At 39.0% G+C, this 288,358-nt stretch overlaps 1 protein-coding gene and 1 pseudogene across 3 annotated transcripts; both read left to right on the plus strand.

Annotated features, from left to right (window-relative positions):
• Positions 1-21,846: 21,846 nt before the first annotated feature.
• Positions 21,847-203,496, plus strand: USP25 (ubiquitin specific peptidase 25). Of its 2 annotated transcripts, XM_081087424.1 has the most exons (26): positions 21,847-22,307; positions 54,343-54,420; positions 58,018-58,162; positions 79,284-79,407; positions 89,829-89,991; positions 99,364-99,450; positions 107,250-107,387; positions 120,957-121,033; positions 122,336-122,409; positions 126,190-126,338; positions 131,869-131,996; positions 132,892-132,987; positions 135,547-135,708; positions 136,346-136,572; positions 142,396-142,466; positions 143,183-143,411; positions 145,259-145,459; positions 155,291-155,430; positions 161,104-161,217; positions 163,381-163,476; positions 187,066-187,244; positions 188,768-188,846; positions 196,692-196,771; positions 197,895-198,018; positions 201,636-201,831; positions 202,130-203,496. In XM_081087424.1, the coding sequence occupies exons 1-26, from the start codon at positions 22,263-22,265 to the stop codon at positions 202,300-202,302; spliced, it is 3,375 nt and encodes a 1,124-aa protein (XP_080943550.1). In that variant the 5' UTR covers positions 21,847-22,262; the 3' UTR covers positions 202,303-203,496. The 2 variants fall into 2 exon arrangements, with proteins under 2 accessions (XP_080943550.1, XP_080943549.1); XM_081087423.1 differs by lacking the exons at positions 161,104-161,217; positions 163,381-163,476.
• On the plus strand, positions 164,362-164,588 carry LOC308516466 (UPF0729 protein C18orf32 homolog; annotated as a pseudogene). The gene has a single exon. The product of its transcript is annotated as a UPF0729 protein C18orf32 homolog (transcript).
• Positions 203,497-288,358: the final 84,862 nt, after the last annotated feature.

The following is a 288,358-nucleotide window of genomic DNA, read 5'->3' on the forward strand; positions in this document are numbered from 1 at the left end:
GCACTTTACTTCCGCACCTCCTCTAAGTCTCAGTGTGCTTTTCTCTTTCCTTCTAGTTGTAGAATTTCCACTCAGCCAGCCTTCCTGTGCTTCTGGATGATGTCTGTTTTGTCTTTTAGTTGTATTTTTTAAAAAATATATTTTATTGATATTTTTACAGAGAAGAAGGGAGAGGAATAGAGAGTTAGAAGCATTGATGAGAGAGAAACATTGATCAGCTGCCTCCTGCACATTCCCACTGGGGATGTGCCCACAACCAAGGTACATGCCCTTGACTGGAATCGAACCTGGGACCTTATAGTCCCCAGGCCGATGCTCTATCCACTGAGCCAACCGGTTAGGGCTTTAGTTGTATTTTTGAAGTGGTTGTGTGAGGCAGAAATTTCAGGTGTTTATCTATGCCACCATCTTGGTTTCTCTGAGAAAGTTTATTTAGAAAATTATAGAGGCAGTAGAAGTGAGCAAGCTAGGCTGCGTAGGCTCAGGAAACAAGTTACAGAAGCAAAGGAAGGGCCCTTGAAACTTAGGAGAGAGGAAGGCAAAGACAATAAGCCTGGGGGTAGCAGAAGGGAATGAGAAAGGCCCAGGGCTTGCTCCTCAAAAAGGGAGAGAGTGCTAAGAGAGTTGATTTTTGCTTGGACACAAGATTTTTTGTGTTAACCACTTTACTTTGTCAACATAAGAAACATCCAAACCTGAAGAAAATTTCTATAAGTGTTTATTTGGGCCAAACTAATGACATATGCTGGGGAGCAAGATCTCAAATGTTGCAGAGAATAGCAGTTTTGCAGCTTGTTTTATGCATTTGAAATTAAGAAAGGTTACATGGAGGTGGGAGGAAGCAAGGTGGGGATTGGATTTCAAGATAGTTAAGAGTCTGTGTTCTAAAAAAATAAATCATGTGCTCTCTTGATGGTAGTTACAGCTTATTTCAAAAGTGTGTTAACCTAGATGCATAGAAACAATGAACAGGATTTACTTAAGGCAAAAATATAAGCTTTTTGCTAAAGGAGTTATGTGCCTGGGGCATGACTACCCACCATGAGCTGCCCAGTTAGGAATTTATGATCAGATTACCTTGCCAGGTTACTTTCAATAGAACCTCAGTTTTTCGTCCACAGTTTGAACATCGAAGAATAGTTTAAATTATTCCAGAAAATATCAAAAGCAAAAATTCTAAACAATATAAACAGCTTTAACATAATCTCTTCTCAAAAGAATAATCATGATGCCACTCCCTTCAGTTATCTCAGGATGTAATCCCAAGAGTGTTCAGAAAGGTTCCTGGTCACTTAGAAGAACAAAGGTAGGGAAAAGTGAGTGTGAAGTCTGGAGAGGATAAGAGACATGCAGGAGGGTGGCAGGGGTGAGCTTGGCTCAGGAGGTCAGACAGCAGATCAGAGGATGATAAAGGATGAAGTAGGTGGTAAGAAATAGAGAAAAAAGGAGAACATGAAAGGAAACTATTTTATAGATATCAGAATTTCACTGTTGTCTACAGCTGATCCTGAAAGTATTCTAAAGGCCACACATGTAGCATTGGGCCATTTAGAATAAAAATTCGCCAAGGGAAAGTTTAGCTTCTTAGACTCAGCATACAATCATTAAACACAGGAAATAAAACAGTGGGCTGAAGCCAAATTTTACATGAGTCTCAAGTATAAAGTATTTAATGAATCTGAAAAGACCTATGCTTTTTACTGTAAAAATTCATAAAGATTATCCAATTCAATAAATTCTCTATATGTAGTTAATGATATCAAAATGTTCTTGTAAGTCTATTTCTTGGACCAGGTAGGGGAAGTTTTCTGTCATTATTTCTTCAAATAGGGTTTCAATATCTTGCTCTCTCTCATTATCTGGCACCCCTATAATTCTGATGTTGGTACGCTTGAAGCTGTCCCAGGGGCTCCTTACACTATCTTCATATTTTCGGATTCTTTTTTCATTTTGCTTTTCCGGTTGGGTGTTTTTTGCTTCTTTGCATTTCAAATCTTTGACTTGATTCTTGCACTCCTCTGGTCTGCTGTTGGGAGTCTGTATAATATCCTTTATCTCCGTCAGTGTATGCTTAATTTCTAGTTGGTTCTTTATCACAACATTGAGGGTCTCATTAGACTTCTTGAGGATCTCACTATATTTATCGGCGGTCTCACCAGTCTTTTTGAGAGCCTTACTAAATTTATCGGCAGCTCCTAGACAGTTCTTGAGACCTTAAAAGTGTGGTTTTGAGCTCTATATCCTCCATTTCTGTCATTTGTGTCCTGTTTCTTTGTCTCCGCATTTTTTATGCTTTCTTGGTGCACCCCCTAGTGGTCTCTGTGCGCAGTTTTGTTGTAGTTAAGCCTTGATTGTTGTAGGTAATACTGGGGGGGATTTGACTTCCAGGCCAACTGGCTGTGAGAATCAGCTGTGTCTGCAGTGGGAGAACTTCTGTCCTCTAGGGAGGTGCTAATCTAGCCTTTGCCTGAGGCCACCCTGCAAATGCCTCTGTTCAAGGCTTGGGCAGGGCGGGTCCCAGGGGATCAACAGGGCAGGCGGAGCGAGCAGTTATGGCTGCTCTCAGTCTTGCCCTCAGAGGCTTTGCTTCTCAATGTCCTGGTAATTGCTGCAAGCCCCTTGGAGAGAAAGCTGCCCTCGAGTTCTGACAGCTGCCAGACAGTCCCGCTTCTCCCGTTTGAGTCTGGGTCCCCAGAGACTCGCCTGGAACTGGAGCTCAGAGCCTGAGACTCCCTCCCTATTGAAACAGACAACTGCGCCCTCAGCCGCCAGCCCGCTCCGCACGCACCTCCGCACCTTAGTATTTTACTTCCACACTGCGCCTCCTCTGAGTCTCGGTATGCTTTTCTCTTTCCTTCTAGTTGGGTGATGTCCGTTCCGTCTTTTAGTTGTATTTTTGAAGTGGTTGTGCGAGGCAGCAATCTCCGGTGTTTACCTATGCCGCCATCTTGGTTTCCTCCCCTCTCAGGAACTTTTTCAAAGCATCAAGCAATCTACAGTTTGTGCTTGCCTCCACAGGGCTTGATTGTGGTCTAGGACCAGCCTCTTAGCAGCATAGGGACCAGGGGAAGGTCAGAAAATTTCCCAAGGCAACTCAGGATCAGCCTCTACCTGCCAGTCAGCTATCAGACTTAGTCACTGAAGAATTTGTTTTTGAAATGAGTTTTGGTAGAATCAAGAAGATGAGACCTCTGTGTCTACTGTGAGGGGGAGATGCCATTCAAATTTCAGAGATGATCATAGGTGTGCTCCCCCACCCCAAGTTACACATGTGAGTCTGTCCAAAAATATTTCCCTGACCTTATCAGGGCAGAGCCCCTTGTATGCATTCTGGTGAGGTCTGCTGTTTCTATCAGCTCTTCCATGAGGGCAAAGCACCAGTCAGTTTCCCAGGACAGTGTGGGAAATGGACCTACCCTAAATCCAGTCACTGTTGCCCCCTTAGACTACCCAGACCCATGGGGCAAGGGGGATTTCTGAGGGTGGGGCAAGGTATTTTCCCAAGGGCTGGATATTTGCTTTTCCCCAGGGTGTTGCTACGGGAAGGTGCGGGGGGAAGAGGGCAGTTCACCTCTCAAGAAAAATGGCTGCTGCAGTATGGGGAGGGGTGGGGCATGACCAAGAGCAGGTCTTCTGACTGGCACTGTTCCATGTCTCCCCCCAGTGCCTCACACCCCAGGTGATTCCAACTCACACTGCCCTCCCTCCTCCAAAGCCTCAGGTGAGTGCCTGTTATGAAAACTCTGTGCTCTGGTGTGTGTGTGTGTGTGTGTGTGTGTGTGTGCTGGGTTTTTTGAAAATTGCTTATTTCCAATAGATTCCTTCTCTCCCTAGCAGATAGAAACCCTGCTGTCTTCACAGCTGGACATTATGTGATCAATTGTTCTTGGCTCTGGTGCTCTGACTGGGAAGCCCAGCCTGGGTTCTAGTCTTCACTCCTCTCAGGGAAATCCCTCTTCCAAGTAGCTGAGATATCCCTCCCATCCTCAGCCTGCCACCTGTGGGATCTGGGCCAGCCCCTCTCACACCCCTGCCCTTCCTGCTCAGTTAGTCTTCAGTTGGTTATTCAGGGTGTATGTTCCCCAGTTTAGTTTAATTTCCAGTTTGCTTCTGGGAGGTGGTGCATGAAAGATCCACCTACTCCTCCGCCATCTTGAAACCCCCTCACATGCAATTCTTAATACTTAGATACATAGGTGGTCATGTTCCTAAACAAAACACAAATTTGAGTTAAAAAACATAAAGTATGGAAGGAAATAAATATGGCCCAATGAAAAAAGGTGTTTCAGAAATTGGGCCCAGCTATAATATATAGGAAGTTTCAGTCATCTAGGTGTATTCAGACTTGCATGTGAAATGGAACTTAGAAAGGGATGGATATCAAGGAATGGAAAGGAGATCTTAGTGCCTTAAATATAGAGAATGAGGAGCAGTATGAGTCAAACAAGATAATAGACTTTGTTTGACGTTGACAGATTACAGTCATGATGTGGTGTGGACAGAGTCAATGAATCACAGAGGAAGAACTGGTTTCCAGTAGATGTTTTATTGAATTTGGTCCTTTTGACCTTTTCCTCACTGCAGAAGCACTCTCTCCTCTGGCCTTCTGCCAAATCTCTCTTCTCACTCTCTTTTTTACCTCTACCATTGTTCCTTCTCAGTCTTCCTCATGGTCTTCATTTTGTGCCCACCTCTTACAGCTCATACTTTCCTGAATAGAGTCATTCACTTCCAGGGCCTTAATGCACAAACACTGATTACTTACAAATGTATATGGTCAAAAGTATGTCTCCTCAACTTCAGACCTGGATTTCTAATTGCCTGTGGTTATCTAGCTCCACCGTCACTTTCAACTTGTCCAAAATTAATCTTATTACCATCTATTACCCTTCTACTTTATTCATACTCTTCATTATTACTTATCCCTACTCCATTTACTTTCTATCTTTGCAAATTGTCCTGAAGATCTATCTTCTTACCCAAGCTAGGAAGCTAGGAGCTTCTCCACACTTATCCCTGAACATGCCCACTATTTAATGCTATGTCTTGCCAAGTCCTTAATTATGCTTGTTTCAACCATCCTCCTCAACTTTCTGCACTGTCCTAATTTCAGGTTCTTTTTTTTCCTCTTTGCTGGCCTATTATAATTGTATGGAAGCTTAGCTACCCACCCTTAGTTTCGTCCAACTCCTACTATCTGCTTCCCACATGCTCTTAGAGTGATTTTCGTAAATATAAAACTGATTGCCCTAACTGGTTTGCTCATGGATAGAGCATCAGCCTAAGGACTGAAGGGTCCCCGGTTCGATTCCAGTCAAGGGCATTTACCTTGGTTGCGGGCACATTCCCAGTGGGGGGTGTGCAGGAGGCAGCTGATTGATGTTTCTCTCTCATCGATGTTTCTAATTCTCTATCCTTCTCCCTTCCTCTCTGTAAAAAAATCAAATACATATATATATATATATATATATATATATATATATATATATATAGTCATTTCCATGCTCGAGTTGAGTTAGGGGCAATAAATTAATGCAGACCAGACTACTTATACTGTGAACTGGTATGGACTTCAATCAAAACTTTGAGATTGTTAGAGTTCTTTTTGAGTTGTACTGAAGTTGGAAAACTCTATTTTTAGTCTTGTGATTTATTCATATTCATTCTATGTCTCACATTTATGATTAAATTTGGGACACTGGCTGGATAGTCATCTATATATACATAAAAGCCTAAGTGACCAGCCAACTGGCCAGTAGCTATGATGTGCACTGATGACCAGGGGGCAGACACTCAAGGCAGGAGCTGCTGAGTGACAACAACTTTGCAGAGTGCCCTCTTGCACCCTGGGACCCCTCGGGGGATGTCGGATTGCTGGTTTTGGCCCTATCCCCACAGGCCAGGCCAAGGGACCCCACCTGCTAGAAGGGATCCCGCTTACTTCGCAGACATCCTTCAAGCCCCAGCGCCACCCCAGGTGCAGCTGACCAGAGAGGGACCATGGGAGGTTGGCTCCAGGGCATGTCTGACCCATCTTGCCCAATCCTGCCCTGCCAGCCACCTTCTAATTAATTTACTTTCAATGTGCATGAATCCATGCACCAGGCTTCTAGTTTAAATATAAAGGAAAGAGAATAAAAATCTGTTTATCATCATAAAAATGGAATTGGTAAAAAAAAAATTAAGATGTGGAAAAATGAGTAACTATTAGTATGATATTTTGTCCAAAATATGAAAGCCAACTACTTGCCTTTGTAAATCCAATAAATGCTGTTTGTGTCACAAAATATAGGCAAAATATAATACTCTTTTCAAGTGTCAGTTTTATTTCAGGAAAGACTAAAATATTTTTTAAAAACTCTAAAAATCAGTAACTCCCAACTATATACATTTTGCTTGCATTCCACACCATTTAGTCCAAAAATGAGGACAATTAGTAAGTTTTTACTTGTTTTATTTATCCCTAGATTTTTAGTTATCAATACACAGTGCATATATCTTATTACTGGCTTTGAGGATGTCCCTGCATGCAATTATTTGTCAATAAGTTTGTTTTTTTCTCGGTTGTTTCCAAAGAGAATACCAACTTAAAACTCAGAAACCAATTCCAATTTGTTTTAGTGCATGTGTAGTATCAGAGAGGTTTTCTATTTAATATTTAAACACATTACTAAATATTTAAACAGAAAAGTACTTGCACTGGGTAAGTTCTAACTAAAGTAAGATGGAAACTATTTTACTGTTCCTGTGCTACTAACAGTGAATTGGGGATTCTCAGATATGAGGCTTCTTGCTGTGTGCATATGTGTGCATGTTGTCATTTCAGTCTATTCAGCATAACTTCCAGACTAAATTTGATTCAAGTTGAATAAGCCATAAAACTAGTTGAAGATTAAAGTGGTCTTTCTTAAACTTTTTTCTACTATATACCTTTGAACAAAATAAGAATTTCAAGAGTAAAGTAAAATCCTTTTCAAATCCAAAGTTTTAGCTATTGGTATGTAAGTTTAATTTATTATTTATTTATTTATTGCTTATCTTGGATTATTGACTAATATCTTTCCCTTAAGCATACAGTTTAGAGTCTAAATATTTCCAAACAAAATGTTTTTTTATTCTTGTTAACTATCTTCATGACAAATATCATAAGTGAAAGTAATAAGAAGGCTAGAATTTTATGAAGTATAGTTATTTCCTATACCTGTTAGGACAAAGGTCCCAGTGTACTACCAATCCCATAAGAAATCTGTATTTTTAATGACAATAAAGTTGCAAACTTAGATAGGTGGGTAAATTTGGGGTGGTGGATAAAATAAAGAAAATGTGGATTAGATGTGACCTTTTGAAATCAGTGTTGTTCTAGCACAGAACTGCCTTTGTAGACTACTGAAAGAGTATCATGCACATTAAAGATTTTTACCTGTCTATGAATCTACAAAATGGATTTAGGGCACATGTCTTTGAGGATATGAAATGATCTTCAATATTTTTTAAAATTAAAAAGAGCAAGGTAAAAAATAGAGATTATGTGATACTATCTTTTTTCTCTGGTTTCTATCCGCTCGTATATAATAAGAAATGATAGGAACAATTGTCCCCACAGAGGAAAACAAGAGGATTTGATAAAATAAGTATTTTCATCTGTGAATCTTTTCAAAATTTAAAATTTGACTCTATCTGCTTGTGTTATCTGCTTTGAAAATCTGCGCAGATGCTGGAGACCCAGCTTTACTGAATCCGAATTTCTGGGGTCCGCTGATCTATTTGAGTTTGTATGTGCTGTAACTCCCACTTGGCACTTACTGCCTTCTTTTAAAAGATCTCCACAAAAAAATAGAACTTTTGTTCCCCCCAACTAGAGAGGCACATGGATGGAGGTGAGGGAATCTAATGTTTTCTGTTGTGCAGAAATATCACTGCCATTCTACTATTACCTTATGTTATAATGAGGAAGGTTTTTAAAAATTAAACATAACAGGATTATGAGGTCATTAACATTTTTTATTTTTCTGATCAACAATATGATATCCCCAGTAACTTTTCTTTTTTGAAGGCCATAGTTAGTGAATTAATCAACCCCTAGATACCTTCAAGGGCAAACAGTAAAGTCCAAAGCTAAGACTGTAGGCCTTGGGTATGTGTGGTTACCAGACACAGGAGAAGTCATACTATATCACAGAGAGGGTCCCCATCTCCAGGGTGATAGATATGGGGCGGGGCTATGGTTTGCTGCCTTCTCTTCTATTGTTAGGTCCCAGCAGGATGCACAGGTTTAGGTTATGCATGGCGTTCATGAAGATCTAGTTTACCATCATTTTCTTCTTTTTGACACAGGGCTTCAAGTCAGGTCCTTTACAGCCTTTGGCAACCTCAGTCCCCTTATAAGTATTTGGGGGAAAGGTGTTCTCCAAAATATCCCAGGATCCAATATGGTAATGTACCCTAAACATTGTCTTTGTGTTCCACTGATCAACCCCTTTGGAGGTGGTTCTAATGCAGGAAGATCCAGGATGCCCAGAAAGAAGCTTTAAAGGCTCACTCTCTCCAAAGGAGCATATTGTACCTGAGGGGAAGCAACAGCTGGTCTGTTCAGGAATAGGATGGGAATAGTGACCTCCCTCATCTTCTCATGTGGGAGTAAAATGGAAGCAGTCAACTGGGCCTTTCATAGACTGTTCTGAATATACTGCTTTAAAAGTCACAGCAAGCCCAGCTGGTGTTGCTCACTGATTGAGCTTCGACCTATGAACCAGGAGGTCATGGCACATGCCCGGGTTTCAAGCTCGATCCCCTGTAGGGGGCGTCCAGGAGGCAGCTGATCAGTGATTCTCTCTCATTATTGATGTTTCTATCTCTTTCTCCTTCTTCCTTCTTCTCTGAAATCAATAAAAAATATTTTACAAAAATAAAAATCACAGCAAAAGGACACTATTCAGGCAATGAAAGGTAAGTTTTGTAGGTTTAACTCTCATTAAAGAGACTAGAACACATCTATATGGTATTAGCCAGATGTTATCTGTTCCTATCATTGAAATTAGAATGGTAACTTGGTAAGGAAGCTAACAGGTGACTCCATTCCTCTTCTCACACATATGGCTCATTAATATTAGTTAAATTGAAGTTGGGCTCAGTCTTTTCTCTAAATTATGAGAAGAACCGATCTAGCAAAAGAAACACATACATGGATATTGGGAAGAGAGGGTAAATATATTAGCTTTAAAAGAGATGAAGTGTAGCTGGTTTGGCTCAGTGGATAGAGCATTGGCCTGCGGCTCAAAGGGTCCCAGGTTTGATTCCAGTCAAGGGCACCTACCTTGGTTGCAGGCTCCTCCCCAGTCAATGCAATTTGGGTAAAAGGACGTTCTTATCTATCTCTTTCTTTAACTATAAATTCACTATAGACAGCAACTTCTTATATTCTCCTGGGATTCACTGGACTAGACTGTATAGCACAAAGCTTTGCTGTGTGGAATCTAAAATGCCTCTAACCTTTTCTTGGGCAACTGGTTTAGGAACTCACTCCAGAAGGGGACAGAAGGCCTCTACTCCAGTGCAAGCGCTAGGCCAATAGTTTGAGTGACTTCTCTCTCTGGCTTGTCATTTACTCAACTTTCCTTCTCTTTCATACATTTAAGACTGAAGATGGTGCCAGGCTGTGGTAGACAGAATTTTGAGATGGCCCCCAGAGACCCACACCCTTAAATTATCCCTCCACTTCACCCCCTTGAGTGTAGATGGGACCTGGAGCTTGCTTCTAACCAATAGAATGTGGCTTATGTTTTGGGATATCACTCTTGAGATTATGTTATATGGAAAAGATGAAGGGATTTTTCAGATATAATTGAGGTCTCTAATTGGTTGACTTGAAGTTAATCAAAAGGGAGATTATGTTGGATGGGTCTGATCTGAGCTCTGTTAAAGAGGTTTAGAAACTCTCTTTTTTTGCTATCCTTGAAGAAGAAAGCTGCTATGACTTCTACAACTGCAAGGAAAGTTATTCTTCCAGCAGCCACAGAAGCTTGGAAGAGGATGCTGGGCACGGATGAGATCCAAGTCCTGATGACTCCTTGCATGCAGCTGTGTGAGGCCCTAGTAAGGTGGGCCTGGACTCCTCACTCGTGGAAAACTGATATAATAAGAGCAAGTTATTTTAAGCCACTGCATTTGTGATAATTTATTATGAACCACAAATAACTAATACACAAGCCTATGAAATAAGAAACTCTGGTAGCTTTGTATGATTATATTATATTTTTATATATCTGTATTTTTATACACTTCTTGATAGCTGGACTCCTCTTTGCTTCTTTTTTGTGTCTCCCTTCAGTTAGCAGATAAATATTTCTTAAATACTAGTATTCTTTGAATGAATAAATTAATGGATTAATTCCTTTTTTGTGGTACCCTGGTTCTTTTCATGTTCAATCCTTCTCCTAACAAACTGTTCTTTCCATCTCTTAGCTCAGCGGTTCTCCACCTGTGGGTCGCGACCCCTTTAGCGGTCGAACGACCCTTTCACAGGGGTAGCCTAAGACCATCCTGCATATCAGATATTTACATTACGATTCATAACAGTAGCAACATTACAGTTATGAAGTAGCAACAAAAATAATTTTATGGTTGGGTCACAACATGAGGAACTGTATTTAAGGGCCAGAAGGTTGAGAACCACTGTCTTAGCTTATTCCTTTCTCTGACTGTTCCCAACTGGAGAATAAGTTTAATCAATTAGCCAGCCATGTTTTGGTTATAATTAGCAAGCATTAGCATTGCAAAGTCTAATGTAACTTTATTCCCTTCAGTTTGGGAGTCCATGTGAGCTATTCAAATTAATGTGTCTTTCTTCATATTCAATCATAAAGGCAACCTTCCTTTCAGATATCATCACTTGTCACTTAATTATTAGGACATTCTTACAATGAATTTCCCATTGAACTTGTCCAATTATAGGTACTATAAGATACAACTACATTATACATTCTGTTACTTAGGAAAAACTGGGCCAGCAATAGTTCCTTGTTAAAAGTGACAGAAATCAATTCTGCCTTTACGAAAGAAATGTGTTGGAAACCTATCTGGCAGCCAACAAAATAAAAGGAAGGATAGAAAAATCAGCATGGAAAATAGATAGGAACCAGGCAAGTGTGTGGGGAGAGTTAGAACTACAGCTGAAGGGGTGACCTTCCAGCAGCCAGTGCAGCGTTGCTACATCCTTGACTTGACACGGGACACCACTCAAGAAGTCCTCACCATCATCACCCTTCCACTCTCACCACTCCTATCACCAGAAAGAATTCTAGCATCTCTTTATTTGCCTCACTAGCTAAAGAGTGAGTGGGTCTGATGGAGTATCTTATTGGCAGAGAACATTCTGTAGGTTGGAGGGAGCAAGTATCAGCATTTTGGTTTCTGTGGCAGTAGTTGGGGCTCTACCTCTCACCCAGACACAATGGCCAATACCTCAAACATGAGGTTCAGGTAGTGGGCTGCTTCTGCCCAAAACCACAGCCTCCAGTACATCCAGTACAAAGTGTTAGTGCTTTCTAGAAGTAGGCTTAGTGGTATTGTTGAAAGAAAACACAAAGCGCATATATATATGGTTTCTGGAAAAACTTGCTGTATTTTAGAACATCAGAGTAGGACTGATGAGAATTTTAGAACACCAGAGTAAGACTATTTAATGGCCAAGTGTATGGCCACTTTTGGCAATAGTTACATAAAGAAGAGATAACACAAAATGGTTCTGGAGACTTCTCATATTTCCAGAAGTTGCCATTCATATGCACAGCTATGGATAATTCCATTTAACTGGAATAAGGATTCTGCAATGTTAAAGTGTGATTGCCATTCTCAAGGTATTTCCACACAATCCCCCCACCCCCTGTGTTTCCACTCACTAGCCTAACTAACTGTTGTAGAGACTCTGGCTACAAAACTTCCTGCTGAGCACATGCAGGTAATTGGTTAAAACAAATGCAATAGATTCATGATCATGTACTTCAAGTTTCTGCGAAGCAAAGGCAAAAGAAGGGTCAAGTTCTCAATACCTTCATTCAGTAGGCTGGGACTTGAGGCCCATGCTGTCAAATACTCCCACATCATTCTTTCTTCACCAAGGCCTATATCAAAGTTCACTTTCTCTGTAAAACCTTGCTTTGTTTTCTCATATTGAGTCCATTTTCTTCCTTTGACTTCCAGTAATTTATAAATAAATTTGCTTATTCACATCTCATATTCTGTTATCAGTACTTGTGATTCTCCACCAGATTGTAAACTATGTCAGAGCAAAGACTGTGTTCTTTAGGCAGAGTTAGGTATTCCCTATTCCTCGTTTCCGCATTACATAGTACACTGACACATTTTTTCCTGTAGCTGACTCCTGACCAGGCTGTAGGCTTTGGGAGGGAGGTGGGTAGATTTTTGTTTTCCTTCAGTCTTTGTCCATGGTACTGAAATTTGAAAGAGGCCATCGCTTGGGATCATTGGTTTGTCTTAAGTGGACTTGTCATAAACAAGATGAATACTACTCTCATTTATTTGGCCAAATTATCACATTTTTAGAATGCCAATGAAATTCGTGTGTGTGTGTGTGTGTGTGTTTCTGTTTTTTGGAAGTTAACTAACTGAAAAAGAGAGCATTATATCACTTATTCTCTGAAGATGGAAAAAAATAAATTTGAGGATTGAGTATAAACCCTTAATGTTAGAATCCATATCATCATTAGCTGTTATTGCTCCCCTGACAAAGTTCTGCATAAGTGAGTGCTAACTGAATAGCACAATTTGCCTTTTTGAATTCATTTTTAATAATATTGGCAAGAGGAAGTGTTGCAAAATATATTACCCTCTTAAATCATCATATGCCAAAGCTAAGACACCAAACTAAGAGTCAGAAGTCCCATTTCTTTATTTTTTTAATTCAATAAATATTTGCTGAAGTATTGTTAGGTGCCATATACTTTTTGTGCACTGTTGGCAAGTCACTCGACCACTCTGAGACTAAGTTTTCACATTTGTACAATGGACATAGAGTTCATCCAGCCTTGTCTCATAGCATAGTGAGAGTCAAGTGAAACACACTATATATTCAAGTGATTTTCGTATGGCAAAGCACTCAAATATAAAGTTATATTTATTATGTTAGTTATAACACACATATAATAATGCAATAAAATTATAGTTATCAAAAACACTATGGTTATCTCTCAAAGCCAGTTCCTAACTTCCATAATTTTATTACTACCAAATATTATAACATAATAGTATCATACATTTGAAGTATATTTTACCATTTTCAGAGCACTTTCAAATAATGCATTGCTGATTCTTTTAAACAACGGAAAATGTGGAACTGCCTGCTCTGCTTTATTCTTTCATCCACACATTTCTAGGTCTCCTCTTTTCTACATGATAATTTCTAAAGATAGAACTAAACTAGCTTTTTATGTTGTCATTGTTAATCCTCCCTCAAGGATATTTTTCCATTGATTTTTAAAGAGAGTGGATAGGAGGGAGATGAGAGAAAGAGAAAGAGAGAGAAAGAGAAACATTTATATGATTCTCACATCGATTGGTTGCCTCACATACATGCCCTGACCAGGCCTAGGATCAAACCTGCAACCCAAGTACGTGTCCTTGACCAAGAATCAAACCCATAACTCTTCAGTGCCCAGCTGAAGCTCTAACACTATGAACACTGGCCAGGGGAGAACTAAACTAGCTTTTAAATGGTACTTGGATTAGAAAGAAATTTTTATTCTATTTATTTCTACCTCAATTTCTTGAGGATCTCAATTGTGATACATGATACTTGAGAGACATAAAGAGCTGTCAGATTAATTTTATTTCTAGATTTCACAAAAAGCCTGGTTACAATCGATGTCTACAGCAGTGGCCTCAACGTTTTTCATCCTAGGACTGATCTACACTCAAAAATTATTGAGGACCCCAATTATATCTGTAGATTATATCTATCACTCTTTATTTCATTAGAAGTTCAAACTGAGAAATTTCAAAAATATTTATTAGATTATTTTAAAACAAGAAACCTGTTACATTTTAATGTAAATATTACCTTTATGGAAAATAACCATATTTTCCAAATTAAAAAAATTAGAAAGAAGACTGACTTTGTTTGACATATTGCAGATCTCTGTCTGATTTAACAGAAGACAATAGAATTCTCTAATCTGCTTCTGCATTATATCTGCTACCATATATTATTTGGGATGAAGTATATGAGGACAATCTGGTCTCACACAGATATGTACGTGGTTGGTAAAGGGGGCATCTTACTGACCCTCTGAAAGGGTTTTTGAGGATCTCCAGGGATCTACCCACCACACTTAGAAACGGCTGCTCTACAGTGTGGGGGTTTCAATGCAGAAGCTGCGAAGTTGAGCAAACCTCCTACTGGGATTGAAACTGATTTAGTGTTTAATTGTGTGTCCTCAGGCAATTTACCTAAACAGTAAGCCCTTCTTCCTCTGTGAAAATAGTGTAATAATACCAACTTCATGGAGTTGTTAGAAAAACTAAAAGCTTGAAGTCTAAAATGCTTAGTGCAGGTCTTGGCACATAGTAACTATACAATAAAATAGTAGCTGGCACTAATGTATCATAGACTGTTTTCTATACTCCCCTTAAAATGAAGGCCTAGAATAGCCATCCCAACTCACATGCCTGAAAGACCAGTCATAGAGGGAAGGTTCTGAAATCTAAACCAATAGGATCTCGCTTTAAAATATGCTATCCTACTGTCATTTATACAAGATTCATTCCCAGTCAATATTCTCATACAGTTATGGGTGTTCATAATATGATACCAAATTGAAGGCTATGTGAGATTTGAAAAGAACCATTCAACTAATCTTCACATTGAAAAATTGTGTTGTTCTTGATGAAAAACAGGACAAATTAATATGCTAAGACAAACCTCATTTTATAGACAACTAGTGGACCAGTGCATGAAATTCATGCACGGGCAAGGTCCCTAGGCCTGGCCGGCAATCAGGGAAGATCAGGGACTTCCAGCTGCCGGCCAGGGGCCTTCCTTCCCTCGCTGCCGGCTGCTGGCTGGGGCCTTCTTTTATTCCGCGCCGCCCCCTGGTGGTCAGCACACCTCATAGTAAGCAATTGAACTCCAGTTTCCTGGTTGAACTCCCGAGGGAACAAATTACATATTAGTCTTTTATAAATATAGATATTAAACATACAAAATATAATAAAAACGTTTTCTGGAAGCCTAGAAAGTAAGGATTTTTAAACTTTGTTTTCATTTTTGTTTATAAATTTATTTCAATGACTCTTACTTAATATTTTCTCTTTTTGTTTTGTTCCTACTTGCTAGTGCATCATCTTTTCCCAAAGTAAAAGATTTGCCATATCACTAGTATGTATTTTTAAAAATTAAATATAAAAATTAAATATATTTGCATCTGAACATTGTATCTTTTCTACTATCCAAGAAAACCCACAAATAATCAGAAGAGTCTAAAACTAGTGGTAAAGTAGCTGCCTAGGAATAACTAAACAAGTTCTTTTGTACATGATTTGATAAATGAAACTATTACAGAAATGTCAGTGGAACACTCCCTTCTTAGACTGTCAGATTTTGTAAACTTACTACTTAACTCTGCTTCTTATCTTGTTTTCTGAGATTCAGAATATTCAGTCCCAGCTGACTAATTCTTCTTGGTTCTCATCTATACTGGTTTTAACTTCTCAATTTATCGGTCACAAGGAAGGCCTACTAATAGTAATAGCAAGAACTTCTCATATGTATTATGTACTTACTTTTTATCTTATAGTATTCCTAATACTTTACATGTACTTAATAATTTAATCACTAAACTAACCCTATATTACAATGCTCATATTAAAAGATGACAGAACAGACCCAGAGAACATCTTTCAGTAAAGGTCATGTCAGCAAAACAGAATACTCTCAAAATATTTAAATCAAGAGATACTTAACGCAAAGAATTGGTTATGCAGGTAATGAAAGAGCTGAGAAGCCAAACAAGGACAGTAAATTCAGCAACAGCAAGAACTCATAAATCTTAATTTCAAGGGATGATGAAAGGAAGCAAGATTTTGAGCAGAAACTTGAACCAAGGTATGCCAGTCTGGTGACAGGTAGAACCCCAAAGAAATATAGCCCTAGGAGGTGCCACCCAAAGGGGAAAAAGAGAAGAAAGAGAAATAGTCTGGTTTCTCCCTTTCCTGTACCTCCCCTTTTCCCCACCCCCACTGCAGATACCACACCTATGTCTCTCATTGGCCAAATCCATTCTAAAGCCAGCTGATCTGAGAGCATGGAATATCCAGGATTAGTCTTTTCTGTGATTCAGAGCAAAGCAATTAAAGTGCAAGGAATGTACCTAATAGAAAATAGGCAAGGATTGTGCAAAAGGCTTAAGTGAGTTGCTAGGATCATAGAACTAGCAGTCCCTGGGCTGTTCTTTGGAATTTGTATGTGTGTAGCAGTGATGTGCTCTAAATACGAGAGACAGAGGTCTTGAGAAGTGACATTAGTTTATGTAGTTTTCTCTGTCCATATATGCCATAGAATAATTTTAGGAAAATGTATGCCTATCACTACAGAAGAGAAAGAAAGGAAAGAAATGAGAAAGGGTCTGGGGCTCAAAGCCATTTTCATTTTCAGAGTATGCTTTAGCGCAAATTCAGGGCGAGGGAAGCAAGTGATTCATGCAAGAAATCTCCACTTTTGTGCTGGCTCTCAGTTAATAAAGTATAGCTTTCTATCCAAGTAGACATTACTTATAAAGTAGACTTTGCAAAAAATAGTTCACATTGGACTAGATTCCTATTTTGATACACATAACCTCTTTCTCCCAAAACTATTGCAACTAGAAGTATCAAAATTGGCAGAAAACTCAGAAGTACTGTTTTTTAAAGTGTCAATACATACCTTACCAATCTTAGAGCTTGTGAGATGGAGTAGGAAAAAGGATATTTGCTGACACAAAAGTATAAAGTGTAGGGTTAAGTAGATTAAATATGACTGTTATGAGCTTAATTATGTTCCCCTAAAATTCACATGTTAAAGTCCCAACCCCTAGCATCTCAGAATATAGCTGTATTTGAAGATAAAGCCTTTAATGATGTGATTAAATTAAAACGAGGCTGTTAGAGTGAGGCTCTAATCTAATCCAATATGACTGGTGACCTTATAAAAACAAAGGAGCACACAGGGTCTCTACCACAAATGAAGAGGCAGCAATAGTGTGGCACCTCCAAGCTGAGGAGAGAGGCTGCAGGAGAAACCAACGCTGCTGGCACCTTGATCTTTGACTTCCAGCCTCCAGAACTGTGAAGAAACAAATTTCTGTTGTTTAAACCACCCAGTTTGTGACATTTTGTTATGGCTGTCCCTGTCAACAAAGAAGCGATACCTGGAGACTCTCAATGTATACCATTAACTGCTGGAGATACTAATTATGGTATGCTGTGTCATATAAAACAATATAAAACAACTAAGGGCCCAGTGCATGAATTTGTGCATCTTAAAAGGAACTGTGGGCTGCAAGGCTGCAGTGGGCACAGGGGCAGGTCTCGGCCCATCCTCCACGCCCCCGCCTGCCCCTTCCGCTGTGGCCCCGGTCAGTTCCCTGTCTCCCAGCAGCCCTGCTCCTGCCACTTCCACAGGCTGATGGCCAGCCCCACTTGCACCGGCTAACGGCATGGAGCAGTTGGGGCCGGTGCAGTCAGCGGGTGTGAGCAGTGGCTGCTGCCACAATCGCCCCTCAGGAGCAGGGAGAGGTGGAGAAGCCCTCAGGGGTGACCGGGGTGGCAACTGCCACTTGCACCCACTGACAGCGCCAAGTGATTTGGACAGGCGCCCGGTGCCAGCAGCAGGTGCGAGCGGCGGCTCTGGCACTGGCAGCGGGTGCGAGCAGGACTGGTGCTGGCAACAGGTGTGAGTGCCTGGTGGGACCATGGCACGCAGGAGCAAAGAATTTTCAGTAACTACCAGAGACTTGCCCAATGACAGTAACCAGTGTCCCGCCTTGGTCTGGTGCTCCCGCTCACCTGCTCCACCATCCCACCACAGCCAACGCCCGCCATGTTCCACACACGCCCCTGGTGGTCAGTGCACGTCATAGCAACCTGTTGTTTGCTTGTTCTGCCATTCGGTCTATTTGCAATTTAGGGTTTCATATATATACTAGTATATGTAGATATGGCTGCCAGAACCACAAAGCTGTCCATTTGGAATAAGACATGCAATGCAAAAGCATAAATAAACTTGTTTTCTCTCCTTCATGGCTTCCCATTGAATATAATAAGCATTTTATTTTGCATGTATCAGGCAAATAGTACTCTTACAAGTTCTAATCTATGAACACCTATCACTAAATAGTGCCATTGTGATATCATAGAGAGTTCCTCTTTGAATAATTCCTTATGGTTTCCTTATTGGTGGGAAAAAATTATTCCAGGATGTCAATACATCTAAGGAAGAAAAATGCTGTAATTCTTATCCTTCTTAAAGTAGAAGAACCACCCTTTTGTTGCAGAAATTGTTCAAATCTATCCTATGAATTGAATCTTTCTCTCTTATTCATATCTTACAAATGTGCTTTAGCAACGTATTAGATTCTTGGTCCAGAAATGGATTTTCAAACCAAGGGAAATGAATAGTTAAAATATACAAGACATAATACTGAATATTATAAGAAACATAATTTTGACCCCAAATAAAAAAATAGCCTTGGTACTAAAAACTAAATTTAAAATTTTATTTGAAATCTATCACTTTATGTGTTTTTCTGAATATCAACAATTCAGAGGAAAGCAGTAGTTTAGGAATTATTAAATAGTATTCCTAGGCTATATTATTCCAACAACTATCATATAAATGCTGATTCATGAATAGCAAAACTGACATTGTGACAAAATTTTTAAATGAATTAGAATACCTGACAATGGGTTTTATGTATAAATTTCTTAAATTCTCAAATTTCCTTTTTCTATTCATTTTAGTTGTATTCTTTTTTTTAAAAAATATATTTTATTGATATTTTACAGAGAGGAAGGGAGAGAGATAGACAGTTAGAAACATCAATCAGCTGCCTCCTGCACATCCCCTACTGAGGAAGTGCCTGCAACCCAGGTACATGCCCTGGACCAGAATCGAACCTGGGACCTTTCAGGCCGCAGGCCGACAGTCTATCCGCTGAGCCAAACCGGCTTTGGCAGTTGTATTCTTTTTAAAAGAGAATACCTATAAGGAAACTTGAAATTGTCTTCTCAAAGTTCGCCAAAATAACAATTATGGTTAAAAAAATTAAGTAGGAAAACATCAGATGTAAGCTAGGAATGAATGACCAAAGTGGAAAAGTATAACTACCTTATAAAGACCCTTAAAGACCTTTATTTGATAATTATTTAGTAAGCACCAAAAGATAATTTTTTGGTGGAACTAAAAAATTGTACACAGAGGAACACATTGGCAAATTCTTGAAACTAATCTTTAGTATCTGGCAATGTTTTTTTTTAAACCACAGTACTAGATTTTTATGTTTGATTTAACTTTATTCTTCCTCTTTTGGGGGAGGGGTAATGCTGGGGTTCTTGTCCCAGCATCAAGAAGGGTTCAGGAATCGGGAGAAGGCTGTGCATAGATGTTAAATAGGAATCCAGAGACTAACAAAGAGTCCAGAAATGAGATATAATTTTGAAAGGCATTTGGGGATCAGAGGAGCTTAGCTAAAGGAGCTAAGATCCAAGATCTTAAGTCTAAGGTCTTAGGTTCTCTTTGTCCCCAGGACCCCATGCTTTTTATTAACACAATTTGTCCTGAGGTGAGGCAGAGATATACACTTGGAAGGGTATACACAAGCATTGTCAGAATGGGGGACTTAGCCTACGGCTGTTCAGGTGTTTGGCCAGTAGGAGGCAATAACATGTAAATTAAGATGCCTTTTAGCTGTCTGGCAGCCACAATCAGTTTCCTATTCAGGTGTGGGGAAATGCCTTCAGCCATTCCCAACAGGTGACTACATGTGTGACTCAACTCTGTTGAGTCCCCAAGTCTCATCAACCTTTTGATGAAACTCTTGAAATTATGACATGCTGAAATTGGTCTCCGGCAGGGTAATCTTCACCAGAGGTTATTTTTTCCATTGATTTTTAGAGAGAATGGAAAGGAGGAAGGAGGAAAGAGAGAGAGAGAGATGGATAGGTTGCCTCCCACTTGTGCCCTGGATGGAGCCTGCAACCCACGCACCTACCTTGACTAGGAATCAAACTTGTGGCCCTTCCTTGCGGGCCGATGCTCTAACCATCGAGCATAACCAGCCAGTGCTAGATTTAACTTTCTTAAACTCAAATATTATGAACTTGATAGATTTTCTTTTTAAATCTAGAATGCAGAGAAACATGAAGTTGATATGTTGAAAAGAACTGTGCTCTATAAATGAGGAAAAATGGATTCTAGTATGCTTTCCTGGACGAGTCACTCTCTGTGCATTCTATCAGAACTGTTGCATTATTCCTAAAATACTGGGTTTCCAACCATCTCACATATTTTGAAATTCTTCTGGTAAAGACATAAAATATCAATAAAATAAAATTTGTAATTTGTCAAAATCAAATGATTAAAAATATGAAGAATCAAAGAAAAGATCTCAAAAGGTGGCTGAAGATAATCTAAGGTGCAAAAATGGTTGTAACATGCACAGATTTGTTACAAAGCCCTAAGTGTTACTTGACATATGATTATTAAATAAAACCAAATAATATTTCAATGATCATTTATCAAGTTTGCTTTTTTTCTCAACAGATTAAAAATTATACCTGGATTTGCATATGTGTGAATTTGTGATAATATGCACTAATTATTCCACCCCTCCCAGGTTAGCTCCTAAAACAAAAGATATATTTAAGGATAGAGATTGCTTTCTCCATGTTAGGTTTTCCTTAAAATCATATACAGGGTATCCTCCCAAAATACATATACACTTTGAATAATTATTACTTCCAAAAGGTTAAAACTGAAAAGAAAGAAACATCAGTTGAACTATCAGAAAAAAATGTGTGTAGATTTTTTTTGGGACACCCTCCATGCAGAGTGGTTAATTGATAGCTTGGCAATTGGGATTAGAACAATGTAGCATTTTAGACAGTGATGCTTTTGTAATGTTGTCTGTTGTATAAACCATAATTCATTTATATAAAATCTCCGGGAAATAAACCGTATTTCTCCAGAGCTTAGCAGTGACCGGCACATGTTTGAATGAATGAAGTAGACGGAGAATGTCAATATTAATTTATGTAATGATTAGTAAAGAAAAAAAGGACATTCTAGCACAAGGTCTTCTGTCCACCGTTCAGTTAATTCATTCTTGACTTTTCCCTTCGGGCAAGTTGTTTGCTTGGGAAATTCCTAGAAGGCGAAGGCAGAGGACGGAGACTTAGAAAAGAGAAGGGGTTCGGGACTCAAAATGGTTTTGGGACAGTATTACGGGGCCTAGAGGGAAATGTTTTGTCTTGTAGGAGTTCTGAGAACAGGCGATCCGAAAGTCCTGGGCCCCACAGGAACGCAGCCCTCCAGCCTCGGCTTGGAATTTCGCGCAGCCGAGCGCGGCGTCGCGCAACCTGCGGCAGAGCAGGCTCCCAGCCCCGGCCAGAGGGGTGCGCCCTCCCTTCCTGGAGCGCGGGGCCGCGCCGGGCGGCAGGAGCGGGGGCCCGGGGGCGGGACTCCGGGCGGCCCCGCCTCGCCCCGCCGCCCCGCGGGTCACAATGTAGGGTTAGGCGGCGGGCGGGCGGGCGGGGCTCGGTGGGGGCGGAGCCGCCGGGCAGGGGCGGTGCCGGTAGTTGGGGGCGGGGAGGGGAGGAGGACGCGAGCGGGCGGAGGACAGCGCCATTCCGGCCGGCCGCTCCCTCCGGTCCCTCTGCCTTCCCCGCGGTGGCCCGAGAGCGCCAGCGAAGGAGCGCGCGCGTGACGCGGCCCGGCTCGCTGCGCCCTCCCGCCCGCGCCCGCCGCTCATGGCCCGGGCCGCGCTGGCCGGCCCGCCGTGAAGACGCCTCCGTGGCCCTCGCAGTCCGCGCTTCGCCGCCAGCCCGCGGTGCCCGCGCACCCCAGCCGCCATCGCCTTCGCGCCTGGCTGGCGGGGGCGCAGTCCCCGGCCGTCCGCGCCCTTCCCTGGAGCTCGGCGGAGCGTGGCAGCCGGGGCCGGCGGAGGTGCGAGGAGCCGGACGCCGCCGCCCGGGTCGCCGCCGGCGCCGCGGGGGCCATGACCGTGGAGCAGAACGTGCTGCAGCAGAGCGCAGCGCAGAAGGTGAGCGATCCCGCGCCTCCTTCCGACGTGCTGCCCGCCCCCGGCCCCCGCCCTGCCCCCGCCGCCCCCCTCCCTCGCCACCGCTTGGCCTCGCTGCCCCGGGCTCCCCCTCCGCCACCCACTGCCCCTGCCCGTGGCCTCTCGGGGCGTCGCGCCCGGTGCCGGCTGCTGGGGTGTAGTTGGCGGGTCGCAGTCCACTTCCTTCTTGCCGATTGTTTTCCTGTAACACGGTGCGGGGTATTTATTGAGAGCGACCCTCGCATTCCTACACTCCACTGTGTGGCTTCTTGATTAAGCTTATCCTCCTTTAAAAAAACCATCAGCCGTCATTCCTGCCGAGCACAGCGGGCGTTTCGGAGGTAGGAACATTCCAGGCCTGCTGCTGTGCGAAAGGGTCTCCGCCAGGACTGCCCTGCCTGCCCTGCGGGGCAGGTGCGTTTACCAGGTGGACTCTCTGTACAAGTCGAGGGTTTGGTTGTTGCCCTTTCCTCTTCCAGTTTCTTTCTTTTTTCGTTTTCTTTTTTCTTCTTTTGTCCCCTTTTCTGAGGAACTGTCCTTTACGAAAGGAAACCTTTCTGGCCATGTTTATTTCAGGAATCTTTTGTCCCCTAAGTTTGACCTTGTTCCATGGTTCACCCTTTACTCTGGCCTCAGTCACACATTCAAATGGTCATCTAAGGAAAATAAAAAAAATAAATCTATGTTTGTGAAGCGCCAGCTCTTTTATAGTCAGTAGTGAGAGACGCTCTTTTTATTCTAGATTTTGCTTTCAGAACCTCAAGTGCACTATCATGCTCGAACTATATCATGAAGAGTAGATGGCTATGCATTATTTTATTTTATTATTTTTAGGGGGGGGGTCATTTGTGTGAGAAGCATTTTGGGTAAAAGAAAAGCATTGCTTTAGTCTGTTGGAATTATGGGGATAACTTTGCTTTACTGTGAGCAGCTGCCAAAGATGTGTGTGGTTTATCTGGGAGAGTAATGAATGCCCCACCCTGTCGTAGTTTTGGCATAGTTATCCTACCTGTGCTTGGTTATAGAATGAGGCCTGCTGTCCTAAAATGGTCTATTTATATATTCACAGTATGCTAAATTTTTGCTTTGAGATTATTTTTAGATTTTTATGATAGTCCTTGTGGTAACTGAAGATGCTCAAGAATTTTGGAAAGCAAGGATAGTGCATTGTTATTTTAGGCCCTTTGGGAAAGTTCCCTTGTAACTCTTGTGTGTTATAGTTGACTGTTACTGGTAAATGTAGAAGGTTACTGCACCCTGCTGTTTATTTACAGTGAAATAATTCTAGATTTAATAATACGAGTTTAGAACAGTTTATCTTCTAATCTCCCCCTTGGTTCTATTTTGAATATCTTAAACTTTAGTTTTTGATATTTATGTGATAAAGTGCTAATACTTTCAACAGGATTTCGAGGTCATGTATATGAAGTAACATTTAATAAGTTTGGTATCATCTTTGTTAATTCTTTTCAATGTTGAATATTAGAGCCTATTTCAAAGTGGGAAATGTAGCTAATATTTTTTACATCTCTTAAATTTGAACAATGGCAAAAAGTTTGTTAAATTGATTTCACCTAAGTACTTTAACATAGAATCAGATAATACAGATCTGTCTGGATCAGAGGTTTATACATAAAGTTGTAGGATTGAGAATCAAAACACTGAAAGTGATCTTGGCCATCAAGTTCAATTTCCTAGTTTAATGAACCCCCTCCTTACATAAAGAAAGTAGTAGTTAATTTAAAGTATTACAATTATGATGCTATTTTTAGTGTATGTCAGATTATTTCATTGATTTGGGGGAATTTTTTAAAAGCAATATAATTTTATACTTTCACCATAGTATTTATGTTGTTTAAAAAACAACGTTTAATTTCGTTATTACCATACTATTACATATTAGAGCTATTTTAAAAATATATGGGTATGAATACTTTACCCCACCTACCTCAAATAAGTTGATAGATTTAAATCATTAAACTAGTAACTAGGAAGTGGGCTTCAAGCTAGTAACTAGGAAGTGAACTTCATACTTTAGAAGAAACAAAAGTGAAACTTTTTGTTTTCTCTTTGAAATTTTATGAATGATCATTAAAATGAGAGTGGTTTAGTGCACGTTGCACAACCAAAATTTTAGTCAGTTTTCTGCTCTCAAAAAAATTGTGTGTGTATGCACTCGTGTAACATTAGTTTTATGTAAAATAGCTGTACTCTGGTGATTAGAACAGTTCCCAATATTTTCAGTATTCTTTTTTTTTTCATCCAGAGAATAATTGGTGATAATCTTTTAAAAAATTTTTTTAAAGCAGCACAACACAAAACTTTCATAGCTCTTTGTTTACCTACAGAGTAGCTTATCACTGTATAATATAACTTAAGGAGCTGACTTTTCCTCTGATGTGTTGCTTGATGCTGAAGTTTGTCCATGACAGATATTTAGGAAATAGGATACAACTACGGAGAGCTACTTTTCTGAGTTGTAGATGATACAGGTGAAGTGGAGTTGGAGGCAGATTAGATACAGTTACATTCTGTCATTTGGTCTTGAACATGTATCTTGAGCCTTTATACTTGATATTTTTCTAAGTGTAGGATCCTTAGATCTCAAAAATTTGATACATAGATTTAGGTCCAAGTGAGGATTCTTTAGGGCAGCAATAGAAGACTTCTTCCTAGAAACCAAATCAAGTTGTGAAGCGAGCTGAATATTATTTACGTTAAATGTATCCATCTGAGTTGAATAAAATGTAAGGTTCATAAGGGCAGGCATATTGGCTGTTGGTTTCACTGTGGGGTTTATAACAGTTCCTTGCATGTAGTAGGTTTGAGTAAATATTTGATGGTGAAATAAGAGTGAGTGTTTTCTAAAAGGGGTGCAAGTGCAGTAGTTATTTTAATTTCCTAACTGAACCTCAAGATTTAACATTATTGAGAAACAATGAAAGTTCGAACCAGACTTTCTGTTGTAATATAGGCAGTTAGTGAAAAGACAGTAGGATGTGGGTAGGATCTAAATCACCTTTCTAAGACCTTGGGCAAATCATTAAATGCCTCTGAATCATGTTTTAAAGCCTCAAAGTTAATATGATTAGACAACTTTTTTATATCTGAGTGTTTAGTGGATATAAGCATGCATTTATTCCAAATAGGGAGGGTTAAAGAATAAATAGTAGAGAATGGAGGAAGAAGGAATTTTATGGATCAACAATCAGTTTTCAATTAATTACTATGGCGGTTAGGAGGGAAGGATGTCACAGATTAACCAAATTAAGACTTAAAACAAAATCTAAGAAAGAATACAAACTGGATTCAGGGTGAATTTCTTAGATAAAATAATGTAGTATTTTCTCATTTAGGTATCATCTAAAGTTACAAAAATGCAAACAGCATTTCAAGGTACAGTTAACATTATATAAATCACTGTACTGGTAAACATGACATAAAATGAATATTCTTTAGTACTAAATAATTGCTTATCTTGTTATTAGGGTAAGACTTGGTTTGGGTAGAGAGGTAAGGATCCAGCTGCTTATTCCCTTCTTATCTTTTTCTTTCTCACCTAATTTTGATTTGTATACTAACATTGTATCCAGCTTCCTTTATGAATTCTCATCAGTTCTAATAAATATTTGATTGATTTTCTTCAGTATTCTATGTTGACAGTTACTATTTTATCGCTTTAGCTAAGATTACAGAATGCTACTAGGATTAATGTTAGTTTCTATTATGTATTTTATGATGATATGGAAATTACAGTTCGAAGTTTTTAAAATGTATTGCAATCAGATTTAGGATGTTGATTCTATCAAGTTTCTTTTTTTTCTTCTTCAACAACTGATTTTATATGTCAAGAATGTTGGAATAAATAACAGAGATGTATTATGTACTATATACCTAAGGAATTATGCTAAGAATTTTTTAAACTTTGTTTTGTAATATTTAATCTTCCCAACCACCTTATTAGATGAGCACTATTTTTTTTCCCTTTACTTCCCTTCATGTTGTGATTGAGGCAACAGTATTAGAGAAATTAAGAACTAGAGCAAAATTTCATTGTGATTGTGTATTTAAACTCAGGGTCAGCAGACTCAATAGCTCCTGCTCTTAGCCATTATGCTTTCTGATAAAATCTCCTTTAGTCATGATACCTCCAAATTTGTTGTACTAAATTTTAATCTAGAATTTGGTATATGTATTCTTACATGAGCTTGGTTACACAGTTTGCTTTTGTACATATGGGCTCCTAATGGGAGGTTAGATCATAAAATCATTAAGAAAGCTTCTTGTTTTTTTTCTGTGCTTTTGGAATTGTTTATTTTAGGATTAGGTTAAATCCTTCAAAATTGGTGGTATTAAATGAGTTTTGATGAATATAACAATATCACGATGACCATTTTGTTACAGAAAGTTTTAGATAAGCTTTCCAAATTTTTATTGTCTTTTAGATTTTCTACTTCTTCCAATTCAAGTTTAAGACTGTTTTATATATTCAGATTATATTTCATTTAGGTTTCCATATATATTAGTCTGATCTTTTCTCTTAAATCTATGTATATGTAGATAGATCCCTTTCTTTTGTCTTTAATAATTTCACCTTCCTACTCATTCAGGTGGTTATTGTAGATTTTATACTTGAATTCACATTTAGTGAATTTGTAATCATGTTTAATAACAAAAAGCATTTTGGGCTGTGGATTTTCATCTGATTTAGGTTTGGTGTTGACCTTACTTATTTTTTTCATTACTTAAAAGATTGCTTTTTGTTTACTTTCCAAGATGTTGCATTTTAAAAATTACTGATTTTTAGTTTTGATGCATTGTTTAAAAAAACATGATTAGTAATGGTTTTAGAAATTTATTAAGATGTTCCTCTAAGTATATGTGAGGTTTTACTGAGCATATGAAAAGGATGTGTATTCTTTGAAAGTTAAAGAGTTGTATATATATATTAACGAACACTTCTAGTGTGATTTGAATATTTACTTTTTTTTCCCTTTATTTCTTAAATCCGGGAGATTTTGATGTCTTTTAATGTAATTTCATCAAATTCTCTATGTATTTTTAATGGATCTAATCCAAATTTGTTTGTACTTGCTGGTCATTACTAAAAGTTTATCATTTACATATATGGTGATAACTAATATATTTAATATTTCATTGTCATTTGAGTTTCCATATATTAGCCATATTTTTCCGATTCAGTTTTGGTGTATTGATCAAGCTTCATTGTATCACCTTTCCTACTCTTGCCTGTATATCCTATAATGATCTGAAAATCTTTATCTCTTTTAATTTTAAACCAACTAAGCACGTATTTTTCTGAATGTCAAAAATCAATAATTGGTTTTTCTTCCTTTCCTCTACCATCAATAAGATAAGACTTTTTAGCATATTTTTTATTTATAACATTCCTGATTTTATTGGGATAATGTAGAATTATAATTCTAAGTGATACCCTTTTACATTTCTTAAGGTATACCTTACGTGAAAAAATACCTGTATTACATGTTAGTAGTTAATTAGTTTTTTTTTAAGATTAGGTATTTACTTTTACTTTTAACTAATTTTTTTTCTGTATAGTATAATACTATTTGATGTTACCTTTTAAGTTTCGTGTGTGTGTGTGTGTCTTTTTAACAGTCCTGCCTAGGATTTTTGATCTGAAAATTATAGTGTTATTTGCAGGAAAAATGTATTTTAAAATTATTGCTCCTACTCTGTTTCTTGTTTTCCCCATCTGTAACTACATTATTTGCATGTTAGATATCATTTATCTCTCTTGCTTCAAATTTTATTTTATAATTTCTTTCTCTCTTTTTGTCCTATATGCTGAGATAACGTCTTAGCTTGGTTGTCCAGATTATTATTTTTATAATGCCAGTTTTCTATTTATCACCTCCTTAGGTGGTCAGATATTTTTGGAGGGTTTGTGTAAATGTGCATTTAAGTTTGTTCTGAAGTGCATAGAATTGAATTAATCACAAACATTGGTTCATGATCAGCTGTACATGAAAATATTTCATTTATTTATGAAATTATTGTCAATAATAAGCCCATATAAATCCATACTTAAAACAAAAGCTAGAGCTTTGAAAGTAACCTATATGTAAGCCCCTTTATCCCACCCCTCTTGTTTTCATAAGAGATTGTAATCATCTTGAGTCCTGTTTTCATTCTCCCTTTAATTTCCTTTTCATTCCATCTCTCTGAATTGCTGAAGGTATATGTTTTTTATTTTAGTTGTTTTAAATTTAGGAACTTTTTTCTCACCTCGATATCTAAAAGATATTCATCCATCTTGAAAGGTTAAAGTCGGTGGTGCATGGGCAGGCTAAATAGCAATCTCAGATGGTGAATAAGAAAAATTGAATTGATTTAAAGAAAAGGAGATGGGATATCCAAAGGGAAGGGCTACACAGCACCGAGCCAAGGGGTATTAGGTTGATTATGGCAGCAAAAACAACTTAGGACAGCAAAACAAGGACGGTGCATAGAAGAAGCAACAGGAGAGCCTAGGCTGGGCTGAATTAGCTCCCTGAGAAGTCAGAGAAAAGGCGACCTTGGAGACAGGTTCAGGAGGTTAGTCTGGGACTAGCTGTCACTGCCCATTGCTCCCCTGGTTGCAAGTCTCATGGGGTCCCTTCGAGGGGAGAAGGGGGAAGGAAATGGCACTGGGTAGCACGCACGTTAGGTCCTGCATCCTGAGTGTATTTATTTCTCTTTTGCAGGTGGAACTCTTAGGGGAGCTTTCAGGGGAGGGTCTTAATAGAATATTCATAGGCTTTCCAGGCATGTTCTTTCACAGGGTCATTATTCAATGCAGCTGGTCCTGAGGCAGCCATGGAGTCACTTGTCTGGTTTTGCTGCTATTTTGGGCCTGGAGCTGAAATACAACTGAGGCCTAGATGTTATCTTTAGGGAGGAAAAGGTAAAGGGGTCTAAACCTCATGACCAGCGATATGAAAGATCCAGAGTCCAAACCGCATGACCAGTGATATGCTAGGGGAGGGTAGGTTACCTTGGCGTGAGGTTCTTGTTTCCCAGTTTTGCCCCGTGTTAGGCATCCAGGACTTTCTGCCCTGGTGAGTTTCTGTACACTGGCCCGTTGTCCTTGCTATGCTCATGTCTAACAGTTAGACTCTAACTGCCCATAACATGTTTTCTATTAAGAGTTTTTGAAGTTACGTTTGCAACATTTTGACCTTATTTTATTTGCATTTAATTTTCATATCTAGTATGAGGTAGGGACCCAATTTAATGTTTAGTATATATGATGTTTTTGTTGTTCATCTTACCTTATTGAAAAGTTAAATGCTCTCTCCCATTGAACTGGCATGCCATCTCTGTCATATATAAGACTTTATGTGAAATGCTCTTTTTCCCCTGTTGTTTTGTTCCATCATTCATTTTGTGAATACTGTCCTGTCTTCACTGTGGTAGCTTCATTATAGTTTCTGTACTAGTTAAGTAAGCTTGCTTTTCTTCTTCCAAGATGTCATGTTGCTTTATTCTTCCTTATAAGTTCTCTGAGAAACCCTTGTTTGATGTTTTCTTTTTTATTAATTTCCTTGAATTCATAGGCCAATTTGGCATTAGTGACATCTTTATGATATTGAGTCTCTCTATGAACACGATATACCTTTTTATTTAGGTCTTCAGTATCTCTTATTCAGTTTATAATTTTAACTGTAGAATTCTTACACATTATTTGTTCTAGGTAGTTGATAATTTCTGGTGACAATTATATGTGATGCTTTAAAACATTTGTTATTGGCGCTGGTGCTGGCAACTTGGTGGCGATGCTTCTGGACATGAGCTGCAAAAAGTACAGGGTGGCCCTGAGGAAGGAGAACCTAAAGAAATGTGGGCAGGAACTCGGTAGTTGGAGAAACTCTGGACTCTGACAGAAGAAGGGGGAGGAAAAGGAGGAATCTCTTATTGAACAACAAGAAGAGAAGCTGTTGGAGAGAGGCAAAAACAACAACAACAACAAAAAAAAACACATGAGTGGTTGCTGTGGGAGCAGAAGGCACAAAAAGAATTCAGAATAGAGGAGGAGGAGGAAGAGGCACCTAAAAAACAAGAACAGGAGAGAAAGTTGAAGAGAGCCAAGCAGCAGAGAAAAGAGAAAGAGGAGCAGAAGCTGCAGGAGGAGAGGGAAAGTGGAGGCTGTGAGAAGGTGCTGGGGTGGCTGAAAATGAGCTGGGAAATAGTGCCACGTGGCAAAACTCAGAACCACACAGGACTGATGAATAATGAAGAAAGATCTAGCTAACTGTCCATTCTACAAACAAACAAACAAACAAACGGGAGCTTGCCGTTTTGGAGGTAGAGGTGTTCACTGAGAAACAGTTTCAACACCGAGCCCCACCCTTCTTATCAGAAGCATGTTTACAGTGTTTGGTGTGTGGCCAGGAGGGCAGCAGGAAGAGGGCACCCACGGGGCCTGGACTTCTTCGAGGATGTGTCTCTCCTCCTCCCCCCAGGTCCGGTCAACTGCAGCATGGAACTGCATCTGAGGGGCAGCGTGTGTGTGCAGTACCGATGGGAAGAAGAAAGCAGAGTGACCCTTTCTCTGTTTAAAGGACCTTGGTTTGCAGGACGGTAGCTTCAGTGCAGGTTCTGTCCCGTGACCCCGTGGAAAGGGCAATTTGTGGTTTATGTGAAATACAGCAATGCCCAAGAGGAGAACACTGCAGCTTTCTTCACGTGTTCAGAAATCCCAACAGTGAGTTTTGGGAAGCTAATAGGGACTTGTCTCCCGGTGGGTTTGGTTCTCCCTTTGGTAAGAACTCAGAGAGGATAAGTATCACATGATCTCACTCATTTGTGAAATATAATGAACAACGTAAACTGATGAAAAAAATAGAACTAGAGACATAGAAACAACGAACAGACTGTCAAAGTCAGAGGGAAGGCAGGGGAGGGTGGGAGGAGGAGGGAGGTAAGAGATCAACCAAAGAACTTGTATGCATGCATATAAGCATAACCAATGGACACAGACTGTAGGGGTTGAGGGCACGTGCTGGGAGGTAGGAGCGACCAGGGAGAGGTCAATGGGGGGAAAAAGGAGACTTATGTAATACTTTCAACAATAAAGAATTTAAAAAAGAAAAGAAAAAGAACTAAAGAGGAGGGGACTGTGACAGGCCCCAGGAGTGGAAGCCCCAGTCTGGCCCGTTTCTGCAGAAGGAATGGAGAAGCTGAGAGGAAAAGGAGAAGTAGTCACAGGGGTAAGAAATCTCACAGACACACAACACAAGTCATGGAAGGCACAGTTCAGGAAGTAGAGAAAGAAAAAGGCACCGCAGAGGGTGGGGGCGTGGGGCAGCCAGAGCCAAGGCCCAGCCAGAGCCCAGACCCTTCCAGGTCTAGCAGTTGGGGTGGGAGGAGGTCAGGTAGTAGAGACAGAACTGTTGATAGTTCCAAATCCAAAGAAACTGATTTTATACACACACACACACACACACACACACACACACACACACACATATTTGTAATTACTGGTGTGTACAAATGCAACTGACTTGTACATTAACCTTATATCCTGCCACCTTGCTAAGCTTTTCTAGTTTAATACTTTTTTAGCAATAATTTTGAATTTTTGTCTGTAAAAGATTATATGCATAAGTCATGATGGTTTTTAAAAAATATATTTTATTGATTTTTTACAGAGAGGAAGGAAGAGGGATAGAGAGTTAGAAACATCAATGAGAGAGAAACATCGATCAGCTGCCTCCTGCACACCCCCTACTGGGGATATGCACACAACCAAGGTACATGCCCTTGACTGGATTCGAACCTGGGGCCCTTCAGTCTGCAGGCCGACGCTCTATCCACTGAGCCAAACTGGTTAGGGCAAGTCATGATGGTTTTATTAATTTACTTTCAATTTTTATGTCTGTAACTACACTTTTTCTTGTACTAGGTAAGACCACTAATAAAGATTGATTAGAAGTGATGTCAGTGGATAATGTTTTATTGCTGATTTTACAGGACAGTTCTCTACTTTGGTACTTAATGCCCTTCTAAAGCATTTAAATGTGTTAGCTATATAAACAGCTTTTATAATAATGAAAGGATAATATGCTAATTAGACCAAATGTCATTCTGGATGTCCTTCTGGACGAAGCCGGGGCCAGAGGGAAGCCTGGATCCTGGGTGCCAGAGGGAAGTTGGTGCCGGCAACCAGGGGAAGGAAGGCCTACTCTTGCATGAATTTGGTGCATCGGGCCGCTAGTATGTTATAAAAAGGGTTCTGTTTCTAAAGAACTAAAGATTATTTTGTTATTTTAAATTTTCATGCTTGCATATATTTTTTCTTTTGTGCCCAAGTGACTCTTTGTGAAAGTTTTCACTCCAGGTATGCTGGGGGTGGGGGGCAGGTAGCCTGTTTGTCAGCCACTTCTCTGTCATGCTAGGTCTTTTGGTGTGTGTGTGTGTACAAATCATTTCTGAAAATTTTTAAAAATGTGTGTGAAATAGCATATGAAACCTTATGTCTCCTTTAAAGGAATATAATAAAGATAATACCATTTGTATTACCTGGACATAAAATCGAGTATCTTATTATCAAAATTTCCTTTGTGCCTCACCCACACAGTCCCTCACTTCGATATACCACTAGCTGCTATCTTGACTTTTTGAAGTTAATGTTCCTGTGATCCTGTGATATAATTTACAAAAAATAAAATGAAACCACCCATTTAAACATGTTTAATTAGATGAATTCTGGCATTTAGACAGTTCTGTCATTCTAGAAGATTCCCTTGTGTCACCCTTCTGATTTAGTATTCCCACTATCCCTATTCCAGGTAACCATTGATCTGATTTGTATTGCTATAGATCAGTTGTGGCTGTTTTAGGTCTTCACATAGGTGAAATCATAAATTTTTGTTGCTGTTGTATTTGATAGTTTGGCTCAGTAAAATGTTTTGGATACTCAGCCATGTTGCATGTATTAGTAGTTTGTTTTTATTTATTGCTGAGTAATATTTTAGACTAAATTTCAAAATATGTGTGAACACGTACCTGTTGGCGGACTTTGAGTTGTTCCTAATTTGTGGCTCTTATGAATAATGTTGCTACAATGTACATTGTAAACAGGTCTTTGAGTAGTGGTATTTGCATTTCTCTTGGGCAAATACTTAGGTGTGTTTGTTATAAAATACTGTTAAATGGTTATTCAAAGTGGTTGTACCACCATTGTACATTCCCATCAGCAATGTATGAGAATTCTAGTTGTCTCCATTTTCAGCAACACTTAGCATAGACACATTTTATGTTTTAGCCATTTTTATGAGTATGTTATGTTACCTCATTGTTGTATTAGTTTGTATTTTCTTGGTGACACAGTTTTGAACATTTTTATGTGCTCATTAGCCATTTTTTGGATGATTTTAAAATACTGGTGCTTCTCATATATTATCCATTTATATTCTCACAGGATCAGCAATAACTATATTTATTCTTTCAAGTATGAAAATGGCTAAATAGCTAAAGATGTTGTTAGAGGTAAAACATTATAGCAGCAAGTATGAATATGCTCATAAAGCAAAATGAAACTGCATAATGTTTCCATCATTTTTTAAAAAACTAACATGATGAAAAGGGTCACTGCTGAAGAATAAAAGCCCTTTTCTGATTTCATGCCTCAAACTAACATTAATTTAATTTCTTTGGTAATCAGTTGCACACACAGTAGAAATCTTTATGATGTATATTTTGTTCATAGGGTACAAAATACTTTTACATTGTAGTTGGTTTTAAAAGAGCTTCGAGGACTGATGGCGGGTGGGATGAACTGTGGAGTTGAGTGGCTGGTAGGTAGAAAATAGGGCAGAGAAAGACATTTTTTCTTTTTTTTCTCTCACAGTTTTTAGTCTATGTGAGAACAAGAAAGAAGTGCAGCCTGTTTTGAACTGGAACAGAAAATATTTAATATTTGCTGGGATTTTGTTGGTGTTGTTCAGCCTGGAAGTTGGTGGAGTGAGGTCTGGTTAGCTGCAGAGCTGAAGGAGTGAGATCTTAAGTCTTCCCATAGGACCTTAGAGAAAGGTTTGGGGGCAGGGAAAGGTTGAGGAAGAGGATCAAAGGAGCAAGCAGCAGTCCCATGCCTCAGGTTTAAAATTCCCAGTTTGGGGAGGGAAGAAGCAGCTCTTTGCACAGGCCTCCTGGGGTAGTGGACACTCTTTTGTACCTCTTTAGGTTTCACCATACAAATTCTCAGAACTGATTTCCAGGCTTCTTTTCCGGTGGGGCCAGGACTTCAAGTCAGTGATAAGACTGTAGAACTGCCCTAGCTGGTTTGGCTAAGTGGATAGAATGTTGGCCTGTGTACTGAAGGGTCCCAGATTCGATTCTGGTCAAGGGCACATGCCGGGGTTGTGGGCTCCATTCCCAGTGGGGGTGTGTGTGTACAGGAGGCAGTCCAATGATTCTCTCTCATCATTGATGTTTCTATCTCTCTCTCTCCTCTCTGAAATCAATAAAAATATATTAAAAAAAAAAAAACCCAACCAAACAAAAAACAAACAAACCAAGCCATGTAGAACTAACAGAACTGACAATATTTCCTTTCTTGCTGGTGACCTCAGAGGGAAGGCACCAGTGCATCTGAGCATGTGTGACTGTGGCTGGATAGATGAAGGCAGCATATGAGATGGCTAGGATCAGTTGTGTGGTTTCTGTGGTGTTCCCTGGGTAGGGGGCCCAGGCCTCTGGAAATGGGGATCAAAGCAGCCACCTCAGTGCATAGCGTTCTATATGAGGAGGTACGGTCTTAGGACCCTGTGAACATTCGTATTATTTGGTGTTGCCATTAGCTTACTCTTGGCCATCTTGGGATTGGCTCAGGCAAACTCTAGCCTCGGGGTCTGCAGTTTTCAGATGGAAGCAGATCCCTTCTATGCATTCTTGGCTATGCGGTGGTATCAGGTACCTTTTACACCCTGGCACTGCCTGGAGAGCAGGTGGAATCTCTGGTTTAATGTGCAAAAGGGAGGGGTTGACTGCCAGTTCCTCTGTTTCTCCTCTTCCTTCTGTCTTAGGGTCTCAAGGCTGTCTATGGGAGTGAGAGGGGAGGGTTGTGGGAGGGATGGTAGGCAGGCAGGGGGTGTGGTGGGGAGGTACTGGCAACCTGCTGCCTCCATCTTTCCTTACTGGCCATTTTTTTTTTTTCTATAGTCTATATCTTGCTATTGAGTTGTAGGAGTTTATTTACTCTGAACATGTTTTTTATTATATACTAGGGCCCCTGTGCACAAATTTCATGCACGGGGGGGGGGGGCGGTTTCCTCACACTGGCCTGCGCCCTCTCGGAGTCCGGGAGCCCTCGGGGGATGTCTGACTGCCAGCTTAGGCCCGCTCAGGGCGAGTGGGCCCTGAGCGGGCCTAAGCCGGCAGTCGGACAGCCTTAGTGCTGCCACAGAGGGGGGAGAGGCTCCTGCCATGACTGCTGCGCTCACCAGCCATGAGCCCAGCTTCTGGCTGAGTGGCACGCCCCCTGTGGGAGCACACTGACCACCAAGAGGCAGCTCCTACGTTGAGCGTCTGCCCCCTGGTAGTCACTGCGCATCATAGTGACCAGTTGTTCCGCCATTGGGCTGAAACCGGCTCTCTGGCATACCTCAAGGAGTTCCAGATTGCGGGAGGGCACAGGCCAGGCTGTGGGACCCCACCAGTGCACGATCAGGGCTGGGGAGGGACATGGGAGGTTGACCAGCCAGGGAGGGACCGCGGGAGGGCTCTAGGGCCTGTCTGGCCTGTCTCACTCAGTCCTGATCTGCCAGACCCCAGCAGCAAGCTAACCAACCGGTCGGAGCATCTGCCCTGTGGTGGTCAGTGCATTTCATAGCAACTGGTCGACCAGTTGACTGTCTGCCCTCTCGTGGTCAGTGCACGTCATAGCGAACAGTTGAGCAGCCTTAGCGTATCATTAGCATATTATGCTTTGATTGTTTGAACGCCCAACTGGACAACTGGACACTTAGCACATTAGGCTTGTATTATATAGGATTTTTTCTCTCAGTATGTAGCTTATTTTTATTTCATTTTCTTGTAAATTTCTGTGAAGTCAAAGTATTTTAACATTGGTAAAGTTCATTATGCCATTTTTTTCGTTATAATAATGTGCTTTAACCTAAATTTTTGAACCTTGTCCACAAACATTTTTTCCTATATTTTTGTCTAAAATGTTTTTTTTTTTAAAACTTCTACATTTAGGTCTATGATCTATGTGGAGTTTATTTTTGTGTGCTCCAAGGTATAAGAGTCAAGGTTTATGTGAAATTAATGAGCCTTGTTGTTGCAGTTCAGTTATACTTCTGTATATGGCAGAACTTAATCATTCTACTGTTGACAAACTAGTTATCTTTTTATATATTTATGGAGCATTGGTTTTTTTTTTCTGTGACATTCATATTTGTTTCTCTTGTTTTTTGGGGGGTGGGGTTGCTTTGTCCCTTTTTTTATTTGAAGGAGTTCTTTATAATTTTATAACACTTTTTTTCCACTTACATCTTTTCTAAATCTTTTTCCATTTTTAGAATATCTTTTTACTTCCTTTATTGTGTCCTTTTATAAATAAAAGTTCATTTCAGTTTAGTCTCATATGTAATGTTCCCTTTATTCTTTTATCCCCCTCAAGTGTTTCTCTAGTTTTACCTTCAGTGTTTAAGTCTCATTTTACTTGTACTTGAGTTTTGCATATTGCTTGAGTATGTGGTCAGATTCGGTTTCCCCTTTGAAGAACCAGCAACTCCGTTGAAAAGTTTCTCTTCCCTGTTAGTACTTCTGATGACTATATGAATTGGGACTTTTTAAAGGAAAATAAGTCTGAGCGACTTTTTATTATAGTTTATGAAACTTACATAAATGTAAACTAAGTATAAATTTATTATGTTCTATTGTATAGCTCTTATGCACTAAACCCAAAAACCAACTAATAACTTATATGTAACCCAAACTATAAAATTAGTATCATTTATAGTAACAAGGTTAACTTAACTTGACAATGGTTGTGTTTTATAGAAGCTAACTTGGCACTTGCAACTTCAACCAGTGTAATTCATATATGTGTATCAGGATATTCTTGTAATATGTTATTAACATCTGGGAGTAGATTTTATTGCTGCTGTCATGTACATTACATCTGTGACCCTGGTGCTCAGTTAATAGCTAGTGTCTTAAGAGTGGTGTTCTCAGCCTTCTTGTTGTAATGTCTTCATAGATGTACCTTCAAATTTGACCATAGCTTAAAACATTTTTTTCTGTAATTCAATGAAATGTAATTATTGCAGTGCCTCTCAAATAGAATGTTGAACAGCATAGATTGTGTGATTTGTGTAGAGTGGGGTACATTTGCTGTGAAAAAGAAGTAACTATTGTAGCTTACGTTTAAGTTAATGCCAAGTAAATTTTATTTATTAGAACTTGAAAGTACTTTACCTTGTGAAGATATCTTAATGTCTGGGGCAATCAGGAGTGCTGGGGTCCAACCCCAACGGGTCCAGGGGTCCCCAAAGGTGTGGACGGAGTGGGCGAAGAAGGAATGACACAGAGGCAGCGTTCAGTTGATCAGCAGCCTAGCCAGGATCTCCAGCGAAGTTCTGGTTCGGATCTGCAGCCAGGTTCTGTGTCCATGTTCTCTTGCTAGGTTCCCCAGCCAGGTTCTCCAGGTTCTCCAGCCAGGTTCTGTAGCCATGTTCCCTCGCTAGGTTCTCCAGCCAGGTTCTGTCCGGGTTCTCCATACTGGTTCAGTCACCAGGTTCTAGTCAGGTTCTCTTGCCAATTTCTGTAGTCAGGTTCAGTCCAGGATCTTTTGCCATGTTCTCTCGCTAGGTTCTGTCTCTAGGTTCTGAGGCCAGTTTCTGTCCAGGATCTTTTGCCATGTTCTCTCCAGCGAAGTTCTTCTGTCTCTAGAGAACGTTCTGTGTAGGTTCTGTGCCTAGGTTCTGTCTCTCTCTCTCTGTCTCTTGCTGTCTTGTTACATCTGTATTTATACCAGTTGATTCAATCCTATCAATCTCTATTACAAAGGTTAGGGCGTTTCTTATCTCCATTCCAGGGAGTAAAGATTATGTAGCTTAAGCATGATTGTTCGTAGTTAAAGTGATTAATTACCCGCTTGGCACTTAGTTGAGGGGTTTTATTCCCTCCCTAACTTCAGGGGAAAATCCCTACCTGGGGAAACAACCTTTCTCAGAGACCTTGGTTAAAACACATAGTGCCAAGAAGGTGAGCAAACATATTAAGAACAGTATGCCATATATGCCAGGTCCTTTGAAACAGCAAGGATGGACCGGCTCCCGGCACAGGAGGGTGAAACAGTGCTGTGCAGTGTGAGAACTGCTTTTGCAGACACCATGAGACAGCATTATGATACTGAAGTAATAACTGTTGTAGTTATTGCTACCTCCCTTAGGATTGTTGAACATCATTAGTGAAGGTTTAAAACCTTTCAAGTGTGCTGCCAAAATATTTAGCATTTGAATACATATTACAAACAAAAAGACATTGAGGATTTGGGAATAAGAAGACAGCAGAAAGTAGGCCTGGGTATTGGGCAAGGTTCCTTTGAGCTTGTCAGGTTTTGCTGTGTTGAACTTTCAGTACATATATTTAAACTGTTCACATTTGGGTGATACAGCATGGTAAAATTTGACTGCTGATACCGTATGCTATGTTTCTACTTCTTAACTTGGAATTTCCAAGGCTTAGTCTTTTGATTTTCTGCTATTTGCGATCTCTATCTTTGAAAGATCACGTATTTTCTCAGTTATGTGTATTCATTACTACCAAGTTTGCATATTTAAAGTAAATTTACACCCTCATATAAATTCTCAGTTCAGGTTTTTAATTACCTGTTTCTGCTTAAATATCCAGTCATCTTTCATTGTCATGCTCATACATTTGTTTATTCTTTCTTTATTTTAAGCAGATTGAGAAATAACTAATACACGAAAAGCTTATAGTTTGGTCGTGTTGGGAGCCAGAGATGTATATATATTAGAAGTTAAGTGTAATGTTTTTAGGCTGTACTGGTATGACCAATTAGAAGATATAAGAATAGGAAAGACCTCATATAGCAGAGAGTAATGGTTGAAATGAACTGATATTGAAGACTAATAGCCAGATTGAATATCCTAGACAAGGAAGTCCATGAACAAGGACATACCATTTTGGTGCCTTCTGTTATGTGGCTAGATGTGGTATAATAAAAAATAAATATTTAGTCTTTTGTATGCTAATGAGATAACTCCTGGTTGGGGGACTAGGTAGGTTCAGGTTGGGGGCTGTACCTCACAAAACCAACCACGGTGATTAGAGGTGAGACTTTCAGTCCACTTCCTAGTCCAGGGAGGAGAGAGGAACTGGAGATTGAGTCCAGTCACCAATGGCCAATAATTTGATCAATCATGCCTATGTAATGAAATCTCTGGTGCCTTAACATATTTCTAATAAGTTCTCAGTTTAGCATACATAGTTAATTTTTTCCTTCCTAGTTGTTTTTGAGACAGTTTTCTTAAAAAATATTAACGTTTGGGGAGAAACCAAGATGGCGGCATAGGTAAACACCGGAGATTGCTGCCTCGCACAACCACTTCAAAAATACAACTAAAAGACGGAACGGACATTACCCAGAACCACAGAAAGGCTGGCTGAGTGGAAATTCTACAACTAGAAGGAAAGAGAAAAGCATACCGGGACTCAGAGGAGGCACAGTGTGGAAGTAAAATACAAAGGTGCAGAGGTGCCTGCGGAGCGGGCTGGCAGCTGAGGGCGCGGTTGTCGTTTTCAATCGGGAGGGAGTCTCAGGCTCTGAGCTCCAGTTCTGGGCGAGTCTCTGGGGACCCAGACTCATATGGGAGAAGCGGGACTGTCTGGCAGCGGTCAGAACTCGGGGGCAGCTTTCTCTCTGAGGGGCTTGCAGCGATTGCCCTGACACTGAGAAGGGGGCCTCTGAGAGCAGCCATAACTGGTAGCCCCACCCTGTTGATCCCGTGGGACCTGCCCTGCCCAAGTCCTGCAGGGAGGCTTTTGCTGGATAGCCTCAGGCAAAGGCTAGATTACCACCTCCCTAGAGATCCAGGAGCCAGGAAGCCCAGAGGTCAGAGTGGGACCATCCAGTTTGCAGCTCCGTGGAAACATAAAGGACACACTCAGGGGGCAGACTCAGTGAACACCAAAGCCCCATTGAAGCAAGTCTTGCCCCAGAAGGCTGTCTCCAGGACAGAAGTTCTCCCACTGTAGACACAGCTGATTCTCACAGCCAATTGGCTTGGAGGCCAATTCCTCCCAGTGATATCTACAACAATCAAGGCTTAACTACAACAAGACTGTGCACAAAGACCACAAGGGGGTGCACCAAGAGTGTCCTCTTCAGGTAATTGGGGAGGCTGAACCACTGGGCCTAGAGGACACTTAGCACGGAAAACCACTGTATCAACACAGGGAAGCATAAAAAATTCGGAGACAACGAAACAGGACACAAATGACAGAAATGGAGGAAAGCAAACTACTGGATATAGAGTTCAAAACCACACTTTTAAGGTCTTTCAATAATTTTCTAGAAACTGCCAATAAACTTAATGAGATCTACAAGAAATCTAATGAGACCCTTGATGTTGTGATAAAGAACCAACTAGAAATTAAGCATACACTGACTGAAATAGAGAATATTATACAGACTCCCAACAGCAGACTAGAGGATTGCAAGAATCAAGTCAACGATTTGAAATACGAAGAAGCAAAAAACACCCAACCAGAAAAGCAAAATGAAAAAAGAATCCAAAAATACGAAGATAGTATAAGGAGCCTCTGGGACAGCTTCAAGTGCACCAACATCCGAATTATAGGTGTGCCAGAAGAAGAGAGAGAGCAAGATATTGAAACCCTATTTGAAGAAATAATGACAGAAAACTTCCCCTACCTGGTGAAAGAAATAGACTTACAAGTCCAGGAAGTGTAGAGAACCCCAAACAAAAGGAATCCAAAGAGGACCACACCAAGACACATCATAATTAAAATGCCAAGAGCAAAAGACAAAGAGAGAATCTTAAAAGCAGCAAGAGAAAGAAACTCAGTTACCTACAAGGGAGTACCTATACGACTGTCAGCTGATTTCTCAACAGAAACTTTTCAGGCCAGAAGGGAGTGGCAATAAATATTCAAAGTGATGAATACCAAGAACCTACAACCAAGATTACTTTATCCAGCAAAGCTATCATTCAGAATTGAAGGCCAGATAAAGAGCTTCACAGATAAGAAAAAGCTAAAGGAGTTCATCACCACCAAACCAGTATTATATGAAATGCTGAAAGGTATCCTTTAAGAAGGGGAAGAAGAAGAAAAAGGTAAAGATACAAATTTTAACAACAAATACACATCTATCAACAAGTGAATCTGAAAATCAAGTGAATAATCTGATGAACAGAATGAACTGGTGATTATAATGGAATCAGGGGCATAGAAAGGGAGTGAACTGACCATTCCTGGTGGAAAGGGGTGTGGGGGATGCAGGAAGGGACTGGACAAAAATCGTGCACCTATGGATGAGGACAGTGGGTAGGGAGTGAGGGAGGAGCATGGGGTGGGAACTGGGTGGAGGGGAGTTATGGGGGGGAAAAAGAGGAACAAATGTAAGAATCTGAACAATAAAGATTCAATATAAAAAAATAATGTTTGTTATTAATACATTGTTAGGATATAAAAATTGCATTGAAAGAAGTTGAACCAATAAGGGTCCAGTTAGGAAACAAACCACAGAATAATTTGAGCAGGGAAAGTTTGATACAAAGAAATATTGACTAGTAACAGATTACTGGCTAGGAATGAAGGAAGGTTACAATTGAAGTCTACTGGATGTGAGCGGTGCAGTGCTAGAGGCTGGGACACTTCTGCAAATTGCTCTTTTATGGGTCCTGGAAGAAAGTGGTATAGAGCATATGCTTTATTAAACCTACATTATATAGGTGAATGGAGGAGTTTCTAGTAGTCAGTAGGGTGTATTATGTGTGTGTACTTAGAATAACCGAAAACTGTATTGGTTTTCAGGAATTGTTTGTGATACATATAGACTTTAGGAATTATATAGTATTCAGTTTGAAAGTTTTACTTAGAGCATGTTTATTTTGCTTTTTAAGGGATTTTCAATGACTTGCAAGTTAAATATGAAAATTTAAGTAAGGAAACTAAAGATGCGTAAGTTAATTAAATGAGAAATATATTAGGAATCAGTCCGATTATTAGCATGAAAACAAATTAAGTACATATTTAAACTGAGAGATCATAGTTTAAGGATATGATTTGATTCACAAAAGTTTTGTTTAACTACATCTTTTCCAGAATATAGCACTCTAAGCAAAGAAAAGAAAAAGACTCTTGGACACAGATAACAGTATGGTGATTTCTAGAGGGAAAGGAGGGTGGAGGGAGGTGGAAAGGGTAAAGGGGGATAAATGGTGATGGAAGGAGACTTGACTTGGGGTGGTGAACACACAATACAATATATAGATGTTGTATTATAGAATTGTATACCTGAATCCTATGTAATTTTAATAACCAATGTCACTCCAGTAACTTCAATAAAAAATAGTCAAATAAAAGCACTGTAATTTAAAAAACACACTGTTCCAAAAGATTTTGCAAATTGTGTTTTCGGAACTCAAAAAGCATGTTCCCATAGAAACCATTTTTCATGTTGTTGAGCTCTTATTTGGCCTGGAAATGTGTTTAATTCTGTATGAATATAACTTATAGTGCTATGTAACAATATTTTGGGGAAAAACACATTTAGAGTTTCTACTTTTGATGCATTTCTTTTATCTGCTAATTAATAGGGATGGGGGATTCCATTGGCATGGCCGTGACGCAGATGTTAGATTGGTTGAAGGGTTGGGTGAAAAATAGGGATATGAATTCTGAGGTGAGGAAGAGTGGAAACAAACATTTGTTGAGGACCAACTATATTCATTGCTCTTTGCTACTAATTCCCCATAAAGTATCTCATCCCTTTATTTTTTAATTACATGAAAGCTTAAAATTGTTACTCTAGGGTTCTATAAAAAGGAAAAGACTTTTTAAAATCAGAATTTCTGACATTTCTAAGCTTAAATGTAAATAGTGAAGATATAAAAAAGCATGCCTTCAGATTTATACACACACAGAGGTATGCAATTAACTTAGCGCTAAAATGCTGTTAACCCAAAATAATTAAGGTAAGCCTTGAGCCTGTGGCAGTGGAAAGTACAAGATACCCCAATCATTCATGGGATTACTACATAGATTATTTGTAATTGGGAATTTCAGCAATACTATATATATTGTTTGCTTAACTTGAAGCAGGATTGACAGGAGCAGAACTATGAAATGAAGCCTATGAAATTCTAGGTAGAATGTAGGAGAGGATGGAAAGATTGCTTATTAGTAAATGGGCCTGATTTATGTATGCTTGTTATTCCCATCTCCAATAATTAGCTAGTACCTCTTTCCTGTGGGTAAGATCAGGCCTTGTGACCTGACTTACTCCGGTTCACCTCTGCAGACTCTGCTATGTTCAGTTTTCAATCAATATTCATTGAGTGCTGTCCCATGCCAGACACTGTACCAGTTACCAGGAATGCATTAGTGAGTGAAATGGAGTCATTGTATATTATTATAATCTGTGGTGCTAGGAGAGCCTCTCACCTTAAGAGAAGGCAGTTGAATATACCAAAAAACCTTTGAATTAGAAAGCAGAATAATTTTTTTAGACCCTGAATGACAGAGGGAAGAGGAAGACAAGTTTACACTACAGAAAACTGTGGCATCCTTTAAGCCATACGGATTGTGCTATAGGAAAACTCAGAGGGGTCAGAGTATTACATAAGAAGGAAAATGAAAGGTTTTGTTGTCCCCTTTAAATTACAGATTTTTAAAAACAGCATATTTGGGAAATAAAAGTTTTGGTTTTTTGTGATTTGGGTTTTGTTTATTGTTTGTTTGTTCTTTGCTTGTATAGCTGGTTGTCTAATAGGCTTCAGGCTTACAAAGAGCTACAAGGGGTCATATGTACTTGAAATGATCTGTCAGTGAAGTTCGGGGATTTCTTGTTACTGTGAGAGATAATATGAACTAGGGCAGTTTAGTGTTATGAGGTAGATGAGAAGGTATTCACGAAAATAGATGTGTGTGTGGTTACATACCTTAACGGCAGTAGTATAATTAATTTTTTCATTGATGGGTAATGTTGAAATATTTATCACTTAGTGCCCAGCAGTGCTTTAATGCATGTGATTCTGAAGTTTCAGAATGCCTTCTAATTTTCTGAAATTGTTTCCCCTTCTCCCCATCTTTTATTAGAAATTTTGAAAGCTCTCTTAGAAGTCATTGTAAGAGTTGCCCTTTTCTCTCCTGAAGATGGAAACCTTTGACTATCTTTTCCTCTGCACTAAACCAAGTTTTATTTATATTTGGAAATTCAGTTAGAGGAACCGGTGACTGATTTATGAGTCATTTACCCCTAAATCAGAAAGCTTTCCTGCCCGTTAGTCAGTGGTGCATCACTTTTTTATACCATTATCTAAACACTAAAGGCCCAGTGCACGAAATTCTTGGGGGGGGGGGGGGGGCGGGGGCGTGTCCCTCAGCCCAGCCGGTGCCCTCTTGCAGTCCGGTTCCCCTCAGGTAGGGTCCCTAGGCCTGGCTGGCGATCAGGGCCTATCAGGGCCCCCCCCTCCCCCCCTCCCCCCCCCCTTGCTGCTGGCAGCTGACTCTGCCCCCGCCACTTCCACTGCTTACCATCTGTATGGTGCTGCTCCCTCCTCCCCTGCCACCGGTCGCCTCCCTCTGTGGGCGACAGGTGTGGGGTGTGATTGCTTGGCTGGCCTGGGCCTTCCTATGCCAGGCGCTCACTGGCTGGTGGTTTGGGCCTCCCTCTAGGAGCGATTGCGGAGCTTCCCCATAGATCACCCTGCTGGCCGGTGGCCTGGGCCTCCCTCTTTGGGGCGGTCGATCATGGAGCCCCCCCCCCCCCCCCCGCCATTGATCACCTGAAGAGGGTGACCTAGGCCTCCCTCTGCAGTGTGATTGTGGGGCAATGGTGGGCACTCCGACCAATCACATCACACCCGCCTTTGCTGGCCTGGCGCCAGTGCGTGTCATAGCATGGTTGTCTGGAAGGTCGTCTGGACAGTTGTTCTGCTGTTCAGTCGATTGGCATATTACACTTTTATTATTATAGATTTTACATTAACAGAGTAGTGGAATTTGGGGCTGAGGTTTCTTTTTACTGAATCTTTAGTCTCCAAAATCAGATATAGAGAAGAGCAAATATGGAAAGAACGTGGGCTGTGGAATTTGAAAAAACCTTATTCCTGACTCTGTACTTATTAATCTCTTGAAGGCTCTGTTAGCTATAAAATGAGAGTAACTTCCTAGAGGGTATGTATGTGTGCATGTGCACATATATTAAATGAGATTATATATTGGAAGCACTTAAAACAGTGCCTGGTATACAGAAAGAGCATAATAAGTGCTTGTTCTTTTTTTTTTCTTTGGCCTAAACCAGTGATCTTTTTTTGCATCCTAAAAAAGTTATACCAGTGTTTAATATGTTGTAGTCTTTACTGAAACTGAAACAGACCCAATATTAGATAGGGTTAACTGGGAAGGGATAGAATTTCTGTGAAACCCTCTTATCCTTAATTCATAGTAAAACTATTAATGCCTCTTTTTACCTGGTAGTACAGAGTACTATATTTTGCACATAGTAGGCACTTAAGGATGTAATCAAGCAGTAAAAATAACGTTAAGGAGGGAATCTGAAGGCCTGAATGTAATCTTGGCTTCTTTGCTTATTGATTTTTATGTAAGCCACCGACTCTCTTTGAACATTGTGTCTTGCCCTTCTTGGTCTAGCAATGTGAGTAGGTTGCATCCACCTTAGAGTAGATAATAAAGTCATATAAGGAAGACCTCGGAGCTCAGAAAGGGAGCTCTAGAAATGGAAGTGGTTGGATCTACCTTGGATCCAAATTGCTAGTCAAGGAGGAGAAACTATATGCAGGACATTTTTAGTTGAGGATCAGGTGTATCGGAGACCAGAAGTTTGGTAAATAAAAAAGGTGCAAACCTTGAAAGAAATAGCAGCAACAAAAACATATAATTGCAGGAAATTAAGGTGCAGGTTTTCGAAGACAGAAGCACAGATGGAAGATGCCAGTAACAACAAGGAAAACTTTAAAAATGAGGTGGCTTCTATACCATAAATTTAGAATTCTCCTCATAGCTCACCTCTTTTCATCTGTTTCCCAGATCTTGCTAACTTAGCTAAGAAAATCCTTTCACCTTTTCTCTTTCCCACTTAGCCTTCTTCTCTTCCCAGTGTTTTTCTCTTCATTGTTTCATTTTCAGTCAAAATGCATGAGATCAAGAACTATGCTAGAGCTATACCTGGACTGTTCTGTGTTTTTTTTTTAGGATATTTACCTGGCTTTTTTGTGAAAGATGAACAAAATAACAAACCATAACAACATTTTGAAGATGTTGCTTTTCTTATGAAATACTCAGTATTCTTATTGCACTTTGTATCAGTCAACTGTCACCACAACAGCCACTACAAAAGTTAGTGTCATACCAAAATATTATTTTCATGTTCACAGATTTGCAGATTGGTTGGATGGCTCTTCTGCATGTGTACCTTATTCTTCTGGGGTAACTGGGCTACTCAGGTCATGTTCTTCTGAGGAAGTTGCAAAAGTTCAAGAGGGCAAGCTCAACCCTGTATGCACATTTTACACTTGCTCTCATGCTGTCTGCTAATATGTCATTGGTCAAAGCATGCCACATGGCAAGCCCAAGCAAGAAAATACAGCCTGTCTCTAGTGTATGGGAGTGGAAAATGGCAGAGGGTGTGGTGGATACAGAGATGGGAGAAGTCTTGCAAGTCTAGCTTGGGCATTGTAATATTTTCTGGGCTTTATATTTGTGTTTATGTTTTACCTTGAAGTCATCAATGTGTATATATACTATTTTGAATTTCATCACTTTAGCTTGATGTGATTTTGCAATATACAGTTGTTTGCTTAACTCAGACTGTACTTCTAGGTCCATCTATATCAAAATCACAGTCTCTGGGGGTAGGGCCTGGGAATCTTCATTATTAACAAACTTATCAGGTCTTTCTTATGCACATTGAAGTTTAGACTTTCTTCCTTAGTGGACATTTACACTGTTTCTGTTTTTCCAGCGTAATATGTAATAGCCAGCAACTTTGTATAGGTGACTAATTTTGGGGGTGGTTATTCAATAGTCTTTCCCTGACCCATGATTGGTTAATTTGCAGTTGAGGAAAGTAATATTTGGAGTAAAGAATGGAGTTTGGAGTGCTGGTGATGGTGAGATTACAAACAAGGCTATAAAATCTTTTAAGTATTTTATGCTTATTTAAATAAAACATTGAGTTAGGTAAGGAGAATTTCTGTAATATTGTTATACAGTTTTTAATTGTAATGTTGGGCTGTGGAATTGCTATTAGGGGTAATTTTTAAAATGAGAGTGGAAAAGTTGATAGGTTTAAGGAGAATTTATTTTTCTAATATTTTAGCTTTATTAATCTGGCATTTCGGTTCTTCAACAATTTTGATTCTTCATGGCATTTAATAAAACCTTGTTTATGTACTTTATTGTGTATGTATTGTTGGATATTCTTGGTTATTTTAGCTCTTTAGGAGTTTTATAGCAATGAAAATTGATGGCTTGGCAGATACGGTATATACTGGTATAGCATATACAGTATACATTCTTTTCTTTTTCCTTATAAACAGAACCCTTTTTCCTTATAAACAGAACCCTATTTATTTTATTTTGCCTAGCTGAAAAATGTATTCCCCAACCTCCTTTACAACTATGATTTGGCTTTGTGACTATTTTGCTTAGTGAGAAATGAGACTTCAAGCGGAAGTTATTTGAATAAATAGGGTTTGTTAAAGAAGGCAGAATCATTTCACAGATACCTTTTGTCCTTTGCTCTTTTCTTCATATTACCTAAAACTTGGACAGAATGCTGAAAGAGGAGACATGGAGTAACCGACATTTGGTGACTGTCACATATAAGAATCTTTAGTGGGAAGACAGGAGGAGCTTAGATCTTTGACATCCCATGAGATGTACTTTTCAGATCTAGACTGCTCTCCTCCAGTCTACCTAGATTAGGAAAAAGAGACATTTCAGTGTGTTGAAGCAGTTATTTAGATGGGACTCTGTTACATGTAGCCAAATATAATTCTGAACTTATACTTGTGGTTTCCGTAAAACATATTTAGACTAGGTTATCTGAAACTTAACTTTAAAATTGCTTTTATTTTTTTCATTTAATTTAGACATTTTTTAGGACTCTTCATCTGAATGTATAAATAAGTACATTATGCATATTTAAATTATCAAGCATGTTTTGAAATGCACATTTTCCAATACTGACGTCAACAAATCTACATGCAGAGTATTATAAAACTTACTTTGAAGTAATTTTAAATATAAAGTTGCAAGATGAGTATGAAGAACTTTCATCACTTATTTTTGAACCATTTGAGAGTAAGTTGCATGCTCCTTTACCACTTAAACATTTCAGGATCCGTTTCCTAAGAAAAAATATATTTTTGAGGCAGTTATCAAATTCAGGAATTTAATATTAATACAATATTGTTACTAAGCAGTCCATACTCCTATTTCTCCGGTTGTCCCAATAACATGCTGTAGAATTTAGTATGAGAACCAATCTGGTCTCACTTTATGTTTGGTGGTCATGCCTTTTCAGTCCTCCTTTAATCTGGAACCGCATCCTTTGTCTTTCTGATGTGTAGACAGTGTGAAGATAAATGTTTCTCAGTTTGGATTTGTCTGATGTTTCCTCAAGATTAGATTCAATTTGTTTATTTTGTGGCAGGAATAGCACAGGTGGTATTGTCTTCTTGGTGTATCATATTATATATCAGGAGGCACACAATGTCATTTTACCCTATTAGGGGTAATATTAACTTTGATCACTTGATTCAGGTGATTTCTGTTAGGTTTCTTCTTTATAGTTACTTTATCACTTTAGAGTTCCTAGGAAGAGAGCTTAAAACTATGCTACTGTCCTGTTTCTCATTAAACTTTCACCCATAATTTTAGCATGCATTGATGATCTTGACTGAATTATTACTGAGATGAATGTAAAACATTTTCAAGAAAGATTTTATCAGATCCTTTTATTCATAACTAGAGGCCCGGTGCACAAAAATTTGTGCACTCGGTGGGAAGGGGGGGGCCCTCAGCCTGGCCTGTGCCCTCTCGCAGTCTGGGACCCCCTCAGAAGATAACGCCCTGCTGGCTTAGGCCTGCTCCCGGGTGGCAGAGGGCAGGCCCAATCCCTAGGTGCAGCCCCTGGTCGGGCTCAGAGCAGGGCCGATTGGGGAGTTGGGGCGCCATCCCTGTCATGCACAGAGCAGGGCACATTGGGAGGTTGTGATTCCACCCTCAGTCACGCTCAGGGTAGGGCCGATTGGGGGTTGGGGCACCACCCCCTGTCACACTTAAGGCAGGGTCGATGGGGAGGTTGTGGCGCCACCCCCTGTCACGCACAGAGCAGGGCCGATCAGGGGGTTGGAGCGCCGCACCCTGTCACACACAGAGCCGCAGGGCGATCAGAGGTTGGGGAGCTCCCCCATATCACGCACAGAGCAGGGCTGATCAGGGGGTTGGGGCGCCTTCCCCTGTCACGAACAGAGCAGGGCGGATAGGGAGGTTGTGGCCCCACCCCCTGTCACACACAGAGCCGCAGGGCTATCAGGGGGTTTGGGCGCTGCCCCCTGTCACGCTGATCCCGGTGCTGGGAGGCCTCTCGGCTCCGCTGATCCCGGTGCTGGGAGGCATATTACCCTTTTACTATATAGGATAGAGGCCTGGTGCATGGGTGGGGCTGGCTGGTTTGCCCTGAAGGGTGTTCTGGATCAGGGTGGGGGTCCCCAATGGGGTGCCTGGCCAACCTGGGTGAGGGGATGATGCTGTTTGCAGCTGGTCACACACCCTTCAGGGTGGGGGTCCCCACTGGGGTGCTTGGCCAGCCTGGATGAGGGGATGATGGCTGTTAGCAGCTGGTCACACACCCTTCAGGGTTGGGGTCCCCATGGGGTGCCTGGCCAGCCTGGGTGAGGGGCTGAGGCCTGTTTGCAGCTGGTCACACACCCTTCATGGTGGGGGTCCCCACTGGATTGCCTGGCCAGTCTGGGTGAGGGGCTGAGGGCTCTTTTCAGGCTGGCGGGTGACGGAAGCTCCCGACCGCTTCTTTTTTCTTTTTTTTTTTAAAATTATGGGCCAGCTTTAGCTCTGAGGCTCCAGCTCTTAGGCCTCCGCTCCTGAAAGTAGGTAATCGAAACAATGTATAACTCCAGCTCTGAAATCCCAGCTTGCTGAAAGCCTGTTTCTGGGGTTTTGTTTACCTTCTATATTCGTTACAGTGTTTTTTAAACTGCAGGCTCAGAGGCCTGCAGCGGCCGGCGGGGAACATTGGAATCCTCCGTCACTGAAGCAAGCAAACCTCATGTTAGTTTCAAGCTTCCTGGCTGCCGGCCGCCATCTTGGCTGACAGTTAATTTGCATATCGCCCCGATTAGCCAATGGGAAGGGTAGCGGTCGTACGCCAATTACCATGTTTCTCTTTTATTAGATTAGATGCTGTCTTGTAAACTTCTTTTAAGAAACTTCTTTTAAAAATGTAGGGAGGAACATAGCTCTTAATTAGGGTAGTTCAGGAAAGGATTTGATAGTGGGATCCTATCCATCTCCCTCCTTTTCTCTCGAATCTATACTAATAAAAGGGAGACCTTCCAGACAAAGCCATGGTGGCGGGGCCGAGGCAGAGGCGGTTAGGGGCAATAAGGCTGGCAGGGGAGGGCAGTTGGGGGTGAGCAGGCCAGCAGGGGGGGCACTGTTGGGGGCAAGCAGGCCAGCAGGGGGGGCAGTTGGGGGTGAGCAGGCTGGCGGGGGGTGCTGTTGCGGACGAGCAGGCCGGGGGGGGGGGGGTGGCAGTTGGGAGCAAGCAGGCCAGCAAGGTGGGGGCAGTTGGGGGCAAGCCGGCCAGCTGGGAAGGGGGCTGTTGGGGGCGAGCAGGCTGGCAGGAGTGGGCAGTTGGGGGTGAGCAGGCTGGCAGGGAGGAGAAGTTGGGGGCCAGCAGGTCAGCAAGGGGGGGCAGTTGGGGTGAGCAGTCCAGCGTGGGGGAAGATGGGGGCGAGCAGGCCGGCAGTTTGGGGCAGTTTGGGGCGATCAGGCCAGCAAGAGGGGGCAGTTGGGGGTGAGTAGGTCGGCAGAGGGCAGCAGTTGGGGGTGAGCAGGTCGGCGGGGGGTGCAGTTGGGGGTGAGCAGGGGGCAGGCAGGGGACAGTTAGGCGAGCAGGCCGACAGGGGGGCTGTTGGGGGTGAGCATCGTGGCAGGGAGGCTGTTGGGGGTGATCTGGCTAGAAGGTGGGGCAGTTGGTGGCAATCAGGCTGGAAGGCAGAATGGTTAGGGACGATCAGGCAGGCAGGCAGGTGAGTGATTAGGAGCCAGTGGTCCCAGATTGTGAGAGGGATGTCCAACTGCCGGTTTTGCTCTAATCCCTGTGGGATCAGGCCTAAACTGGCAGTCGGACATCCCCTGAGGGGTCCCAGATTGGAGAGGATGCAGGCCGGGCTGAGGGACAACCCCCCAACCCCCGTGCACGAATTTCGTGCACCAGGCCACTAGTCCTATCTAATAAAAGAGAAACATGGTAATTAGCCATACATCCGCTACTGTTCCCATTGGCTAATAAGGGCGATATGCAAATTAATTGCCAGCCAAGATGGTGGCCAGCAGCCAGGCAGCTTGAAGCGAACATGAGGCTTGCTTGCTTCAGTGACGGAGGACTGCAACGTTCCCCGCCTGCTGCTGCCGGCCTCTGAGCTTGCAGTTTGAAACATTGTTACAAATATAGAATCTAAACAAACTCCAGAAACCTGCTTTCAGCGAGCCGGGATGTCAGAGCTGGAGTTAAAACAGTGTTTTGATTATAGAACCCAAACAAACCAGATACCTTCTTTCAGCAGCAGAGACTTTAGAGCTGGAGCCAAGCCTCAGAGCTAAAGCTGGCCCAGAATAAAAAAAGAAAAAAGAAAAAAAGGAGCGGTTGGGGGCTTCAGTCACCCGCCAGCCTGAAAACAGCCCTCAGCCCCTCACCCAGACTGGCCAGGCACCCCAGTGGGGACCCCCACCCTGAAGGGTGTGTGACCAGCTGCAAACAGCCATCATCCCCTCATCCAGGCTGGCCAGGCACCCCAGTAGGGACCCCCACCCTGATCCAGGATACCCTTCAGGGCAAACCAGCTGGCCCCCACCTGTGCACCAGGCCTCTATCCTATATAGTAAAAGGATAATATGCCTCCCAGCACTGGGATCAGCGGAGCCACGAGGCCTCCCGGCACCAGGATCAGTGTGACAGGAGGCAGCGCCCAAACCCCCTGGTCGCCCTGAGGCTCTGCGTGTGACAGGGGGCGGGGCCACAACCTCCCTATCCGCCCTGCTCTGTTCGTGACAGGGGAAGGCGCCCCAACCCCCTGATCAGCCCTGCTCTGTTCCTGATATGGGGGAGCTCCCCAACCCCCTGATTGCCCTGCGGCTCTGTGTGTGACAGGGTGCAGTACCCCAACCCCCCCCCCCCCAAACACACACACAGGCCCTGCTCTGTGTGTGATGGGGTAGAGCCATAACCTCCCCATCAGCCCTGCCCTGAGTGTGACAGTGGCGGCGCCGCAACCCCCTGATCGGCCCTGCTCCGTGGGCGATAGAGGGCGGCGCCCCCAACCCTCCCTCCCCCCCATGGGCCCTGCTCTGTGTGTGACGGGGTAGAACCATAACCTCCCCATCAGCCCTGCCCTGAGTGTGACAGGGTGCAGCGCCCCAACCCCCTGATCTACCCTTCTCTGTGACAGGGGGTGGTGCCCCAACTCCCCTATAGACCCTACTCTGTGAGTGACAGGAGGGAGATCCTCAACCCCCTGATGGGCCCTGCTCTGTGCGTGACGGGGGGGGGGGGAGTGCCCCAACCCCCTAATCGGCCCTGCTCTGTGCGTGACAGGGGGCGGTGCCCCAACCTCCCCATCGACCCTGCCTTGAGTGTGACAGGGGGCAGCGCCCCAACTCCCCAATCAGTCCTGCTCTGAGCTCAACCAGGGGCTGCACCTAGGGGTTGGGTCTGCCCTCTGCTACATGGGAGTAGGCCTAAGCCAGCAGGTCGTTATCTCCCGAGGGGTCCCAGACTGTGAGAGGGCACAAGCCCGGCTGAGGGATGCCCCCTCCCCCTGAGTGCACAAATTTTTGTGCACCGGGCCTCTAGTAGAGTATAATTACTGTATAGACCAATAGCATATGAACAGGTCTGAAGCAAATGGGAGCAAAAGATGCATTCTATATTTAGGATCTTTTATGACAGATTGGAGAATGAGGTGATTCTCTTTTTTCCTCAAATAGCTCTTAGTATTTCCATGATGTAGTATACCTACATAGTATATGGCCTGCCAAAGCATGTCTTTTTCAGACATTCCAGGTGCCTGGATGTTGGCTGACACAAGAGGCATGGAGGAATTCCTAGAACTGCCTGACTTCAGTCAGTAGGGCCATTACCTCCTTGAAGTAGCCCAATGGATACACTTTCCTTAGTTTTCCTGGGTTTATCCACCATGCAGATCACTCCTTTTCATTTTGGGAGACATGGATGAGGTGGTGAAGATTAGCTAGAAACTTAATTCAGGAGCTCTTATTCTTTGGGAGTAATGTAAAAATTCCCTTTTGGTGGAATCATGAGAATGGAGCAAGGTTCTCCACATAGCATGGTTCATTCTTCCTAAAAGAGTGAAATTTGTTCAGTCTCAAGTTCGTTTTTATTCTAGTTTAATTTGCATTTTCCATTACCCTCCCCCCTCCCTGCAAAGTCATTCATATTTTCATATTTCAAAGTGTAATAATTTTGGTTTTCCCCCTCCTTTAGCATCAGCAGACGTTTTTGAATCAGCTGAGAGAAATCACTGGGATTAATGACACCCAGATACTACAGCAAGCCTTGAAGGTATGACCTCTGTTTTATGACATAGTTCATGTTAACCCTTTTAGTCTTATTGCCTACCATGTTTGAAAGTTGAATTTTTTTGTTATACCATGTGGTAGTAGTAGAAATATAAGAAAGAACTTTTATAAAATAAGAGACTTAACATACCATAGTTTTGAGCATGTTAGCTTCAGCAGCCTAATGTTCCAAGATATTGTGGAGTGACAGATAACTCTCCGTAAGAAACACTTTCATGGCAAAATGGAGGGGTGTGATGAATCCAGATGTAGATGGCTGATTTACTCAAGAGCCACATGTTAGAGTTTAAATGGGGTGGAGAGTGGGTTGGGTTAGAAGAAGAGGAGGAGAGAGGAGTAGAAAATTAATAGAGGATCAAAAGCTTACTTTTTTTTTTCCTTCCAAGGAAAAATATAATTTGGCTAACATTCAACTGATGTATTCAACATCAAACCTGTTTAGTACATGCAACAAATATAGTGCATCATTTTGGTTGTATCTTATGAAGTAGCCTCCTTTCTATATGAGGCACTAGATGAGTCATATCACATGGATACGTGCATTGAAAAGATGAAGTGGCCTGGCCTGAGTGCCTCAGTGGTTGAGCATCAACCCATAAACCAGGAGGTGACTGATTTGATTCCATGTCAGGGCACATGTCTGAGTTGTGGGCTCGATATCCAGTATGGGGCTAGCAGGAGGCAGCCAAATGATGTTGCTCTCTCTAAAATCAATAAAAACATATTAAAAGAAAAAAGATCAAGTGAAGGAAAGATGTTTAAGAATTTAAATTTACAGTGTTTGTGCCACCCTAGGCCTTCATACAACTTCAATCCTTTGGAACTTGCTACATGAGGCAAAATTATGTAATTTTTTATTCTGAGCCCCAAATTCTTCATTTGTTTCTAGCAATAATTTATCATTTAGATGAGTGTAATCATAATCATCATAATGATAGTGATCATAGCACTTGTTAGGCACTTACAGTACTAGCTGCTATTCTCAATACTTCATGTGGATAACATTCTCCTACTAGCTCTATGAGATGAGGTAGGTATTATTTTCACCTCCTTTTAAAAGATTAGGAGACAGAGGTTAACGTGACTTGCTTAAGACCCCACAGCTAGTATGTGGAGGAGCTTAGAATAGAAACCAAGAAGCCTGGTTCCGGGGGGCCACACTGAACTTCTGCTTTTACTAGAAGCTTTGCTTCAGCTTTTTCCCCATTAGAAAAATAATGAGATAGTACTGTGTAGACTGAGCCTCAATGCATGGGTTATGAAGCCAATGTATGTATTTGGACAGGAAGCAAAAGTGTTGTACTCTGTTTTTATAATTATGATATTTGAATGATTGCCAGTTTTTTCTTTATTCTGATAACCTGACCAAATCACCCCATGTGTATTTTCAGACAGTGTCTTTTCCATTCTGTACCACTGAGTGGGAGTATACACCATTATATTGTCAAGGCAAATCTAGGAAATTTCTTTTTTAACTTGGGAAATATGTAGGATATGTTTAATTAAATAATAATAAAGAATTAATTAAATTCTTGTCCACATTTTCTTTGAGGTAAGTTGTGTAACTTTATTTGTTTTTGTTTTAAACTTTTGATTCTGGTACCAGTAGTTGGTCTGGGGGTTGGGGGAGACATTGTGCTTGAACCTTAACTGTTGCCCAATATAAATTTGTAAGATGTTTAATAATATCTTGACTCTCGCAGTCATAGACTGACAGGTAGTTTACTGTTGGGAGCCACAATGTTATTGATTGATTTCAGGACTTTTATTTTATTTTGAATATCTATCTTTAGCATCCAAAGAGCTAAAGATAGATATTCAAAATAAAAGGTTACTATCTTTAGTAAACTTTAGGTTGTGTAAATCCTGGTTGCAGTTTGTTATTGCATAAGATAGTGTATGAAATGCACTTAGCACACTTCTTGGCACATAGTAAGTGCTCAATAAATATTAGCCATTATTATTGCAAATTATTTTACAACTAGTTTATTTATTGAACTATAAAATATGTTACAGCCATATTTTGGATGAATCATTCATTTAAGAGTCTTATAATAATTGTGACAGGGTTTAAAGCAGTGGTGCTTTTCAAATTGCACTGTGACCTTTTCTCTCCTCATTAGCTACTAGAATTGCAGTGAGTGCGTTGGGGACTTCATTCTTCCATAGCTCAGGCCTCAGGTCTTGGAATCATCCTGATCTTTTTCTTTCTGTCATCCTTCCCCCCTCCCCCCATATTTAATATGATAGCAAATGATGTTGGGCTTTGCTGCTGCCCTTTCTGTCCTGTAATCTATTCTCAACAAACAGTAGAGCAGTCCTTTAAATGTAAGCCATACCATGTTATTTCGGTCCAAATCACTCCACTGGCTTCCTGTTACACTTTGTGTGGGGGAAAGTTCCTAAGGCCTGCACAGCTTGTGTCCTCTGGTTTTCTGTTATAAAGATAACTTCATTGTTAACATTTGGATTTCTTAATGTTGTTTGAATTAGCTGCCATAGAACTATTGTTACATGTATTAAGTGTACAGAGAATATAGAGATAAAACTGAGCAAGTCATTCTTTTGTTGTTTTAGAAATTCTCAGTTTCCTAGCATCTACTTTTTTTCTAAATTAACTGTAGAAAAAAGTTGTGTCTAGGTATGCTTTTGACGAGAATTACATAAACTTTATTAGTATGTATAGGTTGGGTGGGATCATCATCTTATCATTGAGCATTTCTGTCTAGGACAGCAGTTCTCAACCTGTGGGTCGCGACCCCTTTGGGGGTCGAACGACCCTTTCACAGGGGTTGCCTAAGACCATGGGAAAACACATATATTATTACATATTGTTTTTGTGATTAATCACTATGCTTTAATTATGTTCAATTTGTAATAACGAAAATACATCCTGCATATCAGATATTTACATTACGATTCATAACAGTAGCAAAATTACAGTTATGAAGTAGCAATGAAAATAATTTTATGGTTGGGGGTCACCACAAAGTGAGGAACTGTATTAAAGGGTCGCGGCATTAGGAAGGTTGAGAATCACTGGTCTAGGAGTTCTGAGTGTCTCTTCATACTATCAAGCTGCAGAACGTTTTACTATTTTCTTTCTACAAGCCTTTGACATTTGCTTAAGTTTGCCTGTAGGCATGGATTCAGCATCCATATTAAAGGGAACATCTTTTATTGTCCTTGTTTACAGAAGTACTGTTATAAATACTGATTTTTTACACTTTTATATAGCAAGCTCCAGAAAACATTTTTTAGTTTGTTCATTGGTTTAGAAGTATAAGTTTGTGATTGATTTTTGTTAAGCAGATATGAAAGTAATGGAAAAATAAGAAATTGGTTATATAATTGATTTTTACATTGTATTAGTAGTTTTAATTAATAGAAACAGGAATTACTATTGATATAGTATACTTTTATTTACAATAAATTTAGGGTACAAAATTAAAATCAACAATAATTTCAAACCTGAAAACAATTTTTGCTATTATTAGTTGTTATGAAGAGAATTACATAAACCATGAGGATGTATAGAAATAGTTCAAAATATTTGATACTTTGTTCTTGATATTTGAAGGACAGTAATGGAAACTTGGAATTGGCAGTGGCTTTCCTGACGGCAAAGAATGCCAAGCCCCCTCAGCAGGAAGAGACGGCTTACTACCAAACCGCGCTTCCCAGCAGCGACCGCTACATCAGTGTGGGGAGCCAGGCGGACGCAAGTGAGTTTACTTCTCCTTCTTAATATTTAATGTGATGTAATGAAAAATTCCCGTGGGAATATATTCATTTGTTTAAGCAGAGGAAAATAAAAGAGCTACTTCATCAGCATTATATATTTTTTTCCAGTTTAGGAGTTAAAGATTGTACTTAAGTTATTTATCTTTTCATTGAGCATTTCACATAGTAATTATTGTTTAAAATAGGGAGTAGCTACAGGTGTTACTCATTAAAGAAACAACCTTTTCTAGAATTTTAAGTGGGAACAGTCATTTCTTTTATGGAATTTAAGTGTTGTGGCGGCCTCAATATTATTTTTGAAGGTAAAATATTATTTTTGATTACTGATAGGTCCATTTAATAGACTTTCCTTTACCTCAACCCCTGCCCTTCCCCAAAATAAAGCTTTTGGGAGAAGATTTATTACCATGTAATAAAATAAATAAACACATATATGAACACACAGACACAGATATACATATACATAGAAAATTTTGCATGGGATACTAAGTTTTCTTCAGAGTATCAATATGTTTATATAACAATGAATTTTAAAAAATATGAACATTTATCCCCTATAAAATGTAGGTATTTATTTTTATGCATTCTGGACCTGAGCAGTTTGATTATTAACTTGTATTTGAAGAGAATTTCTGATTTTGTTTATAGACTTTATTTAAGTTAGACAGCAATCAGGAAGGACCCATCCACATAGATGTTTATAGCTATTGATTGGCATTAAATACTGCTTAATTCTTGTTAATAAAATATTTTCATTTCAAACTTTCAAGGTGATCTTTATATTTTTGCTTCACAAGTGATCTTAGGTTAGCCAAAGCTGGAATTCTCCTACATCACACAGATAATAGGTGTGGGAGAAGTTTTATACTCATAAGACAGACTTTGCTTATGTTCAAGTTCAAAACAGACTGTGTTTTGGCCTCTGTCTGTATCTCTAACTTCCTTTTCTCCTGTTGTCCTCCTCTCACTTTATACTGTCATAATACAGAATGGCTTGAAGTTCTCAGACCCCCAGTGCTATTTAATCTCTCCGTCTTTACATTTGCTGTTCCTTCTGTCTGGAGTCCCATCTAGCCTTTACCTCTAGCTTCATTCCTTCTGGTGTAAGACTTAACTCAGGAGCTGCTGGTTCTGGCAATAAGTGCTTCTCTAGCAGCTAGAGCATACTTTTGTCTTAAAGAGTACTACTGTGTTATTTTCAAATTGTTTGTGTCTTTCTTGCTTACCAAACTGGAAGCTTAACAGGGCAAGAAACCATTGATGTTCCCGGCATCATACTAGAATGTCATAGTGTCTCAAAAGTGTTTGTTGAATTATTTTTAAATATATAAAAAGCTGTTTCAAGACCAATGAAAGGCAACAAGCTTGTTGCAAGAAAAAGAGAAAAAAAGAGGTGATTAAAAAAGGTGAAAAAGGAGAAGTCTATAAATAAAGAAGGAATGAGTATATGAGAATAACAACATTTATGGTTCTGAGACATGGGGGGAAAACAAAATTAGGTAGAAAAGGGAAAAATAGAATTATTTTGATTGAAGGCAATTGCTTAAAGTGAAGGAAACAGGGAATTGACTAAACTTGGTTCAGGTTTCTAGTTGAATGGATGAAAATATTTTAGAATGAGAGCTGAGAATTCTTATAGATGGTAGACTTTGTGACATGAGATATCATATATAGGTATTCAGGGGAGGTAAGATCATAAGACTGTTATAAACAAAAGAAAATATCTTATTTGCTGTGAGAAAGTCAGGAAATATTCTTTTAAAAAAAATTTTTTTTTTTAGGAAATATTCTTTAAGGCAGATGTTAACACCTGTTCAAGATTTTTGACAAAGGAATAGTGAAAATGTGGATAAAAAGATTTGAACAGGAGTTCTGAGGGAAAGGGCCACCTGATTTTATTTTTATTTGTTTAATTTTAATGTATTTATTTTAGAGAGAGAGGAAGGGAGAGGGTTAGAGAGATAGAAACATCAATGAGAGAGAAACATCACTGAGCTGCCTGCCTCCAGCATGCCCCTAACTGGGGATTGAGCCCCAACCTGGGCATGTGCCCTGACCGGGAATAGGACCAGTGTCCTCTTGGTTCATGGGTCGATCGATGCTTAACCACTGAGCCACATGAGCTGGGCACAACCTGATTTTATAAGACATATGTCCTATTTTCTCATAATGAAAATTTGTGTGTGTGGCTCTTGAAAAATGTACACTAAATAATTTTATATTTCACTTGAAAGAAATGGTAGAGAAATGGACTTTCTGGTTTCATCTCAACTGATTTGATAGTTGTATTAAGCAAATTGCTTGCTGTTGTGGTTTCTTTATTGATAAAATGTGCTGTCCTTCTACCCAGATGTTAATTCATATTTAATCATTCAATAATTTGGATAGCGTGTTCATAAAGTTGGTTTGAGATTAGTGAGAAGAAACTTTCTAAAATAGATGTGGTGATTGTATTAATAATAGTATCAAACTGAGGAAAGTAGCTGAGGAGGTAACAGTAATTCTTTTCCATTTAATAAACTTGTGCCATATTTTATGAAGTTTTAAGAAGTACATCTGCCTTTAGGAAATAGTCCTGATTCAGTATTTAAATTCTGTAGTGTCATAATAATTTTACATGGTTTAAAACTGAGAAAGTGCGGAGATGTCATGCATTCAATAGATTCTTTAAATTATTGTGCTGTTATTGCTGAAAGAATCAAAATCTTTTGTGTATTTTAACTGGGAAAGAGTGGTAAAACATGTGGGTAGGAAAGATAATTACAAATGAAAATGTATTCGCACACTGGCCTCTATTGAAAAATCTGCGTTAAGTGCTTAAAGAATGTGTAGTGTTGAAGTGATCAAAGTGTTAGGAAGTTTTCCAGGGATTGCTCTAGATCAGTGGTTCTGAGCCTTCCTAAAGCCACAACCCTTTAATACAGTTCCTCATGTTGTGGTGACCCCCAACCATAAAATTATTTTCGTTGCTACTTCATAACTGTAATTTTGCTACTGTAAACAATATATGATTAATTATATATGTTTTTTCTGATGGTCTTAGGTGGCCCCTGTGAATGGGTCGTTCGACCCCCAAAGGGGTCGCGACCCACAGGTTGAGAATCACTGCTCTAGATCAAGCATGTCAAACTCAAAGGCTAAAACAGGCCAGATAAACAAGGGTTAAGTTTATGTGGGCCGCAAAAAAACAAAAGCTTCAATTTTCATAGAAACATAGGTTTATTTTGATAGAGACATGCTGAATACAAAGGGCTGAAATAAATGAGTAATCGTTAACAAAATAGAAGAACATTTTCATAAAAATTAATATATTTTCATGAACATTAACTTACCATGCACTGAATAACTACACAAATAAATAAGCGTAATGCAAATAAACCTATTTTTCTTGTTCTTCAATAGTGAAATATTTCCTGTTGTGCACACTGAACAAGTCAGTCCAAGACTATTAACATGACAATCAGCTGCTAAAATATTTGCTGCTAGTATTAGTGGAGAGAAATGGTGTGCCTTCCGCGTAAGGCGCGTAAGGGAAATGAATGCAACATGATTATAGTAATCAGTCATTAGTGAACATTGTAGTTCATTATTAATAACTAGAGGCCCGGTGCACAAAATTTGTGCACTGGGGGGGGGAGGGGTCTCTCAGCCTGGCCTGCACTCCCTCGCAGTCTGGGACCCCTCACTCCTTAACTCCTGCCTGCTTGCTGTTCTTTAGCGCTGCCACCGAGGCAGGAGAGGCTCGCACCACTGCCGCTGCACTCGCCAGCCATGAGTCCGGCTTCTGGCTGAATGGCGCTCCCCATGTGGGCGTCTGCCCCCTGGTGGTCAGTGCACATCATAATGACCGGTCATTCCGATTGTTCTGCCCTAAGGGTCGCTTAGGCTTTGATTATATAGATTATATAGACTAGTAGCCCTGTGCACGAATCCGTGCGCCAGTAGCACACTGTGGGGCCTGGCCGATTCGCACCTGCTGCCCAGAGGCTCTCCACAGCCCAGAGGCCCATCTGTGTCCTGGCCTGACCAGAGGCCCATCCACAGCCGGGTGCAGAATGCTTGCCTTGTTGCCAGGGCAATGATACAAGTGTCTCCGCCCCCCCACCCTCACCACTGCTCCGTGCCTGCTTCTGAGAGGCCCTCCACAGCTGGGGTGGAACACTTGCCTTGTCTGCCAGGCTGCTCATGCTGCCCACTCTCAGCGGCCGCCCCCCCGGGACTGGGGGACTCTGCCGGGGCTGAGAGGACTGGACGTCGCCATCTTGTGGCTATGGGCACCACCATCTTTATGACGGAGTGATTGTTAATTTGCATACTACCCTTTTATTAGATAGGATTATGTATAACAGGATATTATAAAAATTAAGTTACGAAATTTTTATTAAAATGTGCCTCTTTTTAAATTTTATTTTATTGTTTAAAGTATTACAGATGTCTCCTTTTTCCCCCCATTGACCTTCCCCCGGCCTACCCTACCCCCCGGCACATGCCCTCACTCCACCCCCACAATGTCTTGGGTCCATTGGTTATGCTTATATGCATGCATAGAAGTCCTTCGATTGATCTCTTACCTCCCCCCACGCAATCTTCCCCAGCCTTCCTGCTGTATTTTGACAGTCTGTTTGATGCTTCTCTATCTTTCTATCTTTTTGTTCATAGGGTTATAATGTTCTTTATTATCCATAAATGAGTGAGATCATGTGGTATTTTTCTTTCACTGACTGGCTTATTTCACTTAGCATAATGCTCTTCAATTCCATTCATGCTGCTGCAAATGGTAAGAATTCCTTCTTTTTTATAGCAGCGTAGGATTCCATTGTGTAGATGTACCATAGTTTTCTACTCCACTCATCTGCTGATGGGCATTTAGGCTGTTTCCAAATCTTAGCTATTGTAAATTGTGCTGCTAGAACATAGGTGTGCATATATCCTTTCTGATTGGTGTTTCTGTTTTCTTGGGATATATTCCTAGAAGTGGTATTCCTGGGTCAAATGGGAGTTCCATTTTTAAATTTTTGAGGAAAGTGCCATACTGTTTTCCACAATGGCTGCACCAGTCTGCATTCCCACCAACAGTGAAGAAGGGTTCCTTTTTCTCCACATCCTCTCCAGCACTTGTCATTTGTTGATTTGTTGATGATAGCCATTCTGACAGGTGTGAGGTGGTACCTCATAGTTGTTTTGATTTGCATCTCTCCGATGATGAGTGACTTTGAGCATGTTTTCATGTGTCTCTTGGCATTATGAATGTCCTTATTCAAAAAGTGTCTATTTAGGTCCTTTGCCCATTTTTTGATTGGATTGTTTATCTTCCTTTTGTTAAGTTGTATGAGTTCCCTGTAAATGTTGGAGATTAAACCCTTATCAGAGTAACATTGGCAAATATGTTCTGCCATGCAGTGGCTTTCATTGTTTTGTTGATGGTTTCTTTGGCTGTGCAGAACTGTTTTGTTTTGATGTAGTCCCATTTGTTTCTTTTCTCCTTAGTCTCCATTGCCCTAGGATCTGCGTCTGTAAAGGTATTGCTACGACATATGTCTGCAATTTTGCTGCCTATGGAGTCTTGTAGGGTTTTTATGGTTTCCTATCTTACATTCAAGTCTTTTAGCCATTTTGAGTTTGTTTTTGTGTATGGTGTAAGTCGGTGATCTAGTTTAATTTTTTTGCATGTATCTGACCATATTTTGCAACATCATTTATGAAGGAGACTGTTTTGATACCATTGTACGCTCTTGCCTCGTTTGTCAAGTATTGAGTATAATGGTTTGGGTCAATTTCTGGGTTCTCTATTGTTCCTTTGGTCTATATGTCTGTTACTGTGCCAGTTCCAGGCAGTTTTGAGAACTGTGGCTTGGTAATATAGCTTGATGTCTGGTATTGTGATCCCTCCAACTTTGTTCTTCTTTCTCAGGATAACTGTGGATAGTCGGGGTCATTTTTATTCCAGATGAATATTTGGAGAGTTTGTTCTAGATCTTTGAAATATGCCATTGCTATTTTAATAGGTATTGCATTGAATCTGTAGATTGCTTTAGGTAGTATGGACATTTTAATGATGTTGATTCTACCAATCCATGAACATGGTATTTTCTTCCATTTGTTTATGTCTTCCTCTGTCTCTTTTTTTCAATGTCCTATAGTTTTCCGAGTACAGGTCTTTTACATCAGTAGTTAAGTTTATTCCTAGGTATCTTAATTTTTTGGTGCAATGGTAAATGGGTTTTATTTTTTCATTTCTCTTTCTGTGAGTTCATTATTGGTGTATAAAAAGGCCATAGATTTCTGGGTGTTAATTTTGTATACTGCTACATTGCCAAATTCATTTATTAGGTCTAGTAATTTTTTGATAGAGTCTTTGGGGTTTTCTGTGTACAGTATCATGTCATCTGTGAATAAGGACAGTTATACTTCTTCTTTTCCAATTTGGAGGCCTCTTATTTCTTCTTTTGTCTGATCGCTATGGCTAGTCCTTCTAGTACTATGTCGAACAGGAGTGATGAAAGTGGGCATCCTTTTCTTGTTCCTATTCTTAGGGGAAATGGGTTTAGTTTTTGCCTATTGAGTATGATGTTTGCTGTAGGTTTGTCATATATGGCTTTTATTATGTTGATATATGATCCCTTTATTCCCACTTTACTGAGAGTTTTTATCAAGAAAGGGTGTTGGATTTTGTCAAATGCTTTTTCTGTATCAATTTATATGATTATGTGATTTTTATCTCTCAGTTTGTTTATGTGATGTGTCACATTTATTGATTTGCGGATATTGTGCTATCTTTGCATCCCCACAATAAATCCCACTTGGTCATGATGTATGATATTTCTAATGCATTGCTGAATCTGATTTGCTAGAATTTTTTTGAGGATTTTAGCATCTATGTTCATCAAGGATATTGGCCTGTAGTTCTCTTTTTTTGTGGTGTCTTTACCTGGTTTTGGTATTAGGGTGATGCTGGCTTCATAGAAAGAGCTTGGAAGTGTGCCTTCCTCTTGAATTTTTTGGAATAGTCTGAGAAGGATTGGCTTTAGTTCTTCTTTGAATGTTCGGTAATACTCCCCTGTGAAGACATCTGGTCCAGGGCTTTTGTTTGCTGGAAGCTTTTTGATTACTGTTCAGTTTCATCAGTAGTTATTGGCTTATTCAGGTTTTTTTATTCTTCCTGGTTAAGTTTAGGAAGCTTGTGTTTTTCTAGGAATGTGTCCCATTTCATCGAGGTTGTCCAGTTTATTGGAGTAGAGTTGTTCGTAGTATTTTTTGACAATCCTTTGTATATCAGTAGGGTCAGTTGTTACTTCACCTCTTTCATTTCTGATTTTGTTTATTTGGGTCCTCTCTCTTTGTTTCTTGGTGGTCCTTGCTAGAGGTTCATCAATCTTGTTAATCCTTTCAAAGAACCAGCTCTTGGTTTCATTGATCTTTTGTATTGTTTTTTTGGTCTCTATGTTGTTTATTTCTGTTCTGATCTTTATTATTTCCTTCCTTCTGGATACTGTGGGCTTTTCTTGTTGCTTTGTTTCTAACTCTTTGAGTTGTAGTGTTAGATCATTTATTGCCAGTTTTTCTTGTGTTTTGAGGTAGGCCTGTAGAGCTATGAACTTCTCTCTCAGGACTGCTTTCATTGTGTCCCATAGATTTTGGATTGTTGTGTTTTCATTGTCATTTGTTTACAGGATGCTTTTTATTTCTTCTTTGATCTCTCTGGTAACCCATTCATTGCTTAATGGCATGCTATTTAGCCTCCAACTGTTTGTGTTTTTTTTTTCAATGTTTTTAATGTAGTTGATTGCTAATTTTATGCCATTGTGATCTGAGAAGATTCTTGTTACCATTTCTGTTCTCCTGAATTTGAAGAGATTTTGCCTGTGTCCTAATGTATGGTCTATCTTTGAAAATGTCCCATGTGCACTGGAGAAGAATGTATATTCTGTAGCTTTGGGGTGAAATATTCTGAAGATGTCAATTAAGTCCATCTGTTCTAGTGAGTCATTTCGGATTGCTGTTTCTTTGCTGATTTTTTGTTTAGAGGTTTTATCCAGTGGTGTTAGTGGGGTATTAAAGTCCCCTACTATGACTGTATTGCTCTCAATCTCTCCCTGGATATCCTCCAGATGTTTGTTTTTTTTTTATGTATTTGGGTGCTCCTGTATTGTGTGAGTATGTGTTTACCAGAGTTATGTCTTCTTGTTGGATTGTTCCCTTTAGTATTATGAAATGCCCTTCCTATCTCTTTTTATGTCCTTCACTTTGAGATTTAATTTGTCATATAGAAGTAATGCTACCCCAGGTTTTTTTCATTTCCATTCGTTTGAAAAACCTTTTTCCAGTCCTTCACCATCAGTCCGTGTGATTTTTTTTTTCCTGAGGTGCGTTTCCTGTAGACAGCAGGTAAATGGTTCATGTTTTCTTATTCACTGCGCCACCCTATGTCTTTTGATTGGGGCATTTATTCTATTTACGTTTAAAGTTATTATTGATAGGTACTTGTTTGTCGCCATTTTTATTCTTTATGCCTGTGTTCCTTCTTTGCTTCCTATTCTTTTTACAGCAGACTCTTTAGCATTTCTTGCATTGCTGGTTTGGTGGTAATAAACTCCCTTAGTTCTTTTTTGTCCGTGAAGCTCCTGATTTCACCCTCAATTTTAAATGATAACCTTGCTGGTTGAGTATTCTTGGATTCAGTCCCTTGCTTTGCATGACTTTGTAAACGTCCTTCTATTCCCTTCTGGCCTGATGTTTTTCTGTTGAGAAATCAGTTGCTAGTCTGATGGGGGATCTTTTGTAGCTAACTTTCTGTCTCTCTCTGGCCGCTTTTAAGATCCTTACTTTGTCATTGGTGTTTGCAATTTAATTATAATGTGCCTTGCTGTTTGTCTTTTGGGGTTCATTTTGATTGGGACTCTGAGCTTCTTGGACTTGTGTGAGTTTTTTCTTCCCTATATCAGGGAAGTTTTCTGTTACTATTTCTTCAAACAATTTTTCTATTCCTTACTCAGTTTTCTCTCCTTCTGGGACCCCTATTATGCAGATGTTGTTTCGTTTTGTGTTGTCCCAAAGTTCCTTTCCAGCCGTGGGCAAACTACGGCCCGCAGGCCGGATCCGGCCCGTTTGAAATGAGTAAAACTATTGAAAAAAAAGACCGTACCCTTTTATGTAATGATGTTTACTTTGAATTTATATTAGTTCACACAAACACTCCATCCATGCTTTTGTTCCGGCCCTCCGGTCCAGTTTAAGAACCATTGTGGCCCTCAAGTCAAAAAGTTTGCCCACCCCTGCCTTAGACTCTTCTCTTGTTTTTTACGTTTTTTTTTCCTAAATGCTGCTCTGCTTGTGTATTTTTTCCTGCCTTGTCTTCTATTTCATTGGTGTGGTCCTCTGCTTCTTCTAGTCTACTGTTGATGCTTTCTATTGAGTTCTTTATTTCAGTGATGTCATTTTTCAGTTCTTCTTGGTTCTTCCTCATTTTCTCTTGATTCTTACACATATTGTTGGATTTGTCTTCCAACCTTTTCAGTGACCTTGTGACCATATCTCTGAATTCTTTCTCTGATATATTGCCTGCCTCCATTTCATTTACTTCTTTTTCTGGTGATGCCTCCTTTTAGTTCGTATGCGGGTTGTTTCTTTGTCTCCCCATGATCTCTCCTCTCCGGGTGTCTGGTTTGTGTAGCTCTCTCTCTCCTGCGTTGACTTAAAGGCACAAAATACAACACAACAAGGCACAACACTGAAGTTACTGGACACAAATGTATTCACAATACTAATAACCCCAAATAAAGGTGACCACCAGAGAAAAGAGAATTAGGGGATGAAATTTTTTTTTAAAAAAAAGTGCAAAAATTATATTGAGAAAAGGAAAAAAGAGTAAGAGAGAAAATAAAGAGAATAAAAAAGAAGGGGAAAAAAACTTCATATGGGGAGAAAACTCCAATAGAACAACAACTAATCCAAAAAAATGCAAACAACTAACACCCAGATTTGAATGCAATCTACAAAGAACAACTAATAACAAGTGAGGAGAGTTAGAACAGAAGCAAAAAGAAGAGAAACAATCACAGAAACAAACAAAAATACCAGTATAATCAACAATCAAACAACAACAATAGGACAGAGAGAACAAAGGGCAAAACAAAATAAAACAAAAAACATAACAAACAAAAATAAGGGAAGGGAAAAAAATTTGATAAGAAAGAGAACAGAGAAGTGTTTATGGACTTGGAGCAGGGGATCAGAAATTAGATATATAAGTAGGATGAATTTTTTAACGGGGTAAATAGAAGGAATAGGGAAAATCTAAAGCAGGAATAAGGTAAGAGAAATGGGACAAGAAAAGGGGGAAGTGAGGAAGAGAGTTTTGGCATAAAGGTAAAGTTAAGATAGAGTCAAATAATGCTAAAGGAAAAATGAAAATAGAATGTAGAACACTAATTCCAAAATAAAATAAAGAGAAAATAAAATGATACTTTAAAATGTAAAATAATTGTAGTAATAATACTGATTAAAAATAAAAATATAATTAAAAAGGTAAAATCAAGTGAGAAAAAAAGAAAATATGTTTAGTTTCTTGAGTAAAAGATAAAAAAAATGTGCAGTATTGAAGGTCATTCCCTTGCTCTACTGTTCTGTTTGGCATGCCTGTTTCCTGTTATGTAGTCTGGACACTATTGAAGTTCCCTGTGTTCCACTGTTCCTCTGTGTCATATGCCACAGTCCTGTTTCCAAGCGGGCGGTATTTCTTTGTTTCTCAGCCTTGCCTATAGTTGTATTTATACAGGAGTTAATTTGGGGAGTTAACTCCTTGTTAGCAGTTTTCTGTATTGACTTCTGGGGCTATAAGTCTTCTCTACCCATTATTTAGATTTTGTTTTCTCTGCTGCACTTAATACTGGTTTCGGGGAATGGACTGCCCCAGAGCTGGTTTTCTGATTGTTTCTCCCCGCTCTGATCCCCTGGTACCACAAAAACAATTTTCCCCTGCAGTCTGAGATTGTTTTTAATTGGGTGATCCTATATACTGGGCTTAGTAATCAAAAGCAAGGATTTAAAGAGAAAAAAGAGCCAGAATAAGTGTGCGAACTTGCGACTTTTTCGCCCTGGCACTGCACATGACTCTGTGCTCTTCTCTGCGCACATCTTTTTCCCCTGGCATTGCGCAGCCGGTTTACTGGTAAAGCTTCAGGCTGCCTTTTTTTGCCCAGCAAGTTATGGGTTGATTTCTAGAGTTCCCTTCTGCCAGCAGCCCTGTGGACCCCCTTCCACATTCGCGGACTACACTGGCCCCAACAGCTGTGGATTTTGTGGGGCACAGATTTCTCTGAACCTCTAGATCCCGCTACGCGCATTTCTCCCTCCAGTCTGGATTGCAGACCTCACCTTTCTCTGGCCGAAATCTGACCTTTCCGTGAGAAGATGCAGAGCTTGTCTGCGTCTGCATATTCTCACTGCTTAAGACTCAGTGCTCGTGGATTTGCAGCTGGTCCCTGGGTGTTGTGGTTGTAGGGTCTTGGGAGGTATCCGATTCTTCCCGGTTGAAGGTACTCTCTCTTTAAGATGCTGCGGTCTCTGCGGCTGAGCTGGTCACTCTGGGAGAGATTTCAGCAGCAGCGGAGGCTGCCCGGTCAGGGGAGCTCGGTTCAGCAGTCCCCAACAGTCCCTTGGAATATAGCTGTCCCTCACTCACAAATAGACAGTCCCTGTAAGTCCACACACTCTCATTTCGTTCTCTTACTCACACACTATCTTGCAGCCTGCCTTCCTGTCGGCAGCCATCTTTCTCTCCCTCAAAATGTTTCTTACATACTGTTGTATTACTTGGGCTGCAAAAATGCTGGTTGTGGGTTACATGTGGCCTGTGGGCCGCGAGTTTGACATGCTTGTTCTAGATATAAAAACTTGTTTGAGCATTTTTTTTTTTACTTTATGTGAAATATCTTATTATTTGAAAGTAAAAGGAAACATTTCAAGGAAAGCTTGCACTCTGCATATCAAGAAATTATGAAGCAGTGTACCTGGTGTCCTTATAATGCTTTGGTAGCATTCCAGACTATAATTTAATATTCTGTTGAATTCTGGGACAAGCCCAAATCATTTGTAGTGTTATTAGGAAGAATTTTAGGCACCTTTTTTTTTTTTAATTTCTTAGATCTCCTGTCCAGATTGGATATTGTGAATTTTCATGAGTGCCTCCCACCTCCATCTTAAATTGGAAATAAATCATGTTGGAATTTTGCAGTAGAAAATACTAATGCAAAGGGGACTAGGAAGCAATGCAAGATATTGAGATATCATAGGTGTACATAGTAGTCAGAGGAGAGATTCTCTGAAGTTTTTGTGTCAAGGCAAACATGACCATCTATTTAAGGCTGTTGCCCCATTTGAAATTAGTCATATTCTTTCTTCATGACCATTAAATTCTTTTGAGCTTTTTAAAACAGGAAAAAAAAAATATCTGCCTACCAGAATGAGATGTAAATACCACAATTGGGCTATCAAAGTATGGGTCAAAAGATAAGAGGGATTTAGGTAGGTAATTTTAACACAGAAAGTAATGCTACATACTGGCTTAAATTTTAGAGAACTTGGCATAACACATTGGAATGAGTATTAAGTATTAAGAATGACTCTTCACAAATTTGGCATCAATGTATCCCCTCCCCCAGAGAACTTAAATAATTTGTAAGGATTGCCTAGAAAGTGAGAAAAATGTTGAGGTTCTGTCCTAGAGCCCTGGTCTTGTTTCTATTGCTTGGCCAGCCTAAAAGTGATTTAAAGCACAAGTGATAAGCAGATCCAAGTCTAGTGCTGTCATTCCTGCTGAGGGTAAGACACAACAAGCAGAGCAGGTTTCTGTTAATTGAACACTGGTATTTTCCCCATGCGCCATATTGGTCAAGTAACTGCAGATAGAAAAACACATGCAGTGAAAGTTAAATCTCTTTTTACATCAAGATTTCTAGTGTGTAAAACTTTTTCAGAGATTCACCAAAAATCCAGGTTAATCTTACAAATGAGATGCTACAGTTGTGTGAAATTACTTGCAACTGATTAGATGCAATTTGGTTTGCATTCTGTTAGACATGCAGTATAGGATGACTTGTCTATTTTATGAATTTTCTTTAATTTCATAATTTTAGGCCAAAATGATAGTCATGGTCTTTGAACTTTTTGTTGACTAATATAGAATGTTAACTTTAATTTTTTTCACAATCCATGTTGAAAACAGTAAAATTGATGACAAAAATTATTTTCCTTATTTATCAATGCTAACATTATAATTTTAGCAGCTTTTATTAAAAACAGAACAAGGCCATTTAGAGCTGAACTGTAGTAGCTAAAATTTAAATATAAAATTAAATAGTATTAAAATTTTGTTTCTTTGTTGCACTGGACACGTTTTAAATGCTCAGTGGTAGTCACATGTGACCAGTAGCTACTGTGTTGGACAGGTAATAGTGTAGATAATAGTACATTCCCATTATCACAGAAGGTTGTGTTGGGCATCACTGTTTTAGAGAGCTGTGTTCAGTAGTGGGAAGATTGGAAAAGTAGGAACATCTTAAGAACTGACTAAGGGCAGAGGAGAATGGGAGAGAGGAGTGGGAAACAGTTTACATTGTTTAGGTCATCTTCCTTTTAAGGATTCCTTTGACATGATACCCTATTGTGCTATTTATCTTTTCACTTTCTAAAAAAAAAAAAATTAGATGGATAAACCATACATCCTCAAGTCTTCTAGTTAGTTCTGCTATGAAGATGCCTTTACTAATTTTTATCTATTCCAGAGTCTAGATATTGATTTTTATTTGTTTAACCAATATTTGTTGATTGCCAAGTATGTATCAGGCACTTGACTTTGTTAGGCTATTAAAAAACACAAGGAGTCTCAGTTTACATAGGGGGAAAACAGACAGTAAATAATAAATAAATAATGTCAGGTAATAGTAAGTTCATGGAGAACATTAGAACAGGGTAAAGGGACAAGGGTGACTGGGATGCTGTTGTAGGTCAGGCATGGGATATGGTATTTTAGATACAGGGCGAGTCAGGGAGTGTCTCTTGGATGAGGTCACATTTCATAGAGATACCTGAGTGCAGTGAAGGAGTGAGCCTTGTGGATGTCTAGGAAAGTGCATCTCAGGCTAGGGCCTAAAGGCAAGAATGGTTTTGGCTCAGAAGATGAATAGCAAGGGCACAACCATGATTGAAGCAGAGTGACTGAGGGTGAGGATGGTAGTATTCTCATTTCCAATCTCCTGCTCACCATCCCTGTGTTCATATGTGCCTTTGTCTCTTTAAGGGCATTCCCATCCTTCTGGTGGCCCAGTGTTTTTTTTCTTTTTTACAGCTCTACTTAATTTCCCAAAATATCAATTAGTTTGCAGTTCTATCAGCTTTCATGTGCATTTTTTCCCGTATGGTTGTCTCCTGCCCTGATACATATCCTATGTAATAAAAGCCTAATATGCAAATCAATTGAACGGCGGAATGACCGTTTGCTATGTTGTGCACTGACCACCAGGGGGCAGACGCTCAACGCAGGAGCTGCCCCCAGGCCAGCTAAGGTGGGTGCCAATGGGGGGGCCTCCGGATCACTCTGCCAGTCACCCTACAGATTGGCCCTGATCACTGCCAGGCCTAGGGACCCATCCTGTGTACAAATTTTGTGCACTGGGCCTCTAGTTCTTTCTTTTTTTTTTTTTTTTTAAATATGTATTTTATTGATTTTTTACAGAGAGGAAGGGAGAGGGATAGAGAGTTAGAAACATCGATGAGAGAGAAGCATCGATCAGCTGCCTCCTGCACGCCCTCTACTGGGGACGTGCCCGCAACCAAGGTACATGCCCTTGACCAGAATCGAACCGGGGACCCTTTAGTCTGCAGGCCGACGCTCTATCCACTGAGCCAAACCGGTTAGGGCAAGTTCTTAATATAACTCTTCTCAAACTCTTGTTCAGCACTTTAACTCCTAACTTTCAAAACAGAGTTCTTTCTACTAATATCACTCCCCTGCCTAGAAATTTTTGCTGGTTGTAATTATAAATTTGGCTTATTAAACAAGAAAAGTATTTTCCTTAGGTTTAGCCCTATGAAAAAAAGGAAAACAGTGGAAAAACTTCCTTTTTCTTTTAAAATAAAAATCTTTATATATGTAGTTCAACTAGATTATGGGCTAAATTGGCTTTTGTGAACTAATGTAGATGTCTCATTGCCATTGAATATACTATTTTCATTGAGAAATGAATTATGAATTTAATAATTGCATACATTTGAAGTATAATTTATTGGTAAGTCGATGACTGCTTATCTTTTGGAGGTAGCAAAGAAGTGTTTGGTAGTTAAAGTTTTACTCAAATTTTAATTCTTTGGAAAGTGAAAGATTTATTAGGGTGAATATTATGTTTTGCTGTATATATTGCTGACTTTGTGTGAAAATGTTTTAATTTGAGCAGTCTTGAAAATTGGAGATTACTGTTTATAGGCTTTTGTAATATGTGATTTTTTTACAGTGTTATTCAGTTAACACTATCTTGCTTGTGCACCTGAATTGAGTTCACACTACTGGAGGGGAGGGGTAGTTAAAATAAAGTTTAGTGTTTTACCACGGTCCTCCTTTGGCACAGATAAAAATATTCATAATGCTTTGGTATTTGGCGGGAACTGTTACAAAGACTAAATTGTTATATTTACTTTTGCCAATTAGAAATAGTTTAGAGCCAAGCTTATTCCCTGTGCTTTTTTGTATGTTAGCATATAAGAAAATCACGGAGGGCTAGTTTTTTATTGTGAAATTGGTAGTTCATTACATGTTTTATGAAAGTTGTCCTACTAAATTCAGAAAAAGAAGAAATTTAGGTTTAACCATTCAATTAAAAGAATATATTTTATTAGTATCTAGTCTTACATGAGTAGGTTATAACGGTCTTCTTTCAGGGTTGCTGTATTATTCTAAAATATCCTATGGAAAGAAGCAGCTTTGTTAAATAATGAAAATATAATGAAGACAATTACTGTAGTTATATTGAAACTACAAATAATAAGTAAACCTTCTTTATTGCTTAAAGGAAGATGCCCAGGTTTTCAGTTGAAGGCCAATAGTTTGTGGTCAACCAGCCTTTCTAGCATTGACGATTACTATTGCTTATTTCTTCCTTTGCTCAGACTCAATACTTCTGACATCAGCTGTGTGAGTTTTCCCCACAGATGACCAATTCTCCAACATTAGCTGGGTGTCCTACAATTCAATTTAATTCTGAGACTGTGTACCTGAAGTTAGGATCAGCTGCCACAGGTTAAGGGCCCAATCCCACAGACTGCCATCACTTTAGGAGTCATTCACAGGTTCCCACACTGCTGTTTGACTTGGCTACAAATTGGGGGTTCTCACAACCTCTCCTCAAGTTTGATAACTTGCTAGATTGGCTCACAGAACTCAGGGAAACACCATGTTTACTGGTTTATTATATAATAAAGGATATGATTAAAGCCTTGGTCGGCAAACTGCAGCTGGCGAGCCACATGTGGCTCTTTGGCCCCTTGAGTGTGGCTCTTCCTAAACCTTAGGAGTACCCTAATTAAGTTAATAACAATGTACCTACCTGTATAGTTTAAGTTTAAAAATTTGGCTCTCAAAAGAAATTTCAATCGTTGTACTGTTGATATTTGGCTGTTGACTAATGAGTTTGCCGACCACTGTGATACAGATGTGATACAGATGAACAGTCGGTGAAGAGGTACATAAGGCAAAGTCTGAAAGGGTCCAAGGCGCACAAGCTTCTGGTTTGTGGAGTTGGGGTGCTCCACCCTCCCAACATGTGGATATGCTCCCCAATCCCAAAGCCTCTGAACCCTGTATTTAGTGATTTTTCTGAGGCTTCATCAGGGAGGCTTGATTGGTTATTGACTTAATCTTCAGGCCTTCTCTCTTCCCTGAGGGTGGCCAAAGTTCCAAGCTTTTTATCTTGGCTTGGTCTTTCTGATAACCTGTGCCCATCCTGAAGCTGTACAGGAGCCCACCAAGAGTCACCTCACTGGAACAAAGATGCTCCTGTCACCCAGGAAATTCAAAGGGATTTAGGGGCTCTGTGTTAGGAACCAGGGTCAAAGACTAAATAGAATAAAAAGTTGCTTCTAAGCATCTTTTCCACATACCTTGCTCTTCTAATGGATTGTTTACTGTGTATGTGGTTTTATAACACTATGCATTGGTAATTTAGAAATTAATTCCTTTCAAATATTGGAAGAATCTTTACATTATAAAACAAATTGAAATTGTTAACATCACTTGATTTCATCCTATATAATAAAAGGGTAATATGCAAATCGACTGAAAGGTGGAATGACCAGTCACTATGATGCACACTGACCACCAAGAGCAGACGCTCAATGCAGGAGCTGCCCCCTGGTGGTCATTGTGCTCCCACAGGGGGAGCACCGCTCAGCCAGAAGCCAGGCTCATGGCTGGAGAGCACAGTGGTGGTGGTGGTGGGAGCCTCTCCCGCCTCCAAGCCATTGCTAAGGATGTCTGACTGACAGCTTAGGCCCGCTCCCCCAGAGGCTCCCGGACTGCAAGAGGGCACAGGCTGGGCTGAGGGACCCTCCTGAATGCATGAATTTCATGCATCGGGCCTCTAGTCAGAAAAGATTTAAAGTACTGGGAAGATATTAAGTTCAAAATTAAGTTCAAAAAGTTCCAACTTTGCTTGAAAATTCCATATTAATCATTGGCAACAAATACTGTTAATTTGTTCTCTTCCAAGTGACAGACTCACTCGGTTTACTTTTGAGAAAATGTCTGTCAAATACTGAAGTCTGAATACTTAGAGTCTGTAGTTTGTTGGTGTTCTTTCAAGTAAAAGTAGTGTTCCATGAAAAAGTCAGCCTTTCAGCCTGTCGCCCAGGCATTGCATTGGTGTTTGCTCTCAGCAGCCACATGCTCTGCATACACAGCATAAGTACTTCCGATTTCATCATACAGTATCAATGAACATGTAAGTCAGTGTTTCAGATTTAGTAAAAATTTCCCCTTTTTATCAAGTACTTAAGAGAAACTAGACTTTTTCTTTTTGAATAGTTAGTGTGTGTAGTTGTGAGTAGTACAATGAATTGCGCACACACTTGGTTCTACTGCCTTGATTTCTGCTAAGATGCAGCAATTTTAGGCACTATTGTTTTTGCATCATTAGTGCAAATGTGACCACACTAGAATAGGAAAGTAATATGTTAGTATTGTCATGAGAATATTTTTTACTTAAGGAATCCCCTTTTCTAATAGGGTAAGGGGATCCCCAAGGATCCATGGACCACACTTGGAGAACTTCCAGTATAGAGGAGAGAACACTTGATTTAATAGTTAGAAGACTTAAATAGAAGCCTGTCTGCATTCTTTATTCTATAATGTTATACTTCATTTTTATAACCTCGGTTATCTCATTTATGAAATAGGGTTAAAAACATCTTACTTTGTTATTTGCTTATTTGGTGTTTGAGTTACAATAGATAAATTATGAAATGCTCAGTATAAGTTGTTGCTATTTCTAATTTAGTTTTCTGCTCTAGCCATTTTGGTTTACTTGTCAGTCATGAAACAGTAAACCCTCCTCATCATTTCAGAGAAATTTAAAACAGGAGTTTGATTCTTCAGAAATCACTGGAGGAACTGCAGCTCAGCCAGCTGATAGGATTCCCAACCCTTGCAGTCTGGCTAGCCAGAGAAGCTGCTCCCTCTGCCACAGTCAGGATTGTAGTGGATCAGAAGGCTGCCTCTGGGACTGCTGAGTTCAAGGACATACCTCTGTAACTGTGGCCCAGGGAACAGGCAGCCAGGATTAGGTAGCTGCCACTGAGCTATGCCTGGACATTGGGATTCAGAGTTTGGTTGCCACTTCTCTATTGCTGACATCCCTTCAACGGAAACTGGACACTGGAATGCTCTATGGAACAACCATATCTATCTGTTCAATCATATTGGAAACCACAGCCAAAAGCTGTAGGATAATGGTCTCCCCCCTCACTCTGCCTTCCAAATCTCATGTTCATGCATCCAGTTGGGAGAACCTAAATTTTACCCAGAACTTGAACCACAAGTAGATTGGGAAAATAGGTTTGTTTGTTTCAGTCTTTCCAGCTTTCATAGTTGAAGATAGCACACTCGAAGGATGAAAGAATGGAGTCTGTGGGCTAATTGATTGTATCCCCAAAACCTGTCTTTCTGCTTCTTTGTTCTTTTCAAATTATTTCCTTTACTTCCATTATTCTCTCTTTGCTCACCCAAGTTATAGTCATTACTTAATGGGCAGGATTTAATGACTCATTATTTATTTAAAATATGTTTTTTATTTTAGAGAGAGAAAGGGAGAGTGAAGGATAGAAACATCAATGATGAGAGAGAATCACTGATTGACTGCCTCCTGCATGCCCCACACTAGGGATCAAGCCCACAACCCTGGCATGTGCCCTAACTGGGAATCAAACTGGTGATGTCCTGGTTCATGGGTTAATGCTTAACCACTGAGCCACTCTAGCTGGGCAGTGACTCATTTTAATAGGGCATTTTATGCCCCTCTATTCCTACCTTTTTCTTCATCATTTTTTATACTGGACTGGATGGTAACACCCAGGTAGGTAACATCCACCTACAGCTCTGGTCTAGTGAACTTGGGTTTTGTAAGCCAGACTGAGGAAACCTTTAGCCTGCTGGTATATGCAGGCATATGCCATATTTCAGTTACCCTAACTACTATAACTTGTTCCATATTTCACTTGGAATTTTTTTTTGGCTCCTACTTAATACGTTTTTGTGAGACTTATTACTAGTATACTAAGGACATTAAAATAACCCCTTCCATAGCTAACTATTACTTCTAATATTTGTGTAAGCTACTGTTTGGAGAAAAAAAGTATAGATAACAATCAATGTAGGCTTTTGAAACTGTCAGTATACATTATTTCTTTCTCATTAATTGTGGAATATTCTTCTCTAGTATCTGTATACAACCCTTTAGCCAGATGATAAAATGCAGTTACCTTATTTCCAATGCCCTACCCCTTTTTGTTTGTTTCTCTCTTGTTAAATTCCAGGGTTACAGAGACAAAAAATAATTTTAACATGTCTCAAATATAAATAAAAAATGAATACAAAACTTGTTCAAAATATCAATAAGCGTAATTCCAACCACGCAAAGGTAATAACAGCTATACTCCTTTCTCTTACTCACCATATTGTTTTGTAATCTCCTACTTAGCAACATGCTGAGCCTCCTATCATTGTTTAAATGATAATGGGAGTATTTTTGGCATCTTTTGGGTTAAGGAAATTAACCAGTTTACATTGGCAAATTAGATTAAAAAGTGTTTGTTTGTTTTTCTGAAGATGATAATTATAGCCTTTTTTTGGGTAAAGAATACTTATAGCTATCAAGATAATTTTCTTTTGCTAGAAAAGAAAATAGTGTCATTTATTTGTATTTTCTTGTTGTGAAATAAAATCTTTTTGTTAAATTTAAAGGACTGCATGTTTATTAAGTACTTCAGAGGGTAGAGTGCTTAATATAGAAAGTAAAAGATCCTTACACTTCCTCCTCTGTTAACTGTCCTCCCCAAAATTAACCACTTTTAACAGTTTGGTACATACTTTCAGACTTTTAAAAATGTATATGGTCAGTTTCTGAAACCTAATTTTAGAGAGCTCCATTATTAATTGTTATACTATGATAGATAATAGCTAGGTTGTAAGGCTACACTGTAGTGTGTGTGCATTTGGGTTAACTTCAAAAAGCATAAATGTAGATGCTTAGTTGATTTCGATTTTTGTTGGTAAAGAAACTTATTAGCTTTTAATCAGACACTTTGTAGTAAATATTGAGATTCCTTTGCAATGAAAAATATTTATGCTCTTATTGTTTTAGGTATATCTTAGAGAAGAACATTAAATTTTGAAGTAAAGTAATTTATAATTGGTTTGCATTCTCTTCAGAGAGGCTCTTACACAGAATTAAGTTGGTGCTGACTTTGGTTTGAAAGGGTAATTGCGTATAACTCCATGATAAGAATTATCTTTCGTTTTGTTTGACTTTTAATTTTGAGTAAGATAGTTTTGCTTTTCAGATGTGATTGATCTCACTGGAGATGATAAAGATGATCTTCAGAGAGCAATTGCCTTGAGTTTGGCGGAATCAAACAGGGCATTCAGGGAGACTGGAATAACTGATGAGGAGCAAGCCATTAGCAGGTAAAAACCATAATGTGTATAAAGTAGATATAAGTACTATTTATAATAGACATAATAATTGGCTTAATTTCAAGAGGCACAAAGATACACTTTGTTATTCTAAATAAACTCTTAATATACTTCAGCATTGTTTTTATATGTTATGTAACTAAAATTTTCATATTCTAGTTCCATTTGAATATGAAGCTTAGATTTTAGGATTTGAAGTGGCATTATGGGGCATATGTTTAGGTGTATAGTTTAATATTCCTTTGATTTTTCTTTTCTTCTGCTAATCTCTTTTACATTCTCCAATTTAATTTATAATTATTTATAGCTAGAGTCAGCAAACTTTTGTTTTTGTAAAGGCCTATAGTACCAGTAAATATTTTAGGCTTTGTTAGCCATATAGTTTCTGTCAAAATCACTTCACTCTGGTGGTGTAGTGCAAAAGCAGCCATAGATCATACATAATTTAGTGACTGTGTCTGTGTTTCAATAAATCTTGGTCTTATCAAAACAGGCTACCAACTGGATTTGGCTCTTGGTCCATAGTTTGCCAGTCTCGCGTCTATATAATATGATGGCATAAGGTTTATTTTTTGTGTTTTTTTTTTGTTTGTTTTGTTTTTGTATTTTTTTAAGGAATTGGCAAGATCCCAAGGAATGTGATAGAATGCCTCTTTTGTTTTAAATAGCTAAAACTTTTTAGTTTTAAACAATTTGATACACCAAAGAATCAAATAAGTAAATTTGATTTTTTTAAAATCACAAAACAGTGATAATTTTTTAAAAAGTATTTAAATTATCACTAACTATAATCTCAACAACTCTTTGGAGGTGTTGGTAACTTACTGAGGAGGAAATTTATCTTTTAAGAGGCTAACTGATTTCTTAAAAGTTCACAGCTAAGATGGGTCTTATGACTCCAGCATTCTTTTTCCCTACAACAGAGGTTGGTAGCTAAATATATCAGCTTTCTCAGGTAATTTCCCTTGGCATTATATCAATAGTTACTTCTTTTAAGTACTCTGAAATTACTGTATAGTAGGAGATTCTCAAAATACTATGTTTATGCTATGCACATAATTTTTTAGTGATACTTTTAAATGTCTTTAAATATTACTTAAGAAACTATCTTGTAAGACATTATATTAACATGGAAAGAGTTAATTAAAATTCATTATCCTTTTTAGTGTGGCTAATATAACTTATTGTCAGTAATTTTAAATGAAAACCAAAAGTGCATAGGCTATCTTTAGATATTTTATTTAGGCTTATTTTGTGAAGGATTTGGAGAAATTATAAAATTAGTTTTTATCTTAAGAAAATAGTTTAAAATAATTATCTTGAGTAATTATACAACTTGACCGTATTTAAGCTTTGATAAGAAATGTTTAAACATGAAATACATGAGTTGTATTTCATATTTAAGGGGAATGATGATCTATTATGTGAACAAGAGGTTGTAAGATATTGGCAGTTTTATGTCACGTATTTTCTATTTTTTTTAACATATAAAAAATGATTTTATCTGAAAATATCCAAATATGAACACACTAGGTATTTTCTAATTTTAAAATAATATGTACTAATTATATAGTAAAAAGTAAAAATAAAGATAGGGGATTAAGACTATTCCTAATCTGTTATTAAGTTCAATCTATATATTGTTCTAGATACTCATTCTTTTCCAAGGGAAAAAATTTCTTAAGATAATTTTTTTTGTATTATTGGTTTTTTAAATTTTAATGTACTTTTAAAATAGTAAATATTTTGTTAATATTTATATTGTGGGTAACATTACAGAGATTTGGAATAGTGTAATTTTATATAAAATTATACTCTGTAGAAACAAAAAGTCATTAATTTACTGTTGCAAAGTGTAATTTTTTCTTGGTATATATAGATTTTATAATTTACAGTTTTAAAATGTTAAATGTAAAATGTGCAGTTAATAAGCATGTATATAAATCACATTGTGTTAGAAAAAAGGGAAGGTAAGAGTTCTAGCTAAACTTTTGGCAGAGATATATTTGTTCCTCTGGGTTTTTTAAGGCTAGGACTTAAGTTCAAAAGGGAAAATGATGCGTTTTAATGGAAAAAAAAAGTCATGCTTAAAAGTAAATTTAACTGTTTGTTCATTACCCAAGTTCAGATGACAAAATGTTGCCAAATTAAATCCTAGAATCATTTGACTATGTTTCTGTTTTCATAGACATACAGGGTGGGGTAAAAGTAAGTTTACAATTGTTCATATGGAAAAAAATATAATAATTAATAAATAATACAAGATAAACTTGTTTCCCATACTCACAACTGTAAACCTACTTTTGCCCCACCTTGTACCCTAATATGAGTTCACATATTTGAAATACTACGTTATTATATACAATTAGATGAGATGAAGTCTGTCTTTTTACATCTTACAATCTTGTGTTTAGTAACTCATGAATTTTATGGTATGATCTCTTAAGTTAAACATTTTTATTTTTTATTTATTTTTTAAGAAATGTATGTGATATTTACATATATCAGATATGTCTAAATATATAATTATACATATCAACAATTGTGTTATATATGTCACTTATGAATCTATGCTTGCAAACAATATTAAAGTGTACTACTTAATATAATTACTTCTTACTTTAGTGAAAACTAAAGTAAGTGAAAGAAGTAACCCAAAAGAATAAGTTTGGAACACTGAAAGTCACCTTCTGACATGATGAATTTACTTGTGTGTATAAACTTGACCTTTAGTTATAATACACTTTAGAATGTGGGAAAAAGAAGTCTCAGGCCATTGTCTATGTATGGTGGGGAGCTTATTCCCCTCATTAAATGGTTATGCCAAGGGATGACATACTCACAATAAGGGTAAAATGAGAATCATCTCCCCCTTCAAAGCCCATACAGCACTACAAAGTTAGTTGCCTTGGCTCTGAGGATGTAGGTAATTGGACTTGCCCCTGAGGAGTTGTATTATGGTTTTGAAGCTGAAATCTGTGTCACTTTAATGGTCCAGTAAATCTTAACTTGGGAATTTAGTTTTAAAATGTGTTGGATTTGTGTTGTCTATAATTTCTGGCAGGATCAAAAATACATTCTATATTTAAGAAGGTGTCTTCAACTTTAGCCTCAAAGAACCCCCTTCAGTAACTCTATAAGCACCACCAGTCAAATTTACCAAGCATACTTGGGAAAAAGTTACTGTGAGAATCAGAAAAAATTATAGGCAGCAAAAATGTACCCATTTCTTTAGACGTTGTTTGTGATTGATGGAATTATGCTTAGATTTTATTGGGGAAAGTTGCTCAGAGTATGACACTCTTATTTATTTTTTACCATTTTTTTCTTTGTTTTTAGCATTGACACTAATACAGACATGCCCCATTTTTCCTTCATTTCCTTTCTTCTGGCCATCACCACACTGTTTCCTGTGTTCATGGGTTATGCATATACTACAGGCCCAGTGCACAAAATTTGTGCACGGGGAGGGGGTGTTCCTCAGCCCAGCCTGCACCCTCTCCAATCTGGGAACCCTCTCACAATCCAGTACTGCTGGCACCCAACTGCTCACCTGCTTGCCTTCCTGATTTCCCCTAACTGCTTCTGCCTGCCAGCCTGATCACCCCCTGACCGCTCCCCTGCCAGCCTGATCGATGCCTAACAGTTCCCCTGCAGGCCCGATCGCCCCTAACTGCCCTCCCCTGCCAGCCTGGTCACGCCTAACTGCCCTCCCCTGCTGGCCCAGTTGCCCCCAACTGCCCTCCCTTGCAGGCTTGGTCTCCCCAAGTTACCCTTCCCCGTTGGCCTGATCGCTCCCCACTAACCACCCCCCCTGCAGGCCTGGTCCCCCCTAATTGCTCTCCCCTGCAGGCCTGGTTGCTCCCAACTGCCTTCCCTGCAGGGCTGGTCCCCCCGAACTGTTCTCCCCTGCAGGCCTGGGTCCCCCCAACTGTCCCCCCCTGCAGGCCTGGTCCCTCCTAACTGCCCTCCCTTGCAGGCCTGATCACCCACAACTGCCCTCCCCTGCCAGCCATCTTGTGTCCACATGTGGGTGGCCATCTTGTGTGTTGTAGTGATGGTCAATTTGCATATTGCCGCTTTATTAGATAGGATGTCCTGTGGCTAAGCTTTTAAAGGAAATGCTTGAAAATATGACCTAACACATTTGAAAAAGAATTGAAATATCTTTTGGAAATGAAAATTAAAATATTAAAAAAAATACAACACAGGTTTAATAACAGATTAGAAATAGCTAGACTGGAAGATATATAAGAAGAAAGTATCCAACCTGTAACAGTCAGCTAAAAAGATGAGAAAAAGTTGCAAGATATGGAAAATAAACTGAATAGGTCTAATGTACATTAATTAATATTGTAGGAGAGGAGAGAGTGGGTCAGAGACAAAATTTAAAGATGTGGTCACTGAGAATTTTTTAGAAGTGAAGAGAAAACCTGTTATTTCATAAAGCCCAACAAATCCCAATCATGAAAAGGAAAAGAAACCAGTAAATTCATTATAATGAATGTCCAGAGCACTTAAGATTGAGAAAATCTTAAAAGTACTTAGAGAAAAAGGTGGAATTATCCTAAAAATAGTGACAGTGAAAGTGACAAATGACACAAATTGACACAGACATATGAAAATAATAAAATAATGTCTAGTGAATGGAAATACAGCTGCCAGAATCCTGTATGGGTGAGACAGTGTGGGGTGGTCTCACCATGGGATTGCTCTTTGTGATGAGGGCTCCAGAGGCAGTTCTGAAAGGCAGGGGTTGTTCCTGTCTCTCCTATTCCCATGTCTCCCACACCTAGATGCAGGTGCTTGGGCTGCCTCCATTACTACAAAATCAGTGCATCCCATTCCTGTGGTTATAAGTTCTTCTTTTTTCTAATAACTTACTAATTGCACCCCACCTTTCATTCAGAAAGCCAGGTACAAAAGGAACAAAGGCATTTTTATAAAATTACAGGGGACAGTTATGCCTCTGATTTTGGCCAATATTGGCCACCTTATAGGAACTGGATGATTTGTGTTGTCTATAGTTCCTGGCAGAATCAAAAATCCAGGTGTCTCAACTGAATTTAAGTTTGGAAGCCACCTGGAAGGTTTACCAACCAGGACACCATAGAGTTGTCATTAGGGGAATGAAAAAAGCATCATGTCCAGGAATTGTTAGGGTGGAATTCTGAATTTTTAAAATAGACTTCTATAACTCTCACCCTCTTCATCCTGGTTACGACTTAGGAAGCAGCTGTGAGGGGGAACTGCCTTAAGAAGGTGTGTGGAACAGGATAAGTGAGAGAGGCAATTACAAATTTTTTAAGATTGATTTGTGAGGATACTTTTAAGGCTCAACAATACCACATGCCCATGGATGGTAGGGAGTATGGAAGATCCATCAAATATTTTCACTGTCATTCTATTTTTGAGTGATTTTTATGATAAAAGGTACACCAGTACAGATTATAAATGGTTTATAAAAGTTGAAAATATGAAACATTAGTTTCAAGGGCCACAAGGTGTGGCCAGAGTTGGCTGAACAGACATGAACAGCAATAATCTAACTAGAAAAAGTGTCAAAAACTCGAGGTACCACTGATAGTCTTAAGACAAGTCAGAGGGAGTGGAGGGGGAAGTGATCAAATGTCCAATTTGGTCAGTCTGCCAAAAGTGGGAGTCACAACTCACCGTGAGAGAAACAGATCAACTTTTGGCAGGAGTTTTATGTCTGACATAGTGGTAGGCTCGGTGTCAGAAACAGAGTCCCTTAATTTGTACTAATTACGATTGTGGACATGTTGCCATGTTGGGTATGATGATAGATTGCAGCAGTGGTGACTGGGTGGTGCAGGCTCTATCACAATGGCTGAAATTAAAAAAGATTGATAATACCAAGTGTTGGTGAACATGGACAGCAAACATGTCAATCCTGCCGCGAGTTTGACATGCTGGAAGAACTGTCATACACTGTTGGTAGAAATGTGTAATGATATAACCACTTTGGAAAACTGGGAATTTCTAATGAATTTCAGAATATACAATGCTAGGACTTAGCATTTGCACTCTTAGGTATAGTCCCTTGAGAAAGGAATGCATAGTAGCTTTATTGGTAATAAAAACTGTAAAAAAAAAACCCCACAAGTATTCATAAGAGCAGAATAGGAAACAGTGGTGGATGTTCACTCAGTGGAATTCTGAACAACATAATGGAAAACATTTTTCTGGTCCTTGAAAGAATGTGCAGGAATCGCCAAAGCAACATGTTGAGTGAAAGAAACTTGACATAGAAGAATAATTGCCATCTAATTTAGAAGTCAGAATGGTGACTCTGGGAGATGGAGGAGACACTGCTGGCTAAAAAGGGCATGAGAGAATATTCTGGAATAATGGAAATTTCTATATCCTGATCTGAGTGTTAGTCACATGGTTATGCACATATGTAAAAAAATGTCACTGATAAACATATTTAAGATTTTTATGTCTTTATTATCTCAATAAACTATTCTTACCAAGAAAAAAAGTATTTAGCTATGTTAATTGCGTATCAATATACAGAAATTAGATTTCTACATATAAGAATGAATGAGAAGGTGAAATTTTAAAAAGCTTTCATCTATAACACAAAACTATTAAGGACTAGGAATAAGTTTAATAAAAATGTGCAAGAATTACCAAAAAGAATATTATATTAGAGGCCCAGTGCACAAATTCGTGCACGGGTGGGGTCCGGCCTGCCTGCCCCAATGGGGGCCAGTCGGGGCTGAGCTGGTGTGGGAGAGGGGCCATAGGTGATTGGCCAGCAGGGCTGGCCGGGGAGAGGGGCCGTGGGAGATTGTGGGGGCCAGTTGGCCACTGCAGTGCACGTCGTAGTGACTGGTCATTCTGGTTGTTCTGTCATTCCGTCCTTCCGGTCACTTGGCTTTTATATATATATGGAGATGTCATTGAGACAGATTAATGAGTAATATCTCCTTAAGTTGACTTAGATTTAGTGTGATCCCAATAAAAATACCAATGATTTTTTTTTTTAAGGAAATGAACATGATGATTTCTCCCTCCCTCTTATCTCCCTCCCTTCCCCCCTCCCTCCTTTTTTTTTTTTTTTAGTGTACAGCTTAAATGAAATGCCTATTTCCTCAAAGTGGACTTAGATGATCTAAATGGGTTGTTTTCAACATTACTGCTATAATGCAATTTAAATAACAATATGAAAAAAAGAAAACAAGCAAAAATAATGACCCACAATCAGTACCACGAATTTTTAATGGGAAGATGAACATTTACCATAAGTCGATGCTTTAAACATTCATTGTGATATGTGGAAGAGAAGACACAGCATCTTTTTATCTGTTTGTATTACTGGTTGCCATGGTCATGACCAGTGGTGGGAAGATAAGAAAGCCTGTGAAGTGTAGTGGGGGTTGGGTTTTGATTTCTGGCTCTAGGGGTTGCCTTTTGTCATGTTACATTTTGGTCTAGCTATTTCTGAGCTATTTGAAATTTGCAAATTTGTTTTGTTGTTGTGTTTTGTCTACCCTCTCCCTCCCTTCTGTCTCTACTGGCAACCATAATACTTGGAATGCAGCTGTTGCATACTTTACACTTTAAAGCCTGTGTAGTACCACTGGCTTTACTTTGTGAGTCTAGGAATTTGGTGTTATAGAAAGTTTATGTTTGATATGCCAGTACTGGATTAGAGAAAGGAATACAAGTTTGGGAATAGAGTAGTCTTTGGGTTACAGGTTGGGCTTTTGCTTTGTTTTTATATCTTAGGCAACTTTGAGAAGCAATGGGCATGTATCTCTTGAGCCCAAATCAGTTATAACAGTTTGTATCTAATTTTATTCTGTAATGAAAGGTATATAGGAATGCTGGGGAGATGGTATCTTTCCCTTCCAACTTTCTCTGTGGAGTAATAATACAAATAGCACAGGCAAAGCTGCTTTTGCCTAGAAAGTACATTTGAGGCAGTACATTCCCCCAAGTCCTGTCAGGAGAGAGAGTAGGCAAAGGAACTAAAAAGCTTTCATTATCTAATTACATTAAGGTAGTATTTACATTACACTATTTGTATGAACACATACAAATGAAGAGGTGTATTTTTTTGGTGGAAGATGGGCAGCAGAGGAGGGTGAGGGAATTGCTATATGGAAACAGTAAAAAACAAAAACCTCCCTGGGTTTTAATAATCTTAACCAGATGTGGAATAAGAAGAATAGCATTATCTCAGTGCAGTCTAGATGTAAACTTGGGTTGGGTTGTTGACACTTATGGGGAACATGAAACCTAATTTTACTCAGTCTGGTCTTGAGGCTGAATCTCATTTTTTAATTTTGTGACATATATGGATTTTAATTTTTTGTGGATTAGGTGTATTTTTTAGATATTAGGTATTCTCAAGTTTCCAATAAGTAATGTCTGTGTAACTCATTGCCTAGTCATTATGATAGATGTGATCTGGCCTGTTGGCATTATCAAGAAGGGATCGTTTCTTACTAGTATTTTATTGTAATTAGTCGTTAAAAATGTATAATGGTAGAGGCTCACCCATTAGATTTAGGATTGAGTGTAATGCTCCTAGACTTTTTGCTAGCTTATGCTTTAAAAATAAACTCTAGGATCCTCTCTTTAAGTGGTTATTGTACATATCAACAAGGACACGTACAGTTGCTAGGTGTCTCCCCATCGCTTATATGTGACCCCTGGTGCTAATTTCTTCTTTCCTGTGTGAGGTATTGCTGCGAGTTTTCCCAGAACTCATTGCATCTTTTATTAGTTCATTCATCTCTAATTATCAAGATAGAAATAAGTTTTCTTTATTTATACTTCTAAATATACATATGGATTACAAAGAGAAAATATTTTCAAAAGAAATCACTCCCGTTTATAAGTCAGTAAAAATTCAATATATCTTATGTGCAGCAGTCTTTTGTGTCATATTTATGTTTTGTATGCTATGCATTAACTTTTCTCTGTTGAGTATAAATTAGTTACCTTGTACAAATGCAGTTTGTTCCAGTTGATTGTTGTTATTGTGCTATATTGTGCCGACCTGTCCAACTTGAACAGTAGGAAGTCTCAATTGGCTCTTTGACTTTTTATCTCTCCTTGGAAGGTATGCTGAAATACCTTCTAAGGAGTTATGGTACCTTTTATTGGTAGTTTGAGAAAAAGCCTCTAGTAGCCTAGGTTGCAATCAAAAGGTAATTATTAGGCAAAGTGTGCTGCAAATGTTTGATCACTTGTAATAGTGACAGAGGTGTGAACTGTTTATTTTTAAAGATGTGAGTTTATGTTGCTCTTCATATTTTAAAATATGTTGTTACCTGCTTTTTAAAACCTATTCCCAAATAAAAATTTTATTCTATATTCACATAAGTTATTTTAAGTAATAACTTGGAATCGTACTACATTGTATCTAATATCATGTTGTTAATAATGCTGTTGGAGTAATCATTTCTTTTTTCCCCACAATTAAGGAATATAACTATATTATTTTGAAATTAATCTGATAGAGTAAGATCTTTAGGATAAAGATGGTGAACTCAAAAAGTTAGAAAAGCTCATTCTTGCTGAGGTTTTTGTAATGAGCAATATAGAATAAGAGAACTGAATATTATTTATGCTTATTTGGAATAGTAACGCATGTCTTGAGCAGGCATTATGCTTGTTAGTTCATATGTGGGAACTAGGGTTTCCCAGCATGTTGTTGCAAGAGCAAAGTAGCATTGCTTTTGCCATGTTTAGGTATGTTTAAGATATTCTGTAGGTGAGCTTATTTTGAAGAGGTTCATATTTTATTATTCTGATACGTAGATATTTATTTCACTGGAATTTTCCATAGGCAAACTTCTGGGTGAAGAAGTGAATGTATAAGTATTCTTTTCCTTTATTTGGCTGTCATAGAATCAGATCTCTAGAACTGAAAGGAACCCTAGCACTTACCTTAACATTTTTTTTTATAGAAAAGCAAATTAACGGTCAGAGGTGAAAAGTACATTTGTAGTTTTTACTGTTTTCCTGATGATTCAAAGTAATTCTTATAAAAACTAGTCATTTTGTTACATTGTAAATATGTACTTTAATGCAGTGATTTCTCAAAACTTATCTCAGTCCTTTCTATAGTCCTGCCACTAAGCCTTTAATTTGTTGAAACATAATTTAACATATTTTCTATTAAAAACATTTTATTTGAAATTTCCTGTTTCTTAGAAACATACCACTGCTATGTTTTTAAAGAACACTAACCTCTGCTTGATTAAAGATAGCCCTAAGTGGTACTTCCCCAAATACATTATCTAGAGATTAAGTAATTAAAATCTTTAATGCTATTTCCTAGAGTACAGCACTGAATTATAACTGGTTTTTTTTTGTGTGTGTGTGTGTGTGTGTGTGTGTGTGTTTACTATTTTCTCCCATTGCTTAAGAGTTCTTGAAGCCAGCATAGCAGAAAACAAAGCATGTTTAAAGAGGACACCTACAGAAGTGTGGAGGGATTCTCGAAACCCTTATGATAGAAAAAGGCAGGACAGAGCTCCTGTTGGATTAAAGAATGTTGGCAACACTTGCTGGTTTAGTGCTGTTATTCAGGTAAGGATATTATGCAGATCTTATTTTCTGGGCATGATAGCAGTGGAGAGTGGGTTGGACTTGGGTTTCTTTTAAGTTGTGTACTTGAAACAGAACTTCAGGCAAGGTTTTAATGTGATTTTCTGTCCAATGAACTAGTGTGGAGAATGCAACATTCCTCAGCCTCCTCTGTTCCTCAGTCCCAGGATGGAGTTTTAATGGGAGAGCATTACCTATGCCTTCTTTGGGATAATTTTGAATTAATTTATTATTTGAAACTAATTTCTTCTCCCTCCCTGCTGTTAGGAATTATTGTCAGAGTGGAAAGAAAATATTTCTGAATGTATTTCCCTGCAATTTTAGGAAAGATGTAACCAAGATATGAAACCAGAACTAGTTTTTATTTGTGAATGTCCATTAGATTAGATTTATTTGTATATACTAGAAAATGTTTTTCACAGAATCATAGTCTTTTAGACACTATTTTAATGAAATAGGGCATTTTATTTATTTGAGGAGGGTATAGATTTTAAAACATTTTTTTTCTAACTTGGAAAGTCCTTGGTGAAATGTTTCCTGAGCCCCTTATTCTAAAATGAAAAGTGTTTGTATGCGTAGATATCCATCCTCTTCTTAATCTTGAATAGTTTGCTTTAATTTTTATATCATATGACTATTGTCAATTCTTTACCATTCTCAGACATTGATAACATTATCTCTCAGATTTCAAAACCTTGAAGAATCTCCATAAATGAAATAATCTATGAATAATAACATTTTCTTAATTTTTATTACCCTTTACAAAAATTCATTAATATTTTGTGTTTATTTTCCTAATACAGTTGAATTGTAGCTTATTTATTTCATGTTCCTGATGTTTCATGTTAAAGCAAGTAACTAGTTTTAACATTTTCTCTAGGATTTTAATTGTGTTTTCTAGGCAATTAATATGTACTTTTAACTTTTTTTCTATTTCAGTGGTGTAATTTTTTACTCCCACCTTTTGCTTCTGGCACATAATGCGATGCAATTTGATTTCCTTTAGTTTTCTGTACTTATGTCTCACTCTTTATAATATACTATGGTGTATGTTCGTTAGTAACTAATATGCTGCTTTGTTTTCCAGGCCATTAAAATGCTAAGGAATACCTGGAGAAACAGTAATACCCTTGTTCCTAGCCTTCTGCATTATGTACTCACAGGCCAGCAGTATCTACAATTTTATTTGCTATTTTATAGTCTCTTAGAACAGACTATCTTGCTTTACTTTACTAGCGCTGTTAGTAAGGCTTTTACCTCTCACTGTCTAATTTAAATAATTTGGACATTTTAAAATATGGAGCATAGTTTTAAGGCTGTGCTCTGAGGGTTCATGAATATGCTTTGCTGGCATAATTTAGACAAGTAAATGCTATTTCTGCACTATTATGGCCAATAAATGAGGTGCATTGATTAGAAGCTTCTTTTAAAAAACTGGAAGAAGAAAGAAAAAACTTTCAAATAATCAATATTTATTATTTAGAATAGGCGCTCTTTATTTCTCCACACCATACTGTAAGAAAACCCCACTGAAATGATAATTTAATATTAATAGATTTGAGGATAACCACTCTTTGTTTTCATAGGATAAACTTCTCTCAGTATCTTAGTTCAAGTGTGGAAGAATTGTTCATCTATTTCTACTTTAAGTGGTGTTTGCTGACCTTAGCTTTTGCATTACATCTCAAATTTTTGGAGTTTCTTTAGTTGGGATGAGGAAAGGACTAAAAAAATTATTTCTCCTTTTTAACAAAGTTGAAGTAATTTTACTAATTTTAAATTTTTCTGCTGCCTAACTGGTAACATGGCTTTACCACACTCCTAACATAGGCAAGTATAGGACACTTGGGATTATTATTTATTATTATTATTTTGGAGAAATTGAGACACCTAGAAGTAACAGCTAACCTTGAAAAAGTTGAGTTATAATGAAGTATTAAGATACTGATTTGGGGCAGTATAGTAAAACATTAAGCTTTAGCTTTGGGAAATTATGGATGAAAAAAGAACTTTGTCTAAAGATTATTTCAAGTTTTGTTTTTTACTGTTATTTTAAAGTCTATCCTGTTCTAAGTAGCTTTTCATTTCACCATACTCATATATCATGTAGTTCCTGGTTGACTAAAATGCAAACATCCTGAGGGCAGAGAGCACATCTTCTAGATTATTCTGTATAGTCTGACACCTTGAAGGAGCTCCTTATGTAATCATTGAATGAGTGAATAAAGGAACCAAAAAGGAGCAAATATAAATTATGGAGGAACTGAAGACTTACGAAGCTTCTATCACCCTAATGATGTATGGAATTGAAAAGATGCTGCAGGTTTTCAAAAAAAATTCAGTATATAATTTAACATGTTTATTCACGTCACTTGTTCATGTCTCTTTAATTTTCCTCAAAGAATCCAAATACGTAGTTCAATGAGAAAACCAAGAATTTCATAGCAGTAATCTGCCCTAAACCTCCCTGATAATAGTCCTGTGGCAACTACAACCAGTTCTAGCTTTTTCTCCTATTATCTTCAATTTTATAAATGACATGCCATGCCTTCCTGCTGAGGGAAGTGAGGATTTAGCACTTTCATTTCACTTGTCTAGAATCACCATTTCTTCCATCCACCAGCATAGTGGTAGCTCAAGCTAAAAAAAAAAAAAAAAAAGAGATAGTAGTAAGAGTCTGCATTCCCATGGCTTTGTGAATGCTGCAGCGATTCACTAGGACTTGCCTCTCTGTAACCCTTGTTTTTCTGGGCCTGCCACTTGTTTTTCTGCCTATTTTCTATATACCTATTCTCAATAGTTTCCAGATGCTCCAACATCTCTGTTATCGTCTTATCAGTAATATGATCTATATGCTCAAACATATTAGCTCAATTTTTTTAAATTAAATCTTTATTATTCAGATTATTACATTTGTTGTTCTTTTTTCCCCCATAACTCCCCTCCTCCCAGTTCCCACCCCACCCTCCACCCTCACTCCCCACCCACTGTCCTCATCCATAGGTGCACGATTTTTGTCCAGTCTCTTCCCCCATCCCCCAAACCCCTTTCCCCCTCAAGAATAGTCCATTCCCTTTCTATGTCCCTGATTCTATATAATCACCAGTTCATTCTGTTCATCAGATTATTTATTCACTTGATTCTTAGATTCACTTGTTGATGGATGCATATTTGTTGTTCATAATTTGTATTTTTACCTTTTTCTTCTTCCTCTTCTTAAAGGATACCTTTCAGCATTTCATATAATACAGGTTTGGTGGTGATGAACTCCTTTAGCTTTTCCTTATCTGTGAAGCTCTTTATCTGACCTTCAATTCTGAATGATAGCTTTGCTGGATAAAGTAATCTTGGTTGTAGGTTCTTGGTATTCATCACTTTGAATATTTCTTGCCACTCCCTTCTGGCCTGCAAAGTTTCTGTTGTGAAATCAGCTGACAGTCGTATGGGTATTCCCTTGTAGATAACTGAGTTTCTTTCTCATGCTGCTTTTAAGATTCTCTCTTTGTCTTTTGCTCTTGGCATTTTAATTATGATGTGTCTTGTTGTGGTCCTCTTTGGATTCCTTTTGTTTGGGGTTCTCTGCACTTCCTGGACTTGTAAATCTATTTCTTTCACCAGATAGGGGAAGTTTTCTGTCATTATTTCTTTAAATAGGTTTTCAATATCTTGCTCTCTCTCATCTACTGGCACCCCTATAATTCTGATGTTGGTACGCTTGAAGCTGTCCCAGAGGCTTCTTACACTATCTTCGTATTTTCGGATTCTTTTTTCATTTTGCTTTTCTGGTTGGGTGTTTTTTGCTTCTTCGCATTTCAAATCTTTGACTTGATTCTTGCGCTCCTCTGGTCTGCTGTTGGGAGTCTGTATAATATTCTTTATTTCAGTCAGTGTATGCTTAATTTCTAGTTGGTCCTTTATCACAGTATCGAGGGTCTCATTAGATTTCTTGTACATCTCATTAAGTTTATCGGCAGTCTCTAGAAGACTATTGAAAGACCTCAAAAGTTTGGTTTTGAATTCTATATCCAGCAGCCTGCTTTCCTCCATTTCTGTCATTTGTGTCCTGTTTCTTTGTCTCGGCATTTTCTATTCTTCGCTGTGTCGATAGAGTGGCTTTCTGTGCTAAGTGTCCCAATTAGTTGAGGTAGACACTCTTGGTGCACTCCCTTGTGGTCTTTGTGTGCAGTCTTGTTGTAGCTAAGTCTTGATTGTTGTAGGTAACACTGGGAGGGATTTGACCTCCAGACCAGTTGGCTGTGAGAATCAGCTGTGTCTGCAGTGGGAGAACTTCTGTCCTGGATCTCTAGGGCGGCGCTAATCTAGCCTCTGCCTGAGGCTAACCAGCAAATGCCTTCATGCAAGGCTTGTGCGGGGTGGGTCCCAGGGGATCAACGGGGCAGGTGGAGCGAGCAGTTATGGCTGCTCTCAGTCCCGTCCCCAGAGGCTCTGCCCCTCAGTGTCCCAGCAACCGCTGCAAGTACCTCAGAGCGAAAGCTGCCCTTGAGTTCCCACCGATGCCAGACAGTCCCGCTTCTCCCGTTTGAGTCTGGGTTCCCAGAGACTCGCCCGGAACTGGAGCCCAGAGCCTGAGACTCCCTCCTGATTGAAACAGACAACCTTCCCCTCAGCCGCCAGCCCGCTCCGCATGCACCTTTGTATTTTACTTCCGCACTGCGCCTCCTCTGAGTCCCGGTATGCTTTTCTCTTTCCTTCTAGTTGTAGAATTTCCCCTCAGCCAGCCTTCCTGTGGTTCTGGGTGATGTCCGTTCTGTCTTTTAGTTGTATTTTTGAAGTGGTTGTGCGAGGCAGCAATCTCCGGTGTTTACCTATGCTGCCATCTTGGTTTCTCTCCAAGCATATTAGCTTAATTTTTGTTGAGTGCTTTACCACAGAAGATTTCTCACCTCAATACCAGACTGGATTCTGTATCAATGTGTTGTAAGCAAGGTCACTAGCCTTCTTGGACTGGGGGAGAATCAGTTGGGAGTCTGTTTGTATGTTTTTACTTATTATTCCTATGTATTTATAGCTCTGAATCTCATGCCATTTTTCTATCCTTATACACAATATGACTGATTTTTCTGAACCTGAGTCAGTTAAGTCAATAATATTCAAAGACTAAATTTCTTATATTCCAAAGAAGGAGATAGTTGTTGTCTGGATGGATATAGGGCAGTGATGGTGAACCTTTTGAGCCTGGCATGTCAGCATTTTGAAAAACCCTAAAATTTATATAGAAATTTTATAATATTTGTCACATATAGAAATTTTTTGATATTTGCAACCATAGTAAAACAAAGACTTATATTTTTGATATTTATTTTATATGTTTAAATGCCATTTAACAAAGAAAACCAAAAAAATGAGTTCGCGTGTCACCTCTGACACGCGTCATAGTTTCGCCATCACTGACATAGGGATTTAATTGCTCTATATACAGAAGTTATATTTTAATCATGCCATCAGCTTTCAATTCCTACCTTACCTTGAAATTTATATGATACTAGAGGTCTGGTGCACAAAATTTGTGCATGGGGTGGCGTCCTTCAGCTTGGCCTGCATCCTCTTCAATCGGGAACCCCATGAGGGATGTCCTGCTGCCATCACTAAACAGGCATTTGGACATGCCTTTCACAATCCAGGACTGCTGTCCCCTAACTGCTCACCTGCCTGATCACCCCTAACTCCTCTGCCTGCCTGCCGGATCACCCCTAACTGCTCCCCTGCTGGCCGGATCACCCCTAACCGCCTCTGCCTCAGCCCTGCACTCGGGACCCAGGATTCCCTCCTCCAGCCAGCCACAGGCACCCGGGACCCGGGCCAGCTTCACCCGGATCGGCTGCAGCTGCAGGGGACTGTGGGTGGGCCGCTTAACATGGGCTGCAGCCGCAGGCGCCTGGGACTGTGGCGCAGGTGGCTTCTCTGTCTACCGGCTGCAGGTGCTGGCGCCTAGGACCGTGGGGTGGGTGGATTCGCCCAGGCCCAGCTTTGTCAGGAAGGATGTCCGAATGGTTGTCCAGAAGACATCCAGTCTAATTAGCATATTACCCTTTTATTAGTATAGATACCATTTTTTTTTTAAATCCCCCTAGGAAAGTGTATCTTGCTTCTCCTCAATATCTCTATTATAGACAGGTTATATGTCCTTTTGTTATTTTGTCATCATCAATGGCTGATATTAGCAGCATATTAGACACACTGAAGAGAATTAGTAAACTGGACAGTTGGGCTGAAGAATACTTTGAGACTAAAGCCTTGAAACACAGATGAGAGGAATTTGCACGTGGTGGGTGGGAACATGGTGAATAGCACTAGCACAGTCCATTTGTGGTTCCAGAGGGAGAGGAAAAAGGGATAGGGAAAAAGCAGTATTTGTGAAGAGACAACAATTCCCAAGCAACAGATTTAGGACACAATAGAAATCAAGTCATAGAAACAAAGAACTCTACACCAAGGCACATCATAATAAAATAGAAACATAATGGATTAGAAGTAGCCAGATGGAAAAGGTACATCACCTTTCATAAAGGAACAAAAATATGGGTGCTAGAGAAAATAACTGTCCATCTAGAACTCTATAACTAGCAAAAATCTTACCAAAATGAAAAGAAAACCATTTCAGTCAAACAGAAGCTGAAATAACTCATCAGCAGCAGATCCACACCAGAGAAGATGCTTCTGTCTTTTCAGGGAGAAGGGCATAGCTCTCCAGTGGGAGCTCAGCGCCCAGAAGCAGGATTGGGATTCTTTTCATTTATCAGTATTCTCTTTCCTATTTAAATTCTTCATAAGAACAGTCTATATTTTGTCTCCCTTACTTATATCCCATTTCTAGCAGTATTCATTGCTGCTATTTTTTTTGTACTGTTCTACTGAAAAGTGACTTCCCAAATGCCAAATCCAAAGGTTACTGTATTTTTTCATGTATAAGATACTGTTTTTTTCTAAAATCATTAGACTGAAAATTGAGGGGTGTCTTATACACAGAAGTCAGCTGAGGAGGGTGCAACAGGGGTGTGTAGCTGCCCATACCTTGTCAAACAGGCTTCCTCTAATCATGAGCCTTACTGTTACTGACGTCAGCTGCTGCCGTATAATTGGACATGGAGGTGGAGAGTGCACAGGTGCAACAGGAACTGAGCCCATAAAGATGTCAAAAAAAATAAAAAGATAAATACCGCTAAGCGATTGTCTGACTTTGCAAAATGCAAAGTGAATGTAACCAGCTGGAAGAGCATGGGAATAGAGTTGCAGAGAGACGATTTGGACCTCCTCCCACTGAGTGTATGATCAGTGGAGAAAACAGGAAGAACAACTCCTTAAGATGCCAAAAAAGAAGAAGGCCTTAAGAGGAAAACCAGAAAAATGTTTAAAATATTGATTTCTTAATTTTGGGTTGGAAAACTTGGGGGCATCTTATACATGGAGAAATATGGTATTTTCCTGCCCTTACCTTAACTGGAATGTGGCACCCTTTAATAGTGTTGCTAATCTTGTTCTTGAAATTTGCCTGTGATTCTGTGGTGTACTGGAGAATCTTCTGTGGTACTTTATATCTTTGTTGAGAAGCCCCTGGTAAGGTATTTTTTCAAGCTCCGCAGTTATTCTGATACTCAGCTGTATTTGAAAGCGCTTGCTTTCTCTGTTTTCTTCTGTGATCTCTCATACGCTACTTCCCTTACTATTCTTAATTTGTTTTTCTCATAACTCTTTTTCCTGTAGCTTTTAATTGCTTCTTTTCCCCATAAACATTTGTTGAATGGATGCATAAGTGAATTATCTCATATGTGCATATTGTTTAGTTAAGAAATATTTCTAGATCACAAGATAAAATGTTTTCCAACAGTTTTTATTAGTAGATTTATGGTTTTACCTTTCATATTTATGTCTTTAACCCAAATGTATATTTATATATCTGTAACTACTACAGTGGGCCACTTTTCTCTACAGCCAACTATCAAAGAAAACTCCTTTATTTTCTTATTGATTTGTGGTGTCTCCTTTATCTTTTAACAAGTTGGTAACTTGTCTTTACTTAGATTTAATACATTATCACCTCCTGTACAGTGACTTTCAAACTTTATAAACTGAGACTCACAGAAAGGAGTACATTCTACTTTGTAAAACACTTTACACGTATACATGCATGTACAAAATCTACAATGAAACTTTACAAACAGTACTCTGTGGTGAATTTACTGTGTATGAATATGCTCTGAGATTTTACATTGTATTTCATTTCTTATTTTTTAAACAAATGTTTATTATGATGACTGTAGATTATAAGCTATAGTTTATATAGCTTTCATTATACTCTGTGAAGAATACTGCTATATCTTAGAGTCACATTTATATTGTTACAATTATTTTTTTTTATTTTTATTTTTTTTTATATTTTATTGATTTTTCACAGAGAGGAAGGGAGAGAGATAGTTAGAAACATCGATGAGAGAGGAACATCGATCAGCTGTCTCCTGCACATCTCCCACTGGGGGATGTGCCCGCAACCCAGGTACATGCCCTTGACCGGAATCGAACCTGGGACCTTTCAGTCCGCAAGCCGACACTCTATCCACTGAGCCAAACCGGTTCTGGCAATTGTTACCATTATTTATCTTCCTTCTAGGTTATGTGTCTCCTTGAGCATAGAGATAATATGTAATTTCTTTTTATGTCTCCATCACCAGGCATCTGACCCATAAATTTACCTGTACTATATTTTTGTAGAATTAATACCTCTAGATAACTTACAGTAAACATAATATGTCTAAAAAGTTCTAGACCAGCGGTTCTCAACCTGTGGGTCGCGACCCCTTTGGGGGTCGAACGACCCTTTCACAAGGGTCGCCTAAGACCATTGGAAAACACATATATAATTACATATTGTTTTTGTGATTAATCACTATGCTTTAATTATGTTCAATTTGTAACAATGAAATTGGGGCTCACCACAACATGAGGAACTGTATTAAAGGGTTGTGGCATTAGGAAGGTTGAGAACCACTGTTCTAGACTTTGCTTTTGTATACCTTGTATTTTGAGGAAACTACATATTAGACAGTGTAACAGAAACAAAGAGAGCTTTTAATATAATATATAGTATGTATGTTTGAGTTGTCCATGTATAATTTTAACTTTTCAGTATTATAAATAATTGTTAATGATGAAGAACAGCATGTCCAAATATAAGTAATTTGACTTTTTCTCAGAGGAATAATAGGCCTTCTTGCACCAGTTGCAATAATTCTGTGATGAAGTGCATAGTTGTCAAAAATAAACCTCTGAAACACATTCTATTTTTACTGTTCTGTTAATAGAATTTTTCCTTATGTTTCTTAAATTGTTCTTTTTCAGTCATTATTTAATCTTTTGGAATTTAGAAGATTAGTTCTGAATTACAAGCCTCCGTCAAATGCTCAAGATTTACCTCGAAATCAAAAGGTAAAATTAAGCAGAGGTTCTTAATTTTTAATTTGTGTTTATTTTGGGGGCATTTGCCTCTCATCAAATCTTGAACCAGTGTCAAATTTGAATGTCAACTCATTAATTTCATTCACTACTACAGTTACTTTCAGTTCTTTGTCAGTGTATTGTGAATATGAATTTTTCTTCACCTGTGTGACAGTATTATTCCAATTTTTTGTGTAAGTTTACTAATTGCTTTTTCTTTTGGACTGTCCAATTTCAGTAAACTTTCTAGGCTGCAATGTACAATTCAAGAACTTTCCTTATCTCCTGAAAAATTCTGTTGAAATCAAAAGTTTTTTCTGTAGATCATCCCTTTAAAAGCTTGCTTTTGCACTGGCTGTCTTTGCAATGCAAATCTATTTTGGTAGGCAGTATAATGCAAAAGCACAGATACGAGGACCAGGTTGCCTGGTTCTCCTGTGGAGCTAACGCAAGACAGATTGATCATCTTATCTGATCTGTCTCTGTTCAGTTTACTTATCTGAAAAGTGTAAATAATAATGGCAGTTATTTTATCAAGTACTGTGAGAATTAAATAATATAAAACATGTAAAGGGCTTCTAGTACATAGCAAGTACCAGGTGTCAACTGTTAGTTATTGTATTGTTCATAGTAGTTTTTCAAAATATAGGACTGATTTGCATGCAGAAATTCATACTTACTGGGCAAAAATTAATTATGAAGATAATATGCTTGAGTGTAGGTCTTCAGTGATCTTCTCATAAACACATTGTAGCCCTAAAGGAAACTAGTTTTCATTAAAGTGTTGAACTTTGTGTGACCGTTATTAGTAGTAATGATGAATCATTCAGTTACGTTTTTCTTTTAGTGTATGTATAATTTTGAAAACTACTTTTCCTACAAACATATGAAACGTTTATAATGCAAGCTAATGGGAATATAGCTTGATTTATAACCAGTTTTTCAGTCTATAATCTTTAGATTATAAAGTGTCAGGCTGATAAACAAGCCATTTTCAAAAGGGAGCTAAGATCATCTGATAACTCCTCATACCTCCAGAGAAGCTAAATAAACCCCTTGAGTCATCACAATGTTCACATGAAAGTTTGGGATTACTGCTGCCCTTTATCGCAATTTGCTAATTGGAACAGTCCTCTCTTCCAATGTGTCCATTGGAGTGTATTTATAATTTACTTAACATTATTTAAAATTATTACTTCCAGTTACATTTTCATATGTATCCTGACCTTTTCTTTTATGTTCCTAGATTTTAGTGCTTTACAGAGTTTTAACTTCTTTTATTCTTCATAGTGTTGACTCAAATAATTTACTTTTCTAATCTTGCATAATAGACAATTGTGATATCCATGCTTATATACCAGAGCTAGTTTGGGGGTTGTGAGAATATTCAACTAATACGAGAGAAATACATGAACCAAGTCTTGAGCATCTTTCTAGAAAGATTTATTTCTTGCAGGGGAAGGGTCAGCATATCCAGGTGTTCCTTTAGCTTAAGATATAAAAAGAACTTCTACTTCCATTCAGAAAAGACGCTTATAGAAGAATACCGCAGAATTTTGTAAAAGATTGTTCCACAAATGAGGTATTCTTTAATTTGGCATGGTGACAGCAATACATTCTATATCGACATCTTTGAAGCAAATATGTGGGATTTATAGGTAGTTAACCAACCTCTGATTGGTGATACATTCAGCTAGGTTATAAAAAACACAGGTTTTTAAAAGGGTGTCAGTGTAACTTTTATCACTTATTATTTAATAATGCATTTATGTGTAGCTCATGCTTGCTGCTACTGAGTTTGAAAACTGTGTTAAGATATAGCTTACCCTGTGGTCACTTAAATCAAAGCACAGAGATGCTATTTGCTTAAACTGCTGAGCAGGGTATTTTTATCAGCACTTAGAGGTTGCCAAAAATCATACATATTGAAGTGAGAAAAAGAAATGGAGTCTTTGAAATCAGTTTGTATTTTCGGTAGACTTGGTTGTTTCTAGCAGTTGAAACTAATTTTATGCATTCTTATTTATTTGTACTGTTCAGATTTTAATGTGTAGTAGAACTGTGAAGTACCAGAAATTTAAAGATAGATTCTCACTGTAAACATCTCATCCCTACCCACCTTCACACAAACTGTCACTGGCCTAAGAAGTTACAAACTGACGGCAAAGCATATGTTAACAATTGAAACACAAAGATGCATAAGCTCATAACACCTAGAAATCTTTATATAAATAGCTAAAGTTTTATTAATCATAAGGTTACCAGAGGCGCAGTGCACAAAATTCATGCACTGGTAGGGTCTCTAGCAGCTGTTGGCTGTGAGCTAGGTACTCCCTCCCTTCCCCCAGCTGGCTTTGCCCTCTGGTCGAACTCCCAGATAAACTCCCTGTTGAGGGGACAATTTGCATACTATGTTTTTATTATATAGGATATTACTTAAAGTCTTGATTTAAGAAAATTTCCAGATAATATCTCCCCACTTTTCACTACTCACAAGTCAGAAGCATATGGGAAAGGAATGTGTTTAGTTGAACACCCTACTGTATTACTACACAAATACATGAAAGAATTTTGAATTTTACAAATAAAGGAGCCATTCTGGAATTTCTGTCTTTAACCATGATGAGGTAATAGAGACTGGATTTACAAGTCTTTGTATATTTTAGAGGATTCAAAGCATAAAAAGTTTGTGTTCTAACTATAATGAAATTAAGTTAGAAGTTAACAAAAAGATATCCAGAAAATCTCCCTGATAGTTGGAAATTAAATAATATGCCTTTAACCCAAAGGACAAAGGGATAGTTCAGAATACTTTGAACCAGATAAAAATAAAACCTTACATATTAAAATTAGAGGGATGCAGCTAAAAACAAAAGTAATGGTAAGTAGAAAATATATGAATTAAACATCTTATTGGTAAATAAGAGTGGTTTCAAATTAATGACAACAATTTACACATTAAGAACTAGGTGGGGAAAGGCAATTTGAAAGCAGAAGACAAGGAATAATGAAGATGAGAGAATAAATCAGTGAAACAGAAATCAGAAAAATCATAGAGAAAATTAATGGAATTAAAAGCTACTTTATAAGAAGATTGGTAAAATTGATGAACTAGGTAGACTGAGTAAGAGAAAAGAAGGAAGAAACAAATCATCAATATAAAGAATAAAAGGGGCATATCAGTACATATTCTATAGATAATTAAAGAGAATAGTGGTATATTATAAACAGATAAATATCTTAAAACACACAAGCTATTGAAGCTCACTGATAAAAAATAGATAATCTGAGTATCCATATATTACATTACAAAATGAATTTTTAAAAATAATAGTTGAACAGCCACCAAAAATTTAACAACAAAATCATTCACTGGTGAGTTACACTAATTATTTAAGAAAGAAATAATACCAGTTCTCTAAATACTTTTCCAGAAAATTGAAGAAGAGATAAAACTTCCCAACTCACTTATGAGCGTAGGATTTTCCTGAAACCAAAAGTACAAAAAGAAAACAAAAGAAAACTACAGACCAGTATTTCTCATGAATGTAGAAATAAAAGTTGTAGCAGATTTTGGCAAATTGAATTCTGTGGTGTGTATAAAGGATAATACCTTATTGACAGGTGGGGTTTACCCAGGACTACAAGATTGGTTATATGTTCAAAAATCAGTATAATTCACCACATTAACAGAGACTATGGAAGAAAACCATATGATTGTCTTAGTAGATGAAGAAAAATGGTTGGCAGAAAGCTAACATTTATTTATTGCAAAATCTCTCAAAACTAGGGATAAAAAGAAACTTTCTTATCCTGATAAAGCTCATTTATGAAAAATATTAAACTAATATAAGACTTAATGTCAGAAGACCAAATGCTTTTCCCCAAAGATGAGAGCAAAGCAAGGATGTCAACCCTAACCACTTATAGTAAACATTAGACTAGAGTTTTTAGGTAGTGCTGTAAAGCAAGAAAAAGAAATAAGCATGTAGATTGGAAAATAAAGCTGTTTTTTTGCATGTTTATGACTTGTCTCTGTAGAGAATCTCAAGTATTCTACAAAAAAAAAAAATGCTTAGAAACAAGAAATGATGATCAAGGTTACATGATACAAAGTAAACATACGAAAATCAATTATATTTCTAAATACTTGCCATACACAATTGGGAGTTTAAATTTTGAAATACTTACACACAATAGCAGAAAATATGTACTTTTAGGGGTAAAATGAACCAAAGATATATATGAAAAACTATAGAATATTACTGAGAGAAATTAGAGAAATAAAAAGATATATATCATGTTCATGGATCAGGGCGTTCAATATTATTAAAGTGTCACTTGTTCTTGATTTAATCTGTTTATTCACTGCAATCCTCCCCATCATAATCCCAAGAGGTTTTTTTCATAGGATTGACAAACTGATTCTAAAATTTATATGGAAAATCAAAATATGTAGAATGGCTATAACAATTTTAAAAAGATAGTGTTGGAGGAGTAATTATCAGGCTACAATGATCAAGAAACTCTGCGATTGGCAAAAACACTGGTCTATATGAAGCTAATGGAGTCAAGAAATAGACCTACATATCTCAGGTGAATTGATTTTAGTCAGTGTTGCCAAAACAATTCAGTGGGCAAAGGAAAATCTTAAACTTACAGTGTCATAGGCAGAAGAATAATCCTCAGTTCTTACAGAATACTGTATTATACAGGTATCCTGCTTTAGAAATCCATAGAGGAATTTTTGCTTTTATGAAAAAAAGTTGTTCCAGCAATAATGTAGGTCTTTCATAAAACTGAAGTGGCATAAGTTGAACTTTCAGGAAGCAGAGGATACTGTTCACTACACGTTTTGGCTTAGGAAAAGCTTCATAGGAACACTCTCCTTTAGATAGTGTGGGGAACGTGTATGAAAAAAATATAATGGATTATAGAACTAAAAGCAAGAACTATATATAAAAGTTTTTGAAGAAAACATAAGAAAAATTTAGTGTCTTGAGTGTAAAAGATGTCTTAAGTAAGATAACAAAAAGGTACAAATCAAAAGAAAAAATTGATAAATTAGACTATTAAAATTAAAAACTTGTAATCTTTGAAAATTATATAAAAAGGAAAAGGCAAGCTACAGACTGGAAGAAAATATTAGCAAAACATGTATCACAAAAAGGAATTATATCTAGAATGTCTTCAGAACTTGTACAAGTAAATAATAAAAGTAACCTATTGTATTGGGAAAAATATTTGAATATATACTTCATCAAATAATATATGTAGATATATGCACATGAAAAAATGCTCAACATTTGGAAAATGCAAAATGAAACTAAAGGTGCTGTATACCCACAAGAAGAACTAAAGTTAAAAATATAACACATATGTAAGTGTTGTAGAATGTGGACCTAGAACTGTCATTACACTGCCAGTGGGAATATAAAATAGTGCGATGCCTTTGGAAAACAGTTTGGTTTTTTCTTAAAAACACCCACACAATCTAGCTCTTCCCTCTGGGTTTTTACTCAAAAGAAATGAAAGCATATGTTCACACAAAGATATGTGCAGTAATATCCACAGAAGCTAGAACAGGTTAACGGATAAATAAATGTGGTATATCTACACAATGGAAGACCACTGAGCAATAAAATGGAATGAATTATTATTAATATGCACAGTCATGAATGAACCTCAAAATAATTATGCCTATTATAAGAAACCAGACTAAAACAAGTACATAGTGTATGATTTGATTTATATAAATTTCTAGAAAAGGGACCATGTTTGCCTGGGATGATTAGGAAGAGGAATGAGGGATGAAGAACCTTTGGGGCATGATGGATAGGTACGTTATCTTGATTGTGGTGATGCTTTCGTGAATATATATTACTGAAGCTCAAGAAGTTGTACACTTTATACTATACAGCACAGTTTATACCAGTTATACCTTGATAAATGTGTTTGAAAAAAGACCAATATTTGAATAGTTTTTATATGTGGTGGTATTTTCATAATTTAGCCAAATACAGTAGCTGCTTTTAACATAATTTATGGTTTTGCCACTTGAAATTTAAAAAGTCATAGGAATTGTCTAAGAAAAAAATATATCATTATATTAAAGTATTTTCTTAATATGCTTTTTTAGCAGAATTCCACTTAATTTTCAAAAGTCAGTTATTTTATCTGTGACTTCGCAAGGAGTGTCTCAAAACACTGCACTGACTTTAGATATAGTGATAAATGAAGAAATTGATCTCAGGAAATTGAGGATATTTATGGAAATTATTTTGTGGATTAAAATTTGTAGTATTTACACTTTTAAAACTTATTTATATAGGACAATTGTAGGGGAATAGGAAGTACCACAGAAAAATCATGGATCAGTTTTATATCTGATTTAAAATTTTTGCATTTAATGTTTATCATAAATAAAAAATTTATTATCCTTAAATAAAATGCATGTTTCCCATAACTTAGCATTTTTATGTCAGACAATGCTCTTTGTGATTACTCTATAGTTTTGGATCAAATATTTGGAATCAGTTTTATTCCCTTACACCAATATTTCTTAGAATCCCTTTTTTAATGCATTCTGGGAGAAGCTGTTTCTATATTGTTTATATTAGTGTGAAAGCAATTATACACATACACACACACACACCCCTACAGTTTTATAATGCTGAGAACTCCAACTCTACAAAATTGGAAAACTTTTCTAATATTTAAATAGCATAATAAGTTTTTATCTGTTAAAATTGATAAATTAGACTTCATTAAGATTAAAAACTTGTAATCTTTGAAAAATGTATACAAAAAGAAAAGGCAAGCCACAAACTAGAAGAAAATATTAGCAAAACATGTATCACATAAAGGAATTTTATTTAGGTTATACACAGAACTTGTACAAGTCAATAATAAGACAAGTAGCCTATTACTGTATTGGAAAAATATGTGAACATATACTTCACCAAATAAGAAATGCAGATATGCACATGAAAATATGCTCAACATTAAAAGTCATTTGGAAATTTGTTACTGCAGGAGCTAACTGTATAAGAACTACTTTTGTTGCCATAAAGTATTTCACTAAACTATGTGAATTACATTCTTTTAAAAGTTTCCTTCTTATTAAGTTTACAGTCTTATTGAGAAAAGTTTAGTAAGATTTCAGAGGAGCACTAGGTGGATGATACATTAGTCTAATATTATGATCTAGATGAATTGTTAGACTAATATTAGGATCATCACATGACAGCGGCAGTGGTAATTTATTGTTGAATGAAAGACATTCATTTTAGTAGCTATGGAGTTTGAAGGGATCATTGACTTGGAGGGTCTGGGAAGGCTTCATGGAGGTAGAGGGATTTTTGATTAAATAGGTTTATCAAGGTAAAATACCTACACAGGGCCTGGTATGTAGCTAACACCCATTGTATGGTAATGATTGTTATTGCTGTCCTCAGCAGCATCTGGGCCTTGCTGAATGGAAAAGGATTATAATAAACAGACTTGAATGAGGAGGATATTCTTGCTGGGTAATGACATGATTTGCTATGAATATGTGACATTTATGCTGAAATTGTGAGCTTAGCCTAGATACTTTGCTGTTTTTGTGCTTGATTCCTTCTTGAGTCTCCTAAATGACATCACTCTTCTTTAATTATGATACAGGAGTGCTGGACTCGTTCCTAATCTATATTACTTAAATTTTTGCTTAGTTTTTAATGAATATCTGTTTACCAATAAAGATTTTGTTAATCTTCATTTAAAAGTCTTTTTTTCTTTGATCCCATTAGGAGCATCGGAATTTGCCTTTTATGTGTGAACTGAGATACCTATTTGCACTTCTTGTTGGTACTAAAAGGAAATATGTTGATCCCTCAAGAGCAGTTGAAATTCTTAAGGATGCTTTCAAATCAAGTGACTCCCAGCAGGTAGTTCTGTTGTGCTTGTTTATAAATAATTTGTATTTTATTTAATCTGATCACTCAGCAGTTTTTTCAAAGAGTCATATAATTGAAGATGTTGTTATTCATCTTTATTAAAAGTAAGCTGGAGCCATTTAAAACATTTATTTGGAGGAATTATTTTAAATTAAGAAAAGTAATAATGATCTTGAAAGTGTTAAGATAAATCAAAGTATCATTTATATTATGATTGAAACTGGTAAGTTACAACAATGGGTAAAAGTAAAAATTCTCTAAAACATGTAATTGAAAATATTCACAAATGTATGATAACCCAATGCCAGTACAGTGTGCCTGCTTTTGAGATGCGTCTTTTTGCTGGCAGGTAATAGTTTTTCTTAATTATTCAGAAAGGTTTCTGATCTACATTAACTTAGTTATGTTGCTTTCCCCCCCCCCCCCTTTTAATCTTTATGTACTGCTATTTGAAAGGTTAAAGTGGGTGGTGCATGGGCTGGCTAAATAGCCATCTCAGATGGTGATCAAAGAAAATTGAATTTATTTAAGGAAAGGGAATGGGAGATGGAGATATCCAAAGGGAAGGGCTACACAGAGAAAAGGGGGCCTTGGAGACCAGTTCAGTGGGTTAGCCCCTGCCCATTGCTCCCCTGGTTGTACGTCTTGTGGGGTCCCTTACGTGCCTATCGGAGAATGGTCGTTTTTCCTAGGTTAGATTCCTCCCCCTAATCATCACCATTTTAGGTCCTACTGCTCATGCCTCATAGTAGTAGGACCTCCCCCTGGGCCGTCTTGGCTTCTGCTGGGCAAGTGCCCACCAGAGAAGTCCCGGTACTCTGCTGGTTGTACCCTGGGGAGATTGGAAAGCCAATTTTTCTTCCCTAAATGGGATGGAATGATAATCCCCTTGGCAGGGCAATGCTGCTGTCACCTAGTGTGCATGGAGCTGTGGCTTCTGACCTAATTAAACTTAGCCAATTTTCCTCCTTTCTTTTATTAATATCTAGCTAGTCTATGCTAACAATACCATATTTGCTTTTATTTATTGTTTTCAGTTTTTTAAAATATCTAACTGTCCCAGTGTCTGTTAGGTTAGTGTCTTATCTGTTATAACAGTTCTTAAATACATCAAAAGAAATAATATTCCTAAAAATGATACCAAACCACCATTTTAGGGTACTCTTTCTGGTTTTTAAGTGTTACCAAAAGAAATTATTGGGCGAGATTTCCCAAACAGAAGTGGGAGTTGGGTTCTTGGGGTATCACTGAAATAAGAATTTTCAGAAGCTCCCACGGGAGAGTGAGATATAGTGAAAGGCTTTATTTGTGTAGAGTTATATTCTTACGGTTGTCAAGTCCCATGTCTGTTAACCCAGTCCTAAAAGAGGAGTAGCTGGGATTCCAGTAAAGCCAAAAGCAAAGCCAGGGTCCAGACTGTCTGTTTCATGTTGCAGCTAAGCTTAGTTCAGCATTAGGCTAGTTACAGTCCATCAGCCCATTGTGTGGGTCCCATGTGGCTATAAGCCATGTGAAATGCCCCCTTGTAGCAGGAGTCACAGGAGCACAGGTACCAGGAGAAGCAAGAGCCCAGAGAGCAAAAGCCAAGAAAGTGCACTCCTTTGTTCAGAAGTTTAAATATTCATGTTTCCTGCTCTTGAAGTGGCCACATCTATTTGCTTCCAGGTGTGAATGACATGTAAGCACCTTCCCAAGTCACTCAGACCTTACTAAGCATGCGACCAAACTGCCTTTGTCCAGTCCCTCGCCCCATCAATCAGGGAATGGACTTGGTGAGTGTTAACTTACCAAAGCTATATAAATAGCATGTGAATATTAGCTAGTTTTCCCTCTATTCCTTTCCTGTTAAATAATAATCAGATTATTAAAATTGGTGTCCAATTTTCCCAACACCATTTATTGAAGAGACTGTCGTTGCTCCAATGTATGCTCTTGCCTCCTTTATCAAATATTAATTGAGTATAGTGGTTTGGGTCGATTTCTGGGTTCTCTGTTTTGTTCCATTGGTTTATATGTCTGTTCTTGTGCCAGTATCAGGCAGTTTTGAGAACAATGGCTTTGTAATATAGTTTGATATCTGGTGTTGTGATCTCTCCAACTTTGTTGTTCTTTCTCAAGATTGCTGCAGCTATTGGGACTCTTCTTTGATTTCATATAAATTTTTGGAGTATTTGTTCTAGATCTGTAAAATATGCTGTTGGTATTTTAATAGGGATTGCAATTGAATCTGTAGATAACCTTAGGTAGTATGGACATTGTAATGATGTTAATTCTACCAATCCTTGAACATGGTATATATTCTTCCACTTGTTTATATCTTCTTCTATCTCTTTTTTAACATCCTGTAGTTTTCCGAGTACAGGTCTTTTGCCTCTTTGGTTAAGTTTATTCCTAAGTATCTTATTTTTTTTGTTGCAATTGTAATGGGATTATTTGTTTACTTTCTTTCTCAAAATTTATTGGTATATAAGAAAGCCATCAATTTTGGGGTATTGATTTTGTATCCTGCTACATTGTCAGATTTATTTATTAAATCTAGTAATGTTTTTTTTTATATATTTTATTGATTTTTTACAGAGAGGAAGGGAGAGAGATAGAGAGTTAGAAACATCGATGAGAGAGAAACATCGATCAGCTGCCTCCTGCACATCTCCTACTGGGGATGTGCCCGCAACCCAGGTACATGCCCTTGACCGGAATCGAATCTGGGACCTTTCAGTCTGGAAGCCGATGCTCTATCCACTGAGCCAAACTGGTTTTGGCATCTAGTAGTTTTTTGATGGAGACTTTAGAGTTCTGTATTTACGGTACGATGTTATCTACAAATAATGAGAGTTTTACTTCCTCCTTTCCAATTTGGATGCCTTTTATGTATTTTTTTTCTTGTCTGATCGCTATGGCTAGGTCTTCCAATACTATGTTGAACAAGAGTGGTGAAAGAGGGCATCTGTGTCTTGTTCATGTTCATCTGGGAAATGGTTTTAGTTTTTGCCCATTGAGTATGATGTTGGCTGTCAGTTTATCATATATATCTTTTATTATGTTGAGATATGCTCCCTTGCTTCCCACTTTCTGTGAGTTTTTATTTAAAAAAAAGGGTGTTGGATTTTTGGCTAATGCTTTTTCTGCATCAATTGAAATGATCATTTGATTTTTGTCTTGCAATCTGTTTATATGCTGTGTCACATTTATTGATTTGCAAATATTGTACTATTCTTGCATCTCCGGAATAAATCCCAATTGATCATGTATGATCATTTTACTGTATTACTGGCTCCGTTTTGCTAAAATTTTGAGGATTTTAGGATCTATGTTCATCAGGGATGTTGGCATATAGCTCTCTTTCTTTGTAGTGTCCTTATCTGTTTTTGGAATTAGGGTAATTCTAGCCTCATAGAAAGAACTTGGAAGTATTCGTTCCTCTTGGATTTTTTGGAATAGTTTGAGGAGGGTAGGTGTTAGTTCTTCTTTGAATATTTGATAAAACTACCCTGTGAAACCATCCGGATCAAGGCTTTTGATTGCTGGGAGTTTTTTTTATTATTATTATTACTGCTTGAATTTCATCAGTAGTTATCGGCCTATTCAAGTTTTCTGATTCTTCCTGATTTACTTAGGAATATGTCCATTTGGACGAGGTGTCCCATTTGTTAGAATAAAGTTGTTCATATTATTTTTTTGCGATCCTTTGTATTTCTGTGGGGTCAGAGAGGACCAGAGAGGGAGAGAGAGATAGAAACATCAATGGGAGAGAACCATTGATGGGTTGCCTCTTGTACGCCCCCTACTGGGGATCGAGCCTGCAACTTGGGTATATGTCCTTGGCTGGAATCGAACCCGTGACTCCTCAGTCTGCAGGCTGAAACTCTATCCACCAAGCCAAACTGGCCAGGACTCTGATTTTTTTGGGTGTCCTCTCTCTTTGTTTCCTGGAGAGTCTGGCTAGTGGTTCATCAGTCTTGTTTATTCTTTCCAAGAACCAGCTCTTGGTTTCATTGATCTTTTCTATTATATTTTTGGTCTCTATGTCATTTATTTCTGCTCTAATCTTAATTATTTCCTTCCTTCTACTTACTCTGGGCTTTTCTTATAGTTCTCTTTATAATTCTTTAGGTTGTAGTGTTAGATAACTTACTCTAGTTTTTCTGGTTTTTTTGAGTTAGGCCTATAGTGCTAGGAACAAAACTGCTTTCACTGTGTCCCATAGATTTTGGATTGTTGCGTTTTCATTGTTATTTGTTTCCAGGATGTTTTTTCTTTCTTCTTTGACCTTTTTGTTAACCCATTCATTATTTAATAGCATGCTATTTAGCCTCCATGTGTTTGATTGTTTTTGAGTGTTTATTGTAGCTGATTTCTAATTTCATGCCATGGTAGTTTGAGAAGATACTTGAAATTATTTCAATTGTCTTGAATTTGTAGACACTTAGCTTGTGTCCTAACATGTTGTCTATATTTGAAAATGTCCCATTAGCACTTGTGAAGAATATATATTTCCTAGCTTTGAGGTGGAATGTTCTGAGGATGTCAATTAGTTCCATCTGATTTAGTGAGTCATTTAGGATTTACTGTTACCTTGTTGATTTTTTGTCTAGAAGATTTATCTATTAATGTAGGTGGAGCATTAATGTCTCCTACTGTGATTGTACTACTGTCAGTCTCCCCCTTCATAACCTCCCGAAGTCTTTTTATGTATTTGGATTCTCCTATATTGGGTGCATACATGTTTACCCGAGTTATAGCCTCTTCTTGTATCAATCCCTTTAGTATGATGTAGTGGCCTTCCTTATCTCTTGTTATAGCCTTCACTTTGAAGTCTGTTTTGTCAGATATCAGTACTGCCACGCAAGCTTTTTTTTTTTTTTTTATTTCCATTTGCCTGAAAACTTTTTTTTCCATTTCTTCATTTTCACTCTGTGTGAGTCCTTTGTTCTAAGGTTGGTCTCTTGTAGACAGCATATATATGGGTTATGTTTTCTTATTCATTCAGTTACCCTATGTCTTTTGATTGGAGCATTTAAGCCATTTATGTTTAAAGTTATTATTAACTAGAGGCCCAGTGCAAGAAATTCTTGCATGGGAGGGGAGGGGTGAAGGGTTCCTCAGTCTGGCCTGTACCCTCTTGCAATCCAGGACCCCTCAGGAGATGTCTGATTGCCGGTTTAGGCCCGATCCTGGCCGCTGGCTCCTAACTGCTCCTGCCTGCCTGCATGGTCGCCCCTAACCACTCCCATGCCTCTCTGATCGCCTCTAACCACTCTCCTGCCTGGCTGATCGCCCCTAACCATTCTGCATGCCTGCCTGATCACCCCTAACCACCTGTGCCTCGCCCCTCCTACCATGGCTTCATTGGGAAGGATGTCCGGAATGACATCAGGAAGGTCATTCAGCTGTCCTGTCTAATTAGTATATTACTCTTTTATTATTATAGACTGGAAGCCCAGTGCATGAAATTCGTGCATGGGGGATGGTGTCCCTCAGCCAGGCTTGCACCCTCTCCAATCTGGGACCCCTCGGGAAATGTCTGCTCGCCTGCCTGCCTGATTGCCCCTAACCGCTTCTGACTGCCAGCCTGATCGCCCCCAACTGCCTTCCCCTTCTGGCCCAATTGCCCCCAACTCCCCTCCCCTGCCAGCCCAATCGCCCACAACTGCCCTCCTCTGCTGGCCCAATCACCCACAACTGCCCTCCCCTGCCAGCTCGATTGCCCACAACTGCCCTCCCCTGCCGGCTCGATTGTCCACAACTGCCCTCCCCTGCCACGATCCGCCTCCTCCACCGGGACCCACCTCCAGCGTGTGAGGTGACAGAAACGCCGGGACCGGCCTCCCCCATGCTGTGCAGAGCCACAGGACCCCCAGGCCTCATTGTGCGGAGCGGCCGCCAGGCCCCACCTATGCTGTGCACGTGGCCATCTTGTGGTGGCCATCATGTGGTGACCATCTTTTAGTGGCCCTCTTGTGGCGACGTCACGTATGAGGCGCGAGGACCACCTAGGCTTTTATTAGTATAGACTAGAGGCCCCGTGCACAAAAGTTTGTGCACTCGGTGGGGAGGGAGGGCCCCTCAGCCCGGCCTGTGCCCTCTCGCAGTCTGGGACCCCTCAGGGGATGACCACCTGCTGGCTTAGGCCCGTTCCCCGGGGGATTGGGCCTAAGGTGGCAATCAGACATTCCTCTGGCAGCCCGGCAGCCCTCGAGGGATGTCCACTTGCCAGCGGGGAGCAGGCCTAAACTGCAATAGGACATCCTTAGCACTGCTGAGGAGTCAGGAGAGGCTTCCACCACCACCGCTGTACTGGCAGCCATCAGCCTGGCTTGTGGCTGAGCAGAGCTCCTCCCATGTGAGAGCGCCCTGACCACCAGAGGGCAACTCCTGCATTGAGCGTCTGCCCCCTGGTGGTCAGTGTGTGTCATAGTGACCAGTCATTCCCAGTCCTTTTGCTGTTAGGGTCAGTTTGCATATTACCCTTTTACTATATAGGATAGAGGCCTGGTGCACGGGTGGGGGCTGGCTGGTTTGCCCTGAAGGGTGTCCCGGATCAGGGTGGGGGTCCCGCTGGGGTGCCTGGCCAGCCTGGATGAGGGGATGATGGCTGTTTGCAGCTGGTCACACCCCCTTCAGGGTGGGGGTCCCCACTGGGGTGCCTAGCCAGTCTGGGTGAGGGGCTGAGGTCCGTTTTCAGGCTGGCGGGCAACTGAAGCTCCCAGCTTCTCCTTTTTTTCTGTTTTTCTTTTTATTTTATTCTGGGATTTATTTACCTTCTGTGGCTGTCACTGGAACTGAGAGCCGGCTTTAGCTCTGAGGCTTGGCTCCAGCTCTGAGACCTCGGCTGCTGAAAGCAGTATATCTGGGTTTGTTTAGCTTCCAGAATTGAAACTCTGTTGCCATCACTGGCGCTCTAAGCTCTGGGCCCGCTGGCGGCTGAAAGCAGGTTTCTGGAGCTTGTTTAGCTTCTATAATTGCAACATTGTTGCTTAGAGTGCAGCTCAGAGGCCGGCAGTGGCAGGTGGGGAACGTTGGCTTCCTCCATCACTGGAGCAAGCAAGCCTCCTGTTCGCTTCAGCTGCCTGGCTGCTGGCCGCCATCTTGGTTGGCAGTTAATTTGCATATCTCGCTGATTAGCCAATGGGAAGGGTAGCAAAGTTACAGTTAATTACCATGTTTGTCTATTATTAGATAGGATAGGTTCTTGTTGGTGGCCATAATGGAATACTTTATGCCTGTGTTTCTTCTTCCCTTTCTATTTCTTCTTTTTACAACAATCCCTTTAGCATTTCTTGCATTGCTGATTTGGTGGTTTTAAACTCCTTTAGCCTTTTTTTGGTCTGTGACGCTCCTGATTTCACCTTCAGTTTTGAATGATAGCTTGCTGGATAGAGTATTCTTGGATTTAGTCCCTTGATTTTCATCACTTTGTATACTTCATGTCATTTCCTTCTGATCTAATGTGTTTCTGTTGAGAAGTCTGTGGATAGTCTAATGGGAGATCCCTTGTAGGTAACTTTCTGTCTCTGTCTTGCAGCCTTTAAGATCCTTTCTTTGTCTTTTACATTTGCCAATTTAATTATGATGTGTCTTTGCAGAGATCTTTTTGAGTTCATCTTGATTGGGATCCTCTGTGCTTCTGGACTTGTGTGACTTTTTTCTTCCCAAAGTCAGGGAAGGGTTCTGTCATAATTTCTTTCTTGTTCAGATTTTTTATTCCTTGCTCAGCTACCTTTCCTTCTGGCACCCCTATTATGTGATTGTTGTTTTATTGTTGTCCCAAAGCTCCCTTAAACTCTCCTTTTGTTTTTTATAATTTTTTTTTCCTAATTGCTGCTCCGCTTGGGTGTTTTCTACCTTGTCTTTTAACTTGCTGATTTGGTCCTCAGCTTCCTCTAGTCTACTGTTGAAACCTTCCATGGTTTTCTTTATTGCAGCTATGTCATTCTTCATTTCCTCTGGATTTTTACTCATGGTGTATTTCTCATTTGGGTCCCTATAATTCTCAGTGAGTTGCTTGTAATTCTTATTCAGATGTTTGAGCATCGTTATAACCATTACTCTGAATTCTTTATATGACAAATTTCTTGCCTCCATTTCGTTTAGTTCCTTTTCTGGTGATTTCTCCTTTTCTTTCATTTGGGGGTTGTTTTTTTGTCTTCCCATTTTAGCTGTTCCTTTGTATTTCTTTGTATATATATAGGTCTAACTGCTGTGCCCCCCAGATTTTTTGTGTTGGTCTTATGTGTTGGTCTAGAGAGGCCCCCTACTTGAAATATTTGAATCTTGAATGTTATTGTCCCATTCCTAGATGGAGAGTCATCTGATTATGTGGCTCACTCCCAACCATGTCATGCCAGCCAGTGTGGAGGTGCTGACTGAACAGCACAAAATACTACAGAATAAAACATGACACAGAAGGAACAGAAAATGAATGTACACAAGACCGCTATCGCCCCAACAGTGACCACCAGAGAAAAGAGAATTAGAAAAGAGAATGATGGAATGGAAGGGAGGGAGGGAGGGAGGGAGGAAGGAAGGAAGGAAGGAAGGAAGGAAGGAAGGGAGGGAGGGAGGGAGGGAGGGAGGAAGGAAGGAAAAATTTTTGGAGAAAACATAAACAAATGAAACAAACAGCACAAACAAAAAGCACCCAGAAATGTGGGTGGGGGGCAGAATCTGTAGATGCAGAGTTTAAATAAAATAAGAATAAAGAATTAGAGGAATAGGGGAAGGACCATGGTTTAGAAAAAGGAGTAGAGGAAAAATGAGAAGACAAGAAAAAAAATATTTGCAAAGGAGAATACAGGAGAGAGCAAATAGGCCTAAATTTAGGAAGTGAAACAAGAAATTAGAAGAAGAAATGAAAAAGAGAAGAGAGAAAACAATTTAAAAATTGAGCAGTGGAAGGAAAAGGAAAGAGAACAGGAGATTGAGTAGGTGCAGGGAAGAGGAAAATTATATATATGAACAAAACAACAGAGAATAGGGTACTAACACATCAATAAAGTAGATAGATAAAAATGGTCAATTTTAAAAAGTGGGGAAAAGAAAGAGAAAAACTGAAAAGGAGAAAGAAGAAAGAAACATGGGAGGAAAAAAAATGAAGAGGAAGAAATGTGCAAAAAAAGAAAAGAGAAAAGTGAAGTGTCATTCGTTTAAGCCAAGTTTTAATGCCCCATGGGAGCTGGCTTAGGGCCCCACTCTTCTGTCTGCTAGTTCTGGGCTTCCTGTTAGGTACTTGGGTGCTAACCACTGTCAGGCATGTCTTTTGGCTTTTAGCACCTGCTTGAAGCTCCAAGCAATACACCAGTCTACCATTTGTGTCTGTGTCCACAGGCCTTATCTGCAAGCCAAAGGGGCAGTCTGTCCTCTAGAGAAGGTTTGTTAGCCACCTGGAGCCCAGGGCTGATTCAGCACTCTTCCTCTGAATCTCCATGTTCCACTGCTGCCCACCTTTGCCTGTCAGCCAGCTGTCAATCTTAATCACTCAAGAGTCTGTTCCTGACAGTGTTTGGTGTTTCACTTTCAGAGAATATGATGGGTATTTTTTTCTGTCCCAGAGCTACTCCTTTGCGAGTGGCCCAAAATATTACTCTGCTATTGGCTGGACAGAGATCCTTGTATGGAGACCAATGGGGTCAACTGGGGGGTTCTCGTTCCTAGAATAGTGGGGCTGATGGCCCCTCCTCCAATCCATTCACTGAGGGTCCTTGAGACTGTTCAGACCCTTAAGCTGGCCTCTGCCTTTATTTCCTCTGTAAAGCTCAAAATGCAGGGTGTGGCAGGCTGTATCACCTAGGGCAGGGTTTTTTTCCTTTACCTGCCTTCTGGGTGTTAGGAGCAGGTAGCTCTCTTCCCAGGGAGAATAGCTGTTTTGGTTTGGAAGCATATGAATGATCCAATGCAGGACTCCCAGCTACTGCTTTCCCAAGTCTCTCTGCCCCGCTTTTCACCCCACCTGTCCTCAGGCAACTCAATTCTGTGCCTATTTCCCTATGCCAGTGGTCAACAGAGCCAAATATCAACAGTACAACGATTGAAATTTCTTTTGCGAGCCAAATTTTTTAAACTTAAACTATATAGGTAGGTACATTGTTATTAACTTAATTAGGGTACTCCTAAGCTGGCCTTTGCTGAAAACGTCCTCAATCTGATTGAGGTACATTCACTGAGGTCGACCCCTTCCAACTCGTGCATGAATTGCGCGCACCTCCGCGAGCTGCTGCATATCCCGCGGCTGCGGCTGCTCCTTTGCCCGACCGACGGACACCCCCCACTTCTTCTAATGCCACTTCTTCAAATTAGACTCGCCCAGGCAGAAAACCGACTTCTGCGCATGGGCCACGAAGTTTCAATCACACTGTACGTGTGCGCCCGCATGTGGTGGTTTGTGGAAGAGCCACACTCAAGGGGCCAAAGAGCTGCATGTGGCTCGCGAGCCACAGTTTGCCGACCACTGCCCTATGCCAACAGCTCGGGTGTGTATTTGCAAATGAGAACTCTTGTGCTTTGGGTTTAAGTGATTAAAAAAGAAAGAAAGAAAAAGGCAGTCAAAACTGCAGCTCTCTCCCGCACTGACTCTCGTCCGCCAGGTCTAGACTCTGCTGCTGCCAGCAATCCTGCTGCCTTTCACAGCTGCTTGGATGATATGGGCGTTGTGGGCCACACTGCCACGGGTCAGGCCACCATGGGCTTGGGTAGTGCTGCAGGTCGGGTCATGCCACTGCCACCACTGGTGCATGGAGCCCTGCCTGTGCTCCCAGAACAGTTCTCCCCATAGCACAGCTCCTTCCTTTCCAGGCTCCCCACCTCTCACAACCTCGCCCTTCCTACCAGTCTCCAGGTGCCTTCCTTGTTATAAGTCAGCTCCTCAGCTGGACCACAGTTGGAAATTCCAGGTGAATGTTCTCCAGTTTAGTGGTATTTCCAGCCTGGCCATGGGACAAGGTGCCCAACAGGTCTGCCTCTTCCACCACCATTTGTCTCCCTACTATTAAGTTTTAAAAGTCATTTCTGTTCCTTGACTTATCTTTTCTTCTGAAATTGCTTTTTCTTTGTCTTTTTTTGGCTACTTTCTTTTGTGTTGAAGCTTTCTAAGAAAGCATAGTGATCTTTAGGTATCTTTTCATATTTAGAAATGAGGTAGCACAAGTTTAATTGGAAGCCTTATATGTATGTATATGGGTAGACTTCAGTTTTGTTAGAGTGGACAGAAGACAACTAGCTGTTGATGCTGTGACATGCTCCAGAATGCCACATGGCGAATGTCTTTGCTTTGGGTTCTTTTTCTCCCCTCTACAAGGGCTTTTAAAGTAGTTACACATCACCCTGGCTTGTGTGGCTCAGTTAGTTGGGCATTGTCCCATGCACATTAAAGTTACTGGTTCAATTCCTGGTCAGGGCACATGCTGGGGTTCAGGCTCAATCCTCAGTAGTGGGCATGCAGGAGGCAGCTAATTGATGTTTTGCTCTCATACAGATATTTCTCTCCCTCTCCCTTTCTCACTCCCTGGGCCGGGGGGGAGTAGGGGGGAGGAGGTGGGGGGGGAGGGGAGGCAGGGAGGAAATCTTTAAAGTAGTTGCACATCAATTGAGGTAGATATAGGTTTGATTCTCTTCTGTTCCTAGATATTCGAATCTAAAGTACACATTAGTGGCATAGTGGAGTGGATCTATAAGTAAAGTAAGCATCATGACTTTTAAAAGTGAATTTATATGTTCATTTCATATTCTTTTTAATTATATCTTTGAAATATGCAAGAGTCTCGGGGATAATTTTTGGGATACAGTACTGCCAAATTTAAGTATACTTATAACTTAATTTAAAACTAAAATGTTATCATTTTTTTCTCTTGATGAAAGCAGGTAGAATTATTTTGTAATTGTAAATTTTAGATTGATTGCTAAAAAAGACAGGGATTACTTTCTCTGAAGAGTATTATGATAACGAGGAAACCTTTTTGTTTTTTGTCAGATAACCTTGCAAGATAAGCCAAGTTGTAGAAAAGTATTGAAGGTTTTAAGGTGTTATAACTTGCTAGGACAACTGTAGCAAATTACAACAAACCGAGTGACTTCAAAACAGTAGAAAATTATTCTCTCCATAGTTCTAGAGGCCAAAACCCTAAGTGTAGGTAGGTGATGGAAGAGCTCTGCTCCCTCCAGTGGCTCTAAGGGAAAGAAGCCTTCCTGGCCTCTGTCATCTTCTTTAGGCTCCTGTGTTCCTGTCTTCTGGCAGCACACCTCCAGTCTCTGTCTGCATCTTTACGTGGCCTTTTCCCCAGTGTCTATGTGTTTGCTCATTTTCTGTTTCTTAGAAGAATACTCACAATTGAATTTAGGCCTATTCTAACCCAGGATGATCTCATCTTAAGATCCTTACCTAAATCACACCTGCAAAAACTCCTATTCCAAATAAGTTTGTATTCTGAGGTTCCAGGTGGACAAGTGTTTTGGTGGGCCACTATTTAACCTACTACTACAGATAATATGGATGTTTATAACTGGATTTTTGTGCTGAGTTTGTCTTGAACTATATGACATTCTTGTAATTTACTTACTCTTCCTAGACCTTAGTTTCAACATTTTAAAGGTGTGCAAGTTGGCCTAGATGCTCTTTAAACAACTTCTACATGGAAAACTGTGTGACATTACAGTTTGTTTTATATTTAGAGCTATTTTGATAAAGACCAAGTGCTTACCCTGCTTTATCTTTCTTTGATGGGTTGATTGAACTCGGTCAAATATGTTAAGTGGATATGCCTTTGAAAAGTTGAATGAAGAAAGGCACATCTTCCTTCTAAGAGAGAAGCCAGTATTCTTTATAAAATGAAGAACTTTTTGGTGATATGCATACTTTTATAAAGGTTCATTAACAGCTTTTTTGAAAAAATATTTTGTATTATTTCATTCATACATGTATTCTAATGAACAAAATAAGTTAACAAGCAAAATAGAGACAGACTCATAGATAGAGAGTAGGCTGACAGTTGTTGGGGGGAGATGAGGAGTGGGATTGAGCAAAAAAAAAACCACAAAAAACAACTCATGGTGGTTGCTGGGAGAAGGGGTGTACAGAGTTGCAGGGAAGTGGAAAGAGGGTATGGGTAGATAAATGGTGACGGAAGGAGACTTGACTTGGGTGGTGAATACACAATAGTGTACAAATGATATGTTGTAGAATTGTGCAGCTGAAACCTGTATAATTTGTTAACCATTGTCACCCCAATAAATTCAATTAAAAGGGAAAAAATAAAAATTAAAAAATAGAAATCTCATTTGTAAGTTGGAATTCTGATATTTATTTTCCTAAAGTGAAAGCCAATCACAATGATTATCAATATAATGCTTGTTTTTCTCAAATACTGATTTTGTGCTCTGGTTAAGTTATAAATATGTATTGCATTTGATGTGAAAGATTTCATTTAATACCTTTGTGAGTAGTCAGTAATTATATGTTTGAATGTCTGGGTGCAAGTTTTATGTTGCAATATTTAGTATTTTTATTAATAGGCTTAAAAATTAACAAGGTTTTTTGTTTTTTTGTGTTTTGGTTTTTTTTTCCTATAGCAAGATGTGAGTGAGTTTACACACAAATTACTAGATTGGTTAGAAGATGCCTTCCAAATGAAAGCTGAAGAGGAGACGTAAGTTACCATAAAATTTAGTGATGGTATTTTAAGAGATCTGTAAGTAGCACTCATTTTTTTTTCCTTTAATGTATTCAGTGTCAACAAATAAATAGGAATCTGAGATAGACATATGGGAGCCCAAATGTTACCTCTGTATTATTGATAAGCTGTTGGAATTTATGGCCACAAATGCTGGTAGCTTTAGATTTCCACTATCAGGGAAGAATCTAGCCAGAAAGGTCTAAAAAGTGATCCCTGAAAGGGCTAATCGTACATTGCCCAGTTCTTTTCATTAGATTCAATGAGGAGAGGGACATATTTCAAATAAGACTTAAGATTTCTGAAGATATGGAAAAATTCTAGCCTGTTTTAAAACTGTTCTTAAAAAAGGGGAGATAATTTGTTAGTTACCAGATCATATAAGGTGACTAGGACCCAAAAGAAATTAACAAAAAGTAAGTAAATAATAAGCAAGATCTTCAAAATCAGAATAGAATGACTCGTTCAGAAGAAACAAAGATTCATGAAATAGTCAAGTGGCCTTCTTCTAAGTCTACAGGTGAAAAGCAATTGAGGACTCGTGTTGAAGGTAGGACACTGAATTGCTTACAGAAATCTGGATAGACTTGAGAGGAGGACTAGGGGTTCCAGGGTATATAAAACATTTCAAAAATTACTGAGGGAAATTCAAAGACACTCGGGTATCATAGATTGGGATACAGATATCATTTACTCAGAGGAAACTTGCCCAATAAATTTTAGTATTAGAACCTTAAAGATACAAGGAACTTGAACTTTTAAGAACCAGGAACCAAGGTGGACAACCTTAGGTCAAGTCCACACAGAGGCTCTCTATTAGTCTGACAGGACAGTAGCACTTGTGGGGTCCTTCAACTTGAAGGTGGACAAAGCATGTTTGATGAAGGGTGGCTTTCCCCCTTTCCAACAAGTCCAAAAAAGCATATATAATAAGGACTGAAGGTCCGAGACTGAAGTGTGTAGTGATAATAGAAAAGCTAGGCACTTTATGGGCACTGACTGTCAGGTCCTCTTGTAAGAGCATCTTGCATAGTTATCATTTTAACCTTTAAAACAGCCTTGTGAGTTTAATTACCATTATTATCTTCAGTTGACAGGTGAAGAAATGGAAAAGTAAATTTAAGTACCTTTCCCAGGGTGACACTAAGTAACAGCCGAGTGCATGATAACCTCATACACGTTATTACTTTGGCATATGCTATTGTTTTTCTAATGTTTCCTTCATTACTTACAGGTCCAAAAATTATAACCATATTTATGTTTTTTAACATGCTTTAGGGATGAAGAGAAGCCAAAGAACCCCATGGTAGAGTTGTTCTATGGAAGATTCTTAGCTGTGGGAGTACTTGAAGGTATTACGATGAAGAGATATTATCTGTTAGCTTCTTTGTCTTGATAGTAACTCTTCATTTGTTGAATGACTTTTAATTTTAATTTGACTTACTCTGTCTAGAGTTCCTGTCTAGAGTTACATTGCTACCACTAGTCATTTATATACAAAGCACAGAATTGAGATATGAAAAGGAAGGTATAGAGTATATTATCCCATGCTAATTGATACTTAGTTAATATTATCCTGTTGTTCTTTCCCTGGGAAGGCTTCTGTAATTCTGTGAATTATTGGGATACAGGGATTACAGGGGCAGTTGTGTTGTTGGTGAATCTTTTGAAAATAATATTTGAGTTGAATACTGGGGTTGATATGATTATCACTGTTTTTGAGGGTTTTAAGTCTGTGAATGTTGAAAGCTGAGTTTAGCAATTTAGCATAGTTGGGATATTGCACTTTTTAGGTGATTATAAAATTCTTTAGACTCTAGTTTTCAAGAAACAGTTGTATTCTATCTTTTGAAAATTCAGTTAAGAATGATACTACTCCATCTTCCCTAAATGCCTATTACTTAAAATCTGGACCAAACCAGTTACACTTTGATTTTCCTAACAAGGGACTGAACTGAGTCAGTAGATATACTTCAAATAATAATATTACTAAGTCCCAAAATATAAATTTTTGATAACTTATTTTTCCTGAATGGCCCAATGCATCAACTTTTGGAAGTGCCCAAAGTATAAATTTGGAAAATTGTTTTTTCTTCAGGATAAGTAATGGATTCATAAGAAGTTTTGTTTGAATATAGTTTTGTAACTTAGAATTTAGAAAAAGACAGAGGCTAAGGATTTGGTCAGTAAGGTTATATTGAGGTGTCAGACCAGTGAGTCCCAATGGGGTGATTTCCGTTTGTTTGCTAAAGTACCCCCTTGCAAAAAGAACTTATAGTCCACTGATTCCTCCATTTAGTTCCTCTCAGCCCTTCTCTTTATTTCCATCCTTGTTCATTATAATTATCTGTATAAATATCTAAAACTCCCTTTCCCACATTGATTTCTAGCACTGTCTCTCTCTATTCTCTGACCTTTATTAAGCTACTTATCTTCTCTCTGCATGCCCTGAGTTCCTGAAATTGCTGAGGAAAAGTCACTTCAGTGGGCTAGCTGTAGTGGATCAGAAATCTGTAGTATACCAAGCTTCACTGGTTCCAGTTCTCTAACCCTACTTGGCAGTCATACTTATTTTATTTAATCACTGTTTTCTATCCTGTTTTCTGCATTAACAATTTCTATCTTTTCTACTGTAATTCTAACGTCTTATCTCTTCATTGTCTAAAAAACACTTTACTTCAACTTTCATGAATTTACTGTGAAGCTAATGAAACCTAACTGTGGGTCCTAAGGCCCTGAATCTAATTTTGTGTTTATAATACTGTAAAACAGTTCTTAAAATGCTCATCATCAAATATTGTGCTGCAGCCTCTCCAACCTGGATCCATTCCTAATGCCACTAATTATTTTTATTTGATCCCCCAGATAATAGAGGAATATTTAGTCTTATATCAACAGAGTATTCTTTGTATGTTCTCAGAATCTCATTCCTTCATGCTTTCACCCAGACCTCACTGTTCTTATTATCTTGTGGGCAGTTTTTTATTGCTGTTGTTTTTTATCTTCACCTTAGCCCTCTTTAATGTGTCTTCTCATTGATAATTGGACCTGGTCTGGTATCTCATGTCTTAAAAATTAAGGCACTCTTTTAAGTTAATCCTATTTAAGTTTAAGCCCCTTAAAGAGGGGTTTGATATCATCTGCTAACTCCCCACTTGTTAAAACCATCCCACTTTTGCTTCTGGCCCAGACCTCTTCCAAAAGGAATATTTTTAAGATTAATGTGGGTTTTTTTTACATGTGTTCAAGTTCATTGGGTCCCTCTCAGTTTTTGTACTGAACTCCTATCAGCTATTAATTCTATTGATCCACTCTCTCCTCTTCTTCCATTTTTCCTTTTAAAAACACTTCTCTGGCTTCTATGGCACCATATTTTCTTGGCTTTTTAAAATTTCTGAGTGGGTACTTCTTAGTAGTTATGTTTATAGTCTCTTCTTATATTAAAGGTAGGGCATCTTTGGGACTCAGTTTAGGCCCTCTTCCTTATCCTGTTTACTAATTCCCTAGACAGTCTCATTTACTGCCTTGATTTCCTGCTACCAGTAAGTCAGCGATTTTTAATTTAGAGCTTCAGACTAGAGAAATAATCTTACAGACTCATATCCAACTATTTCCTCAACCTTAAACAAAACAAAAATAATCCTCTGTGCTTTCTTCAGTGGGGCCCCTTCAGTACATAAACATTAGTCCAATTGTTGATACTAGAAATGTGAGTCTCATTCCTGATACCCTACTTACCTCTGTCCCCCATTCTGCATTGAGCCAATCAATCAAGCCTTACTGGTGCTCCTCCTTGTATACATACATAAATGTGTGTGTGTGTGTGTGTGTGTGTGTGTAAATTAATTGGTGTGTTTTTGTACACTTTTACTGGTAACACCCTATTCTACGCTGAATGGATTCCATAATACTATCCTAGTAATCTACCACCCACTTATTACAGAAGTCAAAAGAATGTTTTAAATACATAAATCTGATCCTTTTCTTGCCTTTTTATTTAACTTATTGGGATGACAGTGGTTAACAAAATTACAGATTTCAGGTGCACAGTTCTATAACACATCATCTGTACACTGTATTGTGTGTTCAAAACCCCAAGTCAAGTCTCTGTCACCATTTATCCCCTTTATACCCTCCTCCACTTTTTGCCACTCCCCTTCCCTCAGCAATCACCACATTGTTGAATCTGTCCTTGAAGTTTTTTCTCTTTGCTCAATACCTTCACTCCCCGCCCCACACCTATCAGCTTTCTATCTATGAGTCTGTCTCTGTTTTGCTTGTTAGTTCTTTTGATCCTATTATTCCTAGATTTAACAATTTAATACTTTCTATTATTCTCAGAATGTACTGAAAAAATTCATAACAAAGGCTGTTAGACTTTGTAGATTTTGACCCACCTAACTAACTCTTGGTTGTCACCTCCCCATTGCTTCCCCAAGCTATACTGTCCTCTTCTTTGTTCTTCAAATATGCCAAGTTCTTTGCAGCATTAAAGTCTTTGTATGTGCTTTTCCTTGGCCAAGAATACTCTAGAGTTCCCGGACACTCTGGCCTGGCTAACTCCCACTCACTAAGTTTGAGAATAAATGTCTTTTTGCTATGGAAGCCTCTCTGTTCTACTCTCGATCCCTAAAGACTAGGACAGCTCCCCTTTTTCTACCCTCTCACAGCGGTCTCTCTCACCATACTTTTTATAACATTTACAATACCAAACAGTTGTTTGTTCATAAGTATGTGTGCAATTAATATGTATGATGTCTTTTTTTCCAGAAGAGGCTAAGAGTTTCCTCAGCTCAGGGACCATCTCTTGTTTTTCACTGTTGTACATATTTTTATTGTTTAGCACAGTATCTTGGCCTTAGAAGTACTTTTTGGAAGAATAAGTAAATAAATACATACATATATACATACATATATTACATTTGGGTTGAATTGAATATATGGCTGGATGTGAATGTACATATGTACATATATAAACCAACAGAATTTGGTTTATACACTAGCTCATTACCCTCTGGAACATAATCCATCAGAGTTAAGTTTTCAGGGTAAGAGGTCATTCATAATATAATTAGTAGCTAAAAGGCCACATTGAGGAATAGTAAGTTAATTAACTTTCCCCCCTCCTGTAGGTAAAAAATTTGAAAATACTGAAATGTTTGGTCAGTACCCACTTCAGGTCAATGGATTCAAAGATCTACATGAGTGCCTAGAAGCTGCTATGATTGAAGGAGAAATTGAATCTTTACATTCAGAGAATTCAGGAAAATCAGGCCAAGAGGTAAGTTTAACATCTGCATCATCCCTCTCCCCCTAAATCTTTATAACAGTGCTGTAAAACACAATTTTAAGTCCCCATTTCTATAGCTACCTACTAATTGAGAATACTCTAAATATGTGTTTTCATTGAATGATGGTATTTTAGACATATTTGGGAAATCTGCATAGCCCATCTATCCTAATAAAAGGGTAATATGCTAATTAGACCAGGAGACCTCCGGACAAAGCCATGGTGGTGGGGCCAAGGCAGAGGCAGTTAGGGGCGATCAGGCCAGGAAGGGAGGGCATTTGAGGGTGATCAGGCTGGCAAGCGGGGGTTGGGGGGGGTGCATTTGGGGGCAAGCAGGTTGGCAGGAGGGGCCTATTTCATTATATCCTTCAGAATAACTATTTCTTCTTGAGTCTCTACAAAGACCCCTTTTCTTGTAAAATTTCAGTATAATAATGTGAAGGACAGATGGAAGAACTTGCTTTCTCCAGAAGGAAATAATTTACAAAATCTATAATAATAAAAGCATAACATGCTAATTAGACAAATAGCCGAATGACCTTCCGGACGAAGCTGGGGCTGTGAGGGCCGAGCCCCTTGCACAAATTTCGTACATCAGGCATCTAATATATTATAAACCTATTTATCTGTGTCTACTGCTTTCTGTCTCGCCGCCCAACTCTGTCTCTCCAGCTCCATCTGCATATCCATCTAACCATACATGTACTTATCTTTTGAGGAGTGTTACAGCAGAAAGTAAAGAACAGATATGAATCTTTAAAATCAATCATTGTTAAGCAATTGCTGATAGTTGCTTTTGTGAGCCTCCATGCTTGAGGGCAGGATCTTCATATGTGCCACTCCCTGCTGTGTTCCTAGTGGATAGTGTGGTAACTGCAATTAGAGGTGTGACTGACTGAATGAAATGTCTCAGTGTTATCAAAAGAGTTTATGAGGTCTTTATCCCTGAATAGGAGCTTAATAAATATTAACTTATTCTATCTCTCTTGTGTTTATCTAAAAAGGGACTGGGTTCTTGTATCTTTGAGAATAAATTGATTTTATTGAATTGTGTGCTTTTTAAAAAAGTGTAATTAACCATTATTGTCCTGACTTTTTTTCCCCTTCAACAGAAATAAATAATATTTATTATTTGGTGTGGGGTTTTTTTATAGAGAGAAAGAGAGAGAATCTGTGAAATAATTGTTCTCTCCACCTCACAGGTCATCTACTGAGTCATTCTCAACAGATGCCTAGGCCCCACTTCAAAGCTATCAAATCAGAATCTAGGACAGGGATATGGTACATGGCACAAGAGCTCCACAAGTGATTTGATATAGAACTATACTTAAGAATATTTAAATTGCCCTAACCGGTTTGGCTCAGTGGATACAGCGTCGACCTGTGGACTGAAGGGTCCCAGGTTCGATCTGGTCAAGGGCATGTGCCTTGGTTGCGGGCAAATCCCCAGTGGGGGGTGTGCAGGAGGCAGCTGATCGATGTTTCTCTCTCATCGATGTTTCTTCTTTTTTTAAAAAAATTAAATCTTTATTGTTCAGATTATTATATTTGTTTCTCTTTTTTCCCCCCATAACTCCCCTCCTCCCAGTTCCCACTCCGCCCTCTGCCCTCACTCTCCACCCACTGTCCTCATCCATAGGTGCACGATTTTTGTCCAGTTTCTTCCCGCATCCCCCACAACCCTTTCCCCTCAAGAATAGTCAGTCCATTCCCTTTCTGTGTCCCTGATTCTATTATAATCACCAGTTCATCAGATTATTTATTCACTTGATTCTTAGATTCACTTGTTGATAGATGCGTATTTGTTGTTCATAATTTCTATCTTTACCTTTTTCTTCTTCTTCCTCTTCTTAAAGGATACCTTTCAGCATTTCATATAATACAGGTTTGGTGGTGATGAACTCCTTTAGCTTCTCCTTATCTGTGAAGCTCTTCATCTGACCTTCAGTTCTGAATGATAGCTTTACTGGATAAAGTAATCTTGGTTGTAGGTTCTTGGTGTTCATCACTTTGAATATTTCTTGCAACTCCCTTCTGGCCTGCAAAGTTTCTGTTGAGAAATCAGCTGACAGTCGTATGGGTATTCCCTTGTAGGTAACTGAGTTTCTTTCTCTTGCTGCTTTTAAGATTTTCTCTTTGTCTTTTGCTCTTGGCATTTTAATTATGATGTGTCTTGGTGTGGTCCTCTTTGGATTCCTTTTGTTTGGGGTTCTCTGTGCTTCCTGGACTTGTAAGTCTATTTCTTTCACCAGATAGGGGAAGTTTTCTGTCATTATTTCTTTAAATAGGGTTTCAATATCTTGCTCTCTCTCTTCTTCTGGCACCCCTATAATTATGATGTTGGTACACTTGAAGCTGTCCTAGAGGCTTCTTACACTATCTTCGTATTTTCGGATTCTTTTTTCATTTTGCTTTTCTGGTTGGGTGTTTTTTGCTTCTTCGCATTTCAAATCTTTGACTTGATTCTTGCGCTCCTCTGGTCTGCTGTTGGGAGTCTGTATAATATTCTTTATTTCAGTCAGTGTATGCTTAATTTCTAGTTGGTTCTTTATCACAACATCGAGGGTCTCATTAGATTTCTTGTAGATCTCATTAAGTTTATCAGCAGTTTCTAGAAAATTATTGAAAGACCTTAAAAGTGTGGTTTTGAGCTCTATATCCTCCATTTCTGACATTTCTGTCCTGTTTCTTTGTCTCTGCATTTTTTATGCTTTCTTGGTGCACCCCCTTGTGGTCTTTGTGTGCAGTCTTGTTGTAGCTAAGCCTTGATTGTTGTAGGTAATACTGGGGGGATTTGACCTCCAGGCCAAGTGGCAGTGAGAATCAGATGTGTCTGCAGTGGGAGAACTTCTGTCCTCTAGGGGGGTGCTAATCTAGTCTTTGCCTGAGGCTATCCGGCAAATGCCTCTGTACAGGGCTTGGGCAGGGCGGGTCCCACGGGATCAACAGCGTGGGCGGAGCCGTTATGGCTGCTCTCAGTCCCATCACCAGGGGCTCTGCCTCTCAGAGTCCCAGCAACCACTGCAAACCTCGGAGAGAAAGCTGCCCTCGAATTCCGACCGATGCCAGACAGTCCCACTTCTCCCGTTTGAGTCTGGGTCCCTAGAGACTCGCCCGGATCTGGAGCTCAGAGCCTGAAATTCCCTCCCGATTGAAACAGACAACCGCGCCCTCAGGTGCCAGCCCGCTCTGCACGCACCTCCGCACCTTAGTATTTGATTTCCGCACTGCGCCTCTGAGTCTCGGTATGCCTTTCTCTTTCCTTCTAGTTGTAGAATTTCCCCTCAGCCAGCCTTCCTGTGGTTCTGGGTGATGTCTGTTCCGTCTTTTAGTTGTATTTTTGAAGTGGTTGTGCGAGGCAGCAATCTCTGGTGTTTACCTATGCTGCCATCTTGGTTCCTCCTCATCAATGTTTCTAACTCTCTATCCCTTTCCCTTCCTCTCTGTAAAAAATCAATAAAATATGTATAAATTTTTAAAAAAGAATAATTAAATTAAGTTGATTTATTTTATTGATGGAAAATAGATATCCAAGTATTGGGACTTTCCCAGGACCCCATAAGAGAACAAGAAAGCAGAACTCCTTTAAGTATGATCTGTTTTGGATTAACTAAGGATGATAGATGGATGGGTGGGGCAGGGAAAACAGGATGGCATATTCCTTACTTTGTCAAAGCAGCTTGTAAGTGAAATACACTACGGTTTATTGGTAAGTAATCTTTCTCACATATGTCTAGCTTTCAAAAATGGTTTTCCTTACATTCAATCTAAATTTTTATTTTTATTTTTTTAAATATAGTTTTATTGTTTTCAGAGAGGAAGGGAGAGGGATAGAGACAGAAACATTAGTGATGATAGAGAATCATAGATCAGCTGCCTCCTGCACACCCTCACTGGGGATTGAGCCCACAACCTTGGCATGTGCACTCACCCGGAATTGAACCTTGACCTCATGGTTCATATGTTGACACTCAACCAATTAGCCATGCAGGCCAGGCTGCTATCCTATATAATAAAGCACTAATATGCTAATTAGACCGAACAGCCCAACGACTGTCCAGATGACCTTCTGGACGAAGCTGGGGCTGCGAGGGCCGAGCCCCTTGCACAGATTTTGTTCATCAGGCCTCTAGTTTATTTTTTAAAATCTAGTTTGTCCTTCATCTTTGTCTTTATACTATAATATCTTAGACTGCATTCTATGCTTTCTGCCTAGGTTTTTTAATTCAGCCTGTGGAATACAATAGTTTGCCATCTTCTCTAAATTCAGTTTCTAAGCAGTCTCAGTAATACCAAATTTGATTTCTATTACCAATTGCCTAGATAAGTTTCTAATAACATTTTAAAATTATAGTCCTATTTCATTATATCCTTCAGAATAACTATTTCTTCTTGAGTCTCTACAAAGACCAATGAAAAACATGGTAGATGTGTTTCAAAATTGGCATAATTCTTGATGGTAACACCTCTTACACTATTGTTTAGTAAAAGTTGTTGATTTTACCTTGATACAGAAAATGTCATGTACCAGGTCTCTAGTGTTTATATAAAACTTGAATGTTTTCTACAAAAAAAAAAAAAAAAATTTTTTAAATTTTGTTGTATAACATTCATAATTGAACATTCCTCAAAGTTTTTGCTGGAGTTGGTTCATAGCAATGAGGCATTTAATTTGTTAAATGCTAGTTACTATAAAGAATTTCAAATATAATTACCATAAATATTTATTAGTGATATATCTTTTTCTTAAATTATTCAAATTTCCAGTAGGACAATTAAGTTTAAAACAGTTCCTAGTTTATGAGAATTGTGATTATTTATGTTATAACATTTTTTTTCCTTTATGTACTACATCTTGGAACTTTGTCACAGGTTTTGACAGTATGAATGATTGTAATAAGAATATATACCATTTATGGTAGCAATAGTAATATAATCTTGAGCTAATCTAATGAACAAAATAGACTGATGAACAAAATAGATCCAGAGACATAGACGCATGGAACAGACTGTTGAATCTCAGACAGAAGGCAGCGGTGGATGTGTTGGGTGGGAAGAGATCAGCCAAGAACTTATATACATATATGCATAACCCATGGACACAGACCAAACAGGGTGGGGAAGACATGGGATAGGGGGAGGGAGAGGGTTAGATGGGTCTATGGGGAAAAAAAGGGGGCATGTGTAATATTTTCAACAATTTTAAAAATAAAAAACTTGAGCTACTAAGTTATGATTTTAACCAATGGCTTTCTCTTTGGGTTAGAAATTCAAATATAAAGAATTGTCATAGAAGAAGAATTGTTAGAAGATTTTTCTCTTTCCTGGTTGTATGTTAGCCTCATCCTTGGAATTTTCAAAAAATGTGAAAGTTTTATCTAAATACCATACCTAATTTTTTTAGTGATGTCATCATTGTGACGATGCATATAAAAATGTCACTGCTGACATCCTATGCCTAAATTTGGAATGGAGAAAACAGAAAGATGATACTAATGTTTTGAATTATTGTTTCTTTCAGCATTGGTTTACTGAACTACCACCCGTGTTAACATTTGAATTGTCAAGATTTGAATTTAATCAGGCATTGGGAAGACCAGAAAAAATTCACAACAAATTAGAATTTCCTCAAGTTTTATATCTGGACAGGTATGGTTTGGGATATAGCATAAATTAGTTTAGAAACAGTTTAGTAACCAAATGAAGAATTACTGTATTTAGAGAAGAATTTTGTTTAATTTCCTTAAATTCTTTAATTTTTGTATAAAATATTTAGTAGCATTTGTCAAGAAAAGGTATAGTAAAAGGAAATTATAAGGAAGTTTTTTAAAAGATTATTATATTCTTATATTATAATTCTATCAGAAATTTTCAAAAGTACTATTTTATCCTGTTTGATATCCTATATAATAAAAGGTTAATATGCAAATCAACCAAAGAGTGGAACAACCGGTTGCTATGATGCTCACTGATCATCGGGGGGCAGATGCTCAAACAGGAACTGCCCCCTGGTGGTCAGTGTGCTTGCACAGGGGGAACACCACTCACCCTGAAGCCAGGCTCATGGCTGACGGGCACAGTGGTGGTGGCGGGAGCCTCTTCTGCCTCCATGGCAGTCAGACATCTTCCGTGGGTGTGAGAGGGTGTAGGCCGGGCTGAGCCACTGCCCCCCCCCCCAAGTGCATGAATTTTGTGCACCAGGCCTCTATTTTTATTATAAAATTTTAAATGAATTGATCTATGGGATTGCCTAGACCAGTGGTCGGCAAACTGCGGCTTGCAAGCCACATGCAACTCTTTGGCCCCTTGAGTGTGGCTCTTCCACAAAATACCATGTGCGTGCGCACACATACAGTGCGATTAAGACTTCGTGGCCCATGCACAGAAGTCAGTATTTTGTGGAAGAGCCACACTCAAGGGGCCAAAGAGCCGCATGTGACTCGCGAGCCGCAGTTTGCCAACCACTGGCCTGGACTTAATAGTGTATCTCCTTCCACAATATTTAGAGATACTAATGATTGCTATTTTTCTTTTTTTCTGCAAGATACATGCACAGAAATAGAGAAATAACAAGAATTAAGAGGGAAGAGATCAAGAGACTGAAGGATTACCTTACAGTATTACAACAAAGACTAGAAAGGTATTGTAACTTTTACAGAATTATGAGCTAACTGTAGAAGTTCATGCTTTTAGCGATTATCTAGAATTTTTAATCTTACATTTTTCTTGAGTAATTTATGATCCTAGGAGTAGATAATAATTCTGAACTGATATTATTGCTTATATAGTTTAGTTTTTAATTCTGTTAGAAACTTAAAATCTTTTATAGTTCTCATTAGAAGCTTATTCTAGTATTTAAAGTTAAATATTCTCACCAACAACAGGTATGGTTCTGAAAATAGATATAAACTAACTTATAATTGAGGTTTCTTCTTTCATGATACTAAATATTACTCTTGAGATTTCCTTTAAGACAAATGGTGACAGAGTTTTCCTCCTTAATACAGAAGATACAAACTCAGATGCCTACCAGGACCTTGTGGAGGCTTTCTGAAGAAAGGCAACAAGTCAAACATAGTGGTGGACAGGGATGCCTAGAGCACACCCCTTGGAGAGAGGGTGGCTGCCAGCCACATTAGCTCGTGGAGTCATGATGAATGTCATCTCAGTATCCCTAAAGTGTCAGATTGTTCCCAGAAGCCAACATCTAGACCAGCCATGGCCAAACTACGGCCCGAGGGCCAGATCCGGCCTGTTCGGCTGTTCTATCCGGCCTGCGGAGCCGAAAGAGTGGAGGGTTCTCTTGCTCTCCCCTCTGCTCCTTCACCAGCAGCAGTGTTAACATGGCAACGTCGGGGAACACGGCCGCAGCCCCTTCTTCTGAGTCCAGTTTAAGAACCCATTGTGGCCCTCAAGTCAAAAAGTTTGCCCATCCCTGATCTAGACTGTCAAATGTTCTGTAGTTTAGATAAAGTCCCCAGGCTGAAATGTCATCTGCCAGATGCCAGTTTCCAGCCTCTGATGTAATCTTTATCCCCTTATTTTAGTGCTAATTTGAAAATACCCTGAAACTTTACTATACAAATATAATAGATCATATTTCAATAATTCTTATTCTTAAAAGGTATCTACACTAATAAAAGACAAAGATGCTAATTGACCATACCTTTGCTATGCCCAAGCCTCACCCACCAGCCAATCAGAGTGACTATATGCAAATTAACCCAACCAAGATGGCGGCCTGCAGCCAGGGAACTGGAGCAATCAGAAGGCTTGGTTGCCCTGGCGATGGAGGAAGCCAAGCTTCCTGCCTGCCCTGGCCAGCTGTGGCCTCCACAAAAGGCAATAAAGTTTCAATTATTGAAGCTAAATAAATCCCAGATACCTGCTTCCAGCCAGCCTCCACTGGGAGCTTGGATGGCTGGGGGCTGTAGTCAGCCGGCAAACAGCCATCAGCCCCTCACCTAGGATGGCCACATCCTCATGGGGTGAGGATCCCTGCTGGGGGCTTGGCCAGCCTACAAACAGTCATCAGCCCCTCACTCAGACTGGCCAGGCACCCCAGCAGGACCCCCCCCCCTCCCTGAAGGGAGTGTGGCTAGCCTGAAAATGGCCCTTAGCCTCTCACCAAGACTGGACAGGCAACCCAGCAGGGACCCCCCCACCCTGAAGGGTGTGTGGCCATCCTGCAGCCAGCCATCAGCCCCTCACCCAGGCTGGCCAGGCACCCCAGCGGGGACCCTCACCCTGAAGGGGCTGTGGCCAGCCTGCAAACAGCCATCAGCCCCTCACCCAGACTGGCCAGGCACCCCAGCGGGAGCCCCACCCTCATCCAGGACACCCTTCAGGGCAAACCAGCTGGCCCCCACCCTTGCACCAGGCCTCTATCCTATATAATAAAAAGGTTATATGCAAATTGACCCTAACAGCAGAGCGATTGGGAATCACTGGTCACTATGACACACACTGACCACCAGGGGACAGATGCTCAATGCAGGAGCTGCCCCCTGGTGGTCAGTGCACTCCCATAGGGGGAAGCTCTGCTCAGCCATAAGCCAGGCTGACAGCTTCCGGTACAGCGGTGGTCGTGGGAGCCTCCCCCGCCTCCTCAGCAGCACTAAGGATGTCCGACAGCAGCTAGGCCTCCTCCCGGCTGGCAAGTGGACATCCCCCTAGGGCTCCCGGGCTGCCAGAGGGATGTCTGAATGCCATCTTAGGCCCAATCCCCTGGGGAGTGGGCCTAAGCCAGCAGGTGGTCATTCCCCGAGGGGTCCCAGACTGCAAGAGGGCACAGGCCGGGCTGAGGGACCCTCTCGAGTGCACAAATTTTTGTGCACCAGGCCTCTAGTCAGTAATAATATTGAAAAATAACCAGAGGTAAAAAATTAGGAAGATAATATTAGTCATCATGAAACCAGGTAACAACTAAAAAATAGTCTTAGGAAGATGAAACTTAGAGTAGTGTTAAAATTCATAACAGTGTGTACACGCATTCAAGTTTAATCAGCTTTGGTTTCTTTTGGCTAATATTTAATTTATTTCTTGAATGTATATTTAGTCTTACTGTCTTCATCTGAAAACTAATTTCATTGTTGAGAGTTTTATTGAAGTATTTGTATCATGTTTTATAAAAATTATTGAAAAACACAAATTTGCTTTATATGCAAATTAAAGCATTCATACATTTTATGGTTAATAGATATTTAAGCTATGGTTCGGGTCCCAAGCGCTTTCCGTTGGTAGATGTTCTACAGTATGCATTGGAATTTGCCTCAAGTAAACCTGTTTGCACTTCTCCTGTTGATGATATTGATGCTAGTTCCCCACCTAGTGGTTCCGTACCATCACAGGCATTACCAAGGTAAAAAGTCTTTTTGATACAAAAGACAAGCTCTGCTTTCTATATTACATAATAATGTAATTGGTACCCTTTGAAGAAGGTTTTATAAGATGCATGTTGTGATTAATTTTAATGAATTCTAAAAAGATTAGATTCACTTAGAACATTTGTTGTATGTGTTCTAGGTGCTTTCTTCATTATTTTAATAGGTTGTGGATTTAATTTTTCTGGTTGTGGATTTGATTTTTCATATTTTTTCTATTCAGAGTTATACTTTAGGTTGTTTTAGTATGTTATCTGTTTCAACCTTTTATTCACGAAAATAATATTGTTAAATTAGAAATTTTTTCTACAATGTAAGCTGGTAAGTATTAGCAAGGAAAGGTATTTATACTTTTGGTACACATAAGATTTGTTGGTGTATGTTTTTTTAAGTAGATATGATCAAGCTATTTCTACTATACAGCCACAATTTCTTCCTTAAAATAATGTAGTCCTTGTATGTTAAGGAACTCATGAGGATGTTAGGTTACTCCTCATCTATTCTTAAGACCGTTTCTTTTTGAAATTATAAGCCAATTTAATGCTATGTATTTGGTAGTCTTTGTCCAGAGCTTCAATTTGGAAAGTTTAATAATATTTTATGCTTTAAATACAGCACAATGGAACAACAGGGAGCTGCCTCTTCGGAATTGCCAAGCACATCACCTACATCAATAGCTGCCATCTCATCAAGATCGATGATTCACAAACCATTCACTCAGTCCCGAATACCTCCAGACTTGCCCATGCATCCAGCACCAAGGCACATAACGGAAGAAGAACTTTCTGTGCTGGAAAACTGTTTACATCGCTGGAGGACAGAAATAGAAAATGACACCAGAGGTAAGAAGCTTCTCGTAGTGTACTTACTGTTGCCTCAGGTGGGTCTGTATAAAGACAAATGGAAAACGAAAATCACTCTGGATTTCTTGTGTAAACATTATAAAGTATTTTTTTCTGGAAAGGGTTTTCTAAAAGATAAACTAGTCTGGCTTTCCATTTTTATGATCTTAACTAGAGGTCTGGTACACAAATTCATGCACGGGTGGCATTCCCAGGGGGGTGTCGGGGCTGGTGCATGATCAGCCCTCTGGGCAGGCGGTGGGACACCCTTGCTGGCCCGGGATCTGGATCCATCCCGCTGACGTTCGCACCGGTTGTCGGGAGCCACCTGGCGGCTGCTTTTATATCCTTTCTTCCTTGTGGAGTGTCTAGGTAGGGGACGCGGCCGTGGTGTCCGCGGCCGACTTCCAGGAGGCTGGAAGCACTGTCAAGATCATGCCGGTGGTGGTGGTCCATCGGTGCATGGCCCTATCTCCGGAAATTGGACCTGCAGGACTACTGAGGGACTGAGTGGCTGCCGACGGGCTGGTGGGCCACAGGACTGGTCGGTCAGCTGAACGGTGCTCCTGCTGTGGGAGCGCACTGACCACCAGGGGGCAGCTCCTGCATTGAGCGTCTGCCCCCTGGTGGTCAGTGTGTGTCATAGCAACTGGTCGTTCTGCTATTTGGTTGATTTGCACATTAGCCTTCTATTATCTAATCTAATAAAAGACAAACATGCAAATTGACCGTACCTTTGCTGCGCCTTAAGCCACGCCCACCAGCCAATCAGAGTAAATTAATCCAACCAAGATGACGGCCGGCAGCCAAGGAGCTGAAGCGAGCAGGAGGCTTAGTTGCTCCAGTGATGGAGGAAGCCAAGCTTCCTGGCCAGCTCTGAGCTCCACTGAAGGCAACAAAGTTTCAATTATAGAAGATAAATAAACCCCAGATACCTCCTTTCAGCCGGCTGTGGCCATGGAGCTGGAGCGAGTAGCAGCCAGCTCTGAGCTCCACTGAAAGCAACAGTTTCAATTATAGAAGGTAAATAAATCCCAGAATAAAAAAAGAAAAAAAGGAGAGGCTGGGAGCTTCCATCTCCAGGGGCCTTGGCCAGCCTGAAAACAGCCTTCAGCCCCTCATCCAGATTGGCCAGGCACCCCAGTAGGGACCCCCCCACCCTAAAGGGGGTGTGGCCACCCTGCAGCCAGCCATTAGCCCCTCATCCAGGCTGGCCAGGCACCCCCGTGGGCACCCCGACCCTGAAGGGGGTGTGACCAGCCTGCAGGCACCCATCAGCCCCTCACCCAGGCTGGCCAGGCACCCCAGCAGGAGCCCCACCCTGATCCAGGACACCTTTCAGGGCAAACCAGCCGGCCCCCACCCGTGCACCAGGCCTCTATCCTATATAATAAAAGGGTAATATGCAAACTGTCCCTAACAGCAGAGCGACTGGGAATCACTGGTCACTATGACACACACTGACCACCAGGGGGCAGACGCTCAATGCAGGAGCTGCCCCCTGGTGGTCAGTGCACTCCCACAGGGGGAGCTCTGCTCAGCCACAAGCCAGGCTGATGGCTGCCAGTACAGCGGTTGTGGTGGGAGCCTCTCCTGCCTCCTCAGCAGCGCTAAGGATGTCCGACTGCAGCTTAGGCCTGCTCCCGGCTGGCAAGTGGACATCTCCCAAGGGCTCCCGAGCTGTCAGAGGGATGTCTGATTGCCAGCTTAGGCCCAATTCCCCAGGGAGCGGGCCTAAACCAGCTGGTGGTCATCTCCCAAGGGGTCCCAGACTGCGAGAGGGCACAGGCCAGGCTGAGGGACCCCCCTCCCCCCCCCCCCCGAGTGCACAAATTTTGTGCACCAGGTCTCTAGTATAGGATAATGTCTTATTATGGATAAGGCCTCTAATTCAGTTTTTTTTAAGTAGTTAAACGGAGGGGCAGAATTTTCACTTGAGACTGAAGCTAAAATTGCCCTTAGCTCAAATTGCCCTTCATACCACTGAGACACATCTTGGTGAGGTTCATTCTGAACATCTACTCTGTTCTATTATGTGTATAAGTATTGGGAACCATCTTATCTCTTTAGTGAAAGGAACCTTTTGTTATGTTATAATGACTAACTTTATCTCGTGAGTTGTGTTTTGGCTTCAAGCCTGTATCCAGTATTCATGCAGCAACTTCAACTCTTCTGTTCAGTATTTATCTCGTATATATTTTATTTTATTTTCTCTAAATCTTTCTAGATTTTTATGTATTAGATAGGAATAGCCAATGGACACTATCTGGAAGGGGCGGGTGCAGGGTGGAGAAGCTCAATGAGAGAAAAAAAACTAAAACAAAGAGACATCTGTAATTCTTTCAACAATATATATTTTAAATAAGGAAAATATCTTAGTTGAAAAGAATTTTATGTGAAATAATACAAGTAATTGCTCTACAGTGTACTTTATATTCTCAACTCCTCTCAAAGAGATATTAATTGATCTATGTTTACTTAATATTAATTGACCCTATGTTCACTGACTTCAGGACTGACTTCCGCCATGCCAACCCTGCACTGACTTCCACGGGGGCTGTGATCAGACCTTGCTTTTCTCTCTGAGCCTCTGTCCGTACCTGATCGCAACCCCCTCTGCAGTCAGTGATGTTTCGCTGAGGCGCCCACAGCACTGACTGCAGGATTGACTTCCGGTGTTCAGTCGAGCCTTTGGTCATTTTGGATGTTACGGACCTTCGCTCTTTTTATATAAATATCAGATTCAGAGAGATGGAAGAATTTTTCCTGGATTACTTAGCTGATTAATGACATGGCAGATGGTCTCATTTTCTAGTTTAGTGCTCTAAATTAACATCAAGCTGGTATTCTCAGTTTCTTTATTGGAGAAACCCCAGATAGCATCATATTTGTACTTATAAATGGTGTGCTGTCCCTGATGTTGACACAATGAAGTTCAAGTGATAAAAATTTTCTTTAGACTTAAAAATTAGAAATGTGAATTTAAATTTTCAATCTTCTCTAATGAGATCTCCACATATGATATGAACTCAGTGCCAGCCTACAATGAGTTTTAACTGGAATGTAGCAAAATAAAGACAGTGCCCTATGAAGGAGAGCGGTAGTTGGTATTACCTTGCCATCTCTCCTTTCTTGGAAGGAACTCTACTATTGTTAAAATGCCCTTTTTTTTTAATTACTAAAGTGACATAGTTTTATGGTAGATTTTATTGTAAATTTTCTTTGAAAAGTAACTAGTTTTATGTCAAAAGGTTGAAACTGTATTAAACAATATCGATTGTTAGATTTTATGTGCCCAACTTGACACTTTATAGACAATATGTAAATAAAGTGCAGTCCTAATTTAATAGTTAGTAGGATATGATGGTGACAATTAGCATTAGTAACTGTAAAGATTTCTCTTAGCATTTTTCATATATGAAGGCATTTTTTACATTTAAATTTATAAGTACACATTAATTAAGCACATAGCTTTTCCTGAACACTGTGTTAAGTTTGGGATAATTTTCTACTGGACCTGACAGATTGTGTTTCTTTTATGTTTTATGTATTTATCTTTTATTTATTTTTTATTTTTCTCCATCACCATTTATCCCCTCCATGCCCTCTTTCATCTTCTCCCAACCTTCCTCCTAGCCCACAATCAATACAGTGTTGTCTGTGTCCAGGGGTTCGTTCTCTCTCTCTCTCTCTCTCTCTCTCTCTCTCTCTCTCTCTTTCTCTCTCTTTGCTTAATCCCTCTACTTTTTAGCCTGCGGTAGTCTGATAGTTGAAAATGGTTTTTCGGTTTTTTACATTTCCTTAATTATGACTAAAATTTTATTTTTCTAAATTTCTTGTTTGTGATATCTGCCCATTTTTATATTGAAACACTTGTCCATCTCTTATTGCTTAATAGAAATTAGCATTATGGGTATTAACCTGTTTTCCAAAGTGTATGCTGCAGATATCCTTTTCCTTGTTTGTCTTGGTTATTTGACTTCCTTTATGTTGGATTTGCTTTGTTTTTATAATGTAGACTAGAGGCCTGGTGCACGAAATTCGTGCACTGGCGGGGTGTCCCTCAGCCCCAGCCTGCACCCTCTCCAATCTGGGACTCCTTGGGGGATGTCCAACTGCCCATTTAGGCCCGATCCCTAAACAGGCAGTCAGACATCCCTCTCACAATCCAGGACTGCTGGCTCCCAACCACTTGCCTGCCTGCTGCCTGATTGCCCCCTAACCTCTCCCTTGTTGGCCTGATTGCTGCCTAACAGCTCCCTTGGCAGCCCAATCGCCCCCAACTACCCTTCCCTGGTGGCCGATCGCCCCCAACTACCCTCCCTGCCAGCCTGGTAACCTCCAACTGCCTGCCCCTGACGGCCTGGCCCTCCCCAACTGCCCTCTCCTACACTCCCATTCACCCCTAACTGCCCTCCCCTGCTGGCCCGGTCGCCCCCAACTTCCCTCCCCTGCTGGCCGGTTTGCCCCCAACTGCCCTCCCCTGCTGGCCTGTTCACCCCCAACTGCCCTCCCCTGCTGGCCTGTTCGCCCCCAACTGCCCTCCCCTGCTGGCCTGTTCGCCCCCAGCTGCCCTCCGCTGCTGGCCTGTTCGCCCCCAACTGCCCTCCCCTGCTGGCCTGTTCACCCCCAACTGCCCTCCCCTGCTGGCCTGATTTCCCACAACTGCCCTCTGCTGAGGGCCATCTTGTGGTGGTCATCTTGTGATAACATGGGGGCAGTAATCTTTGTGATGACGTGGAGGCAGCCATCTTGTAGCGGCCATCTTGTGACAAAATAGGGATGGCCATCTTGTGATAATGTGAGGGAGAGAGGGCCACCTAGGCTTTTATTAGCATAGATTTTATTTAAGTTTGGGAAGGGAGTCTTATCTTTTCCTTTATGGTTACTTGATTTTCTGTCAGGCTGAGGAAGATCCTTCCCTACTCTAAAGTGACATATTTTTTTTATTGTCTTTCATGGTTTGTTTCTGATTCCTTTCAACAAATTTATAGTATAGTGTGTTTATGCCATTATACTATAACGAACCATTTTCTTATTGACAGATATGTCTTCAGTTTTTAACTTATATGGACAATATATCTGTGAACATCCCTGTCTCGGAATGACTTTGTGTAGGATAGATTTCTACTGGAAATGGAAATAATGAGTAATGGGAGTCTCGGAACTTTATTTCCATTGGTAATTTTAGTGAATTCTTATTCAATTATGTGTTTATATAAGATATGTAGTGAAGGTATTTTATTTCATGCTAAAGTTTTTCTGATTTACATAAATATGTAAGGGGGTTTAGCTTTAAATTTCATTGAAAACTTTTTTATAGATACATAGTTTTATTGGTTCCGCACATTTTCCAAAAGAACCATATTTGTTTTGGTTTTTAATTATGAATTTATGCTGTATATTTTATTAAGTTAAAAAGAAATATATATATATTTAAATATATTTTATTGGTTTTTTTACAGAGAGGAAGGGAGAGGGATAGAGAGTTAGAAACATCGATGAGAGAGAAACATCGATCAGCTGCCTCCTGCACGCCCCCTCCTGGGGATGTGCCTGCAACCAAGGTACATGCCCTTGACCGGAATTGAATCTGGGACCCTTGAGTCCGCAGGCCGACGCTCCTTCCACTGAGCCAAACTGGTTAGGGCAAGAGAATTATGTTTTTATATAGACTCCAAATAATAATGTTTTTAAGAACTCTTTTAGGAAATTTTTTTTATTCTTCTAACATATTGGCAGGAAAATCTTTAATCTCTGTCTTATAGGTCTCAGTAGAAACATCCTTGAAGTTAATCATTAAATGACATCTTCTGCTCTTAGATTTGCAGGAAAGCATATCCAGAATCCATCGAACTATTGAACTAATGTACTCGGACAAATCTATGATCCAAGTAAGTTAAATTTTGAGCTAGTAAGCATTATAAAAATTATTTATATGTTTTATTTATCTTAACCAAATTCTTCTTACATGTTTTGTTATAAAATTGCTGAACTTGAAGAAGCCATATTAATATTTACCCCATTCAGTTATATTTCCATACTGTATTTATTGCTTACTCTTTTTATTATTTTTAATAATAAAATATATCAGAATTCCCCTTAATATTTAAAAATAAAGTCATGACAGAATCATAAGGTTGTTTAAAGATATTAAAATTATGGGAGAAAGTATAGGACTCAATTACATTTTAAGTTCTGGTAAATATATTCTAGTGTTTAATAGAATAAGCCATTTTGGTAAACTGAGCCATCAGTTTATAATTTTGAAGATTTAGACAAATCATGTGCTTTATATAAAAATATAAGCTCTTAATTCAAAAGAAATAAGTGAAATAGATCAACAAATACTTGCATAAAATACATTTTCAAAGTTTTAAAAATCATCCAATTTATACATCTGTCTGCTTTCCACATATTTAGCTTATCTTCCCCTTCTTTTATTATTATGTAGTTTAATATTTTTCAAACTTTTAATCTCAGCCAATTTTCTTTTATTAGGAAATATGCTTCTATGTATCCTCTAGTCACATAGTTTGTGTGTTTCATGGAATGTGGTACAGTAAAGAGACTCTTGATTGCTGTTTAACTCTTCTGTTTTCATATTTAGGTTCCTTATCGGTTACATGCTGTTTTAGTTCATGAAGGCCAAGCTAATGCTGGGCACTACTGGGCATACATTTTTGATCATCATGAAAACAGATGGATGAAATACAATGATATTGCTGTGACAAGATCATCATGGGAAGAGCTAGTGAGGGACTCTTTTGGTGGTTATAGAAATGCCAGTGCATACTGTTTAATGTACATAAATGATAAGGCACAATGCTTAATACAAGGTAAGAATACAAAATATATAGGGTACTGTATATTTTTAAATAGGTTATCCTTTTATGTGACTCTGGTCTCTGGTTTGATGAGTTATATAAAAGTCACGCAGGGAATGATGGATATGATTAGAAAATGCTATTGGGTTATTGTGAGTAAACCCAAATCAAAATGTAATATGACCAGGGGTGAGAATTAGAATATATTTTGTATTCAAAGTTAACTATTTATTAACCATTGTAGAATATAAATATGACATGTTTATCCTCGCTTAAAATTCTTTATTTTATTTTCTTTATTTTTTTCTTTTTTTTATTGCTTATAGTATTACAAAGGGTATTACATACGTGTCCCTTTTTTCCCCCCGCCCTTGTCAATCCCCTAAAATTCTTTAATGACTACAACACACATTGACTCATATTCAAGTTCCTCACCCTGACATATTTCTGACCTCTTGATTGTCTCTCCAGCCTCATTTATGACCATTGTCTATCCATTTCAAAATGATATTGAACTTCTTGCTATATTCTGCTCTCACCAAATCATTTTATGCACACATTTATATCTGTATGTTCTTACAGGTTTTTTTATATTTTGCCTGCAATGTTCTTATTTCTTGCCTTTTTTGCCTAATTCCTGCTCATCTGTCAAGGTTCATTTTAAGTGTCATTTGCTTTGCAAGTCTTCCTTGTCTGCCAGAAAGAAAACTTCCTGGTATTCTCAGAGATCCCTCTGTCAGACACTTACTGTGTGTTGCAGTTGTATGTTGACTTGTCTTTCCCACTTCACTCTGATCTGCCCAAAGCCAGGGACTATGTCATACTATGTCTTTTTGTTTTTTATATTCTAACATAGGGTTTGCATATAGAAAACACTTAATAAAGGTTTGTCGAAACTGATAAAATCAACCTTCCTCTAATTATTCAGCAAAACTAGCTAGGAAATCCACTTGTGATTGAAAAAAATTTAATTGGTGTTTGTGGAGTAGAAATTGAATGACTTCAGTAATATTTACACAATCTTTTAAAAATCTTTCTATGTTAATTAGTTTTCAAATTGCATACTATATAATAAAAGGCTAATATGCAAATCGACCAAACAGCAGAACAGCTGGTCACTATGATGTGCACTGACCACCAGGGGGAAAATGCTCAACGCAGGAGCTGCCCCCTGGTGGTCAGTGTGTTTTCACAGGGGGTGTGCCACTCAGCCAGAAACCCTGAGCCGGGCTCACTGCTGGTGAGCGTAGAGGTGGTGGTGGGAGCCTCTCCCGCCTCCGTGGCAGTGCTAAGGATGTCCAACTGCTGGCAATCGGACATCCGCTGAGGGCTCCCAGACTGTGAGAGAGCGTAGGCCAGGCTAAGAGACCTTCCCACCCCCTCCACACACACACCCTGAATGCACGAATTTCATGCACCAGGCCTCTAGTATAAATATATTGCTACTACTTAACTGCCTCTGATGAAAAAGAATTTTAGTTCTATTTTGAGCTTAATAAGGTTATGAGTTATTCTCATTTTGTGGTGTTTTACTTCATGAATAATCAGACATCTTATAACAGAAAAAGTAGTACTTACAAGTAGTCAGTGTTTGAGTAGCAATTTTGGCTTTATATTTGGTTGCATTTTTTACTCTTCCAATTAAAACTGAAAGATGAGAATATTAACTAATGGATTATTAAATATTTGAATCATTGATTTTCTGAGCATTTGAGTTTTCTTTTAATTTCTAGGTAATATTTATTTACTAACTATAATAATTTATACTTTATATCTCATTTGAAATGCATTCTATTTGGAGCTTTGTGTTTTTCCTTTAATTCTTAATTTTATATTAGTTTTTGAAATATAATTTGCAGAGGAGTTTAATAAAGAAACTGGGCAGGCCCTTGTTGGAATAGAAACATTACCACCGGATTTGAGAGATTTTGTTGAGGAAGATAACCAGCGATTTGAAAAAGAACTAGAAGAATGGGATGCACAACTTGCCCAGAAAGCTCTGCAGGAAAAACTTTTAGCATCTCAGAAATTGAGGGAGTCAGAGTCTTCTGGAACAACAGGTTAGTCCATTTTATTAAACCATGTTTTACTATCAATATATTTATTATTGATATTTTATTATAAAATAAGATACTTATTAAATAAAAAACAAATTTTAGTTATCTTAAAGTGTGAAGAAGCTGGTAAAAATGATCTGAAATTTCATCACTCAGAGATAACCACAGGCCAAAATTTAGTTTACCCCTTTGCCAGACATCACTGTGTACATGTATAACTGACACTTGAATAACATAGGTTGGGTGCCAACCACCTGAACAGTCAAAAATCTGAGTTCAATAAAGCTATCAATAAAATGAATTCAAGTGATTTTATATTTGAGCAAAATAACACTGTTCCATATATATTTTGAGTATACTCAAATATATAAATTTTTTCATTGTTCTTAAAATTAAAAATAAAAGCCCAAACTAAATGTTTAATATATTCCAGGTAGAAATGTATATAGAACTATAAAACAGAGATAAATGTATAAAAATATAAATATTAAAAATATTCTAGTTATTAGCTGATGAAATCAATAAAATATTTAAACACTATGCCAAAATAAAGAAAATATGTTGTAGCAAAATTGAAAATAGAATGTCTTCTGATTTTTAAAAGATTAATTTCATCATCATCGAATTGTGAGTATGTTTCAGAATAATATTTACTACTGTAGGAAATGGGCTCTTGGGGATATTAGAAGAGATAAGTTAAACACTTTTTTCACACATTTGGCTCTTTTTTATAACTTTGAATGGATCTTTTTGAATCACCCTTTTTTTTTTTTTTTTTTGCAAGGTCTTTGTGTTTTGTTTTTAGTTGTTTAGGAAGCATCTTAGGTGCTTGTTTAATATCTTTTGCAGACACATCCCTAGGTGGGTTTTTGCAGTATCACTTGAACTTTAGAAGGAGTTATTCTTTCCATGGGAGATTAACAAGGACTCAACTATTCAATATATATAAAAACAAGTTACAAGTCTGAATAGTTGAGTCCTTGATCTTGATAGTAAGAGGCATTGATTTAGAATTTTTTAAAGACCAAGATAATGGTATTATACCAGCAAAGATACCAATGCTTGATACATAGATGTAGAATAGTATATCGGAATAGCACCATTGCCATTTGGTGAGCTCTGCCGTTATTAGCAGCAGGACTGCACTTTCTTTCCATATATCAGGGGTCACTCTGTATAACGGGAGGTGCTGTGGTTTCATTACAGTGACTTTATAGGAAATGAAATAGCTCAGCAGGTATCAAAGAGGCTTCTGAGCGCAAATCGCAGTGTAGTAACTACATTGTATTTCTTTTCAATTTCAGCCAATTTCATCCCTTTGTGACTTCCTTCCTTGTTTTCTGTGCATACCCTCACCAAACCACTGCCCTGAACTTCCCTCAAGATGTAGCTACTGTTTTATTCTTCCCTTAACTTTTACACAATTCCATTTGCATGTGGCTGTTCTCATTTCTAGTGGAATAATGGAGCTGCATAATTGGCATAACTGGTAGTGGTACTTAAACACTCAGATGAAGGTTATGCTCCAGTTCTATTCTTGGTTCATCTATATATTATGTCACCAAAAATATTAAATTCTAGAGTCTTCTCTTTATCTGGTCTGTTTCTCACAAGACTCTAAATTTACAGAGTTAGCACAGTATATTTCTACTAAGTCAAACTAATACATATTCCTACATAAGTGGACAATATTAACACCTATCTGACAGGGCTAGTCAACTTTGCCCCACTATTTACATTTGTCACCTTCTGTGTTCTCTATATAAAAGGTCATATCTGTGTGCCTCACACCCTCTTTTCATGGTAGAACATTCTACCATGCACTTTATATGTTGTTTTGTAATTTTAAAAAATTCAGTAGAAGGTTTTAGGCATGCATTTTCATGTCTCTCAGTATTTAAAAAAACAACTCGAAGAAAATGCAACTATTTCAGAGAGGAAGTAGAATAAAAAATAAAAGAGGGTGAAATGTCAGTTCAAATACAATTGTTATCCATAGTTATCTTCCAAATTGGATTTTTAGAAAGCAATATACCTTAATAGGAAACATTGTGTCCTCCATGGAAATGCTAGAAATAGGCACTTCGTTTGAGTTAGTAGAAATAGAATATGCTAACTCTATAAACTTGGGGCATAAGGTTATTGCTGAAAGATTGGTTTCTATTACTATACTAGTGGCCTGGTGCACAGATTCGTGCACATTGAAATTAATTAGAAGAAATATTTTAATATCACTGTTCGCCCTTTCTCTATAATAGAAGTGTCAAGCAAATTCACAATCAACAATGACAGATCAAAACACAGCATGTGATTGGCACCAGGGAGAGCTTTATATGTATCGTGCATGCACAAGTCAACTTAGCCTTTTATATATGTAGAATAAACTTGCTTAATTAGACTTGCTTTTTGATTTAGCTAAACTTTTTCCAGCCCAGTGAAGCACCCCAACTTCTCTTTCAGGTAATTGTCAGCAACACAGCAGTAAATATCAACATGAAGCAGATTATTATTGTAGATGACACAATAATAAGGGAGAGCAAAGGGTAAAATATTTAACTGCAGCAGTGTTTGACTATATTCTGTGCAGTGAGAAAACCTGAAATCATTTTCAAGGCCCACCATTTCTTACTTCTTTTCAGTCGGGTCAAGTTTCTAAGCTTTCTAAATCTCTGTTTTCTGGCTAATGAAGAGAAAATAGGATTCCACTGAGTATCCTATCTACCTACTCCAGGACTCTGTGAGGATCAAATGAGATGAGGCACAGGAAGACACTTCACAAACATTTGGTTAAAGTGTGAAATGTTTCCACCTGGCTATAAAGCAAGTCCTGTTCCTGGGCTGAGGAAACTGCAAAGAGGCTAGTCCAGTGGTCGGCAAACTCATTAGTCAACAGAGCCAAATATCAACAGTACAACAATTGAAATTTCTTTTGAGAGCCAAATTTTTTAAACTTAAACTATATAGGTATGTACATTGTTAATAACTTAATTAGGGTACTCCTAAAGGCTTAGAAAGAGCCACACTCAAGGGGCCAAAGAGCCGCATGTGGCTCGCGAGCCGCAGTTTACTGACCCCGGGTAGTTGCTAGGAAGAGGGAGCTGGGCGTTGCTATATGACATCATTACCCAGATAGACACTTAGCATATTAGACATATATATATATATATATATATATATATATATATATATATATATGAATGTGTATGTATGTATATGTGTGTGTGTATAATATCATACTAAGAAATTTGTCCTCCATTGCAGGGGAAGTTAACATATCACAGTTGACTAAAGGAACTTATAGTGTTTATTGGAACCATTTATCTGATCTCATTAGTATTCTTTTTATTTCTCTTCACAGTTTTCTAAGTAATTTGTTTAATTTGGTATAATACTTTCAAAGTATCAAAGAAAACCTGTATTTATATCTCTCAGTTGTACACCAGGATTATGAAGTAATACAAGGAAATGTTGCTGATAAAATCCATCAGAGTGATTTTATTCCCTCCCTACAAGTGTTCTCAGTAAAACTGTAACATAAGAGCTATTAAAATTCAATTTCTCCTGTGTGATATTCCAATAAGAAGATTAACTTATATAATATTAATTCAATAAGTATTTGTTCTTCTAACATGAAACCCATAGGCATCACTTCTCTAATATCATTCATTGTCTTAATTAACAAAGTAATAAATGATGGAAAAGTATTATTTGATTTATCTTATGCTACCTCCTTATTCTGCTTACCAGAAAAGAGAACTTACCTGGACTCTTATGTTTGGAGATCTTCAGATAATTTGAGGTATATCTCTGATTAAGCAGCATAGCTCTAGACTGCATTTGTAAAACAAAGAAATTAATCTGAAGAAGAGAAGAGCTATGCCTGATACTCCTATTTTACTAAAAGTTTATTTGAAGTTGTTAGAACATACTATAGTATATTCAAATGAAAACAAAAGAAACCAAAACAAAAAAAGTAAGGTGGAAATGGTTAGTATTGGAATGAAATGCATTCCACAAGGTTTCATAATTTGCCTAGAGGCATCATGTAGAATTGGCTCTACGACTTCCCTAAAAATAACTTTCCTAAAAGTTAAAAATAAACAGATATTCCAGGAAAGTCCAACTGGTTTCTGAGAGTAAGACCTGGTAGAAGGAACAGTGTTCTCAGTATTCTCAGGTTCCTTTCAACAGGAACTGGGTGATGTTCCTGTTTATTTAGCACAATAAGTGACATGTGATAGGTGCCCTTTGAATGTTTTCTGCATTGAATTCATTCCTTATGGAGATTTCAGTAACTGAGTTTCCTAGGGGTGATCCTCAGTGTATGAGAATGCCAACATTTTAAAAGTACAGCCAAGAACTCTTTTAAAAAAATGCCAAGAAATAAGGCAGTTTTAACATCAATATAACACTGGCCAGTCTTTAATTAAAAGTCATGTGTGGGGGGAAAAAAAAGTATAGCCAAAATTACTATACATTAGAGAAGCAGGCTAAAAATGTGTGGTGCAGATGTATCTCTGTTCTGAATATATTTTAAGTTTAACTGGTTTTTAAGCCTCTACCGCATCCCTCATTCCCAAAATTCTATTTGTGGTGGCACTCAGGAATCTGAAATTTTAAGTTTTTGGTGATTCATTATAGCCAGCATAGCATTGCTCATTATAGACCACTTTTGGGGACTTGTCAGTTTTAATTATATTTCTAGCAATGAATGGACTACATATCTTTGAAGTAGTCCTGTTTAAATGTTCTTCTAGATGTGAGTGTAATAAGTATGACTCATTAGTAAGTCAAGATTTTAGATATTTCTGTAAGATATGAGATGTTGCTTTTTTTTAGTAGTTGATTAAAGAGCAGATCCTTACAGTTTAACAGAAAACCAAATGGTTGTCAAGTTGACTCTCCTCTTAAAATATTGAAGAACATAACCAGGAAATATGCTTAAGTAGAATGCGTCCAAGCCCTCCCAATCTTTTACTTCAACGTGAAAGTGGACCAAAGGAGCAGGCTCAGAGTACTCTCAGAATGCTGGTCTATAACAACCAAACAGGTGAATGAAGCCCCCTTCATTATGAACATAGAACATGGCTTCCAAAATGTCAGTGAAGCACCCATAGAACAAATGAATGATTTGAGAGGTACTTTAGGTACAAGGGTATTATATCCCTCCAGAGAGAACTGGTCACGTATGGTGAAATGAGTATGTTTAGGAGTTTGTAGCTGTAGGTAGGGAACCAAGATAGACATCCAGGAAGTAAGAATAATAAATGATATGCAAGTAATCACCAGGTGTAATCCAAGTCAAAGCCTGAAAATTACATTAAACAGTAAATGGAGGGACCAGTTAGTATATAAAGTGCCTACCATGTATATAGGCCAGCAATGAAGAGGCTTCTGTAGGAGTACATAGGGTGAAGATAAATCATTGTGTGTATTTACACACACATACACACACAAAACTAACTCTTTCTCTTGTTGTTGTTTTGTGGTTTTACAAATAAATGGAAATTGCCTAGATATATGGTAGGGTACTAGTTTCATGGGCCCTCTGGACAGAAGAATACAGTATAACCAGTAAAAAAATATATTAACATGAAAATGTTTATTATATTAAGTTTAAAATATTCAGTATTATTATTTTTGCTTGAAAAATGTGGGTATGTGAAGTCTGGAATTATATAATACTAAAAATATTAACAATGTTTATGTCTGAGAAGCAGAAAGAGCTTTTTATTGTTTTCATTTTGGTTTTTTGTTCTCAGCATGTTTTGTACTTTTCTGTTTTGACAAAATGAAGCCGAAATTTATTTTTGTTATGCGGACCCACCGTTATAATCTGACTCCTTTGTAATTCTTCCAAGACTGCTTCACTATGAATACCTTATGTTTTATTTAAACTAGATTATTACCCAATACTCTTGCTTTAGGGAACTTTCCTATCATTGTTCATCAAGAACCCTTCATTTTTTAAATGTCCTCTATCAATATTCTTGAAATTCTATTCTTTAAGACCTTTCTCAAATTGTTTATGAACCCCCATAAAATTACCTCTATATTATTTATTATCTTTTTCTTCTTTATTCTAATCTATTTTCACTATCAAATTTTTGTTGTATTTGTATTCTAATTTGTTTAAAATAAAGACATGTAGTGTAGAAACTCATTAACAGCCAGGATTTTATTAATCTTTTATCTGTCTTTGCAATGCCTTTGCATATGTTATTCCTTCTCCTCGAATCTTTTTCCCATATCCAAGATAATCCTCTCCACAAATCCTTCAAGACTCAGCCCAGTTGGCATTTCTTCTAGAAGGTGTTTCTTTTTTTTCTCTTTTCTTTATTGATTAAGGTATTACATATGTGTTCTTATTGCCCCATTGCCCCCTCATCCCCCCACTCATGCCCTCACTCACCTGTTGTCCATGTCCATTGGTTAGGCTTATATGCATGCATACAAGTCCTTTAATTGATCTTTCCTCCTTACCCCCACCCTCCCCTACCTTCCCTCTGAGGTTTGACAGTCTGATCGATGCTTCTCTGTCTCTGGATCTGTTTGTGTTCATCAGTTTATGTTGTTCATTATATTCCACAAACGAGTGAGATCATGTGATATTTATCTTTCTCTGACTGGCTTATTTCACTTAGCGTAATGCTCTCCAGTTCCATCCATGCTGTTGCAAATGGTAAGAATTCCTTGTTTTTTACCTTAATGTAGCATTCCATTGTGTAGATGTACCACAGTTTTTCAGTCCACTCGTCTGCTGATGGGCACTTAGGCTGTGTCCAAATCTTAGCTATGGTAAATGGTACTGCTATGAGCATAGGGGTGCATATATCCTTTCTGATTGGTGTTTCTATTTTCTTGGGATATATTCCTAGACTGGGATCACTGGGTCAAATTGGAGGTGTTTCTTAATATGCAACATCATCTCAAGTGTGTGTATTAGGCCCACACTTTTATAACATCTTGTGCATAACTCTGATATTGCATTTAGTACTTTCTATTGTAATGCAGTATATATCTGATTTTATTGAGAATTCCTTAAAGTGAGTGAATTTTATGTCTTTTTTTTCATTGTTAATACCAAGCAGAGTACTGAAAATGGCACCAGCTCAATAAATATATTGAGAATGAAGTGTGGGTTTTTATTTTCAAATTCCCAGATCTCAAATCCTTATAGGTTCACTTACTATACTACAGCACCATTCAAATATATTCCCTGCAAGATTATACACAGGGAAAACTCTAGAGGAAATTGTTCTTTCTGTGTGACAATTAGACAAAACCATTCAGCATTACTCATAAGGTCTTTGGACTCAAATTCCTATGTAGAAGGAAACCTTGACCTTGATAACCTAAGATATATTGATGGTTTTGATTAGATAAAATTACTTTTGCTTCTAAGAACTTACTGTCCAGATTTTGGTGATTTAGACCATTGTCAGACCAGATAGATTTCATGGCCCTCAATAGCATTAAGTTCACATGCTACTACCGGCCATTGATGTTTTATCTATTACAGTGAGAATAGACAAAGGGGGCAAACACAGGTAAAATCTTTATCAATGAGAAGGTTCTTTGATAAGCCCTAAATAAGCTGGCATAGGTCACTTAACCATGACACCTACCAGAAACAGAAGCCCTGCTAAAGCTGGAGGTGTAGCCTAAGATTTTCTTTACCTCATTCATTATACAGGAGCATTGAAAGAACATTGCAGCCCAGTCACAAAGTACAGAAATGAGAACTTTAACTTATTTTAGCTTCTCTGCTCATCACACAATATAGGCATTCCTCCCTCTAGTTTTCCCCACTAGACTATATTTCACCTCTATCACCCTCCTTACTCATGCCAAAAACTTGGAGTCATCTTCACATTCAGTCTCCATGCTGTTTATTTCCAAACTGTACTTGAATCTACCCAGTTTTCTCTACCCCATTGCTATCTCTGTTTAGCAAAAGCTGTCTTCTCTTGTTCATACTGCTCTCATACCTTCACTGATTTCCAATTTTACTCTCCTCTCTAATCCATTCTTTACAGTGTAGCTGGAATACATTTTTTAAAACTTGCCATGCTGCCATTGTATTGAAAACATTCTTTCACTTTCATATCTCCTATTGTGCTGTAGTCCAGCCGCACTAACCTTTCAGATCCAGCTCATGCTCACTACCTGGGCTGTTCATTCTTCCATCCAGCAAAAGAGTCACTTTATTTCAAATCCCATCATTTAAGTCACCCCTCCATTTTATTGCTAGAATGTATTATTGTAATAGTGCCACAATTCACATGTGTGATTCTTTGGTTAATGACTTTTTCCATAGTTGACTGCCAACTTCATGGAGCAGAGACTGGCTATATTGTTTGCACTCAATACTAGTCTAGTGCCTGGCACGTAATTACATGCTTATTAAATTTTATTGGATAAATGAATGGCTATACATATTTGAAATTATAGTACTTCTTTTTGAATGATATTTTACTTGGACAGGTTTTTTTTTAATTAAACAAATATTGGAAAGGATGACAGGAGCCCTGTTGTGTCCTACCAGTTGGTTGAGGAAGGACTCAGTTAGTTCCAATAACGTGGGACGTTTTAGTGTACTTTTTTCTTCCTTATATTCATTCATAATCTTATTAATTCATTTGTTCCATTAATTTATTGTGTGCTTTATTATGTGGTAGGTGTTGAAGAAATAGCAATACAAAAGGGAGATAACATCCCCGCTCTTACATCCAGCAGGGGATATAGGCATGAAACATATATCTATAATAATTAAGTTATAATTGTGGTAAGTGCTATTAATAAGAGAGTGTAAGTTAGTTTAGAGCAATGGTTCTCATCTGGGAGTGATTTTGTCCCCTAAGGGCATTGACAACAATGGAAGTCACACCTAGGAACACTACTATTGGCATCTCGTGGGTAAATGCCAAGGAAGTACAGGACAGCCTTCCACACCAAATGCCAGTGGTCCGAGATATGTTGTAATCAGTAATACTTTTACAGGGAAGTGGTATTTAAACAAAAGGATAAATTAGTTATTAGATGAGGGAGTGAGAGTGAGTAAACATATAGCCAGAGGGAGGAAAATAAGGAAAGAGCTAAGGTTGGAACTCGATCTCTTCGATATATTCAGTAAACTGAAAAAGCTAGGATAGCCTCCTTTTGAGCAAAAGACACAAGATTATGTCGGAGAGCTAAGAAACGGCCCCTTAAAGTCTGGAGTTTTCTGTGAATCACCTAGTAAATATTCAGAGAACACTTGCATCTGTGGGTGTTAATGTCAGAACATGGGTCGTGGATATCATTTTGGGAGTTCTTAGCAGGGATGGTATTTGAAGTTTTGAATTTATTTTAATACCAATTTGCCAATGAGTAATTGTTATTTTCCCTGACAGCACTCAGCTACCAGGGGCAGGTTTAGAAAAAAAGAGAAGATTGGGTGCATTCAGGGTTAGCGTTTTGTCAGGTAGGTGTGAAAAAGGATAGTGTAGCCAGAAAAACAGCTCTGTAGAGACCTAGGCCAGGTAGGCCAGGATTGCTGTACAAACCAAATCCTTTCTGTTTGTTTTTTGTAGAACACTAGTGGTTTTTAAAATGAGATTTTGGGATTTAGTGCAAATAAAATTACTGTGAATTCTGTGTCATAAACTATAATGGGTACTTTTTTCAGTAATTACTTGATTACTTTTGGATTTTTTATTAATTCTGGGAGAAGTGTTGTGTGTATATAAAATTGATGATTGCCTAACTTTGAATTAGAAATAAATAATAGAGTAATTTTAGTATAGATGCTCTGATTTTATTAGATATACAGTTGATTCTTTTCTCATGAAGCACAAGCAGGAGAACCAGAATATCTAGAGCAGCCATCAAGAAGTGATTTCTCAAAGCACTTGAAAGAAGAAACTATTAGAACAATTACCAAGGCATCAAGCGATCACGAAGATAAAAGTCCTGAAACAGTTTTGCAGACGGTAAGAACTTTTCTTTTCCCCCTCTGAGCATAGCCATGTTCATGACGTTTCCTAGCTCTGTGTGGACAGTGAGCTCTCTGGGAGTCGGGGTAGGCAGTGCCATGGGCTCTTCATCCACATGAACAGTGACTGGGGGCATCACCTAACACCCCAGCTGTAGTTTTTTCCTCTATAATGTTAAAAAATTATTCTTTTTAAAAATAAGTTACTAACTTCCTGTTTGAGAATTATGAAAAATACAGTCATAGGTTAAATTGGTCATTGATTGGGAATTAAAAAGAGAACTAGAACGTTTAGCATTACAAGTTGACCCTTGCACAACATGGGGGTTAGGGTGCCAGCCCTCTGAGCAGTTAAAAATTCAAGTTTAAAATTTGACTCCTCAACAGCTTTACTAATAGCCTATTATTGACTAGAAGCCTTACTGGTAATATACACAGTCGATTAATACATATTCCTTATGTTATATGTATTATATACTATATTCTTACAATAAAGTATAGAAAGGAAAATGCTATTAAGAAAATCAGAAGGAAAATACATTTACAGTATTTATTTTTAAAAATCCACATATAATGGACCTGCACAGTTCAAATCCATGTTGTTCAAGGGTCAACTGTGTTTCTCACGCCTCCCTCAATCTCTAGTCTTACTACACTGGAATAGTTTAGAATAAGGAATAATTTTCATTGTTGCATGGAATGTGTTTAACAGTAAAATACCAGATATTTTAGGTTAGAGTAGTAAATATTATCTTACACTATGGTTTATGCATATTTCAGTAGTGTTCCGTTCAAAATTGTCATGATAATTCTTCTGTTGGTAGTTTTCAGTTGTGTCTTTTTATAACAATAAATTGAGCACATTGGTATTGCACTGTGTTTTCAGTGACTATAACATTCTGGGATATGCTATTTCAAGAATTTGGTATTACAAAATTCAGTTGCCATCATCTTATTTTATTAGCACAAGCAGCTCTAATATAGGTTTCATGATAGCTAATGTTAATATTTGACGATTCTCCTCTAGAGAACTAAAGAGAACAAGAGATACAATTTTTCAATGCAGTTTTCTACTTAATTGCTAAATGCACTGAGGTCTTTAATATAAGACCTCAATTAACCAAAATGTCCATTTAATAGGGTGTTGTTTAAATGAATGAAATAATCAGGAATTAGTTTTTAAAGTTATTTTCTGTTTGAATAATTTTGATTATATGTCATCTTACCATAAAAATTATGCATTAATATCATTTTTTTATCTAACCAAATTTTGCAAATGCTCTAGAGACTCTGAATGAGTTTGAGATGAACACCTACTAACAATAGAGCACTTGTTGGCAAATACTTCTTCTAGTGGTCCTGAGCTGTGTAGTTCTTGGGGAATGGTAGAATAGGAAAACTAGGGAGGGAGAAAGGGCTGAGAAGTAGGTGCACAGGAGAAATATTTTTACCAGTAATAAAAAATAACTTGTCAGGGCCTTTGCTAATTAGGAATTTTATTTGTTAGAGCTTACATTATGGTTAATAAATAGCATTCTTTTAACTGATATCAGAAAGCCTAAAAGCATTATTTAGCTTAACGTAGAATCATGATTGTTTTTGTTTGTCTAATCATGTGTAATTTAAATTTGCAGAAATCACTTAAATTTTGATTGCTTAGTTTATTAATATGGATATCGTCTTATAAGCTAACAACCTACTGCTTCACCTTTACTTGAGAAAGGAGGATGACATGGAGATAATATGATAGATGGCTAGCATAAATATTTTTCTGTTTGGCTTATTTTCTGGTACAGCACCAACATTTGGTCCCTTTGCCTATATAAATCTTGCAACATGCCTAAGAATGTGTTAACATGGCTGCCTGAAGCAGCCTGTGTTCTTGGTCTCATGGTCAGTTGCTTAGACTCTTGGTAACCACCATTGGGTTTTCTCATTTAAATCTATGCTTTAGAAACTAAATTGCATAGATAAAAAGAGTCTGCAGACTTTGTGATTAGATAGTCTTGATTTTTGAATATTGGTTTTACTTCTTACTAGCTATGCAAACTTGAATAAGTTGCTTAATTTCTCTAAATCTCAGTTTTCTTTTATATAAAACGAAGGTGATTGTGAGGTTACTTTAGATCATTTTTTTAAAATGCCTAGCTTGTAATGTAGGCACTACGTAACTGTTAGTTTTCTTTTGTTGTTTAAGTTCTAACCATTTCACAAATATACAGTATATTAAGCTCCAACCTTACTGTAAGAAGAATTCCCTGGAAAGCTTAGAATCACAGAAACCATGGAGAGATACTCTCCAAATGTTATACAGCTTGCTTTTTGGAAGAATGTACTCAAATTTAAATGAAATATTTCAGGAAATTTGAAATATACAAAAAAGTGGACTCCCAGAAAAAAACATGCGTAGTCTCAAAGTTAAACACTATGAATATGTTAGTATGTTTTCTTCTATTCTTATTTTTATATACAGGTTTAGAACTTATCTTTATAGTTGAGTTATTACTGCATATAAAATTTCATATCTTTGCTTTTTTTTTAAATCACATTATAACTTAACCGTTTCCCATGTTATAAACTCTTTAAAAAAGTTTATAGGTTGAGTATTATTCCTTTGAGTGATTAGATTCTTGTTTACTTAACCTATCCCCCATATTCAGTTCTACTTTTACATTATTCTAAAGGGGCTGCTAGAAATGAAACTGTCTTCATATGTTAGGTTATTTCTTCAGCTTCCTCATAGTTGAATTACTTGGTTAAAATGATATGAGCATATTAAGGGCGACAAAAGTGATGAGATGATATAGTGCTCTAACCACCTTTTATGTGACTGCTTTCAAAAAAATGATATATTTAACTAGAGGCCCGATGCACGAAATTCGTGCAAGGGGCTCAGCCCTCACGGCCCGGCTGCCTCGCAACCCCCTCACTGGTCATTCTGGAAGGTCGTTTCGGAAGGTCGTTCCACTGTCCAGTCTAATTAGCATATTAGCTTTTATTATATAGGATGGCTTTTAAGCAGTCAATAAAAATCTTTGTATTTTAATTATTTTTGCAACTTTTTAACTGAGGAACTTATTTTTAACCCTTTCAAATTCATCCTTGGTTAAGATGTTTATACAGGACATGATAGTAATTGGAAAAGATAAATATGCATCTATTTTACTTCAGTGAACCCTTAAATTCTTTATATGAACATTTTTTATGGTACCTTAGGATATCTAAATGTGAGAATAACAATACCTACAGAATTATTATCTGAACCCAAGCTATTTCCGTTTTTCAACTTTTACCCATATAATTAATCAGTATTATGCTGTTGAAACTCTTCTGTGGTAACTGGAAAGGTTTATAAAACCCTGATATTTTTTGTTAACTACATTTTTTCCCCAATGGGACTGTGTAAGGATCAGTATTCTAAGCAATACATTTTCTAGTTGCTACTTGCTGTAAATTTGTCATGTGTCCCAAAAAAGTGTATTTACATTTTAACAGCTGATAGCTCAATTTTGAAAATGAATTGTATTTTAATAAACACTGCCTTTTTCATTATTAAATGTGTGATGTACATTTTTTGAGGACACCCTATACTTTCTCTTCTTAAGACAGTATTGTTTGGGATTAGTGTTCTTGTGAGAAATTTTTTACCACTGTGTCCAGACAGATTTCTTAATTTATGTGCTTATTTCACTTTTATGAATGGAGACCTAGGACATTTATTACTACATAATAAACATATCTATATAGGATATTTGTGATGGTAATATTGGGTTAGAATTATTCAAATGTAAGCAATTTAAAATAGTATTAATCTATAATAATAAAGCATAATATGCTAATTAGACGGGACAGCCAAACAACTTTACAGACGTCATTCCGGACATCCTTCTGGATGAAGCTGTGGTGGCGGGGGCCCACGCAGAGACAGTTAGGGGCAATCAGGCAGGCAGGCAAGTGGTTAGGGGCGATGAGGCAGGCAGGCAGACAAGCGGTTAGGAGCCAGCAGTCAAGGATTGCGAGAGGGATGTCCAACTGCAGGTTTAGGCCCAATCCCACAGGGATCCCTGCGAAATCTGGCCTAAATCAGCAGCCAGATATCCCCCAAGGGGTCCCAGATTGCGAGAAGGTGCAGGCCAAGCTGAAGGACCCTTCCCCTCACCCACTCCCACCTCCATGCACAAATTTTGTGCACTGGGCCTCTAGTAGTATAATAATATTGGTAATGCCTGTCATTTATAGAGCAACAATTATGTCCCAGGTGTGGGGTAACCTGAATATTATCTCATGATCATGGCAAACATACAAGCTCATTATTTTTCCTTGAAAAATGAAGAACTCGAAGGAAATCTTTTCGAAAAATGTTATTTATAAATAGCATTTCTTTTAAAAGGAACAGTGCCAGTCTTGGTCATTAGTTTTATTTTATTGTTTAATTAAATTCTTCCTGCAAATGTACTTCTGGAAAATCAGAATGTGCTCATATCCCTAAAACGTACCTTTAAATGGAAATAAAACCCTTTATTTATTAAAGTTTTCTGTTTAATATCAAAAGTAAAGTTTTTAAAAAAATATTTTATTTTTGCTTAGGAAAACTTTTATGGTGCAATTTAAAATTACTCAAGCAAGCTTTATTGAAGCATTTTAGGTACTTTTTAACTTTGTTCATACGTAAATACTAAATATGCTAGTTACAAATCTATACAGTAAAATAAGATCTGAGCAGTATTTTGAATGAGCTGCATTAGTGTCTTCAAGTAGACTTTTCTGGATTTCATGCTACCTTCCACTCTTAGTGTGGATTAGTGAAATTTATAGTCTTTGTTAAAGAAAATAAAAAGAAAGAAATCTGATTGGTTAAAAATAGTATCTTGCAGCTTTTAAAAAAACAAGAATTCATTGGATACTTATGATATAAATATATGGTACTAGGTCTCATAGGCTGTTACAGAGTGAGTTAAGCACCATAGAGTATGGATAGTGAGTAGATATACACTTGATTACTAGAAAGGATAGAGAAGTAAAATCATACGAAAGAAAGCCTACAAACTCTTCTGGGTTCAGAAGAATATCTTTGGGGGGTTTTTTGTTGTTTGGGTTTTTTTTTATCCTTACCCGAAGATATATTTATTGATTTTAGAGAGGAGAGGAGGGGAGAGAGAGAAGTATTAATGAGAGAAAAACATAGATCGGTTGCCTCCCATACGTGCCATTATCGGGGATCTAACGCACAACCTTTTGGTGAATGGGACGACACTCCAACCAACTGAATCAGCTGGCCAGGGCAGAGAAATCTTATTTTAATGGAGATAAAGTATCAAAAAAGCTTTATGGAGTTATTAGAATTAAAAACAAAACAAACAAACAAAAAAACTTCAGCTCTGAAGATAGTAATAGGAACTGCAACTCCACTGTTTATAATTTTTAAGGATTTAGAGTCCAAGGTGCTTTACGGGAAAAAAGTAAATGAAAACTTAATTTAGTGTTTGAGATGAAAAGGGAAAGCTGGAGATCTTGTATTAATTCATTTGTTTCTAATAGTCAGATTTAAGTGGTTTTGTTTTATACTAGGCAAATGCAGATATTTTTAAAAGACTCAAGAATCTACACTTAAACTGGTGCTTCCATTGTTCTTCTCTTTTCTAATGTTCATACTAATGATTTTTTCCTGCAGAAACCTGAAAGTGCTACAAGCCAACCACCTTGTAACCAGCAAGTTGTAGAGGTGGCGATTCCTCATGTAGGGAAATTTGTGATTGAGTCAAAGGAGGGGGGTTATGATGACGAGGTACCTTTGTCACAGCGCTCTGCACTGTTCTACTTATTTTTCACTATTTAATACCATTACTTTGGGCATGCCTGCACCCTCACACTGATGTCTATTACTGCATAACATACAGCTTTGCCACCCATGGTCTGAAAGTACCTTACCAATTGCTAACACAACTTTCAATTTCAAATAACAATTTAAGCAGAAAGCTTATGGAATTTTTCAGAATAATAATTTTATGTTTCTCATGTTAATTCTCTTATGCAGATGTAGGATTGGTTTACTCTCAGGCTGATAGATTACAATAAGATTTGTTCAATTAAATAGCAAAAATTTTGAGCATTTAAAATAATTTTAATTTTCTCTTTTGCTTGAGTTATGTATTGTAATACTTTGGCCACCATTTCCTGCCAGAAGAACATACATCCTTATTACAAATAGATAATTGGTATTTTTGCTTTTGCAACCTCCATGTGACTGTGAATTAAATGATTCATCAATGTTGCTGAATGCCTACCAGAGTTTTATACACAATGGGACTTTCCAACTTATCTTTTTCTACCTCTCCACTATTAATTCTCATCTAGTTGGATTTCTAACACTATAGAAGCATTTTTGCTTCTCATGAGGTGTTTTGGGGGAATCCAGATGAAAATACACTATTGTCTTGGTCCCATCATATTTTCCCCCCTTCCTCCACTTTTCTCTTAAGACTTTTACATTTTGATATCTTTCATATTTCAGGAAGGGCATAGAGAAGACCTTGGTTTCTGTCATTTTACTGGCATAGATGAGAATTGAATATACACTAAATAGTTTTTTCCAAGTAACTTTTTTCTAGACTTATTCCAAGATTATAATTAAACTATGAGTTAAACATGTCTTTATGGCACTAAAATCAGAGGTGTCATACAGATATTAATTTTACTGCATCAATGTAAGAAAGCATGGCCATAATGAGAATAAGGAGCAGGTTTGTGAGATAGGAAATAGTCAGAAGGATTTTCTCAAGTAGTTAATGTTATTGCAACTCTCAGTATATAATCCAAAATATATACTTTGAATAATAGTTTCAGTGAATCAGAGGTAATTGATGTACTCTCTCCTTTTAAAAAATATATATATATTTTTGATTTTAGGGAAAGGAAGGAAAAGGGATAGAAAGGTAGAAAATTGAGAGAAACATCTCTTACATGCCCCCTCCTGGGGATCAAGCTGGCAACCAAGGCATGTGCCCTAACTCGGAATCAATCCATGACTGCCTGGTTCATGGGCTGTTGCTCAGTCACTGAGCCCTACCAGCCGGGCTGGATGCACTCTCTTGACAGCTCTAATATAATAGCTTCATAGTGCCTTGAGTTATATCATTTTTTCAGATATTTTAAAATGTAAACAGCTAAAAATAAGCTATTATGAAAACAAAAAAATATATACTTCAGTATTTAGTACTTAATATCAATATGTTGTTCTAGTTATTTTAATACTACTATGTTGGTACTTGAAAATTATAGAAACTTACGTGTTTAATAAAACGTTTATTAAGCATCTCTGCTTGTTTTAGGGTGAACCTTCTGGCATTAACAAAACAGAATTAGGATTAATCATTTAACACTACCTTTTGTACAAATGCTTATGCAACTGGCAAAGGTTTTGTTTTTTTAATGCATAGAGTGATGGTTTAACTGCATGTGCTTGGCACCAAGGTCTGTGGACACAAGGCTGCTGCAAATGAATGTTCAGGTTGTATGGTTGTGCAAGAACACCTAGCCAATGGGCGTACTTGGAGTTGAAATTGAGCTTATGCTTACTGAGCTCCCCAAACCTTAATGAAGAGGCACCTTTTTAAATAAAAAGATTGTTGCTATTTCTAAATGGTTCTCTCATTCAGAGAGCAGCACATTTTTCTAATTTGTCAAGAAGGGGCTCTTTTTAAAATTGTTTGGTTCAGAGAGGATGCCTTTTTGCTTTTTGCACAAAGGCACCATATGAACTAGATGTGGCCCTGTAGAGATTGTGAAATATACTTACATGCATACTGGATCACGTTTGCTATAAAAAATGCAACGTTTGATTTATAAGTAATGAAAAGTAAAGGACTTCTAACTTGCATGTAATTATTTTGTTTTTTTAAATTTTTTATGTTACTCATTCAAAAACTTAACTTTCAATCCCTTGTGGCAGATCATGATGACACCGAACATGCAAGGTATTATCATGGCGATAGGTAAATCCAGGAGTATATATGACAGGTGTGGCCCTGAAGCAGGGTTCTTTAAGGTACAATTAACATTTTCACTTTATGTTTTTACTATTTTTAAATGAGACTTCTTAAAATGTTTTATTTCCATGAACTAAATTTGTTTTCTTGTATAATTACTCTTTTTCTAAAGTAGCTGTGGTTACCTGTTGTTCTGGGAGTTTCTTTTGTGCATGAATCGAAGACCGATTTTTTTTTTCTTTTAATCGAAATAATTCAACAAAAACAAAGCATTTTACCCGAGTTACCCTAGTAGTGCACCTCTGTTTTGTTCACAGAAGTTTAAATTATGTTTTTATTTGAAGAGGAAAAAAGGGTATTTATTGATGAGCAAAACTAAGAACTGAATAACTCTCTGATAATAGTTAATTTTTGCCTCATTGGTATACCCTTAGTTAGTGTTATATATATATTTTTAATTTTGTTATCACATGATACTAAATTGTTTTCTTTATTGGGTTATTTTTTAAATTATTCATTCATGTATTGTCTTTTTATGTTTCTATTCACTTATGTTTTCCCCATAGTTAATTTTTGATATCCTGATCATTTCAAGGCATGTGAGACAAATCAAGCTGATGCATCATTTGATGACTCAATCTTTTTCCCCTCTGATTCCAGATTTTTAAAATGTTTTTATTACAATATTATTGCTTTTACTTATTTGTAAAATGAAAACACGGTATATTTTTGTCATTTTATTTAGATTAACTGAAAATCTAGGATTTTTTCACTCCTATCACCTTGTTAGTGTTTACTTTTTTTCTATTAAAAACAAACAGAAAGTTATGGGGTATAGTTCACTATAATTGATGCATGCTCCTTTACTTCACATTAAAAATCTAAAATTTTCGATTTTCCACTTGGTCTTGGTGGTCGAGGTACAGGAGTTCACACCTGGGACAATGGTGTGCATTCCTTGTATTGTCATTCCAATTCTGCTCTGGGTCTACAAAAAGTTCCTAGAACTGTACCTATGCCCTCTGATTTCCCCCTTGTTAGTCGCATATGGCCTAGAAAAGCTATGTAAGAATCCAACAATATAAGCAAAAGCAAAGTAGACTATAAGGGTGCAGACATAAATAGATTACCAACACAAGGAACAGAAATCTCTGATAAAAAGAAAGACTAGAGTGATTGTCCCAGAAGACCTCATTGTTTTCAAAATAGACCTAATAATGTGAAGCACCTTCTTTGTAATTGTCTCTGACCTTTTTCTTTTAGACCAGAATTTGAGATGGATGGTTTAGATATTTACTTGATATTAATCAGGAAATACATGGTATTTATATTTAGAATGTATTTAGTTATGTTTAATGATCTCGTTCCCGAGTTCCTTTTTCATTAACATAGCTTTAATAATATGAATAAATACGAGGTTTGTGCCAGTAGACATTGTTACTAAATCAGTACCTAAGCATCCTTGGGCTTCTAGCTTCTGTTCAGGCTCTTTGAATTTGAGTGGAGTATATTTTTACTATAAAACAGTACAGTGAGCCTGTGCAGTAAAATGAAAAGGAGTGTTTGGAGGTGATAATGACTTGAAACATAAAGTTATAATTACTGCCCAACACAGTGGAGCCCCTTATCTGCGAGAGTAGAAATTATAGGTTATTGCTCTGAAGAAAATAACAAAGATAAGAAATTGAGGATATTTCTTTGGGAAAAATGGAACAGTTTTTACATAAATGTCTAATCCAGCCGTGGGCAAACTACGGCCCACGGGCCGGATTCGGCCCGTTTGAAATGAATAAAACTGTTGAAAAAAAAGACTGTACCCTTTTATGTAATGATGTTTACTTTGAATTTATATTAGTTCACACAAACACTCCATCCATGCTTTTGTTCCGGCCCTCCGGTCCAGTTTAAGAACCCATTGTGGCCCTCGAGTCAAAAAGTTTGCCTACCCCTGGTCTAATCTATACTAATAATAGCCCAGGGCAGTGGTCGGCAAACTGCGGCTTGCGAGCCACATGCGGCTCTTTGGCCCCTTGAGTGTGGCTCTTCCACAAAATACTGACTTCTGCGCATGGGCCACGAAGTTTCAGTCGCACTGTACATGCGCGCCCGCATGTAGTATTTTGTGGAAGAGCCACACTCAAGCGGCCAAAGAGCCGCATGTGGCTCGCGAGCCACAGTTTGCCGACCACTGGCCTATGGCAAACCAGTTTCCATTAGTGGGAAGAAGATACAATAGAACATCCTGGAAACGGCCAGTCTTTTTCCTTATTGATTCTTTATCGCTGGGCTCTAGAGAAATAATGGCCAGGTCCCCTGTTGGGTCCCTCGGAGCCCTGTCTCTCCTCCTCTGCTCAGCCCTGCTGATCATCGGGTGTCCCAGAGCAAGAGGGAGAGAAAAGCTGGACTTAGCAACGCCACCCACCCAAGGGTTGGGGGTAGCAGAGGGGCATGGTGACTTTGGAGTCACACAGCCTCCGCCAGTTAGACCTGTGTAACCTCTCTGAGCCTCGGTTTCTTCATCTATAAAATGGGTATGATAACAGTACCAGCCTCAGTGGAATGTTACAGGTGTGCATGAGAATGTGCACATAAGGCTCTCAGCCCGGTGCTTGACAGGTGCTAAGCCTCACTTTGCCACTGTGATTATCTGCCCCCTGCCTCACTGGGCTTACGAACCCGTGTTTAACTGGCAATGTAGGCAGGTGTGGAAATTGCCTGCTCCGTGTCCTGGGGTCCCTGGGAGAACTCGGATTCTGGATTCCCGGGCAAGATGGCTCTACAATATGAAACCCCTGAGGGTCAGGAGTCCAGCCGGGTCCCAGCATGTGCTCCCTGGGTCTCCGGGGCAATACCGCTGCCTTCCCTCTCTTCCCGGCACTGTCCTGTCCTGCCTCAGTTGTCCCTCATGATGGGAATCCCTGCGTCATCTGTGTGCACATCTGTTCCCCAGCAGCCCCCACTCCGCGTGCCTCCCAGCTCTGCCTTGCACTTTGGCAAATCACTTAACAACTCGTGCCTTTATTTTCTCATCTGACAGCTGGGAATAATAGTGCCAGCCTCCTCGGGTTGTTGATCAGGCCAGGTCACCAGGTGAAGCACCTAGAAGAGTGCTGGGGCCTGTGTTAAGTGGCCATTCAGTGTCAGCTGTTCTGTTATTACTGTTGAAAGGCGAGTCTCCTAGGAGTAGGGGTTCTGCGAGGTGCCCCTGTCCTGTGAAAACCCTGAAGGAGAATCGTCAGCCTCCTTCAGAAACTGAGAGCTCATTAGCATAAGAAACCACCCGTGAAGGACCTTTGACTCCAATAAGCATTAACAACAACCAGTAAAAAGCCTGAGGCCAGGGCCTGGATGTCTGTCCTGTATAACAGTAGGTTGCTGGTTAGGTTCCCTGTCTGGGCACATGCCCAGATTGTGGGTTCAATCTTTCTCTCTTTCTTCCTCTCTTTCAAATAAATGAAAACATATTTTAAAAAATAAAGTTAGAGGTGAAGCCATTATGGTCCCATGGCTGCAAACTAGAAGAAAACATAACTCAACGAGAATAAGAGACTTTTAAAAAAAAGAAATTATAGCAATAAAAATAACATAGAATTTATCTATGGAAGGAATCCATGTGGCTATAGGGGAAATCGCTAATGAGCCTAGATTTTAAAAGACAGACTGGGAAAAATGTATTTGCAGCAAATATCCGATAAATACTTAGTATCTTTAACATATAAGAGCTCACAGAGATCCTATATAATAAAAGCCTAATATGCAAATCAACTGAACTACTGAAGGACCTGTGGAATGACTATTCTCTATTACGTGCACTGACCACCAAGTGGCAGATGCTCAACACAGGAGCTGTCCCTGGTGGTCAGTGCGCTCCCATGGGGAACGCCACTCAGCCAGGAACCGGGTTCACAGCTGGCTAACGCAGCTGCGGTGGCGCTAAGGAGCAGTGAGCCAAGAGGTAAGGAGCAGCGAGCAGGCGAGGGGTCCTAGACTGCAAGAGGGATCCTGGATTGCAAGAGGGCACAGGCTAGGCCAGCCGTGGGCAAACTACGGCCCATTTGAAATGAATAAAACTAAAAAAAAAAAAAGACCGTACTCTTTTATGTAATGATGTTTACTTTGAATTTATATTAGTTCACACAAACACTCCATCCATGCTTTTGTTCTGGCCCTCCGGTCCAGTTTAAGGACCCATTGTGACCCTCGAGTCAAAAAGTTTGGCCGAAACCGGTTTGGCTCAGTGGATAGAGCGTTGGCCTGTGGACTGAAAGGTCCCAGGTTCGATTGCGGTCAAGGGCATGTACCTGGGTTGTGGGCACATCCCCAATAGGAGATGTGCAGGAGGCAGCTGATCGATGTTTCTCTCTCATCAATGTTTCTAACTCTCTATCTCTCTCCCTTCCTCTCTGTAAAAAATCAAGAAAATATAAAAAAATGTGGTTTTTAAAAAAAAAAAAAAAGTTTGCCCACCCCTGGGCTAGGCTGAAGGACCCTCCCCTCCCCCCTCAGTGCATGAATTTCGTGCACGGGGCCTCTAGTGTATATTATAAAATTCTAATCTTTGTTCATTCCTACAGAATGTATTAAATATTCAGCTTAGCTTGTGGTTGGGGTTTTGGCTTTTTTTTTGAGTTTAAATATTTCTTAAAAGGGATATTTTTCACCATATCAGAAAGCAGAATTATAATAGCATGCTCGCCTCTGGACAGTTCTGAGACAACAATTTTTTTAAGTAGATTTTATCAGTTACTTAGGGTTGAATAACAAGATACTCCAAAACTTACTGGTTTTCAACAACAGTGACATGACTGGACAGTTCTTTGCTGATCTGGGCCTCTGTATGGTCTTTCACCCCTGAGCTGCTTAACTTCAGGGACTTCTAAATGTTCAGAGGTGATGAACCATATCTTTATATCATATTTATTTATTCCCTCTGAAGCAGGGAATGGTTGGAAGAGACTTCTGCCTTTGGGTCCCCAATGAAGTCCTGGGTCCTAACCGAGGCTCTGTTAAAGTATATGTGCTAGCAAGTCATTGATTCACCCTCGTCTTCATTTGATAGAAATCAGTAGGTTTCAAGTGTTCTGCCCCAAACCACCTGAGGGATAAGATAAATTTTCTTTAGCAGCTAAATTCAGTTGATTACTTTAATTTGTTGTTTAAAGTATAAAAACTATATTATAAAAATAGCAGGCCTGGCCTCTATGTGTGTGTGTGTGTGTGTGTGTGTGTGTGTGTGTGTGTGTGTATATATATATATATATATATATATATATATATATATATATTTTATTAGATTATCCAAAGTCATCCTTTTTTTTTTTTCCAACAGTAAAATCAAATGAATTTGCTTTCCTGCTTTGGCATTTATGAATGCAAATTTAATCGCATTAAACCAGTAAACCAGTGCAATGGAACGTTAAATGAAAAGTTCATGTTCTTTCACTACTCTCATTCCCTTATTCCATCTCCACAAATGTTAGTTCTTTTGTGTAGCCTTCTAACAACTTTCTTAACATTCCTTTGTTTTGACTAAATATAACTTTTTTAAATTGTAAAAAAAAAAAATCTAAAAGTTTCTTTTAATTTTTTCTACTGTTCCATCATCAAACACCATCTTTAAAAATACTGCTTATTTTCAGTAGTTTTTTCAATATATAAAACAAAACAAAGGCCTTGTGCATAGTAGCCTATCAATAAACACTTTTGAACTTGTTTGGATTAGCATGACCAACCATCCTGGTATACCCAAGACTGTGGAACTCCTTAGAGAAGGGACTTTAAGTGCTAAAACTATAGAACTTCTGGCAAATTGACCCTAACAGCGGAACGACTGGGAATGACTGGTCACTATGACACACACTGACCACCAAGGGGCAGATGCTCAATGCAGGAGCTGCCCTCTGGTGGTCAGTGGGCTCCCACAGGGGGAGCTCTGCTCAGCCACAAGCCAGGCTGATTGCTGCCAGCACAGCAGTGATGGCAGGAGCCTCTCCCACCTCCTCAGCAGCGCTAAGGATGTTCGACTGCAGCTTAGGCCTGCTCCCCGCTGGCAAGTGGACATTCCCCCAAGGGTTCCTGGGCTGCCAGAGGGATGCCTGACTGCCAGCTTAGGCCCAATCCCCCAGGGACCGGGCCTAAGGCAGCAGGTGGACATCCCCCAAGGGGTCCCAGACTGTGAGAGGGCACAGGCCTGGCCTCTGTGTGTGTGTGTGTGTGTGTGTGTGTGTGTGTGTGTATTTTATTAGATTATCCAAAGTCATCCTTTTTTTTTTTTCCAACAGTAAAATCAAATGAATTTGCTTTCCTGCTTTGGCATTTATGAATGCAAATTTAATCGCATAAATTTAGACTCCCTGTGAGAGAATTTGAAACCACATTGTGGATATGACTTTCACATAAGGTTTGTCCCTTTTTTCTGAATTAGAAAGTAAACTTTTAAAAAATCTATTCTTGTATTAGACCCTAAGCAAAATCAGCAGAACCCTGATTTTATATTTTTAAAAGCCAGTGAATTATACATACTACAAACAACACTCACCCCACCCCTTCCCCACGGTAACAACTTTCAATTACAGTCAAACCTTGAAGGTCTTCTTCTCAAACAATTTGCTTCTCAACCTGACACCCTTTCATGCTCATATCTGTATGATCAGTCACATATCTGTCAGGCGACAAAAGAGAGAATGTGCAAGTATGAGTCAGTTTACCGCTAAAACTCATGTTAACATCTCAGGAAATTGTGCTGTGAATACTTACCATGTTTTTTGCTTTTGTTGCTACTTATTATTAAATTTTCATTTTTTATTGTACATTTTATTTTTGTTAAATTTTCATTTATATTTTATGTCCTTTATGGTTTTTAAAGTGTTTACTTATAAACACTTTAAAAACAAAAAGATTGACCAGTACCTTAGAGTTGTACTGTATAAACGGTAAGAAAAGTTAAAGCAAGGAATCATTTGGGGACCTGGAACAGATTAATTAAATTTACATTATTTCTAGTGGAAAACATTGGTTCGGTTTTCAGACAGCTTTCCAGAATGAATTAAGTTCAAGAACCAAGGTTCCACTGTATTTTATCTAGTCTTTTGGCATTATTTCCATTAACTTTAAATACAGTGATTGTGTTTACACATTTATTTTTTGTTTGTTTATTCTTTTTTTAAAATACACAAATAATGCATAATTATTGTAAAATTGTATATTATTGCTATAGGTACATTATCTATGGAGTCACATTTTGATGAGCTAGGATGAGGTATACTATGAGTGCTGGCATTCTTCTGAAAAATGAGATATATTTTATTTTTGGTTTTTGGTTGTTTTTTAATCATTATTGTTGACAGTATTATATATATGTCCCTTTTTTTCCCCATTGACCCCTTCCAGCCTGCCCCCACCCCCCACCCCAGGCCTTCACCACCCTATTGTCTGTATTCATAGGCTATGCACATTTGCATACAAGGTCTTTGGTTAATTACCTGCCATCTACCCACCCTCCCAACCTCCCTCATCATCCCTCCGAAATTCTGCACTCTGTTCCATGCTTCCATGTCTCTGGACCCACTCCGTGAATCCGTTTATTTTGTTAATTAGATTCCACGTATGAGTGCAATTATGTGATGCTTGTGTTTCTCTGACTGGCTTATTTCAGTTAGCATGATACTCTCCAGATCCCTCCATGCTGTCTCAAAGGGTAAGAGATTCTTCTATTTTACTGTTGCATAGTATTCCATGGTATAAATCAATGATGGCGAACCTTTTGAGCTCGGCGTGTCAGCATTTTGAAAAACCCTAACTTAACTCTGGTGCTGTGTCACATATAAAAATTTTTTGATATTTGCAACCATAGTAAAACAAAGATTTATATTTTTGATATTTATTTTATATATTTAAATGCCATTTAACAAAGAAAAATCAACCAAAAAAATGAGTTCGCATGTCACCTCTGACACGCGTGTCATAGATTCTCCATCACTGGTATAAATGTACCACAGCTTTTTTATCCACACGTCTACAGATCTTAGCTATTGTAAATTGTACTGCTATAAACACAGAGGGGTGCATACATTCTTTCTGATTGGTGTTTTTGTTTTCTTAGGATATGTTGCAAGAAGTGGATCACTGGGTAAAATGAGAGTTAAATATTTAATTTTTTTTGAGGAAACTTTATATTGTTTTCCATAATGGCTGCACCAGTCTGCATTCCCACCAGCAGTGTACTAGGGTTCTCTTTTCTCCACATCCTCGCAGCACTTGTCATGATGGTAGCCATTCTGACAGGTATGAGGTGATACCTCATTGTCATTTTAATTTGCATCTCTGATAATTAGTGACTTTGAGCATTTTGTCATGTCTCTTGGCCATCTGAAAGTCCCCTTTGCAGAAGTGTTTGTTTAGGTCATTTGCCCATTTTTTAATTGGATTGTCTTGCTTTTGTTAAATTGTATGAGTTCCTTATATATTTTAGATATTAACCCTTTATCAGATGTCTCATTGCCACTATGTTCTTCTAAACAGTTGGCTCCCTTTTCGTTTTATTGATGCTTCCTTTTGCTGTAAAGGAGCTATTTATTTTGATGTAGTCCCATTTGTTTATTTTCTCCTTAGTTTCCTTTGTCCTGGGAGATGTATCCATTAATATACTGCTATGAGATATGTCTGATATTTTGCTGTCTTTGATTTCACCTAGGGCTTTTATGGTTTCATAACTTACATTTAAGTTTTTTTATCCATTTTGAGTTTATTTTTATGTATAGTGTAAGTTGATGGTCTGGTTTTGTTATTTTTGCATGTATCTGTCCAATTTTCCCAAACCATTTATTGAAAAGACTGTCTTGACTCCATTGTATGCTCTTGCCTCCTTTGTCAAATATTAATTGACTAATGGCATGGATCAATTTCTGGGTTCTCTATTCTATTCCATTGGTCTATATGCTTGTTCTTATGCCAATACCTGGGTATTTTGATTACAGAGGCTTTGTAGTATAACTTGATACTTAGCATTGTGATTCCTGCAACTTTGTTCTTTCTTGAGATTGCTGTAGCTATTTGGGGACTTTTTTGGTTCCATATAAATTTTTGGAGTACAGTGGGGCCTTGACTTACGAGTGTCCCGAATAACGAGTTTTTCGAGATACGAGCCGTCTCTTGGCTGATTTTTTGCTTTGAGTTGCGAGCTAAAATTCGGGTTACGAGCCAGCTTCAGATACCCCACCGCTAGTTGGCACAGCGAATGTCACAGTGAACACCACAACATCAGCCCAGCATCACGTGTCTCACTCGTTCACTTTTTGATTTGACATACGAGTAATTTGATTTACGAGCTCCGTCACGAAACGAATTAAACTCATAAGTCAAGGCCCCACTGTATTTGTTCTTGGTCTGTGGAATACGCTGTTGGGGACATTTTAATAGGGATTGCATTGAATCTATAGGTTGCTTTGGGTAGCATGGACATTTTAATGATGTTGATTCTACCAATCCATGAACACGAGTATATTCTTCCACTTGTCTGTATCCTCTTCTCTCTTTTCAGTGTTCTGTAGTTTTCCAAGTATAAGTCTTTTACCTCCTTCATTAAGTTAATTCCTAAGTATCTTATTTTTTGTTGCAATGCTAAATGGGATTATTTAGTTTCTCTTTCTGAGAATTCATTTTTGGTGTATAAAAAAACCATCGATTTTGGAGTGTTGATTTTGTATCTTGCTACATTGTCAAATTTATTAAATCTTGTAGTTTTGGTGGAGTCTTTAGGGTTTTCTATGTACAATATCATGTGACCTGAAAATAATGAGAGTTTCCTTTTCTCCTTTCCAATTTGGATGTCTTTTATTTCTTCTTGTGTGATTGCTTTGGCTAGGACTTCCAGTACTACATTGAATAAGAATGGTGAAAGTGGACATCCCAATCTTGTTACTGTTCTTAGAGGGAATGTTTTTAGACCATTGAGCATGATGTTCACTGTAGGTTTGTCATATATGGCAAAGTTATGTTGAGTTATACTCCTTCTATTACCACTTTGCTGAGAGTTTTTATCCAAAATGATTTTTGGATTTTGTTTAATGCTTTTTCTGCATCTATTGATATGATCATGTGATTTTTGTCTTTCAATTTGTTTATGTGATGTATCACATTTATTGATTTGTGAATATTGTAACAGCCTTGCATCTCCAGAATAAATTCCACTTGGTCATGGTGTATGATCTTTTGAATATATTGCTGAATTTGATTTGCTAATAGGTTGTTGAGAATTTTAGCAACTATGTTCAGGGATATATGCCTGTAATTCTTTTTCTTTGTAGTGACTTTGTTTGGTTTGGGAATTAGAATAATGCTGGTCTCATAAAAAGAGCTTGGAAGTGTTCCTTCCAGTTGGATTTTTTGGAATAGTTTGAAGAGGATGGTTTTAGTTCTTCTTTGAATGTTTGGGAAAACTCCCCTGTGAAGCCATCCGGACCCAGGCTTTCGTTTGCTGAGAATTTTTTGATTACTGCTTCTATTTCATCCATTGTTACTGGCCTATTCGAGTTTTCTGATTCAGTTTTGGGAGATTGTATTTTTCTTGGAATTTGTCCATTTCATCCACTTGTCCAGTTTGTTGTCATATAGTTGTTCACAATATTTCCTTACAATCCTTTGTACTTCTGTGGTGTCAGTAGTCACTTATTCGCTTTCTTTTCTGATTTTATTTATTTGGGTTCTCTCTTTTAGTTTCTTGATGAGTCTGGCTAATGGTTCCCTAATCTTGTTTATCCTCTGAAAGAACCAGCTATTGGTTTCATTGATTTTTTTGTATTTTTTTTCTCTGTTATTTAGTTCTGCTCTAATCTTTATTATTTCCTTCTTTCTATTTAATCTGGGCTTTTCTTGTTGTTCTTAAGTTGTAGGGTTAGTTTATTATTTTTCTAATTTTTTTGAGGTATGACTGTAGTGCTATGAACTTCCCTCTCAGGAAGGTTATTTGCTGTGTCCTAGAGCTTTGGGTTGTTGTATGTTCATTTTCATTTGTTTCCAGGAAGTTTTTGATTTCTTGATTAATATCATTGGCCACCCATTCATTGTTTAATATCATGGTATTTAGCCTCCATATGTTTGAATATTTTGATGTGTTTTTACTGTAGTTGATTTCTAATTTCATTCCACTTTGATTTGAGAAGATGCTTGATATGATTTCCATCTTCTTGAACTTGTAGAGACTTGTTTTGTGTTCAAACATGTGGTCTATCTTTGTGAATTACCCATGAGAACTTGAGAAGAATGTATATTCTGCAGCTTTGTGGTGAAATGTTCTATAAATATCAATTAAATCCATCTGATCCAATGTGTCCTTTAGAGTCACTGTTTCCTTGTTAATCTTTTGTCTGAAAGATCTATGCTGTGAAATCAGCAGAGTGTTAAGGTCCCCTACTATTACTGTATGACTATCAATCTCTCCTTTAAAGTCCTTTTAAAGTGTTTTTTATATGTTTAGATGCTCCTATATTGGGTGCATATATGTTTATCAGGGTTATATCCTCTTGTTGGATTGATCCCTTTAATATTTTTTTTTTAATATTTTTTATTGATTAAGATATTACATATGTGTACCCTCTACCCCCCCTCTCCCCGCTCACCCCCTCACCCCCCCGTTGTCCGTGTCCATTGGTTAGGCCTATATGCTTGCATATAAGTCCTTTGGTTGATCTTTCCCCCTTGCCCCCACCCTCCCCTACCTTCCCTCCAAGGCCCGACAGTCCAATCAATGCCTCTCCGTCTCTGGATCAGTCCTTGTTCATCAGTTTATGTTGTTCATTATATTCCACAAATAAGTGAGATCTTGTGGTATTTATCCGCTCTCTAGTTCCATCCATGCTGTGGCAAATGGTAAGAGTTCCTTTTTCTTCTTCCTCTTCTTAAAGAATACCTTTCAGCATTTCATATAATGCTGGTTTGGTGGTGATGAACTCCTTTAGCTTTTTCTTATCCGTGAAGCTCTTTATCTGACCTTCCATTCTGAATGATAGCTTTGCTGGATAAAGTAATCTTGGTTGCAGGTTCTTGCTATTCATCTCTTTGAATATTTCTTGCCACTCTCTTCTGGCCTGCATGGTTTCTGTTGAGAAATCAGCTGACAGTCGGATGGGTACTCCCTTGTAGGTAACTGACTGTCTTTCCCTTGCTGCTTTTAAGATTCTCTCTTTCTCTTTTGCTCTTGGCATTTTAATTATGATGTGTCTTGGTGTGGTCCTCTTTGGATTCCTTTTGTTTGGGGTTCTCTGCGCTTCCTGGACTTGTAAGTCCATTTCTTTCACCAGGTGGGGGAAGTTTTCTGTCATTATTTCTTCAAAAAGGTTTTCAATATCTTGCCCTCTCTCTCCTTCTGGCACCCCTATAATTCTGATGTTGGTACGCTTGAAGTTGTCCCAGAGGTTCCTTACACTATCTTCATATTTTTTGAATCTCTTTTCTTTTTTCTTTTTCGGTTGGGTATTTTTTGTTTCTTTGCATTTCAAATCTTTGACTTGATTCTTGGGATCCTCTTCTCTGCTGTTGGAGCTCTGTAAAGTATTCTTTATTTCAGTCAGTGTATGCATAATTTCTAATTGGTCCTTTTTCATGACCTCCATGGTCTCCCCATACTCCTTGAGGGATTCATTAAATTTATCGGCGGTTTCCATAAAATTCTTGACAAACCTTATAAACGTGGCCTTGAACTCTATATCCAGTCGTCTGGCCTCCTCCGTTTCTGCCAATTGTGACCTGTTTCTTTGTCTCCGCATTTTGGCTGCTTCCCTGTGTTGATAGAGTGGCCTGCGCGCCAGGTGTCCTGTAGGGCCCAGTGGCTCAGCCTCCCCAGTTACCTGGGGTGGACACTCTTGGTGCACTCTTGGTGCCTTGGTTGTTGTAGGATCACTGGGAGGAATTGACCTCCAGGCCAATTGGCTGTGGGAAGCAGCTGTGTCTGAAGTGGGAGAATGGACCCCCTCTGACCACTGGGTACAGTGGCTCCTGGATCTAAGGAGGTGCTAATTCAGCCCCTGCCTGAGGCCACACAGCAGGAACTACGAAGAGGCTCAGCTGTGAAGCAATGCAAGCCGCTGCGGGGCCTTGGGCCTTCTCTTGGAAGTTCCGGGTCTGGCTGGCCCGGCTGCAGTTAGGTAATTATCAGGTTGCAAAGTTCTGGGGCATTCACATGCAAAAGCCTCTGCCGCAGCCCGGGTGGGGCGGGGTCTCAGGGAGTCAAAAGGGCGGGGAAAGAAGCTATGGCTGATTCTCCGCGCCCGGAGTCGCGCGTCTCAGTGTCCCGGCAATGGCTGCAAGCACCTCCGAGGGAAATCTGCCCCCAAGTTCGCCCGCTGCCGCCTGAGAGAGCAGCCTCTCCCCGTATGAGACCTGGGTCCCCAGAGACTTCCCAGAGCCGGAGATCAGAGCAGTCGGGAGCTTGTGATTCAAAAAGACAGCCGCGTCCTCAGGTGCCACCCCCTTTCCGCGCGCGCGAGCCGCCGCGTACCTCTGCACTCAGCCTCCGCAGCTCCTCTGGCTCTCAGCGTGCTTTTCTTTTCTTCTAGTTGTAGAAATTACACTCAGCCAGCCTTCCTGTTGTTTTGGACGATGTTTGCTCCGTCCTTTGGGCTAATTTTCAATTGTTGTGTGGGGCGACTATTTCCCGGTGTTTATCTATGCCGCCATCTTAGTTTCTCCAAGCTATTTGCGCAGTTTTAAAGTGCATGAAGGGGGGAGGTGGGGGGAGGTGGAGGTGGAGAAAATCGCGCATTAACAGCCTAGGCAACCCCCAGTACGACTCTGATCCCTTTAATATTATGTAGTGTCCTTTGTTGTCTCTGGTGATGGCCTTCATTTTGAAGTCTTATTTTGTCAGATTGAGTATTGCTGCCCCATCTTTTTTTTCTTTTCCATTTGCATGGAAAAATTTTTCCCAGTCCTTCCCTCTCATCTTGTGTGTGTCTTTTTTTTCTCAGGTGGGTCTCTTGTAGACAGCATATAGTTGTGTCAGTTTTTCATATTCATTCAGCTACTCTATGTCTTTTGATTGGATCATTTAAATTCATTTACATTTAAGGATATTATTGATAGGTACATATTTATTGCCATTTTAATTCTGTATGCCTAGGTTTCTTTCTCTAGTTCTTCTTAATACAGAAGTCCCTTTGGCATTTCTTGTAATGCTGGCTTGGTGGTGATGAACTCCTTTCCTTTAGCCTTTTTTTTGGCCGGGGAAGCTCTTTATTTCACCCTCTATTTTGTATGGTAGCCTTGCTGGATATAGTAATCTTGGTTTCAGTTCTCTGCTCCCATTACCTTGAGTACTTCTGGCCTGTAGAGTTTCTGATGAGAAATCAGGTGTCAGCCTTATGGGAGAGCCTTTGTAGGTAACAGTTTGCTTTTCTCTTGCTGCCTTTAAGATTCTCTGTTTGTCTTTAATTTTTGGCATTCTAATTAGAATTTGTCTGGGCATAGGCCTGTTTGGGTTCTTTTTGCTTGGAACTCTGTGCCTCCTGAACTTGTGTGACTTTTTCCTTCATCAGGTTAAGGAAGTTTTCTGCCCTTATTTCTTTAAACACTTTCTCTGTCTCTTTCTCCCTTTTTGCCTCATCTGGCACACCATCTCTGGCACCTCATCTGCCAGTATTGTTACATTTCATGTTGTCCCACAGTTCCCTTAATCTGTCCCTCCTGTTTTGTTGTTGTTGTTCTCTTGAGTGATTTTTTCCTACCCTGTCTTCTAACTCACTGATCCGATTCTCACTTTGCCCTGATCTGCTGTGTATTCCTTCCAGTGTGTTGTTTATTAGTGCTGTGTCATTCTTTATTTCTGTTTTCATAGTTACCGTGTCATTTCTCATGCTGTTGAGCATCTTTACCATCATTATTCTGAATGTTATATTAGATAATTTTCTTACTTTCATTTATCTGTTCTTCTGGAGAATTCTCTCTTTCATTTGGGGGTGGTTGTTTTTTTTGTCTCCTCATTTTGGCTGCCTGTTTCAGTTTGTGACTATGTATTAGGTAGATCTGCTATGCTTCTCAATCTCTAGTGCAAGACAGTGTCAAATTCTGTTTCTCACTAATTAGATTAGGGAAATACTCACAGCCTCCAGAGACTGCCTCTGCCTGAAGACTGACTGGATTTAGTCTTGAGTAGCCCACAGGCAATCATTCACAGGTGAGGATAGTTTTTCCAACAGGGTGGGGCAATTGCTTCTGCCTGGAGGATAATTGTTATTCTCAGTCTCCTAATGGGCCTTGGAAACGCCACAGGGTGGGCAATGTATTTTCCAATAGGGTGGTTCAACTCTCTTCCATGTAGGCAAAACTGCCTGGATAGCAAATGTCTGTGTAAGATGACATCCATAGTGTAAGGGAATAACTTGGCACAGAAACCTGGGGTGTCTGCCTTCTAAGCTCTATCCTTAGAGCCCCCTACTCTAGCTTCTGCTCACATAGCACCTGTCCACGCTGACCTCCCTCTGCTGGAGCACAAGGGAGTGGCTATACCAGCCATGGGCAAAGTACGGCCCGTGGGCCGGATCTGGCCCATTTGAAATGAATAAAACTAAAAAAAAAAAAGACCATACCCTTTTATGTAATGATGTTTACTTTGAATTTATATTAGTTCACACAAACACTCCATCCATGCTTTTGTTCTGGCCCTCCGGTCCAGTTTAAGAACCCATTGTGGCCCTCGAGTCAAAAAGTTTGCCCACCCCTGGGCTATACACAGAATACTTTGTGTTGGTCCTTTAAGAGGGTGCCTGCATTTCTAACCATCTTTCCATGGCAAACAGCAACCGTGCTGCTTTTCATAGCCAGATCTTATGTGAGCACCTTTCTCATTTGTGCTCTCTGCTGGGGTGCCCAACTTGGAGATTAGATCCCAGAGTTCTCAGGGCAACTCCCCACAGCTGAGATATCTCTCTGGAACTTAAGCTGCTGTCTGTGGGATCCCATACTGTTCTTTTGTGCCTCCTCCCATCCTACCATCTCTATGCTGTCTTCACTTAACATCTTTGATTATCAGGGTTCTCTCCAGCTAATCTTCAGTTAATTATTCAGGATATTTTTTGTATTTTAGTTGTAATTCCAGTTTGGTCCCGGGAGCGTGTCTGTGTAGCATCCACTTACTCTGCCGCCATTTTTAATCTTCACATGAGGTACATTTTTTCTACACATGAATTTTGAATTCCCTTCTGTGGGATGTGAATGATGAGCCCTTTCTTCTCCCACCTCATATCCTCACACTGACTCACAATACAGTTCCTATCACTCCTACATCTCTCTCAGACATACACAAACACACACCTAAAATCTTGCCATTTTTATTAAATCAGAATTCTTTATATAATGCCTATGTACTAGTATGCTCCTCGGAATTGACCTAAGTTCTAAACATTATTATTACTTTCTCTTTTTATAACCACAGCTTTCATTTTCCTTGGAGTTTTATTCTTTGGTTTGCTTAATTTTCTATGTGCTATCACTGTTTCACTTCTAAAGTCTCCACCATTTGCTTGAATCTCCTCTTATTCTGTTCTTGTGAATTTTATCCTCTAGACAGAGCCTCATGTCCTGCACTGTTTCCTGTACTTCGAGATCTCCTTTCCCCATCACTCCTGGGGTGCCCTGTGCATCTGGTTATCCTTGTATTTTCCACATGTCATATATTTCTCTTTTTGGTTTACCCTCTAATTTTTATACAGCAGCAAATTTCTGAAATTTATATTTGTGTACATTTTATTTTTGCCCATCTGTAATTGAGGAGTATATATGCATGTAATCTTATGTAAGCATTATTTGTTTATAATTCTTTTATATAGTTATAAATAATGGATAAGTATATGACTAACATTTGGAAAATTCTAGCTGATAATATATATAATTTTAGGAAATTTGTTCAAAAGTAATATATAGAAATTGCAGTTACTCAGTAATACGGTGTCCAAAATATGTATATAGCACAGTATCGAACAAATGATGGCCACTTCTGTCTTCCTATTATTCTTAAAATAGATAGAGTATATTTTTAATTTTTTAATAGTTTATTATAAATTGAGGGAGAAGGTTTTTGTTTTTTTTAAATATCCCTCCTATCCTGTCATATTACCAAAAAAATCTTTATTGGGTTTATTTTCTATTGACTTTCACCTAGAAGAAGGAAGCTTTTCAACTCTATGCCTAAGTACTTCTAGATATGAGTTTCCTTATGCATTTATGATCAGGCCATTTTTTATGTGTGATATATGTTTGCTAGTGGTAAAACCATGTGATAAAAATGTGAGCATTGTTACTGATAAAAATATAAGTTGCAAAGTGAAACTTACATCAGGCTGGGTAGTGGAGTTGCTAAGGTTTAACTTCTGAATTAGGTAGAGTTACCAACCTAATCAGTGACTATATCAGCCTCCCACACGGGATTCTGCTCCTATAACCATGTAATATGAAAGAGTTAACTGGCAGGGAGATCTGGGAAAATAAATGAGGAAAGACACTTACCTAGGTTCTTCTCCCAATTTGACTATTTGTTAGGATTGGTTTTCATTGTTAACAGGAAGATCCCAAAAAAATAATGACTCAAAAACAAAAGTTTCTATCATGCAAAAATGAAATCCAGAGGAAGGCAGTGCAGGACTACTCTGATGAGCAAAAATAAAAGTCAGAAGGGAAAAAAAAGAATAACATTCTCAAAGTACTAGTTGCTTGTGTGTGTATGTACAGGGGTGGGATTGAAAGGTCATATGATAATTATAATTGTGGAATTAGTTTAACTTTTTTAATTTACTTTAAAAGATATTAAAATTTCTTTTTTGTGTAAATTACTTTCTAAACCTAGTAAAGTACCTTTAGGGTGTTAATGAAGTAATAACAGTTTTATATTATGAGACCTTTTTTGTGTTTATTTCATTTCTTCATAACAGTTGTTTCTTGGTGACATAACTTTATCACTCTCTTTTAATTTTGAAATGCCTATTGTTATTACTCCTTTGTTTATCCAATAGATAGTAATATAAAATATATCAGTGAAATGGAGAGACCCAAGCAGACCCACTTATAACTGGTACTTAATATGTGAGAAAGATGTTATTTAAAGTCAGTGTATAAAGGATGCTTTAATCAAAATTTTATGTTTGGACTACTTGGCTACTTCTAGAAAACAAAATCCCTTATTTAGGAATCTAAACAAAAGTAAAATCCTGAAAATACTAGAATTAGAGATGTGCATAATTTTGAAAGTGTTCATATAGGCCCAAATCCATAAAGAAAATATTGCTATATTTTATAAGATTTTAAAAATTCTACACAGTAAGATACTAAAAACAAATTTAAAGATAAATGACAAGCAAAATGCAGTTTTCAACTTACAGACAAAACAAATATTTTAGCAAAGCAAATGCCTATTTAATTTAAACAACAAAAATACCTTAGAGGTTCTTTATTTTAATGAGAATGTCTCTAGTGTGTTTTATTATTAAGGACGAGAGGCCTGATGAATGAAATTCGTGCATGGGAAGGGTCCCTTGGCCTGGCAGCTGGCGATTAGGACCAACCGGTGGGGTGATCGGGGGACGGGACCTGACCACTCACTGGCTGGCCCCCCCCATGGCCTGCTCACCGGCCGGCCCTGCCCCACTGCCGCCGCTGCCGGTTGCCTCCCTCTGCGGGGAGACCGAGGGCCCCCACTTGCATCCTCCTTGGCTGGCCTGGGGAGTGCAGGCTGGGGGCAGCTCCTGCGTTGAGCATCTGCCTCCTGGTGGTCAGTGCGCATCATAGCAGCCGGTAGTTATGCTGTTTGATTTGCATATTAGGCTTTGATTATATAGGATACTAGAGGCCCGGTGCACAAATTCATGCACTGGTGAGGTCCCTGGGGGTGGCCTGTGGAGATTGGGCTCCAGCTTGCGCCCCCAGCCTTGCAGCCCCAGCTCGCGCCCCCAACCCCACAGCCTTGCCTGGCACGCCGCCTTGGCCTGCCAATGCCACTTCACATGCTCCACCATCTCGTCTGTGGGGAGATCGATTGGTACCAGGCCCCCTTCCCAGCTCCCAAAGTGCCTGGGAGCCAGGCAGCAGCCCCACCCCCCACAGCCACTGCTTGTTTCCCTCTACGCGACGATCGGCGGGGTGATCAGGTCCCTGCTCACACCCACCTTGGCTGGTGCTGCCCGCTTACCTACTCCACCATCCCACTGTGGTCCCGCTTTCATCGGGGCCCATCGGAGCCAGCAGTGCTTCCACTGCCACCCTCTGCCAGCACCACATCGCAGATGCCCACCATGTTCCATACCACCCCCTGATGACAGCATACATCATGGCAAGCAGTAGAGCTCCTGGTCTCCCGGTCGAACTCCCTGTCAAAAGACCACCTGGGGAGACAATTTGCATATTAGGCTTTTATTATATAGGATTAGGTTTTTAATCTATTATTATAAATCTAAAAACACTCTTTAATTCATAATTAAGAGTTTCCTTTGACACGTGCTGAAATTCAGAAAATTCTTAATGCATCTATTTGAAATACTGAACTGGTTTCTTTTTAATTTGTAATCTTAACATTGGCTTTTAAAAAAATCATTGCAAACACCATGTATTCCTATATATTTTTTTGTATGCAGTGTCGTTTATCAAAAATGAATATGGATCTTGAGATCTATGTTCATAGATAAATTGATACATAATTTCTTTTTTATATTTGTCAATTTTTGGTATTCAGTTTAAACTAGCCTTGTAAAATCATTAAGGAGACTCTTCCCTTTTTTCAGTCTTTAGAGCAGTGTAGATAGATAGAAATCACCTTGTCATTGAAGATTTGACATAACAGCACAGCTCTAAAACAATGTGGGCCTGATTCCTTTATTGAGTACATATCTCGGGCAACCTTTTCAGTTCTTGTGTAGTTTTGCTGGGTCTCTTCAGTTTTTCTATCTCTGAAAGCAATCCTGGTAATTTATATTTTTCTAGATGATCATCTGTTTAATCAAGATGTTATAGTTTATTGGCATAAAGTTATATGTATTATCCTTTTATAATTTTTAAAACTTCTACCTGTATTTTTGTTATTATCACCTTTATTTCTGGTGTTGAGTTTTCTTCCATTTTTTGGTCTTCCATTTAGCTTTTTGGAAAGAAAAATAATTAACTATATCCAATTATCACATTATTTTATTTCTCTAGTTTACTTTGGTTTATTTTCTTTCTTTCCCTAGTTTCTTGAAGTAATTTTATTTTACTTAAGTTGGAAATTTTCTTTGACTACCAATCTGTCTGTGTCCTATAGATGTTGATATCTCATATTCTCAATATTAATATACATTTATTCCTTGGGCCTAAGAATTATTTAAAGCAGTATTTTAAATTTCTAAGTGTTTAGTTTGGGAGTTACCTTTATTTATAATTCTGTTTGTTAGTGTTGTGGTGAAAGAACATATCCTACATGATGCTGATCCTCTGGAATGTGAAGTGGGTTTTCTTCATCCCTGTTACACTGTCAATTTTTAAATAATAGTCCATAAACATTTAAAATACATACATTTACTTATATAGAGACACACATTCTCTTTGTATTCAACTAACATTATTTTAGAGATAATAGCACTTAGAGAATTATGTGACTGGTTCTCTGTCACAATTAGTAAATGATATACTAGCTTTCTGAATCTTTGTCTAGCCGATTTTCCCTCTGATCCTACTGCCTCCAGAGTATATTATATATTTGTATGTTTGGTGTCTTCTAATATATATGTATAGTTATATCAAAATAAAGTCTGTAAGAAGTTATAAATTTAGAATGATTTTATGATTTAGAAAAGTAAAAAAGTGTTTAGGTAGAAATCATTTGAATCTTTAGAATTAAAGATTGTAAGAGAGACTTAAACTAGTCTTACTGAGTAAGTCATCTGTAGATAGATGGGGTATGAACCAGAAAAGACATCTTGTATGTGGAGAACTTAAGAACAATAGCACATATGCATCTTGGAACAAGCCTGACCTAGGTGGATGGAGGAGGTCTTTGCTGAAGAGGAATCTATATATATAAAAGCCTAAACGACTGAACAACCGAATGACTGGTCGACTGGTCACTGTGATGCACATTGACCACCAGGGGGCAGACTGTCAACATGGGAGCTGCCCCTGCGGTCAGTGCGCTCCCACAGCCAACCTCCCATGGCCCCTCCCCCTGACCAGCCAGCCAACCTCCCATGACCCCTCCCTCTGGCCAGCCAGCCAACTTCCTGTGGCCCCTTCCCCTCGCTGGCAGGTTCCAATGGCCCCAACATCCCGCAGCCCCTCCCCCCAGCCAACCTCCCACAGGCCCGATTGCCGGCCAGGCTGAGGGACTCCACCCATGCACGAATTCGTGCACTGGGCCTCTACTGAGAAATAAGACCATAGGTAACATTGGGCCTAGTTAGTAGGACTGGTGAAAAAAGTTGAAAAATTAAATGCAAAGCAGTTCTATCACCTGTTGACCAATGTCACATTTCATTTTGTAAATGTGTGGTGGTTTCATTGCAGTATCAGTGATAATTAAATTAACTGAAAGGACAAGCAGTTCTAAGTGTAAAGGACTCTGAGGAATTAATATGAGGTTGATTTAATAACTCAACAGTGTTAACTGTATTAGTGATAGATTGATTAGAGCTCTGCTAAATATATCAGCATGCTAAATCTGTTGACAGTTTGAAGGAATAAATATGATTGCAGAATATTTTAAAAGTTAGAAAACTAAATTTTAAAAATGAGGACTGTATGCTAGTAAAAAGCGTTTTTGAAAAATTACTTCGAGAAATTAAAACATACCTCTACTGGGTTAAACACCTATAGATTGTAAATTTGTCATTTACTTGTAAAAATTAGGAGAGACTTAAATAGAGCAAAAATCAAAAAATAAACATAATCTTAGAGTAAAAGAAGAATATATATATATATATATATATATATATATATATGTATATATTCCAGTGTTTTAATAAAAACCCATGTACTATTTATAAAATAATCACAGCCTCTATTCTGAAAGTAGATAGAAAAATGGATAACTATTTAGTGTTATAATTTCTATCTCTAAACTATAGTAATTATCTTAACAAACTCAATACAAATTTATTTTATTTTGGCCGTACTAATTTAAGCCAAAAGCACAATATCTAAAATATTTGAATATTTTAAAACACACCTATAATAGTCTAAACAGTCATTGCCTAAGGGGCGTAACAAGTAAAAGCAGTTATTGTTTTTATTTTATATATTTTATCAAATTCAGTATAATTTGATTATTAAATGAACATGTGCCTTTTTTTTCAAATAGGGAAAATGGGGAGATTTTAAATAGTTCTAAGCAAAGTTCATGTGTGCTGATTAGGTATGCCAAGAAGTGAATCTTGATAATCCTACATGTTAAGATATAGTCAATTCCCATGGCTATTTTAACCACAGCTCTCAGAATTTAGAATGACATATATATTCTAAAAATAACCTAATAGAATATATTATTTTAGCTAAAAAGTAATTCTTACTCTATTTATAATGCTGAGCTATATAGAAAGAACTTACTAGCCTTCCCCTTAATGAAGTATAACAGTATATAACTAGAACATTTAATGTCTGTTAGTTATATTTTCTCCCTTCTGTAAAATATAGTCGTATAGGTGGTAAAATCTGTATGTCCAAGAATTACTTAAAAGCATACATTTGACAAAGAAAAACCCTTCTATAGAAAAGATAATTTGAAATATATGTTGCATATTTTATGGTTAATAGAGCTACAATTAGGAATAAGTCTAACATAAATGAGTATTCTAAAAATTATCTTTAATCGTAAAGGTTTCTTGTATACAGCATTATTTGATGTATAACTCTACATATATTTCTGTATGAGCAGATCTTTTTCAAACCATTTGCTCACGTGTAGAAATATATTAGTATTTATTTTCCATCATAATTAGTTATAAATTATGAGGTGTTTTATCTATAAAGAAAAGCTCCAGCATAATAGTAGTAATATTCATTAATAAATAATTATATTAATAAAATGCAAAAATTTTGAAGCAACAAAGAATTCATTCTATGGTAACTACAATCTCTGGGCTTGCTTTTTCATCCCTTATCTGTGGGCTACCCAACCAAAAGTTAATTGTAATAATATTATTAGGATTCAAGAGTCAGCCATTTTCTCTCAGATATGGGTATTCTACAGGAGCTGTATTTCAGCTATAGAATTTGGGATATTAGAGGCTACATCAAACTGATTCTAGAAAACATAGGATAGGAGATGCTTAGTATCTCAATCTTAGGCTATCTCCCATCCAATTATTAACCAGGCCCTGAATAGACTTTGACCAGGCTTTGATAAGTTTTATAAAATTGGCTCACATAGTAACCTTAGATGTATTGTTTATTTTACCATTTTTCTTTGTAGAAACAAAGAACATTTATATATTGAAGGGGTAAGGAAGGGCTTATGTGGTCAGTTTTTTAGAACGTTCTTTTAATCTATGGAACATGAAACAATAAATATTTTTATACATACTATCTTGTTTGTAATACTTTAAAAGAAAAAAGCCATATTTGAATGCAACAATAATTAAAGTTATAAAATTCAAAGATTTCATTGTTATAGCTAACCAAAACTGACATTTTGTTACATTTCTTAGGCAATTAAGTTGGAATATTCAAGGTTGGTTAGATTGGCCCAAGAAGATACCCCACCAGAAACAGATTATCGTCTACATCACATAGTGGTCTACTTTATCCAGAACCAGGCGCCAAAGAAAATCATTGAGAAAACATTGCTGGAACAATTTGGAGATAGAAACCTGAGTTTTGATGAAAGGTAATTTAAAAATACAAAATACCTTATTCGTAGGCTCAAATTGTTCTTATTTTTGTAGTTCCCAATGCAATTTTTGAATGTTTATTTTACACATACACAAAGACATGTCAATAAATACAGCACAAAATCTGACTTTACTTAATTTGAACAGTTGCTTTGTAATTTTATCTACAGGTTATAATCATGACCTTTAAAAGCTTGAACTGAAAATAACTCATCGTTTCCATACATTGCAGTTGTGAGCTAAGCAATATAATGATACACAGAAGAGTATACTGTAATCACTGCTTTGTGGGAGTCAATATTTTAAAGATAAAAATTTTTCAACCTTTATACTAAGGATATTTGGAGTCAGATAATTGGTTAAATTAATTTTAGTTTATAAAAAAAGTTTTCTCTCAGAAGTTCCTATAAAATTATTTACTAATATTAAAATTTTAAATTTAATCTAGTGAGAATGAATACTGTTTAAAAAAGGTCTCAGTTAAAGATCAAAGTATTGGAAGTTATTTTAGAATACAGAAACATTTATGCTGTCTTGGAGTTCATTGTAATTGCATTTTAATTTTGAAATAAGTGATTATCCTTTTATGAAATTTCAAAATACTTAATGAAAAATATGTTTAGCAGAGGAGAATATGAGGAGAAATGAACATCTAGTATTAATTCCTGCCTCACCATGTGTCTGAAATTTAGGATTAAGAGAAATAGTACAAGTAAATGGTTTTGAACAATACCTAGTAGACACTGAGTGCTCAGTGCGTGTTGGCTATTTCAGTTTTTGATAGTAGAAATATGGTTATCATTTATTTTGCTACACATGGCTACAAAGAGCTCTGAAGTATGATTATGACCCTTTTTATCTATCTGTTAATGCGCATGTTCCAATAAACATATGCTACTGAATTTGGGGAAGAGATTTATGGAATAATCACATTGACTTTTTATTCTTTTGCAATTTTTTGTCCTGGCAACTGCAGATAGTCAATTTGTTTTAATAATCTAATTTGTGTTGTGCTTAAAAGACAGAGTATGTGCTAGCATGTGATAACTAAATATATTTTGTAGGGATTTCTGATCACGAATTTATTGGAATGTTTCTATTCTTACTTGAAATGATAAGAATGTTTTGTATTCTTTTGTACTATTTGCAAATAATGCTATTGGGGGAAGTAAAATTTAATGTATCTTGAGCTAATTAAATACAAATTATTTTTAAAAGTATATTTTTATCTATGCAATCTTTATTAATAGACTATAATTTAAAAGCCATAAGTATAACACAGTAAATTTGACTTAGAATCATTGACTTAGAATCATGCAGTCTTTTTTATGTACTTTGTAACCAACATTGGTCTCAAAAAACACATTTTTTTCTTAAGCTTATTTGGGAGTTGTTTCCTCAGTTACAGTGGTTTTCATTTATATATGTGTTGGGTAGTTTCATTTATTTAACACACATTTTTCAGTTTTATGGATTTGGCTTTTGATTTAGGATTCTATACCTTTTTTTTTATTTTAAGGTGTCACAACATAATGAAAGTGGCCCAAGCCAAACTTGAAATGATAAGACCTGAAGAAGTAAACTTGGAGGAATATGAGGTAATGTGCTTTGTGAGAGGTCAAACTATAGACTGAGGAATTCTGTGGTTCACTGATCTTCCTTTCATTTTAGCACAGCTAAGCACCTGAGAAAGTGAGGCATACGGAGTGAAGTCATACCCACCAAAGTTTTTTACAGCTAGCAGGTTTCAACTTGGTTAACAGAACCTCCATTCTTAAATGCTATGCTTTACTGAAACCATGCTGCATTTTTTCCTTTGTTTCACCACATGTTTTGGTGATGTTAGAAATTCATTTTAATCATTGAATCCCACATTTATTTGTCATTATTGGATTTTGTGCATGTGAGAGAGCACACACAGTACTGTGATTGGGCTTGCAGTAATTTTATGCACAAAATTCTCTGTCTTAACTTTTGGCTTTAAAATTAATACCTTTTTTTTATTCACCAATTCAAATTCCTAGTATTTATTCAGACTTTAAATTTTTACTATATATGTTATATATTTTAATGTGTACATCATTAAGTGTAATATTTATGATACATTATTCAGTAGTGTCTTTTAAAATTTACAAATCCAGTTAATTTTTAGTTGCTTTCATGAGTGCCTCTGATGAATGTTTGGTCCTATTTACAAACTTAATTATTTTACATTCCTTTAAACAATTATTGTAATTCACCATATTATAACAGATAAAAGGAAAGCTACTGAAACACTCATTTTTGATGAAAACCCTTAGTTAACCTGGAATAAGAGATAAGTACTTTAATCTGCTAAAGAGTGCTTTGAAAAACAAAAAAATTACAACAAATATATAGAATTGTAGACGTGGAAAGCTTGCTATTTGAGATTAGGAAAAAGGGATATCTGCTGTCACCACTTCTACTCAGAATGGTACTGAAAGTTCAAGCTGGGCAGTAAGGCAACAAATATAAGCAAAAAGTAAAAGATATGAAAAGAAGCAATGAATTTATCATTGTTTTCAACTTTAGACCTAGATAATACAAACAAAATCTACAGATAAATTCAGTGGAACTAGTAAGAGCTTTGCAACATGCAAACCTATGTCAAATATCAATTTGTTTATACCAATAACAAATAATCAGAAATTGAAATTTTTAAAAATGGCACTATTTAACATAAAATATCATCCAAAATTATGGGATACCTAGAAATAAGTTTAACAAAAGATATGCATGACTTTAGGAGTCATTAAAGAAGACCTAAATTAATGAATAATATGTATCATCTTAGGAAAACTTGGTATTATAAAGATGACAGTATTCTCCTAAATCAGTGGTTCTCAACCTTCCTAATGCCGTGACCCTTTAATACAGTTCCTCATGTTGTGGTGACCCCCAACCATAAAATTATTTTTGTTGCTACTTCATAACTGTAATTTTGCTACTGTTATGAATTATAAATATCTTTTATGCAGGATGTATTTTCATTGTTACAAATTGAACATAATTAAAGTATAGTGATTAATCACAAAAACAATATGTAATTATATACGTGTTTTCCGATGGTCTTAGGCGACCCCTGTGAAAGGGTCGTTCGACCCCCAAAGGGTTGCGACCCACAGGTTGAGAACTATTGTCCTAAATTATTTATGGATTCATTGCAGTTTCTATCAAACTTTTAGCAAGTCGTTTTAGGGAGTTTGCTATACCAATTCAAGAATTTTATGGAAATGCAAAGATTTCAGCCTAGTCCTGACATTCTTTTTTTTTTTTTCTAACATATTTTTATTGTTGATAGTATTACAGATAGCTCCCATTCCCTGCCCCCTTCTCTACCCACCTCCCAGCCCCTACCCATCCCTCCAGATCTTCACTACCCTATCGCCCATGTCCATGGGCTATGCATGTAAGTATATTAGTTCTTTGGTTTATCTCTTCTCATCCCCCCAACCTTGAGGTATGCTTCGGATCTTATTTTGTTGGTCAATTCATTTTGTTCGTTAGATTCCACAAATGAGATCATATGATATATATATTCTTTCTCAATTTGGCTTATTTCACTTAGCATATTTTCCAGGTCCATCCATGCTGTCCCAAAGGGTAAGAGATCCCTCTTTTTTACAGCTGCATAGTATTCCACAGTGTCAATGTCCCACATATTTTTATCCATTCACCTTCTGATGGGCACTTAGGCTGTTTCCAAATCTTAGCTATTGTAAATAACACTGTTAGGAACATAGGGGTGCATATATTCTTTCTGATTGGTGTTTTGGGATTTTTAGGTTATATTCTCAGAAGTGGGATAGCTGGGCCAAACGGAAGTTCCATTTTTAATTTTTTGAGGAAACTCCATACAGTTTTCTATAATAACTGGACCAATCTGCATTCCCACCAGCAGTAAATGAGTGTTGCCTTTTCTCCATCCTCACCAGCCCTTGTTGTTTGATTTGCTGATGATAGTCATTCTGACAGGTGTGAGGTGATATTTCATTGTAGTTTTAATTTGCACTTCTCTGACGATTAGTGACTTTGAGCATTTTTTCATATGTCTCTTCGTCATTTGTATGTCCTCTTTGGAGAAATGTTCAGGTTGTCTGCCCATTTTTTAATTGGATTGTTTGTGTTTTGTTGAGTTGTATGAGTGCTTTATATATTTTGGATATTAACCCCTTATCAGATGTATCATTGGCAAATATGTTCTCCCATTCAGTGGGTTTCCTTTTCATTTTGATGGTGGTTTCTTTTGCTGTGAAGAAGCTTTTTATTTTGATGAAGTCCCATTTGTTTATTTTCTCCTTAGTTTCCTTTGCCTTAGGAAATGTATCCGTAAACATATTGCTATGTGAGATGTCTGAGGTTTTACTGCCTGTGTTCTCTAAGATTTTTATGGTTTCATGCCTTACATTTAAGTCTTTTATCCACCTTGAGTTTATTCTTGTGTATGGTGTAAGTTAGTGGTCCAGTTTTTATCTTTTTGCATGTGTCTGTCCAGTTTTCCCAACACAATTTTTTGAAGAGACTGTCTTGACTCCATTGTATGCTCTTGCCTCCTTTGTCAAATATTAATTGACCGTAATGGTGTGGGTCAATTTCTGGGGTCTGTTCTGATCTGTTGGTCTATATGCCTGTTCTTGTGCCAATACCAGGCTGTTTTGGTTATAATGGCTTTGTAATATAGTTTGATATTCGGTATTGTGATCCCTCCTACTTTGTTCTTCTTTCTCCAGATTGCTGCAGCTATTTGGGGTCTTTTATGGTTCCGTATAAACTTTTGGAGTATTTGTTCTAGCTCTGTGAAGTATGCTTTTTGTATTTTAATAAAGATTGTGTTGAATCCTGTAGACTTCTTTGGATAGTATAGACATTTTAATTATGTTAATTCTTCCCGTTCATGAATATGGTATATCTTCCATTTGTTTATATCTTCCTTTATTTCTTTTTTCAATGTCCTATAGTTTTCCAATCACAGATCTTTTGGTTAAGTTTATTCCTAGGTAATCTTATTTTTTTGTTGTTGTTGCAATGGTAAATGGGATTTCTTTTTTAGTTTCTCTTTCTCATAGTTCATTATTGGTGTATAAAAATGACATTGATTTGTGGATATTTATTTTTTATCCTGCTATCTTGCTGCATTCATTTATTAAATCTAGTAGTTTCCTGATGAACATTCTTGAAGAACAACTAAGAAGGCTTATTCTACTAGTAATCAAGACATGCTATCTTAACTATTATGTTTATAATAATACTAGAGACCTAGTGCATAAAATTTGTGCACAGAGGGGGGGGGCCCTTCAGCCCTGCTTGCACCCTCTCCAATCCTGTAGCCCTCGGGGGATGTCCAACTCGCAATCTGGGATCTCTGGCTCCTAACCGCTCACCTGCCTGATCCCCCTAACTGCTCTCCCATGCCGGCCTGATCCCCTTCACTGCCCTCCCCTGCCAGCCTGATCCGCTTAACTGCCCTCCCCTGCTGGCCTGATCTTTCTGACTGCCCTCCCCTGCAGGCCTGATCCCCCTAACTGCCCTCCCCTGCCCACCTTGTCACCCCTATTAACTTTTTTTTAATCTTATCCCCTTCGCACACAATTGTATTTGACTTCCTTATTGGCTTCTCCCTCTCACACAATTTTTCTCTCTCCTTTATGTAACACTTTCCTACTGACTCATCATTTATAAGCTTTTCCTTTCTCTTTATTTCCTACTTCTGTTCCATCATCCTTCTTCCCATCTTTCTCCTACCCTCCCTCCCCACAATCCTTTTTCCTTAATCTTTACCCCTACCCTCCCTCCCCTTTTCCTTCTTCCCACCTTCAATTTTTTCTTCACTTCCTTCCTCGGACCTGCTTTGCTCTCTCCCTCATTTCTTCCTTCTTCCCATTCTCCTTTTAAGCTCTACTGGCTCCCCTTTAAAACTTTTCTTCCCTTTCTCTTTCTTTCTCATCCTACCTTTCCCATACATTCTTCTGTACTTACTTCCACTGTTTTAATATCTATCTACCTGCCTAATTATTCACTGTCATTTATCTTTTTTCTTTTCTGACTCCTACTTTTATTTTATTTTTTTGAAATATATTTTACTGAGTGGAAGGGAGAGGGACAGAGAGTCAGAAACATCAGTGAGAGAGAAACATCAATCAGCTGCCTCGTGCACACTCCCCCCTGGGGATGTGCCCGCAACCAAGGTACATGCCCCTCACCGGAATCAAACCTGGGACTCTTGATTCCGCAGGCCGACGCTCTATCCGCTGAGCCAAATCGGTTAGGGCCTGACTCCTACTTTTAAAATCTGTCCCCAGTAGACAACTATACTTGATTTTCATTATAGCTCCTACAGTTCTCTCATACATTCTCTTTCCTTCTTTAATTCTGCTGTCTACTGAGTCCTTTATAAAGTTCTTCCCTCCCTCCTTCCCTTCTTCCCCATCCTCCGTGCCTCCCCCCTCCGAGTCAGGGGAGGGTCCACCAGGCTTGGGCTGGTGTCCATTGCGGGGACCACTGTATTACGTGCACGCGCGTGGCTTTTCTCCCGATGCGTGCTGAAGGCGGGGACGCGGAGGCCTTTCCCATCCCCTGGCATGCCCGCTCCCATGCCTCGAGCAGCTCTCCATCCACTCCCGTCCCAAATTCGCAGGCAATGGGCATGCTTGCACAGGCATGGCCGGGGCTCAGCTTGCCCTCGGGGGGCGTTCCACCCAGGATGTGAGCCCCTGTCTGGGTCGGACCGGGCAGATGAATAGATGGACGGCTGGAGAAAGCCGCGGCAGCTTCCCTGTGGTGTGAGGGTTGCCTGTGGTCTCCACGGTGGCGGGGCCAGGTCCGTGTGGCGGTAGAAGGCTTCAAGATTGTGTGCTTGGGAGGATCGATTGATGTGCCAGGCATTGTGGGGCCACCCTGTGTGTCTGTGGTGGTGGGATTCTCACATTGTTTACCCAGTGGCCCGTCCAGTTCTGGTGCCTTACCTCGATGTCCACTCTCTGTTGTCGCGCCCAGGCCCTTCCTTCGTGTTGGGTCCACACCCTCTCAATTTGCATGCGCGACCCCTCCCAGGATCACCACCAATGCTCGCACCCCCTGGTTAGTGTCTGCCAACCATGCCTTCTGCCGGTGGGTGTTGCCACTCGGTCTTCCCCACCTCAGGGGGGTTTGGTGGCGTCCTCAAGCAGAGTGCATTTGGACAGGGTGTGGTGCCAGGGGAAGGGAAACGAGCCTCACGCAACTTCCCCTGCTGCGTGCGCAGCCTGTTGAACAGTCATTACTATGATGTGGTAACGGACAATTTGCATATTACCTCTTTATTATATAAATTAGCGTAAGAATGGGTATATTAGAATAATAAAGCATAATAGGGAATCTAGGGACATACTCACAAATCAGTGGACACAGGATATATGCTAAAGATGGCAAGCAAATTGGTTGTGAAGTCTACATCTGTCCCCAAAATTCAGGTTGCAACTTAATTTTAAGTTGTGATTTGATTCTGTAGTCCCTCCCCAAGGTTGCCTTATCAGATTGGATTCAGCATATTTTTATTCTGAAAATATCTTGTATTCTTTCTAATTTCAGAGTCATTACATCTTACAGGCATTCACATAACATGTTTTTGGATTTCTTAACATTTCATATATCTTTGTCTTGCTCTAAGTCAGGGATCAGCAAACATTGGCCTGCAAACCAAATGCAGTTCACCACCTATTTTTATAAATAAGTTTAACTGAAACACAGCCATTTGTTTGTGTATGTTTCCACACTGTAGCCACATAGTTGACTGCAAATCCTAAAACACTTAATTTCTAGCCTTTTTTAGGGAAAGAGTTTACCAACTTCTAAAGCAGTTCTTTAATGACAGTAGAGTAGCAATTTGAATACTTTCCCAAGAAGCTAACTTTATACTTGCAAACAAATTTTGCCTTAATTTGTTATTAAGATTTACTAGTAATATAAAAAATATACCTCAAAACCTTAAAATTAAAAATTAAAATGATTTATATTCAGGGAGAATATAGTAGTTCAATAACAGGTCTATATGTTTCTTACTTTCATTTTCTTATAATAATCTACACTAATAAAAGAGAAAGATGCAAATTGACCATACCTTCACGACGCCCACCAGCCAATCAGGAGTGTGTATGCAAATTAACCCAACAAAGATGGTGGGTTAATTTGCATACACAGGTGGCGAGTGGCCGGAGGCAGGGCTGGTGATGCTTGCATCATCGCCATGGTGACAACACAGGCGTTCTGCACTGCCCCAGCCGCTCCGGGCCTCTGGGCAGCATGGGAAGGCAGAAAGGCAGCTCCAGGCTGGAGTGAAGGAGGAAAAGCGGCTCCGGCCTGAACAAAGGCGGTGCCAGCGGCCAGGGGTAGGAAGGCCCATTCTTGCACAAATCATCGTGCATCGGGCCTCTAGTGTCTATATAAGAGCTTTAATACTTTTATTATCAGTGTCTTTTTTAGCATACTCCTATATTGTATTTTAGTTATGGTTTTCCTTAGTCAATTTTTATTAAATAAGAAAAAAAAATCATGATTTATATAGGATGTCAGTTTTGAGTGTGTTAGTCCTGCTACTTGCCCTACAATCGGCTTTTAGGAAGTAGGGCTGTGAAATGGGAAATGCATCTATCCTTTTCACCATGTCTCAGATGAATAGACCATTCACATGCCACATTTAAAGTCAAATTCCACACAAATTTGCAAAAAGTAAATGATCGAATAAACTTACTATGCTAAAACATTTTTTTCTTTTAGTTCCTTTAAATTCTGCATCAAATAATAGACTTCAGGCTTTGTTTCACATTAGAGTAGGAAATTCATTTACCTCCTACATTCAGTGTGATGTAGATGCAGGGTGGGACAAAAGTAGGTTTGCAGTTGTTTATGGAAAATCACACAATAATAAATAATAATAAAAGAATAAACTCAGTTTCACGTACTCAGAACTGTAAACCTACTTTTGCCCCACTCTATATTTTCATGTTTTTGTACTGAGGAATTTTTTAGAGATAACCAGATTGATTATCCTATCTTATATTTCTTACATTTCTGATGAGATCTTTGTCATTTAATTTTTCATCAATGTCTAATCATTTTTATGTTTATTATTTTACTAAGAAATAGTCTTTGTCAGAAACTAAAGTCTTGATTTAGCTCTAGTTCATCTACATTTTGAACCCTTAGCTTCTATTAATTCAAATAGTTATCAGCCCAGGCCGACATGGCTCAGTTGGTTGAGCATCATCCTGTGAATGGAAAGGTAACCAGTTTGATCCTGATTAGGGCACATACCGATGTTTCTCTATCTCTCTAAAATCAAATTTTTAAAAAACCCAAGTAGTTATTAGAATTGTGTATTACTTTCTGAAGAGTTTTTATTGTAGTTTTCTTCTTGTATATACTTTTATATTTTCTTTCACTTACAGGAATGGCATCAGGATTATAGAAAATTCAGGGAAACAACCATGTATCTCATAATTGGACTAGAAAATTTTCAAAGAGAAAGGTAAGAAAAAGTGGACACAGCTGAAAAGAAGAGCTTAATTTTTGTAATTTGATTTGTCACAAATGCATTAATTTCCCAATAATTCTGTGCTTGAACATTAGAATATAGAATTGATCATTTATATCTGAACACATGAAATTATATAATAAGCATTAACACTGATTGGCAGTGTATCCTCTAGAGTTTTCTTTATAATATTTTACTTTTTAGGATGTTCCATTTTTATGAATTAATCTATAGAAAGATATGTTATGATTGGACAAACTAACACAATGGAAATATCTTAAAATATCTTTAATATTTCAGTTTTACAAACATATATCTATGTATTTTTTCCCTGTAGCATGTTAGAAGGTAATTGTTTCATAGGCAGATATAACACTCAGTTTCCTCTCCTCCTTTTATTAACTAGTTTGAACTCCATAATTTCTAGATTTAATTAACAAAGTAATATTACTTGTATTAAATATAATACAAGGCTACATTTCCAGCCTTTTATGTTAGTGTTTTCTTTTGTTTCTTTGCATCTTGCTAGAGTTCCCATGTTTTTCTCATCTCCCTTGGATATTCTCCCCACAACATGAAGTTTTTCTCAGTGACTAGAACTGTTCCTGTGGCATAGAAAAAACCTGACCAAATAGTCACTGAATGAACCAATGATGTGGTTAAAAAACAAAGTAACATTCTTTCTTCAAACAAAAATGACATTACATTAAACAAGTAGTTTATTGACTTTCACATGTCTTGGTTTTGGATCTAAATGAAAGACATCAGGAAAATAAATCTCAAAGCAGACAAAAGCAACTACCTGAATTCATCAATTATGGCCTTTTCTCCCAGTTTTTGTTTGTTTTGTTTCATTTATTTGATTTTTTTGTATTTCACTTTTAAGACAAAACTGTCTCATGGTTTCATATGTGCCTGTTTTTATTTTTTGTTATTTTTATTTTATTTTATATGTCTTTTTTTTAAAGCAAGGCTCTCAGTCTTCCAATACATCAGATGATAGTTTTTATTATAATGTTGTTCTGGATAATCAAAATGTGTTTATTTAAATTTTTTTATAATTATAATTGGATTTTATGTGAAATACTAATGCTATCTGTTTCTTACAATTTTTAAGTTATATAGATTCCTTGCTGTTCCTTATCTGTGCCTATCAGAATAACAAAGAACTCTTGTCCAAAGGCCCTTACAGAGGACATGATGAAGAGTTGATATCACATTATAGAAGAGAATGTTTACTTGTAAGTTAAATGTACATAATATTTGTTTACTTTATCTTTTTGTCTTACATTGAGCAAATTTTTCCAGACTCATATATAACTGATTGACTTTATAAACTCTGATGGGGTAAGAATTTGATGATGTCTGTAATCTGGGGTTACTCCCTTAAGAATGGGAGAATAGACTCAATTCTTTATCTCTTTTCTATGGATCCTAAGTATTGCATGTGATAAACCATAAATGTTCTTGAAATGGGATCAGAATGATTACATTTTTATATTTAGATTTCTTCATCACTCTGCCATTCCCTTCTTGGTGGGAAAGGAGAGGCTGCATAGAATGTGAGTAATTAATACTTAAGCCTCTCTCCAAGCTAAAAGTAAATTGCACAAGAATGATACAAGTTTTATGTGTGTCTCTATGAGAAATTTAACAACAAAGATGTGGACTCCTATCTCCCTCTGTCCCATGGCTTTGCCGACTGGTTCAGTGCCCACTGGTTGCCAGGGGGCCCCCGAGTCCGTCTTCTGTACTGGGAGACTGCGCTCCAGAGCCTGCAGAGGAGCCCACCACTATGAAACAAAAACAAGAGCCTTCTTTAGAGTCAAAAGATAACTTCAAAGCAACACCACGGAATACTTGTTTAGGAGCCCTATGGCAAAAACTATAGTACATAACTCTAGATTTTCTATCTCGTCTTAAAAACTTAGCTAAAATATAAATATGTTATTTTCACACATGAAGGTTACACTTGTGCCCCAGCAGGAGTGGGGCATGCCCTCAGAGGTATGTGCAAGTGTGCTGATCTGTGCAGAACAGCCCATTTAAGATGATATGGGAACCAGAATGCAGGCTGCAATTTAAAGAAGGGTTCTGGTGAAGCACAGAACGGGGAGAGCACTTACCTTGCCTTCCTGCTTTTCCTGCAGAGGCTTCAGCTTCTGTCATCCCTTGGCTTTAGGTCCCAACTTGAACCTGGGAAAACTGCAGTTTGGAGTTTTCTAAGCCATAGAAAAAGGAGTTCGATTCAATGAAGGGGGAAAGGCAGCTGCACTTTGTTTTCTATGATTTATTTCAAAGCATAATCACATGAAAAAAGTCATTTTCTATTGTGCAAAATGTTCTGAGGCTGTTCTTACCATAGACCAAGGTATCTGAGGTCTTCCTTAGTGGTATCATTAAGAATATCAGAAAGTGTATAACCTTCTTTAACAATCTGAAATAAAGATCAAATACATAGGAGGTAAGCATCTTTGTAATAATAGCATAGGATTGTTTGGGGGGGGGGGTATAAATTTACCTTTTCAATAGTATTTGCATCTGCTCCTTGCATTTGCAACCAGTCTACAAACTCTTGATATGTTCTCTGCCCACAAGACAATCTGGGTTCTCTGTAGTAATTAGAAGTTTGTTTTATTGTATATGGATTTGTAACAATAAAACTTCAACAGTGACTAGGAAATAAACTATTCCAGAATGTAAAAAAAACAAATAATATAATCTTTATATTTGAAATTCAGCTTAACACTATGGTTATTTGAAATCATATTTATCATGCTATAAACATAAGATTTCAAACATAAGCCCTTAAATATTATAGCTCTTATTTTGCCTGGATTCCTTATCTATCTCTTATGTCTATATTTCTTATCCTTAAGGATTTCTCAGTTCTACTAGATTAGGGATCAGCGTACTTGGCCTGTACTCCAGCCTGTCACTTGTTTTTCTCAAGTTTCATTTGAAACATAACCATACTCATTTATAATTCATACTAGGGGCCCAGTGTATGAAATTCATGCACTGGCGTGGGGGGGGGGGCTGTCCATCAGCCCAGCCTGCCCCCTCTCACATACTGAGAGCCCTCAGGGGATGTCCTACTGACGGCTTAGGCCCACTCCCAGCTCGCCTTGGGGAGCGGGCCTAAACCACTGTCTGGCCTCCCTTTGTGGGAGGCGACCAGGCTGATCAGGGGAAGGCACCAGCCCCATCACCCCACTGCTGCAGCCACTGCCAGTCACCGCAGCCTCCAAGGTGTTTTCATCAACACAGACTCCAGTCCCTTCACCATGAAAAAATGACAACTTTCTTTAGGCATTTTCAAGATGCATCTTTCATAGGATATGGCATTTCTTTCTTTCTTTCTTTCTTTCTTTCTTTCTTTCTTTCTTTCTTTCTTTTTCTTTTTTTTTTTTTTAATACTCACCTGAGGATATGCTTCCATTGATTTTTAGAGAATGTGGAAGAGAAGGTAAAGACAGAAACATCAAAGTGAGAGGAACACTTTGATTGGTTGCCTCCTGCATTAGCCCTGACCTGGGCCCGGGCCAGGGAGGCGCCTATACCTTCCCTCGGTCAGAACTGAACCCAGACCCTGCGGTGGGCAGGCCAAGGCATTATCCACTGAGCCAAACCGGCTAGGGCAGGATATGATATTTCTTAGCCCTCCAGCAGCGGACCTTCCTTTTTTTCTCCAGGAGTGTGGTGGAAGAACCCTAGATCACCTTTTTGGATTCTTATTACCCAAGTTACTAAGAATATTAGCAGTGGCATACAGGGAGCTTACCCAATGAGCGGTCAGAAAAGGTGTTTCCTCTGTAGTTCACACCGATCGCCGGCTCGGCCCCTGCCCAGGCCTAATACCTCTAGCCGAGACTTTAGGCCTGGGCAGGGGCCCCCCTCAGCTCCCGTCGCAGGTTCGGCCCTGCCCAGGAGCCCCCCTGGCTCAGGCCCTTCCTAGGAGGCTCAGGGCCCACACGTAGGCCTACCTCGGAGTGACCTGGGTGCTGATGATGTTCCCGGGACCCAGGCCACTGGGCACCTACATATGCAAATTAACCACCATCTTTGTTGGGTTAATTTGCATACTTATCCGATTGGCCGGTGGGCGTAGCGGAAAGATGGTCAGTTTGCATGTTTGTCTATTATTAGGTAAGATGTGGCTGCCTTTGTAAGACAATGGCATGGCTGAGTAATTGCAGCAGAAACAATATGGCCCTCAAGGCCTAAAATATTTTCTGTCTTGTTCTTCACCAAAAAAGCTTACCAGTCCCTGTACCACAATGTAAGCTCCATGAGAGTTTTCTGTATTAATCACTTAAGTACTCCTGCATCTAGAACAGTTTCTGGCACATGCCATGAACTCAGTAAGAATTTTTTGAAGGGATAAATGAATTAATTGTTTACTTTCATGTTTTTGTATGAAAGAATATAGCTTTTCTTGTTCAATTGACATTTATAGAGAAATGATAGTTTTTCAAAATTAATATGGAGTTTGAATCTCTTTATTTTCAAAATTATTTTGAGTGCTTATTAAATTTTAGTACTGGGGGAAGTTCATCCCTGGAGAATAAAAATTGGCCCCTGTAGTGATGATCAATATAAGCTAAACACAAATTTTAAAAGCATAACAACAATATTTTCCCCACTTCTTTTTTCTTTTATTTCTGTTGTTAATACACATAGCTTTTTCTAAGAGATTTTTCATGCTAGAATAGCTTGAGATTATTTTTCCTGATTGCCATTTGTTCTAATACCGTTTGTGAACATACTCATTATATCATCTTCAGTATTTATACTTACGGGTATTTTATTACATTAAAAAAGAAAACAAACCTGTTCTTTTTCTCATTGCATTAAGAAATTAAATGAGCAAGCTGCAGAACTGTTTGAATCTGGAGAGGATCGAGAAGTAAACAATGGTCTGATTATTATGAATGAGTTTATTGTCCCATTTTTGCCCTTATTATTGGTGGATGAAATGGAAGAGAAAGATATACTTGCTGTGGAAGATATGAGAAATCGATGGTGCTCTTATCTTGGACAAGAAATGGAATGTAAGTTTAAATAATGCTAGTGGACATCTGAAGTTGGTTGTAATTAAAAGCAGTTAGAATTAATGTTATTTATTTGTATCATTTTTTATATTTTGTAATATTCACATTACTTTTTTCTTATTTACAAACTAAGCTATGAACTCATTGTCATTATCTTTTATCTCTTCCCTCAGGATGATAATTATTTTATATTTTTTAAAATGAATCATCAACTGGCCACTCCAAGTTAATAAATCATCTTAAAGATAATTTCACTCGCTCTCTATCCTTAGTTACCTCTAATTGTTTTTATTTGCAGCAAACCTCCAAGAGAAGCTGACAGATTTTCTGCCAAAACTTCTCGATTGTTCTACGGAGATTAAAGGTTTCCAGGAGCCACCGAAGTTACCTTCATATTCCACACTTGAACTGTGCGAGAGATTTGCCCGAATCATGTTGTCCCTCAGTCGAACTCCTGCTGATGGAAGATAAACAGCGCACACTTTCCCTAAACACACTGTGTAAACTTTTTTTTCAGTTCTTAACCCTTGCCTTCTTGTCACAAGGTTTGCTTGTTGCTGCTATAGTTTTTAACATTTTTTTATTTTAATGACTTCAAAATACAAAATGACTATACAGACTTTAGCTGGACTGCAAACAATAAAGCTGGGAATCGCATGGCTCTCAGACTTTGTCTTAGCCAGATCTCATGTATAATTACAAACCTGATTGATCGTATCATTGAAAAACCTTGTTTTTGCCACCTTTCTCTTACAGTATTACTGCTTTTATCTTTACCTACATTGTTCCATTGAGTCTGGATCCTTCCATGGCTACAGCCGTTTAAGTGTTCAGCACTGTGTACGATACATAACATTTGGTAGCTTGTAAATGGAATTAAAGAATAAAGTTTTATTTATGGCTACCTATGTGTTTGTAAGCAGGTATATTGTATATTAGTGTGTTATTTTAGTTATATAAATGAATTTTGGGGATTAAGAGTGGGTGATGAGTAATAAAGACTTTTTATTCTGCTCTAATGTTAGCACATTGGAAATTTACTAAATATTTGACAAATACATATATATATATTTTTTTTCTAAGTAGTTAAACTTAATATGGCACCTAAACTTATTTTGAATTCAAATCAGGTTTTCACTAAAGTGAGTGACTAAGTCAACCACACTGAAACTTTTAACCTTTCTTAGATTAACCTTTTATTTTTTTATGTATTTACAAATAATATAGCAAGGTGATTATTTCAAAAGATACGAGAAAATATACTTGAATAAGGGCTATTTAATAGGGAAACTTATAAGAAATATGTATATGTATACATAATACATACACATGCACACATACACACATATTCTTTGTAGTGGAAGACAATGTTTTGCATTACAGAATCATTCTATTTTTTTGTAAATTGTGTATTACTTTAATTGAAAATGTTCTCTGCTAATCAGTGCTGTGAAATGAAGTTGCTGTTGTTGACCTAGAATTTGAGTATCTGACCTGCTTTTATTTACCACCTTTTTAATAAGGAAGAAGCTGTAGAACATTTTATAGATGGAACTTCTGTTTAAGATTAATGAAGTAACATTGTGAATCAAAATCAATGCTTTAAAGGTAATCATGTTACCAACAACCTATTTTTGAATTTATAAAATTTCTTTATGAACAATACTTTGTTAGCTTAGTAAAATATATCATTATACTGTGCGTATGTTTGTTACGGCGCCGCCAAAAGTGCTCTGTGTAAGTGCCTCTCACAAAAGATCCTGGACAGAGGAGGAAAGGGGAATATGCAGTTGTTCTAGGATGCTCCTTACAAAGCCATCAGTATGCTGTTAAGGCATTAATGACAAGGACCTGGTACTGTTTCTTTCATAAGTGTAGGTTTTGCATATCGTAGCTATCCAAATGTGTTTTGATTCAGATTTTATATTCTTCACTTCAGCAGAATCTGTTCTGCATTGGTTTTCAAGTTCTGTCAAAACCTCAGAAACTTTATATGAATTATCTAAGCTTTTCTAAATTATCTGCAGTATTTTATGATATTCTACCATAACGGTAAAGTGATCTGTGTTTATGTGTCTAACTGACTACTGAGACACAACACACCCAAATGCCAGGTGGAAATTTCTCCTTATATAAGCCACATCCAGAGAATCGTATGTGGCTCTTGTGCCGAAGGTAAGTTTTATTATTATATTTACTTCATACTGAAAAGCCAGTTTATTTATTCCTAGTAATGAACCTAAAGTACTTATTTACAGAAGTGACCTTTTTCAAGAACCGGAGAAATTACTTGTTTTTATATTGGCTTTAATATTTAGGTCAGCAAAATTTCCTTACCTTATTTACTGGGTTAAATATAATTTATAGGCAGGAATATAAAATTTGGAACTTCATAAAACTGTTGTCTGTTGCAGATTTTATTTTTATTTAAATGACTCTCATTTTGATTACTATAGTCCTCCCTTCCCATCCCCCAAAAATTATGTTTTGCAGTAATACAACACAGAATTCAAACAGATAGAACTTAAGACTTGTATGAATTTCTTATAAACACAGGGCATAGGGAGACTGTGGTCATGAGCGAAACTCTGAGGCCCCGCTAATACTTTCTAGGTTCATTAAAATACTATAATGACCATACACTGAATCAGTTCTCAAATCGTGATCTCAGACCAGCAGCTTCAGCAACGTCTGGGAACATGCTAGAACTGGAAATTCGTGAGTCCCACACCAGATTCCTGATTCAGAAGATCCTCAAGTGACCTGTGTTTTAACAAGTCCTTCAGATGATTCTGATCTGCTCAAGTCTGAGATCCACTGCACCTCAAGTCGATGCTTTTTAATTTCCATTTACTTGGGATCCCCTGTGTGTTGGAAGATTCTCATATTTCCCTCACTTCTAATTTCAAGGACATGACTAAAAATGATTTTGCTTAGTTTTAGGTTTGAGACTAAGGTGCATTTTCTCCTTTATCTGATTCTCTACAAGGCCAGTGACTTTGCTCTATAATTCAGAATTATTGACTCTGCCTCTAGGTCCCCCTGTCCTTTTCTAAAAGTACAATCACTCCGTTGCTTGGGGGAGGTTAATTTAAAAAAAGGATTTACATCATTAAACAAACACCGTTTAATTTTATTCAACTTATATGTATTAGTTAGCTAGGCCTGCCAAAACAAAATACCATAGAATTGTGGCTTAAAAAACACATTTTCTCACAGTTCTGGAGTCTGGAAGTCCAAAATCAAGGTGTTGACAGGTTTAGTTTCTCCTGGGGCCACTTCATGGCTTGTAGACAGCCTTCTCTCTTTGTGCATGCACATATTTCTGGGGTCCCTCTTCTTATAAGGATACCAGTCATATTGGATTAGAGCCCCACCCTCATTTAATCTTAATTGCATATGGAGATACAGCCTTTAAAGAGGTAGTCACATTGTGGGTAAGGGCTTCAACACATGAATTTGGCAGGGGGTAGGGGAAACACAATTTAGTCCATAGCAATATGTGATGATCCAGTTCATAGCTCCTTTCCAAAAGTGCTAACCTGAGCAAGTTGGCCTTTAACATTTGTCCTTTTATCTTGATCCTGCCATTAACCACTTCACCACATCAGATAGCACACCAGATAGCACTTGGAGCTCAGAGCTCCAAGTCCCCATGCAGCTGCTCAGTCTGAGGAGGTTCACCACCTCTCCACTCTTGCTACTTCTGAGGGATGCAATGAAGATAGTACTAGAAGATCTTAAAGTGGTTAAAGACTGTAATCAACTGACACTATTAGGTCAACACTGGTAGAATTGCCAAGCAAAGACTAGGAAGTAAAACTTGTTTTTCTGCCTTCCAACTGTCCTCTGGTACAACTTACTGGCAGAATCTAAGTGGATGCAGCAAATGGGTCAGGAAAATGCAGTTTGCAATCCCAGCACCAGCATTACAGAGCTGAGGATACAAGTGTGGAGCTGAATTGGAACTGAGACAATAGGTAAAGAACTAACACACTAGTTCCTTTCAGAGATTCCTTTGTATCCAAAAGTTAATCCCTAAAACACTGTTCAGGAATTTATTTGTAAACTATCTCTGGGACCTCAAGACTAAATGCACTAGTTCTAATTGAAATCTTGTTGCTATGTTCTATCAAATGAGATCTTTTAATGATGGCTATTTAATGCTTTATTTTTAAAATCAGCAGTGGAGGGTGGTCTTATAAAATGAATTCATACCCATCCACACATTTTTTTGCATGCATACCGCATGCCACATAATCTGCCAGGTAGTACATATATAAAACAAAGCTTATGTAATAAGACAAAAGTAATAATCTGCCCAAATGCATCTACCCAGAACTACACACTTAACATTTTTGTATTGATGCCTCGGGACATCTTTCTATACTTGTGCACATATACATACACAGGCAACTATATATAAGCGGTTTTCATAAGCATAGAAAATATAATAAATGTGGACATGCTTTAAGAAAGTATGTATGGATCTACCTGTCTTACTCTCCTGTAGTATTTGATTCTAAGGAAAATGTACTATAATTTATATAATGTAGGCTGCTACTTATGTCTGTATATATTATTTCTATACCTTTTGTCTTTCTGCTTAATTTCTAGATGTATAATTTCTGAGCTACTGAGTATACAAATTAAAAATGTTGAACTGAATTGTCAAACTGTTCTTCACCAAAGCTACTCCAGTTTACATTGCTACCACTAGTGTGTGAGAGTGTTTATTCACAAGTTCAACGACATACAATGTTATCAGTCATCAAGATTTTTCAGTAACAGCCAAAAGCTTATTGTATTATTTTTATTTTTTGTGAGAGTGAAATACTTCAATGTTAATGGCTGTTTGTATTTATTGTATAGCTACTTTCTTATGCCCTTTGCACTTTTTCTTGTGGATATTCATATCATAAATTTGCAGTAATTCATGTTAGAAATCATTAATCTTTTATTACACACATTGCACTTTTTGTCACTTACTTTATTTTAATATTGTTTCATGACTTTTTGTTTTTATTCAGATCTGTTGACCTGCTTTATCATTTCTGCCTTTGATATCATGTTCGAAAGAGGTTTCCCTGTCCAGTATTATAAAAATACCTGTGTTTTCTTCTAATATGTTTATGATTGTTTTTTATGTCAGTCTTTAATGCAGTTGAAAATTATATTAAGGTGTGAGGTAAGGATTCACAAATTTCTGTCAAGATTATCTAGTTGTCTAATACATTTATAAAATAATTCTTTTCCCTTACTGATCTAAAATGTAATCTTCATTAGATAATAAATTTTTACATTTGATATTTATAAACACTTTTCAGTTCCATTTTTTTTGTCTATTCACTACCATTACTATTAATTACTATTGTTTTAACATTGATTTAAAATATTTTATATGTAACATACATGTTTTCCTATCTAATAAGTTAAGTGTTACCCCTAACACACATACCCTTAATACTCATTTTTGCCAGAATCTCTGTACTCTTACAAAAAAAATTTAGAATTACTCATGTCCTTTCAAATAAAAATCCTACTGCCATTTTGATTGCAATTACATTGTCTTGCACAGATTGGTATACAGAGAATTATGGCATCCTACACTATTGAATCGTCCTATCTAAAAAGAATGTTGCTTGACTTTTTACTATATTTTTATGTCCCTCAGTAGAGCTTTAAAATTATTTTCATTTGTCTTTAATTTTAGGTATCTTAATGTATTTTAATGTTTTGTGGTGTTTATGAATGAGCTTTTTTTCAACTTTGAAAAAATGTTCCTATTTGAATATTATTTGATACAGAAGAGTAGCTATCAAACTTTTTGGCCTCAGAACCACTTCACACTCAAAAACTATTGGGAACCTAAATGAGCTTTTATTTAGGCCAGTTACATCTATTGCTGTTTGCCATATTAGAAATTGAAACTGTAAAAAATGATAATTTTAAAATGATAGCATATATTAAAAAACAAATACATTTTAAGTGGAAAATACCAAAAGTTTCTGCCTGATCTTTATTTTGGAAGTTAGTATTTTTAAACCAGAGGCCTAAGGCTTGAAAAGAAGTACTAGTTATAATTGTCCCCAACCCTTTCAGTAATTATGAAAATTTTGCTGTCCTCACACTTTCAGAGAACACATAACTTAAAATTTGGACTAGCAATCACTAAAAAAAAAAAAAAAATTGATTACTTAAGTAATACATTAGAATCATTTTTCAAAGAAGTAATTTCTTAGAAAAGTAAAAACCAAATTTAACAGTTTGGAACTTCAGTATGTCTTCAATCGTCCTGGAAATTGATTGAGTAAAAAAAGAAAGCAAAAAATGAGAGAGAACTCATGGACACAGACAACAGTGTGGTGACTGCGGGGATAGGGAGGTTGGTAGAGTGGAAGAGGGTATGGGGGAGGGGGTGGTAAATAGTGATGGAAAAAATAAAGATACCATACAAAAGGAGGAACGGAAGGAACGAAGGGAGGGAGGGAGGGAGAGAAGAGAGAGAAGAAAGAAATAAAAAGAGAAAAAAGGAGGGAGGGAGGGAGGGGGAGAGAAAGAGAAAGAAAGAAAGAAAGAAAGAAAAAGAAAGAAAAGAAAGAAAGAAGAAAGAAAGAAAGAAAGAAAGAAAGAAAGAAAGAAAGAAAGAAAGAAAGAAAGAAAGAAAGAAAGAAAAGGAAAGAGAAAGAAGAAAGAAAGAAAAGAAAAAAAGAAAGAGAAAGAAAAATAAATTTCCCTTTTCCCTTTGGGGGTTGCACTTGCCATGCCCCATGTTTGAAAATTTTTCCAGAAAGGTTACCTGGTATGCTTCACTGCTCTCAAGTATTTCAACTTTGTAGTATCCATTGTCCAAACACTGAAAAGAGTATCTTCATATATTTTTATCCAGATTCGTGGGCAGTGATGGCAGGAAAGTTATTCTGATACCAGCTGTTCCATGTTGCCTAAATCAGAGATGTATATAAATCTTTTAGACAATAGCATAGGGGAGTACCTTTAAGATCTTAGAATAAAAGTGGATTTCTTGCCTGGCTGGTGTGGCTCAGTGGCTGAGTATCCACCTATGAACCAGGAGATCACGGTTTGATTCCTGGTCAGGGCACATGTCTGGGTTGCGGGGTGCATCACCAGTGTGGGGTGTGTAGGAGGCAGCCTATCACTGATTCTCTCTCATCATTGATGTTTCTATCTCTCCCTCTCCCTTTCTCTCTGAAGTCAATAAAAATATATTTTTAAAAAATTGATTTCTTAACACAGAAAAAGAACTCAACATGAAGGAAATTTTTGATCAATGTAAACACATTAAGCATTCTATCCAGCAGAAGATTCCCGGAGGAGTAAGAAGACAAGGCAATGTGGTGGGAGAAGATATTTGCAGTGAGCAAGAGGACAGGCAATAATAAAACTAAAGAAAGAATGTGCTTAGGTGAGATGACAAACTCTAAAATGTTCCCAGATCCTTTTTTCATTTTTTTTTAAAAGCAGCAAGGAGAGCCGAAACCGGTTTGGCTCAGTGGATAGAGCGTCGGCCTGCGGACTGAGGGGTCCCAGGTTCGATTCCGGTCAAGGGCATGTACCTGGGTTGCGGGCATATCCCCAGTGGGAGATGTGCAGGAGGCAGCTGATCGATGTTTCTCTCTCATCGATGTTTCTGACTCTCTATCTCTCTCCCTTCCTCTCTGTAAAAAATCAATAAAATATATTTAAAAAAAAAAAAAAAAAAAGCAGCAAGGAGAGCTAAAGAAAGCTGTAGACAGCATTTTCAGCAAATTAAGTGACAAGGCATTCTCATAGAGCCAAAAAATGTAAGTGAATGGAACCAAATTACAGTCAAACGATATTTTGGTAAGACTTTGCCAAGATTAGCAGATGTGAGGAGGTTGCAGAGCAAAGAAAAGGGAAGTTCTGTGTGTCCTAAGACCCCCAGGAAACAGAAATTACTGATAAATTTTGATAAAGTAAGACCCCAATCTGATTGGAATTTCCTTTAAGTAGTTCTGAGAAGTTTCAATTTGTGATTATGAGTACAAAAGAAAATGAACACTACAGTGTTGCAAAAAATCAGAGGGTGTTGAGGCAGCCTAACCCTCAAGGAAATTAAATGCACCCAAATAAAACTATTTCAGAAGGCCAGAGACTATTCTGGGGGTTGGGCGGAGGGGGGGGGGGGGGCGCGTGGGGGAAGCTGCTGGAAAGAGAATTCAGTTAAGATGAACCTAGCCCAAAATGCTTTAATCATCTGACCTACATATATTTCTATTCTTACTGGTGTACGTACCATAATGGCATTCCTGCATCCCCAGGAATTTTATCAGTTTAGATACAGTGTCCAAAATATCTGAAATTCCGTATTGTATTGTTTTCCCCAATGCACAGTCACCTTGGCAACTGGACACAGGTTCCTTTGGGGAAGGTTATGACTCAGAATATGGATACTTCTACAACATTGGGAACTTTCTCAAAGGGAGTAGGTCTTCGTTTGAGTGGTTCTGGAGCTGCAAACTGACTCGAGTCTTGAAATTGGTTGAGGTGGTTCAATTCAAATTTCTATTCATCAGATTTACAATCTTCCATTATAAAAGTGGACTTGAATAGGGGCTTTACAAGAAATATATCAAAATGACTGATAAACATGAAAAAGTGCTCAACCTCATTAGTAATCAGGAAAATGCAATTAAAACCACAGTGAGATACCAGCAAATGCCAACAAGATTGGCAAAACAATTAACATTTGTCACTATCAAATGGTGGTGAGGTGTGTATGTACCAATAGAAACACACAGATGGTACTGTGGGTATGTACATTAGTGCAACCACTTTGAAAAAGTGTTTGGCATTATTTTAAAATATCTGAAGTTATGAGTGCATTACTCAGTAAGTCCTTAGTAGTTTTCCTAATGTGTGGGTGCATGTTTATCAGTTTGACATACATAACTATTCTTAGAAGCATTGTTCACACTAGCAAACACTAGAAGCAACCTGAATAGCCAACAAAAGTAAACCTTCATTGGGGGATATTCATATAATGGAACACTGCACAGCTATAAAAGGAGCAAGCGACAGCTGCATATGTTATAAAGATAATACTGAGTGAAAGAAGCAAGATAAAAGTATATAGTATAATTCCATTTATTCACTGTTCAAAAAACTAGGTAAAATTAAAATATAGGAATGTATTCATGAATGTTAACAACAGCAGCAAAAGACAAAAAAAGGATTGCACATAAGTCCAGGTAATGGTTACTTCTAGGAGGAAGGAAAGATGTGTAATTGGGAAGGGACATCTGCATGGCCCTTGATGTGCTTCCAATTTCATATGATTTGATATGTGTTCCTTTTCTGTGTGTATATGTTTGCAGTTGGAGTTGTAAGTTTGGAGCATGAAGCAGAATTGTTCCCCTAGAGACATAAATTTAAGAATCATCAGCTCTGAGATACAGTCGAGGTCAAGGGAATTCCTGAGATGTGATAAGTTTATGTAAAGAGAGGAGAGGAGGCCCCAGGACTGAATTCTCAAGAGAATTAAAAGGTGCTCTATTTGAGGAGAAATCAGCAAAGGAAATAGAGAAATATATCAGATGAAGTAGGAAAGAGTCTTTTCATACAAGACAGGGTAATTTTTCTAAAAGTAGGAAGTGGTCATCTATGACAAATGCTTCTGAGTAAAATGAGGACAAAGAGTGGGTTATCTTGACAAGAGTAGTTTCAGTGGAGTGGTGGAGACAGAGGTATGTTGGAATGGCATAGATTTCCAATACCTGGCTGACCTCATTAACAAGAGAATTGCAATATTAGATAAAATATTAAAACAGATTTAATGCATCCCTTAGTCTGAGAAGAAACTCAGAAATAGCCTCAGAGGCCAAGGATGAAGAAAGCCTGAATCCATTGTTATCAACTGTGCCAAAAGGGAGAATGAATTACTTTTACAATCTCCCCTTTAAAAACTGTACAAAATTGCTGACATGTGAAGGGATGCAGTAAAAAAAGCCAGAAAAAAAAGTGGAGATGACTGAATTTAATTATATTTGTTGGCATTTGTCTTATTTTCATGACTTTGCTATTTCTTTTCCTATTCTAATATTAACTTTCTACATAATTTCACTTTTTTTAATTTAAAAGCTTCTCCTCTCACTGTACCTGGATCTTTAGGCCCATGAAGTGTAATTCAGGCCAGTCATCAGGTAGAGGAGCATTAAACCTAGGACCCAGGCAAAAAGCAAATACATCAGGAAAAAGGGAGAAAACCTTCTACCCAGGAAAGACAGTGAAAATCATGTCTACCTCATCTTTTCTGGAGCTAGAATGGGTAGGGAGGGAAAATGTGAGCACTCTGGGTCACAGACAGCTCTCCGGGGGGATTTACAGCCACAGCTGTTTATTTGGAGACGTTGGTTTGAGGCTACTATTTACCTTGCATACATGTTCTGAAAAAATCTCAAGATGAGGACTTTGTCATTTGCAGCAGCTACAGGTTGGTGGTGACAACAGGAATCTGGCAGTAGGAAATTCAAATCCTTTGTGGGTTAAGCAACTAGCAACCGGAAAGAGAAAAGAAAAGGTGTTGGCCCTTAGAAATATGGTTTTAAAAATTGATTTTATATAAGCCATGATCAAGTGGTAAATATGAACATTTGCAGAAATCAGCATAAAAATTCTTTCAGATGATGCTGGGAAAGAATTTGACTGTTTTGATGGCAGTTATGCACAGAAGAGAAAGAACTTTAAATAGAATTATAGAAGGATTGAAGTAGCATGCTAGATATGATCACATTTATCAGATTGATAAATATTTCTATAAGTGTAGCCTTAAAATCTCTTTACAGTGTTTCTGTAATCCCACATTGAGGTGTATACACAGAGAGGAGCCACCCAGATGCCCTTTCAAGAGAGCTCTCTGCTGGCAGGTCCTTCAGGGTCTGCTCAGTACAGAAGACTGCTCCACTCAAGGGCATGCCCTTTCTGGAGTTCCTCACTTCTGGCTCCCATCGATGCGTGGAGGAAAGGTCAGGCCATTTTGGCCCAATGCAGAGCTGTATGTGATCCAGAGTTGTACACTGGACTGGCCATGGCTCGGTACTCACAGTTTTCCTCTCTATCCATTCTAGCTTTCCCTGTCACTTCCACAAGTGCAGATCTCTTTTCTGCACACCAACTCAGCTTCAGTGTGGGCTTCCAGAAAATCCAGTTTGTGACACATTTATCCAACTGGATTTAATTAGGCTTCTCAGATATATGATGCAAAAATAGAACCAAATTCATCTTATAAGCAATTATCTCTCATTATAAGTTAACTAGAGGCCCAGTGCACGGATTTGTGCACCGGTGGGGTTCCTCCGCCTGGCCTGTGCCCTCTCACAATCTGGGACCCCACAGGAGATGTCAAAGGCCCAGTACACAGATTCGGCCCGAATCCCCACAGGCCAGGGGAAATAAAAAATGAAAAATGGTTGAACTAGAGACTCCCTAACATAAAAATTTACTAATAATTTTGTAAAATTGCTGTCTTCACCAGTGTATGTATATTAGATGTTCCTTCGATAATTTTATTGATCATATTTTTTAAACTTTTTAAAGATATATTTTATTGACTTTTTACAGAGAGGAAGGGAGAGGGATAGTAGGAAACATCAATGAGAGAGAAATATCAGCTGCCTCCTGCACACCCCCTTCTGGGGATGTGCCTGCAACCAAAGTACATGCCCTTGACCGGAATCCTTCAGTCCGCAGGCTGACACTCTATCCACTGAGTTAAACCAGTTAGGGCTATTGATAATCTTTAAAATGCTTGTAGTTGAGGAAGGATAGTTACATTGAAATAATTTGACTGTTGTCTTCTCAATTTCCAGGAGGTGGTGCCATAGTAATGCATTTAGAGAATGGGTATTTTTTTTTTTTTTGGTATGTTTTAATAAAGTGGAAAAAGAAGAAAAAGCTAATCTTGCTCAAATATATGTACTTTCATTTAAAAATATTCTTTACTTTTTCTTCTAAGATAGCACTATTATAAATACATTTATGCTATGTTTCTTTAATTACATTTTTATAAAAAAGTTTGTACTAAGCGAGAGCATTTTATTGTTTACTCTAGAGTTGTATAATACTGCAGAACAAGATGGCCAAAATGTTTTCAGAAAAAATTTCCCATGATCTTTTTTTACACTCATGCCTTAAACATATGAAAAAAAGAAATTGCTCTTGTCTTGGAAGTCAAACAGGAATGTAGAACTTGTCATATAATCATTACTAGAGGCCCAGTGGACAAAAATTTGTGCACTCGGGGGGAAGGGTCCCTCAGCCCGGCCTGTGCCCATTTGCAGTCCAGGACCCCTTGGGGGATGTCCACCTGTTGACTTAGGCCCATTCCCCGGGGGATCAGGCCTAAGCTTGCAGTCAGACATCCTTCTGGCAGCCAGGGAGCCCTCAGGGGATGTCTGACTAAAGACTTAGACCCCTAAGGGATCGGGCCTAAACCATTAGGTATACATTCTTAGTGCTGCCACGGAGGTGGGAGAGGCTCCTGCCACCACCTCTGTGCTGGCCAGCCATGAGCCAGCTTCTGGCTGAGTGGCACTCCCCATATAGAAGTGCACTGACCAGCAGGGGGCAGCCCCTGCATTGAGCGTCTGACCCTGGTGGCCAGTGCACATCATAGCAACCGGCCATTCTGCCGTTCAGTCAACTTGCATATTAGCCTTTTATTATTATTACTAGAGGCCCGGTGCACAAAAATTTGTGCACTCAAGGGGTGTGTGGGGGGGTCCCCTCTGCCCGGCCTGTGCCCTCTCACAGTCTGGGACCCCTCAGGGGATGACCACCTGCTGGCTTAGGCCTGCTTCCTGGGGGATTGGGCCTAAGCTGGCAATCACACATCCCTCTGGCAGCCCAGCAGCCCTCGGGGATGTCCACTTGCCAGCGGGGAGCATACCCCAAGCTGCAGTCGGACATCCTTAGAGCTGCTGAGGAGGCAGGAGAGGCTTCCACCACCACCACTGTACTGGCAGCCATCAGCCTGGCTTGTGGCTGAGCAGAGCTCCCCCTGTGGGAGCTCACTGACCACCAGAGGGCAGCTCCTGCATTGAGTGTCTGCCCCCTGGTGGTCAGTGTGTGTCATAGTGACCAGTCATTCCCAGTCCTTCTGCTCTTAGGGTCAGTTTGCATATTACCCTTTTACTATATAGGATAGAGGCCTGGTGCACGGGTGGGGGCCGGCTGGTTTGCCCTGAAGGGTGTCCCAGATCACAGTGGGGTTCCCACTGGGGTGCCTTGTCAGCCTGGATGAGGGGCTGATGGCTGTTTTTAGGCTGGCCACACCCCCTTTAGGGTGGGGGTCCCCACTGGGGTGCCTGGCCAGTCTGGGTGAGGGGCTGAGGGCTGTCTTCAGGCTGGCCGGCAACTGAAGCTCCCAGCCTCTCCTTTCTTTTTTTTTTTAATTCTGGGATTTATTTACCTTCTATAATTGAAACTCTGTTGCCGTCACTGGCACTCCCAGCTCTGAGGCCACAGCCTGCTGAAAGCAGGTATCTGGGATTTGTTTAGCTTCTATAATTGAAACTTTGTTGCTTTTGGATCTGTTGATTTTGGAGCTCAGAGCCGGGCTCAGAGCAGCAGGGGGGAACCTTGGCTTCCTCCATCACTGGAGCAAGCAAGCCTCATGTTCGCTTCAGCTGCGTGGCTGCTGGCCGCCATCTTTGTTGGCAGTTAATTTGCATATCTCGCTGATTAGCCCATGGGAAGCGTAGCAGAGGTACGGTTAATTACCCTTTTTGTCTTTTATTAGATAGGATATAGTATGTCCCTATTTCCCCCCTTTTGTCCCCTCTACCCAGCTCTTGCCCCCCACTTCTCTCTGGCCATCACCATACTGTTGTCTGTGTCCATGGGTTGTGCATATATTTTCTTTGGCTAATCCCTTCTTTAAATTCACTTCTTTAAGTTTTTATTTTCAGATAAGTGCTTATAACTGAACTATTATATATTTTCTATTATATCATTAAGAATTAAGATATTTTTTAATTGAACCCTTGTAAATTTTAGCACAATTTAATAAATTATGCTAGAAGCAATTAGGAGATTTTTCATGTAATGAAGATACATTTCAATTAATATTTTATTAATTTTTAATTTGAAATAATCTCATACATGTAAAAAAAACTATAAAATACTACAGCATATTATATGTACCCTTCACCCAATTTCTTAGGTGTTAATAATTTAAACATAACCATTATACAACTAACAAAATTTGGAATATATTTTTCTTATAATCTAATGTTACTTAATCCATTTACTTTGTTTTTGTTAATCTTCACCCAAGGATATTTTTCCATTGAATTTTAGAGAGAGTGAAGGGAAAGGGAGAGACACATTGATTGGTTGCCTCCTGCACATGCTCTGATAGGGACTGGGGATCAAGCCAGCAACTGAGGTACATGCCCTTGACTGGAATCTAACCTGGGACCCTTCAGTCCACGGGCTAATGCTCTATCCACTGAGCAAACAGGCTGCAGCTTAATTCATTTACTTTTAATTTATATGTGTCTTTTAAAGTGGGTTTTGTTTTTGATTCACCATCATAATCTGCCTTTTAATTGGTGCATTTATGCCACTGACTTTCAGAGTGCTTACTGATAGAGTTACTGCCATATCAGGCGGCTTCGGGGGCTCCCGGGGCTGGCCTGCTGCCCCCGGGACTGGATCTGATCATGGGGGCAGCAGGCAGGCGGCTTCTGGGGTTGCACATGGGGGCCTGGATGGCGGCTTGCACTGGTGGCTTGTGCTGTCCTGCCTTGCCTGCAGTATGCAAATTAGCCGCCATCTTTGTTGGCAGTTAATTTGCATATCTTGCTGATTAGCCAATGGGAGGCGTAGCGAAGGTATGGTCAATTACCATGTTTGTCTATTATTAGATAGGATAACCTTTATTTTGCAGTCAAAATGTTTTCCAGTTTTAACTGCTATTTTGAACTATCTATATCATAAATTATTAATGTTGCTGAAAATCCAGCTATTTCTAGTTGAATTGAGTGTAGTCTTAATTTTTCTATCTTACATTTCAGTAATCCTCATGTTTTCTTTGTCAATATCATACATGCACTAAGACGATAACAAAATAGTATGGTCTTTGTGTAAGGTGTTCAGCGTCACTCCAGCTAGAGTATATACCCTTTGAGGACAGGGGACATGGATTAGTGTGTTGTTTTTATAACCACCACATGACTACTTTAAACTATGTAAAATCACTTAGTAAAATTTATTAAATATATGTTAAGTAAATATGCTACTTTGTAAGTTTAAATAATTAGCTTCACCTTGAAACCTTCCTTCATCCCAGAAAGTATGTGTTTACAATATGAGATCTATTATTTTGGTAATTTAATGCTTATGACACTTTAGTAGTCAATAATCTGAAAATGTATGCTCTTCATGGGATTGGTCTTTAAGGGAATAATGTAAATTCTTTTGAAAAGTTATAAATATTTCACTTTTAAATGTTAAAGCATTTTTAATTTTCTAATATGTTCTGAAAATTACAAAATTAAGCTGAAATAATTTTAATATATATATTTTTTCTTTTTTCCTTTTTTTTTGAGAGAGAGAGAGAGAGAGAGAGAGAGAGAGAGAGAAACATTGATGTGAGAGCATAAAATTGATTTGCTGCCTGCTTCATTCCTGCTACTGGGAATCAAGCTAGCAACCTAGGCATGTACCCTGACCAGGAATCGAACTGACAACCTTTTGGTGCACAGGATGACATCGAACCAACTGAGCCACACTGGCCAGGGAAAGTAGAAAATTTTAAGTTAAAAAAGATAGTTTTTGAAGACTACTGAGATATCTCATTACAGTCAAGGAAATGTTGAACACCCAAGCCTATGAATGGACAGGAAGTATGGCAGTCTCAAAGTCTTTTGCAATAAAAATCCATTGACATTCCCTGGAAAAAGGTGTTTCTTCACTTTATTACTGAGTTTAGTAGTTGAAGAGCCATTTCTTCAAGGTCTGAAGGAGCTCTCTAGGTTTCACCCTAATTGTAATATTTCTCTATGAACCAAGATCTACTACCCCCGATACTATGGGCTGAATTGTGTCCCTTTAAAATTTTATGTTGAAGCCTTAACCCCCCAGCACCTCAGAATATGACTGTATTTGTAGATAGGCTCATTAAGAAGATCAGTTAAAATCAGGTGATTAAGGTAGGCCCTAATTCAATATGACTGATGACCTTATAGAAAGAGAAAATTCACACCCAGGTATATAGAGATGGAAGGCTATGTAAAGACAAAGGGAGAAGATGGCCATCTATAAGAAGAGAGGCATGAGAAGAAACCTTTCTTGTTAACACTTTAATCTTGGACTCTTATCTAACAGAATTGTGAGAAAATAAATTTCAATTTTTGAAGTAACTCAGTCTGTGGTACTTTGTTGTTATGACAGCCCTAGCAAACTAATGTACAAGCCAATGCTTGGGTTATCCTTTTGGTTTCTTCCTTTAGTCCAAGTTAATGTATCATAGAAGGCCACTGCTTTACTGTTGATTTTTTTATATGATGATCTATCCACTGATATCATTGAAGCCCTTATGACTGTATTACTTTCCTCTATATCTTTCAATATTTGCTTTATTTATTTAGGTGCTCCTATATTGGATGTGTAATTATTTACAAGAACTATATCCTCTTGTTAGATTTGATCCCTTCATGTGATGTCTCTTTTTGTCTTTTATTATAACTTTGTTTTAAAGTATTTTTTGTCTGATATAGGTATTGCTACCCAAGCTTTTGGCAAATTTTGATTTTCATGAAATATCTTCTTCCATCCTTTATTTCAGTCTCTGTGTGTCTTTCTATCTGAACTATGTCTCTTGTAGGCAGCATATGTATGGGTCTTGTTTTCTTATCCATTCAGTCACCTTATGTCTTTTGATTGAAACATTAATCCATTTATAATTAAGTAATATTGATAGTTATTGCCATTTTATTACTTATATTTTTAATCCTTTTTCTTCTTTTCTTTAAAGAAGTTCTTTTAACATTTCTTATAATACTGGTTTGGTAGTTTTGAACTTCATCAGTTTTTCCCCCCTGGGAAGTTCTTTATATTCGTTGTTTGATTCTAAATGATAGCCTTTTTGAGTTAGAATAATCTTGGTTGTAGGTCCTTGTTTTTCATCACTTTGAATATGTCATGCCTATCACTGGTCTGCAAAGTTTCTGTTGGGAAATCAGCTGACAGTTTTATGGGATCTCCTTTGTACATAATTAACTGCTTTTCTCTTGCTGCTTGACTTGGGGTAGTGAACACACAATACAGTGTACAGCTGATGTGTTGTAGAATTGTGCACCTGAAACCTGTATAATTTTGTTAATCAGTGTCATGCCAATATATTTAATCAAAAGGAAATATAACTATTTTCTCTTTGCCTTTAACCCAGGATATTTTCATTATTATGTGTTGTAGTGTGGGATTTTTGGAACTCTCTCCACTTCCTGAATTGTATGTCTATTTCCTTAGCCAGATTAGGAAAATTTTCAGCCATTATTCTTTAAAATAGATTTACAATCCCTTGCTCTCTCTCTTCTCTTACTGGTATCCCTACAATGTAAATGTTCTTAAACTTGAGGTTGTCCCAGAGGTCCCTTCAAATATCCTCATTTTTAAAAATCTTTCTTTCTTTTAGCTGTTTTGATTTGCTGTTTTTCACTACCTTGTCATTGATTAGGTCCTTTGCTTCATAGGATGTGTTCTTGATTCCATCTAATGTATTCTTCCTTTTGGTTAATGTATTCTTCATTTTATGAGGCCAAAATTACCCTGAGTGCAAAACTAGACAAGGACATTACAAAAAAAGTTATAGATAAGATCCCTGATAAACATAAATGCAAAAATCCTCACCAAAAATTAGTAAACTGATTTTAGCAATACTTTTAAAAGATCATAAATCACCACCAAGTGGAAATTATTCCTGGGATGCAAGATTGGTACAATATCTGCAAATCAATTAACGTAGTACACCAAATAAACAAAATAAGAAACAAATCATCATTTGATCCTATCAATAAATGCAGAAAAGTGTTTTTACAAAATTCAGTACACATTGGGTTTAACATTACTCAACATAATAAAGGCCATATATGACAAAAATATAATTAATATCATTCAACAGGGAAAGCTCAAAGCATTTTTTTAAGATCAGGGACAAGATAAAGATGTCCATTTTCATCTTTTTTATTCAACACTAGAGGCACAGTGCACAAAATTCATGCATGAGGTAGGGGGGTCCTTCAGCCCAGCCTGCCTCCCCTCACAGTCCAGGAGCCCTCAGGGGATGTCCTACTGGCCTCCCTCTGCGAGAGGCAACTAGGCTGATCAGGGGAAGGCGCAGCACTCATCACCCTGCTACTGCTGCTGCCTCTGGCCTCCCTCTGTGGGAGGTGAAGAGGTGATCAGGGGAAGGCGCCGCCTTCTTTACCCCTCTGCTGCTACAACTTCCTGCCTTCTTGGTGGCCTGCCCTTGGCCCTTGCAGCCACTATAGCTTTGTCCAGAAAGATGTCCAGAAGACATCCTTTTATTAGTATAGATTGTTTAAATCCTATTATGAAAAAGAGTTGTAATTTTCTTCTTTTATCTGTCTATCTTATAGTTTGTATCCTTTTATCGTTTTGTTTATGTAGAACTCCTTTAAACATTTCTTGTAATCTTGGTCTTGTGGTGGTGAATTCCCTCATATTTGTCTGGAAAAGCTTTTATTTCTCCTATATATTTAAAGGATAACTTTGCTGGAAATATTATTGTTGGCTGGTGATTTCTCTCTTTCAATATTTGAATATTTGATTCCATTCTCTCCTACCTTATAAAGTTTCAGCTTAAAAATTTGATGCTAATCTCTGTCTACTTTTTCCTCCTTACTTCCTTGATAACTCTTTCTTTGTCATTAACTATTTTTTTTAAGATTTTAAATTGATATTTAGAGAGAGGGAGAGGAAGATATAGGGAGAGAGAAAACATCATCATGAGAGGAAAACATTGATTGGCTGCCTCCTGCATGCCCCGGCCAGGGACCAAACCCCCATCCTGTGAATCAATCTGGCAACCCTTCAGTGCATGGGAAGATGCCCAGCCACCTGAGCCACATTGGCCAGGGCCTTTCACTTTCACTTTTAACTGTTTTAATATAAAGTGTCTTAGATCATTCCTTTTTAAAAAAATGAGATAATTGGGTATTCTATTAGTCTCTTAAATTCTAGGGTCCAGATTTTTCAATAGGTTTGGAAAATCCTTGTTGATTATTTGTTAGAATAAGTTCTCTGTTCTCATCTCCCTCTCTCTCTCCTCCGTCTATACCCAATATTCTTATATTGCTCTTTCTGATGGAGTCAGCTGGTTCTCATAGAGTTCTTTTATTTTTACTCTGAAATCTCTCTCTTTCTCCATCTGAGTCATTTTCAGACTTCTGTCTTCAATATCACTAATTCTTGATTTCATCTGGTCTGCTCTGTTTTTCGTGCTCTCTAATTAATTCTTCATCTCATTTATTGAATTTGTCAGCTCCAGAATTTGTTTGGTTCTTTTTTACAGTTTCAATCGCTTTGGTAAAGTACTTCTTTTAGTCTTTGATTTTACTCTTGAGCTAACTGAACTGCCATTCGCAGTTTTCTTGTATCTTACTGAGCCTTTTTTTAAAACTACAAGCTTTAATTCTCTATCATTTAAATCAGTCTTTCATGTCTTTGAGTTTGGTTTCTGAACACTTTTTATTTTCTTTCTGAGTTATATTGTTACGTTGTTTATTCATAACTGATGAAATGCCTAGCATTTGAACTAGTGAACTATTCTTTCTTAGGTATTGCTTTTAACAATTTAGTAGGTTGATAAGTAGAGATATTTCTTTTTATTTCCAGTTGATGGTGGAATAGCACACGTTTTGTTTGCTCTAACCTGCACTACTGGAATCCTGGCAGGGCAGTGTCACCTTGACATTGGAAAATGACCTATATTCCCTGAGGATATGGACACCCTCTATTGCCTTGGTCTCAGGGTACCACCCCTGTGGTAAGCTGTGGTGGGCAATGAGGTTCCTGGAATCTGAGTTTCTGTCACTGCCTCATAACTAGAGGCTGCCACTATGTTTTATTATCTGAGATGCCCCAGCTGCCTCAACAGGGTTCCACAGTGACGGGTGGAGGAGAGGGGTAGGCAGGTGTAGTGGGTTCACACATCTGTGGCTTCACTCTATTCCTAGTAATGGTCTGGCAGCTGCCATATCTCTGTGCTACATCTTTGCCTTTGTTACTTGGTAGCTGCAGTGGGCACCAGTCACTCAAGCTGGAATGTTGCTTTCTGTCCCTCCAGTCCACTGAGTGGGCTGCAAGCTGGTACCTCCACTGCTACTGAGTCAGTCATCTGGGGCCAAAGTGAGATCCAGACTGTGTCTGTGGCTCCCATCTCTGTCTTTCCCCCATCCTGCCTCCCCTGCTTATTTGGATACACCCACCTTCAGATATCTGAGTGTGTAGATCTTTCAGATATGTTTGTGTGTAGAGCATGGAATCCTTTGTTGAATTATAGCTGTCTGACTTATAACTTTAAGGGGAGAAACCAAGAAATCCTCTCACCCTGCCATGATGCTGACTCACACACTCTCTCTTTTATGAATGACTAGGTAAGAATTGCATAGAGTGTTATAGCTTCACACATGATGGAACAATTAATAGAAAAAACATATTAATCAATACTTTCTAAAACCGATATAATAGTTCAGTGTTTAAATTTCAGAAAAGAGCCTACGATGATAAAATGTGCTGAAAGATTAGTGAACAGAATATGTATTGAGATGACCAAACAGCAAATAATCAAGCTGCAGATTTTTTCGAAAAGTGTTTTGAGAGATTGGATTATCAATTAAACTCACAAGATATAATTAGACTTACACAGCCCCATACTTACTCATTGTTAAGAAAAGACACAGAGATTCTGGGGGAACCAAGATGGCGGCATAGGTTAACGCCGGAGTTTGCTGCTTTGAACAACTACTTCAAAAGTGAAACTAAAGGACGGAACGGACATCACCCAGAACCACTGGAACGCTGGCTGAGTGGAAGTCCTACAACTAGGAGGAAAGAGAAACGCATACAGACACTCAGAGGAGGCGCAGTGCTGAAGTCAAATTCTGAGGTGCGGAGTGCGCTGAACGGGCTGGCGGCGGAGGGCGCGGTTGTTGTTTTCAATCAGGAGGGAGTTGCAGACTCTGAGCTCCAGATACCGGCGAGTCTTTAGGGACCCAGACTCAAACGGGAGAAGCGGGACTGCCTGGCTTCGTTCATCCGAGCTTTGCAGCGGGTGCTGGGACTCAGAGAGGCAGAGCCCCTGGGGACAGGACTGAGAGCCGCCATAACTGCTCTCTCCGGCCCACCCTGTTGATCCTGTGCAACCTGCCTCGCCCAAGCCCTGCACAGAGGCATTTGCCGGATAGCCTCAGGCAAACGCCAGATTAGCACCTCCCTAGAGGACAGAAGTTCTCTCACTGCTGACACAGCTGATTCTCATAGCCACTTGGCCTGGAGGTCAAACCCTCCCTGGAATTAGCTACAACAATCAAGATTTAACTATAAGACCACGAACAAAGACCACTAGGGGGTGCACCAAGGAAGCATAACAAAATGCGGAGACAAAGAAACAGGACAAAATTGTCAATGGAAGATATAGAGTTCAGAACCACACTTTTAAGGTCTCTCAAGAACTGTTTAGAAGCCGCCGATAAACTTAATGAGATCTACAAGAAAACTAATGAGACCCTCGATGTTATATTGGGGAACCAACTAGAAATTAAGCATACACTGACTGAAATAAAGAATATTATACAGACTCCCGACAGCAGAACAGAGGAGCGCAAGAATCAAGTCAATGATTTGAAATGCGAGGAAGCAAAAAACACCCAAACGGAAAAGCAAAATGAAAAAAGAATCCAAAAATGCGAGGATAGTGTAAGGAGCCTCTGGGACAGCTTCAGGCGTACCAACATCAGAATTATAGGGGTGCCAGAAGATGAGAGAGGGCAAGATATTGAAAACCTATTTGAAGAAACAATGACAGAAAACTTCCCTCACTTGGTGAAAGAAATGGACTTACAGGTCCAAGAAGCGCGGAGAACCCCAAACAAAAGGAATCCAAAGAGGACCACAACAAGACACATCATAATTAAAATGCCAAGAGCAAAAGATAAAGAGAGAATCTTAAAAACAGCAAGAGAAAGAAACTCAGTTACCTACAAGGGAATACCCATACGACTGTCAGCTGATTTCTCAACAGAAACTTTGCAGGCCAGAAGGGAGTGGCAAGAAATATTCAAAGTGATGAATACCAAGAACCTACAACCAAGATTACTTTATCCAGCAAAGCTATCATTCAGAATTGAAGGTCAGATAAAGAGCTTCACAGATAAGGAAAAGCTAAAGGAGTTCATCACCACCAAACCAGGATTATATGAAATGCTGAAAGGTATCCTTTAAGAAGAGGAAGAGGAAGAGGAAGAAAAAGGTAAAGATACAAATTATGAACAACAAATATGCATCTATCAACAAGTGAATCTAAGAATCAAGTGAATAAATAATCCGATGAACAGAATGAACTGGTGATTATAATAGAATCAGGGACATAGAAAGGGAATGGACTGACTATTCTTGGGGGGAAAGGGGTGTGGGAGATGCGGGAAGAGACTGGGCAAAAATTGTGCACCTATGGATGAGGACAGTGGGTGGGGAGTGAGGGCGGAGGGTGGGGCGGGAACTGGGAGGAGGGGAGTTATGGGGGGAAAAAAGAGGAACTAATGTAATAATCTGAACAATAAAGATTTAATTAAAAAAAAAAAAAGAAAAGACACAGAACAGGGAAAGCAATGTCACACAAAGAGCAGCATCACAGCAACCTCAGAAAATTAGACACTGCTTATTATGTCCACTAGTGCATAGTATTTGTGAGGTTCATGACTAACATGAGTGTAAGCCCCATCATCACAGGGAAGCCAATCAGCTTAAATATGTTGCTATTATATATCCCTTTTCAGGGTAAATGATTCACTCCAGAAAGTCAAAATAATATAAAAAAATAATTCTGACTTCCCTGTGAAGTTGGCTAAGGAAATTCTTGAATTAATAATCAGTACATAGCAATCAATGTAGTAACCTCATTTTCCTTCATGTGTGATGTTTCTAAAAATTTGAGTAAAGTTCAAATATTTAAGCTTTTGGAAAGATTTACAGTCAAGATATTAACCTTTTTTTTCTACAAGCAAAATGTATGGCTAGCAATACATTTGAAAGCAGACTTTATATTAGTGAATTTTTTAAAAGAATGACTAAGATTTTTTTCATTGAGTAGATACAATTAACGATGGACCATTAATTGAAAAGAAAAAGGCTTCAATTATAATGTAGTGTCCCCCCCAAAAAACAAACAAACAAACTGGCATTGCAATGTCCTTCCTTAAAATTTCTCCTCACTCACCATTCTTAGCACTGCCAGGAAAATACCATGCCTATTTTACCTATAACCATACTTTTTTTTGTACGTAGTATTATTGGTGCATATTTAGAACTTAACAAGCAGAATTAATGAAATTAATGAGATTAATATAGTGAACATCTTCATTTTAGTAAGATCAAAGATTAGGAAAATTAAGTAACTTGTTCAAAGACACACAATAAACTTTGCTCTAATTTAAACCTAGGTTTATCCAAACTAATATCATTGTTCTGCTCCTTAAACTCAGAAACTTCAAAATATTAACATTTGAATTACAATACTAACTAAATGATTAGCTAGCTCCATGTACCATTTATTCATAGATTTTTTTCTAATCACCTAATATACTTTTCTTTTATTCTAATGCCTACTTGTACGTAAATTGGTGATGACATGAATTAAATTGCTCCATGGATTTAATCTATATGGTCATGAGTAGCTTTAACTCCAACATTTTGAAGTTGTGAGACATACATAAGTCCATAATCTCTTAGGAAATCATATCCACAGGTGAGGATATACGTTAATGGCAAATTTTGTAACTGGGAATCATTGACTGTCAATGGTGATAACTTGCTATCCAAAAGTGCTGGATATGAAGGGCTAAGTTTCCCAATAACTAGTTCAGTGTCATATGGTTCTTTTTATATTTCTCAAGAAGGAGAGTACTCCAACCAACCAACTTGAACAGGTGTCTTGATCCATGAGGCATATGTTGGTTTTTTTATCATTGCCTTGGGCAGTGCTTTATCCTTGGTCAAATACAGGCCTAGTATTTTAGCTGTCATTTCTCTTGTCAGAAGCATATGTTCATAGTCTTGGTGAGATGATGTGAGCACATCTATTAATTGTAAGCCAGGGTAAAGTAAGGCTGGTACCTTAAATATTTTGTTGAACTCTGGATCATTCTGTAACTAAAAAAAATATGAATGCATCAAGGCTTCCAGATTATAGAAGTGGAAGGCTTTATTCCAATCATATGACCAGTTTTGATATAAATTTCTATAAAATTGATACAGTACCTAATGATTATTTTATATATATATATATATATATATATATATATATATATATATATATATATATACCTTATTTTAAGGCCATTAAAATGTCATCCCACTTTCATCAGTAAAGTAATGTTACACATACACACATGTTTATTCACATATGACAACCAAATAAAAATTTAATTATGAGATTCTTAGGTGAGATGACAAGCTATTGTTTAAAAGCCATTTTGAATTGATATAACTTAAGTGAGAAGTAATGAATATAGTAAGAAAATATTAATGCCCAAACTCACATATTAACTAAATTAAAAAAGAATTAAACCAAGTTAAAGGAAATATTCCTAATATACAACTCAGCTCTGGAGAAAATAGTGCAGTGTGATGGGAAATAAGCAGAGTACCTTAGGAAAATTTAAAGACCAGGAAAAGATATGGAACATTACCTTTTGCAGTTTCTTTCTTACCAGAGATAAGAGGCATCCTAACCTCTCAGCTCCAGGGTGAGATGAGTCACTCTCCATATCCTTTTCTTTTAGTCCCACACACTACAGGAGAGAACCTGTAATTAATCTCCAAGTAGGCACAGACCAGTCTCTACACAATGACATCTGGACAAATGGATAGGCCTACTGCCACTCACATGAAAGTCTCAGGACCTAGTACAGTGATGGCGAACCTACGACACTCATTTTTTTGGTTGATTTTTCTTTGTTAAATGGCATTTAAATATATAAAATAAATATCAAAAATATATATCTTTGTTTTATGGTTGCAAATATCAAAAAATTTCTATATGTGACATGGCACCAGAGTTAAGTTAGGGTTTTTCAAAATGCTGATGCGCCGAGCTCAGAAGGTTCGCCATCACTGATCTAGGAGGTGTTTCTTAAAGTCAACAATATAGCTGACATACCAAATGAGAGAATTAATTACAATCCCAGGGGCACATCATAAGAATAAAGATATTCTTCCAACTCCAAAGTATAGTAGATGCTATCAAGTTCAAAAAGAAAATGAGGAGACACAAAGCTTCCTAACAGAATCTCTCCTGCAATCCTAATACCACCTCAGTGCCCTCAGGCAGATCACTTGTTAAACAAACTGGGTCATCTCATCAGCTGAATGGAAGAAACAACCGTGGCCACACACATAAAGTGGAGATTTAACTTGTTCCCTCTCAGGCCAGTGGCAGAAGTGCTCCCACCGGAAGCAGATTCTGCTGGTTCTAAAAGAAAGTATCCCTCTGCTTATGCTATTTTTGTCCCCTAAAAAATGATTTTGGATGTAGAAATTGTGTATTAGAATGACTTTCTTTTTCAAAGATATTAATTATTTGGACAGTTATCATTTAACTGCATATGGCAAGTGTTTTAACATAAAGCCATTTTCCTTTTTATTATAGTAGTGATTTTTCCATACAATTATGGCACATGATCCAAATGTTCCCTGGCAACACTTTATTGGATTTAAAACATGGATTAAATAATCCCAAATGCTTGGCAGGCTTTATAGTTTACCCAAGGAGGACAACAAATTTCTTTTCATATTGAATAGTAGTTCCTAGACTTGTCCTAATTTTCTTAAAATTGTTGTGAAATGACAGCCTTATTTATCATTATACTAGAGGTCCCGTGCATGAAATTTGTGCACTGGGGGTTGGGGGTCCCTCAGCCCAGCCTGCCTCCTCTCACAGTCTGGAAGCCCTCAGTGGATGTCCTACTGACGGCTTAGGCCCCCTCCCAGGGGAGTGGGCCTAAGCCACAGTCTGGCAGCAGAGGCTCGGAGCAGGTGCCGTGTGTGTGTGTGTGTCTGTGTGTGTGTGTCTGTGTGTGTGTGTGTGTGTGTGTCTGCTAGGGGCCTGCCCCCAGCTGCACCACGGAGGCTTGGAGCAGGCACCCCTCTGTGTTGATCTCTCAGGCTCCTGGCCACGCCTGCGTGTTGTTCTCTCCCTTGAGCGGCGGCCAGGGTGGGCTGGAGGCCTGGCTCGCCCCCGGTACATCTACACAATGGAATACTACACTGCAGTAAAATGGAGTTCTTACCATTTGCGACAGCATGGATGGAACTGGAGAGCATTATGCTAAGTGAAATAAGCCAGTCAGAGAAAGATAAATATCACATGATCTCACTCACTTGTGGAATATAGTGAACAACATAGGCTGATGAAAAAGGATAGATCCAGAGACGGAGAAGCAGCGATAAGACTGTCAAACCTCAGAGGGAAAGTAGGGGAGGGTGGGGATAAGGGGGAGAGATCAACCAAAGGACTTGTATGTATGCATATAAGCCCAACCAATGGACTCAGACAAAAGGGGGGTGAGGGCATGAGTGGGGGGGGATTATGGGGGGAATGAGGTCACATATGTAATATCTTAATCAATAAAGAAATTAAAGATTGAAAAGAAAAAAGAAACATGGGGGCATGGGACCCTTCATGAGACACAAGTCCTCATAGATATCAGTGCGGGGGTTCTAGATGTCCAGAGGGCAGTGTAAGGGCACCAGCAGCGGGGCAGCTGGGGTGCAGACCAAGAGGGAATACAAGATGTGTTCCTCCTTGCAGATGGACCTGGTTCATGTCTGGGAAGATCTCTTAATCTGGCAATGACACATGTCCCTCCAAACACCATTGTTAGGAGCTGAAGGAAGAGATCACATGTATAACTTACAGTGTCTAACAAATATCTGTGGAGACTTGGGAGCTCTTCTGAGGCAGACATAGGGTCCCGAGTGTGCTCTGCTTCAAAGAACTTTCTAATAAATAAGATTCCTCCACTATTCTCTGCAATGAATACAAATGCCTGAGCAGGGTAATATATGAGTCCAGCCTTACTGCGTCCCTATTCACACTCCAAGCCCACTTCAGCTGCTGAAGTTACACCAACATGTCGATCACATGAGGCCACTGGAACTTCCATCACATCTCTGCATCTGGGATGAACCCTTCCATATTCTCTCTACTCCCATTCCCTGTACAGCAGCTTCTAATTTCTCAGCTTGAACTTTACCTACCTCCTCTATGTTGCCTTTTATGAACCCTCACAGGAAGGATTGGCTGCTTTCTCTTTTTGTGTCCCCTCCTAAAGCAGTGAGACTTCTAGCTTAGTACCGAGAACACAGTACTGTACATACTTGGACAGGAGGCACAAATCTCATTTTCTCAATGATGTTTGCAAGAAATGTCAAGTTCCTTATTTTCTATCTAAATGTATTTCTCACTATAAATCTATCTCTATGTTTTAAAATTTGCAGTTCCAAAATTTCCACTTTTTAAACAAATTTCCAGTTTTGTGCCAGTTTTTCTGAAGTGTTTTTTTTTTATCTCAAAACTAAACATAGATATTTTTAAAGCTGTATCTGATATTACCTGGATTCCTGTGGATTTGTTTTTTTAAAAAATATATTTTATTGATTTTTTTACAGAGAGGAAGGGAGAGGGATAGAGGGTTAGAAGCATCAATGAGAGAGAAACATCGATCAGCTGCCTCCTGCACACCCCCTACTGGGGATGTGCCTAAAACCAAGTTACATGCCCTTGACCAGAATCAAACCTGGGACCTTTCAGTCCGCAGGCCGATGCTCTATACACTGAGCCAAACCAGTCAGGGCTTGGATCTGTTTTTATTGTCTGAGTTTCCTTTGGATTTTTACATGTGAAAATGTCTTTTCATCAACCTTTGAGTGCTTAACATTGTACTTGAAAACCAGAAATAATTTGAGACTTAGGATCATGTTCCCTTCCTCTTCACTTTCATTCTAATAAAGTCCTAAATCTCCTTAATCCAACTGCTGGGATTGAGAGTAAACTGAATGTACTTTCAGTTCCTGTTAGAGTAAATTTTATTGTAGGTCATATTTACTCATAAGGTTTAAGCTCTTGCAGTTTCAAATCAATTTGGGGGTGTCCACCAGGACTGCAATGTTCATAACAGAATATGAGCTTTAATTTTCTACACTCATGAGTAGTGCAAAAGCTCTGCTCAGCCTCCCATTGATCAGAATTAGCGCACACAGAAGGAGCAGACATTTGTAGTGATAAAGCAGCAAACTCCAGGTTATTATTGGCTTTCTTCATTACCTGGACATTGGCCCTACAATCTGCAATCCCATGTTGACTCTATGATGCCTTCAAGTAGATTTTAATAATATTGCATATTGTTTTTTTAATTTTTTGCAACAGAAAAATTTTCTTTATTTATTACTTGGTTCTCTAGTAGTGGAAGTAGATGTCCCACTTTAATTCACTCATGCATCAGACTTATAGGCTCAGAAGCATTTTGTGGTCACAGGGAGAAGTGACATCTATTTGAGTAAAAGGAATTTATTTGTTAGAGGTAGTTATTTCATGTAGTCTTAGGTTGAGAATTCCATAGGCTCGCGAAACATATACAGATAACCCACCCACTTTTGGAATGGATATAAAGTGTATACTAACATGTGGATTTTTAATTTTGATCAAATATTAACGTTAAAACTACTAATATTTACTCTGCCTCAATAGAGGGAAACAAATTATTGCAAATACAAGTCCTCTCTATTTCCTATTTTAATACTTAAACACCAGTGTACTCTAGTCACATGTAACCTTTTAAAATAATAAACCTTTATTTTTCAAATATTTGGATAAATTTGAGCCTAATACATATCTGAAATTCTTGATTTTGTTTTATATACTAGAGGCCCAGTGCAAGAAATTCATGCATGGGGGGGGGTGGTTTCCCTTAGCCTGGCCTGCACCCTCTCCAATCCAGTACCCCTCGGGGGATGTCTGACTGATGGTAGGACATACCTCTCACAATCCAGGACCACTGGCTCCTAACTGCTTGCCTGCCTGCCTGCATGATTGCTCCTAACCACTCTGCCTGCCTGCCTGATTAACCGTAACTGCTCCCCTGCTGGCCTGATCACCCCTAACTGCCCTCCCCTGCCAGTCTGATCGCCCCTAACCACCTCTGCCTCAGCCCCTGCCACTGTGGCTTTGTCCAGAAGGACATCCGGAAGATGTCCAGTCTAATTAGCATATTACCCTTTTATTAGTATAGATTTAAAAGGTGAATTCTTATTTAGTCATATATGAATTACCATATAGAGTACCACACTGTGGTTCATGCTTTTATTTTATTTGCTCTCTTTTGCATTAACAATTTCAATCTGCCCTAGCTGGTTTGGCTCAGTGGACAGTGCGTCAGCCTGTGGACTGAAGGGTCCTGGGTTTGATTCCAGTCAAGGGCACATTTCAAGGTTGTAGGCTCGAACCCCAGTGGGGGCGTGCAGGAGGCAGCCGATTAATGATTCTCTCATCATTGATGTTTCTATCTGTCTCTTCCTCTCCCTCTCTCTCTGAAATCAATAAAATAATTTTTTTTAAAATTCAATCTGCCCTAGCTTGTTTGGCTCAGTGGTAGAGCATTGGCCTGCAGACTGAAGTGTCCCGGGTTTGATTCTGGTCAAAGGCAAATGCCCAGTTTGTGGACTCCATCCCCAGTGAGGGGCATGCAGGAGGCAGCCAATCAATGATTCTCTGTCATCATTGATGTTTTTATCTCTCTCCCTTTCTCTTCCTCTCTGAAATCAATAAAATATATGTTTAAAAATTTTCCGTCTTTCTTTTGTTGATTTTTGTGTTTATTGCCTTGTCCAAGATATCAACTGCTATGCCCTAAAGGTATTCTAATAATTATTTCTAGAAGTTGCGACTTTTACTTATATGAATTAATTAATCTGAAATTGGGTTTTAAGTATAGTGTGGTTTATCAGTCCAATTTTTTAGTAATATTTTGTTCACCCTGAATAATTTATTAACTATTTTTGCCACTTATCTATCTACACTGTCTTATATTTCATATATGAATAGTATGGCAATGCTTCTGTACTTTCAATTTCTTTTCCATGGGTATTAATGTTAACTTTGAAACAATATAATACTATTGCAATTAATATAGCTTTATCACAGGAAAATTTCCCAACCTTGTTCTTGACTACACAACATTATCTTGTTCAAACTTAACCTTGGTCTTTCATTTAAATTTGGAACTGGATTTTCACATCCTATATAATAAAAGGCTAATATGCAAATTGTCCGCTCGACCAGGGGTTCGACCAAGGGGTGGGGCCAGCTGGCCAACTGCCCACGGCCCCTCCCCCTCGCTGGCCCCGCCCCCAATCAGCCCCCCCAACCCCGATCAGGGGCGGGGCCAGCTGGCCAACATTCCTTGTCCCCTCCCCATGGCTGGCCCAGCTTGATTGGCTCTGATTGGGGCAGGCCAGCAAAACCCCACCTGTGCACAAAGTCATGCACCAGGCCCCTAGTTACATTATAATTATTGATAATTTTCCTACAATTTTATTGAAATTATAAGTTACTTTTAGTTATATTGGCAGCTGTAGGATATTAGGTCTTCCAATCCATTAGTATGCTATAAATCTTCATTCATTTAGGATTGTTAAATGTCTTTTAGTAATATCTCATTAATTTCCCCATAGATATTTATGTTCATTTTTTGTTAAATTTATTTCTGGATACCTGATATTTCTTGTAGCTATTAAAATGTTAGCCCTTTCCCCTGTAAGTAAAGTGCAACTGATTTTTATTATTAGCTTTAAACTATTAAAAGTATTTTTAAAATTTTTACATAAATAATCATGTTATTTAAAAAGTTTTATTTCTTTTTACTTAATTATTTACTTATTTTTTACTTTGTTTTCTTGCCTGGCTATCCTTTCTTGTTAGGACCCCAGTAATTTCTGAATAAAAATGGTGATAATAGGCAATCTTGCCTCATTACTGATATCAAAGGGAAAAAAATTCTACCCAATTCCTTCTAGAAAACAGTTAAGGAGTATATTAGTTGGCTAAGGCTGTCATTAAAAAATAAAACAAAGTTGGTGTCTTAAATAATTAATTGTCTCATAGTACTAGAGAATAGAAGTTTTATACCAAGATGTCAATAGGGTTGGTTCCTACTAAGTGTGAGGGAAAATCTGCCCAAACCCCTCTGTTTGTATTATAGATGGCCATCTTCATTTTCATATAGTGTTGTCCTGTATCTTTACATAGTCTCGTGTATGTGTGTGTGTATCTCCATGTCTAAAAACCCCCTTTTTATAAGGAAATCAGTCATATTGGATTAGGGCCCAGCCTCATGGACTACTTTAACTTGATTACTTCTGTAAAGATCTTATATCTAAGCTAGAGGCCTGGTGCACAGATTTGTGCACTGGTGGGGTCCCTTGGCCTGGACTGCAGTGATCAGTGGACCTCCACATTGCCACGGCCCGGTTACCTGCCAGCTCATTCAGCTCCAGCCCGCTGTTCACATCAATCCCACACAGCACAAAGTAGTGCAGGAAGTGGCAGGTGAGCGAGGAGGAGCCCGAGCCCGGGCTGGGCACTGCACCTCTCCTGCTCATCCTGACCCCACTGTGCCTGCTGCCACCGCCACTTGGGTGTGCAGGGACAGTGTCCGTGGGAGAGGCTCATGCCGTTGCAGCTACGCTCACCAGCCGCCAGCCTTGAGTCTGGCATCTGGCCCACTGTGGGAGTGCACTGACCACCAGGGGGCAGCTCCTGTGTAGAGTGTCTGTCCCCTGGTGGTCAGTGCACATCATAGCTACTGGCTGGTCATCCAGTCGTCTGGTCGTCTGGTCACTTAGGCTTTTATATATATACTAGAGGCCCGGTGCACAAAAATTTGTGCACTCAGGGGGGAAGGGGGGGTCCCTCAGCCTGGCCTGTGCCCTCTCGCAGTCTGGGACCCCTTGGGAGATAATGCCTTGCTGGCTTAGGCCTGCTCCTGGGTGGCAGAGGGCAGGCCCAATCCCTAGGTGCAGTCCCTGGTCGGGCTCAGAGCAGGGCCGATTGGGGAGTTGGGGTGCTGCCCCCTGTCACGCACAGAGCAGGGCCCATCAGGGGGGTTGGGGAGCTCCCCCCTGTCACACACAGAGCAGGGCCCATCAGGGGGTTGAGGAGCTCCCCCCTGTCACTCACAGAGTAGGGCCGATAGGGGAGTTGGGGCACCGCCCCTTGTCACACACAGAGCAGGGCGGATCAGGGGGTTGGGACACTGCCACTGTCACACTCAGGGCAGGGCTGATAGGGAGGTTATGGCTCTACCCCATCACCCAAAGAGCAGGGCTGATCAGGGGGTTGGGGTGCCGCCACTCTCACACTCAGGGCAGGACTGATGGGGAGGTTATGGCTCTACCCTGTCACACACAGAGCAGGGCCCGTGGGGGGAAGTGGGGGGTTGGGGCGCCGCACCCTGTCACACACAGAGCAGGGCCGATCAGGGTGTTGGGGTGCCGCACCCTGTCAAACAGAGAGCCGCAGGGCGATCGGGGGTTTGGGGAGCTCCCCCATATCAGGCACAGAGCAGGGCTGATCAGGAGGTTGGGGCGCCTTCCCCTATCACGAACAGAGCAGGGCGGATAGGGAGGTTGTGGCCCCGCCCCCTGTCACACACAGAGCCGCAGGGCGATTAGGGGGTTTGGGCGCTGCCCCCTGTCACACTGATCCCGGTGCCGGGAGGCATATTACCCTTTTACTATATAGGATAGAGGCCTGGTGCACGGATGGGGGCCTGCTGGTTTGCCCTGAACGGTGTCCTGGATCAGGGTGGGGGTCCCCACTGGGGTGCCTGGCCAGTCTGGGTGAGGGGCTGAGGGCTGTTTTTAGGCTGGCGGGTGACTGAAGCTCCCAACCGCTCCTTTTTTTCTCTTCTTTTTTTATTCTTTGCCAGCTTTAGCTTTGAGGCTTGGCTCCAGCTCTTAGGCCTCCGCTGCTGAAAGCAGGTATCTAGTTTGTTTGGGTTCTATAATCGAAACACTGTTTCAACTCCAGCTCTGAGATCCCGTCTGGCTGAAAGCAGGTTTCTGGGGTTTTGTTTAGCTTCTATATTTGTAACAATGTTTCAAACTGTGAGCTCAGAGGCTGGTAGCAGCAGGCGGGGAACGTTGGAGTCCTCCGTCACTGAAGCAAGCAAGCCTCATGTTCGCTTCAAGCTGCCTGGCTGCCGGCCGCCATCTTGGCTGGCAGTTAATTTGCATATCTCCCTGATTAGCCAATAGGAAGGGTAGCAGATGTATGGCTAATTACCATGTTTCTCTTTTATTAGATAGGATACTAGGGGCCCAGTGCATGTATTGTATTATAGATGGCCATCTTCAGTTTCATATAGTGTTGTCTTGTATCTTCACATAGTCTCGTGTATGTGTCCTTGTCCAGAAGGACATCTGGAAGGACGTCCGGAAGGTCTCCTGAAAGGTCTTCCAGTCTAATTAGCATATTACCAGTTTATTTGTATAGATAAAGTCACATTCTGAGGTATTGGTGATTATAAATTTGGGGTGGATACAATTCAATCCATAGCAAGGAGGGAACACTTTCAAATATATTGTACACAACATTATCTTAATATCAAAGCCAGACAAGGACATTACCAAAAAATGTAAACTAGAGACCAATAGTTTTCAGTAACATGGACACAAAAATTCTAAATCATATGGAATTTAACAAAATATAAAAGATATATCTTAATCAAGCAGGTTTGTTGCAAGAATATAAATTTGGTTCAACATGTAATTATCAATTAATAGAATTCATTATATTAACAAATAATAACAAAACAGATGATTATCAAAATAGGTATATAAAATACATTTTACAGAATTTAACATTAATTAATGATTTAAAAAGCATGTAGTAAATAAAGCACTGAAGAGATCTTCTTAATCTGACAAAGACATCTACAAATCTGTTACTCTACATATATAATAGAGGACTATGCAAATTTGTCGGTCTGCCGTCATGTTACTACCATTCACAGGGTGGGCGTGGCTGCAGGGCCACAGGGCGGCACTCCCGGGTCTAAGCGTGATTTCCTTCCGTCCAGGAAGACTCCCCCAAGGCCCGCAGCTGAATTCCAACGCCGACTTAGGGGTTACTAAACTTACCTGGAGCTGCTCCCCACACCCCCACCCCCTGCCCCAGGAGCACGCTGCACGCAGCAGGCTGGCCTGGCAGCATTCTGACAGGCGGGCGGCCCAGGAGAGCCGAGAAGAGCGGGGGCTGCAGGGAGCTATGGAGGGGCGGGGCCGCCGGAGCCAAGCTCCCAGGAGTCTGAGGAGAGCGCCTGAAGGAAGAGGAAGCTTCGGCAAAGCGGCCAGCCGGGAGCCGTGGCCATGGGGTCCGCAGGCATGCGGACAGGTCTCCACCTGAGAGTTGGCTCCTGGGCGAGCGCTGCGGCTTCGGCGAAGCGGCTGGCCAGGAGGTGGGCAGCCCAAGGGGCGCAGTGCGGCGCCGAGGTGGGGTGCACTGAAGGGGGCTCGGGCTGGGGCAGGGTGCTGACAGGTGGCGATCTGCCTCACCCTTGGAGAGCAAGGTTCTGCAGTGGCCCCAAGACGTGGGAAACAAGAGGCGATGACTGCCAGCATGGAAGGATGCCCGGGCGGAGGCGTACGGATTCACAGCCCTGAGGCGGGGTGGAGGGGCGGCGCCACCTCAGTGGAGGGACGCCGCACTGCTGGGTACCCCACTGCCGCGGTTCGATGAAGCTCCCGGCGCTAACCGGGCCTCGCCACGGCCTGCGCATTTGAGAGGCCAGGACTCCTGCTCCCGCCTTGGCCCAAAACCAAACCTGCGCCCACCCGGCTTCCAGTTCCCAGCCTGCCCCACGGGGGCACATGCCTGCATGGTGAGTGTGAAGCCTACCACCTGCTCCCCAGAAGGAGAGGCAGTAAAGAATGGGGTGGGCGGGGGAGAGGAAAGCATGTGGAGCATCCACAATGAAGAGGTGCTGGAGAAGGAGGCTTGGAAGCCTCACCGGGAGGTTTGTTCTCTTTGCCCCGAGGCTGTCCCTTAGGAAAGGCGAGAGCACAGTTGTGAGGGCTCCCTGTGCGCTGAGTCCAGTTCCACAGCCACCTGGAATCGGCCTCAGTTCCCTGGTCTGTAAAATGGATTAAGCGTGTCCCAGTGCCTTCACTGAGGTTTGAGGGCCAATTGAAATACTATATAAAGAAAATGAGTGAAGAAGTGAGAAAGAAAAGGAAGGGCGAGCAACACAAAAGGAAGATTGGAAGGAACCTGTAAACCTATTGTCACTTAAATAGGGAATATAGTCAACAGTGTTGTAATGACGGTATGATGCCAGGTGGGTACTGGAAATATCAGGGAACACTTTGTAAAGTATATGATTGTCTAACCACTATTCCGTAACTAATATAAAACCTGAAACTAATACAAAATAATAATGAATGTAAAGAAATGAAAATAGGAGTGAAATTTTTATAAATTTCAAAGTTTAAATAAAGGCTGTAAAGGAAGGAAGGGGAGAATACAAATAGTGTTTTTCATTTTACCACTTTACCGTCTTTTCAGTACATGAAAAAGACAGTTGTCTTTATGTGGTGTTTTTATGCTTTTCTAAGTCATTATCTCATCTGATGTTCAGGGCAACTTAAAGACAAGATAATTATTCCCTCCACTATTCAAAGAAAGGAAATCTTGGTGTCTGGCCCGAATGATTCAATTGTCAAGCCCTTATTGTAAAGCAAGGTTAGTGAAATTTTCTGTGAAGGGTCATATCTATACTAATGAAAGCCTTGGGGATGATCAGGCCAGCAGGAAAGGGCAGTTGGGGATGATCAGACTGACAGGCAGAAGTAGTTAGGGGCAATCAGGCAGGCATGCAGGCGAGCAGTTAGGAGCCAGTGGTCCCGGATTGTGAGAGGGATGTCCAACTGCCAGTTTAGGCCCGATCCTGCAGGGTCTGAGATTGGAGAGGGTGCAGGCTGGGCTGAGGGACATCCCCCTCCCATGCACAAATTTTGTGCACCAGGCCACTAGTCTAAAAATAAAAGGCCAAAGTGACAGGCAACAAGCATTTATTGATATAATAAAAAAAAATCTATTCTGAAAGCACTGATTCAGGCAGAAGCCCAAACAATATTACAATTAGGAAGCAAAGGCAAGGGTCATTTATAAGAAAGGAAGAGGGAACAATTACATCAATAGAAGGAATCCATTTCTATTGGTGCAGATACACTAACATAGTGACACTAATTCTAAACAATGTGTGTTTTAATTTTCAGTTGAGTAGTATTAGTCCTATAGTCATTTCTGCTTTCCTGTTATTATTTCAAACAGTTCCTGGGAACACAGTGTTTCTTTGGGACCAGTCCAAAGGTTATTTTGCCCTGTTTTAACATTTCGAAGGTTTGAGGCATAAGATAGGCAAGGTAGTTCCTCTAGGATGGTAGCTCTGACTCCGTTTTATTTATTTTTTAAAAATATATTTTATTGATTTTTTACAGGAAGGGAGAGAGATAGTTAGAAACATCGATGAGAGAGAAACATCGATCAGATGCCTCCTGCACATCTCCTACTGGGGATGTGCCCTCAACCCAGGTACATGCCCTTGACTGGAATCGAACCTGGGACCTTTCAGTCCGCAGGCCGATGCTCTATCCACTGAGCCAAACCAGTTTCGGCTGACTCCATTTTAAAATGGCTCCATGGTCCCAACCAGTTTAGCTCAGTGGATAGAGCATCAGCCTATGGTCTGAAGGGTCCCAGGTTCAATTCCCATCAAGGGCAAGTACCTTGGTTGCAGGTTCAATCCTTAGCCCTGGTGTGGGAGGCAACCAATTGATGTGTACACATTGATGTTTCTTTCTCTCCATCCTTCCCTGTCCCTTCCATTCTCTAATAATCAATGGAAAAATATTCTCTGGTGAAGACTAGCAACAACAAACATTTCAAGGCTAAGTAGCATGCTATTAAACAATGATTAGGTTACCAAAGAAATCAAAGAAGAAATAAAAAGCATCTTGGTAACAAATGGCTATGAAAACACAACAATCCAAAATCTATGGGACACAGTGAGAGCAGTCCTGGGAGGGAAGTTCAGAGCTCTGCAGACCTACCTCAAAAAACAAGAAAAAATGGTAATAAATTATCTAACCCTACAACGCAAGTAGTTAGAAAGAGAACAATAAGAAAAGCCCCTAGTAAGCAGAATGAAGGAAATAATAATGGTCAGAGCAGATATAAATGACATAGAGACCAAAAAAATAATACAAAATATCAATGAAATGTAGAGCTGGTTCTTTGAAAGGATAAGCAAGATTGATGAAACTCCAATCAGGCTCATCAAGAAGCAAAGAGAGAGGACCCAAATAAACAAAATTAGAAATAAAAGAGGTGAAGTAACAACTGACCCTATGAATATATAAAGGATTGTCAAAAAATACTACGAAAAACTATACGCCAACAAACTGGACAACCTCGACGAAATGGACACATTCCTAGAAAAATACAAGCTTCCAAAACTCAATCAGGAAGAATCAAAAAACCTGAATAGGCCAATAACTACTGATGAAATTGAAATAGTAATGAAAATGCTTCCAGCAAACAAAAGCCCTGGACCAGATGGCTTCACAGGGAAGTTATACCAAACATTCAAAGAAGAACTAAAGCCAATCCTTCTCAGACTATTACAAAAAATTCAAGAGGAAGGCACACTTGCAAGCTTTTTCTATGGAGCCAGCATTACCCTAATCCCACAATCAGATAAAGACACCACAAAGAAAGAGAATTACAGGCCAATATCCCTGATGAACATAGATGATAAAATCCTCAACAAAATTCTAGCAAACCAATCGAGCATTACATTAGAAAGATCATACACCATGACCAAGTGGGATTGATTCCAGGAACGCAAGGCTGGTACAATATCCACAAATCAATAAAAGTGATATATCACATAAACAAACTGAGAGACAAAAATCACATAATCATATCGATTGATGCAGAAAAGGAATTTGACAAAGTCCAACACCCTTTTCTGATAAAAATGCTCAGCAAAGTGGGAATAGAGGGATCACACCTCAACATAATAGAAGCCTTATATGAAAAACCTACTGCCAACATCATACTCAATGGGCAAAAACAAAAACCATTTCCCTTAAGAACAGGAACAAGACAGGGATGCCCACTTTCATCACGCCTATTCAACATAGTACTGGAAGTGCTAGCCAAAGTGATCAGACAAGAAGAAGAAATAAAAGGCATCCAAATTGGAAAAGAAGAAGTAAAATTGTCATTATTTGTAGATGACATGATACTGTACTTAGAAAACCCTAAAGACTCCATCAAAAAATTATTAGACCTAATAAATGAATTTGGCAATGTAGCAGGATACAAAATTAATGCCAAGAAATCTATGGCATTTTTATACGCCAATAGTAAACCTACAGAAAGAGAAATTAAAAAAAAAAAACAATCCCATTTACCATTGCACCAAAAAAATAAGATACCTAGGAATAAACTTAACTAAGGAGGTAAAAGACCTCTACCCAGAAAACTACAGGACATTGAAAAAAGAGATAGAGGAAGGCATAAAGAGATGGAAGAACATACCGTGTTCATGGATTGGTAGAATCAACATCATCAAAATGTTCATACTACCCAAAGCAATCTATAGATTCAATGCACTCCCCATTAAAATACGAACAGCATGTTTCACAGATCTAGAAAGAACTCTCCAAAAATTCATCTGGAATAAAAAACAAACAAACAAACAAACAAACAAAAAAACCCGAATAGCTGCAGCGATCCTGAGAAAGAAGAACAAAGTAGGAGGGATCTCAATACCAGATATCAAGCTGTAGTACAAAGCCACTGTTCTCAAAACTGCCTGGTACTGGCACTAGAACAGACATATAGACCAATGGAATAGAATAGAGAACCCAGAAATCTACCCAAACCACTATGCTCAATTAATATTTGACAAAGGAGGCAAGAACGTACAATGAAGTCAAGACAGTCTCTTCAATAAATGGTGCTGGGAAAGTTGGTCAGACACATGCAAAAAAAATGAAACTAGACCACCATACACAGAAACAAACTCAAAATGGATAAAGGGCTTAAACGTAAGATGGGAAACCATAAAAATATTAGAGGAATCCACAGTTAGAAAAATCTCAGATTTATGCCAAAGGAATTTCTTCACTGACACAGCCCCTAGGGCAATGGAAACTAAAGGGAAAATAAACAAATGGGACTATATCAAAATAAAAAGCTTCTGCACAGCAAAAGAAACCATCAACAAAATAACAAGAAAACCCACTGCATGGGAGAACATATTTGCCAATGATATCTCTGATAAAGGTTTAATCTCCAACATTTACAGGGAACTCATACAACTTAACAAAAGGAAGATTAACAACCCAATTAAAAAAATGGGCAACAGACCTAAATAGACACTTTTTGAAAGAGGACATACATAAGGTTGAGAGACATATGAAAACATGCTCAAAGTCACTAATCATCCGAGAGATGCAAATCAAAACGACAATGAGGTACCATCTCACACCTGTCAGAATGGCTATCATCAGCAAATCAACAAATGACAAATGTTGGTGAGGATGCAGAGAAAAAGGAACCCTCGCTCACTGCTGGTGGGAATGCAAACTGGTGCAGCCACTGTGGAGAACAGTATGGAGTTTCCTCAAAAAACTAAAAATGGAACTTCCATTTGACCCAGTGATCCTAATTCTAGGAATATATCCCAAGAAACTAGAAACACCAATCAGAAAGGATATATACACCCCTATGTTCATAGCAGCACAATTTACCATAGCTAAGATTTGGAACCAGCCTAAGTGCCCATCAGCAGATGAATGGATTAAAAAACTGTGGTACATCTACACAATGGAATTCGATGCTGCTGTAAAAAGGAAGGAACTCCTACCATTTGCAGCAGCATGGATGGAGCTGGAGAGCATTATGCTAAGTGAAATAAGTCAGTCAGAGAAATATAAATATCACAGGCTCTCACTCATTTGTGGATTGTAATGAACAACATAAACCGATGAACAAAAACAGATGTAGAGACAGAGACGCATCAATCAGATGCTGAAATCTCAGAGGAAGATAGGGGAGGGTGGGGGTGAGAGGGAGAGCTCAACCAAAGGACTTGTATGCATGCATATAAGCATAAACTATGGATGTGGACAACAGGGTGTGAGGGTGAGGGCAGGATTGGGGGGGTGAGGGGACATTGGGGGGATAAGGACACATTTGTAATATCTTAATCAATAAAGGGGAAAAAAAGAGGAAACATTTCTCAGGGATCAAAAAACCCCAAACAAACTCAAAATGGATTAAGGAGTTAAATGTTCGACTTGAAACCATAAAAATCTTAGAAGAAAACATAAGCAGTAAAATCCTGGACATTTCATTAGCCATATTTTTTTTCTGGTATATCTCCTTGGGCAAAGGAAACAAAAGTAAAAATAAACAAATGGGATTACTTTTATTCTTAATGTCACTAGACTTGCCAAGTTTGCAGTCTCAGACTAGTTTTACAAAAATTTTCCTCACTTGCATTTGCCTTATGCCGTACCAGTCAAATAAAATAAACCTCCATCTCTGCTAACACAGCTCAAGTCATTAGGTTTAGGTCTGTTTTACAAAGCAGAGTTCAACCTCTGAAAGTGTTTCACTACCACATCATGTAGTAATAAATGTGCAATAATGCGTGACATTTAGAAAGCTAATATGTAGATCTGTAAAATTCAGATTTATAAGGGGAAAAGGTAGATTTTTAATTATAACAGCCTAATTAAATTCAAGACTTATAGTCCACAACACAGAAAGAAATATTGCTTCCTTATGAAGAGTTGATTTGGAAACCATAAACAAATATAAATTATTACAATGTTCTTTAAATGGGAATTTTGAGTCTCTAAGAGAGAATGCCATCTCTAATGTTTCTTAAGTACAGAAATTTTTTACTGATTTTCCATCAAATGTTTTCATTAGGGTCAAGAGAAGTTTAGATTTTTAGCCTGGCCTTTTCTAAAAAGTGATGGGGAAAAAGTGTTTAATGAAAGACTACTAAATTTTTTCTAAAAGACTTTTTCCACCAGTGTTTAAAAGGGTATTATATTTGGGGGCTGGAGCATGGGAAAAGGAAGCGGAAAGAGTGGAGAAAACTAATGAAACAAATAGACTGAATCTGGGCTTAGCCCACCTCCTGGTTTCAGGTCGAGGTGAGAGTTCCAACAGAGTCCCCAAACACCCAATGTCTGTCAATCCTTAATAAGCCATATGTGTCCAAGAGAAGAGAAAAAAAAGATAAATATTTATGAAAAAGAAGAAAAATGTATAACTGGTCATTTTCCCTCAAAGTAATGATTCTAATAAAGACAACAAATAAAGGTGGGTTTTTTTTTGTTTTGTTTTATTTATTTATTTATTTATTTATTTATTTATTTATTTATTGCCACTCCTCTCTTCGAGGCCACCAAAGCAATGGAAAATGGATTAAAATTAATTAAAAATTTATTAATCTTCAATAAATCAAGAGAAATGGCTATGTTTTTAGTGTATGACGTGGGACACACACCTGCCAAATAGTGAAGGATAATGAAAAACAATGTGTGCTACATCAGACTGAAAGCAAGATACAGTTCTCTCCCAAAATGAGTGTCATGGCCCCATAAGGCATATCCAAATTCTGTCACTGAAAAACAAGTGATAAAACATGGCCAGGACTTGGAGACAAAAAGAGTCACAAGTTGTCCATGCAGAACATGGAGCGGAGCTGAAGGAGTAACCATGCTTACACACCATGTTTGTACTTCTCAGCTGAGGAAGATGGTAGAGAAGAAGGAGGGGAGAGTGCAGCGGGAGTGAGAGAACACGAGGAGACCATGCAACTTAGATAACTTTTGTTGTGGGGACACCAATTCTTCAATCGGGAGCTGGACTCTCAGCATGGAAGGAATAAAATATTTGATGAGTGGGTGTTCACAACTACACATCTAACAAAAGAGGACATTTTACAATTTTTATAATGAATTAGAAGATTTTGGTTTAGAATTAACTGTTCCACAGGAGATCAGGCTGACTTGTGAGTGGTCCAAGGCTGTGAGAATATCGTTCTGACAGAAGCCAGTTTAGAGTAATAGGGAAGAATAAGAATTAAAAAGGGTGGCCAGCTCCTCCTGGCTTTCCCACATCTGTCCAGGTTTTAGCACTAAGAGTCCTGCATCCTGAGAAACCCTCAGTCCTGAGCCAATGAGAATGGCTGGCCAGCTGAAGCAGTCACCCCTACTCTAAGGTCCTCAGTGAAGGGGATCCTAAAGGTAATATTTTGATTTTAGTTTGGAAATTGCATTAACACAGCAGAATTAATCAAGAGAATATGGCTTATGAAGAAATGGGACTCAAGTCCTAAAACATTAAGGTTGCAGATCTGTCACCACTCTGAGCCCTTGAATTTACGCACTGGTAGGTTGTTAGGACCCTGAGAAGCTTCATGCTTGTAGTAAAATGATTTGTTGATTTCTAAGCAGCTTTTTAAATATGATCCTGTTGCTAAAAAGAGTAACAATGACATAAGGAACCAGAGAGGCTGTGGTTGTCAGACCAGATTCCTAAAAGATGGCTGGCGTGTTCCTATGTGATGGCAAAGGAAATTCTGGCTATGAAAGCAGTGAGTTTTGTTAAAAGGTCCCAAACTATTTTGCCTTGTGTGACTAATTTCATTGTTCCATTAGCTGCCTTTCTAGCATTCTCCTCTGGGGAAGTATTAGTCACCATAGGGAGCAGCTCATGTGACTAACAGCCCTTGCTGGCGTCCATGCACTATCAAGGGGTCAGCCAAAGTTGAGAGCCACAGATCTGTAATAGCACCAATTAAGCCCACGTCAGCACTTGACAATCCAAGAAGAAAGGACTGTTCCAAGGGTCCTAGGTTGAGGATCAGCAGTGGTAGTGAGAAAGGGCTTGAGAAATTCCTAAGGGGTTAATAAGGGCACTGAATTTGGCCTAGAATTAGGTCAAAAGGCACAGTGAGCCATGAACTCGATGGGATTTGGAGAACCACCAAGATAGTCACATATTTTCACTGTGGGTCACAACTCTCAGAGGAACGCTTAGCTTTGTGTGAGGGAAAAAAGGCAGATACATACTCAGAAACTAAATTTGGGAGCTATTGTGTTCTACATATTACAATATGCAGTAGTCATAAATCCTCATTAAATATCATCAACACTGAAATAATCATCGCAACTCAATGTGCCAGATTTCCTGGCTTCGGTATGATTGAGTAAATGCCTCAGGAATAGGGCAGCCAAAGAATCACTTAACTGCTGAAATATCAACAAGCCTGACCTTGAAGTAAGCCATTCACTTCAGCCACAGGATAAAAGGAAGATTATGGGGGAATATTGACCAAATGATCACCATATGAGCAGCTGGAAAGCAAGAAACAGAAGTATCACTATCCGTGTGTGTGTGTGTGTGTGTGTGTGTGTGTGCGTGCGCGTGCATGTGTGCATGTATATGCACAGTGCATTGCTGCTGTTCTGTGATTGTCAACACAAGTTGGGGGTGGGCTGAGAAAAAAAATTCACTTTATTTAGATTTGGCTCTTTCAGCCTGGTCAGGACTAGATGTCCATGTAGCTGATTCTTTTTAAGTTTGTACCACTTACCTTGCTCATATTTTCCATATACCCTCAGTGTAAATATTAACCAAAAATTGAAGACATTAAAAGGAAATTTTTTCCAGAAACTGAGAATCACTATATTTTCAAGAAGGTTGTCTTAATAAGAATAGCAAACATATATGTATTTACTTTCTGCCAACTTCTGTTCTAAATACCCCATATTCATCAATTTATCTAATCCTCACAGTAAACTTATGAAGTAGATAGTATCATTACTCTTATTATATGGATCCTGATACCAGGCACAGAGCAGTTACGTAATTTGTTCAAGATGATGCCTTGAATTGAACCTGGGCAATTGGACTCCTGGGACCCTGCTCTTTACCACTAAACCAGTGGTCTTCAAAGGGCTGTCCCCAGACCAGTAGCAGCAGCACCTGGGAACTTGCTAAAAATTCAAATTTCTGGGCACCATATCAGATCTACTGAATCAGAAACTCTGGAAGTGGGGCCTAAGAATTCTTGTTTTGATAAGCTCTCCAGGGGACCCTGATGCAGGCTCAGTTTGAGAACCACAGTCTCACACCACCCTGCTTTAAAGCAACCACGTGGTAACAAGTATGACTAGCTAGCACAGGCCACTTCTGATAGTTTCTCCACCCATGTCCAGGGTCAGAGGAGCTGTTTTGCAGAATTTCTGATTACATTTTTACCCTTAGAACCTAAATTCTACTAAAAGGAATTCACTTAAAAAGCCATAACAGGATAGTATTTGTGTCACAAGCTGTGTTTGGGCCAGAGCAGAAAAAGTACACTTCCTCTTTGTCTTGCCTGGTTTCCACATCTGCCCATTTTCTATTTCAATTAGAAAGGTTATAGCCAACAAGCAGTATGTTTTAAATAACAGAGTTTGGTCCAGGTAAAAAGGCACCTGAGTTCTTCAGCATGGCAGTTACAGACATAGCCGAATCCATCTGGCAGAACAGCAGCAGTGTACCCCAGGTGACACTCTTCCAGGCCATTTCAAATTTCATATTTCTATCATTATTCATTTTAATTTGCTCATAATCAAATTACATAGTATATATCTATCTACCCATCCATCCCTGAATAAAAATAACCACAGAATTATAAAGTGTAATATATTTATGTCAAGAAATATGAGAACTGACCATTCTAATAAATATGTCTGCTGGTACCATGCCATGGTGGAAATTTCAGCCCCACTCTTTGGCAGATAAATATTTTTGGTTTCCGTTCTTTAGTAGAATGGCTAGCTCTGAGAAACTTCAAAATGTGCTGGAGGGTGAAGAACCTTGCCTTCCAGTTGGTTCTGCTACCGACAAAGTAGTGCATGTGGTTTTACCCAACATGTATTTTCTGGGACTCAGTTTCCTTCTACATAAAAGGAAGGGGAAAATTAGATTATCATAGAAGCATCAGAGAATGTGAGAACTAAAGGACCTTTGGGAATCCTTTAGTCTAACATATCCTATCTAATAATAGACAAACATGGTAATTAACTGTACCTCTGACATGCTTCCCATTGGCTAATCAGGGCGATATGCAAATTAATTGCCAACCAAGATTGCGGCTGGAAGCCAGGCAGCTGAAGCAAACAGGAGACTTGCTTGCTCCAGTGATGGAGGAAGCCAAGGTTCCCTGCCTGCTGCCGCCCAGCTCTGAGCTGCACTCTAAGCAACTATGTTGCAATTATAGAAGCTAAACAATCCCCAGAAACCTGCTTTCAGCCAGCTGGGCCTCAGAGCTGGAGTTGCAACAGTTTTAATTATAGAAGCTAAACAAAGCCCAGATACCTGCTTTCAGCAGCTGAGGCCTCAGAGCTGGAGCGGAGCCTCACAGCTAAAGCCAGCTCTCAGCTCCAGTGACAGCCATAGTAGGTAAATAAATCCCAGAATAAAAAAGAAAAAGAAAAAAAGAAGAAGTTGGGAGCTTCAGTCACCTGCCAGCCTGAAAACGGCCCTCAGCCCCTCACCCAGACTGGCCAGGCACCCCAGTGGGGACTCCACCCTGAAGGGTGTGTGACCAGCTGCAAACAGCCATCATCCCCTCATCCAGGCTGGCCAGGAACCCAAGCAGGACCCCTACCCTGATCCGGGACATCCTTCAGGGCAAACCAGCCAGCCCCCACCAGTGCACCAGGCCTCTATCCTATATAGTAACAGGGTAATATGCAAACTGACCCTAACAGCAGAAGGACTGGGAATGACTGGTCACTATGACACACACTGACCACCAGGGGGCAGACGCTTAATGCAGGAGCTGCCCTCTGGTGGTCAGGGCGCTCTCACATGGGAGGAGCTCTGCTCAGCCACAAGCCGGCTGCTAGTGCAGCAGTGGTGGTGGGAACCTCTCCTGCCTCCTCAGCAGTGCTAAGGATGTCCTACTGCAGTTTAGGCCTGCTCCCCGCTGGCAAGTGGACATCCCCTGAGGGCTTCCAGGCTGCCAGAGGGATGTCTGATTGCCATCTTAGACCCAATATCCCGGGGAGCGGGCTTAAGCCAGCAGGTCGTTATCCTCCAAGGGGTCCCAGACTGCGAGAGGGCACAGGCCGGGCTGAGGGCCCCCCCGACCCCGAGTGCACAAATTTTTGTGCACCGGGTTTGATTATAAAAGAAACATATTCTAAAGTGTCTATATCTATTGGCTATGATAATTCTGTTGCTACACTTTTCAGTCAAATTTTTATAGTAACTTTTCATTCCTTCCCCTCCAATGAAATTAAGCTTTAAAAAAAAATACATGATAAAAGATATTATCCTAGGGGAAACCAAGATGGAGGCATAGGTAAACACTGGAGTTAGCTGCGTCGAACAACCACTTCAAAAATACAACTAAAAGACGGAACGGACATGGCCCAGAACCACAGGAAGACTGGCTGAGGGGAAATTCTTTAACTAGAAGGAAAGAGAACAGCATAGGAGACTCAGAGGAGGTGCAGTGTGGAAAATACAAAGGTGCAGAGGTATGCGTGGAGCGGGCTGGTAGCTGAGCGTGCAGTTGTCGTTTTCAATTGGGAGGGAGTCTCAGATTCTGAGCTCCAGTTCTGGGCGAGTCTCTAGGGACCCAGATTCAAACGGGAGAAGCGGGACTGTCTGGCATTGGTCGGAACGCGAGGGCAGCTTTCTCTCCGAGGTTTGCAGCGGTTGCTGGGACTCTGAGAGGCAGAGCCTCTGGGGACGGGACTGAGATCAGCCATAACTGCTCCCTCCACCCACTCTGTTGATCCCATGCGACCCGCCCCGCCCAAGCCCTGCGCAGAGCCATTTGCCAGATAGCCTCAGGCAAAGGCTAGATTAGCACCTCCCTAGAGGACAGAAGTTTTCCCACTGCAGACACAGCTGATTTTCACAGCCAATTGGCCTGGAGGTCAAATCCCCCTAGTATTAACTACAACAATCAAGGCTTAACTACAACAAACTGCGCACAAAGACCACTAGGGGGTGCACCAAGAAAGCATAAAAAATGCGGAGACAAAGAAACAGGACAAAATTGTCAATGGAGGATATTGAGTTCAGAACCACACTTTTAAGGTCTCTCAAGAACTGTCTAGAAGCCGCCGATAAAGTTATTTAGATCTACAAGAAATCTAATGAGACCCTCGATGTTATGATAAAGAACCAACTAGAAATTAAGCATACATGGACTGAAATAACAAATATTATACAGACTCCCAACAGCAGACCAGAGGAGCGCAAGAATCAAGGCAAAGATTTGAAATACAAAGAAACAAAAAATACCCAACTGAAAAAGAAAAAAGAAAAGAGATTCCAAAAATATGAAGATAGTGTAAGGAGCCTCTGGGACAGCTTCAAGCGTACCAACATCAGAATTATAGGGGTGCCAGAAGAAGAGAGAGGGCAAGATATTGAAAACCTATTTGAAGAAATAATGACAGAAAACTTCCCCTACCTGGTCAAAGAAATAGAATTACAAGTATAGGAAGCGCAGAGAACCCCAAACAAAAGGAATCCAAAGAGGACCACACCAAGACACATCATAATTAAAATGCCAAGAGCAAAAGACAGAGAATCTTAAAAGCAGCAAGAGAAAGACAGTCAGTTACCTACAAGGGAGTACTCATACGACTGTCAGCTGATTTCTCAACAGAAACTTTGCAGGCCAGAAGAGAGTGGCAAGAAATATTCAAAGTGATGAATGCCAAGAACCTACAACCAAGATTACTTTATCCAGCAAAGCTATCATTCAGAATTGAAGGTCAGATAAAGAGCTTCACGGATAAGAAAAAGCTAAAGGAGTTCATCACCACCAAACCAGTATTAAATGACATGCTGAAAGGTATCCTTTAAGAAGAGGAAGAAGAAGAAGAAAAAGGTAAAGATACTAATTATGAACAACAAATATGCATCTATCAACAAGTGAATCTAAGAATCAAGTGAATAAATAATCTGATGAACAGAATGAACTGGTGATTATAATAGAATCAGGGACATAGAAAGGGAATGGACTGACTATTCTTGGGGGGGAAAGGGGTGTGGGAGATGCGGGAAGAGACTGGGCAAAAATTGTGCACCTATGGATGAGGACAGTGGGGGGGTAAGGGCAGAGGGTGGGGTGGAACTGGGTGGAGGGGAGCTATGGGGGGAAAAAAAGAGGAACAAATTTAATAATCTGAACAATAAAGATTTAATAATAATTAAAAAAAATATATTATCCTAAATAAGTAAGATGGGTCAGGACTAAATTTATGACTGGTGATTAGCAATGTTATTCTTTTTAAAATAGATATGTTTTTATTGATTTTAGAGAGAGGAAGGGGAGAGAGAAATAGAAACATCAATGATGAGATAGAATCATTGATTGGCTGCCTCCTGCACCCCCCTCCCCCCCAATGGGGATTGAGCCTGCAACCTGATATGTGCCCTGACCCGAAATACAACTATGACCTCCTGGTTCATAAGTCAAAGCTCAATCATCGAGTCACACCAGCCAGGCAGCAATGTTATTTTTTCTTTCTTTCTTTCTTTTTTTTTTTTTTTTTTAGAAATAAATGATAAAGATTTATTCAAGTGTCTTAGGATTTGCAAACCGGAAACACAAGGAGGCAATACCCAGAGTGTTTTGAAAAAGAAAGAAAAGCTAAGGGTTCTCACAGTACAAAGTACATTCTTGAAAAGAATTAGTTCTGCATGCATATCCTCTGGACTGGTCCAAAATGGTAATCCTCTAGATGACTTGAGGTCTGGATAATGGATGTCAGTAGTTTGGATATGTGAACATTCTTTCCTTAGTCTTTCAAGGAGTGATCAGAAGGTCATCTGGAGGTTTGATGTATATCCAGGTATTGATGTTAGACTAGAAATTTCAAAAGTAAGTTCCCAGGCTACTTAAAACAAGAATAGAATCATTTCCTCATACTTCAATCTGCTTGACTTCAATAATTTAGCAGCTTGACTATAGTGATTCCATTTTATTTCTTCACTCTATTTCTCACCACTGAAAACTGGTCTTTGACAAATTACTACTCTCAGTCTAATTTCTTACCAGTAAAATAGGGATAATTGTGTCCAACACCTGGCAAATGTACTCAAATTCTGATGGTGATTAGTATTAAAATTCAAACTTTATCTTGGTATATTATTTCTTTCATAATCTTGCCCTTAACCATGCTGGCATTCTCTCCTGCTATTATTATTATTATTATTATTATTATTATTATTATTATTATTTAAAGTATTACATATGTCTCCTTTTTCCCTGATTGACCCCTGCCCTGGCCACTACCCACCCCCCCCAAGCCAACACCACCTCAGTGTCTGTGTCCATTGATTATGCTAACATGCATGCATACAAGTCCTTTTGTTGACCTCTAACCCCCAACCCCCATCCTCTGCCTTCTCTCTGAGGTGGGATGATCTGTTAACTGTTACCTTGTCTCTGGACCTGTTTTTATTCATCAGTTTATGTTGTTCATTATATCCCACATATGAGTGAGATCATGTGATATTTATCTTTCTCTGACTGGCTTATTTCACTTAGCATAATGCTCTCCAGGTCCATCCATGCTGTTGCAAATGGTAAAAGTTCCTTCTGCTTTATAGCAGTGTAGTATTCCACTGTGTAAATGTACCACAGTTTTTTAATTCACTCATCTGCTGATGGGCACTTAGGCTGTTTCCAAATCTTAGCTATTGTAAGCTGTGCTGCTATGAACATAGGGTGTATATATCCTTTCTGATTGGTGTTTCTGGGTTCTTGGAATATAGTCCTAGAAGTGGGATTACTGAGTCAAATGGGAGTTCCATTTTTAATTTTTGAGGAAACTCCATACTGTTTTCCACAGTGGCTGCATCAGTCTGCATTCCCACCAGCAGTGCACAAGGGGTTCCTTTTTCTCCATATCCTTGCCAGCACCTGGCATTTGTTGATTTGTTGACGATAGCCATTCTGATGGGTGTGAGATGGTACCTCATTGTTGTTCTGATTTGTATTTCACGGATGATCAGTAACATTGAGCATGTTTTTATATGTCTCTTGGCCTTCTCTATGTCCTCTTTCGAAAAGTGTCTATTTAGGTCCTTTTCTCATTTTTTTTATTGGATTGTTTATCTTTCTTTTGTTAAGTTGTATGAGTTTCCTGTAAATTTTGGAGATTAAACCCTTATCTGAGATAGCGTTGGCAAATATGTTCTCTCATGCAGTGGGCTTTCTTGTTTTATTGATGGTTAATTTTGCTGTGCAGAAGCTTTTTATTTTGATGTAATCCCATTTGTTTATTTTCTCTTTAGTTTCCATTGCCCTAAGAGCTGTATCAGTAAAGATATTGCTACAACAAATGACACATATTTTGCTGCCTATAGAGTTTTCTAAGATTTTTATGGTTTCCCATCTTACATTTAAGTCCTTTAACCATTTTGATTTTATTTTTGTGTATGGTGTAAGTTGGTGATCTAGTTTCATTTTTTTGCGTGTATCTGACCAATTTTCCCAGCACTATTTATTGAAGAGACTGTCTTGTCTTCATTGTATGCTCCTCCCTCCTTTGCCAAATATTAATTGAGCATAATGGCTTGGGTCCATCACTGGATTCTCTGTTCTGTCCCATTGGTCTGTATGTCTGTTCTGGGGAGTTTTGAGAACAGTGGCTTTGTAATATAACTTGATATCTGGTATTGTGATCTCTCCAACTTTGTTCTTCTTTCTCAGGATTGCTGTGGTTATTTGGCGTCTTTGTTTATTCCAGATGAATTTTTGAACAGTTTGTTCTAGGTCTGTGAAATATGCCGTTGGCTTTTTAATAGGGATTGCATTGAATCTATAGGTTGCTTTGGGTAGTATGGACATTTTAATGATGTTGATTCTACCAATCCATGAACACAGTATGTTCTTCCATTTGTTTATGTCTTCCTCTATCTTTTTTTTTTTTTTAATGTCCTATAGTTTTCTGAGTAGAGGTCTTTTACCTCCTTAGTTAAGTTTATTCCTAGGTATCTTGATGTTTTAGGTGCAATGGTAAATGGGATTGTTCTTTTAGTTTCTCTATCTATGAGTTCATTATTGGTGTATAAAAAAGCCATAGATTTTTGGGTGTTAATTTTGTATCCTGCTACATTGTTGAATTCATTTATTAAGTCTAGTAGTTCTTTGATGGAGTCTTTGGGGTTTTCTATGTACAATATCATGTCATCTGTGAATAATGGCAGTTTTATTTCTTTTCCAATTATTTCTTCTTCTTGTCTGATCGCTATGACTAGCACTAGCGATGAACAGGAGTGGTGAAAGTGGGCATCCCTGTCTTGTTCCTGTTCTTAGGTGAAATGGTTTTAGTTTTTGCCCACTGAGTATGATGTTGGCTGTAGGTCTGTCATATAAGGCTTTTATTTTGTTGAGGTGTGATCCCTCTATTCCCACTTTGCTGAAAGTTTTTTTTATCAAGAAAGAGTGTTGGATTTTGTCAAATGCCTTTTCTGCATCGATTGATGTGATTATGTGATTTTTGTCTTTCATTTTGTTTATGTGATGTATCCCCTTTATTGATTTGCAGATATTATACCATCCTTGCATCCCAGGAATAAATCCCACTTGGTCATGGTGTATGATCTTTCTAATGTAATGCTGGATCCGATTTGCTAGAAATTTGTCGTGGATTTTAGCATCTATGTTCATCAAAGATATTGGCATGTAGTTCTCTTTCTTGTAGTGTCTTTATCTGGTGGAATTAGGATAATGCTGGCTTCATACAAAGTGCTTGGAAGTGTGCCTTCCTCTTGAATTTCTTTGGAATAGTCTGAGTAGGATAGGTTTTAGTTCTTCTTTGAATGTTTGGTAGACTCCCCTCTAAAACCCTCCAGATCATGGCTTTTGTTTACTGGAAGATTTTTTATTACTGCTTCAGTTTCTTTGGCAGTTATCAGCCTATTCAGGTTTTTTTATTCTTCCTGATTGAGTTTTGGAAGCTTGTATTATTCCAGGAATATGTCCATTTCATCTAGGTTGTCCTGTTTGGTGGAATAGATTTGTTCTTAGTGTATTTTCACAATCCTTTGTATTTCTGTGGGGTCAGTTGTTACTTCACCTTTTTCATTTCTGATTTTGTTTATTTGGGTCCTCTCTCTTTGCTTCTTGGTGATCCTGGCTAGAGGTTCATCAATCTTGTTTATCCTTTCAAAGAACAATCTCTTTATTTTATTGATCTTTTGTATTGTTTCTTTTTGGTCTCTAGGTCATTTATTTCCACTCTGATCTTTATTATTTCCTACCTTCTGCTTACTCGGGGCTTTTATTGTAGCTTTCTATTTTTATTTTTTTTTAGTTTTAGGGTTAGATCATTTACTACCATTTTTTTTTTTTTTTTTGAGGTAGGCCTTTAGAGCTATGAACTTCCCTCTCAGGACTGCTTTCACTGTTTCCCATCGATTTTGGATTTGTTTTCATTGTCATTTGTTTCCAGGATGCTTTTTATTTCTTCTTTGATCTCTTTGGTAACCCAAACATTGTTTAATTGCATGCTATTTAGCTTCCAAATGTTTGAGTTTCTTTTTCATTGTTTTATGGTAGTTGATTTCTAATTTTATGTCATTGTGATCTGAGAAGATGCTTGATATAATTTCTATCTTCTTGAATTTGAAGGGACTTTGCCTGTGTCCCAATTTGTGGCCTATCTTTGAAAATGTTCTGTGTGCACTTGAAAAGAATGCATATTTTGTAGGTTTTGGGGTGAAATGTTCTGAAGATGCCAATTAATTCTATCTAATCCAGTGAGTCATTTAGGATTTCTGTTTCTTTGCTGATTTTTTTGTTTTGAGGATTTATCCAGTGGTGTCAATGCAGTATTAAAATCCCCTACTATGATTGTATTGCTGTTGATCTTTCCCTTGATATCTTCTAGAAATTCTTTTATGTATTTGGGTGCATACACATTTAGCAGAGTTATATCCTCTTGTTGAATTGCTCCCTTTAGTATTATTAAGTGGCCTTCCTTATCTCTAGTTATGGGCTTCACTCTGAGGTCAGATATAAGTATTGCTAACCCAGCTTTTTTTCATTTCCATTCAGCTGAAAAAAATTTTTCCATCCCTTCACTATCAGTCTGTTGAGTCCTTTGTTCTGAGGTGGTTCTCTTGTAGATAGCAGATATATGGGTGATGTTTTCTTACCCATTCAGCTACCTTATGTCTTTTTATTGGAGCATTTAATCCATGCACTTTTAAGATTATTATTGATAGGCACTTGTTTGTTGCCATTTTTGTTCTTTATGCCTGTGTTCCTTCTTCCCTTCCTATTTGCTATTTTTACAGCAGTCCTTTTAGCATTCTTGCATTGCTGGCTTGGTGGAAATAAACTCCCTTAGCCCTTTTTTGTCTGTGAAGCTCCTGATTTCACCTTCAATTTTGAATGATAGCCTTGCTGAGTATAGTATTCTTGGATTCAGTCCCTTGCTTTGCATCACTTAGTATATTTCATTCCATTCCCTTCTGTCCTGTTGTGTTTCTGTTGAGAAATCAATTGATAGTCTAATGGGAGATCCCTTATAGGTAAATTTCTGTCTCTCTATGGCAGCCTTTAAGATTCTTTCTTTGACATTGGTGTTTGCTAATTTAATTATGATGTGTCTTGCTGTTGATCTTTTTGGGTTCATCTTATCTGGGACTCTGTGAGCTTGTCGGACTTGTGTGAGTTTTTCTTCCCATTATCAGGGAAGTTTTCTGTCATTATTTCTTCAAACAGGTTTTTTATTCCTTGCTCAGTTTTCTCTCCTTCTAGCCCCCCTGGATGTTGTTTTGTTTCATGTTGTCTCAAGCCCTATTAGGCTCTCCTCTTGCTTTTTAATTTTTTCCCAGTTGCTGCTCTGCTTGGATGTTTTTCCCTACCTTGTCTTCTAGCTCAATGATGTGGCCCTTAGCTTATTCTAGTCTACTAGTGATGCTTTCCAGTGTGTTCTTTATTGCAGCTATGCCATTCTTCATTTTTTCGTTCTTCATCATTTCCTCTTGATTCTTACACATGTTATTGAATTTGTCTTCCATCCTTTTCAATGTCCTTATGACCATTGCTCTGAATTCTTTCTCTGACAAATTGCTTGCCTCCATTTTGTTTACTTCCTTTTCTGGTGATTCCTTCTTTTCTTTCATATGGAGGCTATTTCTTTGTCTCCCCATTTTTGCTCATTTCAGGGTGTCTGGTTATGTGGCTCACTCTATAACATGTTGACCAAAAGGCACAAAATACAACTCAACAAGACTTGATACAGGGGGAACAAAGCACAAATGTATTAACAACACCAATAACCCCAATAAAGGTGACCACTTGAGAAAAGAGAATTAGGAGGGAGAAAAGTGCATAAAAATTATATTGAGAAAAGGAAAAAAAGGTAAGAGAGAGAAAAGAAAAAGAAGGGGAAAAGGGGGGAGGAAATATATATGGGGAGAAAATTCCACAAAACCCACAAATAAACCAAAAACTGCAAACAAGTACCCAGAAAAAAAGGGGTGGGGAGAGGACTGACTCTTAAGAGGCAGAGCTTATTTCCAGAAGGTAAGGTAAAGGAATTGAATGAATGGAGGAATGGCCAAAATTCAGTATAAAGGAGGTAGAAAGAGAATGAGTGTATAAGAAGAAAAGTAAAAGACAAAATACGCAATAAATAATTTAAAAATATATATTTTAATATATATACAAAAAAGTTCCCCTTTATTGAATATATATATATTCATCTATTTTTGAAAAAGGAGAATAGATTAGAGAGCAAATAGGCTTGAGTCTGGTGAGTTAAGCTAATTAAGCTATTAGTAGAAGAGAGCAAGCAAGGAGTAGAAAAATGAAAGCATAAAATAAAAACAAAAAATACAAACAACAACAACAAGAAAAAAAATGTTGCCCACCGAAGAAAGGGAAAAGAGAGGGTGCATGGACTTGTAGCAGGGGAGAGGAAACTAGATATATGAGTAAGCCAACAGAGACTACTATAATAGTAATGCATCAATAAAGCAGATAAAGAAGTTCTATTTTTAACAAGGAGTAAAAATAAAGGAGAGAAAAAGTAAAGCAGGTACAGGAGAGAAACAGGATGAATAAGGGAGAAGTGAGGATGAAAAGGTTGGCAAAAAGGAAAAATGAGATAAAAGTAAAATAATGATAAAAAAATAAAAATTGAATGTAGGACACTAGTCCAAAAAAATAAAAGGTTAAAAATAATAAAAATACAATAAAGAAAAAAGAAAAAATTTTTAATTTCTTAAGTAAAAGATAAGAAATAAAAAAGTGACGTAGTGAAGTGTCATTTACTTCAGCTGAGTTTTGATGTGCCATAGGGGCTGGTTTAAGATCCCTCTCTCCTGTTCTGTCTTCCACGGCTCAGTTTCCTGTTAGGTAGTCAGCACCATGTTGAAGTTCCCAGGGATCCACCGCTCCTCTGTGTCAGACTCCACAGCCTTGGTTTTAGGCTGGGGGATCAATCTGCCTGCATTGTTTTTCTGCCTGTTTTCAGTCGTATTTACACAAGTGTCTATTTCTGACACGGGCTCTAGGTGGCAGTGTTGCTGTATTAGTTTCTGGGACCAATTGGCCCCTCAACCCAGTCCCCAGCGGGCTCCCTGGGGGTATTCAGAATCCTTGTTTCCCTGTAGAGATCATAGCTGGGTGTGGCTGGCACTGCTAGGAGGAGCCCAGTCTTCAGGAGAAAAATGGCTGTTCAGGGTTGGAGGGACAGGGTTGTCCCAGAGCTGGCTTCTTGGTCGCCTCTCCCTATTTTGCTCCCCAGCTTTCGCAAAACCACCTTCCCCTGCACCGCAGCCTCGGTGAGTGTAATTGAAAGATTCTATGTACTGGCTTTAGCAAGTAAAAGCAAGGACAATATAAAGACAGAGCTGCTGCGCTGCCGTGCTTCTCTCTCCCCCTAGCACTGCTCAGCTGCAGAATTTCAGGCTGCCTTTCTGGGTGCAGCATCCCTTGGCTGTGAACTTAGATCTAGAGACCCCACTGTCAACAGCCCTGTGGACCCCTTCCACAGTTGAGTGTTACATGTGTCCCCAAGGGACAAGGACTTGGTGCAGCTAGTTTCCTTCTGGCCCTAGAGTCCCGGTTGCATGTGTCTCTCTCTCCAGTCCAGATCCCCGATTTGGCCGTTCTCCAGGTCTCCTCTGGCCTTTCTGTCCATGCAGTGTTTAATTTTCCACTTCCAGGTGGATGTTATTCTATTCAGCTGTTCTTTCTATCTGCTCCATGAGAAGGCAGTGGACACATTGCCTGGTCAGCTGCCATTTTGTCTCCCCCTGGACAAACATTTTAGGAGCCTGCAACCAGGGAGGTTGGAGTGTCAGTGTTTGCGGGTTCGCAGCCAAGGCAGCCGGTCCCTGGCCAGTGTGGCTGTAGGGTCCTGGGTGGTGTCTGAGGGCTCCCTGGGTGGAGGTGAGGCTGGGCTCCCAGTCACAGCTGCTCTCTCCTTCAAGACAGTGTGGTCTCTGTGGCAGAGCCAGCTGCCCTGGGAGACATTCAGTGGTAGCAGAGGCTGCCCGGCTAGGGGAGCCTGCTCCGCCAGCCCCCAACAGTCCTGCGGAGTATAACTGTCTCTTTCACCCCCCCCCCCCCCCCCGCACATGTCCACCCACTCCTCTTCTGCTCCCTCACTCACTCACGCTCTCTCCCTCACTGCCATCCTGACGGCGCCATCTTGGATTTTTTCCAGCAGTGTTATTCTTAAGTATTTCTCCAATTTGAAATGTTTTTCACTTGTCTAAGAATGTAAAATGGTTATATATTAAAATGTGATTACATATCATTACACTCCATTAATTCTTCTTGGAAAGCAAGAGGTGATAAAAAGAATATATTGAGAATCTCTGCTATTTGGGAAGCATTTTACATTAATTGTCTTATTTAGTCCTTAAGTAAATGATAATTCTCATCATTCCACTTTATAAATTCAGTATCAAAGGAGTTAAATCATTTGCATTAAAATAGATTTGCCAAGCAAGTGAATGCAAAGCAGGGGTTCAATTTCAGGTCTTGACCTCAAAGCTTAGAGACTTCTCAAGATTTTACATGGCCTGACTAAAAAGAGAACATTTTCCTTCATAATTCTTGAGGTACCTAAAATAAAATCACACAATAACTCAAGGACTTGATAATGCACAGAAAGAGAACAGGGGGCTTGGGTCAAGATGAATGAGTTCTTCAATCAGATAACACTCCAAAATAGAAGTAATGAATAAAATATTTTTCAGATATGAAAAGCTACAGGACCACACTCAAAAACAGGAAGTGAAAATATTCATGTTGCAGAAGCAAAGGGAACCCAGAGCAATAGCAGAGATTAAAGTAATACAAGCCAGATGGAGATGTAATCATGGATATGTACTAGAAATGGAATTTCATGGACTGTGTAGGTATGGAAGCGATTTTACACACACACACACACACACACACACACACACAAGGACTAGGAAACTGCTCACCATGTGAGCCCAGGAGGAAGGACCAGACTACCTGCCCATTTATAGAAGTTGAAACAGCTTTACTCACACAGTTACAACTAGAGACATTCCATTTGTTTGAGCACAGAAAGATTACATGAAACCTGGACCCATAGTGATACATAACTTCCAGAGTTGCTGAAAAAAACATTAGATAAATATTTAATATATATTCTGGATTAAAACCATTAATAAAATAATAACAACAGATGAATGCCTTTTAGTTATTTATAAATACAAAATCCAGCATCAAGTTTAGTAGAAAAACACTAGAAGATGATAACTGGCTCCTAGCTAATTTCTAGCAAACACACTTAACAAAGAAATAAGAACTAAAGAAATGTACATTATACAACTTGAAGGAAAAGAGGCAAACTTAACATTACTTGCAGATGATAGAACTGTAGAAATTGAAAATCCAAAAGACTCAGAATCAACGCTATTACAAACTATAAAAAGTCTGGTACAAATATAAGCAGCCTTCAGTAAAAATTACAGCTACTTAAAAAGCATAACATAAGAGAATATATATAATATGCTTAAGGATAATATAACTACACTAGAGGCCCAGTGCACAGATTCGTGTACCAGTGAGGTCCCTCAGCCTGGCCTGTGGGGATCAGACCGAAACTGGCTCTTCAACATCCTCCGAGGGGTCCCAGATTGCAAGAAGGTGCAGGCTAGGCCGAGGGACCCCACTGGTGCATGATTGGGTCCGGGGAGGGACCATGAGAGGGCTCCAGGGCGTGTCCAGCCCATCTCACCCAGCCCCAATAGTCCGGACCCCAAGCAGCAAGCTAATCTACAGGTCGGAGTGTCTGCCCCCTGGTGGTCAGTGCGCAGACAGCGAGTGGTCAAATGGTCGAACAGACACTTAGCATATTAAGCTTTTATTATATAGAATAATGACTAGCAAGAAAAATGAAAAACTTTAAAATGCTTCTGACACAGAAAATACTTGATTGAAAGAAAAAGCTACATAAAATTTATAGCATAAAGTTATTAATTCTCACCAAATTAGTCTACAAATTTCCCAATGGGGGAAAAAGCTTTTTTTTTTTTTAAATTAAGCAAACTGATTCAAATGCTTATATGAAGAAATAAACGAGCAGTAATAGTAACTAAAACATAATATTTATATTATAGTGTGAACTGTGTGCCCCACCTCCAATTTATATTCACAGGGTTGAAGCCCTAAACCCAATACCTCAGAATGTGACTGCACTTGGAGATAGGGCCTTTAAAGAGGTCATTTACTTTAAAATGAGGCTGCTAGGATGGGTATCTTTGTAATAAGAGGAAATTTTGGCTCACTGAGAAACAGCAGGGTTGCTCACACACAGACAAAAGGCTATGTGAGTACAGAGCAGGAAGGTGACCATCTGCAAGTCAAGAAGAGAGGCTCAGGAGAGAAACTAAGATGGCAGCATAGATAAACACCGGGAAATTGCTGCCTCCCACAACAATTGAAAAATCTTCTAGGAACACAAAATGGACATTATCCAGAACTACAGGAAGGCTGGCTGAGTGTAAATTCTACAACTAGAAGGAAAGAAAAGCACACTGAGAGCCAGAGGAGCTGTGGAAGTAAAGTGCAGAGGTACGGGGGCTCGCGCGCGTGGAAAGGGACTGGCACCTGAGGACGCGGTGGTCTTTTTGAATCCGGAGGGAGTCACAAGCTCCCGACGGCTCTGAACTCCGGTCCTGGGAAGTCACTGGGGACCCAGGACTCATACGGGGAGAAACTGGACTGTCTGGCAGCGGGCGAACTTGAGGGCGGCTTTCCCTCAGAGGTGCTTGCAGCCGTTACCGGGACACTGAGACGCGCAACTCCTTTGGGCAGGGCTAAGGATCCGCCATAGCTGCTTGCTCCGCCCTTTGATTCCTTGAGACTCAGCCCCATCCAGGCTGCGGCAGAGGCTTTTGCATATGAATGCCCTGGCCCTTTGCAACCTGATAATTACCTAACTGCAGCCAGGCCAGACAGACCCAGAACTTCCAAGAGAAGGCCCAAGGCCCCACAGCAGCTTGCATTGCTTCACAGCTGAGCCTCATCAGGGCACCTCCAAACTCCAAAAAAGGAAGGCGAATCTGCAGTTCTCTTCGAAGCTCCTGCTGTGTAACCTCAGGCAGAGGCTAAATTAGCACCTCCTTAGATCCAAGAGCCACTGTACCCAGTGGTCAGAGGGGGACCATCCAGATCACAACTCCTCAGATCCATAAGGGACACACTCAGGATGCAGACTCAGTGAGCACCAAAACCCCACTGAAGCAAGTCTTGCCCCAGAAGGGTGTCTCCAGCACAGAAGTTCTCCCACTGCAGACACAGCTGATTCTCACTGCCAATTGGCCTGGAGGTCAATTCCTCCCAGTGATCCTACAACAACCAAGGCATAACTACAACAAGACTGTGCACAAAGCCCACAAGGGGGTGCACCAAGAGTGTCCACCTCAGGTAACTGGGGAGGCTGAGACACTGGGCCCTACAGGACACCTAGCACACAAAGCTACTCTATCAACACAGGGAAGCAGCCAAAATGCAGAGACAAAGAAACAGGTCACAAATGGCAGAAATGAAGGAAAGCAAACGACTGGATATAGAGTTCAAGGCCACGTTTATAAGGTTTTTCAAGAATTTTATGGAAACCGCCGATAAATTTAGTGAGTCCCTCAATAAGTATAGTGAGACCATGGAGGACATGAAAAAGGACCAACTAGAATTTAAGCATACACTGACTGAAATAAAGAATAGTCTACAGAGATCCAACAGCAGACAAGAGGATCCCAAGAATCAAGTCAAAGATTTGAAATACAAAGAAACAAAAAATACCCAACTGAAAAAGAAAAAAGAAAAGAGATTCCAAAAATATGAAGATAGTGTAAGGAGCCTCTGGGACAGCTTCAAGCGTACCAACATCAGAATTATAGGGGTGCCAGAAGAAGAGAGAGGGCAAGATATTGAAAACCTATTTGAAGAAATAATGACAGAAAACTTCCCCTACCTGGTCAAAGAAATAGAATTACAAGTATAGGAAGCGCAGAGAACCCCAAACAAAAGGAATCCAAAGAGGACCACACCAAGACACATCATAATTAAAATGCCAAGAGCAAAAGACAAAGAGAGAATCTTAAAAGCAGCAAGAGAAAGACAGTCAGTTACCTACAAGGGAGTACTCATACGACTGTCAGCTGATTTCTCAACAGAAACTATGCAGGCCAGAAGAGAGTGGCAAGAAATATTCAAAGTGATGAATAGCAAGAACCTGCAACCAAGATTACTTTATCCAGCAAAGCTATCATTCAGAATAGAAGGTCAGATAAAGAGCTTCACGGATAAGAAAAAGCTAAAGGAGTTCATCACCACCAAACCAGCATTATATGAAATGCTGAAAGGTATTCTTTAAGAAGAGGAAGAAGAAAAAGGAACTCTTACCATTTGCCACAGCATGGATGAAACTGGAGAGCCGATAAATACCACATGATCTCACTCATTTGTGGAATATAATGAACAACATAAACTGATGAACAAGGACTGATCCAGAGACGGAGAGGCATTGATTGGACTGTCAGGCCTTGGAGGGAAGGTAGGGGAGGGTGGGGGTAAGGGGGAAAGATCAACCAAAGGACTTACATGCAAGCATATAGGCCTAACCAATGAACATGGACAACGGGGGGGGGGGGAGTGAGGGCATGAGGAGGGGGGTAGAGGGTAACGTGGGGACAAGGACACATATGTAATATCTTAATCAATAAAATATATTAAAAAAAAAAGAAGAAGAAGAAGAAGAGAGGCTCAGGAGAAACCAACCAGTCAACACTTTGATCTTGAACTCCTAGCCTCTAGAATTGTTAGAAAATAAAGTGCTGCTGTATAAGCTACCCATTTTGTGGCATTTTGTCAAGGTAGCCCTAGCAGACTAATACAATTTAGTGTAGCTCCACTGACCCACAAGCCCCTCTGAGTTAACATTCATTACCCAAATATTCATTGAAAATCGAATAAAAGCCAATAATACTGGTATTATTTCAGTAAGGAATGTATCTCCCCGCACAGTTTTTAGGACAGGACAAACAGTCATGTAAGCAATTTAATAATCTTCCATAAGGTGAAGTCTGGAGCTAAGAAGCCCAGAATTGGCTCTGCAGCAAAACAAAGTTGTCAAGAACGCAGCCTATTTTTATCCTCCTGTTCAGCCACCACCAGTTTATGGCTTTTTGTCTTTATGCTACTGTAATTTTGTTGAAACAATGCAGCTAATAGAGTTTCAGGTATGACTGAATCACACCAGCATAAGAATAACTACAAGAAAGGAGAGCAAACCTCACAGGGAATGCATAAAGAAATGCTTTCAAAGGCCACCCCTGACTTCCCTTCACTCTTGGTTAATATTCAGGTGATATATACAGATATCCATTCATTCTACACAAAGTCACTGAGCATAAGGACCAGACAAATACTCTTCTTATGAGTCGGTAATTAACAATAATGATTGATGGTATTAGTATATGTTGGAAACAGTCACAAACTGAAGAGCTAAGGAGAGCTGCTTGCTTATTTGGGACTCACTCTATGGGACTCACCCAAGAGTATTTTACACACAGAAAATCCTGTTAAAATAACAGTGCTTTGTGAGACTGGTTAAAGTAAATAATCAAGCCCACAATATTTTTCATCCTAGTCTTCTCAGTTACCACATATAAATAAATCAAAATATTTATTGAACATTCTCTACATAGAGGTCTAGGTGATGTGAAGGATATAATTTCCTATGCACAAGATACTTCTAGTTTTATTAGGGAAATAAGACCTACATTCAAAATAAAATGTGAGCAAGACGAAAATATTTCTATATAAAGTAATACTTACAGATTTTTTAAAAAAATATATTTTTATTGCCTGGCTAGTGTGGCTCAGTGGTTGAGCATTGACCTGTGAACCAGAAAGATCACAGTTTAATTCCCAGTTGGGGCATATGCCCAGGCTGTGAGCTCAATTCCCAGTGTGGGGTGGGGACTGAGGAAGGGAAAGGGAGAGAGAGATAGAAATATCAGTGATGGGAGAGAATCATTGATCGGCTGCCTCCTGCGCCCCCCAACACTGGGGATCGAGCCTGCAACCCAGGCATATGCCTTGATTGGAATTGAACCATGACCTCTTGGTTCAATGGTTGATGCTCAACTACTGAGCCAGGCCGGTTAGGCACTTATAGATATTTTAAATTGTCATTTTGAATTAGTTGGCAATTTCCCAAATTTTCATGCCTGTTCCTTTAATTCACAATTCCATTCCTTTCTTTCACTCTCTTCTTTCTTATTCTTTGAAACTCAGACCAAAGGTTAGCACTTATATAAAACTTTGTCTAACCACTCACACTGTCTTTGTGTAGCCTCTGCAAAATCTTTCAACAGCACATGTTATAAATTCTTGCATACATTTGTTTGCATGTTTGTTGCATCCAAGACTGAACTCATTAAACTTTATGTATTTGGAACCCAACACAATGCTGAAAACAGAAAAAAATCAACTGAATATGAGAATAAAAGAATAAGAGTTTGACTATTTACAAAAGAGAGAGAGCATAATATTGAGAAAACCAAAAGAATGAGAGAAGCACAGGAGTCACTGGAGATCTCTTCACTGCGAAGGAACAAATGATCCAGAAGAATGCTTGTTCTAAAAGAAAAACATTTGGCTATGTGCTGACTTTGAATTAACTTTAAGTTATTTGCAGTGAGAAATAAAACTGATTTTATTTCCTGGGCTAAAAAATGTGAGGAGTGAATATATCCTTCTGTTTCTGTCCTAAACAAACCTCTGACTGGGCAAAAGCAATTGAGTTAGTTGCTAAAGGACATACTTGCTCTAGAAGATAAATTCTTCTTAGAAGCAGAGAAGCAAATTACTTTCCTGGTGAAATTCCACCAGGGAAAAGAGCCAAATGCCCTTTTAAGAAGCATTATCATAAAAAATTAATTCTAAAAATCTCATAGTTATAAGACTTTCCATAATAGTTGAAAATGTGAAGAAATGGCCAGGAAAGAAAACCAGAGAATAATTGTTTTGTAATTGAGTGAAAATCATTTAGTCAAGGCAAGCCCAGCTACTCCTTAGAGAACAAATTTGTCCTCCCAAGAGAACAAGTGCTTGGGGCCACTGAATGATCAAAGGGAAGTGAAGAAGGGAAAAATATATCACATATAAACTATTATTATCCTGGAGACAGATAAAAGTGGTTTTTCTCAAGAAAATTAACATGAGCCAAAATGACTTTAATGGCCATTTGGGGAATCATGATGGACGAGTAGTAGAGTTAAACGTATACTGCAGAGAATTGAATAGGCCTTACAAACTCAGTAAATGAAAATGGGTAATGATTATGATGACAATTTATCTACACTTTTTTTAGCCTTAAGAGTTAATTTAAAAAAAAAGTATTCTCTTACAGAAAATAGGATTTGTTTCAAAAAATTATTTAGTATACTATAAATAAACTAGAGGCCCAGTGCACGAATTCGGGGGTGGGGCTGGTGGGGGAGGGGCTGCATGCCAGCCAGGGGAGGGGCCACGGGCAGTTGGTGAGCCAGCACCACCCCCTGGTCAAACTCCCGGTGGAACTCAGGTTGAGGGGACAATTTGCATATTAGTCTTTTATTATATAGGACTATATTTATAATTTATAGCCATGTATGTTCCAGCAAATATTAGTATGAAAGTTCAAGCAAAATAATTTGAGAAATATTATTCAGTTTATTTATAGTTAGCACTAGGAAAATCAAACGGCTATTTTTCTGGTGAAAATTACTGATTTACATTTTCAAAAAAATTTAAAAATACAATACAGAATCAACAAACCTATTATTTTTGAAATATTAAGTTGTAAACACTAAAAATTGTCATTCCTTATTTTTTATTATTTAACTAGAGGCCCAGTGTATGAAATTCATGCACTTGGGGTGGAGGGGTTCCTCACACAGTCCCGGAGCCCCAAGATCAATTACCTCATAGAAGGAGGCCCAGCCCACCAGCCACAGCACCACCTGCCAGGTAGCCTGGCCCTCCCTCTGTGGGGCAATCATGGGGAGATGGCTGGGCCCCTGACCAAATGTATCGCACCCACCTTGGCTGGCCTAGCGCCGGTGGGTGTCATAGAATGGTCGTCTGGATGGTCATTCTGCTGTTCAATAATTTGGTCAACTTGCATATTATGCTTTTATTATTATAGATGTACTTTCAAAGTATTCTTTTTCTGCCCCTTTTCTTGCCTTTATTTCTTTACTTTCATTCATGCAGTCTCAAAGAACGATGACAGTCACAAGTATATAAATATAGATAAAATCATAAACTCACAGCACTGAAATCCTGTTATGAGCCAGGTACATTATCTGTTAACTCTCACATATTTTGTCCTTTCGACCTCTGAAGAAAGTTGTCATTTCCTGCATCATTGTGTTTTAAATAACTTCCTTCCTTAGAGGATAAACTTACGTTTTATTGAACTTACTTAATATCTCTTTCTCTATTAGTTTCAGTTCCTTTAGGGCAGGACCCTCTAAACACCATTGTATCCTCATTATAGCACCAGAAAACTCCAACTTTGAGGGACTAGCTCAATGCCTGGGACAGAAAAGTGGTGTTATCTCCATCTGTATTAATTACACTAACAATCCTTTACTTAAAGGGCCAGTGTTAAATATTTTAGACTTGAGAGTCATCCAATCTGTCAGAACTACTCAACTCTGCCATTGTAGCATGAAAGCTGTCATAGCTAATATAGGAATGAGTACAACTATAGTCCAATAACACTTTATTTACAAAAAGGTGGGTAGCCTATATTTTAATAAAACTTGATTCACATAAAAAACCTGGGTTGCCCACAGTGCCATAATTTACTAACTTCTGCTATAGAAGAAGGTTATATGTTTATGAATGGGCATAAACACAATAGTGAAAGGCTAAAGGTGTGTCTAAAAACATTGTAGTTTAGGTGAGGGTTATTTATACCTCAAGCAGTATGTCCATAAATAAGATATGGTTGTCTTCTGGTTTCTAAACCTTACAAAAATGGTCCCATAGCCTGACTGGTGTGGCTCAATGGTTGAGTGTCGACCCATGAACCAGGAGGTCACGGTTTGATTTCTGGTCAGGGTGTACAGGATGATTCTCTCTCATCATTGATGTTTCTCTCTCTCCCCCTTTCCATTCCTCTCCTTGAAATCAATAAAAACATGTCCTTTAAAAAATGGTACCATAGAATAAATGTCTTCTTACAACCTTTTGTTATTGAGAAATGCCCATGTTGATGCTGGTAGCCTCTAGTTCATTCTTTTTACCTATTGTATAATATTCTATTGTATCAATAGAACACAATTTATCCCTGTTCCTGCTGATAGACATTTAGGTTATTTCTAATTTTTAACTATTAAACAATACTGAATATTATATAAATCCATTTAAACATGTGCTATATTTTCTGAAGGGACTATTTATCTAGAAATAAAATTGCAAAGTCATTAGGCATAAGCAAATTTAACTACTAGGTAGTTCCTGTGGTAGTCAGAATAATAGTCCCTAAAATAAATCCATGTCCTAATCCCAGAATTTTGGAACAGGTTAGTTTACATGGCAAAGGGAATTAGATCACTAATCAACTGACCTTGAGATAAAGAATTATCCAGGTGAGCCCAAGGTCATCACAAGGGTCCTTAAGCATACAAAAGGGAGGCAGATGAGTGAGAAAGACCCAGACAGGGCAGTATGAAAAGGATTCAACTCAATGTCGCCGATTCTGAAGATGGAGGAACGGGGGCCAGGGAATGCAGACTGGCTCTAGAAGCTAGGAAAAACAAGAAAACCCACTCTTTCTAGAGCCCCAGAAAGAAACACAGCCCTCGCTGACACTTTGATTTTAACTGGAGAGACCCATTTCTGACTTCTGACCTCTAGAACTGTGAGACAAATTTGTGTTGTTTTAAGCTATTTAATTTGTGGTAATTTGTTACAGCAGCAGTAGAAACTTAATACAGGTCCATATTGCAAATAAATATTAATTTATAAACTGTCAACATAAGAACACCAAAACCTGTACAGAATTTTTATAAAAATATATTTGAGTCAAACAGATAATATACCTGGAAGCAAGATCTTAGCAGACTGAGATCAATGCTTGGGAGAGTAACAATTTGCAGTTTCTTTGAATTTGAAACTAAGGAGGGAAGAGAAGGAAGATTACAAGTAAGTGAGAGGAATCAACTTGGATTAAAGGATAGTTAGTATATGTGCTCTCTTGTACACTTTAGAAGGAGGAGTCTGAAAGGGGGCATTTCAAAAGTGTTTTAACCTAGATCAAGCATGTCAAACTCGCGGCCCTTGGGCTGGATGCGGCCCGCAATGAATATTTTTGTGGCCCAGCCAATATCATGGTATGTAAGAAATGTTTTAATAAAAATTTCATAACTTAATTTTTATAATACCCTGTGATACATAATTATTAATAACGAGCTACAACGTTTGATAATGACTGATTACTATAATCGTGTTGCATTCATTTCCCTTACTTGCCTTATGCGCAGGTGCAACATTTCTCTCCACTAATACTAGCAGTGAATGTTTTAGCAGCCGATTGCCATGTCATTAGTCTTGGACTGCCTTGTTTGGTGTGCGCAACAGGAAATATTTTGCTTTTGGAGAACAAGAAAAATAGGTTTATTTGCATTATGCTTATTAATTTCTGCTGTCATTCATGTCTGGTAAGTTCATGTTCAAGAAAAAATATTAATTTTTATTAAAATGTTCTACTATTTTATGTTAACGATTACTCATTTATTTCAGCCCTTTGTATTCAGCATGCCTCTATTGAAATAAACCTACGTTTCTTTGAAAATTGAAGCTTTTGTTTTTGGGTTGCCCACATAAGCTTAAACCTTGTTTATTTGGCCCGTGTTAGCCTTTGAGTTTGACATGTTGACCTAGATGCACAGAAATAAAGGACAGGCCTTGCCTGAGGCAAAGATGAGCCTTTTAATAAAGAAGTTGTATGCTTAGAGTGTGACTACCCACCATGACCTGCCCAGTTAGAAATTAATGATCAGGTTATCCTGTGAGTTTACTTTCCATAGAACCCTTTTTCCATCTACTAAGGATACTAACTGTATATATAATACCTTAGATTTATTGTTTGTATACAGTTTTAGGAAAGAATATAACTATGTTTTTCAATATGAATAACTATTCAATATTATTTATTGCATCATTTTTCTACTAATATGTAATGCCAATTCCATTATTATACCAAATTTGTACATATAGCTGGATCTGTTTCTTAGCTTTTTATTCTATTCATTTATTTCTATAATATATATATATATATATATATATATATATATATATATATATATATACACATATATAGTTTTACCTTATTCTTCAAAGTTGTTTTAGCAACTCTTGGCATTTTGTTCTTCCAAATAAAAATATTCTCAGAGATTCTCTTTTCAAATATTTCTTCTCTGGTTTTCTCGTATTTTCTCTTCTCCTGTATCTCTTCTAGAAGCCTCTCAATTTGTTTTCCATCCCTGAAAACTACTCTGCTTCTTCTTGTGTTTAATTGCTTTCCTGTGCTTTGCTGTGGACGAGTTTCTTAGCACCTTCAGCAATCTCTTCCAATTAATTAATTAATTAATTAATTAGTTTGTTTCCTTTCTAGTTTCTTCCATTGCATGACTTGTAGAAGGTGGAAGGAAGGTGGAAGGAAGAGGATGCTTCAGCATCCCCAAATGGCATCAAGCTCATTCTTCCGGAAAGCAGCATTGTACATAATAGTATTTTTAAAATCATGTTAGTATTCATGGACATTTCAGGAATGCTGTGGATTAAAGAGAATTTTAAAAGCTGGTGTGGAAACTTAACCATTATATAGATCATTTGGTCCTAAGGGAAAATGTATTTTAGGTACCAAACAACAGATTTTAAAATGAATTTTTAAAAACTGTCAGTTCTTAAGGTGGGAACTGCCTTTATAAACACACACTCACATAAACACCAGATGTATTTTGTCCATAAGTGCTCCGTAATCCCAACTCTCTGTACTTGTAAATTGACTTAATATTAGCCTCCCAAATCATCTATTATCTTAATGACATCAACAAAAATGTTTAGTTTTCTAAAAGCCAAGTCTAAAGTCTAGAAAAAATTTTCTTTGGCATTAAAGAAGAATTATAATACGAAAAAATGCAACTAGAAACCATATTGAAGAGAATTACCTAAGCAATTTTATAAAGGTTTCTTGTGTCTATTTCCTTAATTATTAAGCCAGTGAACATCAAACCAAATGCATACCCCTTCCATACCAACAAAGCTTTTTCACATGCCAAAATTTCCAACACTACATCACTGGCTCTTAAAGCCTGTTTTAAGGGTCATATTAAGAATATATTCAAGAATATAAGAATTTTCCACCAGGGATGCTCAAAGAAAAATTATAAACTAAGCAATGATCATCTTTGGAGTCTATTCACCTTGGCATTTTTGATGCTTCTCTTTCCATCTAGATAATCCTTTTCCCCCAGCTCAAATATTAATCACTTTTAAAAAAATATTGTGATGACTGTGCCCTTCTATATTCCAACAGAATTCTTCCTTTAATACTGTAAATTAGTGCCCCCATCCTTCTATAAAATTCACATTTTTATAGTAACTTCATTGCAAAGTAGTTACTAAGAAAAACTAATTCATAAAGAATATGACCTAGCATTAACAAAAACATAGATGAGCCACTTTTCTTAGGAGAATATATATTCTAAAAAAATTTTTGGAGAGAATTTCAACACAAAGAAATATATTTCTCACAATTCAGTATCTACCAATATTATAGATGATATGACAGATAATATATGACAAACATCTCCTGATAATTAAGAATGTTGAGCATCTTTCCACACACAAAAAAAATGAGTAAACACAGACTTTGGTAGGTGTTGGATATGCCTCTTACCTTTAGTGTGGTGATGGGTGTTTGTATATAACCAAACTCATCAAATTGTACACACTAAATGTGTACAGTTATTTGTATATTAATTATACCCCAATAAAGCTGTTTAAAATGCAAATTAACCCTGACGAGTTTGGCTCAGAGATTAGAGGATCTCAGATTTAATTCCCGGTCAAGGGCACATACCTCAGGTGCAGGTTGGATCCCTGGTCCCATTGGTCAGGGATCACTGGAGAGGCAAGCAATTACTGTGTCTCTCTCACATCACTGTCGCTCTCTCTCCCTCTTCCCCCCCTGTTAGTCTCTCTAAATATCAATGGAAAATATATCCTCAGTGAGGATTGAAAAAATGCAAATTAAATAAACAGATTTTTGGAAGAAAAAATATCCTATATTGAATAAATGTATGCACATATCATTGAAAAATTACATTAAAAAACAGTAAATTAAGTATGGAATATATTTTTGACATCAGGCAAACTAGACTAATTGTGATTCGTTTTTAAAATTTAAATTCTTTACTGTTTAAAGTATTACACAAGTCTCCTTTTTCCCCCATTGACCATTCCCCAGCTGCCCCCACTCCAAGCATATGCCCTTACACTCCCCCTTGTCTGTGCCCATTGGTTATGCTCATATGCATGCATACAAGTTGTTTGGTTGATCTCTTACCTTCTCTCCACCCTCGCCTTCCCTCATAGGTTGGGCAGTCTGTTCAATGCTTCTATGACTCTGATTCTATCTCTGTTCATCAGTTTATGTTGTTCATTATATTCCACAAATGAGTGAGATCATGTGATATTTAGCTTTCTCTGACTGGCTTATTTTACTTAGCACAATGCTCTCCAGTTCCATCCATGCTGTTGCAAATGGTAAGAATTCCTTCTTTATTACAGCAGCATAGTATTCGATTGTGTAGATGTACCACAGTTTTTTAATCTACTCATTTGCTGATTGGCACTTAGGCTGTTTTCAAAACTTAGCTGTTGTAAATTGTGCTGCTATGAAGATAGGGGTAAATATATCCTTTCTGATTGGTGTGTCTGTTTTATTGGGATATATTCCTAGAAGTGGGATTACTGGGTCAAATGGAAGTTCCATTTTTAATTTTTTGAGGGAATGCCATACTGTTCTCCACAGTGGGTGCACCAGTCTGCATTCCCACCAGCAGTGCACAAGGGTTCCATTTTCTCTGCATCCTCTCCAGCACTTGTCCTTTGTTGATTTGTTGATGATAGCAATTCTGACAGTCATGAGATGGTACCTCATTGTTGTTTTGATTTGCATCTCTCAGATGATTAGTGACTTTGAGCATCTACACTAATAAAAGAGAAAGATGCAAATTGACCAGACCTTCGTGATGCCCATCAGCCAATCAGGGGTGAGTATGCAAATAAACCAAACAAAGATGGCAGATTAATTTGCATATACAGGTGCAGAGTGGCAGGGGTCAGGGCGCGATACTTGCGTCATCACCATGGTGACCATGCAGGTGTTCCGCACCGCCCCAGCCACTCAGGGCCTTTGGGCAGTGTGGGAAGGTGGAAAGGCAGCTCTGGCCAGAGTGAAGGTGGTGCTGGCAGCCAGGGGAAGGAAGGCCCATTCTTTTTTTCTTTTTTTTTTTAAATATATTTTATTGATTTTTTACAGAGAGGAAGGGAGAGAGATAGAGAGTTAGAAACATCAATGAGAGAGAAACATCGATCAGCTGCCTCCTGCACATCTCCTACTGGGGATGTGTCCACATCCCAGGTACATGCCCTTGACCGGAATCAAACCTAGGACCCCTCAGTCTGCAGGCCAATTCTCTATCCACTGAGCCAAACCAGTTTCAGCAAAGGCCAATTCTTGCATGTATCTTTGTGCATCGGGCCTCTAGTATTTTCATATGTCTCTTGGCCTTCTATGTCTTCTTTTCAAAAATGTCTATTTAGGTCCTTTGCCTGTTTTTAATTGGATTGTTTATCTTCCTTTTGTTAAGTTGCATGAGTCCCTATAAATTATGGAGATTAAACCCTTATCAGAGATAACATTGGCAAATATGTTCTCCTATGTAGTGGGCTTTCTTGTTATTTTGTTGATGATTTCTTTCTCTATGCAGAAGCTTTTTATTTTTATGTAGTCCCATTTGTTTATTTTCTCCTTAGTTTCCATTGCCCTAGGAGCTGTATCTGTAAAGATATTGCTACGACATATGTCTCATATTTTGCTGCCTATGGCTTCTTCTAGGATTTTTATGGTTTCCCATCTTACCTTTAAGTCTTTTATCCATTTTGAGTTTATTTTTGTGTATGGTGTAAGTGTTAGGTGCAGATACTTGTTAATTTGGAGGGCTTATTTCTGGGTGAAGCATCCTTATTTTTTATTTCTTATACCCTTTTGTTGCTCTTTCTCTCTGGTTTATTTTTGGGGGGGGGGGGGCAGGGGGAGAACCAATCAAAGGGTAATCACCACCTAAAAAAGGACTTTCTGTGATGCTGAAATCACTGAGTCTGTGGTATGTGTGTATCACAATCAGACATCCTCTATGATTAGAAGAGCCTAGGAATGTGCTGTGAAATTATCCCATTCACTCTGTGTGTGGCCCACACCCTGGGGACTGGATTGAGAAAGGAAATGTCTTTCAAGTGATTTCCAGGACTTCTTTGGAATGCTGAGATTTCAGCAAGTTTTTGAAAGAGGGAAAGAAGATACTATGAGAACTTGAAAAGAACTACATACCAGGCACAGTAGCAAAACACAATAAAATGGCAGATGGAGCCTGGAACAAAAGAACTACAAGAAATTTATTTGGGGGTAGGGGGAAGAAAAGGCCAAAGGAGAGGAAGATGGGGACAGAAATATGCCTATGATCAATGCTGTTGACTGGTTGACTGCCCTACTGTATCAATATTTATTTAAATCCTCTGATTTTTATAACTTTTCTGACCAATTTTCCTATTCACAATCAAAAGACCTTAAAACTGAAGGTTAGTCAGTGGTTCAACCTAGAAGGGAATTCCTGGACAGTTCTTTGTCTACTGGTTAAAATTTATTCGCCAGTCTAGTACATAGTACAATTATTCAAGTAATAAATCTTAATAATTCTTGAAAAGGAAGGAAAGCATATTTCAGTTAAAATACAAGTGCTAAAATGAACATATGACTTAAGCTGCTTTTCTACATGAAGCTAAAATTTTAGAGGTAAAGTTTGTTACTATTGGGTTAGCACATATCATATCATGAGTATTAATTTTGGCAAGCAAGAGAGCTGATGGAAAGTTTCTCTGGCTAACAAAAATCCTTTTTTAAAGAATCATGGAATTCATTACAGAGAATTGAGAAATCCATGAGGAAAAACAAGCAATAAAAGATACTATTTTTATTCTGGCTCTTATGTTTTCTCTTCTCTCTTTACAGAAATAAAATCATGGATCTCTTACTTCATAGGTCAATGAATCAAGATATTGGATCTGTGCAAGCTCACAAATGTATCTGGGGCAAAAGTAACTGAACTTCACATTTAAGAAGTATGAATAATAAATACTCATAGAGTTAGTACTTTAAGTGTTGGAAAATTAAGGTAAACATTTGGTGAACATTGAAAACATTAAAGCATTTTTTCCAGGTGTTACTTTTTCACAAGAAATTTGAAGACTTTATAATATTTTTAGAGCAGTACTCTCATTTACAAGATTTCTTTGAACCTGTACATTTTTGTGTATGTAAAGCTACATTAGAAAACATATACTAGTATTCTTATTTATCTTCCCAAATGTGATCTATGACTATCTAACAATAACTACTTAACATTTTCTTCCTCCTTTAAAATCAACCTAGTTATTAAACAAACCTAGAATATTGACTCAATATTCCATCTAGAGATTAATAGCTTTCATTAATTACAGTTCCTGGCCAGTCCCATATTGAAAACGCATATTATTTGCAAACCAACAGCTGTTGCTGTAGAATCATTGTTTCCCTCTGTGACTGATCCTTTGGAGGGGTGCTTGGGGTGGGACCCTATGGAGGTAAGGGCAAAACAAACTCTAACCGCAATGTGACAATGCTGTCCTATGGAAGCCACAGAGGCTCAAATCTGGGAGATCACAGAGGTAAAAATCTTGTGATTCACTGCCATCTACTGGAACATAGTAGAAAGCCCTCTTTAAAGAAAATCACAGTAACGGCAATGATCAGAAAGAAAATGGAAAGTCCCCCCAAAGCAGGCTGGAACACATGGAACTATCCTATCTAATAATAGAGAAACATGGTAATTAACCGTAACTTCGCTACCCTTCCCATTGGCTAATCAGTGATATATGCAAATTAACTGCCAACCAAGATGGCGGCCGGCAGCCAGGCAGCTGAAGCGAACAGGAGACTTGCTTGCTCCAGTGACTGAGGAAGCCAAGTTTCCCCGCCTGCCGCTGCCGGCCTCTGAGCTGCAGTCTAAGAAACAATGTTGCAATTATAGAAGCTAAGCAATCCCCAGAAACCTGCTTTCAGCCAGCCGGGCCTCAGAGCTGGAGTTGCAACAGTGTTACAATTATAGAAGCCAAACAAACCCAGGTACCTGCTTTCAGCAGCCGAGGTATCAGAGCTGGAGCCGAGCCTCAGAGCTAAAGCCGGCTCTCAGCTCCATTGACAGCCATAGAAGGTAAATAAATCCCAGAATAAAAAAAGGGAAAAAAGGAGAGGTTGGGAGCTTCAGTCACCTGCCAGCCTGAAAATGGCCCTCAGCCCCTCATTCAGACTGTCCAGGCACCCAAGCGGGACCCCCATCCTGAAGGGTGTGTGACCAGCTGCAAACAGCCACCATCCCCTCATCCAGGCTGGCCAGGCACCCAAGTGGGACCACCACCCTGATCTGGGACACCCTTCAGGGCAAACCAGCTGGCCCCCACCCTTGCACCAGGTGATCACACAGGGCTGGATGTCCCCTGCCCAGGCCTAACACCCGGCCTAAGGCCTTAGGCCTGGGCAGGGGCCAAGCTGGGGATTGGTGTTAATACAGAGGAAACACTTTTCTGACCGCTCATTGGCTAAGCTCCCTGTATGCCACTGGTAATATTCTTAGTAACTTGGGTAATAAGAATCCAAGAAGGGGATGTAGGGTTTTTTACCATACTCCTGGTGAAAAAAATGAAGGTCTGCTGCTGGAAGGCTAAGAAATGTCATATCCTGCCCTAGCCGGTTTGCTCAGTAGATAATTCCTTGGCCTGCCTACCACAGGGTCTGGGTTCAATTCTGACCAAGGGCATATACCTAGGTTGCAGGCTCTTCCTGGCTGTTCCCAGGTCAGCGCTCATGCAGGAGGCAACCAATCAAAGTGTTCCTCTCACTTTGATGTTTCTCTCTGTCTTTCTCTTTCTCTTCCACATTCTCTAAAAATCAATGGAAACATATCCTCAGGTGAGGATAAAAAAAAAATAATAAAGAAATTCCATATCCTATGAAAGACACATCTTGAAAATGCCTAAAGAAAGTTGTCATTTTTTCATGGTGAAGGGACTGGAGTCCGTGTTGATGAAAACACCTTGGTGGCTGCGGTGACTGGCAGTGGCTGCAACAGCGGGGTGATGGGGCTGGTGACTTCCCCTTATCAGCCCAGTCGCCTCCCACAAAGGGAGGCCAGACTGTGGCTTAGGCCCGCTCCCCAAGGGGAGCAGGAAGCGGACCTAAGCTATCAGTAGGACATCCCTTGAGGGCTCCTAGTATGTGAGAGGGGGCAGGCTGGGCTGAGGGACCCACTCCCAGTGCACAAATTTCATACACCGGGCCCCTAGTATATAAATAATGGTGAGAGTTAAAGAGAGAAAGTTCTGGGGGAAAAGAAAAGCAGGTAGAGATCCAAAGGCAGAGGCATAGCATCTTAAAAAATCAAATCATGATAGCATACACTTACTTAACACTTATAGTATGTCAGTTTTTGTTCCAAGTTCCCTTTAATATTATTTCCTTTAATCCTCACAACAACCTTATGAAGTTATTATCTCAAAATGCAAATGAGTAAATTGAGGCAGAGGTTAAGTAACTAGCTCAAGGTCATGAGATGAAATGGGAAGAGCCAGATTCCATGGTTAAGTATTCTGTCTCCAGAGTTCATGCTCTTACCATGATCTTTCACTTCACCCTAGGGCTGGGAGGATAACACAGAATTCGTAAAGAAAAACACCATCCTATATAATAAAATGCTAATATGAAAAAAGACCGAATGGCAGAACAACTGAACTGAACAACCGGTAGCTATGACGTGCCCTGACCACCAGGGGGCAGTCATGGAACATGACGGGCATCGGCCGCAGTGGGATGGTGGAGTAGGTGAGCAGGGGCGCCAGACCAAGGCGGTGTGCTGATCACTGTAATTGGGGTGAGCCTCTGGTGGTTACTAAAAATTCTTTGCTCTTGTGTACTGTGGTCCCGCCTGGTACCAGCTCTGCTCACACCCGCAGCCAGCACCAGAGCCGCTGCTTGCACCCTCCACTCACACCCACTGCTGGCACCTGGCACTGGTCCCAATTGCTCGGTGCCATCAGCAAGTGCAAGTGGTAGCTGTCAGCCCTGATTGCCCCTCAGAGCTTCTACACCTCCCCCTCCTCCTGAAGGGTGATCAGGGCTAGCAGCTGCTGTTCGCACCTGCTGACAGTGCCGGCCCTGGTCTCACCGCTGTTGGCACCAGCCCCAATCGCTTTGCACTGTCAGCCTGTGGGAGCAGTGGCAGCGGGAGCTGGACTGTGGGCAGACAGGGGACCGACAGGGGGTCGTGGCGGGAGAGGCCATGCTGGGGTGTGGAGGATGGGCTGAGATTCGCCCCTGTGCCCACCACAGCCTCACGGCCCACAGTTCCTTTCAAAGTGCACGAATTTGTGCACTGGGTCTCTAGTATTATATAAGAACCTTTCAAGCCCTGTTAAAAGATTTGAGCTTTTTCCTAAGAACAATCAGAACCAAAGAAAGGTTTAAAGCTAGAGGAGTGACAGGATCAGATTTTTGTCTTAAACAGTAATGAAATGATTGCAGGGAGAAAAATGGAATGGAATGAGCAAGACAGGTATGGTTTTTGTTGGCTTTTTTTGGTGTGTGTTTTTTTTCAAATTATATAAGAGTTTATTTTATTTTATTTTTTTAATTAAATCTTTATTGTTCAGATTATTACAGTTGTTCCTCTTTTTTCCCCTATAGCTCCCCTTCACCAAGTTCCACCCCACCCTCTGCCCTTACCCCCCGACTGCCCTCATCCATAGATGTACAATTTTTTGCCAGTCTCTTCCCGCACCCCCCCACACCCCTTTCCCCCCGAGAATTGTCAGTCCACTCCCTTTCTATGCCCCTGATTCTATTATATTCACCAGTTTATTCTATTCATCAGAAAATTTATTCACTTGATTTTTAGATTCACTTGTTGATAGATATGTATTTGTTGTTCATAATTTTTATCTTTACCTTTTTCTTCTTCTTCCTCTTCTAAAAGGATACCTTTAGCATTTCATATAATACTGGTTTGGTGGTGATGAACTCCTTTAGCTTTTTCTTATCTGTGAAGCTCTTTATCTGACCTTCAATTCTGAATGATAGCTTTGCTGGGTAAAGTAATCTTGGTTGTAGGTTCTTGGCATTCATCACTTTGAATATTTCTTGCCACTCCCTTCTGGCCTGCATAGTTTCTGTTGAGAAATCAGCTGACAGTCGTATGGGTACTCCCATAGTAGGTAACTAACTGTTTTTCCCTTGCTGCTTTTAAGATTCTCTCTTTGTCTTTTGCTCTTGGCATTTTGATTATGATGTGTCTTGGTGTGGTCCTCTTTGGATTCCTTTTGTTTGGGGTTCTCTACACTTCCCGGACTTGTAAGTCTATTTCTTTCACCAGGTAGAGAAAGTTTTCTGTCATTATTTCTTCAAATAGGTTTTCAATATCTTGCTCTCTCTCTTCTTCTGGACCCCCATAATTCAGATGTTGGTATGCTTGAAGTTGTCTCAGAAGCTCCTTACACTATCTTCATATTTTTGGATTCTTTTTTCTTTTTGTTTTTCCGGTTGGGTGTTTTTTGCTTCTTCGTATTTCAAAACTTTGACTTGATTCTTGCAATCTTCTAGTCTGCTGTTGGATCCCTGTATAATATTCTTTATTTCCGTCATTGTATGCTTAATTTCTATTTGGTCCTTTTTCATATCCTCCAGGATCTCACTAGATTTATCGAGGGTATCACTAAATTTATCAGCGGTTTCTAGAAAATTCTTGAAAAACCTTAAAAGTGTGGTTTTGAACTCTATATCCAGTAGTTTGCTTTCCTCCATTTCTGTCATTTGTGACCTGTTTCTTTGTCTCTGCATTTTTTTTATGCTTCCCTGTGTTGATAGAGTGGCTTTGTGTGCTAGGTATCCTATAGGGCCCAGTGGCTCAGCCTCCACAATTACTTGGGTGGGCACCTTGGTGCACCCCTTTGTGGGCTTTGTGCACAGTCTTGTTGTAGTTAAGCCTTGATTGTTGTAGGTATCACTGGGAAGAATTGACCTCCAGGCCAATTGCCTGTGAGAATCAGCTGTGTCTATGGTGGGAGAACTTCTGTGCTGAAGACACCCTTCTGGGGCAAGACTTGCTTCAGTGGGGCTTTGGTGCTCACTGAGTCTGCCACCTGAATGTGTCCCTTATGGATCTGAGGAGTTGTAATCTGGATGGTCCCACTCTGACCACTGGGTGCACTGGCTCTTGGATCGCTAAGGAGGTGCTAATTTAGCCTCTGCCTGAGGCTACCCAACAGCATCTATGGAGAGATCTGCAGATTCCTCTTCTTTGTTTGGGGTTTGGAGGTGAGGCCCAGCTGTGAAGTAATGCAAACTGCTGTGGGGTCTTGGGCCTTCTTTTGGATGTTCTGGGTCTCTCTGACCCAGCTGCTGTTTGTTAGGTAATTTTAGATTGCAAAGGGCCAGGCCATTCATATGCAAAAGCCTCTATGCACAGCTTGGGTGGGACGGGGTCTCAGGGAATCCACAGGGCGGAGCAAACAGCTATGGCTGATCCTCAGCTCTGCCTTAAGAGGCCCCGGGTCTCAGTATCCCTCAGTAATCGCTGCAAGCACCTCTGAGAGAAAGCCACTCTTGAGTTCCGCCCGATGCCAGACAGTCCAGTTTCTCTTCTTATGAGTCTGGGTCCCCAGAGACTCACCCGGAACTGGAGTTCAGAGCAGTTGAGAAACTCCCTCCCGATCGAAAAAGACAACCACGTCCTCAGTTGCCAGCCCTCTGCACTTTACTTCCGCACCTCCTCTAAGACTCAGTGTGCTTTTCTCTTTCCTTCCAGTTGTAGAATTTCCACTCAGCCAACCTTCCTGTGGTTCTGGATGATGTCTGTTTTGTCTTTTAGTTGTATTTTTTTAAAAATATATTTTATTGATTTTTTTACAGAGAGGAAGGGAGAGGGATAGAGAGTTAGAAGCATCGATGAGAGAGAAACATTGATCAGCTGCCTCCTGCACATTCCCACTGGGGATGTGCCCACAACCAAGGTACATGCCCTTGACTGGAATTGAACCTGGGACCTTATAGTCCCCAGGCCAATGCTTTATCCACTGAGCCAACCGGTTAGGGCTTTAGTTGTATTTTTGAAGTGGTTGTGTGAGGCAGCAATTTCAGGTGTTTATCTATGCCACCATCTTGGTTTCTCTGAGAAAGTTTATTTAGAAAATTATAGAGGCAGTAGAAGTGAGCCAGCTGGGCTGCGTAGGCTCAGGAAACAAGTTACAGAAGCAAAAGAAGGGCCCTTGAAACTTAGGAGCGAGGAAGGCAAAGATAATAAGCCTGGGGGTAGCAGAAGGGAATGAGAAAGGCCCAGGGCTTGCTCCTCAAAAAGGAAGGGAGTGCTAAGAGAGTTGATTTTTGCTTTGACACAAGATTTTTTGTGTTAACCACTTTACTTTGTCAACATAAGAAACATCCAAACCTGAAGAAAATTTCTATAAGTGTTTATTTGGGCCAATCTAATGACATATGCTGGGGAGCAAGATCTCAAATGTTGCAGAGAATAGCAGTTTTGCAGCTTGTTTTATGCATTTGAAATTAAGAAAGGTTACATGGAGGTGGGAGGAAGCAAGATGGGGATTGGATTACAAGATAGTTAAGAGTCTGTGTTCTAAAAAAATAAATCATGTGCTCTCTTGATGGTAGTTACAGCTTATTTCAAAAGTGTGTTAACCTAGATGCATAGAAACAATGAACAGGATTTACTTAAGGCAAAGATATAAGCTTTTTGCTAAAGGAGTTATGTGCCTGGGGCATGACTACCCACCATGAGCTGCCCAGTTAGGAATTTATGATCAGATTACCTTGCCAGGTTACTTTCAATAGAACCTCAGTTTTTCGTCCACAGTTTGAACATCTAAGAATAGTTTAAATTATTCCAGAAAATATCAAATGCAAAAATTCTAAACAATATAAACAGCTTTAACATAATCTCTTCTCAAAAGAATAATCATGATGCCACTCCCTTCAGTTATCTCAGGATGTAATCCCAAGAGTGTTCAGAAAGGTTCCTGGTCACTTAGAAGAACAAAGGTAGGGAAAAGTGAGTGTGAAGTCTGGAGAGGATAAGAGACATGCAGGAGGGTGACAGGGGTGAGCTTGGCTCAGTAGGTCAAACTGCAGATCAGAGGATGATAAAGGATGAAGTAGGTGGTAAGAAATAGAGAAAAAAGGAGAACATGAAAGGAAACTATTTTATAGATAAGAGAATTTTATAGATATCAGAATTTCACTGTTGTCTACAGCTGATTCAGAAAGTATTCTAAAGGCCACACATGTAGCATTGGGCCATTTAGAATAAAAATTCGCCAAGGGAAAGTTTAGCTTCTTAGACTCAGCATACAATCATTAAACACAGGAAATAAAACAGTGGGCTGAAGCCAAATTTTACATGAGTCTCAAGTATAAAGTATTTAATGAATCTGAAAAGACCTATGCTTTTTACTGTAAAAATTCATAAAGATTATCCAATTCAATAAATTCTCTATATGTAGTTAATGATATCAAAATGTTCTATTATGGAAAAAACAGCAGAATAACAGTGTTTTTCTTAACTGAAAACATCAAAAAGAATCCATAATAAAACCTTTTTTTAGCAGAAAGGGTCACAATAAATATACCTTTAAGCTGCTTCCAGTTTTGTTTCTGTTTTTAGGGTTGCTAGTAAAATTCAACTGATTAAAGTAGGAAATTCTTGCCAAGGCTTTAATTTGATTTATAGCAATGCTCCTTGAGCGATGATGTGTTGACATTCAAGGTCCCTCAAGAAAGAAAACTGAGAGGACATTTGGTGGCCTTGGATGAATGTTTCTGAAGACTGTGGCTAATTGCTCCAAGGGGACACATGTCAGAGCTTGGATTGAGCTCCCCTTAAAGGGTCTCTTTGAAACAGGAATTTTAGGGGGCTATAGGCAGACTTAGGGAATTTTTAGAATTCGGGTCCTTGGAAAAAACACAGGGCTACAGACTGGGAGAAGGTATATTTCCATAACACAAGGAAACCAGGCCCAGTTACATTTCCATAAGACAAGTGAGAGGCAACATTTACATTTACATAAGACAGGGGAACTGGGAGTAGCCAAAAGATCTATATTTACAAAATAGAGAAGGTGGAAGAAAGCCCAGAAGGAATAGGAGGACAATGAAGGAGGAGGGCCTCAGGAGTTACTATAGTAACCAATTCGAAAGGGAATATTGACCAATCATAGGGCATATCAGGTCACAGGAACTGCAGCCTTTATAAACCATGGAAGCAGGAAGTCAGTGGGACCCTTACCCCCTCCCCATGTGGGAGTCCGTTCCGTGGGACTCTTTCCCTCTCCCCACATGGGAGTATGTACTTGTTCTTCAATAAATCTCCACCTTTGTTATACCATCTTCTGCTCGTGGATTCATTCTTCGACTCTGGCAGACAAAGGATCCAGGGTCCAGTCCAAAAAATTCTGTATCATATTGGTGCTTCCGCCGAGAAAATTTGCCAACTCTCTTCACATCGAATGGTGAGTGTACCCACGGGTTCTGTCCCTTTTCTGTCTCTTGTATGATTTTGTCCCTTTTCTGTCTCTTGTATGATTTTGGAGGCTGACGGATGCCCACCAGCCACTTAAACTTGGCTGCCGTCCTAAAAGTGGGTATTTCCTTCTTCCCTTCACTGCTCCTTTCATCTGCCTTTTATTTCTTCTGCTTTCTATCTCAGTCAGGTCTAATGATCCAGGTCCTACTAAGCTTAAACTCCTCAGCCTCTATTTGTGCAGGCCTTTCTAGTAAGGGTCCAAGAGAAAAACTTCTAGGCAAAAGTTAAGAAAGGGGGTGGGACAGTTAACTGTTTTCCACTCCTGCATATGAGCATGGCCCTGGAGCTTCCCATCAGGTCTAACAGGAGTTAATCACAGCCTTTAGCCCAGTGGTTCTCAACCTGTGGGTCGTGACCCCTTTGGGGGTCGAACGACCCTTTCACAGGGGTCTCCTAAGACCATTGGAAAACACATATATAATTACATATTATTTTTGTGATTAATCACTATGCTTTAATTATGTTCAATTTGTAACAATGAAGTTGGAGGTCACCACAACATGAGGAACTATATTAAAGGGTCGCGGCATTAGGAAGGTTGAGAACCTCTGCAGGCTTAGCCGCTTCTGCCACCACCCCTGTAAAAGTTTTAGCTTTTCAGAGAATTCAGCATTACAACCAGACACAGCTGTTAAGATAGCTCATTAATTACTAGGTCGCTTGCCTCTTGCCTTTATTGTGATCCTGTAAAATGGGTAACCACTCTCAGAAGTGTTCTTAAAAGTCTCATTTTTGCCATGTTTTTATTTCCCAGTCTGACATTTGAAATTTGGATAGGTGAACTGTTTCTCACAATTTGGGGACACGTCTGGGACTTCTGTACCCATGGAGAGGAAAAGGCTGGCTTAACAGGAGTGGTGATTTTGGGTGACCTCTTGACCTGAGCTCCATCTCTTCACGGATGCTATAGAATAGGCCTGAGATGGTTTTTCATTGGGAGATGGTGAAAATGACACAAGGCGAGTATACATGAGTCAACCAGGCAGGCCACATGGCCAAAATAGTCCATTGGAAGAATGCTGAGGTTCTGGGGAGGGTCAGTCCCCAAACCAGGGACAGGAGACATTGCCTTTTTAATGGAGTGCATTTTGTGGTGTCTGTGAGTTGTGTGCACTTGTAAATATTGTGTAGAAGAGTGTTTCTATTGATGTTTTCTGTTGATGCTTGAATCAATCTGTTTAAAGATGAGACTCGTCCCACTTTGCTGGGGGCCCAGCTGCTTGTGGACAGGCTGAACATGTGGCTGGGTTTAAATTTTGAGAGGCTTTTTGTTTGTAATGTACCTTGGTTAGTGATATTCTTTGCTAGCTTAGTTTGCTCTTTGCTGTTTTTATGAATACAGGGAGCCCTCTGTGTGGGCTTTGTGCCACTCAGAACCAAAGGTTATTTTGCTGTTCTGGGTTAAGATTCTAAGGCTAATTTGAAAGTGTAAAATTTGTAAAGGTTGCATATATGTTAACCCAGGGAAGTTTAAACAAAGGCCAGACCAATAGCTAATTTCAAGCCTGCCTGTAATTAATAAACCATTATCTTCCCTACCAGAGGCAAAGCAGGAGGGGGAAGGAAAAAAGGGCAACTTTAAAAATGGCTTTTAGGTTCCAAAGCTGCAGAATGAGAGATGGCACGTGCCAAACTTGCACAGGCGCTCTGGAAGGGGCAGGGCGGAGAAATTTGCAGAGCCCAGCCCCGCAGTATGCCCATCAAATGGTATGGGGCGGGGGGGCGGGAGCGGGGGGATTGGTGCCTGCCTGAAATGTCACAAACCCATGCAGGCTGACTGAAGCAGAAAGGAGGCTGGCTAAGGGGCAGTCACAACTTTGCCGCTTCTGCGCCCTTGGGGGCAAGGCAGCAAGGGAATGGGCAGGCGGGAGACGTGTCCTCCCAGTGTTTTCTCTATAACATTCAAAGTATATTCTGTACTTCTGTGGCATTACTAGAATATAACAATTTATTAGCCAGATTGCAAAGGATTAATTCTGTGGTCAACACCAAATCTTTAATGTTAAAACCAATTTAAGCTTTGATAATCTTTAAGTTGGGTATATTTGGCAGCTTTTTCTGAGTGTAATATTTCAAGGATTTAACTGAGAGATAACGTTATGATATTTCAAGGGCCCTGAAGTGACACAAAGATCTACTCTCTCTCCCTAAAAAGAAATATTTTTTAACTAAATTAGATTAATTCAATATACTTGAAATTGCATAAGGAAACTGCCAAATAAAAAATTAATAACAGTATTCTATTTAAAAGACATATACTTTGAAGGTTATAGAAATTTCAGTCTGCTTCAAAAAAGAACTTACACAAATTCAGAACCAAGTTCAAACAGGAAACTTTTAGAAGTAGCACATATCCAATCAGGGACATAGGGCAAGCATGATAACTCTCTGCGTCTGCCAGTGACACCCTGGTGTTTTACGTTTCATTTATTGGGATTTATAAACTGTTTTCAATGTTCAATATACTGTCTGCTATAAGCTATGTTGCCACATGTTACCCTTTATATACAAACTAGAGGTCCCTCAGCCTGGCCTGTGGGATTGAGCCAAAACTGGCCCTCCGACATCCCCTGAGGGGGTCCTGGATTGCGAGAGGGCACAGGCCAGGCCAAGGGACCCCAGTGGTGCACGATCAGGGCCAGGGAGGGATGTGGGAGGTGGGCCAGCCAGGGAGGGGCTGCGGGAGGGCTCTAGGTCATGTCCAACCCGTCTCACTCAGTCCTGATCTGCCAGACCCCAGCAGCAAGCCAACCTGCGGGTCGGAGCATCTGTCCCCTGGTGGTCAGTGCACATCATAGCGTGCAGTTGAGCAGCCTTAGCATATCATTAGCATATTACTCTTTGATTGTTGAATGGCCGACCAGATGACCAGACACTTAGCATATTAGGCTTTTTTTATATAGGATTGTTCGCTGTACTAGAAGGTTGTTGTCTAAGAATATTATAAAGTAAAGGTTTTATCAAATTGTATTTTAAACAAATCTATAACCGTGCCACTTTTGAATTTTGTCATATTGGATACCATTGCTTTACTTTGGTTCATTTATGTCTTTAGAAAAACCCATAGAAAGGACTCTGACTTACTCTAAATTGCAGGCTTCTAAGCAGGTCATATCTTTGAACTAAAAGGGGTTTGTAGAACTTTGTGGAATTATTAAAAGTATATAGAAGGTGCTCCCCCTTCCAGCATACCTGAGTGAAATATACAGATGAGCACTAGGTATTCAGGGGTAAATTTAAGTTTAAAAAGGGAAAATAAAAATCTCTTCCCCCAATATTCACCATTAGTAAAAACTAAGAGTTAAGCCAGTGGGTAGGGAGTTTACAGTATTAAATAAGGCCAGAAATAGATTCCATCCTTTTTCCAAAAATCAGGCAGAGGATAAATCCTTTAATGTTGAGGGCATACAAGGGGTAGGACTGGAGCTGTTTACACTTTCCTGGATACTGGCCAAACCAGGATTCTGGGTACTGTGTATACTCTCTTAAGTCCTCATCCTAGAGTAGACCCCTCGGAAATTCAGTTCAGCAGGTATTTCAACCCATTCAGTTCAGTGAGTACTTCAAAACATTACTGCCAGCTCAGGCCCTTTTTAATCACAGACAAGAGGCCTGAGAGCAAGACACGGGTTATATACACTTCCCCTATGAGATAAGGGAGGAACCCACAATCTTTGTGTGAGCTCAGGTCATCGAGGTGCGGTGGTAAGTACGGTTAATCCACCCGACAACCTGATTTGAGACCATGTGCAGTAAGGGCCACTCACTCCAGACTTATGAGTGAGGTCTTCATTCCTATATACACCCTTGGCCAGGAGAGAAGGCACCTTGCTGGCAGAGGTACCCTTGGTTGGGAGGGGACATGCCCCTGCCCCCACCAAGGGGTATACACAGTGGATGCAGGACATCCTTTGTGGGTACAAGAATGCTGGTCATCACTGTACATTTTCTTTTCTTTCTTCTTTTCTTCTTTCAGATGGGAAGCGTGTTCTCTACACCACATAGAGACAGTCCACTAGGATGTATCCTCAAAAATTGGGATAAGTTTGACCCCACAAACCTTAAAGGAAAAGTGCCTGATTTTTTTTCTGCACTCAGGCGTAGGCTCAATACCAACGAGAGATAGTGAAAGCTAGCCCCCAGAGGGAAGTTTTAATTATAACATCATCTTACAGTTAGTTAGATTTTTTTGTAGGAGAAATAGGAAATGGTTGGAAGTTCCATATGTCCAGACTTTCTTTACTCAAGGGGACAAGCCAGAGGCAGGAAGGAAACTGTAAACTTAGTCCCTCACTCTTGAATAACAATCCAAGGTCCACCAAGGGAGAAGGCGGAGGCCATGCCCCTGCCCAAGACTGAGCCAACTTTAATTTGCCTCAAGATAAATGAAGGGTCTGGCCATACTTTAGCTGAGATCCCCTTCTCACCCCGGGACATGAGACAAATTAAAAGTGATTTAGGAAAGTTCTCAGAAGACCCTGACAGATATATTGAGGTCTTCCAAACCTCATTCAAGTATTTGATCTCTCA

Source organism: Myotis nattereri, assembly GCF_964212035.1.
Source record: "Myotis nattereri genome assembly, chromosome: 3".
NCBI lineage: Eukaryota > Metazoa > Chordata > Mammalia > Chiroptera > Vespertilionidae > Myotis > Myotis nattereri.

Coding starts and splice junctions, on each gene's coding strand:
- USP25 (XM_081087424.1), top strand. CDS start 22,263: ATGACCGTGGAGCAGAACGTGCTGCAGCAGAGCGCAGCGCAGAAG. Junction 126,339..131,868: donor CAGGAAAATCAGGCCAAGAG/GTAAGTTTAACA, acceptor TGTTTCTTTCAG/CATTGGTTTACTGAACTACC. Junction 201,832..202,129: donor TCTTGGACAAGAAATGGAAT/GTAAGTTTAAAT, acceptor TTTTATTTGCAG/CAAACCTCCAAGAGAAGCTG.